This window comes from Syngnathus acus, chromosome 3 (genome assembly GCF_901709675.1).
Source record: "Syngnathus acus chromosome 3, fSynAcu1.2, whole genome shotgun sequence".
Lineage (NCBI taxonomy): Eukaryota > Metazoa > Chordata > Actinopteri > Syngnathiformes > Syngnathidae > Syngnathus > Syngnathus acus.
In genome coordinates, this window is record NC_051089.1 from 2,855,504 (window position 1) to 3,138,337 (window position 282,834).

General features: G+C 43.1%; 18 protein-coding genes, 4 long non-coding RNA genes and 2 other non-coding genes across 37 annotated transcripts in view; 10 read left to right on the top strand and 14 right to left on the bottom strand.

The window, feature by feature from the left end:
* The window catches only part of mapk8ip1b (mitogen-activated protein kinase 8 interacting protein 1b), a 13,238-nt gene extending 13,042 nt beyond the window's left edge, over positions 1-196 (bottom strand). Inside the window, exon 1 of the mRNA XM_037246547.1 lies at positions 1-196. This exon is cut by the window's left edge and continues 67 nt beyond it. Coding sequence (XP_037102442.1) covers positions 1-10 — 10 coding nt within the window. The 5' untranslated portion in view covers positions 11-196.
* A 95-nt stretch (positions 197-291) lies between these two features.
* On the bottom strand, positions 292-1,647 carry LOC119120035 (guanylyl cyclase-activating protein 2-like). Its single transcript, XM_037246627.1, has 4 exons — positions 1,222-1,647; positions 990-1,139; positions 732-843; positions 292-652 (listed from the first exon to the last, which is right to left on the bottom strand). The coding sequence occupies exons 1-4, from the start codon at positions 1,417-1,419 to the stop codon at positions 525-527; spliced, it is 588 nt and encodes a 195-aa protein (XP_037102522.1). The 5' UTR covers positions 1,420-1,647; the 3' UTR covers positions 292-524.
* Positions 1,648-4,371: 2,724 nt separating this feature from the next.
* On the top strand, positions 4,372-16,919 carry LOC119119994 (solute carrier organic anion transporter family member 3A1-like). 2 transcript variants are annotated; one of them, XM_037246559.1, is made up of 10 exons: positions 4,392-4,562; positions 6,879-7,338; positions 12,104-12,202; positions 12,344-12,610; positions 12,784-12,948; positions 13,017-13,215; positions 13,310-13,445; positions 13,536-13,708; positions 13,861-13,925; positions 14,215-14,594. In XM_037246559.1, exons 1-10 carry the CDS (start codon positions 4,392-4,394, stop codon positions 14,592-14,594), a joined length of 2,115 nt encoding a protein of 704 aa, XP_037102454.1. The 2 variants fall into 2 exon arrangements, with proteins under 2 accessions (XP_037102453.1, XP_037102454.1); XM_037246558.1 differs by having other exon boundaries at positions 4,372-4,562; positions 13,310-13,708; positions 14,215-16,919.
* A 3,188-nt stretch (positions 16,920-20,107) lies between these two features.
* LOC119120015 (COUP transcription factor 2-like) lies at positions 20,108-27,358 on the top strand. Its single transcript, XM_037246592.1, has 3 exons — positions 20,108-20,840; positions 22,847-23,374; positions 25,504-27,358. The coding sequence occupies exons 1-3, from the start codon at positions 20,411-20,413 to the stop codon at positions 25,776-25,778; spliced, it is 1,233 nt and encodes a 410-aa protein (XP_037102487.1). The 5' UTR covers positions 20,108-20,410; the 3' UTR covers positions 25,779-27,358.
* Positions 27,359-35,463: 8,105 nt separating this feature from the next.
* Positions 35,464-47,940, bottom strand: mctp2b (multiple C2 domains, transmembrane 2b). 4 transcript variants are annotated; one of them, XM_037246541.1, is made up of 22 exons: positions 47,812-47,940; positions 44,792-45,351; positions 43,495-43,606; positions 42,163-42,305; positions 42,009-42,085; positions 41,732-41,846; positions 41,546-41,578; positions 40,404-40,556; positions 40,075-40,205; positions 39,817-40,003; positions 39,183-39,276; positions 39,013-39,115; positions 38,594-38,696; positions 38,319-38,420; positions 38,168-38,242; positions 37,499-37,618; positions 36,707-36,820; positions 36,524-36,565; positions 36,349-36,458; positions 36,161-36,270; positions 35,991-36,088; positions 35,464-35,771 (listed from the first exon to the last, which is right to left on the bottom strand). In XM_037246541.1, the coding sequence occupies exons 2-22, from the start codon at positions 45,299-45,301 to the stop codon at positions 35,724-35,726; spliced, it is 2,580 nt and encodes an 859-aa protein (XP_037102436.1). In that variant the 5' UTR covers positions 45,302-45,351; positions 47,812-47,940; the 3' UTR covers positions 35,464-35,723. The 4 variants fall into 4 exon arrangements, with proteins under 4 accessions (XP_037102436.1, XP_037102435.1, XP_037102438.1 ...); XM_037246540.1 differs by having other exon boundaries at positions 40,404-40,559; positions 44,792-45,350; positions 47,811-47,904; XM_037246543.1 differs by lacking the exon at positions 41,546-41,578.
* Positions 47,941-51,319: 3,379 nt separating this feature from the next.
* Positions 51,320-61,000, bottom strand: LOC119120012 (myocyte-specific enhancer factor 2A-like). Of its 3 annotated transcripts, none has more exons than XM_037246587.1 (10): positions 60,840-61,000; positions 58,342-58,490; positions 57,057-57,260; positions 56,412-56,552; positions 56,055-56,199; positions 55,797-55,850; positions 55,369-55,484; positions 54,096-54,192; positions 53,904-53,988; positions 51,320-51,789 (listed from the first exon to the last, which is right to left on the bottom strand). In XM_037246587.1, exons 1-10 carry the CDS (start codon positions 60,985-60,987, stop codon positions 51,558-51,560), a joined length of 1,371 nt encoding a protein of 456 aa, XP_037102482.1. In that variant the 5' UTR covers positions 60,988-61,000; the 3' UTR covers positions 51,320-51,557. The 3 variants fall into 3 exon arrangements, with proteins under 3 accessions (XP_037102482.1, XP_037102481.1, XP_037102483.1); XM_037246586.1 differs by having other exon boundaries at positions 55,363-55,484; XM_037246588.1 differs by having other exon boundaries at positions 55,363-55,484; positions 58,342-58,496; positions 60,842-60,972.
* LOC119120046 lies at positions 52,204-53,715 on the top strand. The gene is made up of 5 exons (XR_005097420.1): positions 52,204-52,291; positions 52,775-52,813; positions 52,988-53,015; positions 53,398-53,428; positions 53,606-53,715. It is a non-coding gene; the product is annotated as an uncharacterized LOC119120046 (long non-coding RNA).
* On the top strand, positions 52,577-52,718 carry LOC119121139. Its single transcript, XR_005097627.1, has one exon. It is a non-coding gene; the product is annotated as a small nucleolar RNA SNORA16B/SNORA16A family (small nucleolar RNA).
* Positions 61,001-61,503: 503 nt separating the features above from the next.
* On the bottom strand, positions 61,504-71,716 carry abcc12 (ATP-binding cassette, sub-family C (CFTR/MRP), member 12). Its single transcript, XM_037246525.1, has 30 exons — positions 71,509-71,716; positions 69,500-69,550; positions 69,325-69,428; positions 69,098-69,244; positions 68,643-68,790; positions 68,306-68,542; positions 67,869-68,042; positions 67,638-67,785; positions 67,416-67,564; positions 67,151-67,258; positions 66,545-66,856; positions 66,348-66,472; positions 66,130-66,202; positions 65,576-65,779; positions 65,264-65,398; positions 65,106-65,193; positions 64,927-64,977; positions 64,691-64,801; positions 64,514-64,617; positions 64,196-64,378; positions 63,879-64,105; positions 63,666-63,803; positions 63,409-63,598; positions 62,988-63,077; positions 62,727-62,916; positions 62,463-62,622; positions 62,314-62,392; positions 62,123-62,236; positions 61,898-62,062; positions 61,504-61,824 (listed from the first exon to the last, which is right to left on the bottom strand). The coding sequence occupies exons 2-30, from the start codon at positions 69,542-69,544 to the stop codon at positions 61,726-61,728; spliced, it is 4,098 nt and encodes a 1,365-aa protein (XP_037102420.1). The 5' UTR covers positions 69,545-69,550; positions 71,509-71,716; the 3' UTR covers positions 61,504-61,725.
* Positions 71,717-72,126: 410 nt separating this feature from the next.
* On the bottom strand, positions 72,127-85,148 carry cep89 (centrosomal protein 89). Of its 3 annotated transcripts, XM_037246554.1 has the most exons (18): positions 84,925-85,148; positions 84,578-84,684; positions 84,008-84,154; positions 83,697-83,928; positions 83,200-83,251; positions 82,988-83,083; positions 82,731-82,916; positions 82,441-82,583; positions 82,089-82,139; positions 81,420-81,503; positions 81,235-81,341; positions 81,030-81,145; positions 80,758-80,938; positions 80,471-80,626; positions 80,251-80,392; positions 79,051-79,140; positions 74,302-74,450; positions 72,127-72,960 (listed from the first exon to the last, which is right to left on the bottom strand). In XM_037246554.1, the coding sequence occupies exons 1-18, from the start codon at positions 84,964-84,966 to the stop codon at positions 72,762-72,764; spliced, it is 2,280 nt and encodes a 759-aa protein (XP_037102449.1). In that variant the 5' UTR covers positions 84,967-85,148; the 3' UTR covers positions 72,127-72,761. The 3 variants fall into 3 exon arrangements, with proteins under 3 accessions (XP_037102449.1, XP_037102451.1, XP_037102452.1); XM_037246556.1 differs by lacking the exon at positions 84,578-84,684; XM_037246557.1 differs by lacking the exons at positions 72,127-72,960; positions 74,302-74,450; positions 79,051-79,140 and adding an exon at positions 79,997-80,083.
* zgc:165481 (uncharacterized protein LOC100073327 homolog) lies at positions 74,436-77,934 on the top strand. Of its 2 annotated transcripts, none has more exons than XM_037246618.1 (2): positions 74,436-74,571; positions 77,050-77,934. In XM_037246618.1, the coding sequence occupies exons 1-2, from the start codon at positions 74,526-74,528 to the stop codon at positions 77,787-77,789; spliced, it is 786 nt and encodes a 261-aa protein (XP_037102513.1). In that variant the 5' UTR covers positions 74,436-74,525; the 3' UTR covers positions 77,790-77,934. The 2 variants fall into 2 exon arrangements, with proteins under 2 accessions (XP_037102513.1, XP_037102512.1); XM_037246617.1 differs by having other exon boundaries at positions 74,450-74,571; positions 77,036-77,934.
* A 389-nt stretch (positions 85,149-85,537) lies between the features above and the next one.
* rhpn2 (rhophilin, Rho GTPase binding protein 2) lies at positions 85,538-101,215 on the bottom strand. 2 transcript variants are annotated; one of them, XM_037246562.1, is made up of 14 exons: positions 101,022-101,215; positions 97,576-97,691; positions 95,941-96,069; positions 93,126-93,198; positions 92,795-92,872; positions 91,905-92,029; positions 91,661-91,827; positions 90,975-91,319; positions 89,849-89,968; positions 89,569-89,763; positions 89,396-89,442; positions 88,590-88,736; positions 86,814-86,969; positions 85,538-86,732 (listed from the first exon to the last, which is right to left on the bottom strand). In XM_037246562.1, exons 1-14 carry the CDS (start codon positions 101,085-101,087, stop codon positions 86,487-86,489), a joined length of 2,010 nt encoding a protein of 669 aa, XP_037102457.1. In that variant the 5' UTR covers positions 101,088-101,215; the 3' UTR covers positions 85,538-86,486. The 2 variants fall into 2 exon arrangements, with proteins under 2 accessions (XP_037102457.1, XP_037102456.1); XM_037246561.1 differs by having other exon boundaries at positions 89,366-89,442.
* A 2,925-nt stretch (positions 101,216-104,140) lies between these two features.
* Positions 104,141-106,038, bottom strand: LOC119120054. The gene is made up of 2 exons (XR_005097427.1): positions 105,949-106,038; positions 104,141-104,538 (listed from the first exon to the last, which is right to left on the bottom strand). It is a non-coding gene; the product is annotated as an uncharacterized LOC119120054 (long non-coding RNA).
* Positions 105,999-114,897, top strand: slc7a10a (solute carrier family 7 member 10a). Its single transcript, XM_037246583.1, has 11 exons — positions 105,999-106,235; positions 109,898-110,102; positions 110,238-110,389; positions 110,998-111,123; positions 111,222-111,375; positions 111,452-111,575; positions 111,933-112,036; positions 112,116-112,212; positions 112,290-112,439; positions 112,737-112,914; positions 112,984-114,897. The coding sequence occupies exons 1-11, from the start codon at positions 106,133-106,135 to the stop codon at positions 113,079-113,081; spliced, it is 1,491 nt and encodes a 496-aa protein (XP_037102478.1). The 5' UTR covers positions 105,999-106,132; the 3' UTR covers positions 113,082-114,897.
* A 1,642-nt stretch (positions 114,898-116,539) lies between these two features.
* On the bottom strand, positions 116,540-121,789 carry lrp3 (low density lipoprotein receptor-related protein 3). 2 transcript variants are annotated; one of them, XM_037246551.1, is made up of 8 exons: positions 121,577-121,789; positions 120,549-120,687; positions 120,267-120,490; positions 119,566-120,182; positions 119,221-119,432; positions 118,747-119,146; positions 118,179-118,664; positions 116,540-117,029 (listed from the first exon to the last, which is right to left on the bottom strand). In XM_037246551.1, exons 1-8 carry the CDS (start codon positions 121,635-121,637, stop codon positions 116,970-116,972), a joined length of 2,199 nt encoding a protein of 732 aa, XP_037102446.1. In that variant the 5' UTR covers positions 121,638-121,789; the 3' UTR covers positions 116,540-116,969. The 2 variants fall into 2 exon arrangements, with proteins under 2 accessions (XP_037102446.1, XP_037102445.1); XM_037246550.1 differs by having other exon boundaries at positions 116,542-118,664.
* Positions 121,790-122,332: 543 nt separating this feature from the next.
* Positions 122,333-122,406, bottom strand: trnat-agu. Its single transcript has one exon. It is a non-coding gene; the product is annotated as a tRNA-Thr (tRNA).
* A 695-nt stretch (positions 122,407-123,101) lies between these two features.
* On the bottom strand, positions 123,102-127,653 carry dnaja2a (DnaJ heat shock protein family (Hsp40) member A2a). The gene is made up of 9 exons (XM_037246591.1): positions 127,477-127,653; positions 126,537-126,596; positions 126,214-126,443; positions 125,759-125,839; positions 125,546-125,679; positions 125,028-125,224; positions 124,192-124,336; positions 123,992-124,119; positions 123,102-123,880 (listed from the first exon to the last, which is right to left on the bottom strand). Exons 1-9 carry the CDS (start codon positions 127,552-127,554, stop codon positions 123,692-123,694), a joined length of 1,242 nt encoding a protein of 413 aa, XP_037102486.1. The 5' UTR covers positions 127,555-127,653; the 3' UTR covers positions 123,102-123,691.
* Positions 127,654-128,879: 1,226 nt separating this feature from the next.
* On the bottom strand, positions 128,880-136,777 carry LOC119120004 (neuropilin and tolloid-like protein 2). The gene is made up of 10 exons (XM_037246575.1): positions 136,288-136,777; positions 134,706-134,762; positions 134,486-134,629; positions 133,633-133,881; positions 133,438-133,485; positions 133,238-133,365; positions 132,344-132,572; positions 131,972-132,085; positions 131,689-131,819; positions 128,880-131,539 (listed from the first exon to the last, which is right to left on the bottom strand). Exons 1-10 carry the CDS (start codon positions 136,295-136,297, stop codon positions 130,862-130,864), a joined length of 1,788 nt encoding a protein of 595 aa, XP_037102470.1. The 5' UTR covers positions 136,298-136,777; the 3' UTR covers positions 128,880-130,861.
* A 534-nt stretch (positions 136,778-137,311) lies between these two features.
* itfg1 (integrin alpha FG-GAP repeat containing 1) lies at positions 137,312-186,213 on the bottom strand. Its single transcript, XM_037246576.1, has 18 exons — positions 185,976-186,213; positions 185,790-185,874; positions 185,452-185,582; positions 185,307-185,364; positions 185,153-185,230; positions 184,759-184,853; positions 177,910-177,959; positions 175,391-175,472; positions 172,266-172,360; positions 165,358-165,509; positions 155,332-155,488; positions 154,094-154,202; positions 147,607-147,650; positions 146,143-146,221; positions 141,262-141,386; positions 140,231-140,313; positions 139,463-139,580; positions 137,312-137,946 (listed from the first exon to the last, which is right to left on the bottom strand). Exons 1-18 carry the CDS (start codon positions 186,151-186,153, stop codon positions 137,887-137,889), a joined length of 1,779 nt encoding a protein of 592 aa, XP_037102471.1. The 5' UTR covers positions 186,154-186,213; the 3' UTR covers positions 137,312-137,886.
* LOC119120052 lies at positions 145,148-154,109 on the top strand. Its single transcript, XR_005097425.1, has 3 exons — positions 145,148-145,873; positions 152,907-153,141; positions 154,023-154,109. It is a non-coding gene; the product is annotated as an uncharacterized LOC119120052 (long non-coding RNA).
* A 453-nt stretch (positions 186,214-186,666) lies between the features above and the next one.
* phkb (phosphorylase kinase, beta) lies at positions 186,667-214,989 on the top strand. 3 transcript variants are annotated; one of them, XM_037246531.1, is made up of 32 exons: positions 186,671-186,757; positions 187,759-187,864; positions 189,271-189,357; positions 192,492-192,630; positions 193,743-193,842; positions 194,443-194,550; positions 194,625-194,705; positions 195,413-195,528; positions 195,689-195,752; positions 196,771-196,866; positions 198,179-198,376; positions 199,109-199,166; positions 199,452-199,529; positions 199,597-199,755; positions 199,880-199,974; positions 203,141-203,196; positions 203,280-203,373; positions 206,155-206,238; positions 207,164-207,268; positions 207,925-208,007; positions 208,134-208,224; positions 208,315-208,373; positions 208,450-208,612; positions 208,947-209,028; positions 209,109-209,166; positions 209,261-209,351; positions 212,251-212,456; positions 212,714-212,848; positions 213,073-213,202; positions 213,306-213,413; positions 213,717-213,857; positions 213,926-214,989. In XM_037246531.1, exons 2-32 carry the CDS (start codon positions 187,822-187,824, stop codon positions 214,061-214,063), a joined length of 3,246 nt encoding a protein of 1,081 aa, XP_037102426.1. In that variant the 5' UTR covers positions 186,671-186,757; positions 187,759-187,821; the 3' UTR covers positions 214,064-214,989. The 3 variants fall into 3 exon arrangements, with proteins under 3 accessions (XP_037102424.1, XP_037102425.1, XP_037102426.1); XM_037246529.1 differs by lacking the exon at positions 187,759-187,864 and having other exon boundaries at positions 186,667-186,757; XM_037246530.1 differs by lacking the exons at positions 187,759-187,864; positions 209,261-209,351 and adding an exon at positions 211,059-211,149 and having other exon boundaries at positions 186,667-186,757.
* LOC119120055 lies at positions 196,873-197,996 on the top strand. The gene is made up of 2 exons (XR_005097428.1): positions 196,873-197,696; positions 197,827-197,996. It is a non-coding gene; the product is annotated as an uncharacterized LOC119120055 (long non-coding RNA).
* A 253-nt stretch (positions 214,990-215,242) lies between the features above and the next one.
* On the bottom strand, positions 215,243-217,446 carry LOC119120020 (post-GPI attachment to proteins factor 4-like). The gene is made up of 2 exons (XM_037246600.1): positions 217,045-217,446; positions 215,243-216,877 (listed from the first exon to the last, which is right to left on the bottom strand). Exons 1-2 carry the CDS (start codon positions 217,420-217,422, stop codon positions 216,101-216,103), a joined length of 1,155 nt encoding a protein of 384 aa, XP_037102495.1. The 5' UTR covers positions 217,423-217,446; the 3' UTR covers positions 215,243-216,100.
* A 7,330-nt stretch (positions 217,447-224,776) lies between these two features.
* On the top strand, positions 224,777-253,446 carry adamts18 (ADAM metallopeptidase with thrombospondin type 1 motif, 18). The gene is made up of 24 exons (XM_037246527.1): positions 224,777-225,125; positions 225,358-225,457; positions 226,861-227,180; positions 231,319-231,580; positions 231,672-231,886; positions 232,378-232,461; positions 232,614-232,773; positions 233,442-233,547; positions 234,131-234,268; positions 234,327-234,480; positions 235,838-235,933; positions 236,009-236,157; positions 240,133-240,305; positions 241,392-241,522; positions 242,722-242,845; positions 242,918-243,162; positions 246,761-246,881; positions 247,353-247,479; positions 249,427-249,631; positions 251,554-251,745; positions 252,035-252,105; positions 252,176-252,341; positions 252,413-252,605; positions 253,192-253,446. The coding sequence occupies exons 1-24, from the start codon at positions 225,024-225,026 to the stop codon at positions 253,308-253,310; spliced, it is 3,753 nt and encodes a 1,250-aa protein (XP_037102422.1). The 5' UTR covers positions 224,777-225,023; the 3' UTR covers positions 253,311-253,446.
* Positions 253,447-282,834: the final 29,388 nt, after the last annotated feature.

The window sequence follows — 282,834 nt, forward strand, 5'->3', positions numbered from 1 at the left end:
CCTCCGCCATGCCGCTCGGCTCTCATGCCATCGTTCGCGTGAGGCTGAGCAGTTTGCGGTGCAGCCGCCGGCCTGCCTGCGGTTGCTCGGTTAGACAGCGACACATTTGACACATGAGGATGATATCGTAGTTCTGCGATAGGATGCTGCCTTCAGGGGCTGTGGTAAAAAGCAAAGCTCCCAAGAATGCTCTTCCCTGTTGACTTTAGGGATATGTCAACACTATATTTGTATATCTTATTATATTTACACCAACGGAAATCCTCACTCTCATCCAAAGCCCCCCCCCCCTTCCCCAAAATGGAAACTTTATTACATAAAATTATGCAGACAGTAAGCATAACAAAGTACATGAGTATCAATTTTATACAAGGTGGATGAAGAGTCCAATATTGTTGAGAAATAAATATGAAATGCAAATGGTTGAAAGGCTCAAGAGTTGGACCTGAGTTAAAACTTGTCCCTGCATGGCGACGGCTTTGGTTTGATGTCTCATCAACCTTGAAATGAGCACTTGGCCATTTTCAGAAGTGTGCGCTCTTTCTCCTCTGCTCCAGAACCCATTGTGCAGGATTTATGTCCAACTTCAACATATTGAGCACCCACGGGTCTTGCTGTGCTCCTCTAATGAACTCTTCCATTGTAATACAACCTGTAGAGCAAATTATAAGAACAAATATTTCTTATCTATTTTTAAGGCCTCAGTTTTTTTTCTCATGTTTAATACTTACCATCGCCGTCACTATCAACAGCCCGCAGTATTCGTTCCACAGCATCGTCAACTGTAAAATGGGACTCATTTGTGTCTGTCTTTGTGCCTCCTTTCTTGACACAATAAATGCTCTAGAAAGAAAAAAAATAGAACTTGATGTAAACAGTCCGGATTTCAAAAATCAAAGTAGGGAATGTTTTTCAGAGATGTGATTTGTAAGATTGCACATCTTTGAGAGGTCCATAAAATGGTGCCAACACGACACATTGTGACTTACATGAATTATTGACCGGAGCTCATCCTTGTCAACAAATCCGTTGTTGTCTTTGTCATACACTTTGAACGACCAGCGCAGTTTGTGCTCCATGTCTCCCCGAAAAACAAGATTCAGGGCCGCTACAAATTCCAGGAAATCTATTGTATTGTCCTGAAAGGAAAGCAGTTCCATTAATTGTAGTGTTTTTTACGACTCAGATTAAAAAAAAGCATATGAATGTAAAAAATCTCACCCCATTAGTGTCAAACGCTCGAAACATGCTCTCAGCATAATCCGATGCTTCGCTGCTTGGGTCCACACCAAAGAAACGCTTGAATTCATGCAGAAAAAGTAGTCCACTTGGGCACTCCGTGACAAATTTTTTATACATATCCTGAAGCGCTTTGATGTCGATTTCTTCGGAGCTCCCTGTTTGCTGTGCCTGTCCCATGGTTTGTGTTTCACCAGGACGTTGACCTTTATCAACTCTACCATGGAGTGTGCAGATGAGAAATGGCCATCTTATCGACTCGGGCGTAGCGTAAACCTGCGGAATCTCAACTGTTTACATTTGTGAGAAGTGATTAGTGTAGTCTGGGGATTAAGATTGGATTACCTGGTCTGGGTTTTCTTTCAGTGGGTACGCCCCAGAGTTAAAAATGGACTAACCCAAACCCACAATAAGTATGTTCAAGAAAGCCTTTTACTTCAGGTTGGCCAGAAAATTTGATGAGAGGAGGAAAAGGCACTGGGATCCTTACGGCACATAAATAATCACATTGTTCGACGACTGACGTCAACAGTTTTCAAAACATAGAAATTCTAATGCACTGTATCAAACCCAAGGCCCGGGGACCAGATTTGGCCCGTCACACCATTTTATGTGGCCCGGGATTCGTGTTGTACAATTTACAAATTGAAAGTCTGAAGTGTTGACAGTAAAATAGTCCAAGTCGACTTCACGTCAACACTGATATTAATAGTTTAGGTCACATTCAAAACCTTGGTGCAGTTACCTAGCAAAAGCTTTGTCTTGAAATGACACTTGCACATTATTGTAAAGACCACTCGCCCATGTAAAGAGCGTTGTTGTTAATCAGACTACTGCAGCACCGGAAAAACAAGCTAAGAGCATAAGACGCTCAAGGCCATGCTCATTTGGAATTGGTATATCAATCTCTTTTAATTAGATTGCATTAGGCAGGGGAGACAAATCCTTCAAGAGACATGCATTGAGATGATCTCTACGTAGGTCAAATTTAAATAAGGACACTTGCATTGTGATTTTAAAAGCACACACATGGGTTTGAACTTAATCTCAGAGGCAGGCAGGGGATACCTATAGACACATTTGGTCAGAGTCTACTCTTACCTGTATCATCAAGAGTAAACGTAAAATGATTAACTAACATTATTTTCTTCTCGAATCTAATTATGATTTCACTGTCAAAATTGCTGTGAAATTGCGATTTCCTTGTTCAAATGGATGAGAAGGGAAGAGTGGCTGCCAGCCTAACCTCTGACGTGCACAGAACAACACCGCTACCTACTGGTAAAATGGCTGTATTACAACACGAGATGTTTTAGGTACTACATACTACATTTACATACATCCAGTGTTACCAAAGATGAATACAAGCTAGAGGTCAATGTTAGCACAAAACATTCAGGCTTCTGTTGGGCAATAAAATATGTCAGGAAAGCCTACTAAAATATCCGAACTTTATTTTGTTTTCAAAAACTCCTAAAATCTGGACAGGCTTTTTTCTTGCCCTATTTGTGTGTTATCATTTAGCATTTTGTGGGTTTCTTTAATTGTGACAATATTATGAAATGGTTCAAAGTGGGAACATCCACAATGAAGGCCCAAGTCACCGCCAAAAAGAACTTTGAACCTTGTAACGAAGGGAGGACTTCTGGCCAACCTTGAGTTCCAGCATACTTTTTTGTCTCGGCAAACTACGAAAGACATTTCGGCACTAAAGCTATTGCATAATCTACACCACTGCCCTTGTGATGTACTTGGGTTGTCGTGCACTCGCCGCATAATTCCGTCTTTCTGCGGACCTGCATGGTGATTAACACACGTCCTAAAATAATGTCCTCAGACGGTTTGCGCCGCGTCAGCAGGCTTTATTGTTGATCTTAAATCACCGCCGCACTCGCTGAGGCTGTGAGAGAAACGGATGGCCTCCCTGCTGAGTCCACAGTTTGCCTGATGGATTGTGCTGCTTCAGATGCTATTGAATTGGTCCTGATGGAGCGTCTGAATGGTCCAAATATTGTGAGCCAAAAAACTGGGGGGTTTGGTTGGGAGGGGGAGTTGATTGACCTTGGCACTGGGTGCACCGTATTTCAAGATGATGACGAAGGATTTTTGCATTGCGTTTACTGTTTTCGATGGCGCCACTCTGCTGTCATTTCTATTCCTTCTGCACAACTAACTTCCATGAAAAATTAATTGATGTCTTTTACTCTTGAATATTGATTTTAACAGCAGAATTTGGAATTAAAAATACCTGATCCGTTTCACATTTGTCAGTACAAAGTTTTGCAGCAGAATCATCCTTCTTTTAGTTTTTGTGCCGTCCACAACAAGGCCCTGCATTGACACCTTGCCCCCACTAGCATAGCTTTGCTGTAGGCATGTAGCTTAACTGGGTGCATCGTAGGTACCTATTCATATCTGTGATCACTGGCCTCAAGAATATTAACATCCATATGGTGGCCTTTAAATTCTCTTTCGCTGAACTTGAAATTGTTGTGATTGAGTGAGCTGTTTGGCATAGACCATCAGCATCATCACTTAAAAATGTTATCAGATGATACGAGACGACCCATTTAAGAGGTGTTAATTAATTTAAAACTGCGTTTGAAATGTTCGTTATTGCTCTCAACATTTACAAAACGGGGATGACAGACCCACTGTTCTATATACTGTGTTAGGTTGTGGAAGGTGTACCTAATGAAGTGTCCACTCCAGCTGTTATTATTGCACGTACCTGTAAATACTGATAGGAAGAATCCTGTGATCGACGACGCTAGCGACGACTATGATGATGATCGGGGGGGGGGGAGCACGTGTCGACGGGTGGGCGGAGCATCGTCATCCTTTGGCCGCCTGGAGGACGCAGAGGATGCAGCTCGGACTGACCAGTAGCTGCCGGTCCCTGCGGATGGCGATGTTGTAACATTGCGGATGCGGGAAAACGACCATTAGACGGCGTCGCTGACATCGAACCAATGACGCGCGTGATGCCGAGTGGTCCACATCGGCGCCTCTAGCCCGGGGAGAGGTCCTCGATCCTCTCTCTCGCCGCCTCGCTGTGCTGCGTGTGCGGTCCACGGGGCGCCGGATGATCCCCGCCCGGACCCGCTGACGATCCCTCTGCGGCCGCGCGGAGCCTCAGGCTACATGCAGAGATGCAGGTGAAAAATCAGATGTGCAGCGAGCGCATCTCCGGCAGCGGCGACGATGACCCAGAGCAGGACGACGTCAGCCAAAAGAAGACCTCGTGTTTTTCCAACATCAAGATATTCCTGGTGTCGGAATGCGCGCTTATGCTGGCGCAGGGTACCGTGGGCGCTTATCTGGTGAGTGACTTTCCGTTTGCATCCTCATCATCATCCTCATGCATTGCTTGTGTTGTGTGCGCGTCCTTCAAACGCGCAGACAAGGCCGCGCAATCGAGTCATAAGAACGAGCACCAAACGGAGAGACGAGGCCTGTGCAGCTGCCGCATCGCAGCTTCTCCACGTTGTTGTTTGTGTTTCCAAATGACGCCTTGCGCGAGGTCTACAACCTGCCGGCCTAGTGCAGGATGTCGGCGACATAGCAGCCTGGCCTGTCTAGGGGGTTCTTAAAGTCTAGACGCTGCACCAAAAAGAAAAAAAAAAATCATCATAGGATCAAAGCCAGCCATTAGTTTCCAAAAACAATTGGATTCATTCGAGACTTTTGTTCATTGGTGTGAAATGTAAGTGTGACTGATTGTTTGTAAATGTGCCCTGGTATTGGCTGTCATTCAGTCCAGGCTGTAGCACACCTTTCACCCTAAAAGTCACCTGGGATAGATTCCAGGTCACACATGACATCATTAATATGAATGATAAGTGATGCTCATTGAGGTACAGCAAAGGGTGGGGGTATTGTATGCATTTGTACATATTTTTTAATAATCAGCCGATTAATCGGTAATCTTTATTTTTTCTGCCATAAATTGGCATTAGCTTAACAAAATCCATGTCAGTCAGGCCTTACCAATGATGTCATAGTTGTTGAGTTGAAGCCCTTCCTTTCTGGGTGTCATAAACATTTGACTCCATTGAAGCTACGCTTACACATTTGGCATCGTGGATCAGTGGTCGCCGAAAATAACACTATTTGTTACCTTTGGGTTGGCATGTAAACGTATAGTAACAACATGGGAAACGTTACAATGCGCGTGTAGCCATAGCTTGTAGCACGTCACAGCGGAAACTGTTACGTCATATGACATTTCCATCCGAAATGCTTGTTGGCAGAGGACAATTATGGGGCATTTTTGCTTAGTGGGGTGCCATGAGATTTTTAAATAAATAAATAAATAGATAGATAAATAAATAAAGTTGGGCGTGTGTTTGTTTACATGCTGACCTTGGCGCAGAGAGCACACTTTGGGAAATGGAAACACTTTACATCTTTAAATGTCGTTTCCAAATGCATTATCAATTTGCAGCCGCACTCGTCCTTGAACTCTGCCCAAATCAAAAGTGCACTTCTCGTAACCAAGCTATTTCATCTTTTATTAAATACTTTCTGTTTTGTGTCTGTCTTTCAAGGGCAGATGCATTTTCTCTACATTCGGAATGTTTGAGGGTCATCACAGGACCGTTATTTTTTTCTTCCTTAATTTGCTCAGAAAATAAATAAATGTTAAAGAAGCCATATCATGCTAAAACAACTCTTTACATCGATTTTGGCCATGAAAAATTGCTTATTCTTCACCGAAACACTCCAAAGTGGTGTTTTCAACAAACAGGTCCTCACATTGTGACGTCACAAAGCGAGTAGCAACCTAAACACACGGCCAATTTCTCAGAGCAGCTGTCCTTGCAATTTGAGTTCTCAGGTGGCTGTTCTGATTTTGGTGCGTCAAAAAAGTCCACGTTTCCACGAACTCCCTATAATATGCTCAAGTACTTGTCATTGCTGTTTGGTTCACTGACTGTTTTCCTTCCATGAAGTTTCGAGATGTCGTACTTTGTGAGCGGTATTTGAACGCATCTCGCGAAGGCGGGGTTTATGAACAAGGCGTCTTCCGGATTAGAAAAATCGCCAACAAAATGAGTCGGATTTCAGGGGAAAAAAATAGATCGCCATTGTGCCAAAGGTAATATAGAATCGTCTATAACGTTGGAATGCTCGAAATATCTATTTACAACGGCATTTTTTAAATGTGTAGTCTGCACTGAATTGGCCACGAGCCACAGATTGATGAAGACTTGAAAACGAAATCATAGCCAATCCAGACACAAACATTTACCAATTTATTCTTTTCAATGCTTATATGATGTGCAAAATGGCAGAAGTACAGTGTTAGTGTACAAAAAATAACTAGCAAAAGTCAAAATAGAGATTCAACTAATTTCCTTGGTAAAAGTAAAAATGCACAAACTCTGAAATTAAAAAAGGTCAAAATAAATACAATACAGGTTTCTTAATTTCCAGATCAGAATTTTCCACCTCCATTGGTGGGAGAAAAAGCCAAGGAAAAAAATACTCAATTTCAGTACAGATACCTAAAAATCTGCAGTACAGCAATACTTTTATTTTTTTGCCATCAAGTCTCACAAGTCATTCATCACAACAGCAGCTGACTTTTGCACTTCCTGCTCACTCATAATCTTCTCTCTGCAATTTCCTGCCAGGTGAGTGTCCTGACCACGCTGGAGAGGCGCTTCAACCTGCAAAGCGCTGATGTGGGCGTCATCGCCAGCAGCTTTGAAATCGGGAACCTGGCCCTCATCCTTTTTGTCAGCTACTTTGGCGCCAAAGCTCACCGGCCGCGGCTGATCGGCTGCGGCGGCATCGTCATGGCGCTGGGGGCGCTTCTGTCCGCCCTGCCTGAATTCCTCACCCACCAGTACGAATACGACGCCGGCGACTCATGGCACGCGGAGGACGGCCGTGACGTCTGCTCCAACAGCTCACGCTCGGACAACAACGACTCTGCGTACAAGTGCGGCGACCGGGCCAACACCAACATGATGTACCTGCTGCTGATCGGCGCTCAGGTGCTGCTTGGCATCGGCGCCACCCCCGTCCAGCCTCTCGGGGTGTCCTACATTGACGACCACGTCCACAGGAAGGACTCCTCTCTGTATATAGGTAAGTCGGAATAAGCAAAGTTCATATCATAAAAAAGTAGCCGCTATCCCTTAGCATCACTAAAATTCAAAAACCTTTTTTGTCGATAACTGCACTGATGTTTTGCATCATCAAACACTAAAACCCCAAAGGAAATGGATGTGCTTGTCGTTTTTAGTTTTTTTTTGCTAAGACAAGATAATGATCTGCCGGGTATTTTGTACACTTAATTCCACAAAGGACACACGCTACATCCTGTCTACCAAAGTTGCTAAGGCAACAGTGCAGAGGCAGACAGGGAGTGAGGACGCTCATGTTCCTCTTCATCTCGGAGGGACTGAATCACAATGAGACCAAATAAATGAAATAAAAAGCCATATAGAATGTTGCAAATCGTCCTCTACATTCATGTTTCCCCGATCGTCATTGAGCCATATTGGAAAAATCGTACGGCACATCCCCCAAATGAAATATCACAGTAAGGATGAGATTTGGATTTGGGCAGGTTTGTTTCAAACACAAAGCTGATGTGCTTGCAGGAAGCCATGACGCATTTTGTTGTATAAATTGCAATGCAGGTTTATTATACCTTCTGCTGTTTAATGGACAGAGCAGTTTACAGCTGACTTTGTTTTTTTTTAACCTGGCCCATTTATGTATAATTGTCCCCCCAAAATTGGTAGATTAATATTATGTATCCACATTGTCATTAAGCATTTCATTAATTTACCTATATTAAATAACAAATACAAATATCATTATAAGAATTAAATTATCATTATATTGACTTATTGGTTAATTAATTATGATGACTACATTTTAAATAATTTGTTGATTGTAGTTTATAAAGAATAGTAAAATAAAAAAATGTACTTGTGTTTTTATGGTAAAAAAAATTCAATAAGAAAATGAGACAGAATTATTTATTTGTATTATTTATTATAAAGCCAAAAATTGTATTATGTTGTCTATGATACTCTTTGCTGCAGCCCTTTATTTTCACTCCGCTCCTCCATTTCTTTTTTTTTTTCTTCTTTTTTCCCTAACAATGGCTCTTTGGTCGCTCATTGTTTTGCGGAACTTGGAGCGCCAAGACACGGCTGGTGTGTAAGCCAACCTTCTGAATAATGCAGTGTGACACAGAAGCAGTTAGGAGTTGTTTAGCAAACACGGCAGCCCACCATGAAATATTAAGTGCAAACACTTGGTGCCGAGAAGCCAAGGCCACCCGCAGGCGCCTGGCCAATCGATAACGGCCTCCGAGCGGGATTTAGTCCACCGGGAGCACTCTGGCGACTACTTAGTACTTAGCGATTGAGCAAGGTGAGGTCACCCACATTGCACCTAGTCCACTCCGTGTCTATGCAGCCTCATTATGGTCAAACAACCACATCCATAAATCGTTTCAATATGTTCAAGTTGCAAACTTGGTCACAGTATGTAGGAACTTTACAACTGGAGGCGCAACGATTAATCGACCATTAAATCGATTGTCAAGTTAATCGCTATTGATTTTTTGATAACCGATTAATCGTTTGGATACCGATTTTTAATTTACAATTCAGAATCCTCAGAATTTCAACACTTTCTTTTTACTCTGGAAAACAATGCTTAACATTTTCTGCAGATTTTCCAACATGATATGGATCAGAGCATTAACTGAATCAAAATAATTTTTGGGTTTTTATATCTTTAGACACAATGGGGTCACAGTAGCAAAAAAGACTGAGTCAAACTGTCCTCATGGGAGAACCTCAGGTGTTGCTAAACATCCATCCATCCATGAAATGGAAAAAATGATGAAATCACCCTGTTTTCTTCATTTTAGCGTCTGTTGTCATTCATTTATATTGGTCCAAACATATGTACTACACGTTTCGTTGTACAAGGCATTTCAAATGAAGAAGAACGCAGTGCACGAGAGGATGCTAAGCCACAATAGACTTGTTTATAGTAGCAGAAGAAAGGCACAGCATCTCTCCCTCTCCTCCACGTAATGCGTGTAAGAAGCTCTACCAAGCCACTGCAACAAAATGTTTGCGCCGAGGAAGCGGCGGACGCTGACTCAGCACTCAGCCTGGCTTTTCATTGGTGCACCTTTGCTAGCGTGGCTTGTGAAATGATTACTATGACCTCATCCCTCTTACACAACACGACCACTGGCCAGCACCTTTGACGCCTTCGTCACTTCATACTGCCGTTTTTTTTTAAATAATAGCCACCTCTTTTCGACACCACACCCCAATTTGTAGCAATGTGCGTGATATTATTAGCTATTTTTTCTATTTTTCACCTTCAACTTAAAACACTTCCCAGGTCTTACCTCAAGCACTTCACTGTGCAATCGAGTAAGTGCTGCTTATCGGAAGCTTACGCTGGCAGCTAAAGCTAATCTCTCCATTCAAAAGCTCGGCTTACATTTTTGGCTTTGCTGTAATGTTTCGCCTCAATGTGCCACATACAGAGTAAATAAAGTTGATCTGATTGATTGATTATTCGATCGATTGGTTGATTGATGGATCATTTCATTGATCCAACCATATTGTTGCTATCCCACAAAACGATTGGCATAATTTCAGATTGTTTATATATTTTTTGTATTATTATTTTCTATTCAAGCATTTATGTTGAAATATTACCAAAATAAGTATTATCAAAGGAAGTGACTATCTTCCTCCCTGTTGTGATTTGTCCTTTTCCAATCTCTCTCATCACCAAGCTCCCTGTAGGCTCTTCTTTGTTTGTTGACCTTCCCCTCCTCTCTTATTTATTCAAGTGGGCAATCTGTCAAGCTGCCACCTGCAAATGTCTGACCAACACTGAAACAACAGCAGAAGGCAGAAGTGATGTTTTTTGGGGGGAGAAATAGCGGGCAAACAATGGATCCTATCACTTAGCTTTGCATACATGCCAGGAAAACTAAACTGCTTCATTGAAGTCATAATAGAATAAGAATGATAAATAGTACAGATGGTATTCATTGTTTTTAATCATTATAAATAGCCAAACTAAACCTGGTTGCAGTGATACCACCATGTTGCTAGGCAGAATTCAAGGGGCTAGCTAATAGCTGCCCCATCAGCCAATTTACACATTTACAGTGCCTTGTTGCCTGGCATAGTTCATAAGGTTCAATCCGAACTACCCCATTAGCCAATATAAAATAATCCTGTCCATTAGCTAGCAAGATCAAGGAATCGTATCTGTTGTAAATCCAAACAGAACCCTAACCAAAGCACAACCGTTGTTTAAATATTAAGTGCACCTTGTTGTTTATCTGTTTTCCCTATAAGTCACTTTTACACATAAAGTCACATGAAAACGCACGCACACACAAAATTGGGATTTTCTCACCCAAAAACTGTAAATGTGTATTAAGTATTCAGTAAAATCCATGCCGGATGTGGTGGGGCACTGACCCAAACCTTTTGCATTTTAACATCACTTCATGTTTTGAAATGACTTTGAAGCAGAACTATCGTACATAGTACAGCTAAAATTATGATTTACCGTTGAGGTGATTGTATTTGTTATTTGGCGTAATAGCACAATGTTGATTTGTGGTGCTGCTTCCTTCTAATGTGTTTTCCAATGTCCTCATAAAGGCCAGCGTTGATTCTTCCGGTGTCATATTCCACTGATTGCCTCTCACATCTGCGGATGTTGCTGCAACATCAATAAGAGATTTACGTTGGTCTCGGAGTGCTCATTCCAGGTTTTATAATGCTGTGCGACTGAATTCGAACAGACATTTAATATGTTGAATGGGGGCCTTAATTGGGTACATTTGACGTTGGAGGTTTATGAGAAGGAATAATATAGAGTCTAATACAATTTGTGGTCTAGATTGTTGACCACGCATTGTATTATGTTCTTGTGTCACACACTGAGATCAGTCCAAATATTAATAATCATACCCTTGAAATTAATGTCAATCACCTTATTGCATTTCAATGAGTCTCCAAAAAAATATATTGCAATGCTTTTTCCCAATGTTGCTTGCTGAAATATTGAATCATACAAATAATGTTTTTTTATTCATTCATTTATTAACTTCATGGTTAGTTCATTAATTGTAAATAATACGATAGTGAAATAATTATTTAGTTAATTTTAATGTTTTAAATATAAATATTACACTGAAAATATGATTTTTTTTTTTTTTTTAAATCCTCTTGTACAAATCAGCCATCTTTAAAAATCAAACATGGCACAAAGGCTTGCTGACCCCTGTTTGAGTACTTAATTGTCTACTTGATGTTTGAGCAATCACCTTCGTGGGCCCACCGTGGTCAGACAACTTGAAACTTTAGACAACTTCCTGTTTGATTATTTATAGTGGTGCAGGCTTATGAATAAATAATTGACTTCACCTTACACACAGTTCAAATACATCTATCTCACCAGGAGACATGACAAAGGTCAAAAAGGTTATACAGAATACATCAATCATTCAGTAAAAGCAGACAAATCATGTGACATTAGAGGTGTATGATAATAAAGATAAATATGCTACATCTGTGTATAGAATATAAATGATGGTGACATATTTTAAATGTGATGTAAATGTGTTACATTAACATTTTAATGTAAACAATTGAACATGACTGGTTCAATAGCTAATCCAGAATACTGTCAATTGGTACGTGATCACTGAGTGGATTTGAAGACAGGCTCCATTTTGCGTCACAAATAAAAACCCAGCCTTGGTTGAGTAGCGCCATCTGCTGTACAATGAGGTGAATGCACTCTGGTTTGCATTCATGCTGGTGTTGTTGTCTTGCAGGTATTTTATTTTCCACTTTAGTGTTTGGGCCTGCGTGTGGCTTCATCTTAGGTTCCGTCTGTACCAAAGTCTACGTTGATGCCGCCTTCATTGACACCAGTGAGTTTGTCTTTTTTGTATTTATTGATCGTTACTGAGCACTAATATGGCACGCTGGTTTATACACCTGCTCTAGAGGATGAATGAATGATATTTTCTGCCCACTATAATAAATTGACACGGTCCTCTTGTCCCTTGCAGGTGAACTGGACATCACCCCAGAAGACCCTCGCTGGATCGGGGCCTGGTGGGGGGGCTTCCTCCTGTGCGGTGCCTTACTCTTCCTGTCGGCCCTCTTCATGTTTGGCTTTCCTCAGGCCCTGGATGAGCAGGGCCTGGATGGCGGCGGGGAGAGCGAGCAGGCCATGCTGCCTTCCCCTCTCAGCCTGGACTACCAGGACAAAGTGCGGGGGGGCATCCACGGCTTCGACTTGAACAGCGGACTCTCAGTATGCCAGCATCTTAGAGGTGCAGTACATACTTGAAATATTATGAAAGTATGCTACGTTAGCAATGTATAAGACAAACTTCTGAACCACACTCCAAAATTAGTGGGCTGAATATTTACTGTGACCCTACTGTAACTTTGCAGCTCGCAACTACTAATATCCTCCATTTTGAATTGTTTGTTTTTATTGCAGTGATCCCGCGAGTGACCAGGCACCTTCTGTCCAATCCCGTGTTCAGCTGCATCACACTGGCGGCTTGCATGGAGATTGCCGTGGTCGCCGGTTTTGCCGCTTTCCTGGGAAAATACCTGGAGCAGCAGTTCAACCTCACCACCTCTTCGGCCAATCAGCTACTTGGTAGGCGGGGCTTTGGCCTCTCACCCGTTCTTAGCCATTGTCGCGAGCTGACGTTGGTTTGGGTTCAGGCATGACAGCCATCCCGTGCGCCTGCCTGGGCATCTTCTTGGGCGGGTTGCTGGTGAAGAAGCTGAACCTATCGGCCTTGGGCGCCGTACGTATGGCCATGGGCGTCAACCTGGTGTCCACGGCCTGCTACGTCTCTTTCCTTTTCCTGGGCTGCGACACCGGCCCCGTCGCTGGGGTGACGGTTGCCTACGGTAACGAGTAAGTCAGGTCATAAGCCCGTTTTCGTCACAACGGATGCGTCGTGACGTTCTGCTCTATGACTACAACTCGATCGCCGTGACATGTTTTGCAGGACGCTACGGCACTGGCAGCGACCCGATTCTCCTTGCGTCAGCAGTTGCAACTGTTACACGTCCTCGGTGAGCCCTGTGTGCGGCTCCAACGCCGTCACCTACCTCTCCGCCTGCTTCGCCGGCTGCACCAAACCGGTGAGTGAGCACACGCATCCTTTGGACCTCATGTACAATCCCGACGCTGCACAAAACAGATCCTTGACGGTCCCACCGACTGTTTGTCAGAACCTGACAGGTTGCGCGTGCATATCGAGCAACGTCGAGGAGGCGGTGGCTTTGCCGGGCAAGTGTCCGAGTCCGGGTTGCCAGCAGGCCTTCCTCACCTTCCTGTGCGTCATCTGCCTGTGCAGTATGATCGGAGCCATGGCTCAGACGCCCTCCGTCATCATCCTCATCAGGTCAGGATGGGGAACTCTAATGTCGAAAGTGTGGACTGGTACACAGTAATGCCGATCGAAAGCAGCAGCTTGTGTCCACCAATTTGTATAGAGACTTTTTTTTGGACCTCCACTGTTCTGTACTATTATGTTGATCCTTCTGGCTTCTTTAGGACGGTGAGTCCAGACCTGAAGTCCTACGCCCTGGGGGTCCTCTTCCTACTCCTGAGACTTATCGGTCAGCTGACTCATAGCAACACACTCTCAATTTGTATTTTTTGGGAGCTAAAACAGTAGATGCTGGAACGACCTTAGAAAACTATTTATTGACATTTATAGCAAAGATTTTCATTAGCACAACAAAGCAAGCCAGTTGTTTGCTGAAAAACAATGTTGTCATTTTTATATCTTATAAAGGATATAAAGTTTAAGGGCACTGGTGTTTCTATTTAGCTAGCTTGCTAGCTAGCTTACTAGCTAGGACGGACAGAGTGCTAATAATAATACTGTAACTTCTGCCACTCCAGGTTTCATCCCGCCGCCGCTGATCTTCGGCATGGGCATCGACTCGACCTGCCTGTTCTGGAGCTCGGTGTGCGGCGAGAAGGGCGCCTGCATGCTGTACGATAACGTGGCCTACCGCCACCTCTACGTCAGCATCGCCATCGTGCTCAAGTCGTCAGCCTTCGTCCTCTACGCCACCACCTGGCAGTGCTTGAGGCGCAACTACAGGAAGTACATCAAGAGCAGCGAGGGCTACCTGACGCCCACCGAGCTCTTCTCCTCCAACGTGACTCTGGACCGCCTGGGCAAGGAGTCGGTCCACTCGGACGCCGCCAGCCGGACCAAGTTCGTCTTCAACCTGGAGGACCCGGAGCCGTCCGACAACATGGAATCGGTCTTGTAGTCGCCACGGTTACGCGACCGGCGGGATTCTCCTCATCAAGAGCCTCATCTTCCTCTTCGCCGCACACAAAGGTTGCACTAAACTCATTTTCATTTTTTACTGAAGGATGGACATACTTGAAATTAATTCTGTCTTATTTTGCAAACTTAACAGCATTTATGTCAAGCGTAATATCGCCACTGTCCAACTAAATGCATGTAGCGCTACATTTTTAGCTGCCGAAAAAAAACTTTTTGGGTTTGTCTGGAGAAAAAAAAAAAAAAAACGAACAATTTGCTTTAGCGACAAAAAAAAACTTTTGGTTTGGCTCAAGACAAAATTATTTTAAAAAAAAAATTCATTTTCATACAATTTGGAGATTCCTGTTTTTTAATTGGACATCCTTCATATTCATCTAAACATAAATAGGTTTAGAATTCACCATTAGACATAATTTAAATAAGATGCTATTATAACTTGCGTATTAATGTGAAAATGTTTTAATTAGACAATTTTATATTAGTCATAAAATCTATCAGCTATTGATGACATTGATTAGATTAGTCTAATTTATCATTTGTAGCGACTCAACTAGCAATTAAGTCACAAGTTGTGACACTTGAATAGGGAATTTGCACATTTAGTTTTGACGCAAATGGATTTTATTCGTGGTTTATTCATAAGAAAGAGATTCGTGAAAATTAACACATGAAATTTTGTACCATCACACTCGCAGTGGAACCTCTTAAGTCCATTTTGGATTTCCATAGAATTAGTCAAACTGCTGATTGTTTAAATGAACATTTACATTTTTACATTTTGCAAGTGTAATAAGAAATTGCAGTAACTTTAATGACACTAATGCTAGTGTCATACTGTTTTTAATATAATGTCACTTCCTCAAAGGAAGTTTTAAAGACCACAAAGGAAAACAAAAATTCTTCTAAATTGGTGTCCTGTCAAATTGGACTTTCGAGGCTCTACTGTGTTCCACAACACCTTCGATGTAGCGTGTTGTCATCAGTGTAGCAATCAGCACCGCCTGTGTGCCACAACACAACATCATCCTCGTAAAAAAAAAAAAAAACTATCCAAAACCGGGACGTACCATATCCGCCGTGTGTGTGCGTGTGTGCGTGAGTGTGTGCATACAAAGTGCCAAAGTGACGCATCATCATGGACCAACACCACAAACCTCCTCCAGCTTGTATGTAGCCTTTCTGCGACATATTAAGCAACTTGTTGGGTGTCCGTGCTCTAGAGGAAATAGGATGTCCTCACTGTTGCTAGGTAGAACTTTCATCAAGTGGACGTGCTCTTTTCTGTTTGCATCCACGCCGCCGAAAAACTCGGCGGATACATAAGAGCAAACCGACTTTAGCGTGCCTGGAACGTCCTTGACGACCATGTTGTCGTTGCCGTGACAACACCGGCTAAAAGAAAAAGTAGACGCTGTTTTTCTTTTAGCACTTTAAATGTTTTTTGCCTTGTGATGCGAAAAAGTAACCTTTAGAACAGCAATGCCTTTTTTATCGTGCAAGTACTAATGAAGATTTCTTCATATTCAACATTTTTCAATACATTTAAAACCATTCAGAAAATTCATTACATCTTGGTAGATAAGAAACTTCAATTAAAATTTTAGGTTGGGGAATTCAACCAAAAATATTTTGCTAATGTAAAAATTGGCTTTCAGCAAAGAAATAAGAGTTTACAGAGCTAATAATTTCTTGATAGTTCCCCAAATTAAAATATAAGAACAAAAAAAAAAAACTCAGCTTCTCAACTTCAAACTGTTCAGCTCATTCAAAATATCTTGGGAAGAAATTTTCAAATCCCTCAAATTATGACATTTTTCATGACAACATTCCCAAATCAATAGCTATATTTTATTTTTGAATCCCCTATCATTTCATCAAGCTTTTTTCATTCTTTATTTTTCCCTCATTTTAGTTCATTGCGCAACATTTCAGTTTTGCATCAGCTCGTTCTACAGAAATTGCATCCTCTAGTTGTGATGATAAAATGATGCTTTATTTTTATGAACGTGCATTATGGGGACCTGGTAACAGGTTAACCTTTTTTTCTTTTCTAGCAAATTGCACGCAGAGTTTACTTTGGGGATGATATTGAATGAATTAATAATAATTAAACAGAGGAGGGAAAAGGGGCATTTAAGTAGAAAAATTCACTTTTTTATATAATTTAGATTTTTTTTTCAATTACATAAATTTGTATTTATTAAAAAAAAAAGCTTTATGTCCTGTATATTATTTGGAAAGGATTACGATGATTGTATGTTCATTGTATATAAATTAAATATACTATTTTTGCTTTTAATATTAAGACACCCTTTGCTTGATTATTGTTACAGGAGAAAATACTTTGCGGGTTGCCATTTAACAGCACAAAATAGTTTTTTTCTGAATCAAGTAATACGTTTACGTTCCAGACCAAAATGGAATAAATAATCTAGTGAAATACTGCCATAGCATGTTTTATAGCATTTATGGCAATTAATTTAAACCAATACAAACACATTTAAATGCATATAACTTATTGCAACCAAGCAAGCGCAATGGATAAAAATATTGTCAAGTACAGTGCAAACAATAAAAAATGTTCAAATAATTAATCATGCCCAAAATGTATATTATAAAATCAATCGACTGCAGTTTTTTTTATCTGTAGGCGTAAAAAACTGGATTAGAGGTTAACTTGTAAAACTAGGCCATGCGCATGACTTGAGTGTCATATTTCTCCTTCATCTACTTTGAAATTTACACCACCGCAGAGTAAATTGGGTACCACCATCTAGTGGTCAAGAATGGAATTACATCCAGAATCAACAAGCACTAGAATAACATGAGTTACTAATTGTACAAAAAAATCCACTTAATAGCAAGACCGTCATTCCAGAACCAGCGATTGGGGCGGATTTACTGCAATCCACAAAATAAGAAAGCGTGTGTATGCGATGTCATCATTAAATGAACTTGATTTTGGTCGGAGGCCGTATTGTACTATGTTTATTATCAAAGTAGAAATAAGATTGGTTGTGACAGCCCTTATATCCGCTGGTTCTCCACCACGATCTCATTCCCGCCATGGATGATCAGCAAGCTCAAGCGGTACCTCGCCTCGTGGAAGACGGGTCGGGGCCCGGTCGCCCCAGGTCGTGACGTGGCTCGGGCGGGGGTGTTCGGCGGGGCGGCGGCACAGCCAGGCGGAAAGCACGCCATTCTATGTCACAAGTGACTCTAAGGTCGTGTCGCTGTTTGGGCGATTGACTCGATGACTCGAGACTGGACGGCAAAGACGCAGCTGACAGACAAATGTGTCTTCCACTCGTCTTCACTTTTCAAGCGCTCTGGCCTCCGCAACCCGCGGCCCACCTCGCCGTGACCTTGGCCGTCTGTCACGCACAGCTACACGGCCAGTAACATTTTTAATGTTGTCTGAGGACGACAGCACAGTGAGGTGTGCTTAGCACGTCTCCCTCACATATTGTCAGATTCGCGGTATGGCACCATGCAATCCTCCACACGCCGTTCGTCTCTAATTGGCCATCTGTCAATACACATAATCATAATACATAATCATAATACAGACATCCATCCATTCACATGGGAAGACAGATAATACAACAACACTCACAAACAAGTGTTCTTTATCATCTGCAAAGAATTAGTGCTAAGTTGTGTCTGTTTCCATGTAAAGTATATCCTCATTACACTGCCCCCCAGTGGCCAAGGTTTGCACACAAGAAGGAGCGGCACAAAACTGAAGCAAAAAAAAGCAAAAACTCTCTTTACATTCAGTTTAATTGTCATTACTGTTTGAGTTTATAAACTAGAACACACAGTTGTTAGTTGTACTATGTTCATCTTGTTTTCAATTGTCAATTATTTTACTGGTTCTTTTATCACAAAATATTTGGTTTGTGATAAAAGAACCAGCAAAATAATAGAACACAAAGTGTTATTCGCTTTTAAAAAAAAAAAAGGAACACAATACAAACATTCTAGTTGGGTTTTCATGCAAGCCAAGAACCGATTAAAGGCATTTCCTTTCATTTCAGGCAAAAAATATTTTTGGTCAAAATTTGATTTATGCTATTATAGCAAGTACAATATGCATGCAATACTCACAATTGAAACATCACTTTGTCCATGTGAGAATGTCAGCAAGTCAAGTGGGATTGGTTGCACCTGGCCTGCCCGTCGGTGGTGAACACGCTCGTGTCAGTCTTTGCGAATCACGCTCACCGCTGCTTAGCGACCTTGAAAATCACCCGTGTCACTCGTGCCCAGTGGCCTTAGTGCCACATGTCTGATCACGTCACGGCCGGTAACCCATCCAAAACTTTCAAGGCAGATGTTCAAAAATCCTCAGTGCTTGTTCATTCAATGTGTTTTCATACCAGCACATCGAAATCAACAAGTCATCTGGACACACAAATGAAATGCTTTCCTTCTGAAATACTTTCACATATTTTAGAATGCAAGTTCAGGTCTATGGTGATGTGCATTAAGTATCATAATATATTTCCCTTTTGTCCTTTATGCCCCCGCTTGTGTCCACATGTCCTTCTTGTGTGACCATACTTCCCCCTTTGTGTTCCCCCATAGCATCCCTTGTAAGTTTTTTTATTTGCCTCAAGTCAAGTGTACTCTATATGTTTCCCACTTTTGTCCCAACTGTGGGCCCCACGGGCCTTCGTTTTTCCCTTGTGTCCTTTTTGTGTGACCCCAGCACCTTCCCACCACCCACATGACATCTGTGTTCCCATATTGACCTCCCCCTTCCCTTTTGTATCTTATAGACTGTCCCCTTTGGGTGCCCCTTATGTCCTTTTTCCTATCTGGCCCTGTGTTAGTGTGTGACAACATGTCTGGATGCGGTGCCTGAGGATGTTTGTAGCAATGAGTCAAACAGCATTTACACACGACTTAGCATCAACGCACATCGGCTTCTGAGGACATTTGGATGACTGCATCTTCATATAGGCAAGCGCACACAATGCACAACAAAACAATCAACTGCTGTACACAGCGACAATCCAGTGGTCCAAATAGGCGAGTAAAGTGTTTTCTACAAATTTAGTTTGACACTTTTCTGCCTGTACAAATCGTGATGGCGACATTTTGACCCTGGAACAGATTAAATGCATTATTTCCTTTAACCCAAAAAATCTGCTCTAAGGCCAAACTGTCACCATAATATTTTTCTTTTCTTTTCTAGCATTCGCTGTGGGGACACATTGTGTGATGCACTACTCCTTGGTAACACCAGGGGGCGTCATGTCACTGCTATAGTATAGAGCTGCAGATGCAAGTCATGTGATCAGTGAACCCACGCACCTATTCACACACAAAGGCGCACGAACATGAACTCACACACCCACTAACAGTCTCGCACACGCACTTGCACGCACACACTCGCTTTAACCACGCCTCCCGTAAAACGTCACAGCTGATGATGTCACACCCCCCGCCTTGTCCGATTCAATCCTGGAGCTAAAAGAAAACACCATCAGACCCATCAGACCTCCACGCATGCTTTCTCTCTTCTTTGCGTGCTACTCAGGAACCGATTGGGGGTACAAGGCCTGTCTGGAGAGCCGGGTAATAAGCGGGAGGACCTGGAAGTGGATTGTTTATTCTTATTTTTTTTTATAGATAGGATAAGCTTATTGGGTGATCGGCACGCACGCTCTTCTTTCGCTGCGGATGGCACGCGAATGAGCGGCTTTGATTTTTTTTGTCACTTTCATCCTAAGTGGAGGTGACAAGGAAAAGCGAGAAAGAGTGCAGGAGGGGGGAAGTTTGACGGACATGGCGATGGTGGCGTGGAGGAACCCCGAGGAGGGGACGCTCTCTTCCCCGATATCGCATGTTGCTCCCTTGGCTCTGCCGGTGCACATGAACCCACCGTCGGCTTCCCTGGAGATGCCCCGCGTTGCAGCACCACCCACCGCCGCCACCACCAACACTAACAATAGTTCTTCTTCGTCGTCCTCGTCGTCGTCGGACAAGCAGGCGAGCGCGCACATCGAGTGCATCGTGTGCGGCGACAAGTCCAGCGGGAAGCACTACGGCCAGTTCACTTGCGAGGGCTGCAAAAGCTTCTTCAAGCGCAGCGTGCGCCGCAACCTGAGCTACACCTGCAGGGCCAGCCGAACCTGCCCCGTCGACCAGCACCACCGCAACCAGTGCCAGTACTGCCGTCTCAAGAAGTGCCTCAAAGTGGGCATGCGGAGGGAAGGTACGCGCCGGCAGCATTCTTTATTGGTATTATTACGTGGATTTCTGAGCATTTTTAAGTGCTTCGAAGCATTCCAACTTAAAAATGTTGAGCACATTCATAAGAAGTATTCGTCTAATTTGGGTTTATTCTACATTTCCTGTGACAATTCCGAAATTTGACATCATTCCATTTTTTTATGAAAACATTCCCAAATAATGAAGGCATTTTGCAAATGGCATTTCTTGATTCAAACAATTTCACACTGTTTGTGAAACATGTTAAAATTATAACGGTAATTGGCCGGATGTCAACATAGTGCAGTTAAACATTTTTTCAGAAGGAAAATCTCAGTTTACAGCTTGGTGGCAAAGGAAAAAGTTACTGGTATGTGTGGTATCTATTTTTTTAATGAAATCGTTATGTGATACTTTTATTTTTAATTATTATTACAATCCTTCAAGGAGAAATTCTACTTCCCTTTATCGTTTCATCCTGTAACATTCAACTTCATGCATTAATTGAAATGAAATGTGTTAACTTACTACATTATTTAGGAAAAAATAGCCTGACAAGTCAGTATTTCTTTAAACACGTAAAAAACAAATTAACTCCATTTATTCATGGGTTACATTTAAAAAGTTGATTTAAAAAAAATCTAGAAACTGAATTGCCTTCTTCCAGATTTATATTTAATCCAAACAATAGTATATCTGGTCCTGTATAATCTTTTGGCAAAACGTGGTCATTACAAGGCTAAAATGCGTTGACCTTAATAATGATGTTTATTCCCAATCAAATTGATGAACTGGGATTAAAAGAAAAAAGTGGTTATATTTGTTTGTTTTTAAAAAAAAAACGTATAAACAATGTAAGAGGAGCCATATTTTGATAAGGTTATTCTCACTCAAAATGGACGCCATAAAATGAAAAACCATGTGATTCATCTCAGCCAATCAATGCTGACAGAAGATCCACTACAGTATTATTAAATATTTGTATATTTTACAGACATATGCTTTTAAAACATTTTACAAGTAAATAACATATGTAGCCAATTGAATAATTGATTACCATAATAGGCCATAATTTGGTTAGACATTTTGGGAAGAAAAGAATATTGAGGTTGACAGAAAGTTTTAATTTAAGATATATTATAGACAAAGCTTTAATTTCAAATTCTGTATTTTTAATTACAAAAATAGCGAGGAAAGAAAACACAAATGACGTTAAAAATTAAAGCAAATGCAGTCACATGCGTGGGTGCGCGCACGCGTGTAAATTGTATCTTGCGTTACCACTCAAATATCACCAACGTATTGATCCGAATCATACCAATGTAAGCAAATATTCATCAATCATAGCAGTGAAAATTAGTTGTAGTTGAAAAGATCCCCCCAAATGGCGCGTGTGTGGTAACTACACCGAATGATCATCCAAATATCAACAATGTACATGATCGGAGTTTGACTCATGCATAAATATATATCTGTATCGAATCCAGATGAAACCACATTAGTGAGTTTCGATGCAGCAAAAGTTTCGGTTTGGAATTGAGGAGGCGGGGCATGGGTCTGTCAGTCGGTCCCTGCGCGTGTGCGTGAATGGGGGGGCGGGGGTGAAACCAACCGGGACGCCAAGAAGACAGCCAGTCCTAAATTTAGCACCTCTCCAACCCCCCCTCTGGCGTGATGGCGGAGAGACTCGCACGCGATCCAGAACCCACTTTAATCCTCTCCCGTCTTGTTTCAAGTCTGGTTTGTTGGCATCTTTCAAGTGCAGTCCGTGATATTAAATGCACGGCACATTCATTTTTAGGGCATGATGAACTAGTTCATTAGTAGTGTTATGGAACATTTAGTGTTTTTTTTATGGCAACATTTGTATTGCTTCTGGCATATTTAGTGTAGTATATATTTTTTTGCGTTACACTACAGTTGTTTTATTTCAGTGATGGTAAATTTCAATAGCCATTTATATCTTTTATTTCTATCTGTTTATATTCATTGATTGGATTCATTTTCTAGCGGTGCAGCGAGGCCGGCTCCCCCCGGCGCAGTCGTTCCACGGCCAGTTCTCCCTGAGCACGGGGGAGCCCCTGCAGTGCCACTCGTACCTGTCGGGCTACATCTCGCTGCTGCTACGGGCCGAGCCGTACGCCACGTCGCGCTTCGGCTCGCAGTGCCTGCCGGCCGGTGGCTCGGTGGGCATCGAGAATATCTGCGAGTTGGCGGCGCGCATGCTGTTCAGCGCCGTGGAGTGGGCCCGGAACATCCCCTTCTTCCCCGACCTGCAGGTGTCCGACCAGGTGGCTCTGCTGCGGCTCACCTGGAGCGAACTTTTCGTACTCAACGCGGCGCAGTGCGCCATGCCAGTGCACGTAGCGCCGCTACTGGCCGCCGCCGGCCTGCACGCAGCCCCCATGTCGGCCGAGCGCGTGGTGGCTTTCATGGACCACATCCGGGTTTTCCAGGAGCAAGTGGAGAAGCTCAAGACTCTGCACGTGGACTCGGCCGAGTACGCCTGCCTTAAGGCCGTCGTGCTATTCACTACAGGTACGTGACCATTTAGGATTATTAACGTGGTATTTTATTACCTGGCGTGGCAAATGCACTTCCATAGGTGAAGTAGTTTAAAGCAACCTAACTGCAAATATTTGTTTTTATTTTCATTTCATGATATATTTGAAAGAAAAACAATATACTATGACATGCCAACATAGCAAGATAGCAAGTCACCGGGCCATGCACCATCGCTCCATGTGACGTCACGAAGACAGTGTGACCTAAAGATTATCATTGTGTAAATTGATTATAATTCTGTATATGCAATATAAGAGTGAAAAGTGATAATGATCATCAACATTCACTCTTAAATTGTATATACTTAAATATATATATATATATATAATGTATACATTTATAGCATATATATGTATATAAAAGTAGAACTAATCAATGAATAACAAGTGTCCAGAATCTATCAAATCCATGCGATAAATGATGTATGTGGTTTTAAATACAAAAAGTAGTGGCATCTTATGTAAGAGCTTCCGTCAAGGCAGTCACCCTACTTGACCCAGTTGAACCCGACCGCCCTTAAAGGGACAGGCCGCATTTCATGTGGCATGGAAGACATGGAATTAAATGCATCAGTCATGTCGTGTGGAAGGAGACTCAAACCTATATCTTTTATTTGCTATGAAATGTGGTGTAGTTTTGTTTTGTGGCATACTTGATATAATTTTGTGTTCTTTTATGGAGTCTAAAGATGCTTCGGGGCATTGAGTATGTGGTACTAGGCTCCCTAAAGAGACATGAAATATTTTATTTCTTATATTTAAGGGCAGTGTTGATTTTTGAACTCTGAATAATGTTACAGTGGTGTACAATAATATTAAATGCAGTTTTTAGGAAGAAAACATCTGCTCTTGCTTTTGGAGTGCAAAAATCGATGGAAATATTTTGTATTTACTGTTGTTATGGCGCATTATTTAAATATATTTATTGTTATTTTAAAGTGTAGTTAAAGTAGATTTATTGTATTGCTCATTTCTAGTGCATATATATTTATGTGTAGTTTTATGGGACAGTAAAAGAACTTTTTGTGCTTGTTGTAATTTTGTGGCCTGTTTAATGTTTGGTGCTATTTTAAGCATAGTATATTTACTGTGTTGTTTTATAGCAAATATTAAGTCTTGTTTTATGGTACACTTAAAGTGCATTTATGGTGCTGTTTTGTGGTTTATTGTAAATATTGTTTTATGACATTACACTAAGGTATCAAGTAGATTTTGATGTTTTATGGCATAGTTCTTGTTTTGCTGCAACCGGTTCTTGTGCGCTTGCGTTTGGGTCCACATGAGTCCGTGTGGACACGTGTCATCAAAGTGGGACACATGTCAGCGTACGGGAATGCTCTCCGCTTCTGCTCCTACCATGTCGCAGCGCGGTGTCCTACATTTGACGGCGGCCATCTTGGCGGTGGCGTGCCGAGCGAGCGGGTCAAACGAGGTCGAGCTGGATGTTTATCTCGGTGGCGGCTTGCAGATTTGTTGTTGTCGTCTCGTACGTTCATGCGCCGTTGATCTAGTGGAATCGCCGACCCCATTAAGTGATTTCCTGTTATTTAGTCTGATGCCCTAATATAATTTGGGAAAAGTTCGAGTTTGATGAGTTGTGAACAGATGCCATCTTTGAGTTGACATTTAAATCCACTTACCAAGATGAAATATCATTGCCATATTGTATTCTTTGAATGAAAATCTGTCATGATCAAATGGAAGCAAGTGCAAGAAGCTTGTGTAGTTTACATGCATTTTTTAAATGAATTTACAGATTATAGCTTCAGGACTCACTGGGTAGTTCATCTCAGTGCAGATGGACAATAACCCCTAATAAATCTTGCAGGTTTGAACTCATTTTGTGTGACACTCAAGGCATATTTACACAAAATAGTCATCACCTGAATAAGAATTTAAATGCAATTTCCCTGAAAAGTTGACATGACCCGCGACCCCCGTGGGGACAAGCGGTATATGATGGATGGATGGATGGATGGATGGATGGATGGATGGATGGATGGATGGATGGATGGAAGCTGACATGAGCTTGCTTCCACACAATATTGACACATCTCTTTCTATTCTTTTTCTTGTTCTTTTATTGGTTCAATGCCTGACCAGACGCATGCGGCCTGTCGGACTCGGCGCATGTGGAAGGTCTTCAGGAGAAGTCTCAGTGCGCGCTGGAGGAGTACGTGCGCAGCCAGTACCCGAACCAGCCCAGCCGCTTCGGCCGCCTGCTGCTGCGACTTCCGTCTCTGCGCTCCGTGTCGTCGGCTGTCATCGAGCAGCTTTTCTTCGTGCGGCTGGTGGGCAAGACGCCCATAGAAACGCTCATCCGCGACATGCTGCTGTCGGGCGGCAGCTTCAACTGGCCTTACGTGCCCGTCCAGTAGCGCCCCTCTGTGGGGGGAGGGTGACTCAGCTGAGGTAATATCGTCTCTTCCAGGATGGACTTGCACAGCCTAAGACATGACATTGGAGAGACACAAAATAGATAGAACGTGCGCATCAAAAACTGATTTGCGGCCACTAATCTGTGTTTTGTTTTGGGTTTTTTTGTTTTTACTATTTTTTTTTGTTTTGTTTTCAGCTATTTGCTGAAACACTCACCCGTTCGCAACGTTGTAAGTATTGTGTGCGCATACAATATTATTTGTTTGATATCATTCCCATGAACAACTTTAGTCCTAGGTGTAGAATAATGGAACACAGGGTTTTCTTATCTTATCTTTTTATTAAAGGTGCGCTCCATTTGACTTGACAACTGTCTAGGAATGAGATGAATTTCATTCATGTATTTTGTGAGCACATTATGCCTATTTCATGGCCACAGATTAGCACTTTGTGTGCACATTTTATCTATATTGTGGTAAAAACTACCCCACACACCCCCGTCCTGTCTGTGGCTCCGAACAAACTTTTCCTATTTGAGATTACTGGACATTTTTTGCAGTGTTGTAAAAGATCTATAGCCCCGTGTGTGTATATTTATCATAGTTGTCATTTAAGAAAAATGTTTTAAAAAGGCAGCAGGGCTTTTTCAAGATATTTGTTGTTGTGTGTTTGTCAATATATTTCTTTTTCATTTCCAGAGATGGCACTTTTTTCTGTTAAGGACTAAACAAACAAAAAAAAAAGTAAAATTTTACACGAAAAGCACGCACAACCTAGCAATTAGCTCAATTTATATAGCAAGAATGCAATTGAGTATATCAGTAATGTCATTACTTTTTGTAACAGCCAGTAAAAAGCAAACCTCGACACATTTTGTTACTTTTATATTTTTATTTATTTATAATTGTGTGTGTTTTTTTACACTGTTGTTGTTTGGTTGAAACACAAAACTGATGGGGAAAAATTTAAAACTCAATTTGGAGATATTTTTCATTCGACAGCAATGATGGATTTTCTGAACAACAATAACTATTTTTTATTTTTAAAATTATCAACCAAATATATTCGTTTGATTTTTACTCCACAACATGCAAATATCCAATTTTGTTGTTGTCATTTTGACAATCCTCAAACTGTAAAAACATTCAATAGAAACGTGCAAAAAGATTGGAAAAAATTTATTTCTTTTTTTCCAATTGGTGACTGAATGAAATCATTCATTATTCAAAGAACAATTTCAAGAAATTCGTCAAAACTCACACCAGCCAACAATATTAGGGACTTGAAAAAAAAATCATTATTTTATTTATAATGAAAATATTGTAGTAATATATTGTGTTATTATCACGGCTCGTAAGATGTGTAAATTGTCCTTCTCGAGATTTTTCGTTTCCAAGTAAGTAATGACATTGCTCATTGCTGCGTGTGCGCGCGTGTGCGTGCGCGTGTGTGTTCTTTTTGGACAAACACTCATGTTCTGTGAAAGCGTATTTGTTTAACATAATTGCTACTGTGTTAAATTATAACTCATCATTTGTACAAGAAATAATGATAATAAAGTGTATTTGATTTTAACACATGTAAACATGTCATTTTCACACTACATACACGTAATGGGGTGTGCGCAAGTATGAGTAACTTTTCACGTGTGTGTGTGTCTGTCTGCGTGCATGTGCGCGCGTGTGGATTAAACAGCTTCTTCGCTTTGGGGGCGTAATGAGGGCCCCCCTAGGGGCTTCTGTCACTCCACTTTAGCCTGAGAAGCTTGACGCTGTGGTTCCACTGGGGGGTCCGGGGCCAAAGGGGAAAACATGTACGGCGGGGGAGCACCGCTGCTTTTTTTTTTTTTGTAACACACACATTTACACATTCAAACTCACGGTAGTGATGTGCATTCCAGTTCTTTGAAGTGAACTGAACCTTTAGAATCACTTCACTCAAAAGAGTCGTTCAAACAAATCGTTCAACGAATCTCCCCTCCCCAAACACACACATCCGTTTTTTTGTTTTGTTTGTTTTTTTAACTTCAATAACACACAGAACTAAGCAATACACCAGACAAAAAACCATCAAGTAAACATCCCGTGGGAACAACATATACATCAAACAATACAACTACCCCCCCCCCCCCCCAAATAAATAAATATTATATATAATAATAATAATTGGCTCGGGTAATTCACACATTTCTTTCTATAATACAACACCTACACACTGATCCGTTGGCAACAGTCTCTCACCCGGTCGTGAACGGGAAGTTGCGTCACTGACTCGTCTCGTTCGTGAACGGGAAATTACGTCACGGACTCGTAAAGTCCCCCTTCCTAAAGTGATTCGTTCTTTTTTCAGTTCATATGGCTTTAACCAGTAGGTGTCGGTAATGCGCATTGAAGCTGGTGCCACCTCGCCGTAAAACAAAACGAAGAAGAACGAGTCCGTGAGTGAGTGATTTGTATTTCCAGTTCATCGCGAGAATGGATCAGTGAGGGAATGAATCCTGACTTTCCCGTTCGCGAACGAGCATCAACGGATCAGTCAGTGAACGTGTTGCGTCTCCTGGGGTGAACTATGCAAGCCAGAATGTCGATTTACGATTTGCCAAGGAAAGAAAAAAACACTCACTGAAACACCACTTCTTTTATGCACGTTTTCTCCAAGCTAACGGCTAACTTTATTGCATGAAGGGTTGCGCCGTTATGCAACAACGGGGAGATTATGCTTCTCTTTGGGTAATCTTGATTTTATAACACTTATAGTAGTATTTAAATAACATGTATGCATATATACGCCTAAATATTGTTATCCAATATATCTACTATAATTTCACATTAAATTGCTGATTATTATTATTATTATTGTTTTTTTGGTTTTTGTTTTGTTTTTCTTTTAAATAAACATTTATGTTAAAACTTGTCTGGTGTTTTATTCCTTGTTTTTATATTCGCCAATTAAAACATAAAAATCAGACATTTGGTTAACTGCTTTATATGACAATATGTGTTTTACGTTGTTATAGGAGTTGGTGTCCCCCAAAATAACAAATGTTGGCATAACGGATTTTTTGTTCAACCTTTTATTCAAATACAAACACATTCGGTATAATAACACCATCAACTACAATCCAACAAATACAAAATCAAAACATCAATGTCGGCATAACGTGTGTCGGCTGGCATAGCAGCAACGCTGTCTGTCACTCACTCGTGAATCTTCGTGAACGAACCTGAAAATGGCGGTGTACCTAATAGAGTGTCCGAATGACGTCACTGATCAAACAGCCAATCAGAAAGTGGGGGTGAGGGCGGGTGTGGCACTTTTCACTTTCAGTTAAGCTTTGGCCATGATTTTTCCCTAATGAACTGGCCTGTTATTCGGGCCACCTGAAAATGGCGGTGTACCTAATGAAGTGTCCGAGTGATGTCACAGATCAACCAGCCAATCAGAAAGTGGGGGTGAGGGTGGGTGTGGCACTTGTCACTTAAACCAGGGGTGTCTACCTCTAGTCCTCGGGGCCGCGTTCCAACATGTTTTCCAAGTGACCCTCGTTAAGCGCACCTGCGTGAAAAGTTTTAGCTTCTTTCACGTTCTACAGGAGCTAAAACTTTTCACGCAGGTGCACTTAACGAGGGAATCACACGGACACTCCATTAGGTACACCGCCATTTTCAAGTGTACCTAATAACAGGCCACTCTATTAGGGAAATATCATGGTCAAAGGTCAGAGGTGTCAAGCTCTAGTCCTCAGGGCCGCATTCCAACATGTTTTCCAAGTGACCCTCGTTAAGCGCACCTGCGTGAAAAGTTTTAGCTACTTTCACGTTCTGCAGGAGCTAAAACTTTTCACGCAGGTGCACTTAACGAGGGAATCACACGGACACTCCATTAGGTACACCGCCATTTTCAAGTGTACCTAATAACAGGCCACTTTATTAGGGAAATATCATGGTCAAAGGTCACAGATGTCAAGCTCTAGTCTTCGGGGCCGCGTTCCAACATGTTTTCCAAGTGACCCTCGTTAAGCGCACCTGCGTGAAAAGTTTTAGCTACTTTCACGTTCTGCAGGAGCTAAAACTTTTCACGCAGGTGCACTTAACGAGGGAATCACACGGACACACCATTAGGTACACTGCCATTTTCAAGTGTACCTAATAACAGGCCACTTTATTAGGGAAATATCATGGTCAAAGGTCACAGATGTCAAGCTCTAGTCTTCGGGGCCGCGTTCCAACATGTTTTCCAAGTGACCCTCGTTAAGCGCACCTGCGTGAAAAGTTTTAGCTACTTTCACGTTCTGCAGGAGCTAAAACTTTTCACGCAGGTGCACTTAACGAGGGAATCACACGGACACTCCATTAGGTACACCGCCATTTTCAAGTGTACCTAATAACAGGCCACTTCATTAGGGAAATATCATGGTCAAAGGTCACAGATGTCAAGCTCTAGTCTTCGGGGCCGCGTTCCAACATGTTTTCCAAGTGACCCTCGTTAAGCGCACCTGCGTGAAAAGTTTTAGCTTCTTTCACGTTCTGCAGGAGCTAAAACTTTTCACGCAGGTGCACTTAACGAGGGAATCACACGGACACTCCATTAGGTACACCGCCATTTTCAAGTGTACCTAATAACAGGCCACTTTATTAGGGAAATATTATGGTCAAAGGTCACAGGTGTCAAGCTCTAGGACTTGGGGCCGCATTCCAACATGTTTTCCTGATTGGCTGGTTGATCTGTGACGTCACACGGACCCTCCATTACGTACACCACCATTTTCAGTTGTACCTAATAACTTTATGCATTTTTTGTACGTGTCAAGAATGTGTATTTGACTACTTGCTCTTTATTTTGGGGGACACCAACACTTATTACACAACGTATACATATTGTCATATAAAGCAGTTAACCAGTTTTGTTTTCATGCCGAAAAAAATAAAAACAAGGAATAAAACACCAGACAAGTTTTAACAGGTTTTAATGTTTATTAAAATAATAATAATAATCATCATCATCATTATTATCATGTTAAAAGTACATTTCAAACCAGCAATCTAATATGAAATTGCAGTAGATATATTGGATAACAATATTTAGGCATATATATGCATATACGTTATTTTAAAACTATTTTGTTTTCATGCCCAAAAAAATAAAAACAAGGAATAAAACACTAGACAAGTTTAAATAGGTTTTAATGTTTATTAAAATAATAATAATAATAATAATCATGTTATAAGTACATTTCAAACCAGCAATCTAATGTGAAATTGCAGTAGATATATTGGATAACAATATTTAGGCGTATATATGCATACACGTTGTTTTAAAACTACTATAAGTGTTATAAAATCAAGATTACTCAAAGAGAAGCATAATCTCCCCGTTGTTGCATAACGGCGCATCCCTTCATGCAATAAAGTTAGCCGTTAGCTTGGAGAAAACGCGCATAAAAGAAGTGGTGTTTCAGTGAGTGGTTCTTCCTTTCCTTGGCAAATCGACATTCTGCCTTACATAGTTCACGCCAGGCCACGCAACACGTTCACTGACTGATCCCGTTGATGCACGGGAAGGCAGTTCACCCATGAACTCGTTTGCGAACGGGAAAGTCAGGATTCGTTCCCTCACTGATCCGTTCTCGCAATGAACGGGAAATGCAAATCACTCGTTCACTCACAGGTCTGTTCAGTTGATGAACGGGAAATGCAATTCACGACTCGTTCGGGAACGGGAAGTTACGTCATTTTCTTCTTCGTTTTATTTTACGGCGAGGTGGCACCAGCTTCAATGTGCATTACCGACACCTACTGGTGAAGCCATATAAACTGAAAAAAGAACGAATCACTTTAGGAAGTGATTCGTTCACTCTCGTTCACTGAAAATATTCGTTCCTTTGAACGAATCGTTCACTCACAAGCCAACACTAACTCACGGTAAGTGGACCCCCACATCTTCAGCGACTCCCAAGAGTGTCGCTGCTTTTTCAAAAGGAAGGATTAACCTTATTGAGGATAAGCGCTTTGGCTGAATGAATGAATGAACGAATGAATGGACGAACGAACGAATGAATGAATGAATGAATGAATGCACGAATGAATGAATGAATTGATGAATGAAAAATAAGAAGATTGGGGAGAAGAGCGTCAATCTTATCTGTTTAAAAAAAAATCCACGCATACACAAAATAATGCAAGGACTCGATCTTTTAATCTTTTAATATAATTTTAGGGTTAAGGTTAGAGCTAGGTCTTGAGCTTGGGTTAGGGTTAGAACTCCAAATATTTTCTTTGTGTTTTGAATTTAAGAAAATTTAAAATATATAAAATTGTTATTGAATTTTAAATGGAGACACGAGATGCGTTTTCTTCTTCTTCTTTATCAGCAACATTGTTCAATTTTATTGAAATGGTGCTGTTTATTTTGTTTATTTATTCATTTTGTTGCTAAACCTAACTCCTACGTTTAAGTTTGCATGTTTCTTTTTTGACAACAATGACACTGAGGCCGTTGCCATATTGTTTGTGTGCTGTGAACTTTGATTTGTTGACCTGTTGAGCTTCTCCGTAACCCCATGGCGATCAGACGGGTGGAATTCCTGGTGGTTAACTGCTCGGAATGAAAAATTGTACACACCGGGCAGGCGCCGGGGAGAGAGAGCAGCGCCTTCATTGTTTTTTTGGGGGGGGTAGTATTTTTATCCATTCATGAAATCCCTCTACTTTGAATTGAATGCGGGATTATTCATGCTTTATTTTCTCTTTGCTTCTCTTTGCAAAGTGTCGTTTTAAACTAACTTCATTTGGACTTTTCTGTTTTTTTTACATTGAATGTAGTTTTTAAATGTAATTCAATCTCGATTTAAATTGTCGTGAATAAACAGTTACAATATAACTCATGTTTGATTAATACATTTCATTGATTTTAAAAATCAAACTTAATTTATAGTTACATTTTCAAATGTGTCTATAACTTTTAAAACTTATATTGAATGAATGCAAATTACTTTTGATTTTAACACTTATATTGAATGACTTTTATTGAATTCATTGGACGTTTTAATTCAGTTGAGACGATTGTTAAGAATAAAATTAATTGGTTATGGACCAATAGAACTAACGTAGTAATCTAGACGTGAATTTACGGTTGAAGTCACCTTTCTGTGCGGGGATGACCACTTATCATGACCAAATAAATAAAATAAATAAAAAAATACAAAATACAAAATTAAATAAATAAATAAATAGTGCCTACCAAAGACAAAACTACAGTGGAAGATTGAAACGTGTGTGCACATGCGCACGTGCGTGCATGTGCGTATTTGTGTGTATCCGTGGTTTGCTCGCGTGCCAAGCGAGACGTCTGTCTGTATTTGGGCATATTATGTAAGCGCAAGTGTAATCGCTTATATAAGCAGGAGAGTGAAATGCACTGAAGCTACTACATCTGTGCGTTCAACTTTTTTTTTTTTTTTTGTAGGGTTTTTTTCTCTTCAAATCCCAATAGTTTCTTCATCAAATTCAAGGTTACAAAGGAACGGGAGCACTTTTGCATATGTCAAGGCCGCTTTGAAAGCCGCGGATGGCGTAAATTCTTTGTGCCATTGAAATCACTGAGCGGCTGACAGCTTCATCCGCCATCATGACAGGAGCACTATGAACCGCAGAAACACCCGACACTTCATTAGCATGTGGGAATAAACACTTGTGACGTCACCCGTTAACCTGAATAAATTGACTGTACTTGGAAAAAAAAAACACCTAGTTTCAAACCTTACTTTAAAACACTAATTTTGAAGCCTTCATTTTACACTGTAACATTAATTTGAAAGAGTAATCTTAACCTTACTTTAAATCCCTAACCTGAGTTGGAATCCCTTTTTTTGAAACACCAGCTTTACATTGACATACTGACATAGCTGAGTTGTGCCAACATTGCATCTCCCACCATCAGATCCCGTTACCGCCGACGTGTATTTGTTGAGCGCTGACAATGAGTTGGCTAATGCGGAAGGTAATTGTGCCAGACAAAAGGCCAAACACACACACACTCACACTCACACGCACACACACATACATCAACACATTAAGTAAGTGTCATCACCTCTGAAGCCAAGTTAAACACATAAAACACAAGCAACAACAACATATTAAACATTGAGGGTGGAATAAACATGCATTTTAACTTTTTTTTTTTAAAGTGAGGTTTCCATTCTTTTTCTCCCCTCTCCCCAGAATTTTCTCAAGAGGAACGTCGTCTTCTGTTAGAATTCCGAGTGTTGTTCCAAAGCAACAACATCACGGGGATGGGGGGGATGTAAAAGGAGTATCGGGGGTGTTGTGCTGTCTGCTAGCCGTCAACGGTGACCTCGGGGTCCGGCCTCCCTCAGGATAGGCCGAGCGAGTGACGTCTCATCTCCAGGGATGACAAGAGGGATGTCTTTGTCTGGCGTCTTCTTTTTCTTCTGGGAATTGGACGAGCCTCAGCGTCGGAAAAGAAAAGAAAGGCCCTTTTTGCCGGAGACCCCGTCCCGCCGCTGACCTCCGCCACCCAAGAAAAGCCACGGTGAAAAGAAGGCCGCCATCTCAAGATGGCCGCCGAGATGATGACAGCAGGAAGAAAAAAGCCAATTGGGGAGGAGATCAAAGGCCTTTCACGCTGCTCCAGAAAAGGGGATCAGGAATACGGGAACGGAGCCCCCCCAACTCACGTCTTCTGCGGCAATTAGACAACCGTGAATGGGGGACGGGTCAAGGCATGCCCGCAGGCTGGCCTTCTTCATCTTTTATCCCAAACGGCTTTCACATCACACACAAGACGCACAATTAGGCGAACACTAAAACAGAAAATGCGCACCCAACAAACTAGTATACAGATTTACTAATGAAATATATCATCCACAAGCAAGACTACACAAAACTGATATATTAGGTCACCATTTTTTCTGGGGGGGGTGGAGGCACAAAATGCAGACAGACATCACTGTGACACTAAAAGGCCACCCGGAGTTGACGATGGGTGTCAATCACAGGAGTCGCCTCGGGCTCCCCTGAATCGCAACGTTTGATGTCACCGTCATGGCCGCCCTGACGTCCCTCCAGTGAGACCCCCAACCCCGCTCATTAGAACCAGCACGTGTGATCAATGTGGATGATCAATGATTTCTTATCTTCGTATTCCTACTTTGTAGCATTACAAATTGTCATAACATTACTTTGTGAGCATAGGATTAGTGTAAAATTTCAATTTTTTTCATTGCTGTGTAGTAATTGATGTTGCTAATGAGGTTGAACAAGTCCTCTGAGACGCAACCACGACGGCCATGTTGGTGTCACGTGAAGGTGGGATTTGACTTGCTAATGTGCAGCTGGTACGTATTCACATCTTCATTAAAGTAAAGTTTTGCGCTACGGGTGTCCAAGTGACGCGACCTCGCCGCTTCCTGGAAGGCAGCTCATTAATATTCAGCAGCGACACTGACGCTAACGAGACGCTGAGGTGTGAGGGTCGACGACATCGTCACGCCTTCTGTCGCGTAAACACGTGCGTGACCTTGTGAAGGTCATGTGTGGCAAACACAAAGTGATGAAATAGTGGATGGCACTATGTGTGTATTTTACTCGCAATTATTAAAAAAAAAAAAAAACTTTATATACCAATTTCATTTTCAGGGAGGGGGAGCAGAGAAAAGACACTTCATTTTGTGTAAGTCTAAATTTATTGCCGTTGTAATGCCAGGCAATAATAAATATTTTTTTAGAGGTGTATCTTTATATATAATACATAAAAACATGAATACATCAAATTGTAGAAAATGAAATAAAAAGTAAACAAACCTGTCCTTTGTTGTTGTGTGGTTTCGGTTCTCAAAAGTATTGAAAAGTAAAAAGTTCATTAAAAAAGAGCTAAAGCAAAGTCCTTAAAGGTAAAAGGTGGGCGAGTCCTCAGTCTTGGTCGGTTTACGTTGTCTTCTTTTTCTTAACGCTTTTGTGTTCGCTGTACTGCACCTTGAAACGACATCAACGGCATCAACACAAAGCGCAACGGTGACAAAAAGAATATCTTTGTTTCATTGCCATGTGACCACCCGGCCGTGACTTGATAAGAACTAACAGGAAGCTGATGGTGGTCTCGTTTTAGCAAAATTAAATCCCATGATGAGGAAGTGCGCGGAATGTGATGCCAACAAACTTGGTGTTTGCGTCAATTAAAATGTTCCATCTTACCTTCTGTACATCTGAAGGTACCCTGCTCAGGAAGTCCAGCACCTCGTTGTTGTCGATGGCGAAAGGGTTGCGCAATCGCTTGGTGAATTTATTGATGCCTAGAATTCAGGAAAAAAATGTGAAAACTAACCCTCTTGGAAAAAAAAAAAAGTATTAGGAGTGGCTCGTACCCCATATTAAGACAATGTAGCGCAGTGGGATGTAATAGGTGAGCACAGTGGCCGTACTAAAGAGCAGCAAAGCCAGGCTGGACAGGAAGGGCTCCGACCAGTTGAACGTGCTAAAAAACAACAAAAACACACAAAATTCTCTTACAAAAATCGACCAAATATGAAATGCGAGCTCGTGAAAAGGTTACTTTTTAATCCGCTCCCCGAAGTTGGCCATCTCATCCAGGAAGGTCTGAAGGCTGATGACGATGTCCTGCACCATGTGGATCTTCTCCATCAAACCTCGGCGCTCGGACTCCTGACGTCAGCGGCACAAATTGACACGCTTGCCTCCGTTGTAATTTGGTGGTTATAATTGATTACCTTCTCGTCGTCCTCCTCTTCGTCACCTACGTCCATACTGCTCTGAGAAGAACCAACATTCACGTTAGCGGAGGAATACATTTATCAATTTTGTTCATTTCCAGTGAGGACAAAGTGGAAAAAAAAATGTAAATGCCAAATCAAAGGCCTCCTTTAAAAATGTGAAATAAAGATGACACTCACCAGGTCTTGACTGTCTTGCCCGGAGCAGATCTGTACGTAGTTCCATGAGATGAGCAGGACCAGGATGAGGGGAAGCATATAGAACTCCCAGTGCCACACCATCAACAGGAACACCTGCAGACATGTCATTGATGATTCGTCAGCCAATAAGAGAGCAGCAATTACTGCACTTCCTGTTTGAACCATTACTATTTCCTGCAAATTATGAACCTCACTTGTTGTGTTAAGGCACACATTGATAATAATAATAATAATAATAATAATAGTAATAGAAGAAAAAAAAACAGCTACCAAATGTCACTACCGGCGGGATCTCCCAATTTAATGGTAGAGGAAATCGCGGCATGCCAGGGCGGTAATCCCTGGGAGTTGAGCCAAAGCAGGGATTTAGGAAGAAGGAAGCAAATAAAAGGTGAGGCGTTTAGAGTGAGAAGATGAGAGCAGATGGCCATGCAGTGTCTGTGTGTCAAAATCTCAACCGAGGACCGCCCACGTCCGTTCGTCTTACAAAAACGGAGGAAAAAAGCGGCATTATGGAGTCATTATTCCGCGAAGACAGACGCCGCAGGATCCCGGAACATGCTCGGAAAAGGAAGCTGCAACTTTTCTTCTCCATTTCTGGGAAATTGAGGATAAACAAGTCGGATCAATCAAAGCCAATGTTCCTGCTCTGTTCCTCAATCAACTCACTCGCTGTCAATGTGTCTAGCCCCTCCCTTCTCAGTTCCCATTCACCGTTATTTTGCCTGCAATTGCCAAAAATTAATTCGAGTACTAAAGTCAAAGACTCACCACAAAGGCCAGCAGGCTCCTTTGGACGCTCTCCCACTGGAAGCAGCTCTTGACGTACTGCAGGGTGGACGTGATGGCCCGGTAGAGCGCCCGCACGCGCTGCACGTTCCTGGCTAGAGCCTGACAAACAAATTTGAAATAAGATGATACATCCAAATAGTCCCTTAACCCCTTTATCGAGATTTATTATTATTATTTTTTTAACGTTGACAAAAACTTCAACGTAACTTCAAAGAGTAAATTAGCATGGAGCTGCGCAATGGCATCCGGGCTCCGACGCAGGAATGGGTGGGGGGGGGGGGGGGGGGGGTTTCCACGTTGGAAATCTGACCTGATTTTGTCCAACATGAAAACAAGCAGTAGGAGCGGCAGCGCACGTCACAGCCACTGTAAGCCAATTTGGGCGTTAGCGGGTGATGTATTGTGTGGCAACAATGAGGCTTTTGTGGGGCATACAGACAGTCAGGCACCCGCTCTGGCACCCTGTCTCACTTACTGTATATCAAACTAATGTGGCGGAACACGGCACGGTCGGCGGCCATTAACGCTCAATTCAAAGCAGCGGGGCCGCTTTTGCTTTTACTGCTTTCCACCAGGGGAGGAAACACTTGGACTGGATCTGCTCAACTGGGGGGGGGTTCGGATCTGATCATCACAAGTGTTGCATACCTTTTTGGAAAATTTGGGATTATCTTCCATGAATTGTCTCTCCCGGGGCTGGAATGTTCTTATGCTGGCACGGATCTGGATGACAAATATTCAAATAAATAAGAAGTCAGAGGAAGTTGGAGCTTTGACGAGTCCTGGTATGTAGACTCACGGGGTTGAAAATCAACTCCAGCTCCAGCGTGATGTTTCCTTTGCTCAGGCCGCCCAAGTCCTCCTTCTTCAGGGGCAAGGTGATCTGCTGCCTGCTGCGGATCTGCGTCCAGCACAAATACACACACACAAAAAAGAAAAGGGTCAGAGGGGGCGCGGGACCGACCGAGCCGTGAACCGGACCGCCAGTCGAGTCGGATCATGTCTCGACGTGACACGCGATGCCGACGTGACGCCGTGGGGAAGGTGTGACGAAGGAGGAGGCGGCTTGGGTACCCAGAGCAGAGGAATGGCCACTTTTCCCAGGAAGTCCGGAGCTTTGTCTCCGTCCTCGTCGAAAACTGTCACCAGGAGAACCTCGTGGACGTCCCACACGGGACTGGGAACACACAACAACAATTTCTCCTTAATTCCATGTTATGTGCATTATTTGAAGTTTAAATGTCTTAAATTAGCCAGCATGTAGCTTTCTAATTGTGCACACTCTTTAGTAGCTAAATTCCTTTGTACTGCACATTTTCATGTACAAATATAGCGACAGGTTGCACTTTTTTTTTTTAGGTTCAAAATTCTTGTGTACATTGATTCTCAAATGTGGTTGCTGTGTGCATTATTTGGTATATAAATTCCTTTTTGTGATCAATTGCTGGCATTATTTAATTTATTTATTGAAATAAGTTTGGGACAATACTAACAAGGTGAAGACTTTCTTCCACTCGGGCTGGAGGCTCTTGTAGACGGTATGCGTCTGCAGCCTGTCGTTGCAGAGTTCCAAAACGCAGAAGGGGTCGCTCTTGCCTGCGCCACAAAAACCACAAACGCTCATAGCGAGTTCCCAGCATGCAATGTGTTTGCTTGAGCTTACCGTTGAGATCGGCGGACATCAGGTCGCAGGCCCTGATGACTTTGACTTGGAGAAAGCCCACATCGCTGATGTTCTTCAGGGACCGTTGAAGGCCCTGAAAGGACAAGTATGATGCTAATTCATGTAAATGCAACATTATTGTCTACTATTCATTATATTCGTTTTTTTTATTGGTTATTTTAATTGTTAATTTTCAAATCAATAAATATTTTTTGCAATAAGATTAAGGAGACATTTAGCTATTTCTAACAGCAGTTTACAACATTAAATTTTCAAAGTGTTACCATAATAAAGAAATGAATCGTAATTTTTGTTTAAAAAAATGAATCATGTTTTTTTTTGAAGGGGCGAAAAATTCCCAATATAAAGAATTGTTTTTTGTTAAAGAAATTCTGATCATTTGCATAACATTATCGTGCGTGCAAATAATGGCCAGCATCTGGCCACCTCACTAACGCTTTTTCCTGACAAATGCTGCCACCTAGCGGTCTTTAAAAGAAGGACACGAACAGAAACATTCTTGCTATTACTAAGAAATCATTTGACTACAATTTGGCCAAGACATCTTGGCTTTTTTTTTGATGAAATTATAAATTACAGGTAAGAAACACAAGTGTGTTATACTGGTACTGACAAAGTTGTCCAGCTGGTTCTGGTGCTCGGCCGGATCGTCGAGGGGCGCCACGGAGAGATCCGAGATGGACACCCCGCTACAGGTGCTGATCATGACCAGGAAAACCAGACGTCCTCGGCCCGAGTCCAACGACAGCGTGAAGTGTTGCCTCTCATCTAGGGGGACGCCAGAAAGATCCACCTCACACCTGCGTGAAAAAATCGAATCCAATCAAAGCAGAACCGACGTATACAAAAAAGTCAGCGTACAGAGACTCACACTCCCAAACACTCCTCAGACCGTCGCCCCTCTTTGGACCAAACCTCCGCATCCAGCATGCTGGTGCCGTCCTGGAAGTAGTTCAAGGTGAACTTCTCTCTCCACTGAGGCTTGGACACCATGCCGACATTCTGCATGGGGGGAACGTTAAGGAAAAAGTCTGCTCTTTAACCCGACCAACTGAGCGTCGTGTAATATTTGTTGCATTATTTTAGCCTTTAAAAAAAAGTTACTTAACATTTATTTATTTATTTATTTATTTATTTATGTATTTTTTTTGTTTTTGTTCATTTATTTATTTATCTAGTTATTTATTTATTTATTTGTACCTTGCTCTTGTATCGCTGCTCGCCCAGCCGGAAGCGGACAAAGACCTGTCCGGTCGGCGAGTCCGCGGGAACGTCCTGCCCCTCCACCAGCGTCACCTTGACCACCGAAGTCCACAGCTGGCTCTTAATCAGCGCCTCAGACAGCCTCGTGCTCTGCTGGAAAGAAGCCAACTGTGGGAGACGGAGTGGCAGTTAAATCGAGCCAGCCGGCTCTCCTTGAGGAGCTCCTGGCAGAGGTGGGAGGAAATTACAGATGTGCAAGTCGGAACTCGGTGTCAAGTCTTAACAAGTCTCTCGCGAGTCCCAAGTTACTTTAGTTACTCTAAGTCCCGTCTCTCAATACAAGTTTCATATGTTTGACCCGAGCAAGTCCTGAAAATAAATTTGACTCCGGTCAAGTCATGATATTCTCATCCCCCACGTCTGCCTCATGGTTGGCACCGGACCGTGCAGATGTACCTAATGTGTTATCTATGGCACACGCTCGGTGAAGCAGGCAGTGCCGCATTGTGGTGGCATGCATCATGCAGACATGCACGTGTGCTCAATAGCCTCCTAAAAGCATGCGGCGCAATCAAACAGTAAACACGGCAGGTTATACCTAAAAAAATAAATAAACAACAAGGCTCACTGCGGTTCTGGGTCTCACTTTCACTGTAAAAAATATATAATAATAATAATAAATCACAGATTATATTAAACTAAATTTCTGGATAGCCACAACTACAACATCCTGAGAAAGATTCAGCCCAATTGCTCCTTAAAAACAATTATAAATCAAGTAACAATGTAATGGTCGATAAATCTAACAAAGATGTTTTGATGAACATCAAAGAAAATTTCAAACCAATTTGTTTTCATAAACATCAAACACTATTTAATCTTCATACTCTAAGTCTTCATTAAACCGAATTCATTTGATTAAAATTTCAACTTGATTCGACTAAAACTTGTTCTGTGCAAGAAAAAAAATAAATAAATTGGAACCTTACAATATTACCGATATTTATTAACCTCATAATATAACCTAATATTCATTCACCGAACATCCCTGAAAATGAAAACGGTAACGATCTTCTATTGCGATCCTTTGAGCAGGTTGAATACAAACACAACAAATTGTTAGTGTGGGCGTGGCTTACCCGACTACTGCGTTTTCGGATTTGTGGCCAGCGCTGTGGGTCGGCGCATGCGTGTTAGGTGCAGAAGACAAAGCACAGTCACGTTAGTTAGCGGTGGATAACACAACGCAACACTTATAAGACAATGCACAACAAAAAAGCTGCAGCTAGAAGCCATGCATCAAGGCGCGCAAAAGCGACCCCTACTGGTCCACGGCGGCTGCCTTCATCTCTTCGCTTGAGGCTTATGTCCAGCAGAATCTCGCCCATGTCGTCCTCGAGGCTGTTGGGGTCGTCCAGACGCAGACACAGCTCGTTGACACTGCACAGACGAGAAGAAAAAAAAAAGATGAAATTAAATATCATCAATTTAAATCCAACAAATGAGTCTTCAATAAAACAAAAATATAATCTCCTAATTGTCAAAGACAATTTCAATTTGTTTTTATAAATATGATTTAAAAAAAAAAATGACATGGCTCACTTGTCCAGGTCCAGTTCACTGAGGAGGATGCTGGTCGAGCCCATGAAGTCGTCGGTGGTCAGGTCACGGTCGTACACCTGAGTTGACACGGCCACCGTTACCATGGTGACCTTTTTTTTTTTTTTTTTTTTTTTTTTTTTTTAAGAACACCCACCTTAACGTAGAGCCACTGGCTGAGGTTCCGGACGGGGATGGAAAAGTTCTCACTCCACATGGGGTTGAGATTCTTGACGACCACTTTGCTCTTGTAGATGGTCTTGCCTTCCAATTTGAACTTGACGTAAGGGTCGCTGGTGCCTGAAAATGGAGACATAAAAATAAAATAATGTATGAAATCAATACAAACCAAATTTAATCTTTCAAAAGCCAGTTATTTTGAAATTCACATTTGCAATATGGAAGACTAATTTGTTAGATTCACTGATGACTAAATGATGACTTTTTTGGTACTGTTTTTTTTCCCCCAAACAAAACAAAGCCTGGAGCACAAAAGCCTAAAATAGATATGAAAAAGAAAAGAAATTGGTCAACTTGGATTAAAAAAAAAAAAAAAGTCAGACGTTTCTCAACATTGACTGGAAGTTGCCACATGTGACTTCCAGTCAAGAAAAACAACAGTTGCTTCCAAGATTATGTTTTGGCTTGATGAGCCACAACTTCCTGTTCTGTTTCCACTGTAAATTTACTGCCAGTCCAAACCACATTGTTCTAATTAGCGTAGTGAATACAGCGAATGCATTTTGTTTTTGCTTACATTGCAGATTCATCTTTAACCACATTCAATTGAATACTCCTCTTTATAAACTTGCAATTTCAATCAATAAATCGCTAAGTGCATCCTTCAACTACCTGTTGATGGTTAACCTGAATGTCGTGTTAATAACAAAATGGCTAATGACACAATCGGCTTCTGGGCGTGCCGACAAAGAAAAGTCGGACTTTGAGCCCTGGACTACTGTTGGGCGGACGGTAAACAAACATACAGTAGCAGGGCGAGGCTCAGATGGGTTACAATACGCCACCTGGAATTTTACCTGCAGGAACATTTTCGCTAACACGCGTCAAGCGTTTGACAAGCAAGATGGAGGCAAACTTACAAATTACTTTAGGGAGAAAACGATCGATTTTTTTCCTGTGTTGGTTTTTCGAGCAAGGCTCATCTATTTTGCAGATTTGTGGTTTTTGCGTTTGGGTTTGCAGAGGTTCTATTTACTAAAGCGGAGGAGTTCTTGTTAAGGGGATTTGCATGACGGTACGCGTTATTTAGACAAGACTTTTTTTCCGGGCGGTTACTTCAGCCACATCAAACGAGCACTTTGTGCACAGTGAAACGTGTTTCTTATAAGATTATTAGATGGGCGAGTATCTATTGCTAGTAAAATGAGCTGAAGTGAAACGTGATGACGGAGAAGAGGGCGGAGTCATTGTAGGAAAAAAAGGAAATGCGATAAGAATTTGGCATGAAGCCGTTTTGAAGTCTTTGTACCGCAGCGGTCCCTGATGACAAGATTCCGTCCCTCCTTCAGGTTGATGGTGAGCAGGAAGGAGCTCAGGGAGTCTCTGCTATCCTCAAAGTTGCTGGAGGACTCCATGTTACACTGAAAACACACACACACACACAGTTCAGTGTACAACGGATGTTAGCGTAAAAACATTCCTCACCTATATCACGTCATCAAAGACGTGCTAGCAAGACGTGCTAGCAAAACATGCCGCGCTTCCCATTTGGAACTGGACCTCAACTCCAAGTGAGCCCAAGCTCAGAGGAGCAGCCGCTCTTTAATGTCCTCGCCAGCAGCTGGGCGGCGACGATGACACGAGACACCTTGTCGACAATACCTCGGCTTTTGTGCCTCCGCCGCTAAAGCTATTTGCTCAACGGCGAGCTTTCGTATCGCTCAGGTGATGCACAATGGCGGCAAAGACTAGAGTCTGATTAGCAAACAGCATGAGGTATTACATCACAACTCTTGATCACGGGATGTGGGCGCACCTGAGTTGACATTGTGTACACATTGAGTACACTTGTGCAGTTAATCCACTAAACTAACAACATAGACAGGCAAGGAAGGCTCAGTGGATAAAGCCATGTGGTAAACTTCTCAAGACGACGCAGAGAAAGGTCCAGATCGCAATTGGCAGCGGTGGAAGTTAGCACCCGATTGGCTGCTAATGGCTAGCTGCTCAATCTACGCTATATTAAGTGCCCACGTACAGCTAAAGCACTTTAGGTGATGCAGAGTTCACGAGTAAATCCGCATCCTCGTGACACACACGCAATCATACGCACACCTGCGAAGGAATGTTGACAGTAAAAGTTGACGGATGGGATATTTTACAGGCGCCGTGGGATGACTGTTACGGTGGAACGCAAAAAATACTTTGGAGGCAGCAGAATCAAACCCTCAAGACTCAGTTGTGTTGTTAAAAGAAAAGCTCGTGTTCCGGGACCCGTCGTGAGCAAACACACCTGGGTCATGTGAGATAGATAGAGATATATATATATATATTTTTTTTTTTAAGTCTTTCACAACAATAAAAATTACAGGCAAAACATTGGCCTTGTTTTGACAATACTTTGGCCCTTAATTTTGTGTTATGTGTGTTTAACTTTACAACAGGCTGGAAAAAACGGAGAAACTCCGATGATTTCTTTGTCGGGTTTTTTGTGTGCGCGTGTGTGAGAGAACAGTTAACCACAAACATGAATGCAGACTTTAAGATGCCCAGATCTGCCCAGGTCCACTAACTTCTCCATGCAAATCTTTTCTCCCACAACATACCTGCGAGCCGTCGTCCGCACCGTCCGGACTGTACACGGTCATCATTTCGGGCAGGGCGAGCTCCTCAGCCTCTATTCCGCCGAGGCCGCCGCCGGGCCCGCCGCCACTTCGGGTCGATAGCCGTTGCCACGTTGAGGATCCCTCGTCCATGTGCACGCTGTTGAACGACTCCTGAGAGGACGTCCAGTCCGTGTCATCTGCAGGCACGCTCAGTGTGTGCTGACTCCCTCCTCCTCCTCCTCCTCCTTCCCCTCCCCCCCCTGAGCCACCTCGTCGGGCAGGATGGGCCAGTGGCGAGGTCGGGCTGCTGTAGCAGGGCGCGGGACTCTTGCGGAGGTAGGGCGAGGAGGCAACGGGGCCGTAGACGTCCCGCCTCAAGTCTCGCATGTCGGGCACCGAAGAGCTGAAGCGGTGGTCGATGGGGGACGGTTCCGGGGGGGAGGCGGCGGACCCTTTTTTCCCCCCGCCCGTCTTGTCCCGCCGCAGCTTCCGTCGTAAGTGCTGCAGCATGCTGGAATTGTCGCCGTCCTGCTTTCTTTAGCGGATGCTCACCAACATCTATGGCACAAAACAAAGACAGTAACAATGTTAATGTTCCTAATTTTAGACGAGTGTAAGAAGACAATTAAAAGAATTGTCGGTATTTGAGTTCTGGTCTTTTGTCCATCTTGACAACGCTAAAGGACAAAATAATAGCATGAATGGTGTTCAAGTCGCAATGAGTAAAGTGTTGCTACTTTAGATGTTCAAACTCACCTTTCCGGAATTTGAACAAGGCGCTAAATGGCGATGGATTGAGGCCAAGAAAAGGAAAGAGACACCATAACAATGATGTCACGTTTACAAAACACAACACGCAACCAGGGTAACATGACGCCAGACACGAGAGTCTATGCTGCATAGGTGGGGTAATGTTTTTTATCATTCACGAAGCTGTGAACGGATTCATGTTAAAAAATGCCATGTATGTATAATTATTCAGTTATTTACAATCTATCAATGAAAAAAATCATTTAATCAGACTAATATTTTTAATAATTAACAGATGAATTAAAAAAAGTTTAAAATTTGTAAAGTTTTATTAGATTTTTTTCTTTCTTTATTTTTGTCTTTATTTCAGGCAAATGCTGTTCTGTTACAAAAAACAATGTTAACTTTTTCAATTTCTACTTTTTCTGTAACTTGACTTTGTTTTGTTTACTTTAATGTTAATAAGAATACAATGTTATGAAGAATTATAAAAATTGTATGGGTCTGTTTATAATATACTGTAGAATTGTCATCGTGGCAGGGAATTTAGGGAGAGTGAAACGTTTTCTTTTTCCGTGTGTGGGAGGGGGGGCAGAAAACAATTAAGCACTGTATTTACTCTTGATAATGGAAATGTTGGCCGAGTCGGATTCAAGAATCATTTGGCAATGTGCGCCAGTCCTACTTAGCCTCTAGCTAGTAAAGTGAGTCACAACAAAACCTGTGCACCGCACGGCGTCTGCAGATCAAAACCAGCAAAGTGCTTGCGTCACAGGTCTGCAGCCCGACCCAAATATGGGGATTAGGAGCACAGCTAAACAACACAATTTCAGTAAAAAAAACAAAAAAAAAAAACACTGGGCAGGCAAAACCTGAGTGAGAGCATCAGTCCATAATGGCATCAAGTACACTTTTCATGGACACATCATCAAAAAGAAACAAGTACCAAATGTTCATGGCCAGACAAATGTTGATGCACCTTCCCATCTGCGACCTTGACACTGATGGCTAAGAAAACAAAACACAGCTGGAGGAGAAATGTGGTGTTCTTTTTGCAAGGCTGATTCATGGATAAGATATATTGAAAATCAACCAGGACTGCGTTTGACTTGATGCGATTGCATCACGAGTACACTCACGCTCACACGTGCAATCTCTCCACACCATGTGACTTCCTCTTTCAACCATGAATCAAGTCATTAACCCGCAAAATGAAAGTCTTATCACACATTTCCAGAGAAGTGATTTTCACCGGATCTTAACGCCTCTGCTTCTTTTTTGTCTTGCTGTCAGTCAGTGAGGGTGCGAGCTAAACAACGAGAGCGTCGTGTCGGAACACGACGGGGAGCTCGTTCCTTCTCGCTCGTCAGACCAAAGTATGCATCAGGAAATAGGCCGTCGCCTTGTAGAAGTTAACTGCGACCAGAAAATGATTATCAAAATGCGGTCAGCTTTTATCTAAACAAACATCTGAATTTATTTCTTAGATGATCCCAGTAGGTTTATGTTCGTTTAAGGATTACATTTTGGGGTTTGGGTTCCAGATTAAGAATGAGTTTTAGGGATAGAGGTCAGAGTTTGGTTTAGGGTTATGTTAAGTGGGTTAGGGTTAAGGTTAACAGGAGTTTGGGGTTAGTTATAGGGCATATGACAAAGGTCCGCCACACACCAAGGAAAGTATCTTAACTGTCCCAGAGTCAACCAGTTTTTATGAGTGACCAATCTGTGGATGGTAGTATTATGGCAAATCAATATTTGAATATTCACCCCTGTATGACATCACATAAGTAACAACCAATCAAAACGCACATGAACTTTCACCAAAAAATGTTTCTCATTGTGTTTGAGAAAAATGCTACATTGCTAATTTCAGATATACCAGTAGCTAAAAAAAAAAAAAAAAAAGCAAAGCGTGGAGAGTCTGTAACCGAAATGCAACGGTGGAGTCACACTCTAGAAAGATCAAATTTCTAATTTGTTTCCTCTCTCTGTGACCATCTGCTTTGCCTTGACAATCATTTTTGTGGTTCGGAGTAAAAATCTACAGTTCAGTACATGGAGCCTTAAACATGACACACGGTCGCAATGTGTCGCAGCGCATCGGTAAGGGCTAGAAGAGCCGTAGTATGCAGAAGCAGGAAGCGTTCTCTCACTTTTTGCACAACTTTCCCTAACGAACGTCAGTTTGAGTCAAGTTCTTGTGAATCAACTTACCTGCATGACGGACCGCCCTGTCGGACTCGAAAGTACACAAAACAAATGTTGACGTTTGGAGGCGACGGCGGAGGCGCTTCTCCCCACGACGTAAGTCGACTCCTACTCCCTGCTGGACTGCGACACATCCCGAGTCTCGACGACTGCGAGCCTCTAACCTGCCCCCCCCCCTCTCAGACATTAGACAATTGTTTATAGTAGGCAACAAAGTGCTTCCGGTAAATATAAAAATAAAAGCTTTTCCGGGAGATCGGTATAATAACGATGTCTCGGTCATTTTTTTTAAACATTGAAATTCTGATACTACATGTATCCCAAAATATGTTGTATTTAAACCAAGAGACTCGTTGCGTGAGTTTAAAATTCACATAATATTCTAAGTCCTCTTTTTGGTTTCTTGTGCGGAATTTGGTTTCGTCAAAATGTCGAGAGAAAAAAGATCGTTTGTCTGTATTTCTCACCTTGGCTTTGTCAAGTTGTTTACACTCCTTTGCGAAGATTGTGCAGGAAGTGGTTCATTTCCACGGGAAAACCACAGAGATCGCAAATACGTGTCATCAATGTCACTGAGGGTTTTTGAATAGTAACAAAAACAATTACCCTTTTCTTGTGCTTGTTTTTTGAAGGAGGCGCACTGAAAGCGAAGAAATCTCACTTTTGTGTGTCAATTGAGGGGTAAACTGTAACGGATCAACCCCCCCACTAGGCGACGCTGTAGTACACTAAAACCTAGTGCTCACTTTACTCAAATACGAGCTGCCCTTTGCCACGAGTCAGTGAGAAATGTCTCACAGTATAAAACCTTGAGAAATATAAAATTGAGCCCAATAAAAAGGACACTAGGTAAATACAACCTCGGGGGTAACTCATAAATGACAACAAAAGTAAAAATAATAGATCTATCACAATTTGATGGTGATATTTTATTCATGACAATATATAAACTTTTTACAATCTATTTCAAGCTTAAATTACTGCTGCTCATCCCACCAGCACACGTGTCTCTTGAGCTGATGCTTGGCATGAAATCTTGCCTCACACACAGAACTTCTCCCCAGTGTGCGTTCTCATGTGTCTCACCAAGCCTGCACCATGACTGAACGCAAAGGTGCAGACAGAAGAGGAAAAAGGTCTTTCACCAGTGTGCGTTCTTGAATACGTTCCTAAATATCCCTTCTGAATGAATCTTTTCCCGCAAAATGAGCAGGCAAAAGGTTTCTCTCCAGTGTGCGTTCTTGCATGTCTTGCCAACTGTCGCTTCTCCACAAAGTCTCTCTCGACTGTGACTTTTCGTGTGTGTTATTAAATAGCAGCGCTTAATAAAACTTAAGGAGCAGACTGAGCAGGTGAAAGGTTTCTTCACAGCGTGCGTGTGATTAAATGTCCCTTTAAAGTGAATCTCTCAGAACAAACTGACCATGAGAACTGTTTGTTCCCAGTTTGCGATCTCATACGTAGAACCAACTCTGAACGTTCACTGAAACTCAAGTTACAGTCCGAGCCGGCAAAATGTTTCTCTCCGGCGTGTGCTCTTTTCCTTTTTAAGAAAGACTTCTTGAAAAAACATTGGTCACTCTGACCACATTTCACACGCTTGTCGTACGTGTGACACGTCTCGTGAAATTCACAGTCTTCAGCCTCTGTATCGGAAGAGTGTGGCGTCACGTCGTCACAATTTGACGGTGGAGCGGGGACGCTGTCTGCTTGTGATCCTCCACGATGGTCTCCATCACCTTCTTCTTCGTTATCATCTTCACTCTTCACAATGACAGTCAAAGGAAACGTGGTGATATCAACCTCCTGCTCTTCCTCCTTAATGTTAGGAGCCTTTGGCTCCTCTTCCTCCTGAACGTGATGGGACTCTGGCTCCGGCTCCACAAGATGAAAATGTGTTCTGATGTCTGTAGAATGCAAAAAAAACCAAGAAAGGTCAAGCTTTACTCGGTAATAATTGTGGGTAATTTTAAAGACCAGATGCACAAAATAAATCAAATAATTTTATCTCCAAAAGGGGGCGCCGTTTGGGAACCACTGCACCACATTAAAGATAGCAGAATTTGATAAAACAGCTTTTTCATTAAATTTTTTGGCATGAACTTCAAGTCACATTGAATCTAAAATCATTCCCACTACTCAGTATTTATAAAAATATTTTTAAAGTTTCCCAAAAGAAACAATGCAACTGTTTTTAACCTTGTGCTTTTTTGAAACAGGTATTTGCTTGCAATGCGTGATGTCTACAACACCTGGTCTCTGTTATGACACCATGAATTTAATTTTTAAGCAAAAGAAATATGCGCTGACATATGCTGAAATATACTTCACCTTCGGGATCTTCAGAAGATGAATCTCCACAGCATCTCAGAGTGAAACAATAAGTGTGGTCCTCCAAGATGTTCGAGTGGCTTGCCTTGGTGGCAAGACCTTCATCGGGGTTGGCGTCGGTGATCCTTTTACGTAGGATTTGTCGATTTTTACACTCTGTGATGTATTTGAAGACATTGGGAACAGCATTGGGCTTGAGCAATGCTTTTCCATCAGCACGTTTACACTCTCTTTGACTATCGTCGAAATGTTTCTGTAAAACCAGACACAGAACTTTTATTGGCATTACCGGAAGTAGTTTTCCACAAACGATTTCTCCGATGCCATGTCTATCGTTTTTTATCCATTTCTTCTTCCATCAGCGAGACTAAACTTACGTCACAAAGGTAGGAGTAGTCATTTGGTTTCCAACCATGCTGGCGACGCACTTTCTCAGCCCATATTTTTCTTCTCTTGGCGTCACGGGGAAACCTATGGAGCTTCACACCTTTGACGCTTCGCGTTTGACATCCAACAGCCACGCACTTGGCCATACTTCGCTGTCTCAAGTTCCAGAAATTAAGGAAGATTCACGAAGAAAATAATAATAATTCCACGCCAGGAGGCAGTGAGCTGCAAGATGGCGCTCGGGAAATCACGTGACTAAATACAACCAATCTGCGTGCGGAGCGTCTAAAGCGGAAGTTCTACGGCAAATCCACATGGACAAACGACGACACACAGTACTACAAAATTATCTAAGCAATTTTGCTTTTTATAGGTTTATGTATTGGATGCGAAGTGATTTTTTAAAAATGTATCAAATAATAAACCACGTTTGTTTTCAACATTTGGAAAGCAAAGCACAAGCGTAGTATTGTCGGTAAGCGTTATAGTGTGAAAATGTGTACAGTGGACCCCCACATATTTATATTTGACATTCGTAAACTCACCGATTAACAAAGACGTTTTTTAACCTATCTTCAGGTACTGCTCCAGGAATGTTTTCTGACAGAATAGTACCCATGGGCCCAATGCCCTACTCACTTAATTGTGATTTTCTGTAATGTAGTAACACAAGTAAAAAAACATTTGCTTTTTTTGTGCAAAAATACTGTCTTCAGTATATTTCTTGTGTTTGAAACGACAAATGATGACTGTCGGCCGCAGAGACCCCAAAAATGCACTGAGCTAATAATACAAGGCAAAATGGCAGCCACCTAAGATGGAAAATGTGTGCTTGGAATAATACAAGATTCATACTTGATTACAGCCAAAATGATATATTAAAGATAAAGTACTATATACACAACAATAGTGACATGTTTTTGATAATTCATAGAGAGCAATATCCTCATCAGCATCTTCTGGTATGTTAGAGAAAATGATTTTCCTTTTTTCTGAGAGGGGGGGGGGGCAGGATGTGGTTATTATTGCTTTAAGAAACCCTGAGACCAGGAAGTGCGTCAGTTGAATTTGCATAACGGTGACCATTCATCTAAGTGACCCAGCTGTCCATGCGAAGACGCTTGGTTGCCGCACTCTCGTCAGCTTCCGAGCGAGCCACGGCCAGCGGAAGGAAGTCAGGGCGACGGCGCGGAGGATGCTCATTCCGCTGAGCGGCGCCCTCGGAAGGAGCTGAATAGCCACGGGGGGGAGGCGGAGAGGGGGGCTCGTCCTTGATGCTGATGTTGCTGTGGTTGTTGGTGGTAGGAGGTAGGGATGAGACTCTAAAAAATAAAATAAAACATTTGTAACATCGTGGCAAATATATTATTTTAAAACAGTTTGAATAAATGATCCTGATTGAGTGAATTACTAAAAACAATTAGTTAATAATTACATTATTTATTAAAAGAGTACTAAAACGAATCGTTGCATCTACACAAACAGCTGATATACAATGCAACACAATATTATTTATATTATATTTAGGCAGTTTTCCATTTGTCATAAAAAAAGACAACTATATATATTGCCATGTGCAGTTTGGTTGTTTGAAAAAATATTTTTCCTAAATACATCTTCCGTGTCAAAAAACTTGTTCCTTATGGTCAAGAAGCAAACACAGAAATACAATTCCCATCATGCACCGGGAGCGAAAACAGGCCAATCGCGAGGAGGTCGCGTGTGACGTCACAAGCAACTATAAAAGCAGCACGCAGCCTTTCTCGCTCTCTTTTCTAGAACAAATCTCGGGTAGTGAAGACGAGGCTAGTGGACGAAAGGAATGTAAGTACAGCTCGCGTACAATCATTCGCATCATTGGCGATGTTGTGGTAGTAGAACGTTTTTGTATGTAGCTGACTAAAAATCTCATGAAATCATTTTTGAAACAAGAGCGGAGGCTAAGCTAAAGCTGGGCCACACACCACGTGGTCGGCTACTTGCTAGTGTTAACATCTTGGCCCGTTTTTTTTGTGCGTCTTAAAGCAACATATTGTAAAATCCAATACAATAAATGACTAAACCAAGACAAGCTTAGCTATTAGCAAATGGTGTATCGCAACCATCCAGAAAGGCTCCGATCGAAGCCGTTGATGCTCTTTCAGTAGCATTCTATGGTCAAACGGAAGCCGATAAGAAAACTTTCATTGACGGTCGCTGTTCAGTTCTATCGTATAACTGAAACCGCAACAATTTTTCTGGAAGGACATTTCTAACCTGTACAACAGCCAACAAGTCCAAAAGATCTAAAAGCAGTTTTTTCTGCAGGTGTTAGGCTCGTGACTGTCTGAGGACTACAAATCAAAGGTATGTGTGACTTCTACAGTAAACAGCATAGTGCATCCTTCTCTGGCGATGATGACCAACTTGCCCTCACTGAGATCTGTGACTGACTTATTTTTTTCCCTGAGCCATGTTGTAATCAGTTACCAGAGTTGATCAATGTAATCTCATCTAATAGTCAATTTCTCTGTCTTAAAGGTGGAAAGTCTTCAGTGGAAATCATCAGGTAAATCTAAAATTCGAGCAGTAGGCTTCTAGGTGAAATTTTCAGGATGAACAAACATAAAACTACCTAAATGATTCAATTTTGCCATTCGGTTCCTTGTTGGGAGGACAAGTTGACCTGCCCAAGGTTTTGTAGCGTTATGGTTAATCCTGAAGCATAACCACAATGAATGTATTTTGTGCATGCAATTGCTAGCGGCTACAGGCCTTGTGTGTGGCCTGTGTCCTTCTGATGCATGCAAGAACATCGGGGCGGTCTTTGACTGTGCTGACTCTACCATAGCGGCAACAGCCACTCAATTGTCCTACAGATCAAGAATAGTATTATTTTTGCACAAAGTGTTGTGTTCAAACTATTAATGTTTTTGTTTTTTTCTGTCTAGTTTTGTCAAGTGTTTGAGGCTGACACTTTGGGTAAGTAATTTGTTATGGTTTATGCTGTTTTTTATGATCTATGATGACTTTTACAACAAGAGACTGTTGGATGAGTCTTGCGGATATGGGACTGAGATCTATCCTACATTTATGAATATTGTTTAAATGCCTTTTTAAAATTACACTAAAAGTAACCCCTTTTTTTGTTCCTCTCAGGTCTTTGGATGTCACCTGGAGCTGTTTCATGCTAGCTTGAGTGCTTTTAATGCAACTTGGACTGTCTGTAATGTAATTTGTATTTGTTAATAAAATATTTTTTAACTCAATGCTGTTTCTCGGATACACTACTCAAGATAAATGGGGTTAGTCACATAAATGTTCATAGAAAGTCTTGGTGTTGGCCAAATGACTGCAACCAATTGCCCCCCAAAAATATTCTAGTCAAATATTTGGATTAAAATGGGCTTTAACAAATGTAGCTGGTGTTTTTGAAAAATAAGTATTTGCATCTTACCCCAGTGAGGTGGTCATCTGTTGCCATGTGGTCGTGGAGTTTAAAGGAGAGAAACTTGACAGTTCAGCACTGTTCAGTTCATAATCTGTCAAAAAAAAAACATTGTACATTTAAAAATGAGTACTAGTCATTAAACTATACGGAATGTAGATAATTTTCCTGCTGCTAACAGTGTCAACACGCGTGTTATACCGTTGTATGTAGAATTGATGGTGCTGTAGAGCAGGTTGGGGGTGCTGATCGAGACCACCGGTGTGCTCAAAGCTGAACTCGAATGACACGGTTCACCCTGAAAACACGCAACCATCATAAATACATGTCGGCCATGGAAAATAAAGAGTGAAGGCCCATTAAACATTTGTTCTCTCAAGTCTGAAATTTCCTGTCCACTATTCAATCTAATTGAGGCAAACTCTTCACATGCCTTTTCTGACCACATGGTGGCGGTATTATCTATATTTTCCTTTCTGATCTCATTGATGAGAACGCTCCAAGTTTTCTTTAAAAATAGTTGGGGATAATGATTTTGTGTTTAACCACTAACAGCGCAAACAAAAATGACAAGACTATAAATCATTTTTTGTACACAAAGTATAAAATATATATTTTTTTTAACCACAGGAAGTAGAAGTTTGCGTGGGTTTGGTGTCGCTGCGATGACCGCACCCTGGATGAGGTCATCTGATGTTGTAGCGCACAAACCCATGTGCGGGTGACAAATCGCGCATAATCACTGATAGTGTAGTTTTCACATCGCACGGAAAGAATTCCTGCTCATGGACTCTAGATGCAATAAAGTATTTTGATACATTCATTTTTACAATATTCCTTCATTTTACAAAAATGGGAACTCATGTATTTAGGCTTTTTATATTTGAAAATGCTTTTTCCCCTGATTTAGCGAATGGAATAATAGTGTTTAAAAATAAATAGGTGAGATAAGTTAACAGTTTGTAATATATACAAACAGGACTGCAGAAAAGATCATTGGAATCAACCTCCCTTCTATCCAAGACTTGTACCTGTCCAGGACCAGGAAACGTGCAAGGAACATCTCTACAGACCCTTCTCACCCAGGTTGCAGTCTGTTTGAACTACTCCCCTCCGGACGGCGTTATAGAGCTCGGTACGCCAAAACCAGCAGACACCGAGACAGCTTCTTCCCCCAGGCTGTTGCTCTGATGAACTCACACCACTCATAGAGTCTCAGAGGCATTACTGTGCAATAACATCCTGCTCTTCACACCTTTTGAATTTGTCTACACTGTTTTTGCCATTATTCACATGTCCTGAGTGTTGTTAGTCACCTATATGTTGAACAGAGGGTGTGTTTTACCGAAGTCAAATTCCTTGTTTGGCACGCTCAAACATGGCGAATAAAAACTCTTGAATCTTGAATATATTTTTGTTTCAAAGTTAAAACCTGCTGGACAAGTCACAAAAGAAGCAACACACACACACGTACCAACGTGGCCATCCCAGCTTTGGACGCAGGGACGAGCACTCGCAGGTCAGACTTGCGTGCTGACATCGGCGATTTGGGCGGGAGGATTTTTCTAGATGATTCCACAAAGCCATTCACTAAAAAAAAAAAGAAGGCAGATTTTCATCATGTCATAACTTGAAAAAGCTCAAGAGCAGCAGTGCGCCAGTGCAGTTATTTATTATAGAGGAGCTCACACTAAATTATTGAGCTTGACGTTATATAATGTCAGCCCCCGTACGAGGAGCGGCCTTTGGGGAGGGTGAGAACAAAAGTGAGCAGGATGAAGATAACGAATGAAGAAGACGCATTTAAAATGGTTGAAAATGGCTGCCACACTCAGGTGCTACATAACATTACAACAACTCAAACCTTTATGTGTGTGTGTGAGACTGTCAAGAGGAACACACCTTCTGGTCCAGATCCGTTGTGCAGCATCAGATCAGAACTGCTTTGCATGTCACCTGAACGTAACAAAAGTTGATGGTGTCAATAAATACACACACACACACACACACACACACACACACGGTTCATTGTAGACATAACGACTGAAGCCACAAGTTTTCTGTCGTATTGAATGCAAAATCAATTGTGTCATTGTGGTTCTAACACATAATGAATAACCGATTGACTAACCAAACAATCGAGTTAACTGCTACACACACCTGCGTTGGTGGTGCCGGTGGACCTGTGTGCGGCGTGGATGTTCCTGTGCGGTTGAGCGTGATGCAACGCCATGGCCATCGATCGCCCGTCACTGCTTCCTCCTCCTTCCACGTGCGCCAAGTTTTGCTGCGGTACACTCGACGACTACGGACAGGCGACACCAGGATGTCAACACGTGCTATGACCAGATCAACTGACTGGTCTGAGTGGGTATCAAAAGTCTACACACCCCTGTTCAAACACCAGATTTGGATGATATCACAATAACAGTAGATGGTTTCGGCCGACATTAATATCAATCTTCATGAGAAGATTGTGGATAAGTATTGGGGCGGAGGAGGTGTGGTGTTACCCACCATCTTGTGGCTCCTGATCATGTGGTCAAAGTCGTCGTTGATTTTTTTGTATTTGGCTTCAGTGTTTGGTGTCAGGGCATAGGCGGCGCCGTCGGCCGCGTCGGGGCTCTCGCAGCCTCGCTGCTCTTTCTTGTTCAGCGCCTTGGGGAGGAATATTAAATGCAATTTGTAGATAAGCAAAAAATAAAAAAAGTCCTAATTGTCGTCAGCGGTGGTGAATTCTTTGAAACGTTATGACAAGTGATGACGCGACAGGCGTCACCATCACAGCTGCACTTTGGTCACACAAGTCGTTCTCGTGCCGAATGGTCAGCAAAAGGTTTTCTGGCGGCGATGACGCGAGCTGGAGTCATATGTCAACGCTTTGCAAAATATTTCCGTCCGCCATGTAAACCACGTCCGGGCGTTACGCTAACATGCGATACGCGCAAGCAAATGAAATCGAGAGCAGTTGGCACAGGTGCCTTCTTGTGGTTAGCAGCTGCGTAACGGCTGAATCTCATGCTTGAGCGAGGGTGGGCAAAGTATGGCTCGGGGACCACATACGGACAGCCATGTTTTGGAACCCGGCCCGAGCGTGATCAAGAGCACAAAAATGAGCTCCTTTTAATTCCCATAAAAAAATCTATTCAGGCTAAGTCTCACCTCCACGATGTCTGCGTTGGTCCTGCTCTCGTGGGGCTCGTTATACTCGGTGTACTTGAGCAGCACCTTGTCCATGTCGGTGCTGGCGTACTGGAACAGCTTGTTGGCGCCGTTGAAGACGATCAGGGCGATCTCGCAGTCGCACAGCACGCTCAGCTCGTACGCTTTCTTCATCAGGCCGAACTTTCTCTTCATGAACGTCACCTGCGCACACCATTAAATTATTGTTGGATTGTGTGATTATTTTTGGCCCTAAAATTCGCTAATTTAATCATTTTGATAGTAATTGTCATTTTTAAGATCAATGATCGATTTAATTCCGACTGTTAATGTCATTTTTAAGGGTATTTCAAATGAACACAAGTGTTGTCTACATACAGCACACAGAAGGGTAACCAAGAAAAAAAAAAAAAGAGAAGTTACCAAAAGCGGAAGGCAAAGTGTGTAAATTTAGACAAGGAGAATATAAATACACATCAGCCTACATCCAGCTCGGCCAAGACAAACTTTGATGGGATGTAAACACCGCCGCATCCCTGAACGACGCCACGTACAAGCGCTCCTCTTTTTAAGCCAATTTCTCAGGTACGCTTCCGTCAAATTCCAGCAAAAAAAAAAAAGGAACAAAACATAACGCTGCACTACAGAACAGATAAAGCGACATTCCTGAAATAGGGAAGTAGGAGCTCAGCACACAGCCCCCTCCAGTCATGGAGACGCTCCGGTCCAGACGTGCAAACATTAAACACAAACACATATTTATTTCCTCGCCCGCGTGGCTATTTACAGCGCCGCCACCTCGCTCGCAGACAGGCCGCCGTTTGTTGCCTGATATATTTAGCCGGCGTCGCACCGCGTGGGATTCCAGCGGGCAGCGGCGGGCGACGCCGAGCTCGCCGGCAGACGTCCGGGAGAGAAGAAGGAAGAGTTGTGTGTCCCGCCCTGAAAATGACAGGGTGCCGTCCGGACCCGGCTAACCCCAAATTGCCATCCTTACCGCTGAAAATGTTGCGAGTCCACAGAAGGATCCTTGAGGGATTCCTTTGCAAAGCATGGAGTATTTGCTGTACTATTTTTAACAGCAACATCAACAAGGTAATTAGCACCCAAACCACAAGCAACAATGTTGACAGACATTTGTTTACATTACGGAATCTTGATTTTCTATATCAAGTACTGGAGCATAAAATCGGGCGTATCCTGGTTTTCAAGCATTGATGCGCTTGTTTGGCAGTATTAAATGACATGTCAAACTCCAGTCCAAACCAAAAGCAAAGTCACTGACCTGCCGGTTCCTCTCATCCATGATGCGGGTGATCTGGATCTTCTTACGCCCCATTTCCAGAAAAATAAACGATGTGCGCGAAGCGCCAAGATGGAGAACGATGGAGAAAGAGTGAGCGCCAGTGGAGGTGGTCCTCAAAGCATGGTAACCTGTCGAGACACATAAAATGACACTAAATTGAAAAAAAAAGACATATTTCCTTGAAATATATCCTCAAAATGATCATCAAATTGGACAATCACATTAGTGCTGGATATGTAAGCCATATGCAAATGACAACGAGATTAGCTTTAACCTTTTAAATCTCAATCAAGCACACCACTGTCATCACCTACCTCGCCTCACCCTCCCGTCTTCAAATCCTCCTCAGCAGGAGTGTCTCTCCCTTTTAGAAACAACTTTAGGGCTGATCTTGCCCTTTTTTTTTTTCATCCCGCCTCTCCCAACACTTCCCTCTCTGCTCTTAATCTCTTCCTGTTTTGTAGTCTAGTGAGGTAATTTATTTCTCACATCCCTGGCTGGATTACAGTCACGCTGAAATGAAGATGCCGCAGAGTAGCAGCACCGCCTCACAGCGAACACCAATCATCCATTTTCCATCCAACAGTTGAAGTTTCACAAGAGTGTGCTAACGTTTGTTTGCTTGCAGTGCTAATGCTAGTTTAGTTTCAGAACTGGGCTCATACATGTTAAAATTAAATCTAGCTAGCTGGTTTTTAAACTGCACACTTCCACGTGAAAAGAGATTTTATTTCGAGGTCATATCACCCAGCCCTAAATGATGCTGATGTCGTTTTCTGGCTAAGATTTTCCCACTGATGTCATATGGCGGCGGTGCAGATGTGTGGCGTGTTCACATCACTTTTAAATTACACGCTTGTCTTTTTGAGCCCAATTGTAAGTCCAAACTTGACCACACGAGAGAAAATATGTGTCACGAGAAACATGTCATGTAATTAGCATCATATAATATAATAATGTATTATAAAACAATGATCCTTTGAAAAAAATATAACCAAAGCCACACTGTAATGTATTTGAGGTATGTCCAAATATTTCAATACAAAGTTTGTGATTTTATTATCAATCCAAATTCGATGACAACGATGACAATATCCACCATTATTTAACCGAGAACATCATGAAAGGTGCTAAGAAATGAGAATGATGGCTATTATTATTGTAAGAGTCTTCATTATGATCATAGCAATGAATGCACTGTAATACGAGCATCATTGGGTGTCCTAAATAAAGTGCTATTAGATGTCATGTATTATTAATAGTATTAATAAAATAATAAGACAAGTTGGCATCATTAACAAAGCCAAAAATCTGCTAGACTATAAACTGTCACACTCTACTGCTCCCTAGTTCAAACATTTACATGCGATGGTTTGGGGAAACAACCACAAGAGCTCATTAATCATAAACCACGCAATTAAATAAAAGCAACAAGGACTATTTGCATCTGCACAGATTTAAAACAAACAAAAAAAGCATTTAGTTCATATATATTTATAGACTTTCTTTTCACTGTACAAAAGTCTCCAACATCAATACAGTATTAGACTAATAGGACATTAGTGTGTCAAATTGAGAAGAGAGTACACAAGTATGCGGTAAATACGTTCTTGTGATCGCATTGGTGATTGGCCCCCAAAATCCTGATCGTGTAAACAAAAGCTTTAGTTTCGTAATAGGGGAGAGAATTACTGATGGAGAGGTCAACAGTGCCACAATGAAACAGCACAACATGTAAACGTTTGTGCTATGAAACTGAAACAGTTCAATAAGGACATTTATTTCAAACTAGTTTAAAAGAATGTACACACTGTATACACTTGCATAATTAGGCACAGTACATGAGTATATACAAGTGGAAATTGTTACTATTCCTGTATGTCTGCATTTTATATGTATGACAGCATGCAATTGAGTTTGCACGGAAGCAGGACGTTTAATTAATTTTAATAGTAAAAGGTTGTGTTTTACAGTCACGGGATCAAATTGATAATGCAAGTTTGTATTTATTTGATTTCATACTTATTTGAAATAAATGTTCAGTCAATCGACAAATAAAACACATTATTATAATTATTTTTAATATTATTATTATTATTATTAAGAATTGTAAAACACGGTCTGCGCTCTTGATGTTCCCAACATCCCATTCCAAGTTCGCATGACTTTTTAAGGCAAAAACATCATGAGGAAGCGAGCATCCTTCATTCCTCGAAGCTAACGCGGCTAGCCGGCTAACGTCACCGCTGGTTCACACTCAAAAGTTGCTTCAATGCTGCCCAAAGTGTCCAGAACAACATGTTCTCGCTCCGCGGTGTGATTTAAAGTCCAAAGTGAAATACCAAAACATTTTTTCAACTTTCCAAACAGCGAGTTCGAGACGTCAACAGTCGAGTTGCAAACGCTTGTTTTTATCGCTATATAAGAACGACAGACTCACGAGTCATAAGCATCAAAGCCGACTGGAGTTCACTCACCGTCGCCTACTTTCGATGAAGACGAAGGAGAAGATGAAGGGGAGAAGGAGAAGATGAAAAAGGACGGAATAGAAGAGGGAGTCAGTGGGCGGGAGGAGATGACTCGACCGCTCACACGCTCACATCCTCCCCGCCCGAGGAAGCTCATGCTCGGACTGCAAGCCGCGCCCACCCCGCTGTCGTCTCCTTGACTACGCGACAGTGCGACGTACTTTTTCCACCTTGAGAAGTACTCGTCGTTACTCGCCGAGTACTACAGTACTTCTTTAAAAAGTTTGTTTCTCTTATAAGAGTAAAGACACGCCATGACATAAAGTTACTGAAATATAAAAGTAACTTTCTGTTCTACATCTCCAGTGTGTCAATTGCTGTGGATACTTAATGACAACTAATGTCTTGTGGTACTGGTTTCACTTAAATTTCCCCTTGAGTGATTCTAATACAACAAAAATAAAACTAAATAAAAATATTTATTTTTATTTATAAATATATTTTTTATTTATATTGCGTTATGATTTTTCCCCAAAACATGACGTCATTCTCATTCAAATCAAGTGCAGTGTTTTCAGTGGCTGCTGGGTTGTCAGCCAGGCAAAGACCACTGGCGCCGCCGTGTGGCCAAGAATGAGCAGCAGTATAAAAACAGTACGTAAACAGAAAACAGTGAAGGAATTGAAAAATAAAACAGTGTATATCTAATTTGCAATTCGCTTGAAAAAGTCATTACAATTCAAACGTGAATCAATAAATAATAATATTTAAATACACATGATTTCTCTTTCCCTGTAAAAAAACAGTAAAACATGAATTTCCTCAGTGCTCACTACTGTGGGTACATGTGCAAAATCCAGTACAAGAATAAAAACATAATGGGTGTACATCAATGTCACTTGGACACGCTCACGGTTCTTGTGGCCGACAGGAGCGAGGAGAACAGCGAGTCGGACCTTTTTGACAACACGTCTGGAACGTCCAGTTCTGCTACCTGCGGTTAAGAGTTTGGGTTATGGAGTTTGTCATTTGTAGCACATAACTTGTCTTAAGACATTGTGTGTCACCTTTCCGCTGTCCATGACTAGAATGCGGTCGGCGTGCATTACAGTGTTGAGTCGGTGAGCGATGGTGAGCACGGTGCAGTCTTGGAAGGCATCTCTGATGGTGGTCTGGATCAGGGCGTCGGTCTCGGAATCGATGGAGGCCGTCGCCTCGTCCAAAAGAATGATCTGGATAAAGGAGTCCTGTCAGAGGGTCGCCAACATTTGCAAGCATGGGCGTGTCCCAACCTTGGAGTTGCGTAGCAGCGCTCTCGCCATGCACATCAACTGTCGCTCTCCCACTGAGAAGTTCTCTCCGTTCTCAAACACCGGCGCCTGAAGCTGACCCTCCAGTTTGGAGATCTGCGATGAAAATAAAACATCACTCGGCTCTCTTGCGGATGGGTCTGGAAGGTGTTAGGCTCTTTCGTGTGACTCACCGAGTCCTTCATGTAGGTCCTCTCCAGCGCTGTCCAGATCTCGCTGTCGCTGTAGCTGTTAAAGGGGTCCAGGTTGTGTCTGTTGACATAGGTGGTCATCAGCCATCGGCAGTCCACAACACACACATGCCCGTTTGCTCGTTAGCTACCTGACTGTGCCGATGAACAGGACGGGGTCCTGAGGGATGATGGACAGTTTGCTGCGCAGATCTTGCAGACCGATGGTGGAGATGTCAACGCCGTCTATCAGGATGCTACCCGCCGCCGGCTCAACAAGTCGGAACAGCGCCACCCCTAGGGAGGACTTACCTGCGGACGAGGCAAACTTTGTTATTCCAAAATTGAAGCTACCACACTTGCACTAGCGAAATTGAGTGTTTGAGGAGCAGTACGACTGGTTTCTGAAGCCTCACCAGAACCCGTCCTTCCCACGATGCCCAGTTTCTCTCCTGCTCGGATGAGGAAGTTCAGCCCATCCAGGACAACGGGCATGTTCTCTCTGTACTTCATTTTGTAGTCCCGAAAGGTGATGGACCCATCCGTGGGCCAGTTCTTCAGGTTATGACCGTTCTCCATGCGTCTGGGACCCTCAGACGTACAACCCTGTTGACGAGAACCTTAGATTTGAGATCCAAGCGCAATCGCTTTTGAAGGCTTCTATGACGTTATCTGACCGTGATGTACTCTTGCAGCCTCTCCACCGAGTTGAACCTGGCCTCCACCTCTGTAGATTGCCTCACCACATACTGTAGCATGCCCGTCAACTGCGCACAAATCACATTCGCCAGATCCGGCGGACAAAAATATCGGTACTTTGCTGCCGTAAATAGATTAGAATATGTTGCCTTAATATGGGAACATATGTAGTATGTAACTGAAAAATAAATCAAAATAAATGATAAACCTGCCTTTGAAAAGTGGCCCTTTTAAATAGGCATATCTACTTTACTGCTTAATACTCGTCATCTAAGAAAAGCAAATATTAAACGTTCCCAGTGAGCTTCTACTCCAAGTACAAAGCGCTAACGCTTTTGCTAGCTCTGCTCATCTCACGGACGCTGAGTTAAATTCACTTCTTTGGCTACCTGAACTTACCTGTGTGGTGTAAGACAAAGCAAGGCCCTTCAAAGACGGACTGGTGTAGTCATTACTACTCAGAACCACAAAGAGCGCCACGAACAAAGCCAGCGTTGCTGCCATCAAGTCAAGCTTGAAGGACAACCAGCGGATCCCGGCGTTAAACAGCAAGTAGTGGTTGGAGTTCTCGTCGTTCAGGTACTTAAACCTAAGACGCAAGACAGGACAATGGTTGCTGATGTAACGAGGTCAAAGTCAGCAGTAGACAATCTTACAGTGTGATGTGGCTGTCTCTCATGTTGTAGGCGTGGATGGTGGTGAGGCCTTGAAGAGTGGATGTGGTGAGGGAGATGCAAGGAGAGCGACTAACGTTCTCCAGCTTCTTCATCAGTTGGATGCTTCTCTGGAACATGCTGCAAGAACAAGACAACTCCTCGCAAAAGATACAAAGCCCGGATCCCGGTGGTGTAAATTGAAATGAGACGCACAAGAGCATGAGGGTAAACACAAGTCCCAGGATGAGCACAGCGATGAGCATGGCTGGGAAGACGGCGGAGATGGTGACGACTGTGCAGGTAACCAGCAAAGAAAACTGCAAGAAGGGATCCATGTGAACCGGGAGAATGCTATCCAGCTCCTCTTGGTCTTTGGAGAAGCGGTTGAGAACGCGGCCTGTCGGCGTGGTGTCGAAGAAGCTCATGGGACTGCCTGTTACCTGGCAATGGCAATAAATGTTTTCATCATCTGAGATGACATCATCAGCAGGTCCGAAATATATATCGATGTGGTTCCACAAATGAGCTACCTTCTTGACCATGGTGTCGTGGAAATGGCAGGCAGCATTCAAGGTGACATGGGTGTAGACGAAGCACTTGATCATGGCAAAGGTCATCATGGCCAACACCATCATGCCGTAGACCAGTTGGTAGAAATGCAGGTCTGGGTTCTTGGAAATGTCACCCTTCTCTTGTGTGGTCCCGTTGGCTGACTAGACGTAGCAAGGTGAACATGTTAGAATTAAAAAAAAAAAAAAAACGGTGGTAGTATGATCTGGTTTTGGATTGGAGTTTTAAATTCAAACTTCGGTCCGTATTTGTACTTCAATATGTCCGTGTGCTCTCACCCCGCTGCCCTGGCCGAGCCAATAGCTGAGCCACCAGTTGCAGAAGGCCGTGCAGCCGATCATCAGAACCAGGTTCAGTAAGGTGAGGAAGGTGATGATGTAACCTAAAGTGAGACCATATTAAGTATGTGTGTGTGTATTTGTGTGTGTGTGTGTGTGTGTGTGTGTGTTCTCAACCTCCTGCCGCCTTGCAGTACTGTGCGTAAATCCTCCAAGAAACGGCGCCCTTCGAAGTGGACTCCTTGCAGACCAGCTGGTCGCCAATATCTGATGAAATTCCCTGGCATGCTACAATACAAATATTTCCGACATTGACTCACATCCAATACGAGAGTCGGACAGTGAAATAAAATGTACTATTGTGAATCTCTGAAGTGTGTTTTATTTGATTAAAATAAAGAAGCTTGACTCACATTTTTGCCTGGTCACGTCTGCCACCTCATCGATGTCTGCGATCTCGAAGGCTATGAGGAAGAGTTACAAGCTTCAAACACTGCCTTCATGAGACTGCAAAATTTCCCGTCATAGTCCATCAAATGTCAACTTGGTGTCCTCCCAGTAATGTACTAGTAATAGTAATAATTGTAGTAACCTGGATTGACGATTCCGCTGTTTGCCCGCTCTCTCAGCTCAACCTCTATCGTCTTCACGGGCGGAGCCTCCTCTTCTACCTTCTCAGTCTGAACACAACAATAAGTAACGTTTCGATGTTACGTGAAGAAGGAGAAGCGGAAGAAGAAGAAAACACACTTTGGCCTGTTCTGCCTGGTAGCCACCGATGAGCTGAGCGTAGCGTCCATTGGCTTTGATCAGCGCCTCGTGGTTCCCCGACTCCTGGACCTCGCCGTTTTCCAGCACCAGAATGTCGTCGCAGTACTCTAGATACTGATGGAAGTAGCAAGAATAGTCCTACTGTAATAGTCATACAGTACAATTTCGTTATGTTGAGAGGAAAGTGGGAACAAAGTGTTCTCAGTACAAGACTCCAGCCTTCATAAATGATTTCAATATTCACAATATCTATTTTTTTAATATAGCAGGAACATTTTGTGGCCTTGGTACCTGGAGCTGGTGCGTGACAAGAATGATGGACTTTCCCCGAAGCTGACGCTTGATGCACTCCTCGAAGATGTGCTTGCCCACGTGGGCGTCCACAGCCGAGAGCGGATCGTCTAGCAGGAAGATGTCCTTGTTGGCGTAGACGGCCCGAGCCAGGCTGATTCTCTGCTTTTGGCCGCCCGACAGATTCAGCCCACGCTCGCCGATCTGACCACAACAATAACAAGCGAGCGAAAGAAATCGACAACAGTCTGAGAAATCAATGACAGAAACACAACTCAACAATAATGATGGAAATCAACACCCGAAACAAAAATGAAAATTAAAAACAAAAAGCAACAATCCAAAGAAAAAAGAAATAGAAGAATACTAAAAAAAAACCACGAAAAATAATTAAAACCAGAAAAAAAACAAAAGCAATAAACAATAATAATACACAGAACATAAAAAAAAAATACAGATCAAACAAACAAAAGAAATCAACAATCCAAAGAAAAAAAGAAATAAAAGAACACTACAAAAAATCAACAAGAAAAATAATGTAGAGTAGACTGTACCTCTGTTTGATCGGCATGTGGGAGTATCTTCAGGTCGGGTCTAAGGCTGCACCCGTCCAAAACTCTTTCATATCTGTTCAAAGAAACTAATAAGTAATAGTTGCAATTGTTGTAGCATACTAGTAAAAGAGTTGTAATCATTTTAATATCACCATTTTTTTATTCTTCATTATTCCAGTCAATCATTTGCATTGATCGTTTTTCTTGGTGTGCATTACCTGTTCGTATCCATCGGGCTCCCCATCAGGATGTTTTCTTGAACGGTTCCATGGAAGATCCACGCCTGCTGCGAAACGTATGCAAAGGTGCCGTCGGCCGAGACTGACCCCTGCAGGAGGTGCATCTACGAAAAACACAAACGACCTTCACGTGAAGGTCTTCAACGTCGGGAAAGAGGTAACGAGGGTCAAGTCACCTGCTCCAAAATGCTCGAAATCACTGAGGACTTCCCACTTCCGACATTCCCGCAGATACCTAGCAACTTGCCCTTGGGTAGCGAGAAGGAAATGTTCCTCAATGTGGGTTGAGAGTTGGATTTTTTATCCGCCTTGAGTTCAATTTCTCCGTCGTCCATCACCATCCCTTGGTTGTCCTCGCCGAGTAGGCTGGAGTCACTCTGGATCTCTGGTTTGCTCCAGGACAAGGTAGCGTTTATCATCTCAATGGCCACGTCGCCACCTTTCATTTGTACCAAATAGGGATCTGGATTCTGGATCAGCAATATTTTCTAGAGGGATGAACAGATTGCACTTTCCATCACTGCCAAACTCTAAAAGTTCCCAACTGCAGATTGATCGGAGCTTTCAAAGCTTGGTGCATATCAAATTTGGGGTAGAAAAGTTATTTTTTTCCTATTTGCCTTTTATTTTTCCTCACTCATTTGTTCCTACTGTAGTCAAAAAGGAATTTTGTGTTATTTGCCCTCGGAAATAACAAAAAACAGACCTGGTGACCCTTTGTTTGACTAGTGGCGGTCGAGGGTAATGCAGGCGTTATCTCCCGACACTATCTAATGTCCTACCTTGAGACGGGCCATGGACACGCTGGCTTCGGCCAGAGCCTTCACGGACAGTGGCATGAGAGCCAGGCAGAAGCGCAAGGCGTTGAAGATGGCGATGACTGTGAAGGCCTGGTGAGAACATGGAAAGTATCCATCAATCTCATCGAAGCACCACCTACACTTACAACCCAAGTTGGAATACGTTTTTTCAAACTAGCAGCCTAGCATCTCTTTTCCATGACTGTTTTCAAGTCCTCTATTATGTTAATTCTTGAAGTGCACTCACCTCGGTGATGTCGAGCTGCCAGCCCAACAAGCTGTGTAGCATGAAGGTGGCCACGGTGGCCAGGGTGGGGATGATGCTGGTGATGCTGTTGTTGCTGTTCTGGATATAACTGGCTATGCGCAGATATTTCTTCTCGCTTTGCCTTAACTCTGGAAGGAACCCAGAAATAGGTCACTGTCAGGTGCCGTTCGTCCGAGATGTCCCCGAAAAAATAAGCCCTACCTGTGATTTTCTTCTCAAAAGATTCTTCCCAGGCGTACATCTTGATGAGCTTGATGCTGTTGAGGATCTCGTTCATGGTGCGAACGCGACTGTCCGTCATCAAGATGGCTTTGTGTCGGAACTTGTTGATGAGTTTGGCCATACAAAACTGAAGGCAGGTGGAAAAACCACAACAATTAGTGACCTTAACAGACGGAAATAATGCCGGCGGTGGCGCATTGGGTTCCTGACCTGAACTGGGATGAAGACCAGATAGATCCCGACACCAAACAGCGCTGTCACGCCCAGGATGTAGCTGGCGTAGACGATGCAGATAACGAAGAGTATCGGGGCCGATACCACGAAGCTGCCGAACACCACCGCCTCAAACATCTTGTGGCCGTCGTTCGTCAGGACGTTAATGATCTGTGGGGAGAGCGTTTACTCAACTTACTCCCTCTAATTTACTCCCGAATCAAGATAAGCTCACAGAACAAAATTGCTGCATAGTCATGACTCAGCATTTTTAGGCTGAGGGAAAAAAAAAAAGTATTACTTTGGTGCCGTCGTGTGGCATTTTGGTGAGACGAGGTGCTTTATTTAGACAAAAGTAGTGCTTTGTCACAACTGCATAGCCTCTCTGGACACTAGAGATTTTTTTTTTTTTTTGAAAGTTTGAGGGTCGCTACCTCTCCCATGGAGATGCCACTGTGCACCCGCAGCGAGATGACCTTTATGTAGGCCATGGTGCTAAAGGCCCCCTTCAGCCGGACGGCGGTGCGCAGGTTGATGGCCCACAGCAGCGACATGAAAAAGCCCTTGCAGAACTCGCTTGAGAACAGAGCAAAGCAGAGGCCGATGCCGTGCACCCGGGTTGACTTCGAAGGGTTGGCTACGTAATCCAGCAGCAGGTATATCACAACAGCCTGAGAGAGATTAAAAACGGTGTTACAATGGTGGAAGCTTGGACCAAACAAATCCGAGGTCCAAGCGTTTTGCTATTTCAGGGAGATGGAGTTGACTAACCGGACCCAGAAAGGCTGCCACCATGGCGATGACCCCGGCCACGATGGAGAAAATGAGCCTGTTTTTTTGGAAACGTAGAATGACTCGGACCATAGATGCCTTTTCCAGACCCGACTTTGCTACTTCCTCCTCCCAGAGTCTCTGCAGCCTGAGGAGAGAACATGGTCTGTTATTCCAGAATCACATTTGTCTCTCGGGGTGATTGTGGATTGTCCAGGACATATTTTGCATGTGGTTTGGTTTCTGCCCTACTCGGTGGGTCAGAACCTAAACATCTCCAGGAAGGTGTCTGTGTAGTAATTGGGAAAATTGAACAGCAGCAACTGGGCTCTTCCTGGTTGTTGAAGATGGTTGGTATCTAATCCAAAAAGTATCTTCACTTCTAGGTTTTGTGTGAGATCTCCCTAATGATCAGCTAGCTCATATAACAAAAGTCACAAGGAAGAGCGCTGGACCTGTTGGTGCTTTCACCAGCCTTATCCAAAGGAGACATCATGATGGTATTCGTGTCCAGCCTGTTCCGGAAAACGGCCCACATCATGGAGGTCATCCACGAGAAGGTGGCGAAGGACAGGAACCCCGCATTATCCACGGGATGGGGACTAGACAGCAAACAGACCTTGTGTTAGCAACGAGTTAGCCACTTTTGACAATAAAGCAATGCTAAGCCAAGTGCACGGACTGCTTCGAGGTCCAGCGGAAAGGTTTGAGGGTCTCAAGGCTCTGCTTGTACTTCCCAAACAGCGAACGGCGAGTTTTTCTGCCGACATTGTCGTTTCCTTCGATCTGAAAGTCCAAACAAGTGTTAGGTTGCTCGTGCAAGTATGGGAAGATGCGTTTACATGATGCGTACTCACACCAAAGTCGTGGTTAGTTTTCTCCAAATCGTACTCTGCCTTCATCTTGTCCTGTCGTCAGAGTAGTTATCAGATGGGGTTGATTCACTTTGTCGAAAGTCAAATGTTATGAGTCATAAGATAATTTGACTTATTTCCACCTCTTCCGCAGTTGCTTGGGGATGTTTGCATCATTCAGCTACAAGTAAGTGTGCTTAGTCAATATAACCAACTGATCGCTCACAAATTTAACTAAGAGCAAGTCGCTCCGGTTTCTCGCCCACTTTTGACACACACTTGAGAGAGTTGTACAGATACGGCACTTAAAAATATTGTTTGCCAGCTAAATAAAAAATGAATTATGTTTTGGTACTTTGTGAAACGCTATTCCGGAGTGATGCATGAGCTCATTCATTTCAATATGAAATATGTAACGTCATGAGAATTCCCAGTGGGCTATTTTACTTCATTCAATTCTTATAAATTTCATTCGAAATTAGTAAATAAAGTGCCTTAATATACATAGCAATAATTGCGTATGTTACTAAGGATGTCGGGAAAAATCACAAGAATCTAATACCAAAAGGAGGAGTGAGATTTAGGGTTGCTATCCTAAGATCGTACGGCGCCGAGTGTCATTGGCCGGGAAGTCATCCATCCATCCATTTTCCGAACCGCTTAGTCCCCACGGGGGTCGCGGGCGTGCTGGAGCCTATCCCAGCCGTCATCGGGCAGTAGGCGGGGGACACCCTGAACCGGTTGCCAGCCAATCGCAGGGAATACAGAGACAAACAACCATTTGCACTCGCACTCACACCTAGGGACAATTTGGAGTCTTCAATCGGCCTACCAAGCATGTTTTTGGGATGTGGGAGGAAACCGGAGTGCCCGGAGAAAACCCACGCGGGCCCAGGGAGAACATGCAAACTCCGCACAGTGAGGGCCGGAGGTGGAATTGAACCCGCACCCTCCTAACTGTGAGGCGGACGTGCTACCCAGTGCGCCACCGAGCCGCCTGCCGGGAAGTCATGTCAACCTAATTTATGCGAATGCAAATACACGTTTTAAATTAGCCGTAGGCTGTTTTCTTTGTCAAAGTCAAAGTCAAAGTCAGCTTTATTGTCAATCCCTTCATATGTCAAGACACACAAAGAAACCGAAATTCCGTTTCCTCCATCCCACGGTGACGAGACATACAAGTAGGCGACACAAAACAAAAACAAGAAGGCACAAACCATAAATAATAAATAAAAAATAAAATAAATATGGTGACGTTCTTTATGGGAGGTTGGTTAGCGTCAGTCAGCTAAGGAGGTGGAGGAAGTGGTGTGATGTGGTTTCAAACGAGTGCAAACATGACGTGTTGCGTTAGCCGTAGCCTATATTTGTTGACTTAACGGTGTTTAGTCATTCATCCTTCTCATCTGCTTATCCTCACGGGGGTCACGGAGGTCTTGGAGCCTATCCCAGGAGTCCCTGGGAGGACAACAGCCAATCCGAGGTCACACACGAACAAACACTCAGGGTCACATTAACAGCAATTTGGAGTGGACAATCGACCTCCCGTGGATGTTTTTAGAATATGGGAGGAAACACGAGTACACGGAAGGAAACCCATGCAGGCACGAGGACAACATGCAAACTCCACATGGGCTGGAATCAAACCCTGTACCCCTGAACTGTGAGGCGACGTGCGAACCAGTGTGCCACCGTGTTTGATTAATTTTAATAAAAATAATTGACAACTTGACTAATTCATCTGCCCTGATATATACACACGCACACACATATACATATACACACAGTCAAGTAGGACATGAAGAAATAAAAATAGGTTTTTATGAGTTATTAAATCATACATTATTGTTATTTTGTTTGTGAGTGATAGTTACATCACTATGGAGTTACCTTTACATGTTGTGATAAGCAAAGTTCTCAAGCTATGAAATCATAGATGAACAAAATGGTCTTATTATGGAATGGTATAAATAAATAAATTAATGTCAGAGTAGTACGTAAAAAATAGTTACCTGCAGGTGCGTGAAGGACGAGGAGGAAGACAGCGCGTAGCCCGATCCGACTTATTCCAAAGACTGAAGCAGCATTTTTTCCCCCATCTGCATTGGTTGCACAAGAAGCTTCAAAGGTTACAATGAGTAGACGTGAGCACGTGTAGCACATTTACGAGGAGCCAAGGCCACGCGCCCGCGCACGCGCAGAACCAACACATTCTGTTGGAAAAGCTTCACACAAAACATTTGAATATAAGGAAACTAATTCAAACATGACCAAGGGATATTTTCTGCTTGTGGTGGTTTTTTTCTTGTACATTCAGTTCTTCAAATAAAAAGACAACTTCCTCATATAATCTGATGATTTTGTCATCCCGAAAAAACACAAACGTTATTAGATCTTTGACAAATGTTAACTTTTTTCTTTTAACATGACATTTTTTCTCAAATGTATGATTTTTATCTTTGGGGAAAAAATTGCTTATTTCATCCTTGAAAAAAAAAAAACAATTCTCTTAATATTCAGATGTTACTGCAAAAAAATACACATGATTTCTGTCAATACATTTGTTTAAATTCTAAAGTGCTGATAATATTTTTTTTATTACTTGAATTCAATGTTATAAAGCTGAGGCGACAACAGAGGATGCCATGCTGTCACTCTTATTGGTCAAATTTATTTTGCCAAAAATAGGCAAATATGTATTTGGGGAAAAAATAAGAAAACTATTGTAATGACGTTGCACTTTTTACTGCCAATGCTGTACAAAGTTATTTCATTGTGCTGAGGCATGCACATAGCACAGATAACTTAACTGCTATAACGTTAGGAGAGGAGCGGCTTTTATTGGGAACATAATTGTAAACGATACCGTGGATCATTCACCGGCTACTCAAAGATGTTCTGTTGTGTATCGTTAGATGAGACCTTTTAGCAGTTATCTGACTTGAGCTAGGATGTTTTTAAGTCACCGTGACCTTTTCCCTAGATCTGAATCTCCCTATGAATCTGAACAGACCACAAGACACATTGTCACATGAGCTTGGCAGGAAAAGAGTAGGAACCATGTCGGATGGAGTAGAACTTCTTCATCGGGCCGAAAAAGTCTCAACGTCCATGACTCGATCTTCCTGGCATCCATTAAATAGTCCAAGTGAGAATATGCTTAGCATACAAGCAATAAAGATAAAAAGTCAGGTGAGAGGTTCCCTCAGAATTTGTCAGTATCATGCATAAAAAAATAGAAACGATGCCTGTGTCATGGCCTCTTCTAGCTGTAGAAATCCAGGTCTTGTTTTGGCTTCTCATTGAAATGCTGCAATTTGAGGAAGTCGGAAGGAAGCTCGGTGTCAGCAAAGGCTCGTTGGAGGATGGGGCCGGTGGGGCCGGAGTGGCTGAGAGTCTCCTTGAGTTGCTGGTTTTCCCTGATGGCTGCCTGCCACACCACCTCCAGTTCCTCCTCCACCTCCCTGAACAGCAAATAGTCACATCATTAGGAACATCTCATATCTCCAACATGTGCAATTTAGTTTTGTTTTTTTAAATTTAACAGTAACACATTCTTAGTTTTGCGATGACTAACTACAACTCATCCATGTACGAATCATTCCTGAAAAATCACATTTCTCATATTGTGATTTAATTACATATTTTATTCAGAATGTTAAAATTCTATCCAAACATTATAAAGTTTTTAAAGTCTCCATTTTTCCATTCATATCTCTGCTTTTCTTCAACTCCCTCTTCTCTTCCCTCTTCCATGACATTTCAAAATATATAGTATTTATATTATATCTTTTATTTATTTCTATAGTGTTTTAATGCCATTTAGGACTTTTTTTTTTTTTATTAAACCATGAAAAAAAAATATTAGAACAACTTTTTCCCTGAAGTCCACTAATTTTGAAATGACACCATCTCCTCCCTCTCACCCATCTGCTTCTCTTTTCCTCCTCATGTCAGGGTTTTCCAGATTATCTTGATCGTATGATTATGTTGGAATGTAACCTGTAATAAATAACCTAGCTCATAGGTCGGCAACCCATGGCTCCGGAGCCACATGTGGCTCTTTCATCCTTCTGTTGTGGCTCCCTGTGACTTTGGAAAATAATGAGTATTTTATAAAAATTACATTTTATTTTCGTTTGTTCATTTTAAAATGGGTTGTGGCTCCGGGTGCTTTCTTTTCATTGGGGGGGGCGGTCCCAAATGGCTCTTTGAGTAAAAAAAGTTGCCGACCCCTGACCTAGCTAGATTAGTTTTATGCTTATGTTGGAATGTAACCTGTAATAAATAACCTAGCTTGTCCCATCCTACACAACGTCGTAAAACACCCCCTGCTATGCTTTGACTAGAGGTCAAGGGCTTTCTCTCCATCCAGTCCACTCTCACCCCCACCCTGTTTCTCTTAATAAAAATGCTCTTGCAAGAGGCCAGAGTCAGACCTCATTCGATCATCGCTGTATGCACAGCGACGAATGACTCTCCACCTGCAGGTGTTTAAAAGGGCATACTGTCTCCCGTGTGGTTCTTGCAAAATAAGTTAGAGTGAGCACCACTCTAACGCCTCACATCTCTCTTCCCTTGGCTCCTCTTTTTCCCTTTTCTCCCTTTCTTCATCTTTCCTCCTTTCCCTCCAAGTACCGTTTGAACTCTATCGCTCCTCCCTTTCTCCCATCTAATGCATCACTCTACCTCGCTCTCTCCACCACCCTCTCTTGCATCCTCCTCCCTCAGCAACCATCTCCTCTTTGCTCCACTGCATCAATCGCTCGTGCCGCTCCTCATTTGTTGCCTCCTCCTCCCCCTACCGTTTGGACTGCAGCAGCCTCTCCTCCGCCTGCTGCCTCTCTCCCAGTAGCCGCTGCAGGTGGACCATGTCCCGGCGGTGAGAGGCCGCCGTGCCCGCCGCCGCTTCCTCCAGCGCCGCCAGTCGGCTGGACGCCAGCCTGCGGTACACCTGAAACAAAGAGACAACAAGGAAGAGAGAGAGAGCGAGAGAGAGAGAGAGAGAGGGTTGCCATGAGGGAGGTGGATGCACATGGAGGAGGACAACGCAGCAGCGACAGCGGCAAAGCGAGGTGAGTGGTGTGCTGTTATGTGCTGATGTAGTAGCAACAGATGTGCAACAACACACACGCACGCACGCACGCTCAAACAGGTTATGCTGATCAACTGCCTCAAACAAGTTGACATGATGTTAATGATGAGGATGCGGTTCAGGGGTGATTAGTTCGAACGTGACGTTTGGCATTTTCTATGGCCGTATGTTTGTTAAAGCTGGAATGAGGGACCAAGCAATATCTGTCCATCCATTTTCTCGAGAACTTGTTTTCATTGCGGTAGGTTTGAGGGTGAGCTGGGGCTTATTCCAGCTGACTTTGCAGATTCACAATTTGCTATTTGGGAATTCACCTAGATGTGGATTTTTCAGGGGAGGCGATCATTTATTTAAAAAACTCCCCGACCCGGTTGTTTTTGTGCTCAGGCTAAGGCTTTGCTATTATACAGGCAGAGGATTTCTTCCGAAAATATATCTGGATTTATGATTGCAACATCATGCACAGTTAGGAGCAAAAACACAGTGCTTGAATGTAAAAAAAACAAAATAACTCAAGTAATGATTACATTTAAATGTGTTGACTGCAACCAGTTCAGGGTGCACCCCACCCTCTGCCCAGAGACCACCGAGATAGACTTCAGCACACCCGCGGCCCTCCTGAGGATAAGCGGTTCAGAAAATGGATGGATGGATTAAATGTGTTGAATAATAAACAAAAATCCGTCCGTCCATCCGTCCATCCGTCCATCCGTCCATCCATCCATCCATCCATCCATCTTCTGAACCACAAAACTTCGTAATCATTATAGACACGAGACATTTTTGTTATTTTTCTGAATAGTACATTAAAAATTAAAAAGTTTCGAAAACACGCAACGACTAGGAACAATTAAGTGCCGAATTGCTGCGTAAAACTCTTTTTCACCCTTCCAGTTTTTCACATTTTCTTATGGCGGAAAGCACAGAACTTGTTCAATTTGTACCAGTTAAAATAAACAGGGAGCCAGTTAATGTCATCAAACAGCCCGAAGCCTCTTTTTATTGACGAATTGTTCAATATTTGCCAAACTGCTACCGTTAAGTGACTTCAAAAGGGTTCCCACCGCACTACATAGTGATCATATTCCAATTTCATATGTCAAAGGTCAAATTCCTGACCCAACTTCCTGGGTCGGTCCAATTCTTAATTCAGCACTTTTGAGAGCGTATGAATTATAATACTATATTTTTTGTTTGAACATTTTTAAAGTGACGCAAATCAGCACAAGAGGTAGTCTTGCGCTACTTGTTGCTGTCAGCGTTAGAATTAGTTCAACAAGCTCATTGGATTTATGTCGATAGGATCACTCTGATGTATTTGTCTATTGCGTTAACAGCAGAAGCATCTTTTAATCTCTTCAACATAATTAGCGATCTGGTTCAAAGCAGCCAAGGCTTCAAACAAATCATTTTACAGTGAAACTCGAAGCAGCAACCTCATTTTAACTGCCAGCTCAGTTAAAAAGGATCTTTGACGTCTATAGCCGTCAATGGCAGTGAATGAATTAAGGTATTTACTGCAGAAAAATACTCCATAACCATCTTTTCCAGCTGTTCAAGACTACTCACGTGTAAACAACGTGCTTTATGTCGAGCTACAAAGTGCAGCAGAGCAAACACACTGGCTTTTTTTTCTTGTAGCAGTCTAACTGCTCTTAGGTTAATTAACCCCCTTGTGGCTTTTTTCTATAAATGGAAAATATCCGGGAAAAAACACCTGCAGGTCCCCAGCAGGTTGATATTAGTTTTGAAATCTTCATTATTGTTAGCTTTTCAATGACAAAAACAACATATTTTTGTTAGGAGTGTAAACCTAAAACGCCGTTTCACTTTTTTTTAAAGCATTTTTTATGTACTTATCAAATATTATCAAGGTTTGTCGATTTGACTTTATTTTGTTACTTTTTTGTGAACTATTCTAACCTAACGCATCTTTACAGTATTTAATGACCAATGCTGTGGTTAGTCGCTAAGTGTTCCTTTCACTTTCTTCCACGATGACTCTTCCAGTCAGCGGTAGATACATAATGGTTTTCCGATGACACTCATACGAGCAGAATCACCCAAGTGTCTGCAAAAGACAATCCCTTGGCGACGAGGCGGTGCTAGGAAACCCATTATAGGTCAGGTCAAGTTTGATATCTGTGGTTTTGGTCATTAAGTGAAACGAGGTCTGAAGAGTGCATAGTATGGTTTTGCTCCATGGAAGAAATGGGCACCTATAGATTGTCTTGGGCGTGTTCTGGTTCTTGAAGAGGTCCTTTGGTAAATGACATCCATCCATTCAGCCATTATCTGAACCGCTTATAAAAGGCAATGAGCCGTTCTACTGGGGTGATGGAAAGATAAGTGACATGATGGCTTTCATGTGGACACATTGCAGAATTTAAATACTTGGCAGTAACTCTGACCCTGACCGTATCTAAATGATCATTGATTCTCAGTCTGTCTGCTTCAGAGCGCGAGTGGAAGATGAGCTGCCCTCAGGCTGAGTTGGAGGAAAAGGAGCGGCCTTTATCCGAGGAACTGGAATGTAAAATTTGCTACCAACGCTACAATGCACATAACCGCCGCCCCAAACTCTTGGACTGCCTCCATCGGATGTGCACCCGCTGCCTGGTCAAGATCCTCTACGTCGCTGACGGCACGGGCTTCATCTGCTGCCCGTTTTGCCGCCACCAAACCCAGATCGGCGAGTACGATGTATCGGCCCTGCCCGACGACGCCAACATCATGTCCCGCTTAAGGCTACGTGACAAATCCTGGAGCTTGGACCACAATCAGGAGGTGGTCCTCTCCCCGAAGAGTTTCTTCTCCTCCAGCCCATCTCGCGACACATCCAACTGCCTCTTCATCACCATCATGGACGTGCAAAGGGAGCCGCAGCGCCTCCCGAGTCACAACAGCAGCTCTGACGTGGAGCGCAACGTGGAATCGCTGTCGGCGGCTTCCAACGGGCAGGCGGACCAGGACTCCCTGAGCAAATTCTGTAATCATGTCCCACGCATTCTTGTGTGGCTGCTGGGCTTCTTGTACTTTGGCTCCCTGCCTCTTGGGATCTACTTGTTGGTGATCCAGAGGGTGACTCTTGGCATCGTGTGCGTCAGTTTGGTGCCGTCCAGTTTGACGGTGTGTCTGGTCTACGGCTTCTGCCAGTGCTTATGCCAGGGCATGTGCGACTGTTCCTCTCGGGGATGAAATCCAACCAATCAAAACCGGCGGTGGTAATAGGGACGGAGATGTAAATGCCACCAGTCGGTAGTGTTTGTGCCTTTCGAGGCAGGTCTAAGAGTTCCATCTTGATAGACTACATCTGCATTCCCACACAATATATAAGCATATACAATTCAAATGTACATTCATTTCTAGAGCCCGAGGATCCTGGCCTAATGAATGTGACTTACTGAATGGTTACGATATTTCTTAAGAATTTATAATAATCTCATTTCATGATCATTTTGTCTTTCTGTTACCTGCGAATAACTACGGCTTGATGACTAAATAAACTGTTTTTTCTTTTTTCTATACGATGAATCATTGTGTCATGCTGCAACATTATGGCTGTTAGTCAAATTTATTTTAAAAAATCGAAAAACAAGTGTCATAACATACGACTAAAGTGAACTCAAAGACATACAAATAAACAAACAATCCAGCTTTCTAAACAACCAGATAACAGCTGAATTAACAACTAACAAACAATTTAGCTGACTACAACCCAATTAACTAACTAAGTAAACACCCAACAAACTACCGAACTTACAAATCAATTGACTAACTACTAAAGTAAAACAGTCAAGTGAAAAGAGCTCAGGGGCAGACAAATAACTTTATGTTCAGGTTGCGGCAGTTTTTCCATTTTGCCTAACACACTTGTAGATGCTTTGCAAATGTTCTTGGACATTTTGTCCTTTTAACTAATGTGTGGCACAGCACACAAGCGTCTTCAAGACACCGATCACAGTGTAATAACATCTGGGCGACGAAGTGGGCACTTAGCCTTTCTTGGAAAAGTCTTGCGAGGCCGCATTGATTCTTGGCTTTTGAACCAATGTGGGCTTTCCCAACCACAAAATCCACTAATCTGCTCTCAAGTTGAATGCACAGACGGCTTCATGTAAGTAACACTTGATGAACGCAAAACTAAATTGTGGTCCTCGTCGCAAAGTCGTGGTCTGCAAGAGCGGTAATGACTGGCAAGCGGATGCTAAAGATCCTTAATTGAACACAGTAGCCTGTATGACAAACAGCTCAGGTTTCCTTTCAGAGCTGATTCCGCTCATCTCGCAGTCAACGAGGACCTTGGAGGTGTGTCGACCGCTCGTGCATAAAAAGCCCGGACGGGCAAATTCTTGTGTTGATTTTTAAAATGGATGATAATATGGGCCATATCACTTGACCTAATTAAAATGCATGATGTTTCCAGCATTTTGCACATCCCTGCTGTATAACAACTCACCTTGACACGCTCCTGCAGCTTGCCGAATCGGATGGTGCCGCTCATGATGCTGCCGATGAATCCTTGTTTTTCCTGCTGGAGTATAGAAGCCTGAGGAGAAAGAGGAGGTTTGTAAGAGAAAGGCAAGAGTCGAGCAACAGAAGCTTGAAAGAGACAGCCTGCCGAGTCTGGAATCACATTTTATGAACTCGTCGACTTCCTGGGGAAGCGAAATAACTACTTGCTGAAGACTGCTGTGCCTATTTGTTGCCATTAGCATATTTTTGTCATTTTTCTGCCAGGTCCAAGAGTTATTTGTGATTTGTGTATTATTGAGTTCAAAACATCATAACGGTTAATAGGAAAAAAAATGAAATGTAAAGCACTGTCGGTAAAACGAAAGCTGTCTCCTTGCACCTTTAAGTGACATGTTAGGAAAACGATGCCGCTGATGGCCCAAAGCCGTCACAATTCGGGTAACAATCAACAAAACACTCTTAGCAGCAGAATAAACACAAATTGGCTCCTATTATGCTCCATCTGAGCCGGTGCGTGTCAGGCTGACCTTCTACGCACAACAGGCTGCCGCTTTTTAAAAGTCTGAATGTGTTGACATTTAAAAACGTCGTGGTCATGCATACATTACAATCCTGTGCTCTACAGCAATGCGATTCCACAAAAGTCTACCATATGTTTTTATTGTTGACAAAAATTCCAAAAATTCATATCTATCCATATCGGGCTGCCAGTTAATTGTCTCCGAGCATTCAAGCCAGTCATCTCGCCTCCGAGTTGCTAGACAATATAAACTCGCTGTCGGAATGTGCTTGCAAAGCAATCGCGCCGGAATCTTCATGGAGAACATATTATCTCAACTTTCACTCAGCTGTCGTCATAAAATTCCGACAGCAGCTATATTTAACAGGGTATAAAGTTTATTTGCACGTGTTCTTCGAGTCCATGTACCTCAGCTGCTGACTGACGCTACCTTTGTATCAATTCTGAAGCTACACTGCTTCTATCCACTGTGGCCACACAGTCTTGGTGCTCAGTCCTGGGAAAAAAAAAAGGGCATTTCTTTCCCCTCAAAATTCTACACTCAAGATCAAGTAAATGAATATATGATGCAAAATGTGTTTTTTGCAAATCGATTGAAAAAATTTTTTTTTGTAATTTTCGATTAGTTTTTGATTGCGTAATTCATCACACGTGTCCTGGTACCATATGTACGAGTTGGTCGCGCTCCTGCGAGATGCGATCCGCTACGGAAACAACGGCTTCCAGGTAAGTGCGCGTCTTGCCCTCCTTCAGCACGCACTCGTCCTTTTGCTGCTTCAGTGCACTCAGACGCTTCTCCGTCCTCCTGCGATCGGACATAGGAATGAGTCATTGTGAAAAAGGGTGGATATCCCGCTAAATGCTAACTTGTGCTCACGTTCACCTGTTGACTTGTCTGCTGCTCTCCAGCTCCGCCTGCGTCCTCTCCACAGCCGCCATCAGTTTGGCTTTGTCCGCTCGCAGACTTTGATTTTGATGGCGGAGGGCGTGCACCTGGTCCACCTCGCCTTGGTTCCTGCTGCGCTCCTGCTCGAGCTGCCTGAAAAGTGTGATGAGAAACAACAAAATGTGGAACAAGTGAAGAGTTGTGATTCCTTTCCGGATTAATTGTCTAACAATTAAAGTGATGACATCATAACCCGCTCTGGCAAAGGTAACGCAGCGCCGTACCGCCTGAGTTTCCCCGCGATGCTGCAGTGCTCCTCCCAGGTGACGGCGTCCTCGAGGCGACTTTTCAGCGCGAGCGCCTCCCTTTGGTTTTGGCGGACCTCTTTCCTGCTCTTGTCCACTTCCTCCTGCAAACGCTGGTTTTCTGCCTCGAGCAGCATCAGCTGCTTGGAAACTCGGGAAACTGCGTGGGGGAAGAATGGGGGGATGGAAGGAGAGGTAGATGGATGGATGAAAGATGGATGACTGGATGTACAGCTGGACATACGACTTACCTTCAGACAGACGCTTGCTGTGCTCAACCTCGTTCTTTCCATTCTGAGCCTCCAGCTGCTCGATCAACATCTGATTCTCCTGCAGCACCAGGATGGCCTGCTGCTGCATTTGATGGCTGCACACGCACAAGAATTCTTTGGGTTTAAAATAAAGTTTTTTTCAAAAATAGATATATTTTGGGGAAATTAATCCAGGAATTTTTACCATTCCTCTTGACTGAGGCCTACAGTTTTCTCAGCCATTTGACGTTGAAACATCTCATTTTCTTTCACCACCTCCTCCACGTGCAACCTCAGTTTCTTCACCTCCTCCTATGGTGATCAATCACACTCTGTCACCCTCCACGATAAAACCAATTTGTTTAAGCGTGAGGGTGACGCACAACTTACCTCGGTCGTGCGCAGGAGGGCGTCTTTATCATTCAGCATGTCTTCGTAGGTCAACACAAGAGGAGACAAATGCTTCATGTCCACCTACACCAACCGAGGACAAGAGGAGTGATGTCAACCGGGTACGCCCCGTTGCCAGGGCACATCAAGACAAATAAGCATTCACACACACATAGGTAACACTTAACAAAATAGATTTTAAATATTACATTATTGTTGTTGCTTGACTAAAAAAAAATACACAATATTTTTATATATTTTTTCATTTATTTCTTCTTTTTTTTCTTCATATTGGAAATCTTAAAATGCAATTGTCCTCTTTAATTTTATTCTGGCTTTTTGGGTTTTAAGCAGGAGGTGTCAGAAAAGTTATTTTTTCTGTAATAGAAAAAATTCTATTTTGACTTTTAAGCCACTCTTGGGAGACATTTTGGACAAGGCCTACTCATTGCGGTCAATTATGTGATTATAGCACAAGCGATATGCTACCACTAACACATCTGAAATGTGTTCCGGCTGGCTCATTATTATCTTTAACAGCTGCCGTCTTGGCAACAACAGAGATCCTGCATTGCCATCAATAAAAAAATAATAACCTGAGTTATATACAACAATTACTGTTAAGTATTGCACTGATCTTATGGCAAGCAGTTTTCATTTGTTACTAACCAGCCACGAAGGAGGTGCACCCGTTTTTGGTAGGATGCTTAATCTGGAGCTCTGCAACACACATCATAGCAACACAGTTAATGAGAAGACCTGACGCTGAGCTGAGATCCTGTAGAACTAATTCAAATGTATGTGGGAGTTGGGATTTATTTTTTTTTTTAAATGAGTTAATTATTAAAGTACAATTATAAGAAAAATTGCATGGAAGTGGTTGCGAGGCTAACACATGGCAACCTGAGTAAATAAAGGTTTGAGCTGGTTTCATCAGCTGAGCCAGCTCACCCAAAACCTTAATGTGGACAAGCAATATAAAAAAGGGGCTGATGGATGGCTGTCGTGTTGTTATTTTTACCTCCTGCTTGTTGAGAGGCCTGTATTTGGTCTGGTAGGCGCTCAGCGCTGCACTGAGCCGATGGACACTACGTTTGAGGGCGTCGTTTTCATCCACTAGCTCCTGCGCCTGTTGCCTTGCGTCTCGCAGCTCCGCCTGCGTGCCTGAAAAAGAAACAAATGCTGGCCATTTGGGTCCACCTCACCTCTTTTTGTATTACAGTCGGAGCCATGTTGATGGAATTGAGTTCTAATGATTGGTGATTTGTCAGATTCTGTCATTTCCAATTTCAGGGAGAAAGAAACACATACCTGTAGGTGAGGTCCTGATTGGCTGGGCCCGCCCGCGAATGACTTCCTGTTCCAGGTGTCGCAGCTTCTCCTCCAGCATGGCGTTCTTCTCCTTCAGGGCCTTCACTGCTTTCCCGTCCTCAGTCGGGACACTGGCCTCACGAGATGGCTGTCTCCGTGCTTTTGACTCTTTGAATCGGCTAGTGGCTGCAAAGGAAATGGATGACAATGCTTCAGGATATGAGGAGAAGAACAAAGTGGGGATTGTCGAGTTTTACACGGCATGTCTTCTTTATGCTTGGTGGAGTCTTTCTTCTTCATTTTTTTGCTGCTGATGGCTGGAGGAAGCTCAATGATGTTTTCCCCCAGGAATTCTGTCAAAAATCATTCTACTAAGACTTAAAAAACAATCACCAAAATTAATAAATTGTATGTATTATGGGTGAGAATGGAAGGAATTTGGAGAGCTTGTGAGACAGGTGATGACTACCTGGAGAAGAGTTCTTGCAGGACATCATTGGACTTGACTTGGGGGAACTTGTCTGGAGGACAAGCAGAAACATTTTGTCACCATAATACCAAGACCAATCAGTTCTAAATGAAACAAGTTTTTTTTTATACAGCTCTTGTTCCGGCCCAGAGGTCAGTATGTATCTTACCATGCAAAACAGCGCCACCCAGTGTCTCAGTTTTTAGTCTCAGTGTCTGCCAATGTTAAGGTTCAAGTGGGTGTGGTGACTAAATGCAGGAATAGAAGACACTTTTGTTTTGTGTTTTTGTTTTTTGTATTATATTTATTTTCTGGTACTTTTACGTTTTCTCTTCCTTCTAATAATATAATATAATTATGCACATTAACTAACTTGCTTTATGATTTTTTTTTGGTTCTGTTTGGCATTGTTTTCTGAGTGTGTCTGTCTGACACACATGCAGACAAGGGGTTCAATGAATATTCAGTGAATACACGTCAATTGTATTGATCCTCACCAAGTGCTTTAACGGCAAAGCGTAGACTTCTGCTTCTGCATCTGAACACTTCTTCTGACTATCCAAAGTATGATAGACGCGTTCCTCCTCTTCCTTGCCTCCTCCTTCATCTTCCTCTTCCATCTCCTCATCTTCCTTGTCCTCCTCCTCCACCTGGTGCTGGAGTTCCTCTTCAGAGTGGTCAGGGGAGGACAAACGCGGACGAGCGACAAAGCCTTCTGACCATCGATCACTGAGGAGGATGGACAATGCAAGTCAGAGTGAGGAATACAGTAGCATTGGAAAGGCTGTGGATGGAGGATGTGTTTCACCGAGTGTAGAGCGCAGTGCTGATGTTGCGCTCAGAAAGCAAGGACTCTGATTGGTCACTCTCAGAGAAAGAGCGGGGACGGGCCGGAGGGAGCGCCCACGTCTGTCCGGTCAGCGAAGAAGACAGAATGGCAGCCGCTAAGGCCGATCTGGGGACAAACAAAACAAACTAATTCATGGACAATATCAACATCTGCAGATTCACATCAAATAAAAACAAAACAAAGTGACAGATATTTATTATTCTACAATATTCAATGTATTGCATGACTTTTATTGCATGCATGACTGTTTGTACAAGATGCAATTCTCTGACCCCTTCACCCATATTTCTGTTCTGTATGAGCTGTAATTTTCCACAAGTTGGTATCATTGTTAGGATGCCATCCGTGTTGCACAGTGCTGGGACAGGGCGTTTAGTATCAGACACTCACTTCCTCCGCCCTGACATGCAATACATCACACTGAGGTCATTGCATCCAAGTACTGTACGAACAAGAGGATGGAGTGGGAGCAGACTGATGGGAAACGATCAGAGGAAGCAGAGGAAGAGGAGAAGTGACTAGGGGTACCTGGGTCTCTCGGGTGAGGGTGCGGGGCTGCGCGGGGGTGGGGTACGAGGCACGGCAGCCTTGGGGGCGATGGAGGCGGCGGGGACCAAACCATGGGCAATGTGTTTCTACAGACACACACACACACATGGACATGTATACAACATGCGAGGGCTCATACACAAAAAGACGTTTGTAATGTCCTGGCTTCCCCCATCTCAATCTGACTCATCCTGCCCGCCCTGTTGTATAAAACCCAACTCTTTACTTTGTCCCCTCTCAAACTTTTCGAAGGCATTTCCACCATATATACAAACATGCCCATGCTAAATTTTACCAAATAAAAACATTAGTGGAGGAACACTCACGTATTGTTTGTTTTTCTCCCTCCTGAAGTTCAGCTTAAACATGGCGGACGATGTGTGTCAATAAAGTTCTTGTAAAACTAAGAGCAAAGCTGTAACGGCTGGCGGACATTCCTTTGTTAAAATATAAGAACGCTTTAGTTATAACTTATTTAACCACTGCTTTTTTTGTGGACAAACTAATGCTAATCTTACAGGCTGCTACTTGTGGCTTCCTGGTATCTAGACGCTTCTATGCTAAACCACACCTCGCTTCATCCGCTGTTCCGATTGGCTCGCTTTTTCTTCTCCGTCCAATCGGTGGCATTTTTGATTTTGCTTAGCAACCACTTGCTTCTTCACTTATTTTTTGCCTGTAGAGGGCAATAAGGTTCCATGAACGGCACTCGCAAATACATAAAACATTGTTTTTCATTGAGTTCATGCGGTGTTTGTCTTTGGCACACAGTGAACGAATGAAGAAAAGAATGACTAGGCATACAGTAAAAGGATTTAGCTGTCATGCGAGTTGAAAGTGAACTTGTTGGGTAATCAAAGTCTTTTCAGTCATTCCCAACCTGCTTGGAAATGCAGAAAAATATTCTAAAAATATAACCAGAAATAGAATAATAATACATGATTTTGTACCCTTTGTTTTATTAAGATAAGATTCAACACATGACACTAAGAATTTCCAGCGAAGCATTTACATACGCCACAGGAGAAGGTAATAATACATAAGAGCCCCTGAATTAAATCATTTAGCAACACAATGCTTTTTTAGTTTGGGTGTACAGTATATGCAAAAACATCAGGACAATACACTTAATCATCATGATGAGTACAACAACATGGCACTAAGTATGTGTTTTTGTTTGTGACAATGTACAAGCATACACACAAGAAAAGGCACTAAAATACATTCCTTCAACGTGTAAAAATGTTTTCCATTCACAAATGACAGAACCCAACAGAAAGAAAGTTTTATATAAATAATAAATTTGATTATCAAACATGTATAACAATCTACTTTGTAGACAAAAGCGATCAGTCCAACACTGCAAAAGTGTCAGCAAAAATGGCCGCAGTCTTTCTGTGGAATGTTCGATTAAAGGTGATGTGGTCAGTTTGCTCTTACGTTCGTTCACATTACATGATGTTGTATTATTTATGTGGTCAAGCTATGCAAGCATTTCTCTGATTACTCAAATGAATACAACTTAAATATTTGAAATATTTTTTAAATGTGTCTCGGTCGTTTGTTATTGACTGACGACGAAAAGAAAGGTTATTGCGATCGTCTGGAATATTTTGGGATTTGTTTTGATGGAAAGCAAGATTTTTGATGTCCGAGATATTTCCCAAACACAACAGGACTACTTGTTTATCTTCTGACGCTCACCTTAAATGACTGGCTGGTTCAGGCACTTAATTCAAGATCCCTTTAAAGGCTGTATCACATAAAAATTAAAAAAAACAACAACGGGTTATAGCAGCTTAAAACATTTCATTTTATATGACAATTTCTTCAATCATCGGTTTTAACTTGAGTGTGTGTACACTATAAATATCGATTGCCTGTGTACTCAGTTGAGGGCGGCATCCTTGTAGGAGCTGGGGAAGGCCGGGCAGGGTTTGTTCCACGACTGTTCGGCGGTCGGCAAGCTGAGGGTACTGGTGCTCTTCAGTTTGTTCTTCAGGCCCCAGCTGAGGAAAGACGACTTCTTGCTGATCTTGCGCGACTTGCCGTTCTTGTCGTCGCCGTCGTAGGCCAGACAGATCATGGAGTACGTTTTGGGGAGATTGCCGCAGAAGGTGGCGCTCTTTGCCGGCTGGGCACACGCAGATGACGGAATTTTTCACTTTCGTATTCTTCAATGAATACATAGAGTGTCGTGTGAAATGGACCTCACCATACTAGGGTTGCCGTCCAACACGCTGACCACTGTGACGTCCACGCCCTTTTCGTCCACGTCTTTCAGCAGCCTCATCACTTCACCCACATCCATCCACTTGCATTCCGCCTCGCCCACGGCCACGATGTAGTCGCCCTCTTTCAGCCCCTCGGCCTGCCACAGACGAGAAGGTCAGACCTCCTGACACGGCAGAGTCAATATTTACACACACAGGTCCGCGTCACCGACTTCGATCAGCAAACGCTGACTTGAACTCAGTCAAAACGCTCACGAAAAGTAAAATTCTCATCAGAAAATGGTGCTAATATTATGCCCAAGTTAAAATCTTATTCCTATTAACAAAACAATGAGATGTGTCAAGCCACTTTTTGAAAATGCCCTAAGAACAATGCAAATCCAACCTGATAATGATGTTTACCTCCTTTAAGTCTGAAGCTCAGGTTTTACATGCTGCCCTAAATCATTGCGCGGGTCATCTACAGTATACGTAAACTCCGGAGAAGGCGGAGGAGTCATTTGGGGGGTTGAAGATTTATTTAAGACGTGTTATTTTAAAGCTGTTCTTGTCCGACGTTAACAGAAGCCAGATGCTCGCCATGAACTCCCATACTTTGAATATCAAATAACGGTCTCCACACTCTATGTTAAATAAGACGGACCAGAATAAAGCTCCTGATTTTAATTGAATTACGAGTCAGTTGGGCTCATTAATAGTCGCTGACTCTAATGAAAATCCGCGCGGGCTGCGAAACAGATTAGCCGTGTTGCATAAAGCCACTCAAACGAGGTTATAAACCGCTTTAGAACCTTAATACTGCTTTCAACTTTATGTATGCCGTCTGTCACTTCTGTTGACTTAGGTCAGTGAACCAAGACGACCAGATCATCTGAGTCTGTGGCGTTTACGTAAACTTGAGTCGGTAAAACGACACGACCGAATCGGAGGAGTCACCGGCGCTTCCACTAACTCGACATGGTGTTTCTGGTGAGTCCGCCAACAAGTCAGTGAACCAATACGACGGAACCTGATCCTGTCACGTTCCCGCTAACTTGAGTCAGTGAACCATTATTTGAGCTTGCGCTCTTTCCACTTGCTTGGGCCAGCGAACAGACAGACCCAACTCATCTAAGTCTGCCCTATTTTTCAGTAAGGCAAGAGATACAACCAAATCAGCAAGTTTCCGCTGAGTCCACCAAAGTCGGTAAACCACAGGTGTCAAATTCAAGGCCCGGGGGCCAGATCCGGCCCGCCACATCATTTTATGTGGCCCGCGAAAGCAAACTCATGTGTCAAGTCAATGTTTCTTGTTAAAATACCAAAATTGTTTTGCCTTTTAATAACAGTGAGATATTGCAATTTTTTTTTTATTATAGTCCTAATTTCAAAATAAATTAGAAAATTGCTGAACTCTTTCGTTGTGTGTATGTGATAATATGCAAATGTCATTAATGGCCCCACAAGGGAAACCATAACTCCGATGTAGCCCGCAACAAAAATGAGTTTGACACCCTTGCAGTAAACCAACACCCGTGAGTCTGTGGTACTTCTGCTAACTCGAGTCTGTGAATCGATAAAACAGAACTATTCTCTGCCTTTTCCATCGAGTCCGATGCGTTTCCTCACCTCACTCAGTAAGTTGATACAGGGGATATCAACATTTGGTTCCCCTCTTTGTTTATAATTAGCAAAACTATATTCACAATTGTCACACACAAGACTTGTCGCATTCTACATTGACCACAAAAATAAGTCAATTAGGACTTTGTACTCACAGCAGCAGGGCAAAGGGGGTCCAGCGAGACAACTTGAACGGGTGCGTCCCCCTTAAGGGTGAAGCCTAGATCTTTGTCCTCTGTGCGCAGGCGCACCTTCCGCGGTGCCGTCCAACGCTGCTTGGCAGAGAACACCGACAGAGGACCCTGAGTGGACACACACACACACATTGGATTCAGTACTTTCCTCTTCAAGATACACTTGCATCTGCTGGGAAAATCTCGACTCGGCTAAATCTTATCAGTCCGTCAGCATATAAAAGGATGATACGCTTTCTGGATTCAAATTGGTCAAACAAAGGCTGGAACAGACTAAACTAAAATGTTAAATTCCATAAACAGGAACACACAATGTGAGGTCCCGACAAAAGGCAACTAGTTCAAACGGCTAAAAAAATAAAAACATACGAATAAACTTCCAGCCTTTGTGTATTTTTATACTTGGTGGAAGTTTTCTATTAATGGTTTCGTCTTTGGTACATGCCAACGTCACCACCACCAAGTTTAGCAGAAATCACTCAAGTCATCAAAACAAAACCATTCCGATTAGGTCTGTGGGGGAGGTGAAATGTTATTATGATAAAAAAAAGCCACCACAAGAGTGAACTACTGCTAATAGTGGGACACAAAGTACACATCGTGTTCCAAGCACCATTTTCCGCCATTAGTGTTAGTGTTCAGTAATTTGGATGATAACAAAATGTACATATACCCATAAAATATACACACATTTTAACCCCCCAAAATTGTGAGTAGTAGATTAGTAACCCACATACCAGCCTCTGGAAAAAGTCGCTGACTTTCACCTTTAAGGCGGAGGGAACCTCCATTTCTGCGTGTTGCTCGGTTTTTGCTAGATTTAAAAAAGGAAATAAATAATTACACACTGACATTTTAACTGTTCTAACTACTACTGTGAGCAGTTGTGCACACTTTCATGTCAAATAAAATAATAAAAGTTAGCTTAGAGAGCACTCACAGATAATATCGGGCGCTTCCAGGTAGTCTGTGAACTCCTCGTCCGTCTTGTTGTCACTGGCTTTGTGCAGCGAGCGCTGGTGGCTGGCCTTCAAGATGTCCTGCAGCACCTCCAGCTTGTTGAGGTGATGACACAAGCAGTAGATCCTGAGTGCCTCTTCATGGCCCGCGATGGCACGACGGATGTGGGCTCTTCCTGTTTTGGGCAGGAAATGGCCGCTTAAATTATGAATGCTGCTCATTTATTAGCACATTTATGAGATGCTTGATGGTCAACTTACCAACTCGCTCACGCTCAGTTGTCTTCTTCAGAATGTCCAGAGGAGAACAACCGTCTGGAAGGTGATCATACACTTGGGACAAGTTCTTTTCTTGCTGGTCTTCATCGTCACTCGGACCCACTGGACACACACAGAACACACACACACTTTTTGATTATGCAGTACAGCAGTTGGCCAGTTTTTCGGTCCGAGCAAAAGCTCGTTTACATTTTACATTACAACATGGGTCACTAACGTGGAGCCCTGTAGTCGCGCAGATATGAGATCCATTCACTCTTGTGCGCAGGAATCCCATAATGAGCAGCCCCCCCCCGCCCAACCAGTTCACTACTCAGAAAACACATCCCATTCATAACACAAAGTACTCTTGGTCCCCCACACTTAATCTCACAGCATGCTAAAGTCATTAGCGACGAAAAGATGTCATCGTAATCACAAAAGAAACAGGCTTCCTTCTCTCCTCTTGGGACTTTTCTTTTTCCCTGCCAGCTCTCGGCAATTCTTGGAAAACAAGACTCTTAACTAACCACAGTGTGTGAGCGTGCGTGTGTGCGCCTCTAAATAGCCCTTATGTAACAGCATTGGGGCCTGAAGTGAGTCGAGTTGAATAAAGTGATTTCATCCACTAGCGGCATTTATTCACATCTCAACTCGACACAATTCATTCAGAACTATGGGAACACCACCCGAAATAAATAAAGTGGCCGGGGAGCACATGCAAACTTCAGCTCCATGAGTCATGGGAGAAAAAGAAAAAAAAAGTAGATAGTTGACATATTTTGGATCGAAGAGATAAACAAAACCAGCTCTTTATCTATAACCACACTATCAGATTTGTCTCCTAAAAGTCAAGGCACATATTTCACATGAGAAGATTTTCACGGCACAGCGCCAAACAACAGCGATGCTCATTATTGAATGTATTTATGTATGCGGGTCAATACAAACATGTTTGCTAGTCGGACTTTGCTTGCTCGAACCAAACAAGTCCCCGGACATAAAAATACTGGTGTGGTAAACTTGAAATCTGATTGGTTTAAGGCTGATGAATGATTATTTTAATAAATCAATTAATCTGGCTGTGTCCATTTTTGTGGTAGCTCTTAAGAATAAACTGCAAACTTACTGTGATGGTCCAGCAGGGCAGAGGCCACAAAGTAGTGCGCCATGGAGCGGTAGTGGTTAGTCTTCACTTGAGACATAGTGGACCAGAAAAAGGGCACGTTGTCTTTCACCGGTGTCTGGATCATGGACTGGTGGACTTGGTCGTAGACTTCCGACACTTTGGCCGCCTCCTGCGCCATCCTAAGCAGGGTCGGAACCTCGTTGCGGACGCCCGGCAGGGCGAGTTGCTCGAAGAGACACTCGTGCGCCTGCGCTAGCATCATGCGGATGAGCATGGCTAGCATAGCGGGACTCATGTCGTAGCTAGGTGTGTGTGTAAACGTCTCCTTAAGGTAGTTCAGGACGCCTGAAAGAAGAGCAATGCAAAATGTTGATCTTTCTTCAATAAAGGCCGACAACTGGTCTGAGGTTAGTGGTTGTTAAATCACATTCATTACGAGAGTCCCTAAATTAGTAAGTGGTCGAGCTCACTTGAGTCAATTGAGTCAGTGTTGTTGAGTCCAGACAGTGGACTAACACGCCAGAAATTTAACTGCGCTAACTCAACTCACCTACGAGTCCTCAAGTTTGAGTTAGTTTACCGATGTAACCTACCGGTAACCTTCTGAGTCATTGATTCGAGTCAGTTTGGTACCTCCAGGCAGTGAATCAACACAACCGACACAACTGTTGAAATAATCTTCATACCTGCTGCTTTCTGGAAGGCCGAAATGGCCTCCCTCAGACCGGCCGATGTCTGCCGGTCGCCGCGAGTGCCAATCTGGGAGTAGAGGGCAGCCATGTTGAAAAGGATGCTGGCCTTCTCCAGCGACAAGTTCTGCTGGCACACCGGGACGCCCGTGAAGGAGTCGTACCTGAGACCAAAAGACGAGAAAGATGGTATTGTCCTCTCGCCAAAAAAAACAATGGAGATCAGCTTATTAGATCGTACCAAGTGAAGAATATGCTACTGTGATGCGTAGGTGAGAAGAATCGACTCTCCACCAGCGGAAGATGGTTGAAGTACTTTGCCAGCAGCTCCACGCCAGCCTCGCTGCGACTTGGTGTCCTGCACGACTGGGAGCCGAAACAGAATCAAGAGATGAGTAAGCAATAAATGTTTGATTATTTGGGACATAGCGTAGGTAATAATGCAGTGACTCATCATGCCATTAGTCTTTGGAGATTCCTATGAGCGATTTGTTACCGCAAAGAAGAAGAGTAATTGTGCTTGCAGGGAATGTAGGTGTGTCAGAGTTAATGACGTAAAATGCGGCGCAGTAGATACTATAGATTCAAACGAAGGTGTGGTTCAGTGGAAACGTAAAGTCAAAGTTGCGTTTGGGGAAGGGCTAATTTTGTGGAGACGGGTTATTGGAGATTTGTTTTCACAAAGAGACATTTGCCACCACACACTGACGGAAAACGACAATTTAGGTTTAGCATTAGCCTCCTGTATGGCGTTTAATTGACTCCAACTGACAAAATCTCTAGGAGTGGTTGGTCTTTGATAGACCCCTGGAAATGGAAATGAGCTCAAATGTCAGCTAGAAAACAAAATGGCAGATTTCAGCTTTGTGTTCGTGAGATTTCTTTTGTGTGTCTATACACGGTAGACATGCCGATATTGCTGCTATGACAAACTGGCTACACTGGTCTCACGTTTCAATTCTGGGAAATACTTCCCCAGCTTATTTTCAGAGCAGTGAGCCTTGAGGTACCAATAAACTTAACCACCACGTTACGTTCACACACAATGTGACGAAAAGAAAATTTGTGGCATTATGTAGCCTCGGAAAATTTCAAAATCATGGGGGGGCGGTGCCATTTGTGTTTGTTTACCTGCCGCAGGTCCATCAGGTCCGCGAGTTCGTCTTCGTAATCTGCTCCATCTTCATTGTAATGCGAAGCAATGTAGCCCTGAAAACACCAAACAAATATCACCAAATGCCCGAGTGTCGCTTTGTCTTTAAAAACTTGATCGCTTGTTCTCGTATTTGCACATTCCATAACAAACAATGAATGCGAAATCGGCATTAAAATTAAATGTGTGGTCGAGTCTTGTTTTGTTCTTTTGGGAGTAAAATATTTAACAGAGTAGGAGAAGAACAGATCTAAACTACGCTAAGCTACAATGCTAAATTACTACGTAAGGTCATTGAGTGTATCGTACCTTAAAGGGTGCGAAGTCAACTTCTTTCGTTTCCTTGAGACCCAGTGCAATGAGCGGGATGTTGGCAGTTTCCCTGGAGAGAAAAACAAGAAAGACAAATACAGATAAGGTTTTAGAATAACATCACACAAAAGTCACCTTAGTGAATAATAATCAGCTATTTAAGCTAGTAGCCTATGTTTGAATCTGTCTTATTTAAATCGGAAAAAAAGCAAAAATATTAAAGATGAGCGAGTAACGCTAACAAACAATGAAAGGACATGATGCACACCTAAAATGAATTACAGAACAAGAAACACTATTTAAATGTGTATTTAAGAAGTTGCGAGTGCTCCTTGTTATCATTTTTATTGAAAGAATATGTGAAAGTTTGTATTTTCATCCAATCGTGAGCGCAGACGGACACGTGGATTAGGCAGATGGTGTCGCTACACAAACACAGCAGGTGTTTTGGATTTTAAAAGTCAACGGAGGCCCTTTAGTGTTACACAAAGTCTGTTAATGAAACTTCCTGCGATGTTTTTCCTTCATTTGTACTCTTGTAACACAAAACAGGCGCCCATAAAGCACCGCGTTGATGTGCTGTGCTTAGAGGAAGTTGATGACAGACAGAACACAGGTTGAGCTTGATATGGAGGTGGCCGATATGCAAACTTGACAAAAAGCTGATTCTGCTTCTTCCTGGCAAACAAGCGAGAGAGGATCGTGTTCCAGTTTCTGCTGACTCTTGTGAATTTCAGACACTTTCCTCTATTACGAGGATGAGCTCACCATTTTCTGGTTTGGCCGAAGCTTCTCAACCAAAGGCGCTCTGAAAAACCTTTAAACGTGTACACGCACATGCTCGGATGCATGCACAGCGCCCTCTCACTATTCACTCAAGTGTTCAAGACACGGAAGAGAACCTGAAGGATCTTGTTTACATCTCAAAGTCCACCAGTGCTCAGTCACAAGAGCTTTTGTTTATTTTCCCGTGCTGCGTGTGACACAGTGATTCGAGCACACAGGTGAGTTGACGGTAAAATCCGGTCAGAGTGAGATGCAGGCGCAGGTACAGCGAGAGCTATTCATGCGGACTCTCTGGGAAAAAAAACCCGAAAAGGATTTGTTTTTGTTTCCCCTCAGAGTACTGCGCTTGGATTTCAGCTCCCAGCGTTCCCATGCGCTCTTCGTTTTAAAAAGCCATCTATTGTAGATCGGTACGATGACGCTAACACTGACAGAAGGGGGCGGGTTCACAGAATTGATCAAATGGAGGACAAGTACGGTGTTTTGAAGACACCGAATTTTTAATTGGGGATCTAATTTCCCATAAAGTGAAACATCCTTAAAATTTATTTACAAACGGTGGTTGTATGTATATAAAAAAAGAATCAGAGAGACAGAATTCTCCATTTAGAATTTTGTTTTTTCACTATTTTTTCAGCTCCTCGTTGTGTCTCCACTTATGGCCCACTTGAAACCTCTTGGAACCATCTGTCCACAAACACAGTTGAATGCATGCAGCTTTATTGAAATGCACCCATGAAGCACATCAATTTCTTTGTAACATTATAGAATTGATTTCAAAGTGTTCCTTGAGGAATCACACGCATACACACACACACTTGCACAATCAACACTTCACCCATGACAACCAATCACAACAAACCTAAGATTGTTGTGCTCTATAGTAACCACGGCAACCATGCAGAGGGTCATTAAATCGAAATTGGGCAGCGACTTGATGGGTTCTTCATTTTTCCTCTTTATTGTCACACGGGTCCACTGATGACTTTATAAACCGACTTGGCCTCCTCACAACAAGCCCTCATTAGTCTTTTATTTTTGGGCCAGGCCTCAGTTTTATACGTCTGTCGATGTGTGTCAGATAGACCATCGACCTCACAACTCAAGAATCCGCAAAACCACATTGTCTCCCATTGGTTTATTAAGTTGATACTTTTACCAGCTGGGTGACAGCTAAATGGCTTTCCGGCCATTGGAAATAATGGAAACAGAATCCACAGTGTTTCCGGTGAGTCTGCTAAGTCGAGTCAATGAACCAATGCAGTTGAATCAATCGAGCGGAATTTGGAGTTTCTTTTTACTGTCTGGTGGGTTTGAAGATAGAGACAAGTGTTGAAAGCACTGACTGCTTGGTATCCCTACAGTTTGCAGCTTCTATGCAAATACATCTAGCTGCCTACATCTTAAATTATTGCATGTCTGTGAACGCACACACCAAAGTACGAGTCTGCTAAACTGAAGTCCATGAGCCATTTCCGGCGAATCCGCTTGAATGAGTCAATGAATCGATGTAACCAAATGATTAAGGTCTGTTCCGTTTTTGGTCATTTTGACAACTTGAGTCAATGAACAGATAAAGCTGAATCATCAGAACTTGCCGTGATTCCACTGAAATCAATCAAAGAAGTTCTATAATTGGATCATTGTTTCATTTAGAATGCTAATTTCAGTCAATGACTCGATATGACTCAACGTGTTTGGGGTGAATTTGCTAAATGGGGAACTACGTATTGTTTGTGTGGATGTAAGTTGCTTCACGATACGTGTAGAGCTACAAACAAAAACGATATAGTCGCAGTGACTGACTGACGACCCCGTGCATCAGGCTACGGGCTGCGGCGCACAGGCGCGTTTAAATGACCACAGGGGGCAGCGCTAGCCTGCCATTACCGACCAATAATGACCGGTCCTCACCACAAGCTGCAGCAGATGTTTTTCCCTAATGCGTCTTTGAAAAACAGCCAATCTAACCACCGCCTGCGCATACGTCGTGACGGAAAAGATGGCCGCCACCACCCGTACTCACTGGCTGCTCTGGTAGACCTCCACGGAGCTGTTGAGTCCTTCCAGCTGGCCCATGAGGAGCTGCAGGTTGGAGTTGACGTAGCTCAGCTCCAGCAAGACCATCTCCTTCACCTTGTTGTTGGACGTCGCCCTGCACACACACAAACTTTGTTATTATTATACGTATGATGTTATGCCACCAGACCACACGCCTGCGTCATGCTAGCTAGCTTAAAGTCAGCTGTCAATTTAGCTCGATGTTTGCCGTTATGCTACCAGACCACACGCCTGCGTCATGCTAGCTAGCTTAAAGTCAGCAGTTAATTTAGCCCGATTTTTGCTATTATGCTACCAGACCACACGCCTGTGTCATGCTAGCTAGCTTAAAGTCAGCTATCAATTTAGCCCGACTTTTAATCGTGCTTCAATAAAACATGGAAGGTCCCCAAATCGCTATTTTCTTTGCAGAATAAGTTTTAAATATGAAAGTTTTTAGGAAATCATTGTTTGTAGTAGTTGTATATTGAAAGTTTAAACTACTCGTAAAAGGAAGGCTCGCATTGCCATTATCTGTCGTATTTCGTAAAAGGACGGCATGTCACTTTGCAGTCAATCAAAGCCTGTTGTCACTTGGCTCACCCTCTAATTAGAGATGGCGCCATGTTTAAGAATGAAGCCAGTGAAACCACAGTTTCAACACAACGTTGCAGCGACTATGGCGTCCGGCTGAGAACAAACATTCGTCACTCAACGGTCAGTAAACTGTTTTAACTTGACGGCTCCCTTAAAACTTGCAACAAGTTTGAAAACAGAGTAAAAAATCCCCACGAAACACAAACAAAGCCAGTGTGAGAATTCGCAAATTGTCAAACCTAAATATAACACACGCCATAAAATGACCGATACTTGCTGGCCAACCCAAACCATAATACCGACTGCAGAGACATTACACAAGACCTTTTTTTTTCTTTTCCTTAGACAAGATAACAAAGACAAACTGGTCGGACCAGACGGATTTCACCTGCTGCTGATAGACACGTAGGCACACAAGGAAATTGCAAAGAAAGGTTGCATTAAAAACATCAACATTATGTTGTATGTTTTACCAAAAACTTCACTTAACAGTGCATACAACTATGTGGAACAAAAAAAGATTTGCTCCTCAGCAGGGCACACTATGTGAAGCACTGCAGGAATGCCAGACAGGAAGGTTGAAGTGCACGAGCACACACACACACTACATATACACACTCTTGAAATAGATTGTATAGATTGGTCCATCAGTTATCTCTTTTTAAACTTGCAGCTTCAAAATCTTGAAGGCTGAAGCCTAATAATATCATGACTAATAATTTAATAATTCCTTAATCTGCTCTATTCAGCTCAGGTAATAAAGGCAGAAGATGTCTGCAGGAGTGCTGGGTTTGGTGGGCAAATTGCTTTCCCTTCTACAGTGGCTTCTTTGTTTTGTACTCGGCTCGCTATTGTTCAGGATTGTTACTACCTGGAATCCTACACTGACTCACCTTTGTGTTTTTTTTTTTAATCAGTGCTGACTTATAAAGGCAGAATCGGAGCCATAGATGAGTGACAGCGTGCCAATGTGTTGACGTGAAGCGACTCGAATGCCCGCGAGGTAGCGGTTTCGTTTTCTTACTTGAGAAGATTCTCGGCTCCTGCTCTCATCCTCATCTCCTTGATGATCTGCTGGTTGAGACTGGCTCGCTTGTTCTGCAGCTTGCTTCGTCCGGTCTGGGCAAACGGGTTGCAACCCTGGTGGACGACAAAGAAAAATACAAACTTCAGTTGACTCTTAATATGTTTTTTTCGAACATTTTACTCATCTTATTTGAGCTTCATGATAAAACACAGAAAAAAAACCCACAGCTGCTGCACAAAAAGTGCGTTTCCTGTTGTATTTCAAGGGTTTCCGCTCAACCACCTGCGACATCCTTCCTGCGTTTCAAGGCTGGAAGTCAGATGGTTGCCGCCCATTACACCCAGAGCAACACACTCACATCCTGAGAAGAACCTTCAATGCCGATACAACTCTTACTGGAATGACGTCACGGCCTTATCAAGACTCTGTGTGTGTGTGTGAGAGTAAGGAGTGGTCAGTAAACACCATTATGTTCCATTTCTCCACAGCTAGAAACCACATTCCGAGATGATGATCCCAGCAGGAACTAGCAACGTCATGTAGAATTGGAGAAAATAAATCCTGTGCATTTTTCTCTTGGAACGCCGAGGCGTCACTGAAATAAATGAACCGAGGACGATACCACAGCCTCGCATACCTACTTGGAATTATCATGCCAAGTATGTAAGCTGGTGAGGGACACCCATTGGTCCACACAAAGATGAAGGACCAGCCCTGCATTTCTCCCAAACAATTAGGGCGCAACACAACGAGCCCAGTGAGCGGTGAATCATTCAGGGCTTCATACTGAACTCATTATCAAAGTGTTTCCTGCACTAGTGAGTCGTTCTGTCTTTTCATAATTAAGTTTTTGGACCCAGGGACCGCTTTCCCTTCAGCCCCCACCCCATCAACGCAATCATAATATTGACAGAAACTAAACATAACTACCATGTGTACGCCAGCGATGGAGCTAAAGTCTACACACCCCTGTGAATGCCAAGTTTTTCTGATGTTAAAAAAAAAATGAAAATGAAACGTCACCTCTTATAGTCCAGGAGCCACAGTTTGAAAACCACTGCACTAAGGCCTTAATTCTACAACCGTTTTGACACCTTGTTTACATTTCCCACAAGAATTAGTAGGGGGAAAAAAGATGCATGTGTTGCATTGGGCCGGCCCGGCGGGACACGTGTTGTCAATTTGAGGTTCTGGCTGCCGGGCGGCATCGGGCCAGCTGCTGTGACGTCAGCGGGAGGAGAAAGCTGACGATTTGGCTTTCTCTCCGTGCCATCTTTCCGAGATGAACCGCAGTAGCTCCCTGCAGGCAAAAGCCAAAGCCAGCACAAAGCTTGTAAATCATTCAGAACGCGCGCGAGCAAAGGCCCAATGGGTTGGGTTTAAAATTTGATCAGAAATCTTTCCAAAGCTGTTTTTTTTCAACACACGACTTTGGAGTCTTACAGCAAACATGAAGCACGTTTTACGTAGCCCAAGCTATGTCTGCACGCTGTCCTTGACGTTAAAATAAAATCTCAAAGAAAGAAATGTATCGACAGTCGTCGTGATATCTGTGTTTTTTGTTTTATTTTTCTTCATTTTTTAAATTTTTATTTAATTACCGGTAGTCACATTCCTATCATTATATTTTGTATAAATGTAAAAAAGTTATTTAGATTTAAAAAAAATTATTATAAATAAATATCTTACAGTATATTTTATATAATTATTTGTGTTTAATACTGAATTTATTTATGATAATTCAATATCATCCATCCATGATTAGGAATTCTCCATATTATGCAATTCTAGATAATGAGAAGGGATTATTAGTGTGAATGCTGCTCTCCCAGCATTCACACAGTGTGTGTGTGTGTGTGTGTGTGTGTGTGTGTGTGTGTGTGTGTGTGTGTGTGTGTGTGTGTGTGTGTGTGTGTGTGTGTGTGCATTCTTATAAAGGAGGCGGCAGTGGTGCCAGGCTGCGCTCTCTCGCAGACACAGGAAGTGCCGTGAGAGCCTCAATCCAGACGGCGTTCCGAAGGGGATTGACAGACACAAAAGGGGAATGCTGGGATAGAGTGAGCCTGTCACAACATTCGCATGGCAACTCTGGGAAAACAGCAAAGACTCAGAAAATGTCAAAGCAACCCTGTATCGGCCCCAGATGTTTTAGTTTTGCACACCACTACACTGAGCTGGAATTTTAAAAAAAAATCTGTATCATCATCTCCGATACACACCCTGTATCGACTCTGTATTTGGTATCGAACAGACACTATGACAAAGCGTCCATGACAACACAACACGGGCCATCCTTAAGATAACACAACGTCACGTCTGTTTAGCTCATCCTGTTATCCACAGCAGCACCTTGCTGCCTTTTTGTGTTATCAAAGTTCAACAGTTACAGCTCTCCAAAATATGAACAATAGCCCCAATAAAGGCTTTTATTTGGAAATCCAAAACGTGCTTTGTATTGGATGTCATTAGATTGTGCAGGAAGGCATGCCTAATGCAGTGTCCAATGTGTGTGTATGTGTGAGTCATGAGTTTCTTGCGTAATCATGTGATAATAAGGGTGGACACCAAGGAGGCGATTGAGTCATTCAAGCAAAAGCCAAAAATAGTATTTTACAAAGGGGAGACCGTTCCGAATTAATTGAAACGATTAGCAATGGAGAATATTGTCTTAACCGCCAAATTTATTTATTAGCAAATGAAAAATTAGGTGCTGAGTTTTCCACAAGCATCCTGTATATTATGAAAACACTTGCTTTTAATTTAAAAAAAACTTTAATAGCAGTTTCTTAGATTATTTCTTTTCTTTTTGAATTGCACAGCGGGCCGGAATAAAAACTGTGGCAGGCCCCCACACCATAAATTGCCCATCCTTATTTTCCAGTGTTTACTGTGTATTATACAGGACATCATATAGTCATCAAGAATCATCTCCACCGAGCTTTAAATGGAATTTCCATCCACTTGCAGTTTCCTGCCATCATGTATCTTATCAGCAAGCAGTGCAGCCCACCCATTCCCCACAGCCATTCTATTCTTGAAGCAGTGCAACGCACACACGCACACCTGAAGCTGACACTACATGGAATTCCCATGATGCATTCAAATGATCTTAGTGCTATTTGCTACTAGTTTTTAACATTTTACTTTAAACAAATAGTAGATCTAGCTGGATTTTACATTCTGCTCAAAACAGGTCTAGTTTGGACAATTCTTCTCGGCTTGAACGAGAACCGGACGATGACGGTCCCTGAACGCACCGCGTCTCTCAAGCCCTGCAGCGAACGTTTCAGTAAACATTTAGCTTTTTAAATCGGAAAGTAATCTGTTGCAGGGAAAACCGATTTAAACCGACGAAAGCAGCGTGTGAGGGGACACGTTTCGCATTTTCGTGGATAAAAAGGGGGGGGGGGGGGGGGGGGAACGCCAAGAGTGAGAAAACTCACCTTTCTGAAGTACTTGCCGTCTCCTCGACTTTCCTTGAGGCCGTTGGGTAAAAGCGCGTCCGTCATGTTGGAAAAAGGCCAATCGATTTGGTATAAATGTGAATTAAGAGCAAGCTTATGCTGCTTTGTCGACAGGTGAGTCTCCGCTCACCTCCAAACAAGTGCTGTGAGAAACTCGCCTCTCAAAAATACACGCAGTCTTTTGCTTGTGTAAGCCCCGCCCATTGGTGACGACAGCGCTTATATGACGTCGACCCACACCTTTCTTAAAAGGTTTTGGCATTCTGATAGGCAACTGATGACCCAAAATGGGAACCGGGCGTATGGAGCATACCGGAGCCAATAAATTTCGCGACGGGCAGGAAGGCACAGCATCTCATCGCAAACTAGGTCAAGTCAATTGGCAGCCAGAGTAAAAAAAAATAAAAATAAAAAAACTGTACTGTACTTTAGTTCCCGTTTCTATGACAAGGGTTATTATTTATCCATGAAAATCTACAACACAAATAATTTTGCAAATTTAAATCCCGCTTCAAAGCGTTTGAATTAACACATGGCTTAAAAGTCACTTTTGAGTCATTTCTGTCTAATTCCTGACCTCGTGAAAAGTTCACTTGGGCACTTTCAAGTTGAACAGGTTTCTTGTTTTTTCCACACAAGTTTTGCGCACTAGGATTATACAAAAGACATTTTCCCCACTAAAATTAAGCAAACAAATGATGCACTAACCCAGATTTACCGCTAGAGGACGGTAGAGAGTCACGGTTTACCAACCAGGTGAGCAAAAGCAATGATGCAATTCTGAGCGAGCGTGTACTCATAGAAGCCTCCATGCTGTCAAGAAATATTTGACATTTTTGCGTTTTTTTAAAATTATAATTATTGTGATCTTTACATGTACACATTCAACATAAATAATTAAGTTAAAACACCAGACAGTCTGATGATTCACGATTGTAAGATAATTCCATCTAACTTTTCTTCATTAAAAAAAAATCTCACCATTAATATTTGCTCATTCTAAATTGATTCCGGCTGACAATATATCTCGTGTGACCTAAATGACGCTCATATTTAAAAGAAAAGTTATTTTCAATTTGCATAATTCATTGCATAATGATATACTGTAAATACATATTCATAAAGTAAATTACCGATTTACATAGTTTGCCAAGGCTTTCAGTCGCCGTGTGTGATCTGAATATGTGCAAATATAGTTGCATAGGCATTTACTGTGTCTTAGAAGTCATTTGAGTTCGTGGCATATCTTTTTTTTTTACCCAATTACTGTTGAGTTATAATGCTGACCGATACTGCTAACCTTGGAGTATTGTTTCGTTTCGTTTCGTTTCGTTTCATTTATTGGATTAATTTCAAGAAAAAAAATATTTCTGTCCTTATGTAATTATTTGAGGGTGTAAATGTTTAAACAGCTAGGCTGCGGATATACAAAGCCCTTGCGTCAAGTACTTTAAAATGTCAATTGGGTTTGTCACTATTTAATTTTTGACTTTACTCTGCATGAGCGATGGAAAACGGATGCATGGACTTTGTTAATTGTACTTTTCTCAGGTACTCCCCTATCCTTGAATGTTTTGCCTTATCCTCAGTGCGTTGATGCAGCAACATGTAAAATGACTTGCTGTAACAGTAACTCAGCTGAGATGAGAGTTCCTGCAATTTAACGACAGTTCAGGCTATTCAAATTCTAACTCATTTGCTTTGAGCTTTTCATTTGCAAATGCTGAGTCAAGACTAGAGGTGCTCTAATTCTAACAGTTGCAGTGTTTTCTTGAGTTGCTTAAATTTTGCCCGAATTGGTCGTTTCCTGACCTCCGAGCAATATGAGAAAGTATGAGAAAATGTTTGAGTTGACTCTTTTGACTTCATCAAGCATTTCATCATCCTGAAATTGTCAATTGCGGTTTTGATGTTTTCTGATATTGTTCTGTCCTAAAATGTAGCGGCTGTGGTCTTGCGAGCACCGTGAACTGAGGCCGCTTTTGCCTTTTCCGCTCATTTGTCTTCGCACAATAGCCGCACAGAGACGGCCGTGAGTGCATCGCCTCTCCAAGCACAAGTGGGGGGCACGGGGCAGGCGAACAACCGGCGTTAGACCCTCCGACAGGAAACACGGCGGCGGAGGCGGCGTTGCCATGCCGCCCCTGCTCACGGGCCGCAAGAACTCAGGCTCCTCGTGTGGTAACAAACCACAACAAATCCATGGAGGCAGCACAGCGCCAATGCATCGAGAGGCGGATGAAAGGATGACGGAGAGTCGGGAAGGATGGCCTAATTTCTACCGCCTACTCTGAACAACTTCTCCTGAATGTGTGAACGAGGTGGATGCGAAACCACCAGTAAAAATCCATAATATCAAGTAAAACTACCAGGACTCACCCTTGGAAGTTGCAGTGTTCGATGGTAAGAACAATCCTAATAAAAAAAAAAAAAATATTGTTAAGAACAGCCTTTGGATTTAAAAAAAAAATTGGAACTATGTTTACGTGATCAAGAGGATAAACATGACGACTGCGCATACAAAAATATAGTAAGTCAAATAAAGTATAGAGGTTGATGCACAAAATTAAACTTCTATCAATGTACTGATTTCTTCTTTTTGGGAAAGAAAAATTTAAGAAACAACAATACCTTGACTTCTTTTTAGGAAGAATCCTGTCCTTCATTGAGTCATGTACATCATCAACAGATGTCTTCTTTTTGGAAAGTGGAAAATCAAAAATGGTTTCAAATCACTGCGATCGGCTGGCAACCGGTTCAGGGTGTCCCCCGCCTACTGCCCGATGACGGCTGGGATAGGCTCCAGCACTCCCGCGACCCCCGTGGGGACTAAGCGGTTCAGAAAATGGATGGATGGATGGATGGGTTTCAAATCACCTATGTTGGAGAAAATGTAAACACACAGCTAGAAACACCACAGAAGCAAACATTCACTGATATGGTTACTTTGTAATACATCATTTTGCCCAGTATATATTGTTTATGTAACAAAATGAAGTGTCTGATGAGTTTCGCAATGTCATTTGTGGGAGATTAGGCATGCAAATTCGAGCCAGTCACACCTTTGTTAAACAACACGAGGTAAAAGAAGCATAACATGGATTCATTAGTCTTTATTTGAGAACATGAAAAACAAAATAAAGCAATACAAAAAAAAATACAAAGTCTGCTCATTATGTGTCTCTGTTTTTCCCAGTGTTCCTTGTGCTGGAAAATCAGGAGAGCATTTCTCGGATGGACTGCACTGAGTGAGATCATTATCAGCCACTCAATGCGTGTGTGTAGTAAAGCGTGTGTGTGGTTGTGTCTTTTTTTGGTGTGCTCTGTGATCTATTCACATTGTGTGAAGGTAGAAGCTGTTGCAGAATGTGGTCCCTTCAACCTTTCTTCCTCCTCTTTATCTTTTTCTTCATCGTGCCAGCTCGCAGCCACACTGAAGCCCACTGTTCTTTTTTTTGAGGGGGGGGCAAATGGTGGTGTGTGTGGGCGAGGGACCCTGCAAGTTAATTGTGCGCTAGTTAGCATTCGCCAGATGCAACTTAGCCATTTAACTCCTTGAACTGTAGTAGCGTGTGTGTGGCTGTGTGTCTGTGAGTGTGTGTTACACAAACACAGCTTTTGGAAATGTTCCTCCACCTTAAAGGCCTTGTGTCACTTAAGCTGAAACAACAGGAAATGGTTGTTTTGCCCCCAAAATAATGACACGGCAGGCTGCACAAACTTGTTCTTCCGCTCTCGCCCGTCATGTGACCTCCTTTGACAAAATATTGTCAACTAGAAGCTTTTTTTTTTGGTTCACATATCATATCACATGCAGAATGATAGTGAAAAATGGCGCGCATATCTAGTAGCTCATAGTGCTGATGTTTGGGTTTGAATTTCAGCTCAAGTCAAGTCAAGTTTATTTGTATAGCCCTAAATCACAAGCAGTCTCAAAGGGCTTCACATAGACAAAAATTGACAATTATTCTCAAAGCATCCCCTGGTCACGGGGAAAATGAGAAACCTTGAGAAGGGACCACAGATGGAAGGATCCCCCTTTCAGGATCACCAGGTTGTAATGGATGCAGAGAGGGCACAAATAATACATAATATGAAAATCAAAAAAGTGGATGTCCAAGTCAGAGCGAAGGGCTGCCGGAGGAGCCCTCTACTATCCTGGCAGTGGAGGTTGAGCTGCAGTTCCCCCAACCTGAATTGGCCCACGAGAATCCAGATAGCCGCTGTCAGCTTGGGTGCCACCTAACCACCTCCCCGGCCGGGGAGGGGGGGGGGAGAGAAAACAAAACAAACTCCGGCCGAATCGGCCACTACAAGTTAGTTAAAGGCCATGTCATAGAAATGTGTCTTTAAACGTGTCTTAAATGTTTCTACTGATCATCGCCATCGATCTACTGATCGATGGCAAAGCTCTGGTCTTTCAGGACTTTCAGGCTTCCTTCAAATGTCAACAAGCAACATTTTTCTCTCCCGGGTTTATAGGTTGGCTTCGCTGATAGATACATGGAGGGCAGGGAAATTAAATTATAAATACATTTTAGAACATCAAATAAAATGCTGCAGGGTTTTAAATGGGGCTACACAGATTTGTGACGTAGCTATAGCTCCCCTCTCCCCGGTGTAGGACCGTCCTTGGAAACATGTCAAACAATGTAGGTGATTTTTGAATGAGTTAGAATGGATGACTTTTCTTTTGATTCATTTGAATGCGGGGTATTGATTTGAAACACGAATAAATGGAGTAACTGTTGCTGTAGATTTGGCTTCTATTTCCTAAAATAATTATATGATATATAACACGACACTTTAGTATATTATACGATGCCAACAAATACTGATTATTAATAATTCCAGATGGCCAAGTGGGTTGTTGCACGGCAAAGTCACGTGAAGCACCGCGACTCACCTGGGGAAGAAGAAGGTGAGGGCTGCGCATACGCACGCCTCTCACATCGCTGTGCGTGTGTGTGTGCGTCTCATATTATTAAAGGCTGTCCTCCTCCACGAGAGCGCTCCTCGCTGCAACTCGCTTGCTAGGCGAAACTCTCTTCTCAGGGGCGTCCGCTGGACGTGGAGCGGCATCAGCGACGATGGCAAACGAGACGAAGAGGAAGAAGAAGGGCACAAATAAGGACGATAGGGTGACATTGAAAAAGGAGATTGGACTTTTGAGCGCGTGCGCTATCATCATCGGTGAGTTTCTGACTACAAGTTCAATCATAGTTCATGAGGTAAAAATGGTGACGTTGCAGTTGTTTGGAGAATTAAAGTTAGAAGATAACTCAAATGAGTACTTCGCGCACTTTACGCCAAAAAAGGTTCATCTTTAACGCACAATCTGGTATTCACTCGTGCTGTTTGGCGGGATGCTGTTACTACTCCCACTTCATTTTTTTTTCTTCTCTTTCTGGTTTTTGGGCGGAAACTGTTGCATCATTGCCTGCCTACGTGGCTGACTTGTGTAGAACTGGTAAGGCGCGTGCAGCGCTATTGCAGATTCGTACCGATAGTGGATCAGTTCTGCAGGAGGCTTTGCACATCAGATGCTTTAAGTGCAGGAAGTGGCTGGCTTCCTCGGAGTCGTGTTACACTGCATCCATATTGCATTACTACGTGTATGCGTGTGTGTGCGTGGGGACTTGACACTGGCACGCCGCAGTTATTTTGGTGGTCTCCTTAAATTTGATTGATGCCTAAATAAAGCAGCGTCCAACATAAGCAAAAATCTTTGTTATTCGGCCTACATAAACACAGAAGCTATCATGTGTGTATGAAAGGGGATATGCGCCAATGTGACAATGTTTGTGCACATATTGGATATACCGCTGTTCAGATTTGAACACTAAACGATTTAATGGAATCATTATAGAGTAATGAAATTACGTTAAGGCTCAAACAGTGACCCTCAGGAAAAACAAACTTAATGAATCTTTCAGGCAAAATTCCAAGTGGTATTTATCGCATGCTTAACTCAGTTATAAAAAAAAATATTAGTAAAGCGTAAAGCTCAATAAAACGCTCAGTCTAAACTTGAACTTTCATTCCAACTGCTGCTCAGTGTGCCATTTGAAAAAAACAACTCCGTCTCATGATAACCTGTGCTAACATTACCTGGGATTAAATAATCCGTGAACAAACACAAACAGAAACGCGTGACAACAATGAAATGCTCAGTCGCACAATAAATCTTAACTGTCATACAAGTGTAAAAAAACGCCACACACAAACACCCCATACAAACACATAAAAGCTACACAACAAACACCCCTCCACACACACACTCTGCATGCACACACATAACACATCACACAACACACACAAATACAAATACTACACGTTCATCACCCACAACATAAACACACACACGTGCAGAAGCATCACACAGCAAACATACATTCACATATGCCACACGCACACACACACACACACACACACACACACACACACACACACACACACACACACACACACACACACACACACACGAGGGCACATTAATAGAGATAGTGCAGCTATCTGAGGACAGCTTTGATTTGTTGTGATGTAGCCAAACATTAGCTGCGTGGGTATATTTAGTGGTGGGTACCAGGGAACAGTTCAAAGAAAACAAGCTAAACCTTGGGGGTCTTTGCCCGTGGCGCCTTTACCCCCACTCGGGACAACTGTAAATATGTCGGCGAGCCAGCGTGCTCACATGACTCCATTCCACGCGTTCCTTTTTAGCCGCAACATTAACCGGTGGAGTGGGAGAGGCCTTCAACGGGGGCGGCGGCATCATGTTCTGCGGCTGCGGGGAGCTGGAACAATACACACTTTTCTTGAGAGGAGAAGTTACACTCAAGGACCGGCTCACGTGCTAGCATCAGCCGCGGCGATTCATTATCGGGCTATTTATTATAAACTGCCTGTAGCTTGAAAGTGGCTTTTGAGCTTGACCCTTCAAGTCATGAGCAGAGAAACTCTGGACATTTGAATAAGCCAATGCCGAACTGCAAATGTCACGCGGGGGTTCGGGGGCTCATGCATTTTTGTGAAGCCAAAGCGGACATGCTGAGGCTGGTGTGGGAGTATGTGCAGGTGCCGTTGGGTTGGGTTTATGCCCGGAGCTCATTAGTACTGGTTTGGTCGCTGCACAGTTCAAACCGGTGTGATGAGAAATCCAGACTGGAGCTAAGTTTGCCAACATAACGATACAGTGAGTCCTTTTTTAGAAGGATGACTGGGGGTAAAGGTTTGCGTAGGGGAGGACTAGTTTATGACATAATAAAGAAAACGCGGACGTTACACAATGGCTCCACAAGCGAACGTGACAGCCATGAATGCTTCTTTCTACTCATGCCGCATCATTAGCTGACCCTCGGAGAGGCTGAGAACGCAACGGAAGTGGGGAGGGGGGGCTGACAGGGGCAAGGGTTGGCTCTGATGTATGATGATGAGGCAAAATCAGAATCCAGACCTCTTAATTACAAAAGCCTTGCAAAAGTATTCACACACCTTTTTTTTTTCTTTTTTACTTTTACAACCAATTATTATTGTTCGCAATTGAGGGCGAATGTTGGTGTGGCCCGGTTTGCGTTCCTTTTAGAAATTGAAATGCCTCCATGCTAGACACACCTCAATCCTGACAAGTGACGTTTTAGGAACTAAATTCCATCTTGCAGTTGAAGAATTTGAGATGGTTGATAGTCGACATCTGAAATCTACTTGCATCGTTGAGCACCACTAATGAAACCAGGACCAAAAACAAAACCTCATCTTGTTTACAGAAGCAGGGAAGACAGATTTCAATGCACAAATTGGCAATTAGTAGATAAAAGTGCTTCCTGTTTTCAAGTAGATCATCAAAACTAGTTTTGACCCTTCCTACAAGCTGCACTACAATGGACCCCATAGGGACAACTACTGGTTACTGTTACCATGGTAGCGTTTCCATTGAGAAAGCTATAAATGTCAAGAGAACAAAAGTAGGCTAGTAGGCAAGGTGGCAAGGTGGCGATGAACATAGAACAGGAAATGGAAGTGGCTGCATAGCAAAGTTAACGTACAATAAGAGCAATACACTTAAAGCGGCCATTTTGTGAGAATTGACTTCGTGCACAAATAGTGCCCGTCCAGCCACCAAATGTGGAATTACACAATCAAGTACATCTTTTGTTTTCTGAAAAAGTTATGTAACAGCGGGGCTGATTTACATAATAGCCGCCCCCATGCTGAGTTTTTCCTCCTATGACTTGATCAGCAAGTCTTGGCAAAGATCCAAAACTACCGCCATTTTTGCTCCACCTTCACGGGTTCTGTATGAGTAGCCTCGCCGGTGTCACAATGGCGGCATCCGCTAACCAAGTGCTAATTTGTCCGTCCCGCCCACCTCAACACTCGGCCCGTTTGCCGTGATACATCGGCAACGGTTCTGCGTTGCGGTCAATGAAAGGGGCGTGAGAAAGTGTCACGGGTGGACGACTGGTGGGACGGGAACGAAAGGCTAAAAAATGTCCAGTAGGTAGAGCAAGTGACGGTGGTTTGGATTTCCGAGGCCTCAAAGAAGGATGGGATGGGGCTGAAGAAAAGGAAGGTAATAAATCGACCCCCCCTCACCCATGAGTTGTGAATTAGAGTGAAGTCCATTACTATGCCGAAAGCAAAACGTGGTTTTCCAACTCTCATTAAGACCCAGGAAGTCCCTCGACTGGCAACTAATGCTTAATCAGGCCTCGGTGGGCCTGATTAAGCATTTACTCGAGGAATAAAATAAAAAAATAAAAATTAAAAAAATAAAGAAAAAAAATAATACAAACATAAAAAATAAAATAATAAAATGAAATAATTGTTTTAGCATGTCTTTTTCCTGTCCTCAGGCAACATCATCGGCTCGGGCATCTTCGTGTCCCCCAAAGGCGTCTTGGAGCATGCCGGCTCAGTGGGATTGTCGCTCATCGTGTGGGTGGGTGGAGGTGGGATCTGCGTGCTGGGTTCCATGTGCTACGCCGAGCTGGGTGTCACCATCCCCAAATCGGGAGGAGACTACTCATATGTGACGGAGATCTTTGGCGGGCTTGTCGGGTAAGAACATGATGCCAAAAATAAGCAGAGGTGAGGGGGTCAGGTGGGGGCTTTAAAAATATTGGGTTTTCCTGAGGTCAGTGTTGTTTTACCGGTGAATGCGTTTCTAAAAGCGGTTTGTTGTCCATGCCTTAGCTTCCTGTTGCTATGGAGCGCTGTTCTCATCATGTACCCAACCACGCTGGCTGTCATCGCGCTCACCTTTGCCAACTACGTGCTGCAGCCCGCCTTCCCGAACTGCCTTCCGCCTTACGCCGCCACCCGGCTGCTGGCCACCATCTGCGTCCGTGAGTAGCTCACCTCTCCTCCGTCAATCATACTCATATTTTTGTCCTGAGGTATGCCGTGGTGCTTTTAGCTAGCCGAGGCTAACGCAATCGAGTGCATGTGTTAACGAGCGAACCGGATAGGTCAAGATGTGGGCTGCTCATTTTAACTAAGAATAGGAACCCTTTGGAGAGACCTTTAGTATTCCACTGCTGAGCTTTCAACTCTCACTGGCACACAGATTTACCTGCGCTGTCACTTTGCTGGACGCCTGGCGCCTCCCTCTTCTCAGTGGTAAGATGGACGCTTGGCATGTTGAGTGTTCGAAGGGAAGGAGGCTACTCCAGCATTAGTGCAGAGTAAAAAAGAAGGCGCAGGAAGAGAGGGGGGGGGGGTCACCAGCTCCGTGCCACAGAAAAGCTGCGGAAGCAGTTTGAGTGGTGGGAGGAAAAGTTTTGCCCTGTGATGGATGCTCGAGAACGCCCCCCTCTAAGAAAGTCTTTAAAGGGATAGAAAATCAAAAAGGGTTGAGGGTTAATAATTCCTGGAAGAAAGTCTCCCCAAAGTTAGATCATCAATATCATCAATCATATTCCGATCGATATTAAATGCTCATCTCACGTTGTAGTGTTCCTGACGTGGGTGAACTGCTCCAGTGTGCGCTGGGCCACGAGGATCCAAGATGTGTTCACGGTGGGGAAACTGCTGGCTCTGGTCCTCATCATCATTGTGGGACTGGTTCAAATCGGCCGAGGTAACCACCATTCTGAGATTTCTACCACTGGGCAGAACTCTGGTAGACCCTTCTTAGTTCAACCAGAACCCTGTTGAGGATTCTTCTCGTGTGTCCAGGTTACTACGACGCTCTGGTGCCCAGCGCGGCCTTCGAGTTCCGTCAGGAACCGTCGGTCGGCCAGATCGCGCTAGCCTTTCTGCAGGCGTCCTTCGCTTACAGTGGCTGGAACTTCCTCAACTACGTCACAGAGGAGGTGGTTGATCCACGCAAGTAAGTCTATTATTAATCTTTAATCCCCACTAACAACACTGCTAGCATCATCAGTGTCTTCCTTTCGTTATATCAGGAACCTCCCCCGTGCTATTTACATCTCCATCCCGTTAGTGACGCTGGTGTACACCATGACCAATATCGCCTACTTCTCCTCCATGACCCCTGAGGAGCTGCTGGCATCCAATGCTGTGGCAGTGGTAAGCCTTTGCAGTGATAGTCACATGAATTGGATTTGCGCTAATGGGAAGCACAAGCATGACAGTCAGAGGCGGGCTCAATTCTTAGAAGCGGCTCTCTGTTTTAGCCAACGCAAACGATGATATCTAAGATCACGCAAGACTGAAATCCATGTGACTGTTTTGATGATCCACGCGTTGGTCACAGTTTGCGCTTAATATCTGCCCATAAACTTTGACATGCATTGGTAGACTCAGCTAATTAACTAACAAAGGCAAAAAAAAAAAAAAAATTCAATACATTCTTCACTTCATCTAATTTGTTTTCGTAGGCCACATATTCAAAATGCTGGATGTTGTTCTCGTGTCATATTGCAGACTTTTGGTGAAAAGCTGCTGGGCATGTTCTCTTGGGTGATGCCCATTTCCGTGGCCCTCTCCACCTTTGGGGGCATCAACGGTTACCTCTTTACCTCCTCCAGGTAAAACACAGAACACCAGTAAATAAGCTAGCAGTGTTTAGCCTTGGTGGAGGTCTACAATATCTTTGTGTGTGCCTAGGTTATGTTTCTCAGGGGCAAGGGAAGGTCATCTGCCTTACTTGCTGGCCATGATCCATTTAAAGAACTGCACACCCATTCCTGCCCTGCTGGTCTGCGTGAGTAACTGCACTTCCTGCCACAAGAAAACACGGGACAGACGCAAATAAGCAACTTCTCACCCGGTGTCCCGCAGTGTTTCGCCACCATCGTCATCCTGTGCATCGGTGAGACGCACAACCTGATCAACTATGTGTCCTTCATCAATTACTTGTCGTACGGCGTCACCATCGCTGGCCTGCTCTATCTCCGCAAGAAGAAGCCGGACCTGATGCGACCAATCAAGGTAGGCCCAAAAAATTAACTCTCAAGCTCTCTTCCCCATATAAGGGCTCTTTGTTGTTGATGTTGGGCGCCTTCTAGTGTCTAATAATGGGAATTATATTACTTTAGCCACAACATAATATTAAAACAAATGTTTTTGGTACAGATGGTCTAGCCTGTCCATCATTTATTAAATTGTGACTAAATGAATCCTCATCTGTCAGTTTACCATGTGTTCCAAGAAGCCACAATACAGTGCCAGTATTTTTTGTGTGTGTGTGTTGGAATGTTTCCAATCATATTTGTGTGTGGTTTGCAGGTGAACCTGCTGATCCCCATCACTTACATGCTGTTCTGGGTGGTGCTGCTGTGCTTCAGCCTTTACTCTGAGCCGGTGGTGTGCGGCCTGGGCATGGTCATCGTGCTAACCGGCGTGCCGGTCTACTTTGCCGGCGTCTGGTGGAAGAACAAACCCAAATGGGTTTACAAAGTCACAGGTGACTGCTCGCCTACTGTGCCACGTCCGTAGCTGTGCGCATGTGCTTCATGTGGTTCATGTCTCGCAGAGAAACTCACCTACATGGGCCAGAAGGCGTGCTACGTGATGTTCCCTCAGGAGGACCCAGCTGAGGCCAAACTCACTTCATCCAAAGACACAGACTGAGCCTTTGTCGCCCCCTAACGGACAAATCTACACATACACTCCTTTTGTTGAAATGTGATTTCATCGACACACGGGACACACAAACACACTCAGGAAAGACGCAGAAATAATAGACAGTGCTTCACTTTATCCACATTTTATATAACAACCTTGTTCCGAATGGGATAAATGTATATTTTTCCTGAAAATTCCACATACGCAACACGCTATAATGACATCACCAATTCTCTTTGCGGGTTTAATTGTCGAAATTTATTCATGTCATTATGGGATGTTGTGTGTAGGATGTTGAGATGAGAAAAAATGCATATGTCTTAAAGGTGAAGTGACATTTTGGTGTGTGCACACACACACCACAGACTTATATATGAATGGACTATTAATAGATTCCTCACTGAGGCCAGCCATCTTACATTACTGATAACTTTGGGTACTTTTTCATTGAAAGCATTGTCATGAGTACGGTTTACATTAAGACACCTGCACGGAGTCACAAGAGCCTCTCAAAGAATGAAGTTGACTGTTTGCATCAACAATTCACACTTTATCTCAATATGAATTGTTGTTGAGGTTTCTGACATGTTGCAGACAACCTTCGAGTAGCTCTCTGTGATATATCTTATGAAAGGACATTTAAAACGTCATGGAGGCTGTTTAAGTTAGGCTGGTTCAACGTAAGATGTCCGCCAGTGGCTTCGCTTCTTGGACGAAGACCAAACATCCAAGGAACACAAACGCACATTTTGTGGTGAGGTGCCACCCACAAGTCAAAACATTGACAGTCTTGGGTTCTAAAGTGTTTGCAACAGGACTTGAACACAAGCACCTGTGGACCTCAAGCCTTTGCTACATCCAACGCTTCCTATTTATCTGACGCACAATGGCACCCCCTAGAGGATTGGGGTGCTTACTGTAATTTTAAAAATACTCTTCTACGGCCTTTTTTTGTCCACACTAAAATGGATTCCAACTCATAGGAAACCGATTTAAGAAATAGTGAAGGCTTTTCATTAAACATTATGAATTGCATTTTCAATGCAGAGACCCTTTTGTCTTGTCAATTTTCAATGTTGTTTTATGAAGGACTAACTACATTTCAGTTTTCCACACCCAATGTGCCTTTTCTGTGAACTGACTTTCATGATGCTTTCCATTGGTTGAAAATGAGGCGTCACAGCTGCTAATGTTGGGGAGAATCATTTTCTAAGTATGTTTTAATTTTTTTATTATCTCAAAATAGTGGTGGGGGAAAATATTTTTACCCATTCATATCTGGTTGACTTCCAATATCTTTGATGCTACGAGTATGCCAGTGCTTCTCAATTATTTTCCGTTATGCTCCCCCAACTCTCTTCAGTGACTATAAATATGACTATAAAAATATAATAAGTACACCTCTGTATAACATTGTATGCTAATTAAGTCTCCCCACGATTTGAGAAGTATTGGCGTACGCATGCGAATGTGCCTTCGTGACGAACATTTGTTTAGTGTTTGTGTATTGTCATATTTTTGCGTCATATTTTTATTGATGCCAGGGGAATAAAACTAAATGGATTTTGTTGTTTTAATATGTTGCCGATTGTCCGATCAACAAACAAAATGGTGCACCTCCCTCTGTATTTATATGTTAAATGCATATTAATTGCTATTGTACTGCCACTACTTTGTGCTCAGCTATGTATATGTCATTTCCTGGTTTGTTTTAGAGTAATAAGATTAATAATAATAATTGTAACCCAAAGATACATTTTCTACTCTTTTTTGCAAACTGTGTTATAATATGGACTCTTTCAATACAGTACACATATCACTCTGTGTTCTTATCATTCTTGGATTTTTATCATCTCACCAATGTTTTGTAAATGCTTGATTCCATAGTTTTTTTTTTTTTAAATATCTGACAACATATGAAAAATAGGAAAAATTAAAGTCCAAAATAAAGCAACAGAGGATACAAATAACTAAGAACTGATAGAGGAACAAACAGCACAGCGTTCACAGCTTCCAACATACCAACAACTGGATGTGACACGAACAAGGACCGTGAACCAAAAAGGAAACTGAAGGAATGGGGTCGAAATACAAAAAGTCCTGCCTAGCTACAAAAACAGATATGCTCAAACCTCATTGAATAAAGTACATAAGCAGACAAGTATATTCACATATTAAATCAATAAAAGAAACATTTTAAGCATATAATTATACCTACACACCAAATCGATAAAGACGACATAACTAGACATTCTTGATAGGTGGTAATGACAAAGGTATTTATAACTTTATGATCTGATATATATTTCTGAGCACTTTGAAATAAATGTTTTTTGATATATTGCCTGAATAGCTTAATGACCCTTAAGGAACTGTTTAATGCATGCCTGATGATTTTCTAAACCATGGACACTGCCAAAGTCGTCTAAAAATGTTCAGTACTTGATTGTAGCTTATGTTTTGACTAATGCTAGACGCCAGTTTTCGATTACTACTGAACGTTCTGGACAGAGGGAAATATTTTGCCTAACAAAGAAAAGATATGGTTGGAAGCATGATTAAACTAAGAATATGATGACGTAAGCAAGTACATGGAGCATCAAAAGAACAAACAAACAAAAACATGGTAAGTGGTGAGTACAAACTTTGCAGTCAGGGAACATTAATAAATTGATGATGTCACAGCCAAAAGCTCACATAATTCCGTACAAAATGACAAAATTGAAAGAATGACGAATGGATGAGGTGCGACAGTGTAAGAATGGAGCAGAATGTTTACACGAAGGTAACTTGGAGATAAAACCAGCTGGTGCCAGAGGGAGACAGCCAAGGACTCGGCCAAAGATGATCACCAAGGCCGAAAGACAGGATGGAAGACGGCAGCCCCCACACACACACCGAATCGTCCATAACCAGCACCCACTCCCATTGAATCAAAATCTCCTGCGAACTTGCCCCACCCCAAAGACTCATCACACATCAAACTCGGCCCACACCGGCATGTGCAACTGACCAAAGAACCTTGAACGTTGCCTTTTCGGAATGGAGACTTTCTGCTCTTGAAAGGCCCAGCGCTGTATTGTACTTTCCTGAAAACAGAGCTTTCTTAACAAGAATTGTGATTGAACTCAACCAACCTGTGTAAGTCTAATTTCTGCTTCAGTGTCTTAGCATTTTCCTGAATCTGAAGAAATCAAACGAGCACGCAGTGAGTAAATTGGATAACAGGTGATTGGCAACGGCTTTTGCCGGGAGGCGCCGATAGCGCGCTCCCTAAATTGTGGACGCAATCCAACAAAACCCAAACGAAAGCAGGGAACTTTATACAAACAAATTGACGAGACAACGAAGATCACCTGGACAAGACACAAAGGGCCGGAGCTGATTGGCTAACACAAGGGATCGAGTTAATGAGCACAGGTGGACAAAAATAACGCACACCAGGAAAATGTGAAACTAAATCATCAAAATTTCAAACTTCTCAAACTTTATTGACCGCAGGCTCCAAAACAAATGAACAACTAATATTTTCTTTTTCTAACAACCCAACACATCCATGAGAAAATGTTAGTACTAGCTTAACTCTTTCAGCTCAAATATAGAAATATATACACATTCTTCCTACACCAACCCAGTGTTTATTTTCCCTGCATGCTTACACTGCTAAACAATCCCAAGTCTGTTACTTTGTCCTGCATTCCATAAAACTGGGATATCAGAATAGCCGTAGTGTTTTTGATATTCAAAACATCACCACCGAATGAGCCACGTCCATTTTAGAGCGCACATTTTTCCCCGTCGTTAACGGCTTGACATTTTTGTTTGCAAAACTCGCCTCTGGACTTTGACGGTGATGATTGTGACATTAAAAAAGTTGCATAATTGCCAGTTTTATTAAATGCAACATATTTTGTAGCCTCTTATAGCTGCAGCGAGCAAACATCCGCCAGTACATTTTTACGGGGACAACAGGAAGGAAAAGAAGCATTTAAGGCATTTTCGGGAGCACTAAACTACTCTATGACCAACGCAAGCAGCAAAAGACGAGGCAAGACAGTATGGAAAGCCGTTTGAGTATTCATTCGCTATCCTTGCTAACCAGCTTAAGGTCCATCACATGCTTACATTAGTGCTTTACTAGATGAAGCTTCAAATTGGCTTCACGAACCAGCTGTATTTTTGTTTCCTCTAGATAGCATTAGTACCTGGACCTTAGGCTGGTTGCCAAGTATTTGAATGATCAAACGTCTTGAAACAGCAAAGAGCTCAAGAGAACATGGCACATGGTAGGCATCTGTAATGGCGGCACGGCGCGTAAAATATCCAACAGCGCTAAAGCTAAGCTACTTAACTCATTGTCAAAAATACACAGCTCACTAACATGTAAAAATAATCTGTTTCAAGACTGTACATTGCGTCCAACTAAGAACTAGCCTCTCTTTTGGTCAAACCATATCAGTTCCCCCTGCTCCAGAATGCAAATGGTAGAACCGGGAGGTAGCCTGCTAGCTAGCTTACAAACAAACAAACATTTTTCTCCAACTCGTTTCGCATCATTTGTTTTTAACCGGTCGAACATGGCACAGTCCAGCTTTTTCGTCATCTTTCAGATTCAGTAATAGAAGCGTACGATCAGATTCCTGAAAGGCAAAACAATTGTCCAGGTCCCCAATAATAAAACAATGATTTCTTAGCAAGCCAGCATTAAAATAAACTGTCCATTTATGGCTTGGTAGCAAAGGATATTGGCACTAGATAGTGACTAAAAGGCGGCCATGGCATTTCAACCTGTTAGCTTATAATTGTTTGAATTCCTTTAAATTGAAGTCCCGGGTGTTTGCATTCAGTTTTAATTGACATAAGTGGGCATCAAGGACACTTGTTGCCTGGCGGATTAGCGAGCGTCCATTGTCAGCAAGGCGTCATTTGCCGACTCAAAGGGTCACTGCCCTCCTTCCTCTTCCTCCTCCTTCTCTTCCTCACCTCCTTGCATCTCATCTCCGCCGCCCGACCGCTACTGTCGCCTTCCGACGATGACGACGACGGGGGAACGCCCCCCAGTGGATGGGAGGCAGTTGCCAGGCTATTGGGTGGCGAGATAGGCCCAAGTGGGGAGTAGCGTCTAAGCGAGACTCCCTTCATGTTTAGCGCCAGATCCAGAACCAGTTTTCTAGAGGTACGAGAGTGGGGAATTGGAAGAAGGGGAGGCCCAGAAGGGTCACTTGGACCGGGCGCCTCCAGAGACAGTGCTGCCCCCTCTGGGCTGTCACCTGATTGGAAGGAGAGAGGAGAGGCGGGACTTTCAGACGCGCATTCCGGTAGCTCGCCGCCTTCCAATTGCCCCCGGGCAAGGTGAGCGTCATTATCCCCCGAGGTTCGGTAGCTGTGGAGCCCTAGGTTGACATGGGTGCCGGCTGGCGGGTCCAGCAGAGGGGCGTGGCCTCTAACGCGGCCTCCGCGACGGAACAGGCGACGCCACAGGTGCCCGAAGCGACGTCGCGATGACGACGAAGAAGCAGACGAGCGGCGGCTTGTGTGACGCCTGAGTTGTCGACTCATGGCCAAGCGAAGGTTCTGCAACACGGACGCCTGAAAAAGGGGCCAGGAGAAACAACTGACCCGAATCAGTGAACTGCAATCAGTCCGTCGGTTTCGTGTGTTTGGGACTTACCTGTGTGGGGTTGTAGGCGGGAAAGTCCTCCACAGGCGGAATGAGTCCCTGCGCTATGAGCTGCCCGTAAGACGGCGGCGCCTCCCTCTGGACAAACTCGGCTTCCATGCGCGACATCTGGGTCTCGAAGGCTCTATACTCGCGGCCGCGCAGGGCGTGGAGCTTTAGGGCGCAGCCGAGCGCCACCACCAACAGCAGGCCGCACACCAGGCTGCCGATCAGCGCCGCCGTGATCACTTTACGCGGCACCGCCGTGGGGCAGTCGCGCTCGTCGCTGCCGTCCGGGCAGTCCTCCTGGCCGTCGCAGCGCCACGTCTCGAAAATGCACAGGTTGTCGCCGCAGTGGAAGTTGCCCGGCTGGCAATCGTAGCAGTTGTTCTCATCTGAACCGTCTGGGCACCTTCATGATTGCAGTGATGGGAAAGTAACTTTCGTGATCAAATTGACTGGACAAGCACAGTGTTTCCCCTGTACCTCTTCTGGTTGTTGCAGCGCTCTGCCGATGGGTAGCAGGTGCCCGCTGCGGCTTCGCCACCACACGGGAACTCGCCGTCGGGACACGCCGGGCAGGACGCCTCGTCTCTCCCAGACGGGCAGTGCCAGTAGCCGTCGCAGCGCTGATGTTCCGAGTAGCAACCCTGCTCGCTACCGCAAGGACGCTCGCCCGGGAAGCAGTAGCCTTTTACCTGCAGGACCACAGCACAAATACGGGCATTACAATACCCTTTAATTTCAATAACGGAAAAATTGGTCTTGATGGAAAAATCTTACTTAGCCGAGTCCGCTAACTTCCGTCAATACCCGGCAAACCTATGTTACCTGGTAGGTGGCGTTGAAGCCGTGTCCGGGACTTCTGGGTTTTGCAGTGTAAAGGACGCTCATCTGTCCCCGGCTGGACTCCAGCAAGGTAGGTCGACGATTGTTATGGTAGGAAAGCACCTGCAGGAGGTTCTCGGCCCGATGGACGGCGCCGTCGTACACGTGCAGCGCATCCCCGGGCCCGAGCCGCAGGTCCAAACGCAGCAGGATAGGTTTGGGGTCCCGCGTGTCCACCACCCATGAGCACCTCAGCTCGGCCGCCTCCCCCATGGTGGGGCGGAAGAAATCGGGCGAGGCAAAGGAGCCGTAGAAGTGACCGAGGCGTTTGCCGCAGGCCGTGTCGGGGCAGCCGAGCTCGTCGCTGCCATCCGGGCAGTCCCGGGAGCGGTCGCAGCGCAGGGCGGCGGCCAGGCAGCGGGTGGACCGCCCCGCGGCGCAGGGGAGCGTCCCGCGCGGGCACGGGCCTGGCGGGGAGGTGGTGGGCAAAGGCGAGCAGCCCCGCTCGTCAGTTCCGTCACCGCACTCGTTCTGATCGTTACACTTCCAAGAGTGTGGCACGCATTTGCCGTTACCGCACAGGAACTCATCCTGCTGACAGCTGCTCTGACCCAAGTGACCTGCGCGCCATACGGATTTTTTTTTTTGTACTTGAGGTCACGCTTTCTTCAAGGCACATGATTGGCATTCAAATAATCATTTACCTTTGATGTAGGACAAATGGAAGCCTTGAGCCTGTCCCGAGCTGTTGACTTTGGAGTGGAAGTAGAGCCAAGCACGCCCTTTGCTGGTGATGAAGGGTGGCGGCCGAGCGGAACCGCACAGACGCTGCGAGTCCGGAGCCCCGCCGCCCCACCCCGATGATGTCATCAGCAGCCAGTCACCAGACTCGCAGCTCCCCGGCTCGCCGACGTCAAACACCCGGAAACTGAAACACGGGACGCCGTTGACGTGGGAGTGTGTTAATGTGTGTGTGGGTGCGTTACCTGATGGTGATAATCTCGCCGTGGCCCGCCTGGATGTTCCAGCTGCAGTTGACTCCGGCAGGGTAGTTTAAAGGCCAGGAGGGGCTGAAGATCACACCCCTGCGTTCCATGTGGACCTCCACCCGATCACCGCAACCTGCTGCTTTCATGCACATTGCACACACACACACACATTTACTATTCTGTATTGGAAGTCAAGTCAAAAATGTTCTTTTTAATAATAAATTCTATTGGGCCCTAATAGTCTAAGCATGACGTTCTGAATAATATTTCTCAGGTATCGACAACTCACCTGTACTGTTGCACCCAAACACCACACAGTAGTCATTCAAGTTGACTTTTAATCATTCAATACGCACAGAGTACAAAAAATAAATAATTCGACCATCAGCATGGCGACCAGATGCCTGAGCACATTCCATGACGTCACACGTTTTAAAATATAATCACCCAACTAAAAAAAAACATTTCAGAGGCGTATCATTAATATTTTGTGAAGCATACACGAATCAATGACTTGCCATATTGTCCACCCTACAATTTCCTCTAAATATATATTTTTTTACAAGGCTTTCATTAACAGATATGTACTGCACACGACACATTCTTATCATCAGTACACATTCTGTCAGTGTACATGACAAGTTGCCGGTGATAGCAACACACGATCAGTGCGCGCGTGCGTGTGCGTGCGTGCGTGCGTGTCTATTCTGCAGTGATGTAATGCTGATATACTGAAGCTGCATCCTCGCGGTGAAAGGCCATCCCTTGTTTCCACACTCTGACTGATCATTTAGCCACCTCAGATCGATACAGCAGTGTGCGAGTATGTGTGTCTGCAAGCGTGTCTGATGACGTCACCAAAACAAAAGCCCACATCATTTTATTGTGAGCACCCCCCAGGGCTAAATAAAACGACCACCACAACCGACATTACAGTTAATGATTATAAATATGAATATCAATGGTAGCTTCATTCGTCATCGTTGATTGATCATTACATTGCACGAATGAATTGTTTGTCTCACCTGAACGCAGCACAGCGATGCAGAGAACCAGCAGCATCCCAAGCCGCACCGTCGCCCCCATCGCTCCGCTTTAGCAGAAATTGTGGCTTTTATCTCGGACAAGACCGCCACACTCCCGCCGGCGTGACCTCCATTGTTTTTTAGCCGTGCGAAGCCGTCAAATGAAGAGGTTTTAAAGCGGCATTGTGTGTCCTTTAGCAAGACTGTAGAACGAGGGTGATTCTAAATGCAATATCCGGTTTGATATTCCAAACTAAATATTAAATATTTGTTAAGAAAACAGGGGAGACTGAAGCCACTCGATCCAAATGTGACAATAGATTTAGTAAATAAATTATCAAATGCTGTTTGAGTCCTGCATTGTCTCAATTCAGTTATTTAGTCCAGGGATTATTTTAAAGCTCTTATTTTGACAACAAAACCGTCTCATCCCCGCGACAATTGTGTGGCTTTTTCAGATCAATATTCCGCAACTAAACTGATCAAAAAAGGTCTTTAATTGTCCAAAGTGTGCCGAAATATGATCTGAAATATTATTTCGTTACACGGATTACACAAGGTACAACGATAATGATCGTTACTTTAAAATGGGAACGTTCATTCAGAATTTCCTTCTTTCCGCTTAAGGTTTTATCAACAATCTGTGATTTATTATTGTAGTTACGGAATGTTTCTTGGTGACGAAGGTTTATGACGTTTTATTGCATGAATTATGCAGTGTTTATATAAACAAAGACATACAAAATATAATCCAAAAGGCACCGCTGGGATTCGAACCCAGGATCTCCTGTTTACTAGACAGGCGCTTTAACCAACTAAGCCACGGCGCCAGGTAGCGGTTAAGTGAAAAATTAACAATATATAGAAGATTAGGAGGACTGACTGCAAGGCTATAGTTTCTTTAAAATTTTAAATTAAAGTAAATCTCTAAGTAAAATGTAAAACGCTCTCTTTTTAGAAATATCCCCCTTCAAAAACGTGAATTTTCACAAAGACGCTGCAAAACAGCCTCATTGATGCTGCTGACCTTTAAAAAACTAGAAATTCTAAAACGCTAACACCTTCTAAACCCTTTATTGAGCATAAGAAAATAAACCAAGAATTCTTCAATCCAATGAATTATGAAAATAGTACTATTTTTTGACCAAAAAAAGAACTAAAAATAAAATAATTGTACTAAGTTCATCTTGTTTTTCCTTTTCAATTACTTCACTGGTTCTTCTATCAAACAAATTATTTTAGGTGTATTTACCTGACATGTTTCGGCGGGTTCTTCCGCCTTCATCAGAAGGCTAAAAATAAAATATCTTAAAAATAAAAAACACTGTCAAACTAAAAAGCTCTGGTCTTAAAACACCTTTTCTTTTAACCAAAAATGTAAAAGCAAATTACTTGAGGGGGAAATGAAAAATTGGCTCACAAAAATCCAAATTGCCAATACTACTATTTGCTCTTTTTAATAATACACATTTAAATGCTTTAAGATACAGAAATAAATGCTGCACTATTAATAATGAGGCAATGATGTGATTCTTCAACAATTTATTCAACAATTTAAACATTGTTTTTTTAAATGATTTTTGTGACTGCGGTACAAGTGCCGGAACCAAAAGCTTAACAATTTTTACTAGTTTTTTTTGTACATGCACATGATCTCAACATAGGTGCAGGCTATATCGTCTTTTTTTTTTTTTTTTCCTGTTTGTGTGTGTTATTTCTTGCTATATACGTTGTTTTTAAAATCACACTCCGCTTTGAATACAGGCGGTAACCAGTTGAAAGATATACACAATCTGGGATTAAAAATATAAAGAAAAGGAAGAGGAGGATGAGGACTTGGACCGACATGTAAAAAGCTACCAAGAAAAACAAAGCTGTAACAAAAAAACAAAAAAGTAAAACTGAAACATTCTATGAGAAAACGGCTCGTGTGAATGTGTTCATTTGTTAAATTACTGTAAATTCTTTGAGGGCGGGGGGAAAAAAGCAACATTCAAACAAGAGAATTTCTCTGCCTCGGAAGAGGTAACGGCAGGATGTCTGCAGCTTCTTTTAAATAAACGAAGAACAAAGTCTATTTTTGCCGCCTGTGCCCACTGCCTCACCGCTTCTGGGCTATTGATGGGCGCACTGGACCCCCGGGCCGTGGTGACCGCCCTCTTCGTCTGAGCTGTCGTTGTAGGCCTCCCGGCGGCCCCCTGTCGACGAGCCCTGGCTCACGTCGTAGTCCTGAAGGTCCACCTCCTCCGTCTCGCCTGTGATGAGCGGCGCCTCTGATCGCGATGGAAGCATGTCCTCCAGTTCCTGGAAGGCAATTTTATTATTTTTGGGAATATGCAATAAACAGCCAAGTAATGAAAATGACAATTCAAAATGTAACACAAATATACACATTTATTAACAAAATAGCGTTACCGCCAATTTCTCGGGGCTGATCCAGTTGCTGTCGGGGAACTGCACATCAAACTTGACATACAGGTCTCCCTTCTCAAAGGGGTTGCGGTACTGCGGCATGCCCTCCCCTCGCACCACCCGCACCGAGCCTGACAACAAACAAAGCTCCCGTTACACTCGTTTTGTTGATGGCGCGGAGGAGAGCCGAGGAGGAAAGCTACCTGGCTCGATGACCTTGCCGGCGGGATGCTTGACCACGATCTGTCGACCGTCTAAATGTTTCAGCATGAACTGGAAGCCGCACAGCGCCTCCACCAGGCCGATCTTGTGGTTCATGAACAGGTCGTTGCCATCTCGCCGGAATGTCTGCGGGGGAAAAAACAAACACTTACAAATGAACTATTGATGTAGAAGCTTCCTAAAAAAAAGACGCTATTGTTGTGTTACTCAGCTAACCTATGCTATATGCAAGTTTGCACAGGCTGGGCCAGCTGTTCTAGTCAGACAGCTTTTGTCTAGTGACAAAAGTGACAGGATGGAGGTTGTCACAACGCTGCTGACAGAAGGCACAAGCACAGTACCTATGCTCCATTCGCAAATCTACCATGCTGAGGACAATCTTCTGGTTTATTGAAAGAAGAATCAAAGCCATCGTTCTCTTTTGTCTTTTTTCCCTTCAACACTCAATGCAATCCCACAGGCACTGCACGTTAACAGTTCAAATGGGAATCACGAAACTATGCCAGAGGTCCCATCGTAGCAACTTGGGCTTGGATGAAAGGCAAGTTGTCAGGACAATGTGCTGCTGCTCCTTTGGCAGAGATGTCTCAAAGCAGCCCCTGCTGGTGATGACGGCGCTCTAATGCCCACCAACTGATGAGGTCTACCGGTTTTTACAATGCAAATCAAAATACTCCTAAGGCTGAAAATGCAAATTTTGATCAAATGTTTGAACTAGTCACTAATCCACACGTGAACTGTTCAACTTCAACATTGAGTAAGCAAAAATAGAAAAAAACTAAAAACACAATTAAAAATAGCCAAGCCGAGCGCTCACCTCGTGCTCTTTCTCTTGCAGCACCAGGACGATGTCGCCCGGCTCCACCCCCGGTGCCTGATCCGCCTCTCCGCCGAAGGTGATCTTTTGGCCGTGCTTCATGCCCTTGTCCACGTGCACCTCCAAGATCTTGACCTCCTTCACCACCTTCTTGCCCTCGCACTTCTTACAGCGGTCCTTCTCGCTGATCACCTCACCTGAGGGCGCAGAATGACCGGGAATCAGTTAGAAACACAAATTACCATTATGTTTAATCCAAAGTCATGAGAAAAATGAGAAGCAACCACAAGTAACCAGTGTATTAAATGTACACGCAGTGTCTTATCACACAGCACAACTAATAAGCATGAAGAAAAACAACAACCTACCAGAAAACATTGAAAGAAAATGATAGACAAGCGCATCCAAGGTAAAGACGGTAAGACCATCTGCAAGTAGCTTGATGACAAATTGAAGAGACGGATAACACGAAAAGGAGGAAAAAGGCCCAGAAGAATGTCCAAAGAAATTAAACACACCTTCTCCGTTGCAATCCGTGCACACGGACTGCATCTGTTGCACCATGCCCGGCGCCAGCTGTCTGATCATGATGCGCATCCCGCGCCCTCGGCAAGCGGTGCACTTCTGGACCGCACCCGTCTTGCCTCCTTGCCTGCAATGCATCATCGCAACACATTCAGCGAATCCTTCTCAACTGAACTCGGAAGACGGCGGAAGTGGACGAAACGTACCCGTTACAAGTACTACACAGGACATTTTTGCTGAGTTGTAGTTTGGTCGTCTTGCCGTTGTAAAGGTCATCCAGTGATACTCTGCGAGGGAAACAACGGTTCAGATTGCAATTGGATTCTTTGGAGGGGGCAGAATGAAAAATGTGCCACTTTGACCATGAATGAAAAGCGTTCCGAAGCAAACCGTTTCAGGAGGGTCGTCTTGTCTCATGCAAATGCAGCCCCAATTAACCCCGGTTCTGGATTTCCATTGTGCCGCCCCCTTTTACATGGCCGCGCAAAATGCAAACAAGACGACCAGGCAGCGCAAAAGGTTAACTACCTAAATCCACCAAGAGGCCGACATGAAAGCCGTTTTGCCTTGACAGAATTCAATACGCTTGTGCTCATTAAGATCTGTGTCATGCTAAAAATATCGATCACTAAAGAAAGCCTCCATTTTCCCCAGGGCGTACTTGAGCGGGTGCACCATATCCTCGCCTCTCCGCCGGCCGCCGTTGCGCGAGCGTCCGGCTTGACCGCCCATGAATCCGAAAAGCCCGCCGCCAAAGATGTGCGAGAAGATGTCGTCCATGCCGGGGCCGCCGCCGCCACCCTCCCGCAGGCCCTGCTCGCCATAGCGATCATAGAGCTCCTTCTTCTCGGGGTTGGTCAGAACTTCATAGGCAAAGCTGATTTCCTTGAACTGAAGCAGTGACACGAGATGTTTTCAGTGAAACTCATTCGCAGAATAAAAGGTATATAATTGGCGGCTGTGAATAAATGTCCAACTTTTTACCTTGTCGCCAGCGTTGGGGTTTTTGTCCGGATGGTACTCTTTGGCCAACTTTCTGTATGCCTGTGGAGATAGCACAGTACCAATCACTATCACTCCAACAGCACATGTGCTTCGCCTACATGACGTCACGACGTTATCTGGTGATGACGCATCTTACTTGACGAAAGCCAAAGATTATAGAAGTGCTGGTTTAAATGAAACGAGGTTGAATAAGATGATCAAATCATCGTTCCAATTAGTTTACCAACAAAGACTTTCCGTATAAAATGGCGGCTGGACAAGTGTATGAAAGGTTGTGTAATTGAGAAACTGCTAGCATCGTAGGCTAGCGAGAATGTAAACTTTGCTTTGAACGAAATAATGTTGCCGCTAGTTACAACAGCAACTACAATCCACTTAGTATTATATTTTGGAGTATTTTTTAGACTTGACGGAGCTCATTTACGACCGAATTGACGCACAGTGGTCTAAAAAAACATGACGGCAAAAGTCCGGTTTTATTCATTTTATTCGTCCCATTTCAATCATGTGCCTTTATGGAGAATTATTTTGGATCAATAGAGCCACGTCGTAACTCTTGCCAAGCTTGGCTTCATGACTAACACCTGTACGGTTACTAAGGGGAGGTCAAACCGTAAATGACTCACACACATACTTGAAATGAAGTCAAGTAATCGCTCATCTACAAATGTTTATTAGAGTAAATGTTTGGAAGGCCAAACCACCGCTTCGGACATTTTATCGCGTTTCCATCCGCATCGTCACAAACACAAGCATCCAGGCCGGTTAGCATGATGGCGAGCTAACGTTAGCACGCCATGTTAAAGACGTACTTCCTGCTTACATTTTTTTCCAAGCGCCCCGGCTAATCAAAGGCAGCCGGGGCTTCGTGCCTTTTGCCGGCTTTATAGCAAGGCCGCCTTCCCGCTATGCGCTTTACCTTCTTCAGTTCATTTTCGGAAGCAGACGGCGACACGCCGAGGATGTCATAGAGCTTGGTGTCGGCAACATTGGCCATGGTTGTCGCTGCGGATGTTGCTCTCAGCGAGGAGGTGGATGGACAAAGAGACGGACGGTGCCGGGTGGAAAATGTTTCGCTCGCCTTCCGCGCCTTCACTTCCGGTGGGGTCAACAGTGTTGTGCGCCCCCTTTGGTCGAGTCACTGACATTACACATAAAAGATATCCCTCCAAAAAAGCGTCAGCCATGCACAAAACATGACCCAGTCAAAAATTATTTTCTACTGGTGGTAGACCAAAGTATTCTCATTTGTATTTTCCTCAGAATATCAACTCACTGCCCTCTCCACAAATGTTGGCGCCCTCTAGTGGAGCATCCTCTGTACTAGTCCTAAAATTCCTCTCATTCTAGTCACTGGTTCAAGCAGAGTCAGAGGACATTTTAAAAGCTCGAGAAAATATACACTTGTTTGAGGTTAACCTTGTCCCAGGAAGGTTTCATTGGCCTCAGCATCATAAGCATTAACCAACCGCACAGTTGAGGAGCTGATACAATTATAACCAATTTGGCAACAAGGGAGGTCAGAGGCCACATTTGAGTAAGGGAAAAAAAGCATGTTTATTTCATGCAATAAAATAATATCTTGAGATTAAACCTGATATTTACACACATTCTGCTACCCCACTGTGATGATCTTTCATGTCTGGGCAGCCAGGGCTGGATGTGCATCACAACAAGAGGCTGCACATCTGAGCAAAGACCAACGTGTTCGTGAAGGTGACATTTTTAAGAGAGCTGCCCGGAGCGCCAGAGAAGACAAATGCATGATGGCAGGAAGCAAAGGGAAGGCAAAGTGCAAATTTGTCAGCAAGCAGCAGCTTGACTAATGCAGCTGTGTATGTGTGTTTGTGTGTGCTGCAAACTTCTATCAGATAATTATTATAATCCTCACATCATTTGTTCAAATCAAACACAGGCCTATTTTATGTTTGGATCTGGACCACAGATTGAAATTATAATAATACTACATTTACGTTCTTACCTGATTTCCTTGAGATCTTGTTTTAAAATAATCTATTACAGTGGACGTGTTCATTTACTCAACTGCAAGAAGTACCAAATACGTAGAGGGCTCAGACTAGATCTTATTCATACAAACAAATTTTAATCATAATGTCGAATAATCTATATTATACATAATTTCCTCACAAATAAGAATTCCACTCATATTTTTCACAAATAAAAATTAAATCATATATAAAATATAGATTAAATATATACATTAGGCCACAAAGAAAAAAAATCATCTTTTTTTTCAGTTAGTCAATACACAATGAAACATGAGTGAGCACCACAATTTCCTAAGGAAATAAAATAGGGTCCTATTAGGGGTGAGGCATTTATTTGACACTTTTATAGCACTGTACAATGAAGCTCCCACAGGCTGGTCCGCAGGTTCTCTTCCAATCCAATAGAATGAAATCATACATTGTGATTAAGTCAATCATTTCTTGAGGGGACGTTGTGCTTGTACATTTCTCAAGGGGGGATTCAAAAATAAAAACACTTTCCTCTTACCAAAATAAGAGTCTCTTGGTGTGCTCTTTCCGTGGCGGAGCGCTAGGCGTTATGTCTGCGTGTGGATGTGTGAGGTAAGCAGGGCTGCCATTTCAACAAAGCATGTCAAACTCCATCACAAGTGGATTCAGTGAGTCAGCCACACAGCACTGCTAAAGATACAAAAGGATATTCGGACATGTCTTGTAATACCGAGCGTTTCCGTTAGACGGCGCTGGTGAGTCACATCACAGCCAAAACTTCTTAAGGGCGCTTCCAAACCAGCACGAAACACTGCTAATTCTACTCCAGTTAAGACCGTAGGCTATAATTTGGGTTTACACTCTGTGCGGTTCATTTGATCAAATCCGGAACTCCAGTTCAGACCAAACCAAACATACTACGACTTTGAAAGGTCCTTTCACACTTTGGTCCATTTTATGTTTTGCCTATGGTTGGTCCATTATAACCTAGCTGCAGTTCATTGAGTCAGTTACTAATGCAAATATTTAACCTCATTTAGGGGTGCTTTCACATAGTATTTCACTTTTGAACCTCTGTCATGTTAGTTTGGTCAGTCCGGAACTGGTCTGAGACCCTCAAAACTGAAAGCTTCCAAATGAACTCAGTGAAATCCAGTTTCTGAATTTGGGTGACCCCCTCAACCGAAAAAAAAAAATACACACCACAACTAACCACACTAACACACACACAAACACAATTTGGTCCCTTTTATTCGAACTCTGGTTGGTGTTCCAGATTAATGTGATTTGTTCTGTGATGTGTGAACACACGAATGGAAATCAGGTGTGGGCCCAACCTAGAACAAACGGAACTCTTCCAAAAAAACTCTGGCACGGTCCAATTGTAAACTAAATGACCCGAAGCATAATAATAGTGGCGTTGAACGAGACCTCCCCAAATACTGAACAGTTTGGAAGAAACTCCAGAAGGTTCTGGTTGTGAACCAGTCAGGTTTAGAGACCCTTAATATTATAATGATGATACAGATGACAAGAGTCAGCAATGGTGACTGCTGACTTATTGGTCAAGTCTTTGCTTAAAGTGCATTTGGCAATGTGCTGGTGCGTTCGATTGTCCAGCAGTACCTTAAACTACTTTCTTTTAGCGTTCCTGTGACCGTGATGAGTCTTGCGTCACAGGGGTTTGTCGTAATGCAACCCAACTCGGCGAGGGGAGAAACAGATCAGGTGATTGTGAGCAGACAAGGTGAACTTTGGACTAATCTACTTGGATATAACCAAAAGACCGATCCGTTGAGAGCTTTGGGGATCCCATCAATTCCCTCCATGTTACAAGGTCAATAAATCCTAGTTGTGACAGATAAGGAACACGCACCAAAATAATAATAATAAAAAATAAATCAAATAAATTATTTGAAGTCACTATATTAAATATACATGTATATCTGTTATACCTATGCATGGCCAGGTGAATGGTTGTAACAAGTTCAGAAAATCTCTCATTGGGTTCTTCTGTCGAGCTGATTGCATGGACCAAGCATGCATGTCTGGATTCGGACCATCTTGGTTGTTCTGGTTCAATGGAACAGGTTTTGCCATCCAAGGGTGAGAAAATTCCCCTTCGATAAGTTCATGGAGATGGAGCGCTGTTGGTAGGTGGCCACTGATGTTCTGTTCTGCTTTCTTGATTCCCTTTTTTATTTCAACCACACATTGTTCCTCAAGAATTCCATGGACATGGATTGATGTTGGTAGTGGACCACAGAGGTTCTGTTCTGGTTCCTTCATCCCATTTTTCCAACCTCGCAAGGTAAGATTCTCCTCCTAGAAGTCCATGGACATGGAGCGCTGTTGTGGGTCCACCACTGAGGTGCTGTTCCGGCTGCTGGTGCCACGGATGGTGAGTGTGCCGCAGGCTCCTCCCATCCCACCGCCAATGCCACCGGCGATGCCACTGGGCCCGGCCATGGCCACGCCGCCCGCCATCCCCATACCTCCAGCCATGGCCACTCCCCCCGTGATGCCCACTGCCCCGCCGAGGCCACCTGTAGCTCCGCCACCTCGGTTGTAGATCTCGCAGGGTATCTCCTCCGTGACGCGGTCCTCGATCACCTGCTGGTCACAGTCGTGACTCTGCCCGTGCTGCTTGTAGCCGTAGCAGCTCTTCTTATAGGTGCCGGTGGAGTTGAAGGTCTTCATGGGTGGTGGTTTGGAGAAGTCGTTGTGGTAGGATAGCTCCATGGAGCTCAGCGTGGTGCGGCTGTGCTTCATGCTGCCGCCGCCCGTCCCAACAGAGCCCTGCGAGCCGCAGTGGTGCTCGTGTACGCAGCGTGACATGGTGGACGAGCGCCGCATCTTCTGGAAACTGTCCAGCTCCTCTGACAAGTCGGCCAGGTCGGACGACATCTCCTTGTCACGCAGAGAGAAGAGCTCATAGTGAGGTGGGTCGAAGACCTCCTGGAGACCCGCTTTGTTGAAGACACCTGGCCGGCGGGCGACCACCTGGGCAAAACACACAACTATTGAACATCTTCTGTTCCGGGACACGAGTGAGTTTGACTTTCTGAGGTTTTGTATTGCGAGGCTACAGTGGCCACTAGTGGTCTGGCGTGCACACTACAGCCGTGTTGCTCGACTTTGGGAAAGCTTACCTTTTTCCGTGGTTGCTTCATTTGGACCAGAATAGAAATGATAAGAAGAACAAGAACGATCCCGGATGAGACACCAATAACTGTGCCGTGGGTCTTGGTGATCTGGTGAAAGAGACCCCCGGATCTCTTCTCTAGATATGAGCAGAGATAGGAGAAAGTCCAAAGTCTCAAGTCTTGACCTTCAAAACATTTCTTTGCAGAATTGCAGTGTTTCAAATGTAAAGTCTTGTAGTTCAAGTCAGGTTGACGCTTTCAAGTCCCAAGTGACTAATTGTTGTCTTACCTTTGCAGTGATTTTCATCCCACGGGTAGACACAATTCTGGACACCATTGCACACCAGTGAGTTGTTGATGCACATGTTGCTGTGACAGAAGAAGGTGTTGGCCGAACAAGGGGCTGCAGGCGATAGACAGAAACATCATTTAAAAATAACATCCCCATGGTGTGAAAAGGCCCAGAAGCCATTTTGACGGTACAGTCAGAAAAACACAAAAGCAAACACTGAAGGTCTAATGGAGAGCACACCAGCAGCCAGGCTAACATGACTGAGCTGGTTTATACCATGGGACAGATTTCAGTGAGCATCATGTGGGGAAAACCTTTGGGAGGTTATATCCGAATCAATCTAGCGTGACAAGATGAGGTTTGACTCACGGTCTACAAAGGAGGTGAAGAGCAGGCGGAAGCGGCTGAGTCGGCTCTTCTCGTCGGCCCACATGCGCACCACGCCCACGCCGTTCTCCAGCATGACATCGTTGGCCACCGTGCTGCAGAACTTGGCCTTCAGGTTCTCGATGGCGCTGCTGCCGTCGTAGATGGCCACAAAGTTCTTCTTGCACTCGTTGGAGTGCTCCATCTGGTACTCCATGAAGCGTAGGTAGATCTGCACGCACGCGTGAACAGATGACGGATGAGGGGTCGCTGAATGCAGACGGCCGCCCCGCAATAAGGTCTAGTTGGTTACACTTTTAACGTGGACAATTTTGTTTTCAGTAATATGTAATTTTTCAAAGAAGGTAAAGTCGATCACCGTGTGACCCATGGAAACCTCTTATGTCACCTGTGGAGTCCCGCAGGGGTCAATACTTGGTCCTCAACTGTTTAACAACCCCAACCTGATTTGTGAGACCTTCTCAAGGTTTCAATTCATGGGGTCAACAGTAAATGCAAGACATATTTACAAACAATAGCAGCAGTAGATCAGCTCGGATACTAATATTTACAGTTCCTTGTTGATGACAGTAATTAAATGAACTCGGAATGACGTGCCAGCCGCCTTCTTGAGCCTACGCATAAAACATGGCGTGGCACAACTCATGTAACTTAATCAGATGTGCATGAATTTACGTCGGCGCCTGTGACTCATGTACTCTAGGGGCGGCGACGCTAGCTTCGCATATGAGTCACAGTTGTCTTTTTTTTTTTTTTTTTAACCCTCATCTCATTTAAAAGTGGAATAAATACACAGACAAGAGGACAAGAACGAGAGACGCGAAACTAAGAATAATTCAAGAAAAATTGGCCTGTATCAGAAAGATGCGTGCAGACCTTGGACTGAGGGGGGGCCCTGATGGTCCAGATGCAGTCCAGGGCATCTCCCGGCTTGACCCGTTTGGTTTCGTCCACCTGACTGGAGCGAATGATCCCGTCGAAGCCGCTGAGCTCAAACTGACAGTCTGGAGGATGAAAACCAGCAGAGGATGATGAGATGAGGGCAGACTTTCATTTCAAAATAAAAGCATAGTTACCCGGGATTGGGTTTAACAGTCCCCCCACATGCAGATGGAAGTCAGGGTCTGAAAAAAACCAATGATACAATAAACTTCCGCTCCCCTGTTTTCTGTAGTGTTTGTGGGTGAGCTGGAGTCTAGCCCAGCTGAACAGATTCGAACCCAGAACCTTAGGACGGTCTTTTGTGCTGCCAGACAAAAGTAGTTCCTCACCTGCAACAAACGTGTACTTGATACGGAATCCGAGACCCTCCAGTTCTTCGTCGCTGGTGAACTTGATCCACATGAAGCGCCCGGTAGAGGTGAGCAGTCCCGGGTTCTTCCCTCCGCACACCCGGTCGATAAGAGGCGAGAAGCCGAAGGGCCCATCGCGGATCTCGATGTGGTCGAAGCGGCACTCGAAGGACGGCTCGATGTAGTAGTTCTTGTCAAACGTCAACTGGATCCTCTGCCTGGGTAGTGCTGTTTAGAGACGGGCATGAAAGGTCACGTTAGAGCACACCAGGAGCACATTCGTCACGTTTTGGAAAATGGAAAACAAGATCTTATCTGTATATGCATTTATTTAGGCGTTTTATTGTTAGAATTAGCTCATTAAAAAAAATCGTTGGCTGGTCTTTGCTGTCAATGGATAAAACAGCATTGCTATTATGTCAGTCTATTTGTGAAAATAACAGTCATTAGAGCGTCCATCTCTGTGTGTGGTCAACAAGAAGAAACCAAGTTACCTAGCTGTAATGCCTATTTGACTCTACAGGGGGAGCAATTGAGCCACGTTCGGAGGGGAACCTCCTCCAGGTGTAGCGTGACGTCGTGCAAACAAAGATGAGCATGCATCACTGTGGTCTGGACACTGGCTGACAGAAAAGTCCAGTTTAATTCTCCTTCTGGGTATTTGAATCATGTTGTGAACATTTATTTTAAAAAAAGTTAGATAAGGGGCAGGCACACTGCTTCTGATGAGATGATTATTTAAATGAAGTGTGTGTGGAGAAACATCTAAAACAAGAAGTGTAGTGGCTTTTGAGGACCTCAGTCCAGGCTACCTCCAATGCACCTTGCTCACCTTCCAGGATGTAGACACACTCCTTGTTAGGCGGGTACGTGTCAGGGTACTTTGGCGACGTAAACACGCCGCCGTTGATGTTGCGTACCCACGTGCCGCAATCATTCTGGTTCGGGCTCTGGACGCCATTGTCGCTCAGGGAGTCTTTGAAAAGAATATTGATTTTAGTATACAGATTATAGCGTTATTTCGAGTCATATTTTCTTTTGGTCGGGCTTACCTTTAGTTCTCTGTGCCAGAGCGAGGCCCTCTTCTATGAGAACGAGGAGGATCCACGCTGGGGGGGGGGGGAAAAAGCTAATTATATCATGCGTATGAATAATGATGTTTGACGTTGTTATGTTTGCATTATTCATATAAAGAGAGCCATCTCTGTACACTGTATAGATTTCTTTGCCTCATGGGTTCCTAAGTGTTCTTGGATCCCCTATTGAAATCTAAATTTGCATTATTATTGTTCAAATGATTATTATAAGGTTACTTCATCGCTTTGATGGCAAAGTGTGAATTCTTGTTGCTGATTTGCTGGGAGAGGTCACATGGTTTTACTGTCCTCGTAGGAGAATCACATGATGTCTATTTTGATTCCATTACCAAATCCAATTTCTATGCTTGACATTCAACATTTCTACAGAATTTTACATTTTGTATTGATAGATTGATTGTAGGGGAGGAAAGTGGGGTGGCAAAGCCGGGTGGCAGCTGCCACTTCTTGTCACCCGGTTTAACCGCCACTGGTTGGAGTAAGACGCAGGACATCAACCAATCACTGGATGATTTATCCGCAAATGAACCCCGTTGCCTCAAACAGACCATTTATTTAAACCTTTGGCAACAGACGACGGGTTCTTACATCAGATTTTGACTGGTTAATCACAGAAAATGATTTTCTGCTTTCTTTGTACCCTCAAAGATATTAAAAGCCCCAAATAGTAAAAAAATGGTCCCAAACCAGCCCTTGTAGTTTTCCGCTGTTTGCGCCATTCTTCAATCACACTTTCATGATCTCTCTTGTGTCAGGTATAAAATAGTTGTGGCAGGGATATTGTCGATTGCTTTCAAGACCACAAGGCAGAATGTTTCGGATTTTCAACTTCAGCCAACCCCCCCCCCCCCCCCACACACCTTTAGTGCCATTCAGGAAGAAAAGCTCAGAAAGCGCTGTTTTTGACAGATACAGTGAAATGGGTTCAAATTCTATTTCCAATTGGAAGTAAGAACCAACTCATGCCTGCTCTCAAATAAATGCGTCCCATAAATAAACAATCCATCCATCCATCCATCCATCTGTCAATCTATGCATTCATCCATCCATCCGTCAATCCTTCTGTCTATCCGCCCGACCATCCATCCATTTTTTGGGGGGTTGAAGCACGCCGTTTAAATGACGCGCACGCTTGACCGATTTTGGCGTTGACTTTGCATGGAATAAAGTGGCAGCATTTTAATTCGACCAGTGTGCAAGTAACATACGCTCGCCCTCAGTTTGAAACATTCGGATATATAAATGAGTGTACACATTCGTGGCCACCGATTCGCGATTTTACGCACGAAAGTCCCCCAACAGCTCCGCGGAGCGCATTTAACGACTCTGGTACACAAACCGAGACGATGCTCGCTCACGCATGCAACATGAGTCCGTGGTTCATTCTAGGGAGTGGTTTAGTTATTTGTTTTTTAACCCCAATTTTCCAATGAAGTCTGTTCCCGAGATTACGCCATTAGAAAGGGGCTAATTAATTCGCATAAGATTTCAATGGTAATTATTTCAATAATAAGTAAAAAATTCAAAAGAGTCTCACCTCTGTGCATTATTTCCTCTGCAAAAACGCTCTCCTTTTCTGGCTAGAACCCTCCCGTCGCGTCAATCTTCATCGGAGCGCCCAGTAAACATCTACAAGGGGGTTCATCCATCTCGCGGGTCCCGCACCCAACGGCTCCTCGTCGGCTTGTGCGCGCAATGGAAGTCCGCTGGAGCTTCTCAGTCTCTCCGACCGGCCATGTCACTCACCAGCTTGCGGCTTCCACCTGGGACTTGCAACCCTCCCCCAAGTGAGACGTTCCAGGTAGATATCCAAAGAGACGGAGCAAGAAAGAGGGAGAGTTAAAAAAAAAAAAAGAAATTAATAGAGGAAGAATATGGGTAGGAGGATGGTGATGATGAGGAGAATGAGGTCTGCTCTGCTCCAAATTCCGTGGGCGCGCAGAGGAGGAGCTGCGCCCGCACGAGGAGCATTTAAAGCCGCGGGCGTTGCTGACATCGAGCGTGAGTCCGTCACCAGCGTCGTCAAAACGGACTACATAAGCACAAAGCCTTTTCCGGTTGGCACCTTTAAAAATAAAACACTTAAATAGTAAATACAGTCAGCCAAGAAATGTTACGAATGAAGATCAGGGCTAAAGTGTTAGAAGGTATTTATAAGGTGCGTTTTTAAAATACAGTGTGCAATTATTATGTAAATTAGATTTACTGTTATATCACAATTAATTAATCACAATCCACCCACGGGCACATTTTTTGGATATCTAGTGATTGATTTGGTTGGATTTTACAATTGATTCAATTATGGATGGATGTGGAAAATGAGACGATTTCCGGTTGTGCTTATGATACTTGTGTCTTCATTACGGATGTTTTATGCTGCAGGCTTCTGGGAGGGAATGCGTGTGTCGGGGGGCGGAGTGGTCTTCTCAGCAAAAATAAAAAGCTATTTCATTCCACTGCTGTACCTAAATCAATTGAAGAAAAGAGCTGGGGGAGGTGTGGGGTTGTACAACCAGACCAGACTGCAGTTTTCAGGCTGAAGCAGAAAGCACACAAACTCCTAAAGTCACAGTCAATACCTTTTATTATTCACATCGAGTAGCTGCGGCGTTCGCAAAACCAAATAAATTACACGTATAATTAAAAAAGAAAGTGCAAATCCCAAACCACATAAAAAAAAAACTTTGGGAACCAACGACTGAATTGGGCCCACAGTAGCTTCAAATAGAAAAGAGCTTGCAGACAGATTAGATTCAAATGACTTAAAGACAAAGACTTGGCAAAACAGTTTCAAATAAAACTTGACATTCGAGCAAAAAACGGAATGAAATTGGACAGTAACACTGTGAATGCTCCGACAGCAGCCATTTTGTTAAACTGGCCAACAACGTGGCAAAGTCAAACATGAGCTATTTCGGAACACGGACATTTTCCAGATGATAAAATTAGACGCAATTTTTTTTTTAATGGAAAAATGACTCGCTTTTTTTGGCCCTTTCGGAGTGAATGCGGAGGATAAAGGTGGACAGGTAAAGCCAGGTGGGGCAGAAACAGGTGAAGCTATCAAGTTAGCGGCATAGTAGGTAACGTGCATGTGAAATGGTGCAAGTGACAGCAGGTAAAAGATGATGGCCGTTCACATGGCATCAAAATGGAAGCGGTGGGCTTCCTGCCTCTTCTCCCGGTCGTCTGCTTTCTGAGGCACACAAAAAAAATAAACGATCAGGAGGGCATAACAGGACGCTATTAGGTCACAATCAAAGACCCCCCCCCCGTGCCCCCCGACTCCCTGCCGCAATCCACCCACACCTGCCACTCATCCCTTTCGCATGACAAGCTAAGAATATTCATCTCGGCCAAAAAGGTTTTCGCCGACAGCAGCAATTCCTCACAGCACCGTCGAGTTCCTTTGAAGTGACAGCTGACGTCTTATTGAAATGGTGCACGCAGCTTTTTGTCCTTGTGTTTTTATAAGTTTTAATAAGATGTCGTGATGTTGACTCCTTCCATCCAAAAGATAATAAATAATTTGTCAGTCTGTCAACAGTTTTTTTTTCCTCCCACAAATCAATAGTTGATTCCTCCTGTCAGGTATTGATTGGTGGTCCTGCCTCTTTTTTTTTTTTTCTTTTTTTGCATGCAGAGGTAAAAATGAAAAGCTTGGCTGTTTTTGGCTTTGGCAAGGCACTCCGCCATCGACGCAGACACTCTAATCGGGCATCTGGGGGAGGGCATCCGTCATCCGGGACCCGCGAATCATCATTAAGCAGCGGCGTATTGATTTGTGTCCATCCGACGCTTTTAATGACGCCGTCGTGTCTGATGTGGATTAATTAAGTCGGACGCTGCGCCTCAGGTGGGAAGACGCTTCCTTTGGAGTGATCGATCGGCCTCCTTAAATATTCTCGTGCTTTGCTCCGTATGGATGTTTGCTGCGCAAAGTTAGCTTCTTCACGCCTGTCCTCTACTTGACTTTGTTGTTAGAAGAGTAAATACCAGCAAGTCAAATGCTAAATGCCAGTCAGCCTTCTGGTGATGACCTTAAGTTACGGCTAAAAGGCAACTGTGTTTTGAAAATGCGCCACTGTTGAGCATGAGTAGACCCACAAAAAGTTTCAAGAGGCCATGTCTAATAAAAGAGGCTGCATTTTTGACATTTTAGTTCAAAGCAGCCAATTTCAGGGCTCCATGAAATATGTGTTCTTAAAATTTTATACGCATTGCATACTTGTGTGACATTGGAATTTGCCTCCGCGGATGGTTGAAGTTTGGTAACCACCCATATAATCACAATAATATCAGGGTCACATTTGTACACATACACACATGCACAGTTGCACGCATGTACATAAAACACACACACGGCAGATGGCCGGGCAAGGATGCCAGCGCCGAGCGAGCTCAGCAGTCGGCGTTCACGCTGCGCGTCGCAAAGAAGGAAAAAAAGAAATGCAAGCAAAAAAAGTTGCACGTTCTCTCATATGCGTGATGTGGGAGTGTGACTGTAATCGTGTGAGCAGAAAAGACGGGAAAATAAGTGACGGCCGAGGCTCCCCGGAGGATGTATTTATGTGACTAATGAAAGAGCAGATCCGCTGAGCTGAAAGCGGAGAAGACGCCAATAAATTAGTCCTTCCGGATCTTCCAGAGGGATATTAGCTTTGTGTGTGTGTGTGTGTTTATTTGTGTGTGTGTGTGTGTGTGCGTCCGACCTTCTCCTGCCAGTGGAGGATGCCGATAATGACGAGGATGAAGACGCAGACGCCGATGAGGGCAATGGCGGTCAGTAGCACGCTGTTACTGGGTGTCAGGTACAGTTTGGCGCTCCAGCTGAAGACGAAGAGAGAAAGGAGAGTCGCCAATCATTTTTGATTGGTTAGCCTCATTTGAAAGTTGGCGTCGCAAAATAACTCGTCAGTGGGGGTTGAAAAAAAACAACTTGTCAGTAGGGGTTAAAAAAAAATAAAAGTATACCATGCTGTGTGATAAGATTGAGACATTATCAATGATATTAATGCGGTATCACAGATTTGATTGATATATATTGCAATAATACTATCGCGCCATATCACCAAAAGGATTGAAAACTAGTGACATCATAGATTATCATGAAACCGTTGATGTAATTGGGGAAAACAAATTGCAGTAATATCAATTATCGTGATACGAGTGAAGGCGCTGGAAAAGATTGTGAAAATACTGTCACATTAAGAAAGCATCTGCTGCTGGTACATCATTAAGGTATGCAGTTTGTGGTAGCCATGTTGTGTGCGCTTGGAAGCTGCCATCTGTATCGCCAATTGTGACACACCATGAGATCACATTCTGCGTGTGCGTGTGTATGTACGTGTGTTTACACAACACCAGGAAATCTGTGCCGCGAACTTAAGTGTGTTGTCGCTTAGAGATGAGGAGCTGCCGCTAAGCCAACGGTGTCCATGGCAACGTGCATGGGAGTGTGTGTGTGTGTGTGTGTATACCTGCTGGGTTGATTGTGGGGGTAGGGGATGACAATGAGCTGCGAGTTGGGGATGATAGCAGTCCACTCCTGCTTTCTGAACTCCTGCGAGGACACACAACCGATCATTTCTTGTATCGTGATACTGTCAACGGCGTTGGAAAAGATTGTGAGTTATAAATAGAAATAAAATACGATGATTAGCCTGCAGCTAAATGTTCAACACCGTTTGCAATTTTCTCCCGTTTTTAGAGTCAGTTTCCTGCCTTGGGGCAAGAACATCCTGTTAAGATAGCTGACATTAAGACCCCACACTTTGAAAAAATTGGAAACTAGCGGGATGATATCAATTAACAAACTGTATTGGCAAATATTGTGATAAAAGGATGACAGAAATGTATTGTGAGTCAATCGATATAATGTCGTAAAAGACGCCCCATCATGAATCCAATGTAAGAGAAAGTTGGAAAATACGATGAGGAATACGATTATTCGGCAAAATTGTGGCATCATTACTGGGAAAAAAACATTTGATTTGGGCTTTTAATGTTTCAAATTGCGGCCTAAAATCAAGGCTGGGGTTTATAAGTGTTGTTTCAAAGTCTGTTCTTTGAGCTGACATAATGCAAAATGCAAAGATGGGCTAATAATTAACATTGATTTTGCACAAAACCATACAGTCATAGAAACAGAAAGACAACATAAGAATACTTCCAGCCAGGCATACAATCGTTGTTCTCTGCAAAAAAAAGAGTACGATTACCGCAGCCTTGTGGTGACCTTCATCTTTTTGAGCTTTCATCAAATCTGTGCGGGTTATCTGTATGCTCGGACCGCACTGTCCCCATCGAAGGCCGAGGTGGACAGAAAAGAAGCAGCACATGTGCCTCCCGGGCAAGTGGAATAAAATTAATGCACGTGGAGTATATTAAGTGTTATATTTGAGTGAAACCTATGATTTTGAACATAATATAAAAGATTATGAAAGAAATTAAAATCTTTTTTTATCACGACACACACCTTCACAACCGCAAAGAGCAAAGTTGGACTCACCACTTCTCCAGGCCGGCGCGGGATGCCGACTACTAAGTGGTCCAGGAAGTTGGCGCTGCGTCCAAGGCCTAGCACAGTGTAAGGTAGCTGCAAGGAGAAATGCGCTGACTGGCTCAACTGACCCGCTGCAAGAAGAAGAAGAGAACTCCAAGTTACTAAAAATATCATATAAACATCACATTTTCTTCTCCGAATCAGGCAAAAGTAAGATGAATACAATCGGTAAGAAACCTAAGTACTGTGAAAAGCAGCAATTGGAAATGTGAAAAAGAGCCAAAATCTGAAAGGATTTGGATTGTAAATAAATGCATTGAAAAAGAAAGTAAAAAAAATAAATTAACCAAAAATAATGAAAAAAAAAAAAACTTTATTATTGTAGAGGCATATTTCTTTGGTGCGACTCTTCTAATCAAATCGGAGGCACTGGAAGTGCCAAATGCTTGTCTCACGCACATATCGTAAGATGGATGGAGAAATAAAAAAAAACAGCCTTGTTATGGACTCTTAAAAATTACGGCCTCAATGGCTACTTAAATGAAATTAAACATCAAATGCAAATATTCTTTTATGAGCGGTGGCCAATATAAATCTATGCCCCCCCCCCCCCTACAGCTGCTGAGTCTCGCCCACGCCGCCCAACTCTTCCTAGTGCAGCCGACATAAATCAACCTCCCTACGTGGTAAACAAAGATGGGAGGAGAGAGAGCAAACCCGAGTGAGCGAGGAAGCCTGGAGGCAGCCAGTGATCAGAAGTAATGTGGATAGACTGCACATTGCAAAGCTCTGCCTCCGCCTCGCTTAAACCTCGACATTGGCCGTTTCCTTTCAGATTGAGGAACCTCTGGAGGGTCAGGTCACACAAAAGCACATAAAAAAAAACACTTGAGCTCTCTGAGGCTAAAACCATTAAGCTAAGCTGCTACACGATGCATAAGCAGTTTTTTTTTTTGGCTTTGATTTTTGAGGCTTTGAACCATATGTTGCGGAATGTTTTAATTAGGATGTGCCATCTCATTTAATTTTATTTATTTTTTTATTCGATTTTTTATTTTATTTATTTTTATTAGATTTGTTGTTTTATTTGATTTTTTTATTCGATATTTTATTTTATTATATCATGTTGCTAACAATTTTGAACCATGTGTAGCTGCTAGACAGACGAGTAAAGCTAAATCTCTTCAAGTTTGAGATTTCCTGACTGCATGACCTTTGATGACACATAAAACTTTTGAGAAAACCCTTGTGATGGTGCAAAAAAGGTGCAACTACCTTGTTGGCTCTTGCAGTGTACTGGCTCTGAAGTGTCCAATGCCATTTATTTGGGCTTTTTTTTTTTTTTTTTAGCTGCTTCGTGTGGCGTGTGTGTTGATCAAGCAAGGCTCGAGGCTGGCTTTGGAGTCTGGTGTGTGTGTGTGTTTGTGTGTCTCTATTGGCTGAAAGAACACAGGAAATACGGCGATGGCTGGGGGAAAGCCATCTCACAACATGAGGATGCTGGCATGTGTGTTCTTTATGTGTGTTACATCCCAATGCCAAGTCTGCAAGGACTTAGCAGGGAATTCCAGCCAGCACACAAGTCAACAATGGATCTCTTCGATTTGTGTGTGCCTTTTCAGCGTTTCAGTATTTCCCATATATTAATCCCAAGTTGTCTCGCACATACTTGAGAGGAAATGTTTCCCGAAGCTTACTGGGTCGACCAAAACATAAAATTAATGACGAGGAGCCGCATCCTTAAGGAGTGTGTGGTTTTAAACGAGCTCGTAGCATGACTTGTAGAAGTAGAACATGCGCTTATTTATTTATGCTGACGGGAGAAATGTAAAAGGTGTGATTGAGAAGTTCCAAGAAGGGTGTCACGAAGGAATTTGTGGAGCGTCTTCTGATGATAGACTGAGAATGGGGTGTTTCATGAAGGAAAGCCAATGTGTGACTTCAAAATGTTTGTTTCCTGAGTAATTCCAATGCCCCCGTGCCGGTCGCTATAGAAACCGTTGCGATAAAAGAAGAAAATTGCAGAGGATGAGGAGAAAGGGGGGGCGGAGCCTCCGGGGACTACTCTTGGTGTGGTGTAAACATTCTGAAACTGAAACTATTTGAGCCGACTAAGGACAGCACTGTTGGAAAAAAAAAAAAATAATTAAATTATTTCTGTTGACCCACAATTTAAAAGTAATGCCTGATTTTCATTGGCTAGTTTCCATAAAATTCTCATTTCATATTATATTAGTCAGAATGGAGTTCCGCGGCCAGTGTGGGCTTTACGACCTTCAGCAACCTCAAACAACAAAAGAAAGCAACTCTTCTGGACATCATGAGACAACAAAGGTGGCGAGTGGTGTTGTAATGATTTATGGTGTCCATAAAATGGCGGCGTGGACGCATGAATGGGGGCTACGAGATTACAGGGGCACGCATGAAAGTGACGAGACGAGACAGGCATGAGTTAAGAGGAGGGCGCCTCACCATCATGAAGGACATAAAAACAAGGACAAGAGACCCTGATCAATAACAACTTTACATATTTCTCTCTGTCTGTCTTTCTCTCTTTGGAGGTCATCATGTTTCTTATTTTCATTCCTTTCTATCTTTTTTCATTCAAACACTCCATCGTCAGTTGAACTCAGTCAGTTGATCATTTCCGTGAACTTAACTTTGGCGCAATCCGGGCTTTTTGCTCAAGCTAGCCTTCAAGGTACCTGGAATCGTTCTAAATAGTAAGACGCCATCCATATGCATATGTGACTACCGTCGTTTCATTTCCAAAAGGTCACGCATGCATACGGAATGAGCCGAGAGAGACTGTGTGCTGCGTGATTTTTTTGAGAGTTACTAATCCCATAAGTCATTAGGCTAATTGGAGAGAGTGAAGAAAGCTCAACATTGATTCTCTTTCCCTCGAGAACACTTGTCTCCATCAGAGCTTTTGCTAAAAACCAAACTGGCATTTTCCTGCTGGTTTTTAGGTCTCTCAAGGTAAAATCCAGTCCCATAACAATATGACATCAATCAAAAAATCAAAACTGCAAGCAACCAAATCAGACAACTCCAATGTGTCCAAATCAACCAAAACAAAAAAAAATAGTGGCTCACAAGGTACGACTAACTTGACGAAAAAAATCGACATCTGGGTGTGCAGGCAAGCATTCATCACTGCAAGCTTCACAATCTCAGCGGGAAGCCAGTGATGAGTGTGCTGCTTGCCACGCTCATCCATCCTACCTGCTTTGCATGTTAGCACGCAGATGCTCAAGCCCCAAGTGAAAACACAACCGTAGTGGTTGCGTACGAGGATGACCTGCTCCAGGTGATCATCAGCCTTGCTCTTTGCTTTCCATCATAGAAGCAAAGGCCAATGAAGTTCACAGCATGGCCTCATGCAGCCACTGTTCATCTTTTACAGTCCCTCGAGCGACAAACGACAAAATAAACACACTTGAAATCACCACGCGCGAACCAACGCGCAAACACATTTGTCGTGCGCACACACACACACACACACACACACACACACACACACACACACACACACACACACACACACACACACACACACACACACACACACACACACACACACACACACACACACACACACACACACACACACACACACACACACACACACACACGAGTAGCAGTTCCCTGGCAGCATTTTGCTGCTGTTAAATGAGGAGTCGGGGGAATAGTGCTGGCGAAGCCGTGGGCTAGTCAGCTTCTCCTTCCCCCGTGTGCACTCCAGTGGAAACGCAGCATAAAAAAAAAAAAAAAATAGAGGAGGCTGAATTACAAGAAGCCAGACAGCAATCATCCGGAATGTTCTAATGCTAAATAGTTTGGCGTTCTGCTTCAGATGCGACAGAGACAGATACGATTTTTTAGAAACAAATTGGCCATTGCACTTTACAAGGGAACAAAAAAAGTACATTACTAAAATATTTTTTATTCTACCGTCGCTGTGTTTTCTAGTTAGTACTGTTCGTGCTATCACAACAAATATCAGCACTAATAATATGTAATGGCAGTGTTGGCTTTAAAAGCACACTTCGGCAGTGACTCGACTCTAATAGCTAAAACAACCATCTGTATGTCAAAAAGGAAACACAACAGCAGCAGCAGCGGCGACATCACATGAGCTATATTTATCGTTGACCCCGCTGGCTTGCCGGCGTAGTGCAATGTCAGTTTACTCCAGCTAACGTCCTGTCTCATCATACGTACATCCTGTCATTATGTCTTGGGTGCTTTTAAAAACGTGGCTTCTTGTGACAGCGGGTCACTGCGCAGGTTACATCATAGTTTAAAAGATGATGGCTGACATGGTTGGTGGAAGTTGGCTTTGGTGAGGAAACAAGGCGGGGAAATGGTTTGTTCTCCTAGCCGCCTGTTTTTTCCTACTGATGCAATGTGAAGGTGTTGTCCTGAAAGAGGACGACTTTGAGGAATGAGGAAAATTGAATGATAATAATGATAGAGACTTCGGAGGAGGGCCGAAACAATGTTTCCAACACGGCGCAGTGGGGAGTAAAAAAAAGTATTTTATCACGCCAGAGCTGCCTGCAGGATGCTCATGTGACTGATGGAAGTGAAATCCAATGAAGACAAGAACTGGGTAATTTTTCTTCTGCCTGTTTTGAGTATTGAATAAACTGCAGGGGCTTGAAAAAAAATCGTCCTTGTAAGCGGAGAGTGTCCTCTCAAGACACAAATACAATGGCGATGCAAAAGTTCAATGAGTTTAACTCGAGCCAGTGAGCCGATAAAAGAGAATTCAATCTGCTAACTTGAGTCAAATGATCCGATACAACCAAATCACCTTAGTCCAAGGTGAATCCACTAACTCAAGTTAAAAGTTACTCCCCCCAGCTGAAAATTACTGACCTGAGGCGTTCTTCAGGTAACCGTTGGAGTCCACCGTGGTGTACATGACGTACGGGCCCGGCTGGTTGACGCCGAACGGCTGCGAGCGGAAAACAAAAACAACAGAAGGGTTTTATACGTGATGATTCAGCAAAACCTTGTCAAAAAAGCCACAAACAGGCACCAAAAGAGGTGTGACTAAGAGGAAAAGAAAAAAAAAAGACGTAGGAGGTGATGGATGGTGGCAACGAGGGGCACAAATAGCTGCCGGCAGGCCGCCGGCCACATTGACGATTGGACTGACAGGGAGAGCAAAACAAATGCCGTGAGAAGCGGCGGCATGCTTGGCAAGTGGAAAGCTAGCTGGCGGCTAGCGTGAAAAGCTGAGAAATCATCACAGGAATCATTTGTTATAGCAGTCGGTGGTTAGCTGGTGGGTAGTTAGCAGCTAGCATGGAAAGCGAACATAGGTTATTTACACGGCAGAAAGACGACAGTAATTTGATTCATTTAACAAAATTTGACATTCGTATGAGTGAAATAAGTTAAGAGCTCGAGGAGTGAATTAAAACTATTAAGTCAAGGTAAAGGTGGACTTGTAAGCAGTTATAACAAGGCCAGCACTTAAGATAAAACAAGGCCAGCGCACTTAAGACAAAACAAGCAGTCTTGGGGAAAAAAACCCAAAAGCACTTCTTTGAAAGTTTCGACACAATGGGGATACTTGGTGCTATTTCCGTGCGCGAGTGTGTTTCTCTGGGGGAAAATAACATGTATGTGTTTACCCATAAACAGAATAACTGGCCCACTGTTTCAAGTTAAGGGTGAGAACCGATAGATACACAGGTGGTGAGCTCGTGGGAAGCCAAACACAACTTTTGGCCCGACAATTAAACCTTGCCGTTATTTCACCACAAGTTTGAGTTATTAAGAAGGAGGAGCATTTTGCGCCAGTGGGATCTGCACAGCTCAAAGCCTTGTCCTTGACTCAACTCCATGAAGACTCCAAACTCCTCAAAGACTTGGTATTAATTTGGTCTCGCCTCACCCAAGTCTTGGTCTGCATTTCTCAAAGTCTTAGTCTTTGACTATACACTTTGAGACCAAGTTAAAGACTTTTAGGAATCTAGACCAAGTCAAGACCAAGACTTTGAGATGTCGAGAAAACATCTTTGAGGAATCTAAAGCAAGACTGCATGTGTTTCGTTGAATAAGATTCTGCCATGCCACCATACTCGAGATCCCAGACGCACCAAGCAGATGGTAGATTGTTGTCACATGTACTAAACAAACAGCACTTGCCAGAAATGCCCTCAATACTGCTGTCAGCATCTTGGCAGCCTTCCTGACTAGTTTCCTTTCCATCTTTTTTTTTTTTAATCAATTTTGTAGAGTTCTTGGTAACGTCACTGTTGGGTCATATTTTCTCTACCTGATTGACTCTGTTCCACGGTCTATTTACAAGTATGTCATCATGCCGCTTACCTTAACGTTTCCAGGACAGGCGTTGGAGCAGAGGCCGCTGAGCACTGCGGGAAAAGAGAAAAAGCAATTTAAAAGAAACACGGTCTCGATAAAGTAACACAAAGCGAAGCGTATATATGTTCATGTACATGTGATGGGCGGATGTGATGAACATAACGGAGGTGACAAGCACAAATGAAAAGGATTTACTTACACTCCGAATTTAATTACATGGCGTATGTGCCTGCTGGTGTGTGCGTGTGACATAAAATCAGTTGGAATTGCTAATCAGTCATTAGAGACGAGGTGACTTTATTAGCATGCTAATGAGGTTCTGTGTCGAGGTCGCTTTGATTGGCGCGACGCAGTCAAGTTAAATGAAGCTCTGCGTTCGATTAATCAGGTCTAAAAAAAAAAGGCACTCCAGTTCATAAAAGGTCTTCTGGATCGCAACGGATGGATCGCTTTAGTCGTTAGAAATCCAACATGAACTTTTGTGTGTTGCGTATACAATTTAATACATTCTGAAAAATGCCTGTTATAAAATATCTGAAAAAGTGAAGTACTTTGAATATTTTCTCGATGCACGAGATGAATGTGCGTGAAACAACAGCTAAAATGCCACCATCATCTTTTGTGTGGGATAAATCACGATAATGGAGGTCATTTTGTCCATTTGGAAGGCGCCTTGAGTGCGCCATGGTGTGCTTTGATCTCTTCAGAGCTTAAAAGCTTCAGAATGCTGTTGATAGAAGTCCACTCTCGGTCCATGATGCTGCTGCTTCTTTTATGTAACTCTGGTTTACGGAGTGTTTTGCGGCTCAGCGCTGCCTTTGATCAAAGTTCTACTCTCTTTTCAGTTGCAATGACCATTAACATATTAATTCATTAGCACTGTGTATAAAGCCCGAAGAAATCCACAGGTCATTTTGGTCCACTCAATTCTGCAAAGTCTTGATGTTGACTTGATCTGCACTCCTCAAAGTCTTGGTTCTTAACTTGGTCTGGACCCCCAATGTCTTGGTATTGACTTGGTCTAAACTCAAAACCAAGTAATGTTCTTGACCCAAGTCTCAGACTTGGTCTTAATTGGTTCTTGCCTTCGGAAGGTCTTGGTCTGGCATCTCCCAAGTCTTGGAAGTCTATGGTCTTCAACGTCTTGGTTTGATCTGCACTTCTCAAAGTCTTAGTCTTTGATGACACTCTTTGAGAACAAGTCAAGACAATGACTTTTTGGAGCCAAGACCAAGACTTGAGACCAAGTCAAGACCGAAACGTTAAGGTGTCTAGACCAAGTCTAGAGCTAGACTTTGAAGAGTCGGGACCAAGCGTTTGACATCGAGAAGTCAAGACAAAGCCTTTGAGGAGTCAGGAAAAAATGAAAGTTTCTGATGAGTCTTGACAAAGACCAACACATTGAAGAGTGAAGACCAAGTCATTGAGTTTATAGTGGGTTCAGGCATGACTGACGCCGTGTGCATATCAGCGAGGGAGCTGAAATTCGAGTGCTCCTTTTTTTGTCTGCCAGCCTCCTTTTGTTGCACACGCTTCAGTTCAGTCCCAAGCTGACGCATAACAAGCAAGTGCTCCTGGAAATAACTCAATGTGTTCTTGCGCTGAGCACCTCGTCGCCGTCCCCTGTGATCAAATGCATTCTCCGGTCTCGCTCGTGTAGCGCAGCGTCCGTGGCGGGACTCAGCTGACTGCGGGGGAAGGAACGCTACGAGCGTCGTGGTGGGACTCGGCGGCTCCGTTTCAAGAGCGTTAAAGTCACCGTGTCAGGAACAAAAGGCCAATTTTGGACCAAAAACCCTATGTGGACGATATTCAGACGGATGAAGTGATGATTGAATTAGTGATTCTTAAATGTACCACGGAAATAAAACCAGATGAGAGGCTGGTGTGCTTTATGTAATCGTACTAAAATTAGCTCTTGGTCAAAGCGTGCTGTCTAAAATGCACATCTCTCACTCTCTGTGCGTGTCTTTTTTAACCTCGCCGAGCTTGTCTTTTTTTTTCGGACCTCACCTGCCCGTCGACTGGGCCACGCTGTCAGGTCACATGACATCACAACCACACGCACATAAACACACGGCGAATGTGAGGAGCAGAATTTGACGGGGGGCCATGACGTGCTGTGTCAGCGCTAGTGGCTACAAGCTAAGGCACGCACAGGTGCCCACACACATGTAATACTGAGCAATGTAGCAAATGAGCTAGTCCAGCGATATAGTCGAGTCCAGTCTGGTTTAGTAGTCCAAGCAGGTGCAAACTGTTTCAATATTGTACCCTCCATTTTACATTGGAAAAAAATGTCAAATTTCATTATGTAAGTAGTGATAACAACCATGTCCCAATTTATTTTTTTAATTGAATGTACACTACCGTTCAAAAGTTTGGGGTCACAAAATTGTTTGGGTGACCCCAAACTTTTGAACGGTAGTGTAAATATTATTATAATAAAATATTATGAATTAAATATTATAAATTATATCTTATATTTGTATAAGATTATATATAATCTATGAATATAAGTATACATATATATTATAAGATTTTTTACACAGAAGATTATATATATAATCTATAAATAATTATCTAAATAAATATATACACTACCGTTCAAAAGTTTGGGGTCACCCAAACAATTTTGTGACCCCAAACTTTTGAACGGTAGTGTACTTTCTGGAAACCATGACCTATTTTCTTGACTGTACATCTCTGTCTCTGACCCTGGGACGGATTAGCTTCATCCAAAATGTCTGGCAGAACAAAAAGTGCACGACATGAATGACAACTCCTTGTAAACAGTGTTTTTTGATCTACTGTATTATTAGCGTATCAGCTGTCTGTCTTGTCATCGCGCTCAGCCCCAGATTCAAATCGTCCCCCGTGACGTGCACACTGAAAGGCTTCATGTAAATATACTCAGAGAGAATGACAACTGTGACGGACATACTGAAGTAAGATGAAGACGTTGGCCAGAGAGGTCAAGACAAAGATGGGGCGGGGATAAGTGACAAGAGGCAATCGAGACAGACAGAGCAATAGAGATGCTCACAGATGTTCTTCAATGCGGCTAATCTACACGCTAATAAGTAAGCAGGAAACTAATCAGATGCTACAGTTCTGCCTGTCACTCTCTTTCCACATCTCACGCTCACAAAGAGTATCCGCCTCTATCGTTCTAATTTGGGACTTTTAAGACTTCTCGGCATTAATGAGTCGTCGGCTCCATCTGTCCACATTGCCTCCATTTTGTTTGTGTCTTTAAAGTGGCGCAGCACTCTGCTTTGTAGCTCATTTCACAGTCGTTTGACAGTTTCTTTTGTTGTTGTTGTTGGGCTCGCGGGGTTGGGGGATGCTAGCTGGCGGTCCCCTGACAAAGACGTCTGGCTCATTATAGGAAATATGGTGACCGGGCAGCCATGACGGAGGAGTAATTAATTCCTAATGATTACAGAAGCTGTTTGACTTTGTGCTAACAAACGGAAAAGGTCTTCGAGTAGTGCCTGCAGGTTGTATTACGAGGAATACCTTGACATGCCTTGTTATAAGCAGCGAGGGACATGAATAGTGCTCAAGTAGCTCACCTCCAAGGTTGTCAAGGAAAAATTCATTATTCATCTCATTTATTCTTATGTTATGCTTTAATATTATTTCCACGTTCCAACCTCGAGGCACATATACAGTCTGTGTGACAGTTTTGACAACACGAGTGTTTGTTTGTTATGCCACATGTTGCTTATGTCATTATTTCACTTTGTACTAATTTGTATCTTTATGATAATTTAGTATTAGTTTTATGCTACAACCTTGAGGCTCGCAGACATTTCCCTTGGAGCGATTTAAAATGTTAAAGTTAGTTCTGAGAGTGATCGTTTAAACTACAGGGGAGTGTGTTTGTTCTGTCACATAACTGATTGTGCTAAATTAACACACATGATTGATTGACAGTAATAAAATGGTTTACAGATCTGCTACATACATCAATGATCATGTGACTAACTCCAAGAGTGACTGATTTGACAACAAGTGTGTAATTGTTACACCACATACTGCAAATTATTTTTACTGCACAAAAATGTGATTGTTATGCCACACATAACTTTTGCTTATACTTATGGCCGATTAATTGGTGAGCGTACTCTCCTATTTTAAGGTCTTTTGTTTGTCGTAAACATCATCTGGTCCAATGAGGTGATTGTCTTTGTACGTTGTCGGGTCAATTTTGAATCAACATGTCAGAGACAGGTTAAGTCCTATGTGTGTGTGTAGGTGTGTGTGTGCGTATATACACACACGTATATGTGACAGGCTTGGACACAAAGTCGATCCTTGACCGAAAGTTCAATAGTGCTCTCGGGAAGGCTGAGGGACGGCGTCTTACAAAAACAACTATCTGTCTTTCAGTGTGTGTGTGTGTGTGTGTGTTGGGAAGTGCAGCAGAGGAAAATGTGAGGTGACACAGTGTACAGACTCTGATGCAGAATCAATAATTAGAAATGAGAAGCGAGCATTTGGATGGTTGGTGGGAGCAAAAAAAACCTACACCCACGGGAGCTTCTCACGTAAGATCACGACAAACGAAGGCCAAATCTTTCCAAGTATGTTGAGATGAACAAAAGTGAATCGCTTGGTGGAATCATGTTCTAAAAATACACACGTGCTCAATGTGGCCTGACTGGAGATGTTCTCTTATCACTTTAAGCAGTCCTCCTCTATCTATCCAGAGCCATTATTAAAATGGCGGCAGTGTCATCCATCCACGTTGCCGCTGCTGTCTGAGGACAAGCGACATGTCCTTTAGTGTCTCTCAGAGCGGTGTCGCCTTAACGTGAGTGGCCATCATCAGTCACCGCCTGAAGGATCGACGCTGCCATCATGTCAAAGTCACTGACTGAGTCATTTTAGCCATTCGAAGTGCTCCTTCAAAGTAAAACGTACTACTTGAAGAGTTTCCAAAATTGGGTTTCCGTTCCCTCTAGTGGCTGCAAAAATTATCTGAGTAAGGCCATGTGGAATTTTGAAGAATTCAGCTCTCAAAGCCTTTTTCAATCGACAGATGAAAAAAGTCGAGCCTGTCCTTGCAGGAGAAAATACATCTTGATTTTTTTTTTTTATGGCTACCAAATTGTAACCACTGAGAAATAAATGAGACCAAATTCTGAAATATTCTGTAAATTCTGAAACAATGTAAATACGGCTGCCTATATTTATAGGGTGGGTGTTAAACAACTTCCCGTCTGGAGTCTCCTGAATACGATGTGCGCTAAAATGTTGTTTTATTTACAAGTATGTGTGTGTGTGTTTTCTTGCAGGCAGAAGATGAGCAACTTACAAACACGCAGACACATCAGCCAACCCTCCCAAAAGACGCGGGAACAACTGTTCGCCAACTGCGCCGCGGAGGAAAAAAAAAGGATGAACGATGCTCTTTTCCTACTAATGAGCTGCACGGAGTGACAGATTACATCGAGCATGCCTCCTCCCATAACCACCAACCACCCTTCCGTCTTCTCCGGGACTATTTTTGTTCTCCTCACAGGTTTCCAGGTGCAGACAATTTGACTTGAAAAAGAAGCTGTGAGTGGAATAAAAAGATAGATAACTAGGGCGGTGGGAAAAGCAAGAAACAAAAGGCTTTTTTCATTGGTGGCTGTCGAGTACAAGTTACAAATTAGAAAATTTGATGAGTCACAAATGAAGAATCCTAAAATTCCTGTATATGACACAAACAATACTACAGAACGTCTTATTTTTAGGAGAGTGAGACACCAATAGTTCGTCTTCTTTTTAGAAAACAAAGCACGCAGACAACAGCTATTTTCCTTTTGTGTGATTCTGTTACAATACAAATTGCATGAACCGCTATCAGAGGCTGAGCTGCACTTAGCATAGCCGCTAAAGTGTAAGGCAATTACACTTCCTGGAAACTTGGCGTCATACAAATATTTACAATTATTCTGGCTTTTTAGCCCTCCTCAGTGCTGTTCTTTATTTTTTGGACTTTGTGTGACGATTGCTGGTGTTCTGCTAATGCTAAAGTCAACGAATACTAAAGATGTTGCCATCTGAAGCACCGTTCCAAACATAGAAAATGTAAACGGGATGCAAATTAAATGCATTGTAATGTCCCCCAAAATGCATTTTATCTGAGCGAGAAGAACCGAGCCTTGTGTCTTTCTCGCCTCGCACGAAGACAGCGGCGTTAAGGAGCTCGGGGCTGGGAATCTAAATTACAGACGGCAGATAATAGTCACCACCATCTGTTTGCCACATTGGGGGCAAGAAAAGAAAAAAAAAAACGAGAAAATAGTTGCTTGCGTTGACTTACTCTAATGAGTCCGGGAGGGGAACAAAGGGAAAAAAATTGCAAAATGATAAAATATGTAAATTACACCGAGAATCTCTTCACTCTCGCCTCCTGATGACAGAGGGGAGATTTTTCCTGGGGACAAAGGCGACGAGTGTGTTGTGCGAGGATGGTGCCAAGAAGGTGACTCACCCATGACTTTCACGAAATAGGCATCGGCTTCAAAGTTGTTCTTCAAGGCGTGGATGACCAGCTCTCGCTTGCCCTCCACCTGATTCACCACCAGCATGTCCAATATGCCCTGCACGACACATATGCATTATATATTTTTTAAAATGAATAGGTCATTGGTATTTTTTTCCAGCCAAACATTTGCATCGGCCTAAAAAAAAACCCCAATAAAAATAAATAAATAAATAAAAATCAGTATTGGTTAATCTTTTTGTGCACATTTTCAAAACTATAACAAATTTAAAAAACTTTATCTTAATATTTATAATAAAAATGCCATTTTCATCGTTATTATGTAGCCTTGAGTGCAGAATTTTGAGGAAAACAATGCAATCATCTTATTTTCAAATGGCCTTGCTTCCGAGTAACTGGAAACATTTGCATTTTTTTTTTTTATCATAAATGGTAAACATCAGCAAAGGTGTGCTTGTTACCTGTTAACATATGCATGTTTGTGAATACCAGGCAAGCTCAATGTTTATTTTAAGCAGGGCAGCAGCTGCTTTTCCCATCGGAAGAGCTTGTAGAGTATACGGCAACCCTTTTTCTTGCAGGTGTCAATTCACAAGTGAACAATATGATCTTTTCGAAGGCACTTTATTTTTTTTAAGCTAGCGCACAGCTTTTGCATCGGATCTTATTAGCCTGAAGTGTCTGGCGAGAGCCTTTGTCTGCTCTTCCTCCTAACATTAGCAGAAATAATGAACGCTGTAAAAAGCACATGAACCATATTGAAGGGGAGCTGTAGGAAGAAAAGGTGCAGCCCGCGAGTACAATGACAAGAAATGGATGTCTCGTCTTGCACAAACAACAGCTGGCTCAAAGTCGCTTCGTAGAATTGGATGTGCCTTTAACTGCGCTTCTAATGCCCCTGACACAGAACGCACACAAAGATCCACACACACACGGAGAGAAGCACTGTTATTCATACACACACAAAACAAGACACAAAGAGACACACGCACACACACACGGTTCAAGTACGACTTTTAGTCCGGCAAGAAAGTCATTTTTGTTGATACGAGTGGTGGAAAAGCTTAAGACTTAATCCACTTTTCCGCTTTAGAAGGGAAGCTCATATTCTGTGTGCGAAGTTGGATTTCTTCTTGTTCTTATGCTCCATCTGCTGCCATCAGTAATAACAGAGGTCGCAGAAAAAGCGAGGTCAAGAGGCAGAAGAAGAACAAGGCTCTACTCACGTCCTCGTAGATGTCAAAGAAGGTGGCCATGACGGCGTTGGGGATGGCGCCCAGGTCGGATTGGTCCCAGTGGATGCGGAACATCCGGCCAACGCTCTGGCAGGGCAGAGAGGAGCTGGTGCATGGGACGTTCTCCAAAAGGAAAGCCTGCTGAGCACTGGAACCAGCAAACAAACACAAAAGACATGTTAACGACATTCAAAGGCAAAGTGATGAAAATAGTTTACATGCGAATGGCTACAATGATTTAAAGAGCTTTTTTTGCGGGTCTACTCATAATAGACAGGCCGACCAAATTTGCTAAGTGAAACTGGGTTGAGGGGTTTCATTTGGGATACCAAAGTAAAATGGCTACATAGATAGGTGTCCTTTTTAGAGATAGAAAATGGAATGGAAATGCAGCAACGTTGTTAAATGAGTTGCATATATTTGTTCATTAGTTAGCAACCCCGGCAGAGTTCTAAAATGCACATCTCTAAATTCCACTCCGTCTTCACTTGTTTCTGTCGCCGTTTGGCTTTAATTCTCGGGGGGATTGGAACCGCCTCCCTTCCAATCTCCATCCTCGTGTCTTTTGAGACGAGCTCCCTCTCTGTTTGCATCTCAGTGGGAGCAACACACACACAAAAAAAACACTTTAAAAATAGAACATAACGGTGAAAGGTTTTGAGACGACTTTCTTTTGGCTGGCAACGTGTCTTTGGCGTGCGTTGAAGGTGTGCAAGGCGTCTGCTGAGAGAACATTGAACGCAACTCCGAGTGTTGGAACGTTTGCCAGGGTAAAATGTCGACTGATGTTTAAGTGGTTGACACAAACGCCGTTGAGCCTTGTGGGCGCGCACAAAAACAAAACAAAAAAACGGCGGGTATTGTACTTGTTTGCGACGTCGACACAGATTTATATCTTGAGTTCAATTAAGTTTTTATATCTGTTATATCTATTAATTCAAGTTCATATCCCAATAATGATATAGATCCCAATACCATATTTTTCCTTAAAATTACACGAAATGAATGGCAATAATCTGCCATCTTTTGTCTATTTACAAAATACATATTTAATATAGACCACACAGTAAGGTGAAAAAATATTTCAAAAATAATTCAGTTTCCCAAAAAATATGGAAACCACTTTTGAAGGAATGCAGTAAAGAATTCAAATAGATACAAGACCATTATGAGTGCCATTATAATTGTCTGAAGGCTGACTACGATGGCTTTGTTTGAAAATGACCGGCACCCTGTATTTGTAAAAAGAGAATGTAGATCAAATATAGTTGTGTGGCTGGATACTGTTTACAAGCAGAGAGATTGATGACACCTTGGCTCTGTGTGCGAAGCTGTAAATTGAATGAATGGGAAAAAAAAGATGGATAATGGACTATTTTGAGCAGATGACTGATAAGATAGGCGTAAAAAATATAAACTAAGTGGAAATCAACTTGGATGAAGAACACAATGTGTCCAAGAGGTAATTGATTGATTGCATGCAAGATCAGGTGGCTAAATTAGCCTTCAAGATAAAATAAATTCACAGCAGATCGCTTCCTTCACAGAGACAATGCTGTAGATTTCACCAGGAGGCGGAGCAAAGTGATTCATTCTTAAAGAATCCAAGTCGCTGATTAAAAACAACACTGCGACTTTGGGTCATGTCAAATGTTAAGTTTGTCGACATAAGAGCTCGGCGAATCAGATGGACGGATGGGGGCGGGGGCAACTGGGGGCTAAAGGGGGGGGGGCGGGACTTGAGCTGGATTAAACCGCACCAATTGCACATATAAAGTGTATATGTTGAGATCTGGAGGTTTAGAACATGTCTGCTGCCGTTTAATCTGGAAGCATTTGCTGTGTATTGACAGTTTGGAGAGTGTGTGTAGAAGCCCTTTCCACTATGGTGTATGTTTGCGTCCTTTCTGGTATTGTTAGGCTTCAAATAAACTCCTCTCAGCGCTGCAGAGGGGGAGGTGAACTCAAAGTCATGAGGTGGAGAACATACCCACACGTATGGACACAAACAAATACAAAACGCATTGTCATTTGGATCCTACTATTCTGCTTGCAAAAGAATATTTCTATTTTCTATGGAGGAAACTGATTGTCCAGAAATGTATTCGACAAATCTTAAATCAATCTTCATGAATTGATGCAGGTCAATGAGTCACCTGGAATCTTCTCTGAATTCTTCAGTGATGTTTAATTAATAATCATAGTTGACCCAAAGTGCGGGCAAATGAATCATTTTCAAGCAAAACGACATCTTGCGATTTTCGTGTCAAGGTGTGCTCGAGTTCCTTTGGGGCATCAATTAGGACAAACTGCATGTCTGTAGGGAGTCTGTGATTCCTAGCGCTTCCCTCCACCCATCTAATTGGTCCCCGGAGGGGGCGCTTGGCCAGCGGGAGCTCAGACAGATGATCGTTTTGAGAAAGTGCTACCAGGCTGCGTCGGGCGAATGCTAAGCTGTGATCTGCCGATTCACGCGCTGGTTTCCAAGCTCCATTAACCCGACCATCTGCTGCTTGATCTGCACCGCTTTGACTTTTCTACATCACAGCCATGGACACGAGCAAAAACTCACACCACTGCATAATTTCGTTACTTGGTTTCCATGCTGACCGTGTTGGGTAAAGGGACAAAAGAGTAAATGGAGTATTAGCTGAGTTAGCGGTTAGCATGATGGCCCCCGTTCTTGTCGATGTTACTGTGAGTTGACAGAGTAGACTCCAGCGACTAAGTGTGCATTCTTTGAGTCCTAAAAAGCATGGGGGACGACTCGGGGGAAAACAGGATTATCTGACGTAATCCCGGCGATCCTTTTATATGCCCACGATTAGTTGAGCGCGGCGGAGTGTCGATGCCGTTGCGGCAACGGTGGGATTGTGGGATTAAAGGTTCTGTTGTAGTAAAAACACCTCACGGGAGCTTCTTGTTACTGTCATGATCGGACTACTCGACATACAATATGACAGGATTACCCAAATATTAGAAACGGCTTTGTGTAAAACGCACTACGGCAAATATAAATTGATTATCTCTGTTCTGAGAGGCGCCCGGCGGTTAAAGACAACAGTGCGGTGGACTAACAAGGCAAACATCAGTGTTGTCTATAAAGAAAAGAAAAAACAAAACACAGAAAACAACAAGACGATGACGCCGACAACCAGAGGACTGATCTGATATGGCATCGCCTAGCAACAGCCCGCTAAGCTCTTGGCAGCTGCTCGGTTGGGCCGCATACAGATAAACGGCAAGACACACAAACCGAGATATAAACACACAAGAGTCGACTCATCGTTGATACGGTAAAAGTTAGGATTTAGTCAAACCAGGTATAAACCATGTGTGTGATGAAGGTCCTATCCTGAAGAGATTTACTTTAGGGTTGAGAGGTCGTGAAGATTTCCTGCACATGATACAGATATGAATGTCATTGTGCTATGTTTACAACAACATAACGCTGTGTAAGAACATCTTAAGACCATTGCGGCTTGATGTAGGGACAACTTCCAGCAGAAATATTTTTCTTATTATCCGGCTGGCGTTGAATTCACATTTTTCTCTTCACCTCACCGAGGCTCATCTTGCTGATGGGCGCTCAAAAACCCGTTTGATGAAAAGCGTGACATTAAATGACGATTTAAACGCCTCGTTCGGTGTCAGGTGCTTCGCTGGGAGTTGCTCCGGTTCAGCCGTTTTCCATCTGTGACCTCATTTCGCCTTCTCAAAATAGCTCAACGTGTGCGTCGCGAGGTCGGCGGGTGACATTTACAGCCCCCCCCCCACATTTTTTTTTTTCCTGGCGGTCTCATGAAAGCCGGGCGGACCCATTCTGCATCAAACGTTGAGAGGCGGCATGATGCTCGGCCTCTCTGGAGTTGGAAGTGTGAAGTGGACGAGGGAGTCCACCGGACAGACCGGCACTGTGTCTTTGTGTTCAATGTCCCACTTTCCAAAAAGAGATGGGGGTACTTTACATTTTCTCCCCCTCATTCCCCGGGTGTGCTCTGCTTTGCTAATGATGATTTGTGGTGGTAGCATTAGAACTTAGCACAAAGGCTATAACTCAGCCTAAGTGCTCCCACTCTGACTCCCTGCAATGAGCAATAGGGGCTAAATTCGAATTTAAAATGGAGTCCACTCCAAAGTCAGTTGCTAACTCACGAGCAGGGTGACACGGGGGGAAAAAGATGTACCTGATTTCCGTAGCGGGACGAACCCATGGGAATTTACTGTGAAGACGGATAAACAGACCGAAAAGTCACATCAACTCTTCAAGAGAAGGCTAACGTAGAAACAATTGAACTGATTCCTGCGGCAAGACCCCCACCCCTATGTAATTTGTAGACTGAGATCCGGGTCGATATCCATTTAGTCGTCGTTGTGCCGCCAATTTAAGAAATAAATGCCTCCCTCATAGATCGCTTGGTAACCCCCACAGGAAAAAAACAAACAATCCAAAAAGTGGAAATGGCAGATGTTTTGAACTCAGGTTTTGTCCCCATATCCAAAGCCTTAATTCTAATCTTGGAATCATTTTGAAAGTTCGTTTAACTCTTGGGCCTCTTTCATCCCGCTGCAATTGAGTAAATTAATGGCAGCGATGGTTGTTATTTTCTCAGTGAATCCTTAAACTAGAAGTGTACTGTACATTGGAAGTAGTTGAATTAGGATTATTCAGACCTTGAGCGAGGTCTGCACTCTTCTGCCATTGGTGCTTAAATTGGGACTTAATGATTTTATAACCTAATTCAACAGTGCCATTGAAAAGCAAAAGACGTTGAGAGAACAATAAAGCACATTTTCTGCTGGCCTTGGGTGAACGCTTACTGCCAGCGGGACCTTGACTCCTTTGTCAAGTGTTTTGTCTGTGCTAAATAAAACACACACAAACACACGCGCTCCTTCCGTGTGTGTCGCCATGGTAACATTCCGAGCTGATCTCCATCAGCGTGGATCAAAGTCATTTTTGAAACTCGGCTCAAATTGCTTTCGCTTCTCTCGACGCGGTAATGCTGACATTGCTGTCAAGTAGCCTGCTTTCAATACGCTTTAGTAGGATTTCAGACAAAAATAGAACATTGGAACATTTTCATTGGGGGGAGGAAAAAAAAAAGCCTTTCAGAGAATGTTCTCAAAATATTCCAACCATTGATTTTTAATGCGCAAATGGATTTTGCTTTTTAATTGGCTTTTATTCGCCCATACTTTTTTCAACTTGTTTTTTAAAAAGAAGAAATTAGTCTCAATAAACAGAATGCTTCAGTGTGTGTTTTTGTGTACCAGTGTTAATGGAAAAGAACTATAATTTCCGAGCTTTTTTCATTTTTACACCATTATGTAAGACTATTAGGGAAAATTGAGTGTCCCTTGCAGTAGAAAACATTTTCTTTCCATCCACATGACACTACCATGATATACGATGATGTATAATTTGATGTGCCGAGACATATGTACTCTAAGTACCCGGACCCTTCAAGGCCCCTCTGAGAGCCACAAAAGCGTAATGAGGAAGATGTAATTAATTTTGAATGTTAAATGGGTTAGTCAAAGAGGGAGCCATTATCTTTTCCCGCGGAGTATCTCTGACAGGAAAATTTACAAAAATGAAAGAATATATGAGATAATTGCTCTCCTGTGTGTTTATACGCTTGCTTCAGCGAGGATTGCTCCCCTCCAATGCTATCCGAGACCCCCAGAGTACTGCAAATGCTACACAGAGAGAGACACACAATCCTCACTGGGGATTGAGTTTGTAATTAAAGAAACCATTGTGAACATAAGCGCCGAAAAGACATTCTCAGCACCTCCAGTCCTGTAGGTGGAGGTAATGAGCATCGCAAACTTTTCAAGCGGAGATGCACAATGCTAACTTTGATCAGAAACACTAGCTAACGAGCCGGTCGACCTAATAACCGTTTGACGAATGTACACGCTAACTCACCAACTTACCATTATTTCTATTATTTTAGCATGTTTTTGACTTTTATGTTTTTATAAGCTAAATTTTGCTGCATCTGAAACTATAATAATAATAATACTTGGCTATTTTATTGGCTGCTTGCAAACACCACTTTGTTACGGTTGTGGTTGTTTTTGTGCCCTATAAACATTGATGGGTTGAGTATGTCAAAAAGAAGTAATGCAAATCTTTGTAGACAGTGAATGGCTCATTAAATCTCTTTGCCGGCACTGGGATAGCATCATTCATGGTAGTTTCACGTCTTTACGGAGGAAGCGAATATATTTTGAAGACTTCTGTTAATGTTATTGGTAAGCGTTAGCAGTTAGCAGCAAGTTAGCAGGCTGTTACACCCCAAATAAGGAAACACTAGAGTAGCATGTTTTTTTTTCTTCCCACTTTGCATAACGTCCTTGCTAAATGCCATTCCAAGCCCTCTTTCATCTCCCATTAAATGCAAAGATATCTGATGCCATGAGATGAGGGTGTCAATCACGCTCCTCTTTGGCATGTAATCTTTTCTGACACAGAATCATCCGCTGGGGTCTAAGTCCCATGACCTCTGTGGCTTTTTAATCAAGATGCCATATTGTCATGCGTGAACAAGAAGAATCAACATGATGACTGCTTGGGATAAAACGCTATTTATAAGCAAATGTCACTGCTAAAACAATCAGAAAACTTCTACACAACTTGACATAATTTAGATATTCATGACCATGAGTGTACCATGACGATAGGCATGGAGATCAATTTTTAATTTTATTACCTCACAAACTAAATTACTGGACTGACTCACCAATCAACCAACCATCTACCTAACAGAAACCTGAAAAAAACATAACCCACAACTAACCAACCACTGTACCAATCTAATGGACTACCTAATCCACAAAATTACCCAAATATCTATCTACCTACAAATCTAAATGTCAATCCAAAATTAATGAATGGATTTTTGTCTTTTCTTCAAACACAAAGCATGTGTGTAGCCACTCTCCAAAATTCAATTTTTTCTCTTAATCCCAACACGCTTAGCTTTTGTGCAGCCTGAGAGTTTGTGTTTCAACAATGCTCAACACACACTCAAGGGATGAGCCAAGGTCTGGAGGCGCTGTCTGTCCCGTGACCTGGATTTAATGCTTGTTGCTTTTAGGAGCCGCCGGTGCAAATGACACCCTGGTGCAGAAGAGGACGACGGTAACTCAAACGGACTCGGATGACCGACACTAATGTCAACGTGGTTCTTCTGCAGATGTTGCCTATTATTCACCCAATACAGTTCACCCCTCCTCCAATGCTGTAATAATCCTAATACCAATTAAACATCCCATCTTAAATCTTACATCCAATTATTTGAAAGCGTTGTCTGACCCACGTAAGGTATCGATGCGAGCCGTGGTTGTGTTTGACGTTGCCGGTTAACAGAACGCACCAATCCACAAGAATCGTGCAAATATGTGCCTAATGTACACATAGCATTAACACAAATCAGCAAATCCATAAGGTGAATAAATATCCACGTTGATAATGAGTCAAGGAGCTGAGATAAGATAAATGGGGAAAATCCAATGGCAATTACTTAAAGGTCACATCAAGAACATAAACCGTAATTTGAAATGATTCTGAAAAACGTTAAGAAGAGTCTTATGAACTGCCTGTCAATCAAACTCCAGTGTGTTAAAATGGGGTTACCAGAAATGCACTAGCGTTAGCGTACTCACAGAAAACAGCAGATTCGGATGTTTCGGGAGTACTCGTTCACTTACCGGAATTATCCAACTCAATGGAATTACTGCAGCCTCAAATGATTCAGTCTCCTGACAGAAATGAGCAGGCTCGGTCGATTCACCTTAATCGGCTTATTTCGTGACTTTAGTTGCGGGATTTACAGGAAAGATCTGTTGAATCTTAAATAAATGTATTTTATACCGAGGTATCATTTCACTGACTTTTGAGAAATTACAAAAAACGCCACAGACAATTGTACTGACTGGCGACACAAGAGATTCATGTGAACCGAATCACTTCAGAAAGCATCTCTGAGTCACACAAGTCCATAAAAATCAATCTACTCTGTCACTACTCGAATCCATTTAACTCAGTCATGATGGTCATTTTGTGGAAACGCTGTGGGAAGGCAAGACTGCACTGGCAAACAGTCGAGATTCTATCAGGCACCCGTGGAGACTTTGAGCATATCTTTTTTTTATCTCCCAAATGTGTCATTTAAAAAAAGAGTCTTTACTCATGATGGCGAGCACTTGTGAAAGCTGCTAAAAATAAAACAGCGAGAAGATGAAAAGGCTGAGGGAGCACGAGAGCTTGGATTTAAGTGTGCGCTGTCTAAATATTTGCTCGGGAGGAAATCATAGATGTGCGACAGGACACATTGATACAATCACTAACATAAATTGCGTTAGGGTTAGCCTTGGTGGCTATCAGCTCCACATTTATTGCAATATTCCAAGCGGTGAATGTCAGGCGAGTCCCAAAAGATTCATCGTTTGAGTCTCAAAGGCTCCGCTCGGCCTTGAAATGATTTCCGCCTCATTTCTTCCAAGCGTATACTTCCATATCCGAACTTAAATCTTGCCGTGATTATCGATTCCAACCTCGATTTCAAAGGCCACTTTGAACCTGCGACTAAGCCTGTTTATTACCATTCAATGAACTTTAGGATTTAGTCCAAACATGACAGCAAACCAGGCTGATGTATTTTCAATAGATTGATCCGGTGTTTGCTAACCTTTATTAACCCAAAGCACATATTTGACAGACACTACCAAACACAAATGTCACAAAAAGCAGTTTCAGTAAGAAATGGTATTTCAACAATCCTCCTCACCATGCTGTTCATATTTTAACACCAAGAGATCATATTGAGGCTCATCCTGAATTTTCACCAGGAAGCCCCGGTATCACTCACTTGAGGCGAGTAGGTTATATGTTTGCTGCTGGCAGGATTAAGACGCCAGTGGGTTTACAAATATGGCGGAAATGGAAGAGGGAGCTGGAGCAGCTCGTGTGATTAGTTCTGGTGAGACCTCAGTCATTTCTTCATGGCAGGGGTGGGGTGGGTTGGACGTACAAGGGTTAAGCCGGGCGGGACTTAGCAATGATTATTTACAGCTTTACCCAGAATGTAGGGTTTGAATGTGTGTGTATATCTTTTGAGGCTCTTACTCACTTTTCTACAGTCTCTGACAATGGGCCATAGCACAGTCACATCAATCAGTATGCATCAATGATCGCAGCTCTGACCTCTTCAGTATCTTATCTTCATCTCTTAAGATAATCCATATAAGGTCTTTCAACGCAAACACCCACACACACTGATGCACACGAATGCACCTACTTTGGTGTCGGCGGTGTGCAGGTCTAGGCACATGGCGTAATGACTTTTAAAAGGGTTTTCTTATCAGCGTCTACGTCTGCATGCTGAAGATCACGCTCACCTTAGCTGCCTTCTTTCTCTGGTGCAGGGCCGTGCTCAGACTGACTGAATTAATGTTGATACCTCGCTACTCACGACCATGAAACGCATCAGGAATGGAGTATAAGTGGGGCTGGGATGGTGGGCGGAATGCAGTTATTTATGAGGTGATGTATGTATGAAAGTGCTGCACGACCTACACATTTTTACGACCGAGTAAAACTCATTTAGTTTACAGTACAAAATAACGAAAAAATAATTTGAAAAAACCCCCAAAATAATTATATAATTTTATAAGAGAAATAATTTAATTTATAATATCATTATATATATAAATTCAAATTTTATATGAAAAAGATAGAAATATAAAAATAAAACAAAAATGTATCTCCTGTCTCAGTTGCACTACAAGTCTTTGTAGTAAGAATTATTAGGCAACACAACACTCAATGTTCCGGCACTGAATGTTGTGGCTGAGGTCTTGCTACAGCGACAGAATCACAGATGACAAGATTAGTGCCAAATGTGCCAAATCTCCATGTAATCCATTTACTGGACATATTTTTCAATAGAAATGGTGCATTATGGATTCATGATATGTGGAGGGGCATTTTCAAGGTAGTCCTACCTGCCGCTGGTGTTGCGGAGGACCACCAGGGCGTCAGGGAAGCCGTCCAAGTTGTAGTCCCCTAGGTGCAAGGACATAGGCTGGTTGGGCTTTCCTGGCACAAAACTCCATACCGTCCCCCTCTGTTGGAAATCGGATAGGACGGGGACCCACTGGAAAGGACACGAATAATACATTACGCAATGTGACAATAATATATAAATCAATAAATAAGAATAAGACTTCTTGATGCAGAAAAGTTTGATAATCAGGAGACCTGCTTGAGGCTTATTTGGGTAAATTCCTTAAGAAATATAAACGTGAATTGGCCCCAAAAAGTTTGAAACGGTAAATTTTCTGTGTAATTTCAGTCCAAGGAATTTGGAATTTTTCTTTTTGCTGCTCCAGTTCTGCATTGTGACTGATGGCATTAGTGGGAACAGTAAAAGTAACGGCGTAAACGTCCCTTTATAACAACCTCTGCGGTACCATTACCACCTCTCGCTTCCTATGATTTCCGTTTCGCCGAGCAGAAGGGGAGCTGTCACCTCTCTGCTTTGGGCTGATGGAAATTAAAAATGTACATGAGGCCGTTTCACACAGCGGAAGAAGATTTCACGTTAATGACGTTCAACGAGTGACGAGCTCCCCCTCTGTCGTGGCGAAGGTTACAATTAGTGGCTGATGGATCGAATTGCACGCAAAGGGCCAGGACGCATGCTGGCGAGGGGAAAAGGAGACTCTAATTATCCCTTGTTATCACCATGACACCACTGCAAGAGCACACTTATATCCCCGACATTGTTCCGTGCAGGCTCGATTTCAATCATCGATTAATTTGTCGATTGTTTCTTTGACTAATTGTTGACTCAGAAGAAAACAGTTGATTTCCATCTTTTTATTATAAAACGGGAAATTATTTTTGAATTGACCTTTTATGGGAGTCCAGAACAATGGCACAATTATTGAATGCGCTGATTGGCAATAAATCAAACACTCAACGTTGAGCTTTGTCTCAGTGGTCTAGATTTAGCACGGATTTAATGAGATTCAAAGTGACAGTGAAAGATCAATTTAGAACCTGCCAAATGTGTGTGTGTGTGTGTGTGTGTGTGTGTGTGTGTGTCTGGCCTAGCAGGGAGTAAAGCCAGATGCTAGTGGGTATAAAGTATTCATGAATGTTAAATAGAGAGCAGGTGCGACGGGAACCACCGCAGCGACGCTCACCTAAAGTGCAGCTAATAACGCTAACTAGCAGCAGAATGTCTGCGGAACGCAGATGAGCTTAACTGCTGATAAAATCAGCTATAAAGATGTAAATCCTACCGATGTCATCGGCTATTCCCCCTTAAAAGATGAAAGGGTGGAAAATCAGATTCATTAAACGAGGCGTCGACCTAATGAAGACATTTTGAGTTTACCTTTGAGCGACTTTAAGTGTCTTTGATATCAACTCAATCAAGGCTGCTTCTATTCATGTACGAGGACTCGAAAGCTCTAATCGGGGTAGGATGAGGGATAAAGGTGAGATTTATGTTAGAGTTTACAATTTCAGCTGGGGTCATTTGATAGATTTATGTTGATACGGCTGTGGATACTTACGTAAGTATAGGCTTCTATAGAAAAGCACAATACAAATCCATTACATTATTTTATGATTAGAATTAGTTTGAAAGAAAACCAAGAAGTTACCTGGCTCGTTTTTCTGGGAAGACTTTTGAAAAGTTTGGAAATGAAATTCCCCGGCTCACCCATTAAACAATCTTCCACTGATGGCTTGCAAAGCACTTTAAGACAGCAGCGAAAAGCTTAGCCGTGTTTAGTACTGCTGCTCTGGAGAGCTTGAAATGCTCACGATGACAATGCCTGGCAGAAAGCACACAATGTTAGCCAGTCCACCTGGGCACACTTATAGCCAGATGGGGGAAGAATCAAGTCGACTTTGAGGCTACAAGTTAAAAGTTTGTGTTAGAGGCTTTGTAAAAAGTTTGGAGTGGTATCAACCAGCCTCTTTAAAAGTCGCAGTTTAAGGTTGTTGAATGTGAATGCAAAAAAAGGTTCGGGATTAATTCAAAACACAGAAAAGAGATGAGTGCCTCGAAGAGAGCCTTGTGGGATGCCACATCGGAAGATCAGCAAAATGATTCAACTTTTTCTTCAAAGACTTTGGGATAGCTGGCTAAGTTCAGAATAAACCTGTGAGGTAGTTGGTGATATGAATCACTATGCTACTGCTTGAAGCAATTACATTATTGTCACCGATTCATAGCTCCCTGGATAATAGCGAGATTGCGGGTAAGATCATTCTGTATTGTATTGCTTGAACACAAAAGGCGGACAAAAATGGCATGAACTGAGTTGGAAAAATATTGCACAGTAAAAAAAAAAAAGATCTCTTTGGTCTTTGTGTGCTTCATGGCTTATCTGTATTGTGCGGCTATCCAATTAGCGTGGTGTCACCCGACACGCAGTGGATGGAAAATGAATCAAAACTGACAGCAGACCGTGACGCGGTTATTTCTTGGCGTTCACATAGCAGTTATGTTGAGTTCTTACGGATGAAGTTAGGTCCATGAAAACTGCAAAAAGAAGTGGCTGGAGGCTAGCTCAAATGTCACGATATGAACATGGGAGTGTTCAGATCCAAACGACCTAGTTAAGGCATTTGATGGTATTTGCACCGGTGAAGTAATCCCAGGACGTAAACGCTACGGTTTTTCAAACTAGGGTTCGCATGCCGTAATTTAGGTGGCAGCACAATTATTGGCAATTGTAGATTTCATTTTAAGCTGTAAAGGCAAACTGGGTAAGATATTTGCTAACGACTGACCACGATTGTCACTTGTTTTTCAAATTATTATGAAAATCACCAAAATCTGAAAATGTCAAAGCAAACCCACAAACAGGCAGACAGACTCCCGTCGACTTACTGTCGCTTCATTGGGCCAATAAATTAAAAGGAGCGCCAGAGTTTCAGGGTTAACGCCGGGGAGCCGCCGTACGATCGACAGAAAACAAGGCAATTGAATTACTTTTAAAAGGCGCCGTGTGACCGAGTAATGGCTTTTTATGATGCCGCAGCCATAACGACGAGGAAAATGTTTATCGCATTAGGAGCGCCTCAATGAGAAAAAGGCTTTGTTGATAGCACAGCATTTTGTTCTAAGTGACAATTTAGATCATGTTAAGAGACGGCTTCCTATTCAGGCGTTGCATTTCAAGGCTGATGTTAATATGTTGGGAAATGATGTAGATTGAAGACAAGGGCAAAAACACTTGAGAGAATAAATATTAAAAAAAAAAATTCTTGAATCCATATTTTCACTTTAGATGGGTTGGCCTTGATAAGTCCTTGGAGTTTGATTGCGCAACACAAAACAAGTCTTTTGAATCACTGTCTTGTAAACAATATCTAATCAAAGCCGGCAAGACTGAGCTGAAGCCTAAATTGAATATTTGACAAATTTGAGCATAACAAGTCCTAAATCGTAAAATTGAGTCTCCCAACTCTTAACTCTCCCGCATAATGCCGAGTTGAGTATTTCCGGAGTCATGATAAGGATACTTGGCTGTCCTCAATTCCCTTATTAAAATATAGTGAGATTTATTTGAAATGGGATGAATCGAGAAAAAAAGGGGGGGGAGTGAATCCCCCAAATGCAGGAAGAGAAATGCAAATGAGGTGGTAAGTGGTTGAAATGCAAATCGCGGGTAACGTTCAAGGCAAGCCCAAGAGCCGATGCTTGACTTTGAGTATGTCATTGATCTCTCACCGCTTCAGAAGTGTCTTTTTTTCAGCACATTCATCTAGCTAAAATATATATATGTATTTTTTAACATTTATTCAACTGTTTTAAATTTGTTGTAAACTTTTTACATTTGCTTGTGATGACAGACGTGTCCCAAAGTTGGTACTAGAAGTGCGATACTGTACTGTACAGCTTTTGGGAACTGGGTTACGCAATAAGGGCCTTCCATGTTTCTGTTATTTCTGGTGCATAGAAGAAGTTTTGTGCCATCTGTGAAAGCTTTACTGAAACGTTCATTGCAGATGTTTTTAAATGTATTCCCGTTTAATCAAGGGATAAACATTCAGGTTCCGCTTTTTGCTATGTGTTCACACACCAACGTACTTTGAAGGACACTGCTGATTTACGTAAAGTGAGTTAACAATTAAAAAAAATATATATATCAATGATGTCACTGAGTAATCTACATTGACTTAATTACTTTGCCGTGAATCAACTATAAAAAAGAAATGTGAAATTGTCGCTTACTGAATAATAAGACCTCAGTTTTATTAGTCTGCTACATGATGATTGAGCGATTCTGGTGGCTCAATTAATTACAATTACTACAATTAATTCGGACAGCTGCTAAAGAAAAGGGATGTCTTTTGAAAATATCGAGGAGTTTAAAGGTCACGTCGTACAAGGTTGACGGGTGGCCGTGATTTGATTTGTGGGTGTTAATGAGGTCATAGCAGGAGTCAGAGATGGAGTGAGACCATATGTCAGCATCTCATCTCCAAGACCACCGACCGGCTAAGCGGGGCGGACTGGGCGTGGCCTTTGGTCCGTCCGGCCAGCTGGCTGTGGTTTTGAGCAGAGGCGGGATCCATGGTGCCGGTGATGGATGCGCAACGAGTGGAGCTTTTACGCTAAGGTGATGAGTTTTCAACTTGTCCTGGCCTGGTGGTTCTTTTGTATTCGGAGAGCGGAAGCTAATCGGGTGCTGTTGTGTAAACTGCGGATGTGAGCCCTGCTCAACTTGCTAATTGACAGTCCTCGGGTCACAATTAGACCTCCTTATGACCGTGCAAGGTTGTGTCGGAATAAATATTAAAAGGGCAGAAATAAGTAGAAGCTTCCCTGTTGTTATTTTATTCGAGCCAAGTGAACTTAAGGTCCGCTGGATGTTAAAAAAAAAACAGGGGGTGGATACCGATTGGTCTTTTGGGACTGAACAAGAGGCATGTAAATACAACACGAACCGGTTTGGACTCTGCGGGGCTTCCTTGACAACCCGAAGGGTATCTCAAGTATTGTTTTTCATTTTTTCTTCATTCATGCTCTCATCTTCCTCCCGCTGCTCTCTGATGACATGTTGGATTTCAAGTGGTAATGAAGGAAGCGGAAATAATTCAATCCCCTCTCCGTCTAGTAACGAACAGCCTCGCAAAACGTCTTAATGTGCCTGTCCTATTTCCTCTTCACCCCTTTTGATGAGCTATGTAACACTTTTTAAAGAACATTTTGCAGGCTGCAAAACTCTCAAAATAAGTGCCATGAACTGAAAAGAAATAAAAATTACGGCCAACTATTGGCCTGGAAAGTTCGTAGCCTTTTCGTTTATTCCGACCAACGACTATGAATGAATTTGTTTACCTCTGTGGATGTTTCATTGCATCTTCCCTCAATTTGTCAACGTGTGTACTCTTCTTTTCATCACCGATGATAACACCTGCTCCTCCTCCTCTTCTCGCTCGCTAACCTTTGTGTTATGCTAACCTTGGCCCCCATCATTTCTTTCTTACCAGTTTCTTGTAGCTGACACTGAAGTGTGACAAGACGAGAGAAATGCGTCTACAAGGAATACTTGACTGTGCACGTGTGTGCGTGTGTGGGCGGACATGGCGGATAAGCCGATAACATTTCTATTTTGGATTGGGAAGGGGTGGGGGGAATAAGCAAGTGGAAACTGGTTCTCTGGTGGAAGAAGATGGAATGAAAAGGGAGTCAGGCGTCCTGCCAACTGGTAGGATGCAAACTGAAAAGACCAAATGTGGGCGCTACTGTGTGTGTGTGTGTGTGTATTATTTAAACATCAGTGCTTCAAAACCATTCTTGAGTGTAAATCCAGTGGGACCTCTAAAGTTTGCTCTGTTAGAGTCCCAAACAAAAAAAAAACTTTTTAATTTGAGGTCCTGCACATGATTTTGATCTGTTTTAGTGTAGTTGTGTTCTGCTGCTTTGGTGCAAAGGGGAGTCATGAAAAATAAAAAAACAAAAGTGTGAGGGTGGACGGCAGTGTGAATTTACATGCAAAAGAAGTAACACAGTAAGCAGAGGGCAATGTTTCCACCTGCCGAGATGACAGTTGTGATTCCCGAACATGATCAGCGGTCTCATTCTGCAGCTTTTAAGCATGCACGGGAACGTTTTCAAAGTGCTCACTAGGGATGTTATTTTTTCTTGAGGGAAAGTCTAGATTAAAAAGTCCCCCTGCACCCGCAAAAAAAAGAAAGGTTTTTCATTTCTCCTCGCCTGAATTCTCAGCTACGTTTATTTTTTGTGACAAATGACACCCGCGTCTGCTGTAAATCATTTTCTTACATAACCGACTTGCGGTGTTCGAAAAATATCCAAGAAAAAAACACGTTGCCTGCAGTGAAGGCAAAAATGAATTGGTAGAATTACTGTTGCTGAACTGGCCTAAATTAATAAATAAATTAACCTAAAATAACTTATAATTATACATTTTAATTGTATTGCTGATAATATTTTGCTTTTTTCTCAAGTTGTTTTTTTTCATTTATTGGAATCTGTTGTATGATTTACTTTTTGCAGTTGTGTAGTTGTAGTTACACATTTGCTTTTAAAAAAGAAGACACGTTACTAATCCAGTTTTCTGATGTGGTTTCTCAAAATAATAAAATAAGAATAAAAACAACAACTAAGCATTTAATCCATAAACAATGTGGGACAGGTGCCCCTACAAAAAACTGCAACTAGGTGATTTTGAGAATGCCAAAAAGCGTGTTTGCGAATTTCTGGTGGACAAAAAAAACTGCAGTGGAAGAAACCAAAATAGAAAATTGAGAGAGCAGTGATTTGTCAAATACAGTAAAGTCGTTTCAGTTAATGTGTGTGTGTGTGTGTGTGTGTGTGTGTGTGTGTGTGTGTGTGTGTGTGTGTGTGTGTGCGTACCTCTTTGGAGCCGGACTTTGCCAGGTAGATGCCGCTGGTTTGGCAGGCTCCATCCAAGCACACGGGCAGGAGGTGATCCTGGTAGCCGTCACCATCTGACAGATTCACAAAGACAGCGTTATCAAGTAGAAAAAGGAAGCAAATCACATCGTGCTGGAATTTTTTCAACAGTCAAAATGTTAATTTATACCAGGGGTGTCAAACTCAATTTTGTCGCGGGCCGCATTGTACTCATGGTTTCCGTCGGAGGGCCATTATGACTGTCAACGCATATATTTATATACAGTACAGGCTACGCAACAAACTGATGAATAATGCAATGTCATAAAAACATGCTAGCAATACCTCCATTTTTAAAAGTGAAGACAATTTGCAATTTTAGTATCGACACATAAAGTTAACGCAGTTAGTCTCGGCGGGCCACATAAAATGATGCGGCCCCGGGGCCTTGAGTTTGACACCTATGATTTATACGAACAGTGTCCACATTCCTGTTTTAAAATAAGAACATTTGTTCACGACTACACAATGAGAGAAAATTCCGTCTTTCAGAGGCCATACTGTCTCCACCAGTTTTTACAGCCCCCCCAGGCAAAACTAAGGCAGTCCCACCTGCCCTTTCCTCCTTGAATCCCTTCTTTCATCTCTCTTTTATCCCTATCGCTTTCATTCCCGCGATGGCGCTTCTTCACTCTCGTCTGTCACTTTCACTCCTTTTCCGCCTTCCTCCCTTCGAGGCGCCTCCTCCCGTGTGCGTCTCCGCGTCCGTCTTTGCCGCTCTTTGTTCACCGCCTGCCTCTTCCTCTGGAGCGCTTTTCATCCGGCGGCCGCTCGGCTGACGAAACGATTGGCGGGTATACCCCATGTTTGATGAAAGCGTCGTAAGGGGTACAAGCGAGTACCAACCAACCTGAATCGTTTTAGGGTTGTTAAGTCGGTTGAAATTCGCTTTGATTTCAACTTCTGAAGTTGAAAACCTAATTACGTATGACAATGACCCCCCTAGTCTTCTTCATATTGGGAAGGCTACATTTGGAAAAAAGAACGCATTCATCTTTGAAGCAAAAGTGAGAAAAGGTGGAAAGTCAATGCAAGAGAAAAAAAAGAAAAACACCTTTCAGACTGTTGCTGGGAAGATGAAGGTCAAGATGAATTTCACAAACTGAATAGATGTCAAAGTGAAACCGCGTCGCTGACTCGTTTTGACTAATATTGCGCATTAAACCGGAGGAAAATGAATTTTGATTGCGTGGGACTTTCCAGTACAGACCTGGATCCTATCATAAACCAGATCTGAAGGCGGCTATGCCCAAGACATTTCCTCAAAATTTGATAGATGTGCAGTATTTTTGCAAAGGAGTCGGAAAATATTCCCACATCAAGACGCGCCGCGGTGTAGTCAGGTCTCGTCGGGCGACGAAAGGTTGACGAGAGGCAAAATGAGGGAGGAAGAGATTCGCGGAGGGGGATGAGGGAAACACAGCGGATGAGAGGTGGGGAGGTTGGCATGTAACACAATATAATAAGATGAGTAGGGGGTGGTCTGTTCACAAGCCGGCTTACCTGAACACACACGCACGCACATACGGCGTTTGAATATCACATCACATTTGTGTCTCGCCGTATGAAAACTCTCCGTATCTGAAGTCTGAGGTCACGTAGCGGCCTGCTTCTTCCTTCTAACCTCGCCTTCATTCTACCCCCATGAGAAAAGCCCGCTTTAGGAATTCAGACCACGTACCAGAGTCCTCATACACACGCTGTGACTAGGTCCAATGCCAGTTGAGATAGTCGTGAGAAGAAGGGATGGCATTGAAGAGAATGACAGAGGGTGAGGAGGAGCCGGGTCAAGCGGAATCACTGATAACGGGACGTTTCATCAAGGAAGGCAGCTCTCGCTCTTTCACTCTCCTCACAGATTAGAAGAGGAGTGACCCTCTCAGGCCTCCATTCTCAGCTAACAAGAGCAGCGTCGCTACAGTGCCACTTCCAGAAGTGAAGAAAGCTTTGTGTGTGATGCAACAAATCAATTGTGTGTGATGCAACAAATCGACTGGGAACGCAAGGAGTAATGTGTAGAATAACAATACGAAATATATAAAACCCCAAAAAATTAAATCAATCTTGAATATTAACAGTGGCTTTGTATAAGTCCACCAAGATGCTACAGACACTGACTAAAGTGAGAAATCTTATAAATATAGACAATGAATAAAATCTTGACTGCTTGATGCTATATGCTAGGTTTGCCATGGCAGCTAGCTAACAACGAAATTCGGCAAGCTAGCTAGTGTGGCTAGCGTGGCTAAAGAGGAATGTTTAGCCATGCTTCTTCTCTTCTTTTCTGTTCTTAAGTCACGAAAAAGCAAAATCTTCAAATGGGTTTTTAAAAAGAAAAGTGCGACACAAATGTGAAAGCACCTACACCGCAAAAAGTTAATGTGGTCATCTAGCCAAATTTTCACTTCATGCTAGAGACTAAAGTTCATTTTTGTTTTGTGTGTATTATCCTGGTGATTCCTAAGTGCTGCACTCTCGCAGAGCGGCCGATTGTTTAGAAACAAAGCACGACAGTGACTGTCCGAGGTTAACCCAGTCAAGAGCACCCCGCGGGCCACTTTTGTGGCAGCGCGGGGATTAAAGAGAGCCGGCGGAGATTCGTGGGGAATAAAATGTAAAACCGAGACGAACAATGACTCACACCAGCCAAGATTGTTCAAGACTTTCACAAAAGTGTGTGTGCTTTCGGTGTGTTGTGTAGATTAGTCTCGTCTGGCAATGGCGAAGGCGGTAGAAAGTTACAGGATGAGCCCGCTTCAAATGCGGAGGAGGCTTAAGGGACTTAGCCTGGGAGCCTCTCGCACACCAAGCGGGACTCTCTGGTGTTAAATCCGGTCCTGCACAAGATGCGCCTCTTTTCGGTTTTTAGGCTTGTTACTTTGACAATTTTCTCTCCAATTGGTCAGTCAATAAGAGCTGCCCAATTGAGTTACACAACAATTAAGGCAGTATAATGATACTAATGAGTAACGGAGTTCCTGCCAAGATGGCTGGCTCTCTATTTACCTGGAATAAAAGGTATCAAACAACTTGAATTCTACGGATTCTGTGTGTCTTGCACTCACCGAAATCAGCAAAGGATGACTGTCCCACGGTGGGGAAGGGTGGAGTTTCGGGTAGAACACTTGCCCGGCTGAAGTTGCCATCCTGACGCAACATAAGAAAGAAAAATAAAACATGATATAGAAATGACTTTCTTATGTCATGATGTTCAATGAAATACAAAATTACAGACATAAACCACAACAAATTAAAGACATGATAATAAAAATAATAATAATGGTAATAATAATACAAAAATTGTTTGATTTTTTTAAAACTTTATTATATAATGTATTTTATAATAAAAAATGGAAAATAAAGACCAGCTTGAAAATACAGGAGCCTATGCAAATTCATGGAGCAGACACCGACGGAGCACTGTGATAGGCCTCATCCCCATGCCACCAGGAGCTCACAACAGAAAAATAAACAAGCAGTATAGAAAAAAAAAAAAAAGGCTTAATTTGTCATGGACGCAACCCATATACTCGTCTTTTCGACTCATTTCCCAAATGTATGCAAGTGAAAAAGAATTGAATATTCCATTCTTAATTTTTCACGGTCACAGATTCCGTTCGAAACATTCTTACATGTCACGCAAATGTAAAGAGACAGCACCGCACACAGAAGGGTGCTAACTAATTGAAGCTCAGATCTTGGCCAGTGTGATTGACTGGCGCCGGCTGCTGATTGGTCAATGTCACGATTGAAACCGTGCGTGCGTGTCAGTGGATTTGACGTGCAAAAAGATGAAAGGATAAGACATCTTCCTACTACCTTCTGTTCACATGACTCCAAACTCATGATGGAGAAACACGGAGCAAAGTGTCACGGCTGACAACAAAATGGAGCCGCCAACGTGATTGATTAACATTCAGCGGCTGCGCTACGTAGCCGCTCGTCGTTTTGCGCACTGGAAGCGGCTCAATAAGCGCGCGGCTTTGTCATTCGGCAAAGTCGAGTTCTCTCGCGTTATAGTCGTCGACGTGGAAGTTGACCTTTAACAAACACCGCTCCTCACTACAGCTTGTTGACCTCCGCCTCGTTCTTCTCAGCGCCTGGCTTTTAGATACCCGCATTAAAACACGAGGGAGGGTGGGCAGAATGCAGGAAGAGCAAAATAATACGAGTCTATTTCATTTTGCGACCAAGCTCGTGCTAAAATGCACTTTTTGTTTCTCCCATCGGAATGAACATCATTAAAACATCAAGATAATAAAAGACAATGTCGAGAAAGTGAAATTGCAGTATTTGAATATGAATTTTCTGTCCGAAAAAAAATATGCCAAAATGAATATGGTCGCATTTTTTAACGGTTTGTTTTTGTTTTAATTTGTACCCCTTTCACACTGAGCTGGTTTAGCACTAAAGCTAAATAGGTCCAGTTTATTGTGCAAGTAAGAATTCAACAGAATTATTTAAAAACAAACTCATAAAACACGACTGGACAAAATTGATGACACCGCTAAAAAAGATTGAAACTTAATTTGACCATCGGGACAAGTTCAGGCAAGCTGTGCCGTCTAATTAGCGTCATATTAAAAATTTAAAAAAAGCATTAATAGTCTCCCTCTTTTGTCATTATCTTGTGGGACATCATTTTCCAGCAAACGAGCTCAATGGAGACATCCTCGACATGCCAAATGAGAACATCCATGGTGAGCATAAAAAGGGCGGGGCTGGTTGAAATTCTAAACGCTCCCCTCGTTTATTTGCTCATTCTTCCTTTCTTTTTTAATTCCTGGCTTGTCGCTATTTCGCAGCCCGCCCAACCCTCGTTCTGTTTCTTCAGAGCGGGCCTCTTTCCCTCTCGTTGCGATAAGATACACTGCTGCTCGCCTTGTGCCTCAACCTGCTGAATTTCAAGCAGGGCCCACGTCCGCACACACACACACGCACACACACACAACAGCCACACAGTCTCCGCTGGCTCTGCACCGGCGGAATATTAACTAGTCTTGCTGCAGCAGCAGCCGACAATCCAGCAGCCCACTGAAGCTTCACAGATCACAAATGAACAGAGGTGCGGGTGCTTCATGACTCATCGTCTCAGATCAGCAAGTTAACACCTTCAGGTTGCGGAGGAGAGCGGTGGAAAGAGGGAGGGGGGGCGGTTGGTCGAAGAACAACACAACAGTGTTGTTAGTCCTCCGAATAAATCGTCAATGCTGAATGCGCTAAATGGGACAAAAATAATAGTCACCAGGTCCCATTTCGGCACAGTTGACGGCGAAGAGGAGGAAAATAGGAAGAAGAAATGCATCATCCTAATGTTTGGCAGAACAAAAGCTATCCTTCAACACAGCGAGTAATTCTCACTATACGTTTGGTTCAGTATTCACAAATCCACCTGTTGTTAAAGTGTTCATTATTTATTTATTTTGTTTATTTAATTCTTTACCCATTTATTTAGTTATTTATGTATTTATTTTATTTTATTTATTTATCCATTTATTTATTTACTTGTTTATTTATGTATTCATCTATCTTAACCTTTTTATCTATGGCGATAGAGGTGAGCTTGAAGAAAAAAAAAAAGTACCTTGCTGATCCAGGTCTCAAACTTGGGCCCTTCTGTTGTCAGGAACAAATCTGAAAGGTGAAAAGGCGATTGGTTAGGTCGGGTGAAATCAAAATAAATCGATTCAAAGTGAAGTCACGTATGAAATATGAAAGTTACACATGCCAAGGGCAAGGACGCGCCGTCGAACCATGACCAATGGTGGCTTTTAAAATTTGTGCTGCTAAAAATCTAGTTGCTCGACGGACACGATGGCCATGATTTCCAAAGACAAACTGAAATGTGGACTCGTCAACAATTCATTATATTCTGGAAATAAGTCTTTTAGTGTCAGAAGAAAAAAACGTTAAAGAACGATACAATTTGTACAGGTTTGTTTTTGCCAGCTCGGAGGCACGGATTCAAACATTATTTTATTTGTTTTTTTTCCCCCGATAATTACTTCTCCCTAATTTGCTATTTTTGTTGTTTGATTTACTACCAACATGTGTGCTCCCCCTTGCCTCCAAATTCCATAAGCATACTAATCCAATCACTCCTTCCTTATTTGGCTTTGGCCCAATTAAAAGCTTTGATACGGAGGTGAGGTCTTGAATAAATCTGATATTTCTGCGAACGTGCAGAATTTGCAGCTCTCTCGTGACCTCATGTGAGGCAAATGAAACAACAGAGTGCCTAAACTCTCCAGAAATTTTGCAACGTATATATAACTGGGCATCGTGTTTTTGGCAGTGTTAAACACAAATACTGCTCATCCTGACAAGCTGATGAAAGACAAAAAAAAAAACTCTGAGATAAAAGGAAACAAAGCGATTGAGCCGCCAGCGGGTGGCACGTTGATGAGTTTGGCCTTAATCAGCCAATCAGGCCTCTTAGGCAGAATCCAACCGTGATTGGCTGATTAGCTTCGGTGGAGTGTGCTGATCATTCGGTAAACATCCCACATTCTCGCTGCGGGGTGTCATCTGGCCAAGTTTTATCTCTGGAAAACTCTTGCCTCAACTTCTTTTGCTAAAATATCAATCATTTGGACACTTTTGCACTCACATATGTACCGTAGTTTTAAAATGTATTTGTGTGGGAGGGCTTGCGTAACGCCAGCGAAGGGGGATTCTGAGTGCTAAGTGGTATGTCGTGTCGCAGAGTAATTAAAGGCACGCTTGGTGCGAAAAGCTGGAGCCAAAGGACGTGCAAAAAGGAGTCAGTCACGCGGGAAGAGATAGCAGACGCGACATGGCCGGAAAAAAAAATGGCCTAGCAAAACAAGTCACAACAAAGCCAAGGAAGCGTCTTAATTACAAAACGAGGCCATCGACAATTACTTCATTATTTCGGCTCGCCGATGAATCTCTTGTCTGGGTGAAACTTGTCAGTAAAAGCCTCCGTGTTATTCCTGCCCAAGAAAATACTGCAACCCATTAAAAAAAGAAAAACACGGATGCTCTGCAGAGGAAAACACCAGAAAGGAAACATCGACGCCGGGCATCGATTCTCTCAGCCCGTCCATCGCTTTGCTCCCAGGCGATAGTCTATACCAGACGATCCCGACTCAACTAGCCACAAAAGCATACAACGCATTAAGCAGCAAAGTGGTTTTGTCAACATCGCCTTCCATTCTGCATCCAGGTGATAGCGGCCTGTCATTTATCTGCATCGAGTCCATCGGGGGAAAAAACAAGCACTCCGAATGTTACCAGAGCTGAAAAGATGGGCACGTGGGGAGGTAATTCTGGCTTTGACATCTCGGCGGGGGGAATCGCAGCAGACGAACGCTCCTTGAGTTATTCATAGCCGCTCAGATTTGTTAAGGGGATTGGAAGCAATTTGAGGGGCAACCTTTGACTGTTTGATTCAGGCGGCATTATGTTTCTGTATTCCATTTTTTTGCCCGTGCAGGCGAGCTGACCGGACTTGCTATTTAGATATGCGGAGAACCTCGGTGGAGAAAGTAGACCTCGGTTCTTCGAGCGGGTATCACCTTCGTGGTTGTTAGTTAAATATACACGCACAAATTTCACCACACCCAGATGTGTGTGTGACGAAAATTGGGACTTTAACTTTAACGTTGCTGGAGGTCAGGGCAGTCTATTAGCATTGAGGCAAGGCGTGGAATGAGTTAGCCGGCCGGGGATGAGTCACGCAAACCACTGGGTAAGAATGTTAAGTGAAAAATATCCAAAGTGAACCAAGTCCGGAATACGAGGTGGTGTCGTTCCACACCGCTCAAACAAACATATTGTTCAACAAAAGTTTGACTGATGACATCACAGTTGCTCAGGTAACAAGCGACTTTTTTTTCCCAGATCGAACAAAAAAGATTCTTGCCTGAATTTGGATTATTTGCCCTTGGCCAAAGTTTGCAGTCTACTGAGAGTGAGAAAAATAAAATTGTGTTCAGGTACTTGTATTAAATCTTCTGGGGATTGTGCAGAGGGGAGACCGAAAACATTCTGCAGACTGACGAAAATTTCAATTCATCTCCATCTCTGCCTCCTTTTCGTAAGCTGCCTTGCAAATGACAATGGATTTATTTAATGGCGTAAAATTATCGTCAATATGCTCATTTTTTTCTCCTGTGCGTGTAACATTCTAACATCCGTGACTCTCGCCAACATGTATAATGTCACAAGTGCCAGAAAGACACAACAGCGTGGGAGGTAAAACACACACGCACAATGTCGAGAAATGTGGATAATTATTCTGTTCACACGGCTCGGACGTACCCCCTCACACACACACACACATACACACACGCTACGGCACTAAAATAGGCAGTCACTTTATTCTGCCAAGCTTGTGCTTTCAAAGCTTCCAATTAGCAGCTTATCACAAGTGTTGGCGAGCTGCTGAGGAGGCGGGCGGATTTCATTTAGGGTTCAGCACCGTTTCGCATGTACAAGTCGGCTCGGTTCTCATGTGGAGGTTTGCGCCGGCGTGGGGACGACGCGTTTTAATTGGGCGACGTGTTGAGACGACTTCGATAGGTTGGATTTATGGTCTTGGCGCTGCGGGATTACGGTTTGGATTTAGTGGTCGGACGATCGTTCCGATGGCCTTTTAAAGCGAAACGTTAGAGAAAATAGAAAATACAAGGAGAGATAATATGGGGAGCGTTTGATACTACCTGCAAAAAAAAGGCCTTGTAGCGGTAACGGAGAAAAACAGAAGCAACGGTGCAGACAGGAGCTGACAGTCGGCACTGCGACTGCTGCATTCGTGCCTGATGTTTCCCCCACGCTGTCACCTCGCTCTTCGTCAATACAGCTCCGAGCTATTACCCGTTGTAAGAGTCCAGGTTTATGCGAAAAGAAAAAAGGGGCTTTGAAGTCCAGAGTCGGAGAATGGATGTGTACAGGGAAGGGGGGGGTAATACTTTCTGGAACCGTAATGCCCGTGAGTCGGAGATTTGCTCATGTCGAAATCAGATTTTGCTGTCACGCTGGGACTTCATGTTGCTTTGAGAAGATACGAGAAAAATAAGAGCACAAAAGAAGCAAAACAAAAGGTGCTTTCAATTCAGATTCAAATATCTTGAGAGTGTTTGGTGTATTTGTCCATGACGTCAACACAGTGGGAGATACTGTAGCCCCTCGCGGTTGGCAAGCTCAAGAATGCCACTCGCCTGATTTTCCTTCTCCATTACGAGGGACAAATGTGACCTCGGCACGTTGCCTTTGTGCGTCTGAGAGAGGTTGACAGTAATGAGAGCGCGCGAGCCGACTGAAACCGCCCGGCAAGCGCATATTTGCGCGACGCGAGCCGTCACGTCCCCTCTGCTCATCTGTCTGCATCTTTAAGCTGACCCCCTGCCCGCCGAGCTAAAGCGTGGTGGGGGTCGGCCTCTGGCATTCTAGAGGAAATGTCACAGCCTCCTTTGCGAGTGAGATGAAACTTCGCCAGGAAGAGGCGTCGCAAGGGGTGTCGCGTGGCGGGGAGTGGAATGAGACTTGCAAAAATGATTCACACACTGGACAGTCAATAAGTCGAAGATATTGAATCTGGTTCGGTTATTTTTGCTGAGTTTGCATCTTTTCCACCAAGCTATAGGTCAGTTTGGCACAGTTCGCCTTCTATGATCATATAGAAATATTGTCGTCTCATACGCAACGTCTCAATGTTTGTATTTTTGTATCGCGCGATTATTTTTCAGGCCGTCGTGTCGCGTACTGCAGTCGCACTTTTACGCCGTGCTTCTTTTTCAGAGTCAACCAGAGCAAGTAAACTAGGTGTAAATGCTCATTTTGGGTTAAAAAAAAAAACCCCACAGCCTCTTGGGAGTGATTTAATATATTAATGCCTCTTTACATGAGTGGGAAGACTTGCTGAAAACTTGCAGTGGCATGCACGGCGTCCTCCCCAGGAGGTGTGAACCTGCACAGGCTTGGCCCAATGATATGTGGCCCTGTCCTTCTGCTAAGGGAGGCAGCAGACTGTGAAACAAGATTTTCAAAAACTTGGCCTTGGCCCACAAAGTCGAGTTACTTTGGGGTCAGCGGGGGCAGAGGAGAAACTTTTTTTTAAAAAAATGTATCGGCTTGTCTCACGATTTCGCCCTGGCTGACCATGCAGTCCTTATTAATGCAGTGACAAATACAAAATCCATTTCCGCCCATTCCAAAATGTCTGACACAGCTTGGGAGAGCTTATAAAATTCATTTTACAGATTTGGAAATCGCCCCCCATGCCACCTTTCAACTGCTTTCAAAAGGCTTCACCACATCATCACGTAAATTTGAAATATTCCCGAACTGGCTACAGACAGCAACTGTATTTGCTGCTTTCATGGCACCGGAGACCTACTGGAGACCGTAAAGTTTTATATGTGAATAAAAACATAACCACCCTCATCTTTTGTAGTTGCCGCCACCTGGGCTTGGCAGGTTCGGCGGTTTTTGATTCCTCTCTCATTCAAACTGAGCTGAATACAAAACGCCACATAAACAAACAAGAGCTGCACTCGAGTTTTACTTGTGGCACTTAATAAAACAAACTAATTGATGCAGAAACACAATCTGAGCCAAAGCGCATTAAAAATTAACCACAAAGCTTCGCCGGAAGGCTCGGAGCCAACGCGAAAAAAAAAAAAAAAAAAAAAAGAGCAGACCTTTATCAACTTTGATTAATTCCTAAAACAGATTAGAAATGAATTAAAACGTGCACAGGTTAAACTGCGACTGCTCTGGGACTAAAAAGCGTGGGGTGCAAAACGATACCCGCGGTGCATATGACACCACTAAATCCTCCGTGATTACCTAAAACATGGGGATTAGTTTCCAGAGTGTTTAAAAAAACCTCGCTAAGTATGAGTGACAGCGCCGCGCTCAGCTGGCCGAGAGCAGAAGAACCAAAGAAACGTGATTTCTCCATTCAGTGGTGGAGAAAATGGCTAATTTTGTTCTTTCTTAGTAAACTAGAACATGAGTGTTTGATTCCTACTGTGAGTCTTGAGTCATTTATATTTTCGTACGACACTAAGATGATTATTATTTTTTTATAGATGTATTTTCCATAAAGTTTCTGATAAAAGCTGAGTGAAAAATCCTAAAGTTTTACAAATATTCTGTTGGTTTTTTTGGGACAGCCATATTGTGATGAATCAGTCAAACGAGCGTCCCTTTTTTTTTGCCGCATGGAGAATATTTTGACTCAGCCGCAATCATCTAAATAAACAGACATTCAAATGAGACGGCACCATAGCAATTAGCCCGAGGCTATTGTTTTTTGTTTTGTTTTTTTTTCCCCCCGAACAGCGAGCCCGGATGCTGATTCATGGTTCTGGAGTACGATTGCAGTGAGTCAGCGCTTGTGTCAGATCCAATTTTCATGCTGCGATATGCAAGAAAATAAATGGTTTTCTCGTCTTGGTGTGCTTTTTCCTGTCTTCACAAATAATTTTTCTCGCAAAATATAGCTCAATACATTGTGAGTTTTATAGTCCATCTATTCTATACATTTAAAGTTGAACTAACCAGAAAAGACGTTTAATGGTTATTACCAATTGGTATGTTTGAGTGGAACTCCAACTGTTGAGCCGCTAAAACATTATTTAATTCAAAAATATTTGTAAATGTATCGCAATAAGACAAGAACAAGGCTACAATAAAATTGCAGTCTACCGTTTTTTTCCATGTATAATGCGCAAAATGTAACTAATTTATTGTCCTAAAATCTGGGGTGCGCATTATACATGGGTACATTTTTATTTATTTATTTATTTTTTTATTTTTATTTTTTATCCGGATATCATACGGAGGCCGCCATTACAGATGCGCTTTCTTCTCTGCTGTTCACTTCAAACACGCTCCATACGAACACAATGCTCTCGTATCAGACGCTTGCTCGATCACCTGCTCGTTTGCTGTCACAATGTACCCTACACAAATCCGAAACATTTCTTCGCTATTGAGTTTGCTAGCGCATGCGCAGTGACACTGACCGGCAGAATAACATCCAGTTGTTCGCAAAGATGATCTTTTTTCTGAAATAATTTTACGTTTACGGACTTAAGTAGGAGTCAAAATTTGGGTGCGTATTATACATGGGTATAGGCTTTTTTCCAGCATCAACATGCCATTTTTAGGGTGCGTATTATACATGGGGGCGCATTATACATGGAAAAAAACGGTATTAAAAAAATATTATCATGGGTTGGTTTAAACAGAAAGCAAGACTGACAACTTATTAACACATTCCTGTAGTTCACTGAAAGTTCAGCCTGACACAAACACAAAAACACACGTGTGGTAAATCTGGCAGTGACGCGGCTTAAGCAGCAAAATCTGCTGTTTTTCCTACGAGGGTGAACAGTAATCCCGCCTTTCGAATGACACTTTACACAACCGCCGATGTCGCTAATGTCTGAAATCTTACCGGCGGTTAAGTCCTTGTTGAGGTCGATGAAGGCGTTAGCGTGAGGGATACGCATGTTGACGGGTGAACTCAGAGCGTTTTGACACACTGGATCCCTAAAAAAAGGTGGGAAGACCAAATTAGAAGCTCACCAACAATTCTTTGGAAGAAAATGTGTCACAAAAGTCTTCCGCAAAATGATCATCAGACTTTGATTGGCTCAGGTGGCGGAAGCAAAAGAAAACAATTATTTTGCTGGTCACGATAAGTCGCTAGCATATTTCAATATTTTTATATAAGATTAATAAATAGTAATTTTCTGACAATTTAAGTGAGTCGTTGTTCTGGACGGTAGATAAAAATATCTTTTCCCTCCAAAATTTTATTAGATTAAGACGACGTAAATATAAATCACCTGTTAGTTAGAGAGCAAAATTCCGTGGTCGTCGAGTCCGTGACTCCAAATATATCTGGGATCATGTCACCGTTGAAACTGCAAGAAAACATTTGTCAGCAATATAATCTTTGTGTATGAATGGAAATAATCCCATAATGTCGCTCATACTTACTCCATCACCAGAGGTTGATCCCTGAAGGTCTTATTCAACCTGAGCCAAGCAGTCATATCTGCAGAAAGCCAAACACAATTTTATCGTATTCCTCAACAAAATGTGAGAGCCCCTTCCTCGGCCAACGACTTTTGCATCCACATACCTAATGTCTCGTTGTCTCCCCAAAAGATGAAAACCGAGGATGCCATTGTGTTAATCTGAGCCGTGAGGAGAACGTCCATCTGGGAATCTCCATCATAGTCGCCGGGCACTACACTGGTGAGGACCGTGTCACTGTACACATAAACAGGGAGTTATTATATACAATTGACTTTTCTCCAGCTTGTATTTAAACACTATTTGAAGTCTGCCCATTTCCTAAAATTCCGTTAGTGCGAATTTCCAGGGTTTACTATAATGGAGTCACTCCTGGTGACTTAATCACTAAAAGTGAGATACTACAAGAGCGTTTAAAGTGAAAATCAATAAGAACACGATCACCTTGGCAAGATCCCTTTTGAGATGTACACCTTGGGCTTGAAGTAAGGTGCTTTGGAGTCAGCCAAGAAGATAACCAGCTCTGACTCTAAAATCAAACAAAGAATAAGTACAAGGTGAAGATGCAAAAATATTAAACGTAATAAATAGTGGGAGAGTATGCTGTTATGACACAGCTATTTAACATACGTTCCCTGATGATGAAGATGTCTGTCTGCTTGTCGGCGTTAAAGTCGCCAAACGCCGCAATCGTGCCGTTGTTTTCGGCACCAAACAGGTCGGTGGTGACATTCTGGAGGGCATGCGTGTGATGGTTGGCGATAAATTGGAAAAAAATAACAAAAACAGTCCTATGTGACAGGGACATCTCGCAGATAGCAGTGCTCCTTTGACAACAACACTGATCGTCTTTCGGCAAGCCGCTTTACGGCACGCAGGAAATAGCAGCGTTTTTACGTTGAACGAGGCATGGCCTGGAAAACGGTGTCGTACGTCACTTTCATAGTTTATTTAATTGTATAAAAGATCGGAAATATATGTATTAAGGTCCTGTAATTTGGTAAAATGTTGCTGTATTTTCACTTTCGTCTTTACGTCAGTGTCGTGCTCAGGTAGTTTGACAGTTGACAGCAGCAGCAAACAATCGGTTTTACGATCAGCTTAGCCGGATGTGGTAGGTTTTCTTTCAAAATAATAGTAAAAGGCGTACATTGTAATTAAATTATATTTTAAATCACGGACAAACTTTAAATTGAACAATATAAAAATAATGATATCATCATGATTAAGTATTATTTTGGTTAAAATTGACTTTATCTACACAAACAAATGGTTACTTTTATATATTTTGAAAGTGTAAGACAGAAGTTTCGTGTGCACACAAGAGAACTTGAATGCTTTTGCAACCATGGCAAGCTTGGCTGATGTCGGTTGGAAACTGCTGGAATTTAAAGCCCGATCAAAACGATCAGGTCAGATTTACAGATTTCACCTTGTCCTTGTACTACGAATTACCGCTTTCTTTATCTACGTGCGCGTGACGTTTTGTTTTTTACACGCGGCGCTTGGTTTTGCAGCAGATACACTGACTGGTCTCATGCGCGAAAGGTCAGAGGTTTCAATGTGCAACATTTGGGGACAGCTATTTTGAGACCCTCTCACCTCTTCCATAATTAAATGAACATAGTTTCGAATACGTGTTTGTATGTTGCAGAAGATGAATCTTGAGGAAGCGAGAGATTTTGCAACCAAACCACCAACAGACTGCTGGTTCATGTTACTGTACGCCCAAATAGTCCTGAATGAAATACAATAAACACTCCATGCCATCCCAAAATATGTTTGATATTTAGTAAAGTTGCTCTAAAAAAAAACAACAACTTTAACAGCAATACCACTACAATTGACAGTAATGATATGCATGTTAGTGCATCTTGAGGAACGGGAACATTTTGCAAAAAAAAAAACCTCGTCAAACAGTAGAATACTACAAACTATATCACCTTTGTCCCACCTGTCTTACAAGAGATAAGAACAATACATACATGTGTTATTGCATTATAATTACATCATTGAATTAATCAACAACAACACCCTGTTATGTATCCTAAACATCTTTACTCTGTTTTTCTACTGTTTCTGGGTTTGGAATTGGGGTTGACGGAATGTTAAAAACAATCCAACAGCGTTGCAAGAAACAAATATTTTTTTATGATTGGAATATGCAACTCAAATGAGTCCGATTGTGATGACTTGTTGCAGCGCTGTTGTATTGTTAACTTTTGAATCAAAATCTCTTTTAACACATTCTTCTGAAATTGCAATGTTGTAATGTCTTTTTTTTCTATTGTCTGTCTGTAGAAATAATTGATTGCATGCGTTCTTTATGGTAACATCATAATCATGTCATTCAATGTTAATTCATACACGTGTCCAATGTTTAATGTGTGCTACTAACTGCCTCCTGCTGTAGTTTTGTGATTTAGCTGAGAAAGAGAGAGAGAGAGACGATTGGCCTTAATTTCACCTTTTGAAAATGGCTGCGATAAAGAGGCCTCATCAGAAAGTCCAGAGACTGGGTAAGTAGAAGCAGGTTTAGAGGAATAAATCAAATTAAATAAAAACATTAAAAGAAATACATAAATAAAAATAAAAAAATAAAAAAATGCCGTGGTTCAATGGTGGACCAGCATATGGTGACAAAAGTATTGGATCAAAGTGCAGTTTTTATTATTATTATTCCTATTATATTTTATTATATATTATTTTATTATTCATACTCAAACAAATATGCTCCCAAATGTGTTTATGGGCAAGCTGTCTTGAATGGTTTGTGATGTAATAGTTTGGCTAATTTGCATGAGCCCGCCCCCACATTGAGTTTAACACATGGTTTGCCAGCCTGGCTGGGTGAACATTTACCATTTTGAAGAGACAGCTGAAATCTGACAAACCAAAAGGTAAGCAGAGCTGCGCTGAGTTTTAACTGTAGTGTATGAAGTGTTGCTGAAGTGACTGAAAATGATTTTATTTCCCCCTTCCACACATTGTAATAAAAGTTAGATTTGCCTTCCAATCCCGAAAATAACATATAATGTCTCCTTTAAGAATTTACCACAGATTAATTGATGAATTGAAATTAAATGACCAGGAGGTGTGTCCTAATACTTTTGTTATACAGAATCCAGTTACAGATAATATTTCACCAAATGCAATAGATACTGAGGAGTCAGTGACTCATTGGAATATTGGACTGAATCATTCCATGTTAGAAAGTAAAATTGGAATGTTCAACTTCTCATCTACACTCCTCAAAAGAGCTTTATCTTTCCCCTTTGTCCCCACATCCTGAAACTTTTAAGATAATGAAAATTATGCTAATTTCAGTGGGAATGTGAAATGTTCACTACCTTGTGGTGTTGACCTGGGGTCAGGTCTATTAAAATGCAAATCACCATCTTCAGACGAGTCTGAAGATGAGGGGGGAAAGAAAAGTTAGACTTGAGGGAATTCCCGGTCTACTCCCGCTGTTGGGACACTAAACTATAAAATGTCTGATTCCAAATAATGGAAAAAGAGAAATCAAATTACAATGTCTGTGCCATCCTAATTTCCATTAACTTCATTAGCTTTCAAGAATTTTTTTTATTTTGGGACGTACAGGTCTTTCTTTAAAATGATCTGTGATTGTTTTGGGAGGAAATGTTATGTATCGAAATGTGGTATCGGCGCTTGGTATCGGTATCGGTGATGACTCAAAAAATGGATATCGGTCTGAAAAAATTTGGTATCGACCATTTTCTACGACTTCAGCGACAACATCTTTGCTCAAAATCCAAAAATTGGACACCCTTTTAAGTTCCGCTATGGGGAAAAAAATGATTCTAAATTCCAACCAAAATCAACCATCCTCTCCTGTATTTTTTAGACAAAAGATACGTCCGCCACAATGGAAAATCTGTACCAATTGTGTCCTCTCTCTCAGGATCCATCTATGAGCCCCTCAAGCTGTCCATCCTCCACCGCGAGGATGAGCCCCTGTGGGAGAAGCTGGACCGCTACTACAACGCCGGTAAGTACACTTATCATCCGTCAGCATGCGAAGCGACGCCATGTAAGAGGTGCACAATGATAGCAGAGTGGGGAGGCACACAATAGCGCCACAAACTACAGCCGCGCTATTGAGTTTATGATTTCATCTGACATGTTCCTATTGTTAAGAGGTGTGTGTGTGTTTAGAGGGCCTTTCAACTAAGTGTGTTTCTGTGTGCTACAGCAGAGAAAAAGAGTCCTCCACAGGAACAGCATCGATTAAAGGCAATTTCCAGGCTAAAGTGCTTTTTCCTGTTCTGGTGGTCCATGAAACACAGAATTGGTTTTATGTGGCCAAGAAATGGCGAGGGTGTCAGCAACTTGGGGTATCCGTATGTCTAAAAGTATTTTGGATTATAGAGCCAGGTATGAATAAAATAAGATGTAAACTTCCTCGATCGAGATGATTTTGATTGGTCCGATTTGAGTTTCGTCGCGAGGCCGAATAGCCTGCCTCGATAAAAATGAAAACCCCAAAAGTCCTGCTGAACTTTATGCTGGACTATTTGGAAGTAAGAAATAAGAGATTTCATTTTTTTTTTTTTTTTGTGTGTGTCTGCTTTTTGCCAGATAGCCGTGCATATTGCATGCGTTTACTGAAACAACGGGTGGTAATTATTGTCATTCAGAGTCCAACAGGTGATCCCGTGCACGGAAATAAATTTCGGCGCCAGGCTTATTTACTCGTCGGGTCGCTGTTATAGGAAGTGGCCGTCCAATTGCGGCGCAGGGGGGGGAACAAAGCCGGCGTCGTTATCAGTAGCACCCAGACCCGGCTGCCAATATATGCTACCTGCTCACTGTCGGGCAGCGAGGCAGGAACACAATGACAAATCAAACCCGTTCTTCTTTTTGTGTGTGTGTCTTTGATTTTGTGCTGCAAAACTAGCCACAATGGCACCACTGTGACTGACTTGACACGTCGTCGTTTTAAAACTCATTTAGAAGGACTCCTTGGAGACGATGTAAATTAGTTCTGGAAGGATGTTTGACTTATCACTGAATTAGGTGGGCTTGTTATATTCTCATAAAAATGTCTTAAGAATCTATTCCCGAAATAGGAATGGGCATTTTGCCATTTTGGGGGAATTCCAGGGCAAATCCCAAACCTGAGCTGAAGCGGCTTGATGCTAATTTAAAAGGGTCAAGTCAAGTCAGAAATGTTTTTTTGCGAGGTCGCTCAAAAAACACAGATTTTCAGAAATAGGCGGACAACTATTAATTTAATTTCTATTTTTCATGCTCAATGTGTAATTAAGCTTGCCGACAGCCTGTTATTTGTGTTGTGTTATTTAAAAGTTAATTTTCCATAATATGTCCCTTCTGAAACGTTTGAGCATTGAGTCCAGCTCAGCCGGAGTCCCTTGAGAACAAAACCGCGATAATGTCATCTTGATGTTTTTCCGGAATGACCCGAGAAGAACACATCAACCAAGTCATCATGAGCAGCGTGAGGAAACACGCACACGCATAAAAAGCCGTTTGTTCTCAAAACGTCTCGCAAATGCAAATTAAAGATTTGGGGGGAGGGGATTTTGACATCCGTCAAGATAATGTGTCACTAAATCATCTGTCGGATGGTTCGGGACAGACTATTCCGTTGCACGGGGGAGCGATGAAGCGAGACGATGGGATGGGAGGGAGGGTGACAAACTAAAGACGACACCCGAGGGCAAATAAAAATAGTCCTTTGATGTTGCTGAAATTTCAATTAAAATTGCGTTGATGGATTGTGGATAGCGAGGACTTGGCTACTTGGATTTATTTATTATATTTTTACACGTGTACTCTTTATTTTAAGGAATTTACAGTAGTCTAAAATGTGGTACACTTTTAGTAAATAGTTGTATTTTGACGTGCACAGAATTTGAGTGATTTACCTGCACAATCTTTAGGGGATTTTCTTAAAAAAAATTTTTTATGGTCATGTATTTATGGAAATTTGTGGAAATGTTTTATTTTTTTTATTCTTACACTTTTAATTAATAGTCGTATTTTGACGTGCACAGATTTTTCACACTTTTAGAGGATTATTTTTACCTTTTTTTATTTTTTTCATTTTTTGTGTTCACGTGTTTATTTATTTTTTACGGTAGCACAATTTATTTGCGCTTGTGTTACTTTTGGGGTATTTATGGTTGTATCATTATAATTTGTGACAAATGGTGTATATATATATTTTTAACCTGTGCTTTTTTTAAGTGCTTTTGACCTAACCTAGTTCTTTTTTTACAGTCGATTTTTTTTTTCTCTGTTTAATCACCCTTTGAATTCTTTTTGTTGTTGCTTTTGCTGCTGTGGCATTTTCTTCCACCTCCCACGAATCCGACACAGCACAAAAGGTTCTGATGATGGATGTGCACATGCTTTCCATCAGTTAATCCATGCGTAGAGGGTTGAATTAAACGCCTTCTATACTTTTTGGGTGAGAACATATGTTCATCCGTCAAGTGTCTCAGCTGCTCTAAATCCGTCACCATCTCTGACTGTGTAACAAATGACCGGCAGAATGGATGTGGCCTGCCATTCGTGGCGCCTAATGTGCTGAAGAAAAATGACATGATCTCCCCCGATAGATTAGTCACCTCTGCCGTCGCACTACCGCCATGCGTGTGCGTGTGTAAAATATACGAATGGCTATGTCAGAGGCTTGGGTGGGCACATATTTCTGCATACGTTGGTGTAAGCCAAGTCAAATTTAAAATTGTAAAATGTTCTGTGTTATTTTACATAAATCACTTCTGTCAAAAACAAATGCTCATATAAATAAACAAATAATTTTTTTATGCTATTTTATGTCTGTACAGCGACCTTGAGTGCCTTGAAAGGCGCCTTATAAATAAAATGTACTATTATTATTATTATTAAATAAATAGATAAATAAATAAATAAATAAATAAATAGGGAATATTTATATTATATTTATAATAATATGGCACACTGTATTTGCACTCGAGCCATGCGTTGTCTAACGGTTCCTTGAACTTGAGGAATATTCAGCGAGCCTCGCTCATTAGCTTTTCTACCCACACGTTGCTTGAAGGGCAGGACTCGAGTTGAAGATGTGGGTTGCGTAAAGCACATTCATGCATGTTTCATCTTTTCTCTTGCCAGTCAAGACCACCATACTCAACTACCAAAGTCCCACCACTGGGCTCTTCCCCGTGAAGATCTGCTCCACTTGTAACGAGGCCAAGGTGCGGGACTCCTTGTACTGTGCGGCGGCAGCTTGGGCGCTGTCCTTAGCCTACCGGTCAGTATCAGCATGTGGCTCATAACCGAAATTTATTTCCAACGTGACTGTAAAAGACAGACGAGATTTGATCGGCTATTTAAGTCGAAACAGATGAGGATGAAAACAAACTAAAAGAGCGACGAGGACTGTAGGACAGTGAGTGAAGACGTGATGAAGAAAGGGAAGAGGAGAAGAAAAAAAAAATCAAGGGAGATGGGAGGGGATGGACGTTAAAAATAGAGACTTGCACTGCTGTGTGAACCGGCGGCGGATCGCGGCCATCAGTCACGGTTGCCTCCTATTAGATCTGTCACTGGGATTTCATTAAGATAATTCTCATCTGACAGCCTCGGAGAATAGTGTTACTTTCTCATGCGCGTGTGTGTGTGTGTCACACGATAACTTGATTTCATTCAGTCAGTTCAATTGCATTAAAATGAACAGAGGCCATGTTCTGCTGTCATCCAGAGGCTCTGAAGCGCCAACGATATCTGATAAATGAGCATGTACTCTCTTACTAGCCACAACATTAGGTACACGTACACAATTGAAATTGTCAGTATGACTCGTCTCGCCTTTCCCCACATGGGATATACTGTAGCGTTAATTCTCACAATTTATAATTGCCTATATTCATGGTTTTAAATATATATGCTGATTTAAACTCAGACTTACTCCTGACTCAATGTGGATGTTGAGTTTCAATTCATCCAAGTTGAACAACTTACCGTATTTTCCGCACTAAAAACCTCCAATTTTCTCAAAAGCCGACAGTGCGCCTTATAATCCGGAGCACCTTATATATGGACCAATATGGATTCGTGGATGAGGACTAACTTATTAAAGTAAGCTTTACGTGTTTATTTTGTGTTGTGTGATATTAACGTTTGAGCAACGTTGAGTTATTGATATATTGTTATTGTTTTCACTATTTCGAGTGTTACTATATTGTGATTGCATTCACGTTTGAGCAACGTTGAGTTATTTATTCTATGCGCCTTATAATCCGGTGCGCCTTATATCTGGACAAAGTTTTAAAATGGGCCATTCATTGAAGGTGCGCCTTATAATCCGGTGCGCCTTATAGTGCGGAAAATACGGTACTGTAAATTTGTTATTTTGGACTATAGACGCATCGATGACGACATGGGGCGCACCCACGAATTGGAGCACTCGGCCATCAAGTGCATGAGAGGAATCCTCTACTGCTACATGAGGCAAGCTCATAAGGTCGGTGCCATTACAAATCCTTATATTATTATTGGACATTATTATTTTATTTTAGTTGTATTATTTTTGTATTTTATTTTGATAATATTTTATATTTATTATTTATTTCTTATTTTTATATTGGACATTCCCTGTCAATCATCACAACTGCATTTTAAAATGATGTGACTGTCCAATATCTCAGACTTCTCTTCTGAGCTAGAACTAGTTAAAAATTGGAGTCGGTGGAAAAGGGCAAAATACGCAGTTGGAGCGAAAAAAAAAAAGATGGAGGATTAGAAAGTGGCTGCTCTCATGATGGTGCGAGGCAGCAAGAGGGGAAACAAATGAGGTAAAAGTGGGACAAAGGCCCAATTATTTATAACTCTGTGTGACAGAGGGAACGGCTGGCGGCCCAGCTGTGATTCCATGTCGTCGCTACCCACACACTCGACCCAACACATATTGTACTCATGTATTATACGCTCCCCCAAGTGGCTGCTTTCCACTCGCAAAATTTCAAATCATAACCCGCATAGGAATTTGACACATTTTATTTTTGGTGTAAAACACGACACAGTACAAAATCCATTCCCTTCACCGAAATCCCTTTTTGTTTAGGTGGAGCAGTTCAAGCAGGACCCCAGCCCCTCCAAGTGTCTGCACTCCATGTTTAACTTGCACACGGGCGACGAGATCCACACCTACGACCAGTACCACCACCTGCAGGTCATTTGAGTTCAATATGAAATGGAACGGCGGAGCTTTTGAATGTAGAAATGTGGTTTGTGTGCTTTCCGCAGATTGACGCCGTTTCCCTGTTCCTGCTCTACCTGGTGGAGATGATCTGCTCCGGCCTGCAGATAATCTACAACACGGACGAAGTAGGTGCTAGTCAGGTTGCAGGAAGCCATTTTATTAGTGGAGCCCAAAACAAGACCTTCACTGCTTTCTCCTGCAGCTTTGTCACTTTAGATTACGTCTCCAATCGTTCAAGTACACACACAAACACACACACCTGCACGTGCACTAACACAAACACACACTTTGCAATGATTCTCTTCTTTTGCGTTTATTGTTATTTTTTTGGGCAGTTCACTTATTTGATGAATTTTCTACCTCCTGGTACCGACTCCACTTGGCTCTGGTACTATTCCTTGTACCTTTGCTTTCATTTTGGTAGATGGCATCTGCACCGTAGGCACTGGAAGACTCACTATGTTATTGTGTGTGAGATCAAATTAATCTATTTTAACCTGTTCTGACTTTGTGAATTATTCCTACTGTGCAAAGTAGCTGTTATCACGATTAACCATTCGCCCATGTATGACTGTGAATATTTTTAGAATCTTTGTCTTTCTATTGTGCAAGACGTCATTCATCATTAGCGAGGAGCGATCATTTTAATTAGACGACAATATCGGCAGACGTTGGATTATTTGCAATTGCTTCATTTATTTTTAGTATGAAAGGCGGTGTTGTCAAATTTCAGTTCAGGGGTCACCTTCATTCAAAGTTGATCACAAGTGGGTGGGACCGGTTTTATTTGTGGCTTAACAACAATTCTGTTGTCTCGTCTTATGTTTTGCAGGTGTCCTTCATCCAGAACCTGGTTTTCTGCGTGGAAAGAGCCTACAGGGTGCCCGACTACGGCATGTGGGAACGAGGCAGCAAGTATAACAACGGCAGCACCGAGCTGCATTCAAGGTCGGTCACATTTAACAAAACATTTCAGCTCAACCGAGTTTTTATTTTTTAAGGTTACTGAATTTCAGTCCTCTTTAATCCTGCTTTTTTACGCTTACAGAATCCAGGGACAAAATGAATGTAATCACAATTATTAAGTGTACAATTCAAATGTGTGCAGCTCCGTGGGCCTGGCCAAGGCTGCTCTGGAGGCCATCAATGGATTTAACCTTTTTGGAAACCAGGTAATGCACAAATGTACGATATCAGAATCAGAATATAATTTTCTGCACATGCAGAAAAAGGACTCCATAAATGGCTTTCGTGTTCATCATGTCTATCGATGCTGATTTCCCAATCGACTGACTCACAGCAGCGGACGCTATTATCACGTTTCACTGCGGCGTGTGAATTTGTCATTTTCCCTCTGTCTTTGTGTGACATGAATGTGAGGCGAGGTGTTCATTTTTTTTCCTTTGGTGAACTTTTCCCATCGTGATAAAAATTGATCGGAGGCAAGAGCGTGAGAAACGTCCTCTTATTATGTTTAAAATTGCTGATCTTTGAGCACGCTGGAACGAGATAATATGATATGTGACTACTTACTTTACCTAACTCTGTATTTAAATGTGTGTATAGAATATTGGAGATGACAAACCATTTATTAACCCATTGATGGATATTGCCGTCAACGGGAATTCTATTTTTTGAATGGGAATTTAGAAGAAAGCAATCAAATTGATCAATAGGTACATTTATGAATACATCACATCTAAACTAACCGCGAGGATAAGTGGGTCGCAAAACGTTTGAATGGAATTTTAAGCTGCACTTTGCCCACCCTTGGTCTAAATGGTCGGCTTCAAGCACTTTTTTTTTTTCCGCCCTCAATCAACAGAGCTGACCCACAATCCCTTGCACTTTGCACACCTCGACCATTTGACTAAAAGCCCTCTCCGTCCAACACTCGGTTTTTTTCAGAGGGAAGTAGAAAATAGACCATGTAGGCAATAATCATCCATAATACATTTGTGCTTACATTAGAAAATGCTTAGCAGGTGGATGCTTTTTTTTTTTTTTTTTTTTTTGGTACTTCAAAACGATTGGAGTACCCGCTAAGTAAAAAAACAACACTAGTGAGGCCTTTAAGTGCATGGGATGTTTGGAATGATGGGATGACTCCTGACACGTTGTTGTTGGAGCACTCCCACGCCGCACTTGATGTTGCTTAGTATTTAAACGTAGTTGTGCGCGTGTGTTCAGGGTTGCTCCTGGTCGGTGATCTTCGTGGATCTGGACGCCCACAACCGAAACAGGCAAACGTTGTGCTCCCTGCTTCCTCGAGAGTCACGCTCTCATGTGAGTGTACCCGCACCGACGTCCGTGTGGGAGGAAAAATAGATGTTAGTTGTCATTGTCATATAAGGTGATGGTTATTATGGATAACTGGCAAGAACTGGAGGCATCATATTAATCGTTCTGTGTGCCATTTATTTAGTCTGTGGATTATTTGAGCCATTTTTGTTCTATCATTTGTGTTCCCCGGACTATTTTTTTGACTTTGTGGATTATTTATCGTCATCATATTTATTTCTATTGCGCACGCTAAAAATAAGCCATAATTCTTTCGGAATTATTTCTGTTTTTTTTTCTTTATTTTTATTGTGCTAGTTGGCGTTTTATATTTGTCACAAAAATAAATGATCAGAAATATATTCTTACTTCAATTTCATAAGTGAACCTTTAAATCTGTATTAATTATAAAATACAGGGAAAGAAAATGACTCCTGGGTCTGTTTCAAATGAAAAGGATTTTTAATACGAGATTGGTGTGAGTGTGGAGGAGCACTGATAAGAAACCAAGGATGGAAGTAGCCAATGTGGGAGGGGGAAGGGGGGGCTGTGGATTTAACAACTAAGCGGACTTTGTGGAGATACGGGTGGTCTCCAGGGGGCTATTAATTAGCAGATGTTCAACTTAGCTGATAAACTTTTTTTCCACCCTCCCGAGATGAATCCTGGTGCATTTGAGCACTGAATGGACTCTAAAAAGCTGAAGTGCTTCCTCTCGGAGGCGTCCTCACTTCCCTTTTCGGAGCAGCTGTGATCTTAATCCCCTCTTCATCTTCTTCATCCTCTTCCCTGCCGTCAGACTTGGAATAGATGCCTCCTGACGACAGTGAGAAGAGGTTAATTGCGCACATCAGACAAATGTCAAGCGGCGGGTGTTCGGGACTTGGCATCGTGCCGAAGTGTTCAAAAATGAAAATTGAAGAAGAAACAAGCCACCAAATAACTAAAATATCAATATGACATCAGGACCCTTGGCCTGTGACGGAGGATTGGAATTCAATACTCCATTTGGCGACACACTCGACCACCCGCCTCGGATACGGAAAGCCACGACCTAACTGGGAGAGCTGTGAACTTTTTATTTGGATTTTTTTTTTTTACTCTGGTGATAATTCGTAGTTGCTTAGAAACAGGTTTTCAAAATTATACAGTACAGTCCACAACTTGTCGTGTAATAATTTGGTGACACCTCTACATTTAGGAAAAATATATAAAAAAAGAAGAAAAAAAGTATATATATATAAAATATTTATATATATAATTTTTTCTAGTTAATTAATTAATTTGTTTATTTATTATTATTATTATTTTTTGGTAGAACACAGATGCAGCCTTACTTCCGACCATCAGCTACCCTGCCTTCGCCGTGGACGACGACGCACTCTACAGCCAGACACTGGATAAGATCGTCCGCAAGCTGCGTGGCAAATACGGCTTCAAGCGTTTCCTCCGCGACGGATACCGTACCTCCAACGAAGACAAGGAGCGCCGATACTACAAATCTGCTGAAATGAAGGTAGTGCGCTTGTTTTGTATGTTGTAGTTGAATTAGCATTGCAACACAAATGTGAATGACTCACTTGAAATTGAGACCCGAATTTGAAACCTTACCCCTTGTTTGAAGGCCTCTTTCGAAACCCTACCTTAGGCTTCAAAACCAAATCACGGGTTGAAACAAGGTCGTCCCAAACCAAGACTTGATAAGTTGTCAGACGAGTCGTTCAAGTGCAAAAAAAAAAGAAAATCCAAAGACCTCCACGGACGTCGGTCTCGAGCTTGGCTCTACTATCTCCTCTCGTCACCTTCTCTTTCTTCATCTTTTCACGTCTCCTCTCGCAACCTCCTACGTCCTCCGCGGCGGCTTATCACCACGCAAACACATTTAAACGACACGCGTGGCGGCACCTTCACGCCAGGAAGTCACATTAGACCAAGCGGCGAGTCGGCGCTTTGAAGACATGAATGCAGCTCACCGTGTTATTGGACATTCTGTTTTCACATTGACATTTTCGCCTGTTGTGCGAAGAATTTCGAAGGGAAAAAAAAGTATTACATCTATATAAACTGTTAACCCTATAAAATAAAGTATGTTTTCTACCTTGATCCTTTTACGGTAAATACTCATCTCATCCTACCAAAGTTCAACTGTCAGCCGCTTGAAAGTGGCCCCTCTCACCTCGCTAAAATTGAAAAGCAATAAAACCTTACTCCCATCCTTTCTTTTTTTTTCCTTTCTCTCTCCCGACAGCTCTTTGATGGGATCGAGTGCGAGTTTCCCATATTCTTCATCTTCATGATGATTGACGGTAAGCCTCCTCACATTGGCTCGCAGGGAACCCGGCCGGAGCTTGAGCCCAGCGACGCTCTTTTTGTATGTCGGAATATCGTGAACTTAACAAGGTGTGAAATTTAGTGCAAGTGAAATAAAAAAAGTTTTGAAATGTCATTTAAAGAATCAGTATTTCTCGACTCCACTGGCATTTCGTTTTAATCGAGCTGATAGACAATCTGATATTTAGACGCTGACATATTATCTTGTCAGTGGGAAAAGCGTAAAAACATCCATTTGAATATTTGCGTGTTTGTTGCAGGGGTGTTTCGAGGAAACCAGGCTCAGGTGAAAGAATACCAGGACCTGCTTCAGCCAATCATCTTTGAGTCTTTTGAAGGCAAGACAATGAGCGGCGGGATCTTTTTGGCCGTTGTGATGACTCAGTGATTGGTTTTTCACGCCAGGTCATGCTGTGGTGCCCAAGTACTACTACGTGCCGGCGGACTTTGTGGAAGCGGAGCAAAGCAAGCGCGGCAGCCAGAAGCGCTTCCCGAGCAACTCCGGGCGAGACAGCAAGCTCTTCCTTTGGGGACAAGCGCTCTACAACATAGCCAAGCTGCTTGGTGAGATACAGACAATTCACTTTTTGCTGAAGTCTTAGCAGATATTGTCCAAGGTTTTTAATTTCATTTTTTTTGTCTGTGAAATTGCTGCGTATGCGTGTCCATGACCACATGTGGATCCCAGTTGATGAACTGATCAGCCCCAAGGACATCGACCCCATCCATCGCCATGTTCCTCGCCAAGACCAACGCAATGTCAGCATGCGCTACTCCAACCAGGTCAGCCTCAATGATCTCATTGTCATTGCTTGCAAGAAAAAAAATATATCACCAAAAAAATCAAATGGAAACTTTTTTAAAATAATATTTTATAATAAAAATGTATTTTATAATAAGATAAAAAAAAAACATGGAAAAAAACATCGCATTTTAAAAAAATATATTTTATAATAAAAGAAATAGAAAAAAATAAAAAATATTATAATATATTTACAATATTATAACAGAAGACAGTTTTTTTCCAACGGTAGACTTTTTGCAGTTTTTTTATGTCGCCATTTCAAATATGCTGACACAGCAGATATATCCGTAATGTACTACATAGGTAAGATTAGAAGGGAGATGAAGGGTTGGCGCGTTATTCCAGTGAGCCAAACGGGCGAGTGCTCATGCAGTATTAAATGGATGGCGTTAAATTCCTCCACATGAGCAAGCAGCAACGCCGTCGCCCCCCCCCCCCCCCCCCCCCCCCCCACACACACACACACACATACACACACACACACAGAACGGCCGCTCGATGAATTATCTGAGTGAGATAAATGGATCCGTCCCGGGCCGCTTAGCGCCTCTTGTGAGAGAGGAAAATCGGGTCAAGCAAGATGCTGACGGCGCCTGATTGGACGCCATTGAAGGTGTGTAAATGTTGGGCAGGACAAGGGTGATGAATTCTCATTACATATGTGTACGTACTATTATGCATTTTTTTTACGAATGGCAAACACGGATAGTCTGAGTTTGATGTAAGGGGTCCCAGATGTGAACCTCAACAATTGACTCGCTAGCTAGCACGTTTTTTAGGGCCGCAACAATATTACCCAGTTGGTGTCACGATGTCTCGTTATATAACACGGCGGATGCATCAGCACGAAAGATGACCTGCGTGTGTGTGCGCGTGTGTACCCCAGTGTGCTGTGTTCCAGTCCATTTAGCTTGAGGGGCATCAATGCGAGTGGCGCATAAAAAGGCCGCTGTGAGGAAATGAAGCGATCACACGTGACGGAGTAGTCGTCTTCATTTGTACGCTCGCCGTCACAGCGTGTTGTAAATAACACGTTGACAGCGTTGGCACATCACATAAATGGCATCTAAAATGGCGTTGAAAATAATAGCGCTGCAAAACTAGGGAAAGCTCTTCCTCGCCACTGATGATTACCGATTCAATGTGACGGCCAATTTTATTTCGAGATGCCTGACAACATATAACACCCTATTTTCTCCGATTGTGGACTTCCTTGTAATACATCCCATAGCTCAAATTGATACCTGCTTTTTATTTCTCCCTCAGGAAAGAAACACTGCCTTTTCCACTTTTTATGTTATAGCCTTATTCTGTATTGTACTTGTGATTTCTTGGCTGTTTTTTATTTCTTCAAAATTTATAACAGATGTCGGAAGATATTTAAACGCCAAAAAAAAAGGGGAAAAACTGCAGATCGACAGTCGACGTCGCATCTCGAAAGCTGATATTGTGAAGTTTAATGACAAAAAGAAGAAACAGCTTGTTGATACTCTGAACTTTATTGTGCTACACAACCATAAAAAAAAAGTCATAGTCAATTAATTAATTCTTCTAATTTCATTCTGCCAAATATCAGAATCCCTGCTATCAAATCATTGCCAGATCGGAGCAAAAAGTTGCTTTGACAAAATATACATTATGTAGCGTGTCCCGCTTATTTCCGTATTCCAGTCACACGTTTTCAATAACGCCAGATGCATCTCGACATTTGGCATTCACCTGCTGCATTTGTTTCCTTCCAAATCGTGGATTTTCCGAATCTGATTGATTTTGGCCCACCTTGCTTCTTTTCCATCACGCACCTGAGACTACCCGCAACGTCGTCATGGTTACCGCCCTTCCACTGCAGTGATGCGGGGGCCGAAAACGCCTCGGCAGGTAGAAAACATTTCAACCTGCTGCACTTGCATCACTGCCCTCCGGCGTGGAGGTGCATCACGGCCGACGATTATGGGATGGACAGTATATGCTAGGAGGCAGCCTATGGTAGCCTCAGTTAATCCAGCTATCACACATGTACAGTGCGGGAAAATCGCAGTGCTTCAATTTAAATCACTTTCCCATTGAAAATAATCGGGAAAAAACAAAAAATTCAATTTCAGCATTTGGTTTTACAATTGCAGTATTGAGCCGGGCTTCCAAGGTGAGACAATCATTGTAATTATTCAGAATTGTTTTTTTAAGGACCGATCAGGCCTCATCATTTTGTCTCACCGCAGGATATTCTATGAATACGTCTTGGAAAACATGGATCTTTTCTATGAATACATAGTGTGTGTTCTCTGTTGTTGCCTCGCCATCAAAGCTTCTCAAGGGCGGGATAATATTCCTCCTCTGTCCGTCTTTTACCGACTCTACAACTACACAATCTCATCCTGCGACCCCTTGAACACATCCCCGGCCGCTCCTCCACCTGCCGTCCCGCCATCCATGACTTATCATTTCTTTGACGTTAAACCTGCGACACGTTCAAATGCCCTCATCAAAAATACCAATCTCTCGGCACCGGCTCGCCGCCGGCGGGGGCATGAAAGGCAGGGGGATTATATTTCATTTCACACGGAGATGGAGAGAGGGGGTGGGGAGGAATGAGGCTGCCTTCTCCTGCTTTAACTTTTGTGTGAAAGTCTTTTTTTTTTTTATTCCTTTGTGATTCCACGCTCACACACTGGGAGGCATCGTGACCTTGAAACAGAGACGTGCTCAACGCAAACTTTTCCGTTCCAAATCTTTCAATGATTGAAGATTTATGCCAATAGGTTCGGTTGTGTGACTGGCTTTCGTCTAACACCGCTCGACAGGAATCGTAACAGAAAATAGATTTGAGGTGAAAATAATTGAAACGCTAGCAGTGAGATGTCTGCTAGCACATTTATATGAGCTCTACGCTATGAAGTTGGCATTTCAAGCTAGGCTTAAGGTTAGGCTTTCGAAATAGCTTCAAAACAAGGGTTTAAAGTTCAAAGCAAGATTGAGATGAGATTTTTCGAGGCTGGCCGAACCCATTATTAGGTTTAGCGGGCTAGTACTTTTTCACGCAGGGTCAGAAAGCTTGAATAGTTGGAAAGTGAAATATTTACTTTACCTGACCAATGAAGCACCCCAGCTTTCTATGAACTTAATGAACTTTTTTGTCCCTTACAGGGCCCCATAGAGAATGATGTTGTGGTCCATGTGTCACTGATAGCTGAGAGCCAGAGGTACATTTAAAATCTTAAGTGAGCATGTTGTGCAAAGATGATTTGATACATCCATTTTTTAAATCTTTTGCATTTGTGTGTAGACTGCAGGTGTTCCTGAACACATACGGTATTCAGACGCAGACACCACAGCAGGTGGAGCCCATCCAAATCTGGCCTCAGCAGGAACTGGTCAAGGTAATGTACGCATACACACACTTATTCCTGAACGCAGCAGATTTGAGCGATTATGACCAAAACATTAGATTTCACAGAATCTTCGCATCAAACTTGAGAGGTCAGCCTGAGCGCTCAGAATTTTGCAAGGCTTTTTTTTTTGTCGTGAACCCATAAAAACGTAACGACCTCCACTTGACAAGGTCAGATCTTGATCAAACGTCTTGTGTGTAATGAAGTTTTTTTCCATTCTCATCTCAGCAAGTCAAGGCAAACATGTCTTTGGGACTTGAGTGGTAAACATGTGAGTGATTGCCTTCTGTTGTCAAGTGCTACTAGCAAGTTAGCGTTGCTAAGCTACTTCCCGTTTGCTTTGTGTTTACGGTAATTGGAGGAGTTCTAAAAAAAAATAGCGTCGACACCGCTGCGGCGCTAATCAATGCCGCAATCAGTCAGATTGCATGTCAGCAGCCTTTCCTCATCTTGATTGTCACATCCATCAAAGAAACACCGTCAGCTCCACGCCATTGATCCCCCTCCGCGCTGCCATACTTAACCACTATTGATCAGCATAATGGCCCCGACCCGTCTCCGTCATTTCGATGTCATACTTTGATGCTCTACCTGGAAAAAATATCATGTGTAGAATTGGAGCAAATGTGAGCCTGGCAGCACTCAATTGCAGACATCGCCAAGCTGCCAACGCCATTTTGCCTACTGCCGATCAACCGCTCGTTCAGTCCAATCAAATCCAACGATCACTTCACGATTATTAAAATATCTGATGTCATGAAACCCTGATATAGTAATTATCTGCATGCATGCGTTCATACGGTATATAGTCGGTACGAAGAAGACTGCATTTGGATCCATACATCTTCTGCGGCGTATGATCAATAATCTCACAGAGTCCTTATTAGGAGCAAAAGCGTTCAGAGATGATTCGGCAGAAAGTGAAGTTAACGATCCAATGATGACGATGATGATGATGAAGAAAAGCATCACAGGCAAACTGGGCGTCTTTGCCACTTTGTCACATTTCCTCTGCATCCTTCAACACCTTTTGGTGTGAAGTTTACTCCGCTTGTGCGTTGTTTACCCGCCCGAGGGTGGGGGGTGGCGGAGCGGGAATCACAGAGCAAGCGGCGGGATTTAGTGCAGACTACAAATTAAAAGAGCACTTTGTAGAGTGGATAACTGTAAAGACACTTTTCGATTTTCTGCCTGCCGCTTAATGGACTTTTCCTGAGCTTCAGCCTGCCTCTTGTGTAATCCTTCTGAACGGATGAAAGCTTCAGTGGAGCATAGCGTGAAAAACAGAGGAACACACAGGAGAACATGTGGGGGAACGTACATGAGAACATCCACAGTCAGACTTAATGAGGGTTATAGACATTGTGTATGGCTTTTCCGCTACACTCCTAACCTACCTTAGCTTACCAAGCTACCGACCTACCTCCAGGTTCTTCTCCTCTATGTACACCTAGCCAAGCGCACAGACCTTACCTAATCAATTGTAAGTTTGTGATCACGAGTGGGTGCCAGTATAGAACACAGAGATCCCTTTCCATTGCTCCGTACAACCTTTTTTTGTAGACATCATCATCTAGAAAATACTTCTACTTACGACTCAACTCTTGTGATGTCATGCACTCAGGTGAATCAAAATCAATGTAGACCAGCTGCCTCATTGGCATTCTCCACATGGGAGCCGAGTCGGGTTGTCCTCACCTCCTTGTGTGTGCGTGTGTGTGTGTTCAGATGCATTTGCAATTCTGCTTCATCCTCAATGAGCAGCTGCCTCTTTCTTTTTTCTAATGCACTGCCCTGCTCTTTACTTACTTGTGTGTTTTATTTTAATTGGAACAACCTTTTAGCCCGTGCGTTTTGCACAGGAGTTGCACCAGAGGAGCACAGCACCACCTATTGACTGACTTGGTGAACTGCAGGGGCCAATTCAATGTTAACATGTGCATCGTAAAGGGAGATATTTTGGCGACCTTATTCTGAACCCAGTCACATGATCGTTTCCAAGAGGGTGTGCACACTTGTGCAACCACATTCTCAGTTGTTTATTTCTTCTTGGTGTCCTTCAAGTGTAACATTCCAAATTGATCTCAAGGGCAAGAAAGCTGCTGGGCTGATGTATTCTGCTCACGTAGCAGGTGAGGATTTCACACCTCTGAGCTGAGCTGAAGGTGGTGGCGAGGAAGAGGCGGGAGGGGTCAGAATCAATGTCCAACTCAATTCTCTTTGCATCTTCTAACGTGACAGCCCCATGATACAAAAGAGGCTTTTGGCAGCAGAGCGGAAACACGGGTCGTTGCTCATCTCGGCATCGTCTTTAAACGCTTCGTAGTCACGTTGAAGTAGAAGGCCCACCACCTTGGTCTTCTTCTTTGCCCTTTTGCAAAGGAGCCTTGTAATTGCTGATGCACTTAGTCGAGAGGTTACGGTTGTCGAAAATGTATGTCGACTGCCGGAGCTGGCCCAGAAGCCCAGCTCGGACAGCAAAACGAATTGGCACAACGCCTGCATCACTATCCCACGTATCAACATACTGCTGCTGCTCTTTAAGCTCCGCGGGGGTCCGCTAAGGACGCCGCTAATGGCGTGGCAGGGACCTTTTCATTAGCGCCACATCTCATAAGCATTCATGATAATGACAATAGCGGTGGGTGGCCGTGCTGCTTGCGCGAAGGTAATTTCCGCAGCAACGGGAATTTCTCGGCTGGGGACCGGATGACTTCTCCCGACCACCACTTGTGTTTATTCCAATGGGTTTTACGTGTCTTCCTGCAGGCGTACCGCTTCCTGGCAGTCAACGACAAGCTGGGCCTGAGTGGCCGTCCGGATCGACCCGTGGGCTGCATCGGGACCTCCAAGGTACATTCACATGCTCACTTGTATTCACTCAGCCGCGTCGGCGGGCGCTCGGAGGCTGCAGCTGGGTGAACCCATGCGGCCCGCAACATTATTAATTCATTTCACAATGTTAGTGTAGGTTGAATTAATTCGGTTTCAACAAATATGACAAAGTGTTCTTTCAAATTACAAACTCTCCCTTTAAGGTAGCTTTGAAAAAAAGGTATGGTTTTTAGGTAAATAATTATATGTGAAAATCAAGTATAGAAATGTTGAAATATGACCAGAATAATTGTTATATTTATATTTCATAATAGAAAATAGAATAATTATTAAAAAAGGTATGGTTTTTAGGTAAATAATTATATGTGAAAAATTAAGTATAAAAATGTTGAAATATGATCAGAATAATTATTCAATTTATAAATAGAAAATAGAATAATTATTATATTTATATTTTATAATAATTATTCAGGGATAAAATCATGTTGTTGTTTTTTCCCCAAAATTTTTTTTATACATTTTTGCAAAATTAAGAAAAATAAGTCAAATGGATTTTGTTGTCATATTGTTATGAAAAAAGATTCAATAGGACTTAAGAGTACTCGCAACAGATAATACACAAGATTATCGCACGCCTGCCTCCGAAAATGAACCGCAATTCGTCCGCCGTCCTGCTTATGAATCTCGACTCGCCCCCCACCGACTCAGCGCAAAAAACAATATCATAATGTTACATTTATGGAGGGAGGGCGGACGACTCCCTGCATTAACATCATCATTTTGTGTCAGTGTGCCTGCGTGATGTGTTCGTTGTGTGTGTGGGTGTGAATATGTTATCCCACGGGTTGGCTCCATCGTAAGATTGATGACGGATTTTATACGCCGTCCACACTAATATATATGCGATTCCATGCAAGTATCCGTCTTATTCTGTGCGTTGCAGATTTATCGCATCCTGGGCAAGACGGTGGTGTGCTACCCCATCGTCTTTGATCTGAGCGACTTTTACCTTTCTCAGGATGTCATGCTGCTGATTGATGACATTAAGGTATGGACACTGATGTAATCCGACAAACTTTCATGCTTGGCCTTCTCCCCGGCTCTCATAGAAGGTCAAAATGGTAAAAATGTGAAAGGTTTATCGTGGGCTAACTGCTCCTAAACCTTTATTTAAAGGACAGGCTTGCCGTAAAACGGTTACGATCACATCAAGAATAACGGCGCACATCAAATTGTCAACTAAACTGATGACAGCCATCATTTTCTGATTAACAGCTAGCTAACAGCAGAAATAATATCACAGCTTGGATGTCATTTATTGTATCATTATTCCAAATCTTCTTTCTTAGACCCTTGATATTTAAAAAAAATATTCATTGTTGAGAAAAATAGAATAGTAATTTTCCCAACATTTTTATGTATATTTGAGAAATAAATTGTATTGGTTTTAGAATAAATAGAAAGAGAATAGAATTTTTTTTTTTTTTAAATAATTCATTGTTGAGAAAAAATAGAAGTCATTTTTCCCACATTTTTACATATATTTTTGAGAAATAAATTGTATTGGTTTTAGAAGAAATATATTTTTCCAGGAAAATATTTGCAATATCATGACAATAATTTCTGTCTTTGTCGGACTCAAACGTCTTGTTTACTCCACCATGATGAGAAAATATTCTTCCAAATGTTATTGTCGTGTTGCAGAACGCACTCCAGTTCATCAAGCAGTGTTGGAAGATGCAAGGACGACCTCTTTTCTTGGTGCTCATCCACGAGGACAACATCAAGTAAATATATCATCCACAATCTTTTACCGTATTCCTTGCAAGAAAATAACATCTATTTGTCAACGTCAAGGAATTTGACTTTTTTTCGTGCAACAATCCAAAGACGGTTTATTGTCATCTCTTTAGGGGAAGTCGCTTCAACCCGGTTCTGGACATGCTGGCATCATTCAAGAAGGGCCACGTCGGAGGGGTCAAAGTTCATGTGGACAGACTTCAGGTTTGTGCGTCGTCTCAAGCTCCAGATGAGGATGATAGCAGAGGAAGAGGATAAAGTTGATGATATTGAGATGATGCATGTGTCACCCAGACGCTGATCTCAGGCGCCGTGGTGGAGCAACTGGACTTCCTGCGTGTCAACGAGGCCGAGTAAGAACCAATCTCGCACCGTATGCTAGCTGACCTTAGTTGCACGTAACATTTGTGATTAACCCCTAAAAAAAAGGATCCCAGAGTTCAAGAGCTTCGAGGAGCTTGAACTTCCCAAACACTCCAAAGTCAAGCGACAGACGAGCACGCCCAACGCGTCCGACTTGGAGCAGCAGCCCGAGATCAGCGTGGACGAGTGGCTGAACAAGCCCACCGACGAGATCCTCCAGAAATTCCATGTGAGTCCAGAATCCCCCCGTGGTTTGTTGGAATGGATACAATTGTATTGGATAGCACGTACCTAATGAAGTGTCCTTGAAAGTGGAAGCGAGCAAAAAGTTGAGAGCGACTCGCTCGCCGTCGTGCATGAGAATGCCTTGTTTATCTTCTCCCCATTTCATGCATATTCCTCATTTAATTCCCATGGAAATGAGGCGATACGCACTATTATCCATTATCGTCATGCGAGACGCCTCATTTCAATTTCATGGCAGCTTTTCACGAGTTGGTAAAAATGTGCTTTTGTATCCTTGTACACACAATATGGATTAACTGTATTTTGCCATCGTCCAGGATTGCGATTGTTTGGCCAGCCAGGCTCAACTCGCCGGAATCCTGCTGAGGAGGGAAGGATCGCAGTTTCTCACCAAGGACGGTAAGATAGCTTCAGAGAAATGGAATTTATTTGCGGAGGCATTTATTTTTTCTCTTCACTGGTTTGTGTTTAACTTGCAGAGAACCTGATGGAAGAGCTGGAGAGGATCTACCGACAAGCCGGCACCCGGAAACTTTGGTCTGATGTTGACACGCATGCACGCGCGCACACAAACACACCGGCATACGCACAAACGTACATTTAACGGGTTGTTTTGTTTAACGGCGCGCAGGCAGGCGGTGCGCGATGCCGCCGCCATCACCAAGAAGTTGGCCAGCTCTATCGCGCCTCACATTACCTCCATACTTGTGAAGGGCAAGCAGGTAACGGGTTCCGCCAGAAAATGCGGAGTCTGCATGTTAGCCGTTAGCGGCTTGCTTACCGCCGGGCTAACAAGCTAGGTTCAAAATTGCCCGTGCCCATGAATTGGCCATGTTACGAAAGTAGAGTCATGCCTATGTGAGTTTGGCTGAACGCACTTGCTAGCTAGCTAGCTAGCTTGGTTTCACCTCATTACCCATCACAAAGCCGTGGCACCTTTTGACGCTAAACGATGGGGATTTGGACTTTAGAAGGAGAAGACTTTTGGAACAAGTACCAGGGAACCTCTAAAGTCTTCGTCTTCGTTTTTTTCCCCAAATTATTTCTATCAATGTCATGAACAGAATCAGTGACCAGTTCTACCCTCACTGGAAACAAATCCAACTAACCGGGCCAATCTCAGACTTTGGTCATACAAGGAATTAATGGCCTGTATCAGAGGTTCTAGTATCTTATACCCCCACAAAACTCACAGAGTGACATGGTCACCTCTCCTCAAGGACCCTGCTGACAATCTAGAACTGGTCCACCGTTCCTCCTGAATTTGGGATTTGATCCGAGTTTACTTTCCTGTGCTCAAAACGTCCAAATTCTGTCATATTGTGAATTTCACCTACGTTCTTCCTTAGAGGTTCCACTGTACATCATATTCAATTCCAAACCATACTGACCTTACTCACCCAATAGACGTGTGCAAATGTGTGTCCACGCTCGCTGGTGTATCATTGTGTGCGCGTGCGTATCTGTGTGTTGTCGTCCGACTGACAACGACAACTTTACACCATCGACTGTTTTGTATTAATTGGCTGAGGGCATATTTGCACACACAGCAGCGAGATGTGATTACGCCAAAGAGAAAAGGGCAGGAGAAAGCCCCCAGGCTGTTTTTTTCACCCCTCCTCCCTAGCCCTGCTTGGAAATGGTATCAGCGCTCCGGGTTCAATTTACTTTCTCATTTCCCTAACATTGGCCAGCAAGTGAAGCTTGAAATAGGTTGGCCAACAAAGTGTCGGCGGATTGACACCACATCATGCCTCATAAAACGCCGCGGCTCTGTTGCTTCTTATTCATCTGAGCGCTTTTCGTGTTCCCGTGCTGAATACCGACACACAAACACACACTCGGCATTCATCCTAGCTTATTATTGAAATGATTTAATTTTTTCTGTGACGATGGCTTCTGCTCCGCGGTTGCCAGTGGCAACGTGCGCTGCTTTCCACCCTCGGAGGCAGGCAAGAGGAGGCACTCTGAATTTTACAAATATAATGAGTGAACATTAAAATACGGATTATTAAGAAAAAAATCTGCCTTACATGAATAATTAGAAAATGCCGGTTGACTGTTAGTCATTCATTACGTTTTCAGCGAGGCTGAAAAGGATATTTTCTCCATTTGTCTCTTAGTTGATTTTTTTCAGGAGGTAAATAAGGAGACTGGACAAGATTTTGAAATTAGTTGCCACAGGGGCGAACGTTAAAAAGGTCCTACTGCATCAATGATAGTAATTTTCATTCAAGTTGTATTTTAGTTTAAGCACAGGGGTTTGTCAATCTACTGCCCCCTGCTGTTTTGGAGTGTTATGTTAGCTAACTTCCACGTAGATGTATATTTTCCATGGCAAATTGTTCGCACCTGGCTTGTAAGATCCTCTAATGCAAGATCGGGAGCTGCGTTGTTTGTCTGACGTCCAATGTCTTTTCGCCCACTAGGTCCGTTGTCCGTCTTGCCGCCAGTCTGTTAACTAAGCTGGTGGACAGCCTTGCTCCCAGTATTACTAGTGTTTTAGTGCATGGCAAGCAGGTAAGTGGACACGTGGGCACCAGGGAGATCCTGGGGGGGAAATCTTTCTGGATTTTTCTGACTAAATGTCAAACATTTTCCAAATTTAATTCCCCTAAAAAAACATCTTGAGATATGTGATATATTTAGGGCTGTATTCTGTCTTCCAGTTTTCTACATTTATTTTTTATTATTATTAATTTGATTTGTTTTAATTTTGGTTTATATATATATGCATTAATTTGTCAATTTGTACTATATTGTATTCTGTTTTTTTCAACGTTTTTTTTATTTTTGTTTCTTTTAATTTTATTAAATAATACATTCATATTTTATTTTAATTTTTTTAAATTTTCATCCAATTTTATTCTCACACATTGTTTTCCCCGGCGTGGCCATAATACCACAACAATGACTGATTGGCTCAATGATTATCCTATTGTTCATTTTAATGTTCACTGAGAAAAAAAGAACAAAAAACTGAAGTCACGTTGGAGCTCCTCGTGCCGTTTCCTCCTGCGGGAAGTACTGGTCACCGCATGTGCACTCGCTATTCATCACGTCTCATGGCCGTGTACGTGCCCGCTGATCCTCTCATGACCCCTTCGAGAGTGCTTCCACCGTTCCGTCCCAAGTGTTCCTTACAGATTAGCCTCCTCTTTTGGAGCGCCTCGCTTATCTAGCCTCATTTTTCGTTTTACTTTCTTTTTTTTCATAGCTGCGCGAACACTTTTAGCCTTTCATTATGCTCAAGTAGCTCAAGGTGTGCATCTGCATATAGATTGCCTTGACACAGCCTACTTGCAAATTTGGGGATGCCTTCTCTTAGTTTTGATCAGGACCAGGTTTTCGTTATATTCTGTTTATTCAAAAACTCTCTAAAGTTTTGATATTAAGTCCTCTATTGACAACTCATCGCAAAAGTTCTTCAAGACTGATGATTGCACTAAAAGAACAGTTCTGAGTTGCTGTCGGTAAAGTTGAAGGTTGATGATTCAGCGAGTCGTTACAAATCCATAATGTATGGAGAATGGAGATGGCTGCATGTACGTGGCATGACCAACCCCACCATCCCCGGATATCTGGAGACCTTTCTAATTCCAGGCGGGTTTTTTCCCCCAGGTGACCCTCGGCGTGTTTGGCCATGAGGAGGAAGTGATTTCCAACCCGCTGTCTCCCAGCGTCATCCAGGGTATCATCTACAGCAAGTGTTGTCCACCAGGGGGCGAGCGTGAGGCTGTCCTGCAGCAGGAGTTGGTCATCCACATCGGGTGGATCATCTCCAACAGCCCCGAGCTCTTCCGCGGCATGCTCAAGATCCGAGTGGGGTTGGTTCTATGATCTCTTCTACGGGTTGAAGTCGGTACTCCAAGCATCAACAAGATTTTTATCACCAGATAGTCTTTCAAAATGTGATGAGTGGAGATTAATAATTGAAAAACCTTTTTCTGCAGTTGAGCAGTTTTTGTTGTAATAGCAGCGTTCACCACTAGATGGCAGTCATGGCAATGCAGAAACGCTAGTAAATGCCGGGACTTTCTCTTCTCCCCGTTCACTGCTACTTCCTCATGCGTGATGTCCACAGGTGGATTGTCCAAGCAATGAAACAGGAGCTGAAAATCCGGGCGGGAGACATGCGCCCCCAGGACATCTACCAGCTTTCTCCAAGTGATATCAAGCAGCTCCTATTGGATGTGCTGCAACCTCAGCACACGGGCAGGTACTCAAACGTAGCCGTCATCCGTGCTGTTCCTTATCTGAAACCTCATTGCGTAATCCTCTCCAATTTTAATTATTCGTTATCGATTTTTAACACATTCATCTACCCCTATCTGCCGAAACGCTTTAGGGAATATCAGTGTTTTTTTTCTTAGTGATTTTATCGAATCCTCGTCAACCCGGGTAGACAATTTCCTCAACTCGGCTCGGTTTTGCCTCCCGCAGATCTTGGCTCCACCGCCGGCAGATCGACGGCTCTCTGAACAGAACCCCTCTAGGATTTTACGACCGGGTTTGGCAGATTCTGGAGAGGACTCCCAATGGGATTCTGGTGGGAGGGACCCACCTCCCCCAGGTACCTGCTGGATAGACTTGATAGTGGTGCTGTAAGGCATCTTTGCGGTGGAGTACTTGGACCAAAGGTTGATCAGTTGTTATATTTTCATATATTTTTGTAGCAACCGACGCTGTCTGACATGACCATGTATGAGATGAATTTTTCTCTGCTGGTGGAGGACACGCTGAAGGGCATCGACCTGCCTGAATTCAGACAGATCATCGTGGAGGTAAACGACTTAATGGCTTGACTTAATAATGTTTTTGATGCAATATTAATTCCCTTTTTTATTTTATTAATTTTTTTCAAATTAAAAATATTTTCCGCTGTGAGATAAATGAAAACTGTTTTAATATGTAAATTTATAAGTAAATCACTGCAATAGAGTATAATTAATTTTGTATGATTAGCTTTTGTTTAATTTTCTTTGAAAAATTGAAAAAGATACTGTGGCTAAAAATCTATTAAAAATATGTATGGACAATTTAACTTCATTTCCCAATTAATTATTATGGTGTATTTGTGTGAGCAGCTGCTGATGGTGGTGTCCATTGTGCTGGAGAGAAACCCAGAAGTGGACTTTGCTGACAAAGTGGACCTGGACAGTCTGGTGAAGGAAGCCTTTGCCGACTTCCAACGGGATCGCAGTCGCTCGGAAGACGTCAAGAAGCAGGTAGGAAGCCTTCCACTCCCTCGAATTTTTCCAAAACCTCAGCATGTTCCTCCCCGACATCTTTTTAGGACGACATACAGGCCTTCTACAATACGCCGCCTGTGGGCCGGAGGGGCACCTCCAGCTACCTGACAAAAGCTGTCATGACCCTGCTGCTGCAGGGAGACATGAAACCCTGCAAGGACGACCCGTGTTCTGTCAGCTAGAAGCTCAGACACTGGTTTTCCGTCAGCCGACTCGCTCCTTTGCTTAGATCAGCATGCACTGAGTGCATATTAATAGGGGAGAAACACCTCGTGATTGATGGAAAGCTAAACGGTGGAGACTAAGTAGCAAACGTGATAGTCATATATTGGTTGTTCTGTTAAGCCTTAGCGTAAAAGTGAGGGAGACTGAGAATCTTGCGATTAAGGGCAGCTAGTAGCAATTTTTTAGTCTTTATACTTAACACTCGGCAGATGTTTCAGAAACGACTTGCTCTTTATTTAGATAAAACAAGCTAAGATATGGAACTGGACAAAATGATCTCCACAAACTAAAAGAGCCAGCGACCTGTTTGTTTCAAACTATAAGTGCTGAATCATGAAATGATTCCAGGGGGCGCTGTGTTATTTTTGCCTTTTATGGTTGGTCACCAGATGTTGTTTTGCTGCACCCGCACGCAATGATAGCTGAAATCTTTCACAATTTAATGTCGTCCGTCTGCCGAGTATTTCAGACATTGTTATGGGTCTAATCATCCCTAACAAATTTTATTGGGGTAAATAAAACTGGCTTTGGATATTGATATATCAATCAATCGATATCCAAACAACCGCATGCCCTTTGTGAGTTTACATAGCAATGCTAGCTATTAGCCAGTGTGGAGCTAAGCTGAAGCAAGCTACAAGTCCTCATTACGTCCTGCTCATAATGGTGCCTATGATTATTGTCAGAAGCATGTTTTGCTGCTAATTTAGAAATCAACTTTGAATGTGAATTACGTCATTGTGTTTGCATACATGCTAAATGTTTTGCATGCACAGATATTTTTATTTTGCTAGGTGGCAATAATACAAGGATAAATACTCATTTGAAAGCGTTATTGTGTATTGTTTAAGATTTCATCAAGAATGATATGGTTTTCCTTAAAATACTGCTAAAATGTCTCCCTTTCAACAAAATGGCCGACTTGCGTTTTTTTTATGGCGAAGGCTCTTGAAACTTTATCTGTCGGTCTACTTCTAACAAACGGCCATAAACAGAAGTTAACCACTGTTAATAGTAAAAGTAAATAACGTAACTTTTCTCACACAAGGCGAACGTCAAACGCATGTTGGCAAAAAGAGTTAGAGAAGCTCCGAAAAATAATTTATTTAGTTAGACCAAGTTACAAAACAAAATGTCGCCTGCGCTTGACATCCCGGGGAGAATTTTTAATCAGCGTTTTAATTGACTTTTCTTCTTGTCGCTAATGGGCTGTGCACCTTGAAACAAAGATGTTATTTTTAGGGGCGAAGACGCCTCCTGGCAAACAGCGGGGATCCATAATATTGAAGGGACATAAAATAACCATCATTGGGGGAGTGTGATGGCAACCCCCCCCACCCTTTTTTTCAGTCATATTGTTCAACACTGTTATTCTTGTCAGGGATAAGATCCCTCTTGATTTTGAAGGACATCTGATACAAGACGATGAAGCTAAACTATTTATCATCTATCATATCAGCTCAATGTCTTTCCAAAGACATAGATGGCCCGTTCTTTTCTCTGTGGACAATACAGACTGGTCAACATAGATAGATGCTTTGTGTCTCTTGATACGTTTTGAGCTGTAACTCCATATCGGGTCCAAGGTGACACCGATGGATCATCATGACAAATTAAGCAGGATCATATTTGGGAAGGTTGTGAATCATGGCTGAATAGCACAGCAGCCCGGGACGATAAAAGTGCATCACTTTGCAACACAGCTGTTTGGCGCTTTCGACCTTGTTTAATGATTTTCAATGAAATACAAATATGATTGGAGCTTGGTGAGCAGCCCCTACTGGACTGGAGACAAATCGCAGCGTCATTTCACGCATTTGAAGGGCAAAAATAAGGCAGAGTCGGTCGAGCAAGGCACAGATTGAAAAGGACATTTGCAGCACGCCACCAAATGGAAAGCACTGCGACTGAATCAGAAGCTCCCAGGCCATGCTTGACTGACACCCAGGCCTGACACTGTGACTCCAGTGGAGGTGCCCGGTAACGCACCCCGCTCAAAGCAGTTTGGGTCTGCCCGATTTGGGCCTGATGGAGGAAAAGGCCCCGATGTGAGTGACCAAGTTGGGTTCCACGCTGTGCGCGCGTTCTCCGGGCGTGTTGCGGAGGGTCTGGTAGAGAACCGTGTCCTTGGCATTGCCCCGGAAGCAGAAGGCTCGGTCCAGGTAGTCGGCTACCCTTAGCGAGGTGTTGCCCGGGTACAACATGGCGGGCGTGCAGCAATTTGTAGCGGGCGACACGGCGTACAGCTGCGGGGACAGTCGGCGCAGCTCCAGCAGGTAGTGGCGGCCCAGCAGCTCAGCGCCCGCCATCACGTACACGGCCAGGAGCGCCAGGTGGCGGGCCGACATGCGCAGGGACCAGCGGCACGGGTTCCAGATGGTCAGGAGCTGCAGCAGCAGAGTGGCGCCCAGCAGACCTAGACCAAACCACTCCAGGATACGGTAAGGTTCCGGGTTCCAGTAGTGCTGCAGCCGCTCGGGGTGGAAGAGCTTGATGTAGAGCGAGCGCGAGGCAAAGCGCCGCCTCAGGAGATCCTTCGCTACATGGAAGAAGTCCGGATGAGGCAGGGCGTCATCCTCCAGGACCAACATGTTCCGGGGCAGCGCCAGCTGGAAGGCGCGGCGCAGGCAGAACACGTAGTCGCGTTTCTCGCGCTCAAAGGTATTGTTGGGCTGGCGGCCGGCCGGCGGGCGGATCACGCGGAAGTGGCGCTCCAGTAGTACGGCGTCTTCATTGGCGTCCGGCCCGCTCTCCACGTCGCACAGCACCACCTGCCGCGGGCGGGAAATTTGTTTGACATGGCTTTCATCCTCCGAATTTGTGCTGACAGACAAAAATCAAGTTCCAGGAATGGCTGACTACAACGGAAAGCAGCACACGCGGGCGGGTGGGCGCCACTGGCGACCCGAACGGCGGGCGCATTCGTGCGGCAACGCACCTGGGCGCAGGGCCGCTCCCCGCAGTCACCCTGGAGACTACTCAGCTGCCGCGTCACCTGCAGAAGGTAGTGGTAAGGGAGAGCCTCAGGTCGCCGCGTCGTCACCACGGTAACCAGCAGCTCGGGATGCCTGGGAGGCTCGGTGGTGGCGGTTGAGGGCGCCTTTTGCCAGAACAGTAGAGCGTCCTGACCGCGTTGCAGACTCTGGCGCAAGGCATCCGAGTTCATGTCGTCCAGGTAGGCCGAGCGCACAAAGTAGTACGAGTGCAGCAGGCGGTGGCAGACGGCTGGAAGCGCCACGCAGAACGTCAGCGCAAACACCACCAGTACCTGCGTGGCGGCACCGCCGCAGCGGCGCACGCAACGGGGCGGCGGCATCGGGGCCGGCCGGCGCACTCCTCCAAAAAAACAAAAATCCCAAAGTCAAACTGAAGAAAGAAGCGTCTCTGCGTCGGACGTCTGGAAAACAATGCAACAAAATGGAGGACATCAGTACCGACCAACTGAGCGTCGTCACTAGGCAATCTCACGACGGGCGACGGGAATGGTCGTCAACTACGCAGGATTGCGTCTCTCTCGCTTGCTAGCTATCTGTGCCAGATCGGAGACAAGAATTCTTTCATTCAAAAGTTGACTTTGTTCTTAATTTGTTTTGAGATCACAGCCACACCGTAGAACTGGTGAGACATAAACATATATAAACTTAGATTTACAAAACATACAAAAGTAAAACATACATACCACTTTTACCTGCCAGTGAACAACTGGGTACTTGACTTAAACTGTTCAACGCATTGACTTGGCAATGACGCGTCCGAGGTCGGCAGTTAACTGTTGCTGTTGCATGACGTCACCTTTATTTCCTCTTCTTTCCCATAAAACAGGAAGTGCCCTCGAAGTCTTTTTTTTTTTTTTTTTTTTTTTTCGAAGTTGGATTTAAATCTAGCCAGCTTGCTGATTGTGTGCGTGTATATGAGGAGGTAGTAGGCGAGTGCTTGCCTTGCAAGCGAGTGTAAACAATCAATGCCAAAACGAAAATGCAATTTTATGGAGGAATTTTTACGTCAGGGTCGTGATGTGTGTTTAACGTATAAGGCAGCCATGTTGCAAATAAAGGTGCCAACAACGTGCAGGCACACATCAATTCAGCCAATCACACTAAAGCACCGAGGGGCGAGTGTGCATCATCCAAAGTCACGGATTTCTTTATGACCAAGTCCGAAAGTGTGACGTCACTGCAACAGAAGGTAGCTATGCTTTTCGTACTGTTAAGCGCCTTGAATGTTACAGTTCTTGTAGTACCATCTCCAACCGCCAGATGGTAGTCGACTGCAACAAGTGATGAGGTCCACGCAATCTGGTTAGGGATTCTAAAAACCTGGTAGAGATGATCAAACACCATAAAAAAAAAAAGAGTTAATCTTCAATAAGGTCAATTGCAATTTTTATTGAACATGATTTATTCAATGAACCTAACAATAATAGATTTCAATGGCAATATTGTATTTGTTTGGAGAACAAAGACAATTTAGCTTTTAATTAAGCTAAAGTTTTTCTTTTCATAATCATTTGAAAACAATGTTTCCTTCAATGAACCAAATATCTGACTCTTCATAAACATCAAAGACCGCATAATTTATTGTCTTAATTTTTTATCACGTTCCAACAATGTATTTCTAAATTCTGCCGACTTGGAACGTCTGAATTACCGACGGCATTCCTCCATAAACAAAATGATACTTTCCTCGTCTGTCGAGGAGTGCTAAATGTTTTCTCCGAAATTTGTCCCGCATACCAGACGATGCGGTATCGCAGGGTGGACTCCATGATGAAAATTGCATGGTTTTGATGTTTTGGCGGGGCCCGTGTGGCAGGAGTCAAAAACATGTTGTAAATAATCATCTTCAGCCGTGGTTTTGTATACAAAGTCATCGACAGCCATCTTGACAATATTCTCAGTATGGTCTTTTCAAAAACATCAAATAATTGTATGAAATGAATGTTTTAGTAGAAAGTCAGTCGTATGTTAAACAAAATCAATTTTTGTCACCATGCATCAAAGTATCAAGGTGATGTCACATCTTCTCAAACTGCTTCGCCAACTAGTCGGTGGCACTCAGCTGAGCCACAGAATACTCGCTCATTCACTCCAATCAGGGCGGAAAATTGCGAGACAAGAGCCCCACCGCCCCGCACCGCATACACCCGGGAGTGCCAACCCCCCTCAGCGCCGCCCGCCCCAACTTCGCACTCCCTCGCACTCTGCTACCCGGATGACTGGCTTCCTGTGGGCCCGGCGGCGCTTGAAAGTGGTCGGTGGCATCAGACAGAACAAGTCGGGCCTCCATTGTTGGCTTTGAAGCAGGAGGGGAGGGGGGGGGTCTTTGATGAGCTCATGTGCAATGCTCTGGCTGACATTATTTAGCGCCGCCAGTGTTTGGTCGCGCTGACATGCAGCCCCCTTTTGTGGCCATGAGAACGCGTGCAAAAAAAAAAAAAGCTGTGCCGCCGTCACACGCCATTAACGTCATGTTGACAAGTCAAAGGCCGCCATTGTTATTCATAACGTACAGATCACGATTGTCATTACCAAAGAAGCACAATGCTACCATGACAAGTATCTACTAAAGGCTTTCCGTGGCCAACATTTCAGGGCCTTCAAAAATGAAATTTTGAATGAACATAACATACGTGTTTTTGTCCAGGGACAATGTAATCGTCTTTCACCGTTCATTCGTAAAAAAACGTGAAAAAAAACAGTTTGACTGATTGTGATTTATGGCGCGGCCAGAGACACTTGGGCTTTGTTTTTAAAACAATCAACCTACGCGGTGAAAACCGCATACCGTACATACCATACGTCTTATAAACACACAAAGGTTTTACATTCAAGGACCAAATTACACGTGAAGTACTTTCATGCCCACTGACGTACAGCACACCCGCATTCACGCCTCAATGAAGACTAAGGCCTGGGAAGATGTCCATGCCCATCATCCAGAAAGTACATACGGTATTTTTGATCACTTTTGTTCAAAGAAATTATTTTTACAGTAGTCGGATCGTACTACTGTATTAATGTATGGAAACAGGATTGATCTTATTCCAATATGTTAATCTTCTGCGAACCAGGAAGTAGCAAGAAAATGGAGAGAAAATATTTTCATCATTTCATGTTTAAAGATTCATGTTTGTTTGAACATGTTTATTCATGTTTAAAGTTTTCTCTTTTTTGTCATTAACATCAAAATGCCCCCCCCCCGGTATGGCCCTTCCCTCATAGGCCAATGAACCAGGATGTAGTCACATCCAAAAACCAAACACCATTAACTAGTAGGCACAAAGACGCATATTGACATCCAAAAGGTTCCCAAAGTGTCTAAAACCTTCACTTGTTCTGTTTATTCCTCGCTCATGTTTGACTTTTCTTCAGTACAAACATTGAGAAGCTTCCATTGTTAAGCTTTAAGCTAGTCAGCATGCTTCTGCAATATCCTGCTCTGTCGGGACAAAGAACGTGTGTGTACACCGAACTCCCTCCTTCATTGCTTTTGTTCTTTTGTATGAAGAAAAAAAAGCAAGCTAGTAATCTAAAGCTTAGTCCCATGAGCGAACCTGCTCGATTGACATCGATGTCGATCGTGGTTATACGTCGATCAATGGCGGAATGGTGACAACAAAGAACTCTGTAAATACTGACTGGACTTCTCCCATTGTTCCTAACACAACATTTCAATTGTTCTGTTCTCAAGCCATCTCGAGATCTTGGCGTCATAGAACACAAAAATAAATATCTTTCTCATTCTTTTGGCTTCACGCTGCATTTTCCAAAACAAGTGATGCGTATTTATATTTAAATATATATATACACGCATCAAAGTATGGCCCTTCCCTTCCAGAGGAGCCACAAATGAAGAGGATGAGATTATCCTCCAGAAGATACGATCTAAAAACAGCCTCACCCCCGTCGCGGCCTGATGAACCTGCTGGCTGCCGTGTGTATTTTTACACGACATGTTTATCCTCCATCCTGTAATTTGGTCTCGTCTGTCCTTCTCCGTCTGAAGGAAGGAAAATCGAGTGAGCATGTGGCTGCCGACCACCGCGGCGGGGATTCTGCGAACCATGAGGCTGAAAAATAGAGGCTCTCGAGGATTGAACTTGGATACCCCGAGAGAAACCGTGTCAACCTGGACCACAGTGCTCCCCCGGGAATCAGTCCATCATTCAAATACCACGTTTGGGTCGAGCCAATCGTCTCAATTAGATGGCACCGTGGGACAAAGGAGGCAGGACAAGCGTCAATTAAGCGCTGCCACCACGGGGACCTGCACTCTGTCACGTCCCCTCAAAGATGTGGGGGGAAAAAAAGTTGGGGAATCCCTCCCTCGGATGGGATCCAGCCAGTAGATATGGGTCACGGTGTGGGTTGGCTGTGATGGATTTGGTTTGGTTCCGGGAAACCGATTTTGGGGTACTTTGGCAGGCGCTGAGTGCTCAGTTGTCTTTGTGGCGTGGTGGAGAACACAAAACCGAGGAGCTCCTGGTTGAGTCCTCATTATCTCATGACCTCTGAAGTGAGCCGCCGAGGCCCGGACGGAACGGAGGTAGGCGGCCGACGGGGTCTTTGTAACGTGTCCCGCTCGGACAACTTTCGCGGCCCATCGAGCTCGCTGAATAGGCGACCGGTGGTGTCGTTGAGAAAAATTGAGCCTCTGATCTGATGGGATGAGTCAGAGCACGAGATGTCAAGCGAGCGAGGATAAATGCGGCACGCCATTTTTGACACCAACCGATGAGGCGAATCAACTTTGGTCAATTCACGAAAAATCATGGGTGGAAAAGTATCACGAGTCCAAGGCGCTAAGAATCAAGTGTCATCGGTCAACCCACAAAGGGGCAAAGGTCAAACTCGTCATGGCTCAACGCACGGATTACTACGTGTCGAAAGACCCTTGAGACAATCGACAGGGGTTCAACTCACAAAGTATCAACCCATGAGAGAACCAAATGTCAAATGCCGCGTGGGTCAACCCACAAGCACGTGGGTCAAGCCATAAAACAAAACCGAAGCAACCCAGATCGCTTTGTTTTGAACTCCTGCATGTCGGCACAAAAGTGCCGACTCATGGGACACGGGGCCTCGTTTTTATCACTCGATACCCGACGCCCGTGGCCCCTTTAGAGTGCAGCCGTCAAAGTGACGCAAAACAAACGCCGCCACCCCCCTCACCCAAAGGGGTGATCGGGAGGGTTCAAGCTGCTCCGCTTACATGCCGACAAGTGAGCGTCATCGTAAATCTACTCTGGTGTTCTCCAGCAATATCGCAGCTTTTTAAGATGTTTTCCTCTCGTGGTATACCACGGGTACATTAGTCGTGTATTTTACCCCTGCATTTTTGTGTGCATTCAAATAAATTTCCAAGGTGTTTAATGGGCTTTAAGAATGTGGAAGTGGTAACTATTAAAAAGAAATGTTTGGTGTCTAGATATCGCAGATTTTCAAAAATGGCGGATGTGTCCGTAACATATCCGCTGTGCAACATGCCTCAATCCTAACAAGGGCGGCGGTATCCTGTGTCACGCTTTACCCTGTGGCTGGTAATTATTTGGGGGCAGTGATTGGCAGTGAATAGCACATATAATAATAATAATTATGATAATAATAAAAAAGTAGTTTACTCCACTCACTTTCAAAATGTCAAATTCACCATGAGACACGACACTATTTCTATTCTATTCTATTCTATTCTATTCTATTATATTATATTATATTATATTATATTATATTATATTTAGATTGGTCTTTAGATTTGTATTTTCTGATTGTTTTAATTGTACCATTTTAGGTATTCTGAAATAATTTTATTTAAATAAATTCTTTCAACCTGTCAATTTTTGTGCTTTCAAAACCTTGCAAAAATTGTTTTTGTAAATACAATTGTGCATTATAACTGGCGCGGGTGGCGTGCCACTGCTCTCATTACTTCTTTTTTTACTCTCTGAAGAAGAAACCACCTGTCGATCAAACTTGTTGCTTTTTGGCAGCTCCAACATCTCATTTTGCTCACAATTGTTTTTGTTTACACCAAACAAACCGCTGTGGTGAAATTCATCTTTTTCTCAACTTTGTTCTATTTTTTCCCCCTTCAAATCTCTTCACTTCAAATATTTACAAAAACAACTTTGAGTACAAGTCTTATATGCCAAACTTTTTTGGAGTTGCATATTTCTTTTATTATATATTTTGTTTGTTTTTGATTTATTTTTAAATAGGCGCTGCTGCCTGGTGACAGCAAACATACCAGTTCGCACCTCGAGCGTGACATCATCAGAAGGTGTCGAACCTGTCACCTGACTGGTACCTGATGACATGATCACTCCCGACTTTGACGTCAATGACAAAAAATGGTTTGTGTTTTCAAACAAGTGTTAAGGTTTCAAAGTAGGATTCGAACCCCGTTAGGGTTAGGGATCAAACAAGGGTTTCTGAAAATCCATCATTTGAAAACCTATAAATTCAGATAGACTTGTGTGAGATTGCAAGCGTGTTTGTTATAGTGCATTTCCGTTGCAGATTTGGTTGCGTTAGCATATCGTGTTACCTTAGCCGTCACATCGCCCTCCCAGCAACACCTGCCACAGGAAGCGGGCAAACCACGAAGAATTTGGCCTGCCTGCCAGGACCTCTGAAGTGTGATGTGATATCATAACCTATGATGTCATCTGCTACAATATGATATGGAAAGATTTGTGGCAGTCTTACATGTCTTCCGCTCCAGAGAATAGTTCACCAGAAGGAAATAGAACTCTCTTCACGGATCATTTACATGACATACTTTTCAACACAATGCAGAAAGCTGCCATTTTGTTAGCTCTGGAAAAGTTTGAGTACGCTCGACATTCTTCATATTTAGGGCCCAAGCAGTCAATATTGTAAGGTCCCTATTGTATCTATAAAAATGAATTTAATATTCTTCCTTGGCAAAAGCACATTTTCCTTCCTTCCTTCCTTCCTTCCTTCCTTCCTTCCTTCCTTCCTTCCTTCCTTCCTTCCTTCCTTCCTTCCTTCCTTCCTTCCTTCCTTCCTTCCTTCCTTCCTATCTTCCTTCCTTCCTTCCTTCCTTCCTTCCTTCCTTCCTTCCTTCCTTCCTTCCTTCCTTCCTTCCTTCCTTCCTTCCTTCCTTCCTTCCTTCCTTCCCATGCAAACACATTTTCCCTTCCTTCTTATGGCCCATCATTTCCTTGCTTCCTTCCTATTCTCCTTCCTTCCTTCCTTCCTTCCTTCCCTCCTTCCTTCCTTCCTTCCTTCCTTCCTTCCTTCCTTCCTTCCTTCCTTCCTTCCTTCCTTCCTTCCTCTCACATCAATTCTTCTCCCCCCCGCCCCCTCCTTTTCTTAATGTAGTTAATTAAAGCGTGTTTGTAATTCGATAACGCATTTGCGGCAATGCTTGTCTCAGCATGCGCCTACCTAGAAAAAAAAACATTGTTGAATTATTCCACACACTGACTCGCTCATGTCAGCATTGGCATGTCGTTGCCTTTTGGACTATATTTAGTCTTAATCGAGAGCACTTTGCACCTGAAGTGTTGAACATTCAAGCACGGAGCATAGAAAAAGTGTCGCGTTAACTTCACGCGCATTCGTCAGCTCCAGCGCGTACGAATACGCGCGCGCACGGCCCCGTGTGGGCGTTCCGAGTGCGGCGCTCATCTCCGGCCAGCTTTTCCACGCGTGCTCTCATGATGCTGCGAGTTGATTGGTGCCAAATTCGCACGACTGACTCTCCCACACGGGCTCACTCACTCATTCAGTCAGAGTTGGCCGGACTACCTGCCTCACACGAGTGGACCCCACCTGAGGTGGTCCACGATGCTGCGCGATGATGGCAATATTGGGCGCGCTTTTACGTCCCTTGCGCACATTTAGGAGCCACCGGGAGGTGTGAGTTCGCCCCAAACCCACCACGACCACCACCATGGACTGTCTGCTTCTTATCATTTGGACTCTACCCTTGCCGCTGGTCGGCTGTGCCCCAGTGCGGCTGCTCTCTACCTTGCTGACCTGGAGCCTCATCAAGGTAAGTGAGTCAAAATCCATAGCACATGTGATTTATGTCAATTATGTCAAAGGTCCTCAGACTTTTAGGTTTCAGCAACATCTGTCGGGAAATAATTCTGTCTCAGGACCACGGACCCCAGTTTGAGAACCTCTACTTTATGTCATTTATGCATTACCTATTGCTATACCTGTTTGTTTATTTATTTATTTATTTATTTATTTATTTATTTATTTATTTATTTATTTACCAGACACTGCACATATGCTGCACGCACGCCTCCCTGCACAGTGTGTCAACCAACTACTTTTCTTCTTCTTCCTCCTCCTCCAGCAGCCACGGGTTAAATCATGGTGAGTGCTCCACTTGCTGGTGTTGTCTGGTTGGTTTAGTTGGCTACAACTTCACAATGATAAATGTAAATATGAAGGAAGTGTAACCCCAGTTGCGGCAAAAAATATTTCAATTTGAATCACTGCATACTTTGACCGATTCCATTATTTTTGGTTCCAAAATTCTTCCCAGTGTGAGTTGCGCTTGATTCTTAGAGGTTTGACTGTAAATACCAGACATAACCTCTGGGATGGCTCAAGTATGTTAATGCTTCCCAGTCCTCAAAGGGCAAATTAGCAGTGTGACAATGTCGGGGTCGAGCGGGTCGTGAGGTCCAAAAAAAAAAAAAAATCTGAGATTCCCTCTAGGCCAAGTTGCTTTGTATTTCTACACTTTGATTTATCGGGGGCCGGGCATAAAAAAGATGGGGTGCTTCTCAAAGTGTTGAAGTATGACAGGAAACTAAATGAAGCCCCATCGTTAACTTTTATTTGCTATGACAGGCACGGGAAATGAAATATTTGCTAGCTTCTTTTCTCCTCTTTTGAACTGCATCAAGTGATATGTAGCGTATGTCCGATGGGTCGCCCGAATGATTGGAGGAGACGCTAACTCACTACATCGCCATTCATCTAAACTAAAATAATCTAAGACAGTTTACATGTCTTTTTTTCTCATAAATACATCAGTCTGAAATATTATTATAACATCTGATCGCCCGAGGCTCAGTTTCACTATATTTGTTTACAGTAGTTAAACTTCCTGTCCTTTATCCAATATGTTCAGTGTGGTAACATTCTGGAATGAAAAATGTGAATATGAATTGATATATTGGTACATTCATAGTCTCACTCTAATGTAGTCACTGATAATGATTTCGGAAACCCCTTTATATTTATCTTACTGTAGGAAGTATTGGCGGCTGGTATCGGCAGCCTTTACGAGTAACCAATCCCTTCAAATGAGGCCGGTATTAGCCAGATACCGAGTAATGATAATATCAAAGTGGTTGGGGATCGTAGTTTATGGTATTCTTGTGTTTTAAACTTAATGTGGTGGTGCTCAGTCACTATTTGCTAACTTAAGGGAAATGGCAAACCACGCGGGGAGATTGATCACTGGTCGATCAGAGGACACAAAGAAGTGCCACCAAGTAGGGATAAATAGCACCAAGGTGCAAAACTCCCTCAAAGACAAGGACCACATCAATTCTCAAAGGTTTTGTTGAACTTCTAAGGGGCACAAAGTCCTGTCACTTGGGTTGGATTGTTTTATGGATTCTGTTTTGGGTACCTCTGGAAAAGGTGCAGTTACTTTAGAGTCCAATTGGTCCTCTGGGACTTTCAGATTTAGCAATTTAGCTCTTTTTTTTTGGCCCAAGACATAGACTTGGACCATGACGCATGTCCTCTGCCCCACTCAGACTACGCCTTTGCCACCCCGGTGGAGGTGGACGCTCAGGGCCAATACCTGAGCCACGATGTGAGCCGGCGGGGCCGTCGCAGCAGGAGGTCCGCGTCCCAGTCCTCTTCCGTGCATTACCGCCTCTCTGTCTTCGGCCGGGACCTGCATCTGGACCTGCGGCCGTCGTCAGTGGTCGGCCCGGGTTTCACGGTGCAGACGTTGGGCTCGGACGGCATCGCCACGGTAACCAGAGGTGACGGGTACCACGACTGCTTCTATCAAGGATCTATCCGGGACCTGTCGTCCTCCTCGGCGGCTATATCGACGTGCTCGGGGCTGGTGAGTCTTCTATATTTATGTGTGTGTGTGTACCCGTACTTCTACACATCTCTCCTGCCCCCAAAAAAATCTTTGGATTAAGTACAAAATAAGGAGCGACTGCATTCAAGGGCGCCGGAGGCGGGGTGGGATTAAGGTGGGATTACAAACAATGCGGCAGAAGAAGAAAGACACATGAGAGGGAAGAAAAGAGGGTGACATCATGAATGGCGAGCGAGAGAGAGCGAGTTAGGGAAAGTGTTGAGCAGGGATAATGTGGAGCCATTGTCCGGCCTTGGAAGCTCCCAGGGAGGTCGTATCGTCCCTTTTGAAAGATGGACTGTTCATGTCAAAGGGCTTTGGGCAGAACAAAACGGGGAGAAAGGAAGAATAAGAGCCTCTCCTTCTTCATCTTGTTGTCTCTTGAAGAGGGGAAGTCAGCTGGGGATTCTGGATGAGAACCAACTCTGGAGCGCTTTGGGTCAAACAGATGGAAGTGGAGCAAATGAGGAGACGGTATTAAGAGCGGCGCGAGATGATGAGGGATTTTAGAGTCTGGTTAATTGTGGACACTTTGTAATTACATTCTGCGATCACTACTTGAGTGAAGTAAACAGGGCTCTCATGTTGAGGAGAGGTTTTCTCATGTTTGGGTTCCTGAACCTGTTGACCCCCCCCCCCCCCCATCAACGCCGCGGGGACCGCTTTGTGTAACGCTACATAAAAAGTTTCTGGTTTGCTGTTTATTCATTTGGTTAACCACATTCAAAGTATTGTTTTGACAATTTGGTAAAGAACCACCGTAAAAGCAAACCCCAATAAATCCACACAAAAAATGTCACTTTCCCGTTTAACCAGTTTAAAATTGAAGGCGGTGCCAGTTGAGATGACATGACGGTGCGAATCCGACGTCTACAGCCTTTGTTCCCCCGCGACGCCGTCGTTGACACGGTGACGCAAGTTGCGACTTCCGCCGAGATCACAGACTCCAACCTACAAATTACGTCCGCCCTTGCTACGCACCCGACTCCCTGCGGTGTGCGGGGGCTTTTCCCGCCCCCCCAATGGTGATGTTTGATGTTTTTGAACGGGGACACTAACTTCAACCAAGTGACTATCTCCTGGAAATGATTTTTTACTCAACTTTGATATATTGTAGAATTACAGATGAAAGCAGCTTCTGACAATTAAAGTGAAAGGGGGCGGGGCTATAGTATCTGGAAAGTTTACCTGCAGAATTCTGAAAAAAAACCCGCTGGTATGTCAACTGTTATGGATGATTTTTTTTTTTTGTTGGTCGGGCAAGAACCTCCACCATCTTTCCTCACCGGGTTGGAGTGACACATCAGTGAGTGATCTCCGGCCAGCTTCGGGCCCATTTGTACCTGTCTACTTTGTGTAGAGGCCAACAAATTGGGCCGCCCCTCCTTCTCTCGGGCCCGGAGCCGCTCCCTGGTGGTCTGCATGTGCTGACAGTGATGTAGTGCCCACCGTTGGATGCCAGCTTGAGAGGAGGCAAAAGGATGGGGGCGCTCGGTTGGGTTCTTCGAATGGCCGAGGGATGCCGTGCGTGTCCTTTGTCGTTTTTCTCACACAAGACTAATGGGCTCTGCCGAGGACTTCAAGTGGATGCAAACTGAAGTCATACATCAAAACTTGAGCCTCTTGTGTTGCCCTTTACATCTATTGGAGTAGTGCAATAATGGGATTTGTTGGCCATGCGATTAAATAAAACAGAAGTTTCTTTGTTTATCTCTCAAAGTCATAATTAAATAGGCCACCGTATCCGTTTGTCACAGTAGCCTTCTTTTATAGTTGGTGTACATCTGTTATGCAAAAAACACATTTTTGTTTTGTTATTAGTGTTTCTATTTTTTTAGTCGGGCCATTAATGGGTTCATGTATTCTACATGGCAAATTGGGAATGTATCCTCCACGATGAAGAGATTCCTGATGAGGTTCACAATGAGCTCGAGTTGAGCCACTTGAGCGGTTTGATGTCGGCACGGTTGCGTCAAAGCATCTTCTGTCGCCACCTCCTCGTTATCCCCTTTGGAGCCAGCGGGGCACGCGAGGACATAACCCTCAGGGGCCCATCCAAATGGAAATTGTTATCAAAGCACTCTAAGTGTTTCACTTCTACACGCAGAACTGGAAGTAACGGCGCAGTTGTGATGCTAATGTTGTCACAGCAAATGACAATTAGCATCTTAATGCTGCTTAAATAAATTGAACAGGAGTTGGTGAAACAACACTTTACAGACATTATGTCACTTGAATCAACTTTTAGGAATTGAATGTTTAACTTGTACATCTTGAATTGTTGTTTGGCCGTTTTATAGTGAAAACTGCTAGCACCCAGCAATATTTTTGGAAAAAGGGAAGAAAAATCCTCCCTTGGTTTCATCGGATCAAAACGCCTTTATTTTATTATTTTCCAGTATTTATTCTCTGTCAACATACTCTGGCACCGCTGCCGGTCTCCTTGCTCTTCTAAATATAATATTACCACCTTGTGCTTCTTCCTCTTACAAGACCCATAATTCTTCTGGTCACATGACTCCCCGCAGATGTGCAGTAATCACTGGTTTGGGGCTTCTGGCCACTCGCCCCCTCCCCTCCCCCTTGTCTTATGGCGTGTAAGCACTTAGTCATTTGCGTCATAATGTCATGGTAGGAAACCTTAAAAGTAGTTTATATTGAGGCCAGTTTAGGAGATTCAGTAAGCGGGCTTGTACAAGAAAAAAAAAAAAGGCCACAATTGACCATGCAGATTTATGTGTGTCCAAATACAAGAAGTTGATGAACATTTTCATTTTGTAATTGGCGATTGTACATGTGTAATTCTTTTTATTGAAAATCAAATTCTGTCTTCTTTTTTTGTGTAATGTTTTTAATGACTTGTTCATGTTAAGGCTTGTTTTTTATCGCCGTCACTTTCCCGATAATTTCCTAATGTAATTTTCGTTTGGCTCAGCATACCCATTACTGAATCGACATGGAGTCTAGACTCACTTAAGCCTCTTTGATGAGCACAAGAAAGCAAGAGACGATAACGTTTGACATTTTACGTGACAGTTTCCCCGGTTGAAAGTCACTAATTGCACCTTTGCACGTCGGAAAATGAACCGTAAGGCGGCGCAAAGCATCGGCAGCCGATACGTCGTGTGATATATTAGCCTTCATAAGGCTAATCCTTTTGAAGAAAATATAGCATCGCTTCAGGGCGAGGGAAAGTTTCCGAGGAACGATGACAGCGATATCGCTCAAAGAGCTTGTAAAAACTCCAGACGGTGGATGAAACGATGAGCAAAATGTAGCTGGCTGATAAAAGCCGCCTGACCTCTTCTGATTCCGTTTCTAATTTAAGACATCGCAGCAGTGATTGAATGTAGCTAGTCTGGAACTGGAGCATGATAGTCTTGATTATAAAAAAAACTTTCCCGCCAGATACAATGATTATCAATTTTATCGTTACGGGCCTCTCCTACCAAGCTAAAACTTCACAACGTGTGTGTGCTGTCAAACCGGAGCGTGTCACAGCTCCACGTGAAATGTCGGCTAGAGGAAGTTTACGTTCCACACAAATGAGAAAGACTCGGGGCTCAAAGCGTCCGCTCCACAGCCAGCCCAGTCGTGTTTTGACAACACCGGCTCCTCTCTTGTCGGCCTTCTGTTTATTTTGCAACCCGCTAGTCGGCGGTGTCAGACACACACATACACACACGCGCGCACGTACACACTGATAGCCAAACACACTCACGTTGAGGCCTAAGGTCAGTGGGTCAGTGGGTTGATGTGTGTGTGTGTGTGTTTTTGTCTTATGGTGTGTGCCCGCAATTGTAAATGGGGAATTAGTGGAAACAGACAATGAATTGAGCGTGAGTTTAACTAATTATCACTGCCAAGAAAACAAGCACAAAAGCAGTACGTTGGATTGTATCTTAGAAATACATTTTCATAAAATTTGATTTCTAATATTTGGACATTTTTCACATATTGGAAAAATAAATGACTAAGATTATTCTAAATTTTTTAATATATTTTTTTCTTCCATTTTTTTTGGCAGTACAGTTTGACTAGCATCAATTAGAAAAACATTTTTGGAAAATATCTTATTCAAACGATTTCATTTTTACATGCCGTGTGTGTCTCCCAGTCAGGTTTAATTCGTGTTTCCGAGCACGACTACTTGATCTCGCCTCTACCTCAGCATTTGGCAAAACGTCACAACTACAGCGCACCCGACGGTCACCATCCGCACGTCGTCTACAAACGCTCCGCCGAGCACGTGGTCCGACAACAAGCCGGCGACCCGTCCGGTTTCGAACCGTCCACGTGGCACCGGGACCACCATCAACAGCAGGACGACCAAAACGGGCACTCAGAAAGGCAACACTTCTGTGGGCGCCGCAAGCAATGTATGTAAGGGACCTTCATTTTCCTTCTATTTCTGCACGGAAACAAATCCTCTTCTGTTTGATTGAACCAAAATGCTTCTCATCCTGATAGACACTCCAAAACCACCCGTTGAGGAGCCTTTCCTGATGCCAGATGAGTTTGCCACGACTGACGAAGAGGGCCCGGGAAGGCCAAAGCGATCGCCTATCGACTCCAACCGGGTGGGAGGTCTGAATGTGGAGACCCTGGTGGTGGCCGATAGGAAGATGCTGGAGAAACATGGCCGGGAGAACGTTACCACTTATGTCCTCACTGTCATGAATATGGTCAGTGTCAAAAAGTGAAGACGCTAGAGCATAGACGTCAAACCCAAGGCTCAGGGGCCAGATATGGTCGGCCAAATAATTTTATGTGGCCCACAAAGACAAATTGTGCATCGACTTCATGTTAATGCTAAAATTACAAATTGTCAATCCATCCATCCAACAATACGGAAATATATTGCAAAGCCTCGGACTGTATTTCAGTCCAATTCAAAGCCAGAAACGGCCGGACCGTAACCGTCTTTAAGCACTGCCTTTCGTTTTGAAAGATGTGGTTTCGATGTACTTTGGGTGGCGCCGATGGCTTCTTCCCATTCTCCTAAATGCCCCACTTGCTCAATCCCTGACAAAATCTTTCCACATTTTCGCCTACGGTCGCCCTGTGTGCATTTAGTCGTGACGACGGGCAAAGGCACGGTGGTCACTGATTTTAGAGTTGGCTCATTTGTTGAGTTAACAGCCACTTTTACTGCTCGTTTTTTTTTCTCCTCCAGGTTTCCAGTCTGTTCAAAGACGGCACCATCGGGACAGACATCAACATTGTGGTAGTTAGCTTATTGCTACTGGAACAGGACCCGGTGAGTGCGCTGGCTCGTTGTGACTCTCCAAATATAAATGTATCCGCTGTTAGAAATGTTTGTAAGTTATTATTTTGAACCATAACTATAAAACTTAAAAATGTTCATAGCTACGTTTTCTAAAAATAATTCTGCTCATGTCACGTCAATAGCTGGGCCTGAGCATCAATCATCATGCCGACCAGTCGCTCAACAGTTTCTGCCAGTGGCAATCGGGATTGGTGGGCAAGAGCGGGAAGCGGCACGACCACGCCATTCTCCTCACCGGGCTGGACATCTGCTCCTGGAAGAACGAGCCCTGCGACACCCTGGGTAAGGCAAGCGGCCAAGCGCAACTTCCTGTTCTCCGTTTTTGCTTCTGGTTTGTTTTGACACCTGAACGTCTCGACCAGTTTATGCTGCTCTGCAAACATGAGGTTGTTAAGTTTGGTTGCCACGTGTGAGTTACTGACCCGATCCTGTCGACGCGTGACTGCGGGGTTCATAAAATTCGACTAACACTGCAAAAAAAAAAAAGTGGTCAGACCCGAGATGTGCATGTCTCTTTTTACGATAGGACCTTGGTTGTGTGTTGCTTCACAAATCCGTTGTAAAATCAAATCGCTAGGTATTTGTTTTCCGCTTCTCCCATGGTAGTCTCAAGATGGACGGACGGACGGACGGATGGAGTGAAATCGGATAATTGCTGGAAAGTCTTAACTGTCCTACCCAGGGAGTCTCCCATGTCTGCTTCGAATTCATTTGGGTCCAGACTGTGGTCATAGGCACATTTTAATTCCTGTTATTTTGGTTTGGATCAAATGTCCGGACTGACCAAGCAAAGGTGGATGAAGAAGTACCATTGAGGATATTTAGAAGGCTAAAAAACAGTCAAAACCTTTTTTACTTTCTGGACCTGGACTTGTCATCTCTGACAGATTTGTACAGATTTTTGTGCATGTTAAATTTCGACTCATCTTCATTCTGACTTCGGTTCTTAGGTTTTGCTCCAATCAGCGGCATGTGCAGCAAATACCGGAGCTGCACCATCAATGAGGACACGGGACTGGGATTGGCGTTCACCATTGCTCACGAATCCGGACACAAGTACGTCCGTCGCACCTCGCAGTGACCACGTTTCTCAGCCAATTGGCAGAAATTGCAACCGGGATGTGAACAAAGTTTTCAAATGAAAGCAGCCTCACAGACGCGCTTTGACCTGCCAACATTATGTCTAAATTGGACTATTGGGGAGAATAGCCTAAGGCGGACATCGCTCTATTTATATTTTGCGTTTCCATCGAGATGCAAGTTTGATTGGTTCAATCTAATTTTTTTTATGTTTAAACTCGTCTGCTTGCCTGGCGCTCGCCCAACACAAACATTGGACATGTTTTCTCCTGCTCTTCACCAGACCGCGTAAGTGTCAAAAAGGCATGAAAGCGTGTTGAGTCCTGAGATAAATTGGGCCAGAAAGAAAATCACTTCGGCAAATATAGTTGTCCATCTATATTAAAAGCCAAATTTAAAGCCTGAAACCAATATGGAGACTTGACACCCTACCCCCAGTAAAACCCTCATTTGCAACCATATCTTAAAGCCCTCGTACATTTTAAACCCTGACAGAAACCAGTTTGAATCAGGTTTGATACCTTAACTTCAAACTCTTGTTTGTTTTTTTTTGTATCAGTTTCGGGATGATACATGACGGTGAGGGAAACCCCTGTCGCAAAACCGAGGGCAACATCATGTCCCCCACCCTTGCCGGTAACAACGGAGTCTTCTCTTGGTCCATCTGCAGCCGCCAGTACCTGAACCGCTTCCTTGGGTAGGCATCATTGCATCGTTGATGATTTTATCGATTGTAATCGCCATGTGTCCTCCAGGACGACTCAAGCATCCTGCCTGGTGGACGAGCCCAAGCAGATCGGTCAGTACAAATATCCCGAGAAGCTTCCCGGCCAGCTGTACGACGCCGACACGCAGTGCAAGTGGCAATTCGGCGCCAAGGCAACATTATGCAGTCTTGACTTTGTTAAGGTAACCTCATCAAAATCTCCCAAACTTGAACCTTTTGAACCTTACCTCAAGCTTTTCCCACACTGGCCTCACTCTTTGCATCGCATGGAAAACAACATCTATAGAATAGACCCGGCTCTTGTGGACCGGAACTCTCCCACATCAACAAAGTCTTTGAGACCTCCAGTAATGAGCCGCCCTGTCATACAGGATCCGAGTATTGTACTTACAGCGTCAATGATGTCTGACTAAATGGGGACTTTATTAATGACGATGATTTTTGCCAGACCCCCCTATGTTTTTACCCCTCAATGGGGTAGAGCCCTTCTACGTTAGGTGAATTCTTTATGTACGGCGTCATTCAAATGGAAATGCCGCTTGGCCTCTAACGGCTGGGAAATGGACTCAGCCAAATGGTATAGCCAAGGGATTAGCGCAAAACACTTCATCGGGGCTATTCAGGACGTTTTCAAAGGCTGTTTACATGTTCGTGACCTGTTAAAAGAGGCGTGTTTGTTGGAAATAAGGCTGCGAGGTGCAAAGTAGAAAAATGCGTGGTGACTTTGATGCGAACACGTACTTAAAAGACAAAACTGGATTTAAAATTTAACTTAAGAGCTTCAATCTTTATTTGAAACCCCATTCCTGGACATCAATTTAAAGCCCTAACAGAAAAATATTAAAATCCTTCTTCAAAAGCCAAACTAATTTAGACTTGAAAGCGTTCATTGAAGCCTAACACCAAATTAAAATCCCAAACCCTGCTTAAAACCATAACCCTATCATCAAACGCCCAACCCTGTCTTGAAATTGTAACTCTGGTTTGAAATACCAACATTTACTTTCAACCCAAATATGAAAACATGCCCTGTCTTGAACCCTAAACTGTAAAGAAACCCTTTTACTGAAATCTTTAATTTCAAACCCTAACCAGGCTTCAAACCTTAACACTTGTTCAAAACCCTACCCCAGTATGTAGTCCTAATTACCCCCGGCTCTCTGTCCCGGTCGGTTCCCCCGTGCCCGGTGCAGCTGGGCTGACTGCCAGCGTCGGCAGCCTGTCTCCCGATGCGAGGCTCTCCCTCTGTGCTCACTCACTCGCTTGCTTTCTGTATTGTTGGGTCAGATGACACACATAATTAGAGGCGCTTTCATTAAAGAAGCGCACTGATTAGGTTTGACGTGCCGGCTTTTTTTAGGGGAGGCTCATTGTCGCCCGATGGTCAGCCGGCCAGCTGATGCTCGCTCAGCAGTGATTGCAAGTCTTATATACAAATACGTTTATTTTTCCTCATCACTGAGTATTTTTTTTAATTTAGAGTCTGTACTTGCACGAGTACTTTTGTCACTACATCTTATCATCTCTGTTGTCTGGCAGGACATCTGCAAGTCACTGTGGTGTCACCGCACGGGCCAACGATGCGAGACCAAGTTCATGCCTGCCGCCGAGGGCACCAGCTGCGGGCCCGACATGGTGAGGAGACTCGTCTCATAATTCAAACTGGATTTAACCATCGTCATGAAGTTCACTGAGTGATATGTACGTCAGTGGTGTTGGCGAGGCCAGTGTGTCAAATACGGGGAGCACGGCCCCAAGGCGGTTCATGGCCAGTGGTCGCCCTGGTCCCAGTGGTCGGAATGTTCCAGAACGTGCGGAGGCGGGGTCATGTACAGGGAGCGCTCCTGCACCAGTCCACGGTAAACACACACACATTCACTATACATTCATCATGTCATCACTCCTGGAAACTGCTCCTACATCCAAACAACTTCTGCTCTTTCATCCTTTTTTGGAACACCTGAATGCAACGTCTGCCAGATAGCTGTCAGCACACACACATACGCGCACGTACACACACACACACGCGTAGAGTCAGCTGACAGTCCAGACAGCAAGACAATCTCTCCCCATGCACCAGACAAGGGTGGGACAAAACGTTGCTTTTTTTTGCGCCGAGAGCTGCCAAGGTCTCGCATGGCTGCTCGCTCGGACAAACGTAATGTCGCGCATCCCACAGTGCCCGACAGCTCTTTTAGTAAGTCTCAACATGTGCAAAAGAAGCGGACATTTTCCGACCCACTGTTTGTTTAATTTTGTGTTTTATGGCGAGTCATCAAGTTTGCCCGAGAAGCTCCGCCCACAAAAGGGTTCGTCATATTGTGTCATCCATATTGTATGGTTCCATTTTGGTAGCAAACACAGTTTTTAAAATGGCAGGCTTTTTTTTTTAAGCAGGGGCTCCCTACGAACTTTTTAGGGTCAACTCATAATACTGGACGTGCCTACCAAATTTCATGGTCCGCTTAACTGACTTTCCAAAAATTTCATGGCGTGCTACCAGGTCAATTTTTGGGAGTCATGCCTGCTCGCTTATATGAGTGATTTGCTTCGTGTTCTTCCGTACAACCATGGGGGATGGATAGATAGAAAGATGGTGGAACTAATTGCTTGCATTTGGCTCGTTGGGCTCTTGGCCGATGAACACGAAGCAACAGTCAAGACAAATTTTATGGCCGGCAGCACCTTTCTGGTTTTTAATCTTGCATTTGTGTTTCGTCAAGCAAACACACATTTCTTTTGGTTTAATTGAATCAGTTGGCAGGTGGGATGAAGGTTATGTATGACCGGTGATGTTAGCTTGAGGGGTACAATTTTTCTAGTGGCTTTGTGTTTAGATTTAGGAAAGCAACATTGCTCGTGATTCAAAGATTAATTTCTCTGTTCGGAATATGATACAATGTTTTTCTCTCACATTTATGTTTTATCAAGCATAGATGGCTTTGTCAATAGATTAGCAAGTGGTACAGCTAAGCAGACAAACAAGCTAGCTAGCTATCGAGCTAGCTAGATATCGATAGATAGATTTTCAAACCTTCCCATGTGACCAATGTTTATTATAACAAGTGAAAAAATAATTTAAGAACAACATTCAAAGGCATTGACAAAAAAAAGAACAAAAGTCTTCTTAACAATAGGATATTAGCACAACATCATCCGAGACTGCCAGTGCTAATGAACAGTTTTTTCCTTCATCACAAAGTTTTCACCAGTCGCCCTCCTCCTTTGCAAACACGCAACGAGGTCAGTTTAAATATTTGGACTTCACTGGGCTCATCAGCGCTTGCTTAACAGCCAGGCAGACACGGGCGCACCCGGCCCTTCTCCTAATCCCTCCCGCCGGGGGATCAAAGATGTTTTCTGCTCATATGATACACGTTACGCATACGCCACGTTCAGCACAGCGAGGAGGGCCCGCAGAGGAGGCCCTCCGCAAGTAGGTTAGCTGTCCACTTCGTTTATCGCTCCTGCGGCGGCGTGAGAGGCTTGCAGCGGCTTCTGCGACTACGAGCTATGGGGTCAGTGGGACACAGTGAGGGAAAGGTGTTTGGGTCTTATAGGAGACATTTTATGGATTTTGTTGACAATACAAAACTATCCGTTACCCATTCTCACAATGGGCTGCAACTTTTTTTTGCTGACTAGGCGATTCATTCAACAGTAGTGGCATTTGAAAGAATTTTTTAAAAAAAACTTTATCTCAGTTGCATATCTGAGTGAGTCATCGTGCCGCGACGAACCCATTCAAGTGTGTTTGCATTTTTGTGACTGTACCGCTGTTAATCTCAGAGATTAATTTGGTAGGGCCCCTCTCCTCCTAATGAGACCACAATCAGATGGATTAGCCTGAATCTATTTGCCCGTCGCTAATGTCATTCACACCCCACAAGCTGCTTCAAATTGACAGCTTGGCATGCCCTACCAAAATGACATTAAAACCAGAACATAGTCTGGAAAAGTGTTGCTATCTAGGTGGCTAACACTTAGCGCAATGCTAACAACAAAACAAACTTGACTTCTTGTTGCAACACGTTTGCACAAAGCATGGCAAACGTCTTTGCCAAGTTTGCTTAATTATCGTATTCTCTTCATCCTTTGAAGAGATTTCAACCCCATCAAGTCACCCGTGAGGTACTTTTGAACTTGACCTCCTTGACTTTTGCCTCGGTGCCGCGTCAAAATTATCTTCATCAAGCATCTTCTTCTGGGTGCTCGGCAGATTAAAGCCCTTGTAGTAGCTGCTCCAAAGGCGGAAAATGAAATTTCTTGCTTCACCCCCATGTCCTCCACCTGCCTCCCGTCCCCCCCACAACCTCGTGGACCACCTGCCAGATCAAACGCGGTCTACCCTAATCCTGGCCAACAAGCCTGGGCGATTAGGGTCACAATCTTGACCTGGTTTTGACGATGCACATTTTGTCACACACTCGATGTAAAGAGGAATGCAAAGGCTGAGTGGTGCTCGCTTTGGAGCTCTGTGTGTAAGCCCTCGACTCTCCTTTAATGAAGGTCCTCCAGGTGAAGACCAGACATCAGCCCCTTCTGTTGCTAGGCAGATTTGAGGGGGGCTTTCGTATTAAGGGTTAAGGTTGCGTTACTAGGTTTGCCTCTTGCTCCTGAAATACATATTTATCTTCCCATTTACTGGAGCGAGAGTAAAATTGTTTACAGACTCTGAAGCCCTGAAACAGCTGGGCGACTTTCTTGAACACCAGTTGCTGTTTGTTTAAGATTGTTGATTAAATCATTTATATGACTTGCAAAATGTGTAGAAGAGAGTACGCCACCTTGTTTACGTTGGGAATGTGTTTTCTGATCATTTCCCTGCACTCAAGGTAGCGTTTCATTTTCCATCAATTCCTATATTTAATAATCTGAAATTGAGAACTTTATGAACAAATACTGTATGTGTGATCCATCCATCCAGCAAGACCTCGGGGGCTGTCAGCGTAGGGACGTCGACGCGGAAGGGAGGCTGCAACTCCAACTAAACAATCTGGCTCATGTCTTGTTTTGGGAACACATTGGTTGTCGAGATGATCACGAAAGACGGCTGCAAAAAAAAAAAAAAGAGAGAAAATGTTACTGTGGAATTCTGCCGTGCAAATTACTCTGAAGAAGGCCCCAGGTGGAGCATGCTTGGCAGACCCCCCGCCGCCCGTAAACACGCGGCCATATGTGATTTTCTACAGTAATGAGATGAAACTTGTGAAGAACCCCGCAACCTCCCAACAGAAAACACTCCTCCGTTAAATGGAATCCAGAATATTGCTTTTTCTTTATTTTATTTACACTTGTTTCTCACCGATATTCCTGTCCTCCCATCGGGTTTCTGTTTCCAGTCAGCATTCTTCAGTATCCTCGCCAAGTTGAGCAGAATTACCGTTTTTATGAGATCAGCAGGATTCTTCCGGGTCTTTGCCAGTCATACCCTTTTTGGTGTAAATAGCTAAAGTCAATTTGCTCTGCTGGTGGTCCGAGTTCAAAAACATGTGGGATACCCAAAGTTTCCTAAATGTCATCAAGCTTTGTCCAACATCTGTTATTGCTCTCAAAAATATTTCTTCAAATTGTTGTATTCGACAGAAAGCATCCTCGGTTTGCGACAACAGAATTCAATTCCTATGACGACGTTGTAAAACTATTTTCTAGTCCGGAGGGTCTTACCGTCGTCTATTACGAAATTACTGTACACTAATGATGTCATAAAATCATAATGAGAGTCAATAGTTGAATGAAACTCTTCAAGACCATAAATATAAACAATGCAATGAAACACAAAGTACTCATTGACTATTTTTGATTATTTTTAATCCCTTCTGATCATTTTCCAGGCCCCAGCATAATGGCAAGTTCTGCTACGGCCCCGGCCGCCACAACCAGCTGTGCAACACTCGAGCGTGTTCGCACAACAGCGTGGACTTCCGCACGCAGCAGTGCGCCGAACACAACAGCAAACCCTTCAGGGGCTGGTACTACAAGTGGAAGCCGTACACCAAAGTAGACGGTAATGTTAGAACTTGGATTCAATTTGTAATAGTGTCATGATTTATTTATTTATTTATTTATTTAATTTATTATTATTTATTATTATTTTTTATTTTATTTTATTTATTATTATTTTATTTATTACCGAAAGGAGGTCATCTTCTATAAACACCATATCGCCCAGCTCCAGCAGAGCGTATTCGGTGCCGTCATGGTCGGTCTGTCCAATGTTAAACACTTTCTTAATTAGTTCCCGGTAATTGAATCCTTGGGAATATTTTCGACATAAAACACGAAAGCTGCAATCCGATTGGCCGGGGCGACTCCTCTTAAACACACAAAGGAGCGCGTATTGCTGCCGATGAGCTTTGTCTGGTCTTAATTCTCTTGATCTTCTGTATTCCAGCCCAAATCCCTTTAATATTTTTTTTCTGCCCTGCCTAAAGCTCCATTTACTCCTGCTGCCGTGGCCAAAAAACTCAAGGAAAGCGTCACTGTCTGTGTAATATGCATCAGAGGCAGTGGTGGGAAGTAACAAAATACAATTAGTTGCTGTCCTACTGAGCCTTGTGCATGAAGCCATTTGAGGGTTGAAAGACTTTGAAAACAACCACAACGTGGTTCTTCTACTTTTACCAGTCTGCTTTGACACAAGTCTTTGAGTGTGAGAACTTTTGCCACCTCTGATGGGAGGCATGCAGCCACTTGCAAACACACATTCGAAAGCGGAGAAGGAAGGAAGGGGAGGGGGAGGGGGGGAGCAGTACTGTAGTGCGGTGAAGGACAGCGATCTGTTTGGCTGACGTCCCAAGCCTGTTTAAGCTCTTGATGAATGGGAGGTTATGTTAGGAGGAAGATTGTAAACTGCCTCGGGAACCCGGGGCCACCTTCGCCGTCATCTGCTGAGACTTGTCTGTGCTTCATATGAAGGAAGAAATCCCCCGAGAGACTTTATCGTCAATTTTTTCCCGGGGTGATTTTAAAATGTAACGATTCATCTCGTCAAATCAAAAACGATTTTCTCTTTCATTCTTTAGCTAACAAAAAATGAAAATATTTGGCCTTGGCAAGATTCTTTGCTTGATTCTTTACTTTTTCGTTACAGATGAAGACGTCTGTAAATTGTACTGCACTGCCGAGAGCTTTGATTTCTTCTTCGCCATGTCCAGCAAAGTCAAAGACGGCACCTCCTGCTCCGACCACAGAGGCGATGTTTGTATTGATGGAGTGTGTGAGGTACTTAAGTCTCAACCAATGATTCGTAATGATATGATTCCTTTTGAAAATAGAAAAAAAAAAAGTTTTACCTCAAGTGACCCAACAGTGCAGCAACAGATGTAAACACACCAAAGCAATACACACAAGCATATATTCTTTTTACGCTGTGAAAATAGCTAATATTGGAGCATCTTACACAGTCATGTAGGTGTGAAACTCTTCTTTTTGTCCTATGCATGTCTGTACTATACTGCCCCTTGTGGCCAAAGCACACAGACCTGAAAAAGCCACACAATTAATTCATTAGGATAAATCAATTCTTTCCATTTTATTCTACCAGAGACATGATATTGAGATGGTTTGGGGCTGTCGTGGAATTATATTATAATTTTTATTTTATTTTATTATTTTTCAAATTTATTGTTAATTTTTTACTGCCAGTTCAGCACTATTGTCTAACTAACATCAGTCATCTTAATTGATTTGCAAGTTGTACAGCCATAAGGGTGACGGCGGTGTGTGCGAGGCACAAAAGTCTCTATCAGTGAGTCATAAAGTCATAAATCCCTTTAAAAAAAACTGCAATAGGCCAGTCCAGTGTGACCGCCGTTCAATCCCTTTCGTCCCGCTTTGACTTAAACATCGTTTTTTCACCGACTTTGGTAGACCTCAAGTGTCACCTTTCAGCAGCCGTCAAGAGCCTATTTCCAAACAATCATTTCAAAACTCTAACCAAGATCTTAACCCAATTGTCTTGTGGTCCAACCCAAACCGACGCGTTGACACTTATTTTGTCCTATTTCCACACACGTTGTTGCTTTTGGTGGGCCACCAAGCGTCGGCTTTAATCGGCACCGACTAGAATTGCATGTGAAGTGCGGCGTATTTATAGTCATTGTGGCGGGGCGAAGTTCGTGCGGGAACATGATCTCCTAATTTGGATGAGGCTCATGTGAATTAGCGTCATTGCAATAAATAATTACAGCTGTGCATCAATTTCCATGGCGAGCTTTTAGGAGAGTGATCAAATCGAGCTGAGTAACGGCTCGAAAGTCGGTGTCAGTTTACCGCCCACTGCCGCACGATGTCATCTAATTGTTTTTTGAAGACATTTAAAGGGGCATTAGAAACAGCTGGCTCTGAATACACCGTAATCCGCAATCCTGAAATCACCCATGGCCACTCAACCCCCTCCCCCCTTCTTTTTTTGTGTGCAGACGGTTGGTTGCGATCAGATTTTAGGATCCAAGGCCTCTCTGGATGCTTGCGGCGTATGTAAGGGAAGCAACTCCACATGTAAATTCTACAAAGGCACGTACACGCTGCAGCATAGAGCTAACGGTAAGTTCTACCGGAAATGTCAAGATAAATCGCATCACACATCTAATCCCGCATTTTATTCTCTTGACACAGAGTACTATTCAATGGTAACCATCCCGGCGGGTGCTCGTAGCATTCGCGTGGAGGAGATGGCGGGGTCTACCAGCTATCTGGCAGTGCGTTCCATCAAGAGGAAATACTACCTGACCGGCGATTGGACGGTGGACTGGCCGGGCAAGTTCCACTTTGGAGGGGCAACGTTCAGCTATCAGCGCTCTTTTAGCAAACCCGAGAGCCTGTACGCCGCCGGACCCACCAATGAAACGCTGGTGTTTGAAGTAAGCATGAAGCTCATCAAATCGGATTTTGTCCTTCTATTTTGTAATGACTACCTAGGACAGAATTTCATTTTTAATATTTGCCATTTTTGTTCATTTTGGATGCATTTTGTATTTTACGGTAAAATGAGGCTTCAAGGTGTTTCATGAAGCAGTTGTATTTCTTGAGTCCTCTAGATGGCGCTCTCACTTCAACATAGGGTGGAAAACACACCCTTTGACCAACAGTGCCATCTGGAGGAATGAAAGAAAATACAACTGGTTCATGAAGCAAAGTTGAAGCTTCATTTTCCCTTCACAATTTTTTTGTTTTTTAATTTTTACCACTTTAGGGGTCTTCTCTGTAGAAAAAGCACGTTGCGTCACCATCACACTATTAAGTACTGCTGTCTCTTGGCTCTGGCTGACTGAATGTAAAGAGGCAGTCACGTGTTTTCATAAGCATCCAAAAGCCACGGCCATGTGGCCCCCGTGGCCGCTGACCTCAATAGTGCTTTTGTTGTAAATGTGATTGGAGGTTAGCGGAGCGAGAAAACGGAAGGAAAACTTTGTTGGGCGCGAGAGAGACTACAAAGCGTGAGTGGGGAGTCTTTTACCTGCCCTGAAGCGGCAAGCATCACAGGAGACTGCTCACGGACACATTACTGTGTCAACACCAGCTTTTATCTCCCCTTGAACTTTGAACTCTGGGTTTAGGAACCAGAAGTTGAAACCAGGTGAGCAGTTGCTTTCACCTGAAGGCCAAAAAATGCTCAGTCAGGAATGAGCAGGCTGTAAATTTTTTGGGGATAGAAACCAGCAGCTTAGCGCCGGTCACTTGGCCATCCGGAAATGTTTGTATGTTTTTGTAGCTATTTTGGACAAGAGGGCTTGACTTGTGGCCGGGTTCCTTCGAGTGCTTGTTGTTGTTTACGTTTGTGTGATTGAGTGCTTCCATAGGAGTGAATTGTATCTTCTTGCATTGAGCCAAAGGGTGGGGGTGGGGGGATGCTGTCCTGGTGCCGCATTCCAGAGAAATGGGAACTTGGTAATTTTAGAGCTCCAACAAGGAAAAGCGCATGGGAATGGTACAGTGTTTATAATCGTCTATATTATAACTTTATTTACTTAGACTATGATCCCCAAATAAAAATAAAAAATACAATTTAAATTGTCTTAAATTTTAATTTTTTTTTAAATTTTAAATGTTTTTTAAATTATTTTAATTTTTCTAAAATTTTAGAACTCATCCTTCAACATTACGTTTAAAAATATCCATTTAATTTGGAAAAAAATGCCTTTAACACAAGTCAATCACTCATTTTCCAGCAACATTAGCATCATGTCTGCTTTTATCCCCTTTGGGCTCCACGTACAACATCGCAAATGATTGAGACATCGCCGAAATATGAAAGGAGGATTAAAGTTTGAATAACCGAAAGCAGTCCATCTGAAGCGACCAATACGCAATCGCTCTTGTCTGCGTGCGTTGGCAGTTCACACTGATCTGCAGATGTCACCGCCGTAATCTCTCTAAGTATGTCCTGTAATTACAAAAAAAAAAGATCTTGAGAGTGTGGCGGCAGTAGCGGTTGGCGGCGAGATTAAAAGATTAAGAATACTGCAACTGATCTCTTTGAATGTGATGATTTAAGGTCAGGCCGAGAGGAAGCACCAAATCTCTTCCTTCTGCTCATTTCTATGGGCACGTTCTTTCGGCTTAAATTTTCAAACCATATGCCCTCGTATTTTCTCGCGGTAAGATCCAACCGGTACTGCATACTTACTCGAGACTTTACTGTCCATAAAAATATGCAAATTGTATTTGTGGAGTCCAGTGACAACGTGGCACGACTCTTCAGACACGTTGCTGTCATTGACTTTTACCTCTGTCAGCCCGGTTTACAAAAGCTGAGCGCCTCCCTGGTCAGATCCATGCTCGAGTCCCGCCCTGAGGCGGAAAACCACCGAATGAAGCGATCATTTAACGACTCCGGTGCACGCTGGGTCCTGTGACCAAAAGGTGGAGCGTTTATTTCGGCTGCCTGCACGTGCAGGAACAGGCGAAAGGGGAGGAATCGTTGTATCATCTTTCTTTAACAGCGCTTATGTTAACTGCTGTCATTGATACATAAAGGGCGGATCAGAGACAGTTTTCCCAGGAAACCTCTTTACACTGAATCTTCTTTGCTTGGTGTCGGTCCACTCTGCAGTTTATGGCACAATTATATGACAATAGTCGACCAATGACATTTTAGTTTTGTCGCGGTAGTGAGTTATGTTTCAATCACTCCGGAAACTGTTCTTTGTTGGTCTCTCCAAGATAAAAACAAAACATTTTCAGATGTTAAAGTTATAAAATTAGCAAGTAATAATCCAGCAGTGTTCCCCAGGGCTCTGTCCTAAATCCTCTATTGTTTCTTACCGTTAAATGACACTTTAAAAATAAATAAATACGATGAAAACTTACCCAACATACTCGGTACACAATCTGTGCAATTGAATTGGAATTGAGCCGCGTCCAAAATTCTTCGCAAACAGCTGCAGAAACAATAAAATGCAGGCATAATTGTGTATTGCATCTTTCCATCTGTGAAACAACTCCCTCTGTGTCAGAGACACACAATGTGCGCAAACATAATCTGCCAAGATAAACACCACACAACTTTTCAAACAATTGTTTTAAACAAAGCCAAATATTGGTCTCCAAGCCAAACACCAGCGAAGATAAACACTCGACCACAACCATCAACATACTAATCTGTATAGTCGGTCAAATTAGCAACGGGGAATGAAAATAACCCACTGACCATCTGTCAAGTGTTGGAAACAGACACATTTAGGTGCAGATCTTTGTCATGTTTGACAAGTACAAAACATTGTTGCACTAGAGACAACAGACCACAAATTTTCCACGTTTTCACCGCGCCACTCATCGTATCCAAAGAATTGGAGCAAAATTACATTGTGGGGCCAAGCTGGCACACCGCAAGAATGTCCGTGTCAGAAGAATCATACATGGTTAAGATTTTCGGACGTGGTTGAAAGAAACCGTTATCAACTCTCTTCCTGATCCAGACCTCCAGTACGGTTTTGCGATTTTTAGTTAGCGTAGCAACTACTATCCTAATTTCCCAAATAAGATTTAGAAGCACCTGTGGCCAAAGTCAAACTCTGGTCCGGTTTTTACTTTCTGGACCTGGATTTGCCACTTTTGCTGGCTGGGCTTCATATAATTTGTCATATTTACGTTTGTTTTTATTTTACTGATGTTCACTAATTGCCCCTATTCAAATAAAAAAATAAAAGAAATTATAAAAACAAATAAACAAACGAAATGACAATGAAATCCAATAAATAAAAAAATAAATCCATTCAATGAATGAATGAATGAATAAATAAATAAATAAAAAATAAAGATTAAAATTAAAAATAAATAAATACATAAATAAATACATAAATAAATAAATCTCAGTTGTGAGCTGAATCTATAATGCAAATGGTAGGCAGGATGGAGTCTGACACCCTCTAGAGAATAAAATTAGGGTCAAATGTGTCCAGTCCAGTGCCTGACTTGATGTCTCTCTTCCCAATATTCTTCTTTCTCGTTCTCTTCTAGATCCTCCTGCAAGGAAAAAATCCAGGTGTGGTTTGGGAGTACACGCTGCCTCGTACTGAAAGGAAGCCCGACTACAGCTGGGGTGTGGTGCGTTCCGACTGTTCTGCTCCCTGCGCCGGAGGTGAATTGGATGACTTTGGATGTCGGTTTAATGCGTTTGAAGATTTGCTTCCATGCATGTTTACAGGCACTGTTGTTTTTTTTTAAGCTAAGAATGAGAACATTTGGTTTCCAGCCTTGCAACGTTATCCATCGCCGTTTAAAATGTGATCTTGAAGGGGGATTTTCATTCCTATATAATTGCATGTGACAGCTACAATAACAAACAAAAAGTGCACTCGGAGAACAGACGTCTATCGAGAAGCCCCCCCCGTTGAATGCAAATGTGTGTGAATATAAATTTATCTTCCCAAAAAGAAAAGTCACCAGGAATTTCATGGCTCGTTTCTTTTTGACTGAGCGTGAAATCTGGGCCTACTTTGTAAGCCAAGATAAAATATTAGTCAAATAAATGAAACAATGAGGTCAAATTGGGATTTTAGGACACTTCCAGCATAAAAATCCTCAATTGTTGATGTTTTCTTCCCCTCAGGTCGCATTTCCACCAAGGCTATTTGCCTGCAGGACCAGAAAGTTCACGTCAACGCCACCATGTGCAATCCGCTCACGAGACCCACGTTGGGCTCGCACCTCTGCAATACGCAGCCCTGCCCTGCTTAGTAAGTGTGTGTTCACGTGTGTGTGTGGTTTGCGGCCTATTGCATCCATGTTGCCAAATGTTGCGCTGCTTTTATTACAGACTTGCGCACTCTCGCACGTTGCGGTTGAGGGGAGTCTGCACTTTGTTCGTGGTCAGGTTGCCTTCCTCCTCCTCTTCCTCCTCTGTCCACTCTTTAATCACTCCTCTGTTCCTTTTTTGAGAAACTCACCGAGCGGGTTTTGAGGCTCAGCTCTCTACTTAACAGATCAACGGACGCCTCCCATCGTGCATCACGCTAATCAGGCCGTCTTTTATTATATTATATAATATAAATATATATAAAAAGAGACCGTCTAATGGCACCGACTTACAAAAAGGAGCACGTGCATGCATGCAGGTTGAAGCACTGCGGTGGCGTTCAAGTTGAAGCAGAACCTCTTTCCTCCCGCGGCAAGCGACGAAGTGATTTACATCCCCGCTGCACCCAAGAGGCACGGCACGGCATTTTGGGGTCAGGGAGAGCACGAGCACTTCCACTAATGCCGCAATTACGCCTCCCGCTTCCAAGCCGCGAGCCGAAAAATAGCCGCTCACAGCATGCGTCGGATGCTCGCCGAAGTTGACGCTTGGCTCGGGCCGCCCGCGACATGTCCGGGCCGAACGCCGCCAACGAGCGGCTTCTGTTCCCAACACTCGAGACGGCGTTTCCTGCCGCTAATCTCAGGCATTGCATTTCTCTTATCTCAGCGAACGCTATTAAAGAGCCTCGATGCACGTCCGGACACAGCCGCTTTTGTTTGGAAAGAGGGCCAAAGGGGTCTACGGTGAACCCCTTAGGATCCAAATAGGGGCGACTGCGGTTCTGCACAAAATTTGTCCGATTAAAAGTGGAAATGGGGATTGTATTTGGTTAAGTGGCACTTTTACAAGCCAGCTGTAAAGTTGAGCGCCACATGAAGACATTTAAGAGTTTTGGCTGAGGTCTTAGTGTGGAGTTTTGTGCTTGTGGTGAACTTTTAAAGATTAAAGATTAAAAGATTAAAGTCCCAATGATCGTCACACACACACCTGGGTGTGGTGAAATTTGTCCTCTGCATTTAACCCATCCCCGTGTGATTTTAATCCATCCCCTGGGGGAGAGGGGAGCAGTGAGCAGCAGCCATGCCGCGCTCGGGAATCAGTTGGTGATCTAACCCCCCAATTCCAACCCTTAATGCTGAGTGCCAAGCAGGGAGGCAATGGGTCCCATTTTTATAGTCTTTGGTATGACCCGGCCGGGGTTTGAACCCACAACCTTCCAGTCTCAGGGCGGACACTCTACCACTAGGCCACTGAGCTGGTTTGACCACACACATAGATGAAAACGATTAATCGGGCCGATTTGTCGATTAAATCGACTCCACTCATCTGTGGAGTCGATCGGATTTCATCAGGCAAAATCTCAGGGGCTGAATTATCAAATTCTGCCTTTTATGACAGAAAAAACAAAATTATTAGTTTAGCCACTGGTTTACCATCAAATTGAGTATTGACTTAAGGAACATCACCAAAATAGTCGACCGGTTGTCTATCTCGATATGGAGCATTCACGAGATGCAAATTAGGGTGAGCTCAACCGCAGTGATGTGCTATTTCTAATCTCGGACAAAACACAGGGGAGAAAAGAACCATGCAGGCCTAAAGCAACTCTTTCGCCCCCGAATTTCGTCTGCGGAATTCTAAAAAGAAGGAAAAGCGCCTGGGTGCCCCGAGGTCATTTTTATTTTTTGCGGCATCCTGAGCCATCTGCCCGACTCGCCATCCCTCTTCCGCCTAAAATCCCGTGGTGGTCAGACCACTCGTTTACAGTAATCTCCCCCTTGAGTTGCGGTGCCAAGACGGTGGCTATTTTGGAGCAAAGATGTGGAAGACTCAAAAGATTAGATTGGGAAAAAAAAATCAATCGGGTTCTCCATCTCTCTTCCAGCTGGTGGACTGGAGAGTGGGCGGCGTGCAGTCGCTCGTGCGGCGGAGGCCAGCAGAGCAGGACGCTACGCTGCATGAGGAAAGTGACCTACCAAAGGGAGGAGGCGGCGGCGCATTCCCTCTGCCCCGTCGTCTCACCGGCGCAACTCCGGCCCTGCAACACGCAGGCCTGCCCGCCCGGGTGGAACGCCGGAGCCTGGTCGCAGGTAATGTCAGTCAAAGCAAGCAGCGACACATCACTACTTTTACACTTTTCTGCAAGGGGTGTGTTGTCACAACAACACATTAGCACATATGCTAATCACAAACTCTTAAATAGGTTTGGAAAATAAGTGCGAGCATTTTCGTGTAGGGGTAATTGGGCTAGGCGAAGTTGTTGAGGATTTAAAAACAATCTTCCTTCTCTTTAATTAGTGTTCATTTTGCCTCACCACCATCTTTTTGAGTCTTCACTCTTTAGTTGAATGGTTTGTCAGCAGAAACCGTCTTTTTACTTTAGTGGAGTCGTAAATTTAGCCTTTGTGGCCTTAAATTAAAACATGGTGACATGTTTGGGAGATGTTTGCGAAATGAAAAGCTTTACAAGAGGGAAGACGTAAACTCATGTCAAGGCGCACGCACGCGTGCACGCATACACAATTGTTAAACAGTACAATTTACATTTCCTTCATCCTCAGCGCTCTGCTGACCTCTGCTGGACATGCTGCCATCTGAAAAATTGCATAAAAAGATGATTTTTGTTGACACTATATACAGTATATGATGTTTTCCAAATTAAAGAGTAAATATTAGAAATACTACAAATTCTAAACATTATCTACCAATAATTTAAAACTATTATTTATTTTCTCAAGGTGCTTTTACACGCTATTGTTATTTTCTTTTCATCAGTGCCAATGTCAAATTACGCCCTCCCCCAAAAACGTGTCATGTTTGTGAGAAAATATTTTCATTTAAATGCACATATGATATAATATTGCAGAAGCATACAGCCAATGTGAAATTTCAAACTCAGTTTTCTGTTTCTCTAGCAGTGGAATCTGACATGTTGGGAAACTTTATACAAGCCCTGTCAGATTATAATTTTGTTTAAAAAAAAAAAAAAGTGAGAAAATGCTGTCACTCAGCCATCATTCAATCATCAATCTTTGTGACGGTACAGCGACTGGTGAGTTCAGGTGTCGGTTAAAAGCATTGTCCTTGAAAAGACCAATGGATACTGTCAGTGTCAAATCACTGCTGGGATGAGTGTGTGTGCATATAAATGCTATGTGTGTGTTGGAAAGCAATGCAGTCACATAAAACATTCTGGCGTCCCTGATGAGCAGTTGCACTTTTTTTTTTTTTTTTTCCCCCATCTGAAGTTTACTGCATTGTTGTGTTGCCGGGTGCTCTGATGGTTACAGGTCACATTCATTTGTGAGCGATGGCGTTATTGTGTTTAATGTTTTGGAATCGCAGCCAAGCGGCGACCTTGGCTTTGCTCGTCAAGCGTGTGTCGAATTATCAATGTGGTTACTTTGTGTTTACCCTTTAGAGTTCCATCTGGTTTAGGAAAAGCTATCTGACAACAGACGTGACATCTGACGTGTAAAATTTGCATTAGACTTTTATAATATCATGAATTTATTAGGAAAGAAGTAGAGAAAATATTGAAAGCCATATATATTCATATTTTGTTTATTAAAAAAAATAGACTTTGCCTTGCAAAAATAAAGTATTATTTTAAAAATAGGTTTACAGACTTTAAGGGGGAAAAAGTCAAAATCATAGAAAAATTATTTTTAGGAAAAATGTTTTTTTAGAAAAATATTTCGATTTTTGTGAAAGAAATTTGCAAACTTTCAAGAATAAATTCATATATTTTTTTTCAATTAATAGAATTTTGAGGAAATATCCACCAACTAAGAATTGGAGTGTTGCATATTTGAGAGAATTCTTAAGAGAATAAAGGTATGTGAATTCTTAGGTCGCTTGGAATAGACCAAAAAAGTAGAGCATATGTATTAAATCCAACCTTGAAGGACCCCGAGCAAGGTTATAAAAACAGTGTCAGGTCCACAAGCACTCTCCACTAAACCTCCAGAGTACGCCACCTGTGTCTCACCACGTCCGCCTTCACCCACAGTGTTCCAAGAGTTGCGGCCGCGGACTGAGGAAACGAAGCGTGTTCTGCCAAAGCGGCGACGCCGGGTTGGCGGCCGTGGTGCCCGACAGCATGTGCAGACACAACGAGCGACCCAAAGCCCAGGAGAGCTGCGTCCTGCGCCGCTGCCCAAAGAACGACAGGCTCCAGTGGACACCCACGTCGTGGGGAGAGGTGAGAACATAGATTTCATGGTGACCTACTTCAAATATGGAGGCCACAGCCACAAAGGAACTTTTTCTTTATCACCAAATATACCACACACATACATGACATGGACATTTTCAGTTTATAGTTTATTAACTCATTCATTGCCAGTTTGACGTCTAAAGTCATCAATGGCTGTGAGTGAGTCAATATAGACAATTGTAAAAACTAAACCAAAAAAACATAATAATAAATAAATAAATGAAAATAATAAATAAATAAATAAATTCCACATTTTTTAATTGTTTTGTTTTAGTGCTCCAGGTCATGCGGTCCTGGCCTGCAAAAGCGAGAACTCCGGTGTGGGGAGAAAGATATCCAGGGAGGGTAAGAACTCTGCAACAATATCACTTTCAACCATAAAAGCCCGATTCATTTGGGTTCCTTCCGTTTGCAGGTTTGTGGAGTTTCCCGCAAGGAGGTGCAGGAACCTCGCCAAACCCTTGGCGGATCTCCAGCAGGTTTGCGATCGAGGTCCCTGCCCCGAATTAGCCCGGGTCCAGCAGGGCAGGACCGTCCCCGGTGCTGCGGTGTCAAGCTGGTACTCATCTCCATGGCAGCAGGTAGCCATCGTCAATGTGACGGAGGCATGATTAGAAGCTAAACAAAAGTCTGCTTCTTCTTGTTCCTCCAGTGCTCCGTGTCCTGCGGTGGGGGTGTCCAGACCCGCGGCGTCCAGTGTCTGCTTCAGGGACGGGCGGCCAGCGGCTGCGTGGCCCACCAGCGACCAGTTGCTACCCGGGCCTGCAACACTCAGTTCTGCCCTCGAGCCGCCCCGCTGCCACAACACCACAATCGTGTCACAGCCGTCGGGACCACAATAAGAGGTCAATTGCTTCCAAGTAAAAGTATTGTTGGGTCGACTTCACAGGTTCTCAAATTTTATGGGTTCACAGACCTTTTACTGTGGAGAATTTTGTGTCTTCCTCCTAATCCTCAAGACAAACACCTCTAAACCATTGGCGGAGCTAGGCTTTTTTCCATGGGGGGGCAAGGGTATCTCGGATGTTTCGTGAAACAGAACAAAAAATGACAACCCCCCCAACATACTTCAGAAAACAATAATAAAAAAAATTCAAAAACATTAAGCAATAGTGGACAAAAACAAAGGCTGTTAATTAATTCCATCTATCCATTTTCCGTACCGCTTGTCCGTAAAACAAAACAAAAATGAAAACCTCCAAAATACTTCAGGAAAGGAATATATAAAAAAAATTCTGAAAATTAGGTAATAGTGGACAAAAACAAAGGCTGTTAATTGATCTCAACCATCCATTTTCTTGTCCCCACGGCTGTTAATTAATTGATTGTAAAAAATGTAATGGTCAGCGACAAAAATTACTTTGACCCGTCTACCCCGAAGTGTTTTTGTCTAATCTTTCAAACACTGAGGTGCCATTGTGTCCTCTGCAGGCGAGCCACCGTGCGTGGACCGCTTCAGCTGGTGCCACCTGGTCCCCCAGCACGGCGTCTGCGGCCACAAATTCTATGGAGACCAGTGCTGTCGCTCTTGCACGGGCAGGAGGCTCTAGAGCTCCCCCTACTGAAGAAGGAAAAGAACCCGAAACCCTCCCCTCCCTTGAGACTTTTAGAACTCTCCGAACACATAAAACTGCACCGGACAGACTGTGTTTGTTCTTCCTGGAGTACTTGACCAATGAACTGAGTGAAGAAGTAAGACGAGAAAATCAAGCAACTGGAAAAGTAACATTTACTGTCTGTGGGACATTTGAGTGCTCCTCCTTTTGTTGTTTATTAGCTCGCCTGTTTCGTGTGTATTTCAAGGATCCGATGCCTTTATTTATTGCTCATGATGTTGCATTATGTTGTGCAGTGGATCTGTGATGTGTAACTCACCCACTATGGACGTTCTCCACGTGATGACATTTTGTATTTTTTTAATTTTCATGATTTCTTTTTTTTTTTTTTAATGAAGCATTAATAGCATTTAATGCACTTGTCCTGGTCCTCTTTTTCTGTTTCCCGCTGCTGATGCTCCTCCACCAGGACCTTCCATGCGTGTTGACACGGTGGCAGACTTGCTTTTGTGTATCGCTCTGCTAATAATACAGCTTGATCAAGAAAACACCTCTGTTGATTTTGATTGTTATTCTTTCAAACTTGACTTGATTGTTAAATTTAGTGACTGATCATCGTTGATTTTTAACTTGGGGGCCAAAGTAAGGCTTGACTGATACATAAAGGTTGCTGAATTATTTAAAAAAAAATATTATATATATATAGTATATATATTTTTTACTAAACTACAAATTATATAAATATATAAATGTAAATATTATATACTTTTTTATAAATGATAAATATTTTATAAGTGGTACACATATTCCTGACAAGATTCGAGTCCACCTTAGCCCTGCCCCAGCGCCAACTTTAATTTCCACCATCAAGCAGACGTTAGCCTTCCCATTGATCATCAGCGAGCATGTGCTGAATGCTAACACGTAAGACTAATAGCTGCTGTCTGTTTGCATGGACAGAAATCAAGTGTGGAACAGGGAGCACGATGTCCACACCACCTCTGTCCAATTTATCCAATCCAAAATGGAACCTGTCACCCTTAATCCCCTCCACCTCGCCTGATCGATGCAGCTATTTCTGCTCTGTATTTTCACATTTTCTCTCGCTTCATCTGAGGGCCTGGTTGTTATTTTCCCACCAGCCTGTCAACCCTGCTCGCCCCCCCCTCCCTCGTAGCCTAAGGCGCTCGTTTGTGTGCGCAGTGAACCCTGATAGGACCCCCTCAACCACTGTCAGTGGACCTGATCACATCTTAAGAGAGTCCCATCATCCTGCCTTTCAAATATCCATCTCTCTATTCCTCCAAAGGCTTTACTGCACAAGCTGTCATATTTCAGCGGCGGTGTTTGCTGAGAACCTGCGCGAAGGCGAAACACATCTTTGGCCTTTTCTAACCCCGTCGTATAATCCGACCTTAACCCAACTCTGAACCTAAAATAATCCCAATGGGGCCTTAACTGACATTAGACATTGTGCATATTTTCCCTCTCAAATGAGAAAGTACAATTTCAGAGGACACTTGTTCCTTCAAAGCGTTTTCTCGTGCCTGCGGAGCTTTTAGATGTGAAAAAGATGAGCACCACCCCTTCGCATCAGATCCGGCCTGATTAACGGCTCAAACGACAAGCGACGGCTCTCGGCATGGCGGTGGGTCTTTGTGCCTGCGTCGCCGCCGGAATGATTTAAAAAGGCTGCAGTAAAAAGAAGACCTGTGGAGATCAGCCGAGCCGACGAAGCCTATAGCCCATTAGCCTCTTCACTCCTATCGATCTGCGTGTTTGTTACAGCGTCTTGTCCTTCTCCACCTTCCCGTCACCTTGTCTGTCTCATTACCTCCCACGGCCTTTTGTAAACTCTGAAAAGTTTTCACTTGATGGCTTGGAAAAGTCTTTCACTCATTTACATGTTTATTATGATTTAGCGGTTTCTTGCTTGGCTCATGCTGCAGACAGATATGGGTTTCTTGGTGGAGGTAAAAAGGAATATACAATTATATACACTAAGGGTATCAAAATAATTTTTGTCACGGGCCGCATTGTAGTCATTTGGGGTGTCAATCAAATCGACTGGGCAAACTTGTCACGTGACCAGAACGAGCGTCTTGACCTGAATTAATTAATTACTAACTAACCCCAACCCTAGGCCCAACCCTAACCCTAAACCTAGCTCTAACCCTGACCCCAACCCTAACCCCAGCCCTAACCCCAGCCCTAACCCCAACCCTAATCCTAGCCCTAACCCTAACTTCTGATCGGGTCACTTGTGAGTTGTCCATAAAACCATATATGTATTTTCCATGGCATGCAAGTGAGGTTTCCATAGGGTAGTGGTTAGTTCTCTGGGCCCTCACCACAGCTACCTGAGTTCAAATCCCAGTGGTACCTAAAATATTTTATCAAGGAGAGATTTGCAAGTTGCTTGTGTGTTGCCCCATAAAACCATATACGTATTTTCCATGCCATACAAGCGAGGTTTCCATAGTGTAGTGGTCAGTGCTCTGCGCTCTCACCGCAGCGACCCGAGTTCAAATCCCAGTGGTACCTAAAATATTTTATCATGGAAAAATTTGCATGTTGCTCGTGTGTTGCCCCATAAAACCATATATGTATTTTCCATGCCATAGAAGTGAGGTTTCCATAGGGTAGTGGTCAGTGCTCTGCGCTCTCACCACAGCGACGTGAGTTCAAATCCCAGTGGCACCTAAAATATTTTATCATGGAAAAATTTGCCAGTTGCTCGTGGGTTCCCCCATAAAACCATATACTTAAGCTTTGGCCATGATTTTTCCCTAATGAACTGGCCTGTTATTAGTTACACCTAAAAATGGCGGTGTACCTAATGGAGTGTCCGAGTGATGTCACAGATCAACCAGCCAATCAGAAAGTGGGGGCGAGGGCGGGTGTGGCACTTTTCACTTAAACCAGGGGTGTCGACCGCCAGTCCTCGAGGGGCCGCGTTCCAATATGTTTTCCAAGTTACCCTCGTTAAACACACCTGCGTGAAAAGTTTTTGGTCATTTTCACGTTCTGCAGGAGCTAAAACTTTTCACGCAGGTGCACTTAACGAGGGAATCACACAGACACTCCATTAGGTACATCGCCATTTTCAAGTGTACCTCATAATAGGCCACTTTATTAGGGAAATATCATGGTCAAAGGTCACAGGTGTCAAGCTCTAGTCCTCAGGGCCGCATTCCAACATGTTTTCCAAGTGACCCTCGTTAAACGCACCTGCGTGAAAAGTTTTAGCTTCTTTCACGTTCTGCAGGAGCTAAAACTTTTCACGCAGGTGCACTTAACGAGGGAATCACACAGACACTCCATTAGGTACATCGCCATTTTCAAGTGTACCTCATAATAGGCCACTTTATTAGGGAAATATCATGGTCAAAGGTCACAGGTGTCAAGCTCTAGTCCTCAGGGCCGCATTCCAACATGTTTTCCAAGTGACCCTCGTTAAACGCACCTGCGTGAAAAGTTTTAGCTTCTTTCACGTTCTGCAGGAGCTAAAACTTTTCACGCAGGTGCACTTAACGAGGGAATTACACAGACACTCCATTAGGTACATCGCCATTTTCAAGTGTACCTCATAATAGGCCACTTTATTAGGGAAATATCATGGTCAAAGGTCACAGGTGTCAAGCTCTAGTCCTCAGGGCCGCATTCCAACATGTTTTCCAAGTGACCCTCGTTAAACGCACCTGCGTGAAAAGTTTTAGCTTCTTTCACGTTCTGCAGGAGCTAAAACTTTTCACGCAGGTGCACTTAACGAGGGAATCACACGGACACTCCATTAGGTACACCGCCATTTTCAAGTGTACCTCATAATAGGCCACTTTATTAGGGAAATATCATGGTCAAAGGTCACAGGTGTCAAGCTCTAGTCCTCAGGGCCGCATTCCAACATGTTTTCCAAGATTCCCTCGTTAAGTGCACCTGCGTGAAAAGTTTTAGCTCCTGCAGAACGTGAAAATGACCAAAAACTTTTCACGTAGGTGTGTTTAACGAGGGTAACTTGGAAAACATATTGGAACGCGGCCCCTCGAGGACTGGAGGTCGACACCCCTGGTTTAAGTGAAAAGTGCCACACCCGCCCTCACCCCCACTTTCTGATTGGCTGGTTGATCTGTGACATCACTCGGACACTCCATTAGGTACACCGCCGTTTTCAGGTGTAACTAATAACAGGCCAGTTCATTAGGGAAAAGTCATGGCCAAAGCTTACGTCTATGGTTTTATGGCACGAGCAACTGGCAAATTCTTCCATGATAAAAGATTTCAGGTGCCACTGGGATTTGAACTCGGGTCACTGTGGTGAGAGCGCAGAGTACTGACCACTACACTATGGAAACCTCGCTTGTATGGCATGGAAAATACGTATATGGTTTTATGGGGCAACACACGAGCAACTTGCAAATCTTTCCATGATAAAATATTTGAGGTACCACTGGGCTTTGAACTCGGGTTGCTGTGGTGAGAGCGCAGAGCACTGACCACTAAACTATGGAAACCTCACTTGTATGGCATGGAAAATACGTATATGGTTTAATGGGGCAACACACGAGCAACTTGCAAATCTTTCGTTGATAAAATATTTGAGGTACCACTGGGATTTGAACTCGGGTTGCTGTGGTGAGAGCGCAGAGCACTGACCACTACACTATGGAAACCTCACTTGTATGGCATGGAAAATACGTATATGGTTTTATGGGGCAACACACGAGCAACTTGCAAATCTTTCGTTGATAAAATATTTGAGGTACCACTGGGATTTGAACTCGGGTTGCTGTGGTGAGAGCGCAGAGCACTGACCACTACACTATGGAAACCTCACTTGTGTGACATGGAAAATACGTATATGGTTTAATGGGGCAACACTCGAGCAACTTGCAAATCTCTCCATGATAAAATATTTTAGGTACCACTGGGATTTGAACTCGGGTCACTGTGGTGAGAGCCCAGAGCACTAACCACTACCCTATGGAAACCTCACTTCTATGGCATGGAAAATACGTATATGGTTTTATGGACAACTCACAAGTGAGTAGATCAGTGGTCCCCAACCCTAACCCTAACCCTAGCTCTAATCGTAACCCTAACCCTAACCCCAGCCCTAACACTTGCCCTAACCCTAACCCTAACTCCAGCCCTAGCCCTAACCCTAGCTCTAACCCTAACACTAGCCCTAACCCTAGCCCCAACTCTAGCCCTAACTCCAACCCTAACCCTAGCCCCAAACCTAAACCTAACCCTAGCCCTCACCCTAACACCAGCCCTAACCCTAACACCAGCCCTAAACCTAATCCTAACCCTAACTCCAGCCCTAGCCCTAAACTAACCCTAATCCTAACCCCTAACCCTAACCCTAGCTCTAATCGTAACCCTAACCCTAACCCCAGCCCTAACACTTGCCCTAACCCTAACCCTAACTCCAGCCCTAGCCCTAACCCTAGCTCTAACCCTAACACTAGCCCTAACCCTAGCCCCAACTCTAGCCCTAACTCCAACCCTAACCCTAGCCCCAAACCTAAACCTAACCCTAGCCCTCACCCTAACACCAGCCCTAACCCTAACACCAGCCCTAAACCTAATCCTAACCCTAACCCTAACTCCAGCCCTAGCCCTAAACTAACCCTAACCCTAACCCTAATCCTAACCCCTAACCCTAACCCTAGCTCTAATCGTAACCCTAACCCTAACCCCAGCCCTAACACTTGCTCTAACCCTAACCCTAACTCCAGCCCTAGCCCTAACCCTAGCTCTAACCCTAACACTAGCCCTAACCCTAGCCCCAACTCTAGCCCTAACGCCAACCCTAACCCTAGCCCCAAACCTAAACCTAACCCTAACCCTAGCCCTCACTCTAACACCAGCCCTAACCCTAACACCAGCCCTAAACCTAACCCTAACCCTAACTCCAGCCCTAGCCCTAAACTAATCCTAACCCTAATCCTAACCCCTAGCCCCAACCCTAGCTCTAACCCTAAACCCAACCCCAACCCTAACCCTAGCCCCAACCCTAGCCCCAACTCTAGCCCTAACCCTAAACTAACCCTAACCCTAATCCTAACCCCTAGCCCCAACCCTAGCTCTAACCCTAAACCCAACCCTAACCCTAGCCCCAACTCTAGCCCTAACCCTAACCCTAGCCCCAAACCTAACCCTAACCCGAGCCCTCACCCTAACCCTAACACCAGCCCTAACCCTAACACCAGCCCTAAACCTAACCCTAACCCTAACTCCAGCCCTAGCCCTAAACTAACCCTAACCCTAATCCTAACCCCAACCCTAGCTCTAACCCTAAACCCAACCCTAACTCCAGCCCTAGCTCTAACCCTAGCCCTAACTCTAGGTCTAACCCTAATACAGCCTTAGCCCTAACCATAGCCCAAACTCCTAACCCTACCTCAAGCCCTCAGCTTTTGGGAGTTGTATGGTTTTATGGGGCAGCACACAAGCAACTGTGTTGCAAATTTTCCCATGATAAAAATATTTTAGGTACCACTGGGATTTGAACTTGGGTCACTGTGGTGAGAGTCCTGAGCACTAACCACTACACTCTGGAAACCTCGCTTATGCAGCATGGAAAATACGTATATGGTTTTATGGGGCAACACACAAGCAACTTGCAAATTTTTCCATGATAAAATATTTCAGGTACCACTGGGATTTGAACTCGTATCACTGCGGTGAGAGACCGGAGCACTAACCACTACACTATGAAAACCTCTCTTGTTTAGCATGGAAAATACATATATGGTTTAATGGACAACTCACAAGCGAAGTGATCAGTGGGCCCCAACCTTTTTTGCGCCACGGACCGGTTACGTGTCAGAAATATTTTCGCGGACCGGCCTTTATATAACTAAATAATACATTTATATAAATAAATAATACATTCATAATAAATATATAAATACAATGAAATAAAATGATACGACTGGCATAAAAACAAGTATAAACGACATAAGAATAAAACTCACCATTACGTTGAATTAGTGGGAGCACACGCTCAGTGAAACAAGCTCAGTGCTCCCACTAATTCAACGTAATGGTGAGATTTATTAATAAAACGTAATAAATAATAAACAAATAATTACTAATAAATAAATAAATAAATAAATAAATAAATAAATAAATAAATAAATAAATAAATAAATAAATAAATAGTCATTTTACTTGGTTTTATGCCAGTCGTATCATTTTATTTCATCTTATTTATATATGTATTATAAATGTATTATTTATTTATATAAAGGCCGGTCTGCGAAAATATTTCCGACACGTAACCGGTCTGTGGCGCAAAAAAGGTTGGGGACCACTGCCCTAAATTATAATATCAAACATGAACTAATTCTGTCACCAATGTTTGGTCACTAAATCAACACTGACTTGTATTTCAGTAGCACAATAGAAGAATTGGCCATCGAAAGTTGTTTCTTCTCCCTGGAGTGTAACGGTGAACGTAGCACCATTTCTGATCTTCCCATCTATTGTGAACAAACATAAAAAAGCCTAAACAAAATTAAAAATCTTCTACTTAGCGTATTCCCTCCTGGAGGCCTTGAATATTATCGATCCGTGTTGTTTTGCGGCGACTTTCTCCCTCATCTATCTTGCTTTGAGAGGCCGGCTTCTCATCATTTTCACCCTGAAATGTGAGCATTGATTGGGGGCTCCTCCGAGCCCCGGCTGGCAGACACCAGCTGCAACGCCGCCCGGCTGCCTGTTAACCCGGCGACCTTGAGGAAACTGCAGCCAAGCAGTTTGCAACAAGGAGGGACCACGCTGTCCCTGTCGTCTAACTCGTCCTCGCCCTTGTTGTTTGTGAATTAATCAGAGCAACGCAGAGACTCTCGTCTGTTCTCGTGTTGATGTTTTGTCCCGCCCTCCTTCTCTTCTTCCTAGGAGACACTGCGCTTTGCTCGACATCAATTTATTCATGTCGGGACACGCAGACGAGTCTGTCTTTGAAATGACATGACATGCTTTAAGCCGCTAAAAAGTGTGCAAGATCGCTGTGGTTAAATTCATGACGTGGCCGCTAGGGGCCACTGCTCACCCACCGGTTTTTTTCCTCTTGTGCTTTTTTCTCTGGTCTTTAATGCAAATGCCTGAACAACGCAATCCCAACACAATAGATGTTGGATCACACGCTCATAACAAAGACAGTCGATGTATGCACATAAATATTCATCTCAAACAACGTCAAAGCTTCTGCGGCCTCGCGGCAAGCCCAGATGTAAATTTCCACGCGAGCGGTCAGTTTGCGTTTGTTCTCGCCACTTGTGGATTAAAATGAAAAGAAATCAAAAGATGAAAAGATGAAAATAAAATAGATGTCATATTACCTTTAGCCTTTGTCAGTCGGGAATGTTGCTCGGGCTCTCAAAAAAACAGCCCCTATGGGAAGCCCACATTTCGACTGCTGATATGCTGTTATTCATTTTAACTTCTAAACCTTAACCCCACTTTAATTCTCGCATAACTTAACTACAGTTTGCAAAATTGAGATCAGGTGACATCAAGTCACCCAACACAATCATTTCCAGACGCAGTTAGTTCACAGTGAATGAGAAAAGTGATTATAATACCATTGTGATGATGATGGAAAAAAAAAGGCCTCTTTTAACAAACTTGATTAGACTCTCGCACATGCTAGGCAGCAGCCTGGAAAATTCTAAATATAATTCTCGCTCTGCATCTTTTATTCTCCCTGCGGTCGTGTGAACCTGTCGACGCCGATCACAAGCGAGATCCGAATTCAAATGAAGCAAATCAATCAAACGACTCTCTCATTCACCTCCCCGCCGGCGGCTGCCATTAACGACGAGCTAAAACCGGAATGTTTGTCCGCCTTCCTTCCGTGAGCTGTGGGACGGCGGGCGATACAGACGGGCTCAGGTGTGCTTCTGCTTTACCGCTTACCTTTGCTAAAGCTTTACAAATCACCACACCCAGCGGTCGCCCAACTGGCGGGACACGCGACCCCTCCCAGCGTCAACCCTGTCGTAGCCTCAATTAGCCGGGAATTAAAATCCTGCTCCACCGGATGGGATCCATGTGGGGCATCGCTCCTTAATTACCGCCATGCTCTATGTGCTGATTGTGCACAGGAAACAAATTCTGCAGCCTCTGCCCCGCCGCGGTTCCGTTGGAGCTTTTATGGAATCCTTCAAATCAGCGGGTTGACTAACATTTGCTGTTCAACTAATTTGAATACACACAGTGTCTCTCTGTTCTTCCACATCTTCTCCGTCCTCGGATAAAAGTATCCTCTCATTGAAGTAACAGTTTTTTTTGTGCTAGTTTTATACTCATTGGCTGCCATATTATGTTATGGGTAAAGTAATGGGCAAATGAAGCTTCATTTTTGTTTCATGAACCAGTTGTATTTTTCGACTGCTCTCGGTGGTACTGTTGGTTTAAGAACCTGCACGCTAGTGTGATTCAACCTGGATGATGAACAGAGAATGCCATCTAGAGGGCTAAATAAACACGACTGGGTCATGAATCATTTTGAAGCTTCATTTTCCCATCACTACAAATGTAATCTGGAGTGACAGTGGATGGACTGGCATGGGTCAGGACAAGCACTGGAAAGCAACTTACATATAAAATCATTGAATAACAATAGTCGACCTTCATGTCATCACAATACATTCCACACACCAAAGCCCTTTGACGTTTCTGCAGCGACCATTTGGCACAAGTAATATGGCCTTGCCAAAACCCAAAAGTAAAACAATCTAACATCGCTCAGTTGAGTTCTTAAGTGCCTGCGGATAAAGTCATGTCACGCTTGTCGCTCAGTGAAGAGGCGGGGTCTAATGAGATGCTATGCATGTCATGTCATGTTGCAGTCTGAAGAGCACATCCCGTCGCCTGCGTCCCATCTGGTTGGCGACTTCAGTGTGATTCAGCAAAAATTAGACCACTGGTCCCTTGATGCTCACTAAACTGAGGTCTTTTGAGGTATTGGATTTTGGAATTATGGTTGATTTGGAATATTGACTGGTTTCTGTCTATAAACTTGATTCAATAGTCCCAATTTACAACACACGCAAAGCATCCTTAGACAATCCTTTATTAGAAAAAGCGAAAAAAAAAATTCTGACCACTTATTGATCAAATTGTGATGATAAACACAGACATGACAGTTGCTGATAAAGGTCAAGGTTAAACTATCTAAATGTTAAACTATCTTTTAATATGCTCCATTATGTTTTCAGTGCTGTTTGGCCATATAACAAAGGAAAAAAAAAAAACAGGGCCAGAGTTAAATCCAATGTGTGATTTTCTACAGCCAACAAAAGAATGTTGAGGACCACTCCATGCATAAAATAGGCAAGGCTTCCCCTAAGAAATCACACAACACCTTTTCCGTTTGGTCTTTTCTCTCTGCACCTGTGTGGAGCATTCAAAACCTGAAGAGCCTCTTTGAAAGTCCACCGATGGGCCCAGAAGAGGCTCTTGCACCAAGGCCTTGAATCGGCTCTGATATTCTGCAATTATTGCTGCGGGATGTGGGCGCATACGCGTCCTTGTGTTATTTTAGTCCTGCTTTTTGAGTCACATCGACAAGTGAGGGAAGAGCATTTGGGCTGAAAACAAAATTAAGCGTGCTGGAAAACTTCCATCGGCTCGTCAAGTCCAAGGACAAGGAGGGTCATGGGCGTTGCTGGGTGTTTGACTGACAGGTGACAGCCCGGGTGAGCCAAGGCGCAGTGGCGTTGACATGGCGGCAAGGGACTGCTGCCACCAAAATGCTGAGAAGCAGGAGAGACAACATGGAAGGTTACCTTCAGGATGACTGAACAAGTTTGGAGACTGAAATGTAGAAGAGGCAGATTTTGTTGACTTTCCAAGCGACACATTTTTTACGATAAATTTGAGCATCCTGAAAATGGGCAAGCGAAGCACTGATTTTCAGGTTTCAAACTTGGGTAGGGTTTTAAAATCAGGGTTTCAAGACAATTGTGTTTTTTAAAAGCAGGTTTTCGAGGCGGTATTAGAGTTTCAGAAAGCATCTTAAATAGGCTTTAGGCAAACGAGATCTTGGAGCCGATCACCAGCGGGTTTAAAAAAATATTAGTCTTTCGAGTTAGGGTCACGAAAGTCAAGGGTTCAAAGTAGGGCTTCAAGGCAGGATTGGAGTTTCAACCCCTTGAACTCAGTTGAGCCATTTAGAGAAGTCCAAAATACAAAAACTGGTTCACGAAGCCTCTTGAAGCTTCATTTTCCCAACACTGCTAGCTATTTAGGCCCCCTACTGGCAGAGAAATGTACCACATGTTCCTTCTTGCCGCTGACACGCTTCAAAGACACATTTTGTAAGCTCCAGACAGCAACGTTTTCCAGCTCTTTCCAGCCTGGAAACAAAGTGGCAGTCGAGGCCTGATACTTGAATCGTCCAACTCCCTCTTCCATGTGTTCCCTCGGCTGGTGCTGTCGTAAAAAAAAAAAAAGCTAAGCAGCCTGTTGAGCTGCTGGTATTTGATCAATGGCGAGCCTCCTTTTGTGCTGCAAAGCGACACATAAAAGAGGCTGTTATCGGCTCGCCAACATCAGCCTCAGAGAGCGACGAAAACCGGGCCTGTCGAAAAGGCCGGCAAGTAGACGGCGGGTTGCGAGGGCCAGGTGGCGAGGGGTTGGCGCGGGGCGGGTCAAAGCCTTGCCACGAGCCTTTACAGCTGTCACCCACCATCTGGAGAGAAGCACTCAGAGACGGGAGGGAGAAAGATTTGCGGCAGAAACGACGTAAAAAAAAAGAAAATCGGTTCTGATGGTGCCAGTGATGGAATTGGACACAGGCAATGGCGAAGGGCAACAAGCGAGCTGCCGCCCTGCAGCCAAATGAGGCGGCGGGGAGACATAAAGCGAAGCATTCAAGAAGAACTCGTGGATGCGTTTGAACAGGGCTGGAGCCAAGCCACCAGCAGCAGCACCTGAGCTCCCACAAAGACGGCGGATTCATGGATCTGTGGGGGGCTTTTAGACATGCTCAACATTCAAAATGGTGCATTTGCCATGTGAAAACTAGCACTCGTGCTAATCATGTACCTCCTTTTTTGTATCAAACACTGAGCATGATAAAGTGATATTTTCAGAATGTTTTTCTCTGCAAATTAAAACAGACAATTATAAGGTCAGGGTTACAAATCTGATTCAGGATTCGAATCAAGGCTTAGAATTTCACACTATATTCTTTATTCAGCTTTTTTAGATTAATAACTCCGATGCTCTATAGACTTGATTTTAAGTGGAGAGATGCCCGGAAGTCTTATTTACCCATTAATAAAATAAAAATAAGTTGACGAGAATAGCCGTCGACGAGATCCTGCGTCATCAATGACAATTACGAGTATTGTCGTCGCTGGCATACAAAGAGTTAATATTTCGAGAAAGTTCTAAGTTAGGGTTTCAGAAGTGATTTGTTTTCAAAGTAGGTTTGAATTTAGGGTTCAAAGCTAAGGTTTCGGGTTTTGTGCTAATGCTAACGTCACGTGTTTGTTGTTTGCGTCATAATTGACACAGTTTGACATTTTCGGCGTCATTGGCTTGGAATAAAAGAAAATTGGTGTAAAGGAAGTGATGATTTGTGATAGGAGCCACGATTTGAGGAAATAACACATTTCGTATGGGATCAATGAGAACTAAAAAAATCATGCGTGCTTACAAAGATGAATCGGCTTGTGAAGTGTGACACAATGCTTGAGGGTTGGGTCTTCATCTATTCATTTATTTTTTTTACACACAACTCGGGGCGATGACGGTATGGCAAAAAAAAAGGTTGCCGAGACGCAATTGCACATATCGGCTGCAATTAAAGTGCCGCTAGCGTCGACAAAAATAGTGGCACTTCTTTACTAGATGGGGGGAATTTGGAAAATCATTTGACGACTTGTCTGCTCCTTTAGCATCACGCCTGCAGGGGATACCCTCGAGCTGGGGCTGTAAACAAAAATATACATCTTCTAATTTTTATTTTATGAAGATTAGGCCACGTGTTTTAAAAAGACTTTATTTGTCCCAATTACAATGACAGCCCTAAAAGCGGGCGGCCAACATTCACGGTTCAGCCGAACGACTAATGAATGAAGATGAAGTGCCCTGCGTGAAATTTCGGAAGCCATTTTGTGCCTGATGGCGGCGGGATGGTCGACCGCTAATTTTTTACAAGTCTGCTTAATAAGGCTCTCGACAAAACGGCGGGTGACGAGAGCGTTAGAGATTAAATTTACGGCGTCGTTAACTTTGCTATTGTTAAACGTTAATGGCTGACGATTTTAAAGTTTTATTCAACGATAGCCCCTCCCCCTCCTGCCACTGCCCCTCAACACCAAAAGTGTCTTTGTCAATGAGGTGGAGTGGTTTTCCTGATTAAAAACAACTATTATTGTTAAAATAATGACATATTTGATCCCCCCTCCATAATTCTGAAACATGAAAATCTGAATGGGATCACTTTATGAGTATCCGATTATATCACGGCCATATTTTCAAGGTGAAGTCTTAACATTTTAAATGATTAGAGCTAAACCTTCCACCCGAAATCCTCAATGCATCACACTGTAATCTGCTAATTTACGGTAAATGTGTAAATTTACACTGTAAATTAAAATAAATTGGCAAATTAGCCATTGAAGGAAATAACTGTAATTTAACGTCATGAATCAGCATAAATTTAAGGGTGGATTCCGCCAATATTTTTCTCTATTTCATAATAAAAGCAAATCAGTCATACCTCACAGATAAAGCTCACTCAATACAAACGGTAAATAACTGTAATTTGATATTTCACATTGGTAATGCCGCACGGAAGGTAGCGAGAATATTTTGGCATCATGCCGTGAACGTACTAATGAGGCTGCGACATCATTTGGAGCCCAGTTTGCCATCTTTGACTCTCCAGCCGCATTAAGAAATCAAGCACCTTTATCTATGACCCAGTTTGTTGCGCTTGATTTGCACAGTATATTACCATCAGCTCCAGCTGCTTCGGAAAGGAATGTTGTTTTTATTCCCAGTCGTGCTATCATTGAAAACGATCAAGTTCAAATATTTGCAAAGAAAACGATTCCACCATCTAAAATGGTGACTTCATCTTTGGTGCCCTTTAGCTATTGCACATTTATTTTATGAGCAGGAACTTTTGATGTTCTCTCCACTTAATCTTCCATTAAGAAAAAACAAAAACAAAACAAATAATTATATAATTAATGCTGCAGTTTACAAGTACAACAAAGTTTCTTTTGTTTTTGCTTTCATATGCCGCTACGTGACAATTAATCCTTCAGAGAACGTGGGGGAAAAAAATGAAACGAGAAATAGAGTGGACATTTTTATCATAACAGAACTTTGAACTCAAAGTCAAAAATGTTAGTTTGCAGCAGCTGCGACCAAAGTTAGCGATCAAGTTGAGAAAGAAAGAGTGTCCGAGGTTCCGTTCAGTTCCGCTTGCAGCTTTAATTAAACTTGAGAAGCAAGATTTATATATTGTATCAGTCGGTAGAAAGGCCCTTTGAACAAATGTCAAATTTAGCCTGGGATCTTTGTACAATTGGGGGACGGTGGATACACGTTTTCCTCCCGAATGCCCCTCATGACTCATCTGCCTCGGCGTTTGATTTTTGAAATAGAAAATAAAGACAGTATAGCCCCAGTGACAGAGGAGACGAGCATCAGATCTCCCAAAGCCTCTGAAGTAAAAGCGAGGGGGAAAAGGACTTCCTGTGTGCAAGAGATTAAATCAAATCTCATTTGTGATATCAAAGATTAATAACGCTACACACATTGGACAGCACTAATCCAGCAAGTATAGTGACACTGATTTATTTCTACACTGGTGTGCACACCCTATACTAAATTTTAAAATTAATTTTTCTATCCGTCAAATTAATTCATCTTTATAATGGGGTATAGTGTATGTTAAAATTTTAAAATTTTCACTTAAATACATTGATTTTATTGACATTTTGTAGTGATGACATAACGAAGCTTCAAAATTGTCAAGTCAAGTCAAGTCAAGTTTATTTGTATAGCCCTAAATCACAAGCAGTCTCAAAGGGCTTCACATAGACAAAAATTGACAATTATTCTCAAAGCATCCCCTGATCTTAAGCTCCCAAAAGGGCAAGGAAAAACTCAAAACCCCTGCCCGGGGAAAATGAGAAACCTTGACAAGGGACCACAGATGGAAGGATCCCCCTTTCAGGATCACCAGGTTGTAATGGATGCAGAGAGGGCACAAATAATACATAATATGAAAATCAAAAGTAGATGTCCAAGTCAGAGCGAAGGGCTGCCAGAGGAGCCCTCTGCTATCCTGGCTGTGGAGGTTGAGCTGCAGTTCCCCCAACCTGAATTAGCCCACAAGAATCCAGATAGCCGCTGTCAGCTTGGGTGCCACCTAACCACCTCCCCGGCCGGGGAGGGGGGGGGGGAGAGAGAAAACAAAACAAACTCCGGCCGAAATTGCTTCATGAACCAGTTGTATTGTTCTATGTATTTCTTTATGTATCTTTATAATATCGTATAGTGTAAGTTAAAAATTTTAAATAAACGTGCTTAAATTAAATTGAAAATTTTTTAACACATTTATTTGGGCCTTTTGTAGTGATGTGCTGATCAAGCTTCAAAATTGCTTCATGAATCAGTTGTATTGCTTGACTCAAAACTGCGACTCGAGTTGACTCGAGTCTAAAAGGCGTGTGAAAAGGCATCTGTAGTCTGCAATTTTGGCTTGAAGTGCTCATTTAGCGACATATACGTATGCCATAACTAGGTGACCTTCAGCGAGAAAATTATCCTAGATTTTTATCCAATCGCAACTAAATTAGAACCATGTGTAAAAGACAGCTGGACGACGCTAAATGGTGAATCATTTGAATTTTCATCGATGCATCAGCAGAGGACATGACTGCGCCTCACTATAAAACAATAAAACTCTAATAACTGAAATAGACAAGGCCGTCCCCAAAAGCCACATGGCATCAAATTTTTGGCAGCTACCAAATTTTCACCACAGCATCTGCAAAATGAGCATGTTGGATATATAGGACTGCATTGTACAAGGTCAGCTGGTCATTAATGTCCAAGTTATGACTCCTTCTTTTATGGCTGCTTATAGTTAATATTCAGGTGGAATCGTGATGAGCATCGATGTGTAATAATGATATCAGCCGGCATGCCGCTGGTGGTGGAACATGTCTTCCAGCTGCAGTAAATCATTAAATCAATATTCTTTTCATTATCTCGCCAGTGTTCTCGGCGCCCTAATAGCGTTGCCCACGGTAACCACTTTATGTACATCTGACCCTTTCGTCTTATTTGTGCGATTGTTGGAATTCATCAGGAAGGCTTCAATCCGTCATGTTGTTGGACAGTCTTAAAAGTATCATCCGAAAAAATCTTTTTTTATTGCAGTAACAAATTATTTGTACTATGCATGCTTATGTGGCCGCAGACTATAACGACCAAGCTGCTGTAATAATCACCGATAACAAGATGACGTGAAGAGCCATCAAAGCCGAGCGAGCGAGCCGACAGGCGTATCGGCGGCCTCTATCTTTCTTCCGTGACCTTGTCTCCATATCGTGTCGGCGTCGTTGGCTTGACACCAGCACGCCAGCGCGACAATGCTCTCTTGTGTTCTTCATTTTCCCAGCATCCCGCCCCGACCCCCCCTATGCCATCTGCTTGGGTTGAAAGGGTTTTAATTTGTGATCCAATCGCTTTCCTTTGGCTCGTAATGTGGCCGCATTCTGCAGCAATAAAGAGTAGATGGAAGGGGTGGGGGGGGGGCGATGCTCCTGGGGCTGTATGGTGTTAAATGGTACCTTTCCCCCTGCTAAGCCTGCAGATAGCCCCTCGCCTCTCGCATAAGTCAGCTGTCGTTGTCATCCGCTGTGGTGGCGGAGGCTGATAAGGTGTTGATGGCCAGTATTAGCGTGAGATTCAAGTCACATAACTTGACATAGATCACCAATTTTCAGACTTGGGACTTGCTTGGCTGAACAGGCTTGAGCTGTAATATTTAAAAATAATAAAATAAATATATATATATGTGTATATAATATATATTAAATATATGATATGATATATTATATTACATTATATTATAGAATTTAATTTAGATACGTATATACTTTTGACTTGCTAAAGCCAAGGACTAATTTCACTCAACTTCGTTTTTCCCCAATAACTGAGACTGGATTGAAAGTTGAAGGTCAAGACTTGATCCGTCCTTATTTATGACTTATCACCACCTCAAATGTTTATTAGCCCAATATTCCATTACACCGTAGGCAAGGGCAGACTCAAGAGAACAAGCAAAGGACGTCAACTGGGGCATCAATCATCCCCGTTAATTGGATTGTGTGAAATTAACGTGTTGGCTTGATTTACCACACCGAGTGTTTGTTGCACTCCAGTCAGCTCAGCTTTGTACGCTGCCATTCAAGTTGACATGTGTGCAAAATTCTAATAATTTTATTTGTTGGCCACTCGTGAAAGAGGAGTGGACTCGTTCTAGCCGGACGACTTCGAAGACAACTAAGGATATCCAAAAAAGGTCAGTTACAGACACGCTAAAGTTCCATTTTGAAAAAGTTTGCAAGAACTCCCGGGTTCATGACTATAAAAGACGTTCAGTCTCTATCGAGATCACCGATTCATCGGCAAAAGGCTTTCATTGCCGGCGGCCGTGACAAACGTGTATCGCCTGCGTGACACAATGCTGACATAAAGTTCATGCTGAGATGTCAGTGTGGCCTTAAGAATGGCAAGCACTCAGGGATGAATCATCCAAGGCTGCTTTTTCAGAGGGTTTGAACTCAAGAAAATGTTACAGCTCTTCATGGAACTAGATATTGAATAAGATTCCCCAGTTATGGTGTCAGAACCAAATGTGTGCAACCCTTTGCTCACTTTGCACTCAGCAGATGGCAGTGTACCGCTTCTCATGTTTCACAGCCCCCCCATTATGAGTCGGGAAGCAAAAATATCATCAGTGAATCGCTTTGGTGTGCTTTAATTGTGTGTTGTGGCATTGTTTGTCTTTCTTGTTTTTTTTGTGACACTCGTTTTGGAGGGGAAAAAAAACGCTGGAAATCCCAAGTAGAAAGCTGGCGGGGAGAAGATGGTGTTTTAAAGGAGGAAAACAAACAATATCTTAAGAAGGAGGTTAATCCCGAGGAAAGCGTGAATGGAAATTACAAGTCCATTCAGGGTTTTTATCTGAGGTACGGTTTCAAACAAGGGATAGGGTTTTAAGGTAGGGTTAGGGTTTCAAACAAGGGATTGAGTTTCAAATTGGGATTTCAAGATGGGTTTAACATTTTGGGATATGCTGTCAAGTGAAGGTTTGTGTTTGTAAGGAGAATTTGAAGCATGTGTGAAGGGGGTGTTGTTTTTCTTAATCAAAATCATCTCATTGAAATAACAATAATTTATTAGAAGTAATAAAATAAAAAGAAATAAATTAAAAACCTAATGCAACCAATTATAAAATCATTAAAATAAAATAAGAATTTATTACTATTATTATTATTATTTTAAACTGATCTGTGAATTACGCAGCCCATCTGTCGCTTTAAAAATCAAATCTGACCCTGGAGCACAAGTTTGACCGGCTCAGCCTTCGATGAATTAACACAAATAGCCACAAGAATCTTTCAGCGATGCGCCAATGGCTGAATTTTGCCTCCTTTAAAGCGAGCCAAGCCAGAGTCTGCTGTGCAAGAAAGACGAGTGAGATAGTTGCATTGAAGCTACAGGCGCGCGCGCGCGCGCGCGCACGCGCACACACACACACACACACACACACACACACACACACACACACACACACACACACACACACACACACACACACACACACACACACACACACACACACACACACACACACACACACACACACACACACACACACACACACACACACACACACACACACACACACACACACACACACACACACACACACACTCACACTCACACTCCTCCCCACACACACACACAAAGTCTGCACCTCTTATTGTAAGATGAGCTGATCATGTCGTCTTTATGTGGTTTTATTTCCTTCGGGCTCCCCCTCTCCTTTTCCACTCCCTTCTTCTGTCAGCCTCGTCACACACATACACACACACACACACACACAGCTTACATTATTTTTTGCTCATATCCACACACACATTCGCACACAGTCAGGGGCTTCGGGCTGCATCGATAAACCATTAAAAAAGAAAAGCCGGACCGCCTCGGAGGCTCCCAATGAGTGACAAAGGCCAGAAATCACAAAGAGGCGCATTCACCTTTCAGCCAACATACGTTTATTTGGCTGAGCCTGCGGGGGGCGCCGTCTGCAGTTTGTGAACGTCAATCACACGGGCAGTCACACTCCCATCACAGTAACCCTATGTGTGTATTTCCTTTTCGCATTCCTGCTTTATGAAGCCTCGAAGACAAAATGCTGTGTCACGTTATGGTACAACGTGCAAGTTGGGCACGTTCCGAAAATTGTTCAATTTGGGTGTTGCATCACAGGGGGCGCATCCAATCTGAGCATTGCTAACTTCAGAGTGCTAGCAGCAATACACCAACAGCCCCCCTGTTACTTCCAAATTTGGCCTAGCTTGCGCGGGTTGATGCCCCACGTTGGACACCACAAAAATAAGTGCATTGTGACAATGTTTTGTTCATTCGCAAATTGACCCCTGAGATAAATAGTACGTCGTATGTACATCCTCATCAGACCATGAACTGCTACCAAAGTCTTTTTGCAGTCGGGTTGCCAAGACACATAATGTATGTGCATTACTATCATTAGCTCAACTCCCAAGCATGTAAATGTAGATTCCCTCAAGCCCCGGCAAAGTGCTGCCAACTGCCTTAATTGAAATATGATGGTATCGACTCGCGGGGTCAATAGCTGGATTACTGCACCTCATGTAAAACCTGGGCGCCACCAAACGACTTTGAAAAGCAATAAAGGCACAAAGTCGTTTATGTTTATGCTCGGCCATACTTTCCTGAGAAAGCTTACAAAAGCGATAAAGCAAACGGGCGCTTGCCAACTTTACATCGGCCGCATAAAAAAGTGCATCTCGCCCACCTGAGTCGTCACGTAGACGACGTTAAATGCGTGTTGCCGTGTGTCGTTTTAATGCTCGTCTGATGAGATCGTAAATATTAACATCAAGGTGGCGCTTGGGACGACGCAAGAAGTCATTACATTGAGATGGAATCTGGATTAAAAAAAGGAAAATAAAATCAATATACAAATATAAATAAATATATAAATATATATAAATATAAATAAATTAATTAATAAAAAAAAAAGAATAAATAAATAAATAAATATTATATAGGAGGAACTCCTGAGCTATTTGCTTTGTTCAGTGCGCGGGAAGAAGCAAGCATTTTGATGCCGGTCATAAAACTTTTCTAACGCTTTTCGTAAGTCATCTTTCGAACCGCTTCTCCCCTACACAGGAAATGCGAGACAAAACTGGCACCAGACGCAGGCCAGACGGCAATCGTTTCTCCGCCGCACCTTCAACCAAACGGGAATTATAGAAGCCATCACATCCCATCTTTTCCATATTACTTTATTTTCGGTCGCTCTCCTGCTTGCCACTTGGCAGACATGCAAATGATCCTGTCAATATCCCACTCCCCCCTTCACCTCGCGCCAGCCCTGCAAATAAGTCATGCCTATTGGCCAGAATTGGGCGGGCGGTGGCGGGGGTTGGAGGGTGGTCGCGACCCTCGCTGGCTGTCACAATCTATTCTGCTTCTCCTCAGTCACATTGGAAAGAGAAGTGAAAGAAAAGAGGGCAGGAGAAATTGCTGTTTGGCCGTGTAAATCCGCTGATAATGACAAGCGCTTTGGCATCGTTTATGGAAAGACATTGCTAATGGCACATCATATTTCCATGTTTCCATATTTTAAGGATGTCTGCAGAATAATGATCAGGGTTGTAATCAATATAACTGTCAGGAAACTATAATAATATATATAGGCAATAAGAAGTTATTCAAATGAAGTGACAAATAAGTGCAAAATGAGTAAGACTAAAATACACGCTAACATTGAATGAATTACAACAAAATCAATTTAAAAATAAAAAAGCATAGAGTCTGAATGGAAATCAGTAAAGTAAAAATAAAGGAATAAATAAAAATTAAAATAAAAAAGCTAACATTGAATGAATTACAACAAAATTAATTTAAAAATAAAATAAAATACAAAATATGAATGAAAATCAGTCAAATAAAAAAACGGAATAAATAAAAAATAAAATAAAAAAAGCTTGTGTGTTCAATATGAATATCATCAGCGGCTGTCTTAACTTTTGTCTTTTTGCATTTTTTTTTGGTCTGTTTAAGGATGCAGAATGCATTCACGCTTGTTGAGCTCCGGCGTGTGTGACGAGCCTCCTTGCTAAATTATTCCTCGGGATTTTTCAAAAGCGATCCGACTCCGCCGGTTGACTTTTTCACATCGTCTTGTCAGAAGCGGTTTTGGCTGTCATGCTGGGCCGCTCACACTTTTTAACAAGACGTTTTAACACATTTCTACTCTATTTTTTTTTCTTCGTTCAGCACCGTTCCTCCGATGCTGGGTCTTAGCATGCAAACCTTCCTTTGTTCTTTTTTATAGGGGGTGGTGAGAGGAAAGTGTTGATTTTTCACCAGGAATTATGCAGAAACTTGGTAGAAATTGTAGAAAGCTAATGCGATGGGAAAAGAACTTTCTGAAAAAAATTGACTACATTTGCTGCAACCAGCACAATAAAATCTGAAGAGTCTTGGACATGGCATCCTTCACACAACTGAAGCAGTTTCTTAAAGAATGATGGGCCAAAAAATGTTGCATGAAATCTGGCTCTCAAGACAAAATGCTAGGAGAAGATCAAATATTTGGTCAGTAGCGGGCCGGCTACTTTTCAAACCTGATAGTACTTCAGCACTTTGCTCACATGTAGTGGGCCAAAATATGCCGCAGGCCATGTTGTATCCTGCGGGTGCTGATTGTGTGCATGGGGAAAATGAAAATTTCAAGAGGAACAAGGCATTCCGCAACCAAATATGCTGCCAAGATTCAGAGAGACGGTCAATAAGAAAAACAAGTCGGGGTCTGCAAAAAAAAAAAAACACACACCAGCCGTGGACACAGTCTTCAAAGGAAAACAAGGTAACGAGTGATGTTTTCCTTCAGTTTTCAAAAATCATTATTTTATCATCTCTGAGGCTTGAAGATAAACTCGAGAGTTTTACAAGCAATCGGCAAGTGAAATACTTTCAAAGAATCTCATTGATTGTCCTTTTCAGATGAATCAAAATGAAATATTAAAGCTGTGTGGAGCAATTTTATAAAATTGAATTCATAAAGTGTTTAGCTTGAAAGTCTTTTTCCCCTTCATTTTTTTTTTTTTTTGAAGTTCAACTTGGCCACTGTACCTGGCATAGCTTGCCAGTACATCAAAGTTGGCGTCACCGAGCTCGATAAAACAATGGCCCAGAATGACGACAATCGAAAAGGTGAAGCTGGCGCGTGCCGAGGTCACGCCGCGGCCGGCCTCCACGCATGGGGCGGCCGGCCTAATGAAGAGGAGGAACGCCGACGTTCCGTTTGCTGCCAACTTGGACCACTGAGCTTTGTGGCTGCTTTTGTTTGTTGCCAGTTAAACTTTCATATCGACATTTTAAGAAGGGACAAACTTTTGGGGATTCAACCCTGGACAGAAGAGTGACGCTAACGCTAATTAGCTAAACATTTGTAGCGACAAACAACTTTGTGGTTCATTACGTGAGAATGAAACTTATCAAGCCAACCTTGAAACTGTCACAACTCCACTTCAAGTTTTTCTGATTCAAATATCTTCCTGTTTTGTAGACAATACAAGGAAGACGAACAATACGCTAAGCGCATCTATGGAATCGCGCGGCCTTGCGTGCGGATAATGGATCCATTGAACGCAGAAGCTGAAGGAGCCCCGGCGCGTCGTTCCGCCGGCCGATAATGTGAGATAATGTGATCACGCCGGACCGCCGGCAAACACAACATGGCTGCGCGTCTGACCTCAACCTCTCCTAGCGCAGACGGATAAAAGGATGTTGTTCTCAATGCTATCGCGTCCCCCCGTCAGCATGAATAATGAAGGACGTGCACCTTGTTTATCTTTCAATTCAATATTTACTCCTTGTCAGACGCATTTGGGGGCTTTTCATCAGCGGCACTTTTTTTTTTTCTCTACTCTCTACGGCATTTGTCCTCATTGTTAATGTTTGATGAACACGACAATAAAGTGCTACGCTGCCTCTACCTGCGCCCCACTTGTGTTTTTATTGCTTGTGTCTCTGTGGAGCGAGAGCAGCATCCCGCTAACCCCCCCAGCCGAAATTCCATTTCCTCCCGTGAGACCTCACGCCGCCTTTCCCCTTTATTTCCCATCACTTCCTTTTGTTACCCTCAAGGTAAATTTGGGATGAATTGAATTAGGCAAAGAAAAGTAGGTCATGGCTCCATTGTGTTGTTAGAGGGAAGGTTAAATCTGACACTGGTGAATTCCCAGCAGTCAGTCAGTGGTTTTTTTTTTTTTTTTCAAAACTGGTTTCAAGCTAAGTTGAAAGCTTGAAGCCAGTTTCAAATGGAGTATCAAGACAGGGTTGAGGTTTTGAGATGGAGTTTTGGTTTCATACCAGGTTTTCAAAGAATGGACTGATGTTTTTTTTTTTTTTAACTTGCACTTGATAAACAATCCATCCAAAAAAAAACACTACAACTTTTAAATTGCAAATTATAACAAAGCATTAAAAATGATTAATAAAAAGTAACAAACTTGTTCTTCAAACAAATCTACCTGAAATAAAAAACAAAACAAAAGTCAAAACAAAAAACTAATGAAAAATCCAGAACTTATTTAACTCTTAACTTGACACCATAAATCTGTCTTGAAATTATAATTTGAAACTATACTTTGAAAACCTAAAGGCTGTCTAGGAACCATTTTTTAGATCTTGGTTTAAACACGAGCCTGAACTTGAAACCTTGAAACTGTCTTTTGAAACACGAACCCTTTGCCGAAAGCAAAATTTAATTCCAGACCCTTTCTTGAAACTTGAAAGTATACTTTCAAACCACAACCTTGTCTTTACATCCTTCTTTGAAACTACTCCCTCCCGCCCTTGCATAAAAAAAACAAAAAAAAGGCACGAGACTAACTGCTGGGAATTCACCAGTGTCGGTTTAACTTTATTTCAAACTCTTTTGGATACTGTGAAGCATTTTCCTGACATTCCCGTACACTTTAAAGGACTTTCCTCTCTCGGTTCATTAAAAAAAGAAAAGAAAAACATCTTCATACGTCTTCCTTCTTTTACATCATTTCTCGAGCATGCTGATCAAAACTCGGGCCTCTCCCTCGACCATTCATGTGTTTGTTGCTCGTGTGTTGCAACACTACAAAAGTGCATACTAAAAAAGTTTTACCTCCGGGCTGTGCAATGTCCAATGGCCGCCATCTAATTACTGACTTTGATTATTTCCATTTTGTGTTTTAGCGAGCGGGTACTTGGTGGTGGGAAGGGGGTAACGTCATTGATTGTCTCACTTTCGAGCCTCTAATTGAGCCAAATGGGAACGGCACTTGCCAGAGTTCACTCCCCTCCAGTGTTTCCACACTTGCACGCCAGAGACTCATTCATACCAAACTCCCGTGGACACACACACACACACACACACACACACACACACACACACACACACACACACACACACACACACACACACACACACATACACGCACACACTAACATGTTATGTACACACATATTTTGTGTGTGTATATATATATATATATGTGATATATTAAAAATAGATATAAAATAATATATTAAATAAAAAAATAAAAAATAAATATATATACATATATAAAATATAATATAAAATATATTTAAAAAATTGAAAAATAGATATAAAATAATATATTAAATATATATACATTTAATATATTATTTTATATCTATTAAGTATACAAGTATAAATATACACTTATACATACATATACATATGCGTATATATAGGTACGTAGTATATGTATATCTGAGTGTGTGTGTGTACGTACCAGGGCTGTGGACTCGGTCGGATTTTTGCACCGAGTCCGAGTCCGGCCTCTTGACCACGAGTCCGAGTCCGGCTATCCATTTTTTCTGTTAATTCATGTGACTGCTTAGTCTTTATTCAAGGCTAATTTAGATCAAAATCTAAATAATTACAACAGTTTTGTGATGGCTTTGTCTTTATTAAACATATAAACGAATACAATAAACAGATACTTTCAAGTTTTAATAATTAATGACACAATTATAGCTCAGACATTTATCTAAACACATATATTCATGCTCATTTCTAATGAAGGGTGGACATTGGTGAGTTCATTACAGATGGGCCCACAGATGCTACTGGGAATGAATGCTGATGTCTAATGATGCACATCAGAGCTGTTATTTCTTCATAACACAATGTGTGTATGTGTGTGTGAGTCGGGAACTGTAATTGCCAGAGTGTGCCGTCGGCAGGCCCTTGTCATTAAAATTCACACGTGACCTCCTCTCCGCCGGTGTTGGGTAATTGTGGTCAAGCGGATCTGACGTGAAGCGAAAGAAGAGGGGCATCCTCGGTCCGGTTTACTTGGTCTTCAAAAGACTAATGTTGAATTTTTAATTACAGCGAAACACTTTCATAGAAGCTGTTCAGGCTTGAAAGAAGGGAGAAGTCGGTGAAGGAGAGGTCTGTGTTTGGGTTTGATGTTGGGCTTTAAAAATCACGATTTGGGGTTCATTCATGGGTAAGGTGTTCAAGACAAAATATGGATTTTTAATATCTTTTTAGGTCAGGGATAGGCTATCAAGTTTGGGTTTGAGAACAACAAGACGGGTTCAGTTCAGGTTTTGATATTGCATCTTGCATCTCCCAACAACAAGCGATTGAATTTAATCCTTATGAAAACTGCCTAGCAACAGATGACAAGCCAAATGACTATTTCAATAGTTTTTCTGAGAAGTCAAAAGACCATTTTTTTCTTTTTGACTTTTTAAACTTTGGCAATCATTTACTGTAACTGCATCCAATTGAACGCCATCCACTCAAGAGGGCTTCGTTCGGACCGTATTGATTACGGCCCTGCATTAAACATTGAAGTCATCACCGTGCCTGGTTAAATGATTGTATAATGAATAATAGATGAGATTGAAAGGCCAGGAAGGGTAATAAATGGGTCTGGGTGATATTCATTCAAGGGCCGCATTTGACTTTTTCAAACTGATCTCTGCGATCATAAATCAGATGAAAGCCCAGTTTGAAAGTTTATGACAGACAGCCGTGTCACAAATCGTTATGAAACGTGCTCGTTTTGGGATAAGAGACTCAAGGGTGGGAGGGGTCGCAAAATGTCCGCAAACTTGCACCAAACAATTTTTTACTGGTTCTGTTTTAAATATGAGGACATCCGAACTTGTACATGTTCACGTCTCAAAAAAGGCCTTCAATCACTTGATGTATGTAAATGTACCGAGGCCCGCGTAATTTACAACCTCTGTTGCATCTGATACATTCCGCCGCATCGTAGCGTTTATCATGTCAAGACGACTTCACTCATGTCCCTCTTTAGCCTCGCCTGTCCTCCCCCTTCTACTACCCCATACACCCTACGGAGGCTGGAGTGCGGTGGGGTGAGCAAGACAGCTCCGTAATTAGTTCTTGAGCCCACTCTTGCTAAGTATTCCCGCCTTGTGGCTTCCATCTGAATCAGAGAGCTCTGATCGCTATCCAGACTCCAAACTCACAAGCAGCAGCAGGATGGCAAGCTTAATAAATAAATGAGAGTGACTTAATAAAACAACAAGGCGTTCACTTTAGGGTTTTAAAGTAGGGATTGAAATTTGGGGGTTTTGAAGGATTTAGATGTCATCTTTCAGGACAGGGTTGGGGTTTCAGATTTGGATTTTAGCTTTGAAAGTCAGGTTTCAAGACAGGTTTGGATTCTGAGGACTTGAATTCTACTCTCTACTTTTCTACTCTACCCCGATTGGATTGGGCTTTATCAATTCATTCAGGTAAGAGAGGCGGGCAGGTGTAACGACTAGATAAATAAATAAATTCATCAAAGTGACTCAATAAAAGAGGAAGAGTTGGAAGAAGACTTTGAAATCGGCCATTTGTCAGCCGTCAATTGTCTCCTGCTCTCGCTCTCATTTAGCCAGATGATTGCCTCCAGCGGCCCTGGGGAGCCATCGGCAGCACACTCTATTACTTCCTGCAGCACTTTACTCTCCCGCCAATATCAAACGCTCAATAACAACAGGACGGAGCTGCGTGTAAACTCCTCAAGTCTATTAGCTCGATGCCGATTCATCCCAACAGCCGACGTCGATACCGTGGGGAACCCCAGAGGAACATTATCCATATTGAAACAACTCGGGAGGCTCGTGCCAGTCTGCCGCAATCGGAGGCGGTGTAATGAAAAATGTCGGCGGCGCATAAAAGGAGAGCTAATAAAGACCGAGAAGTAACGAGCAAACAAACTAACTTTCGGGAGGCTGACTGGGTCGCTAGGGGGAACGCGAAGGTGCAGAACGCTAACTAATGGCAAAGTGGGGCTTCAACAAATTTGACACAAAGGGAAAGGTTTCAAACAAGGCTTAGGATTTTGAATTTTGGCACACATACTAGTTGAATCTAGTGATGGTTTGGGGTTTGACTTTCAAGTCAGGGTTATGGTTTTCAAAACAGGGGTAGGCTTTTAAATCAGGGTTGGGATTTAAAGACAGATTGATGATTTTAAACAGGACTTTGAAGACTGCTGGGGCTTTTAAACATGAGTTTCACATTTTCGGTCCAAGCTAGGGTTAACAGTCGCAACAGTCACACTCAAGTTATTGCACTTTTGTCTCTTTGCTTTCCTAGACGGGAGGTGCAGAGTTCAGTGAGTTGGAGGCTAAAGCGCACTGGTGGTGTTTCTGCTCCACAGCCTCTCAAAGCTGCTCGAACATCCTGTTGCCTTAAGAGCCGCAACTGGCCGCCCATTCATTATTAACGGCTCACATTCCTCGGTTTGTCTCCACATCACCTGAGAAGAGGCCGCGCTCGCTGTAAACAAAAGATGAAGAAGAAAAAAAAGCCGCCGAGCCTGTCGCTTTTCTTATCGTCCCCCCTGTCAACGCCGCCAGCCGCTGGGTACTTTGTAGATGCCCTCAAGTAGTAGACAGCAGGTGGACCACGGTGCCTGTCCCCTGCATTAAAAAGCAATAGAGGGACCACAACAAAGGCACAGTGCCTGACAGACGGGACGACAAATAGCGAGCCGATCCCCAAAGCATTCAAGTGCATTGAAGGAGAAAGAAGAAAAAAAGATGAGCTGGTGTCTTTATAATTCATGTCAAGAAAAAGAGTGATGCGGCTGGAGTATGATTGGTTACCTCGCTTGTGCAACCAAGACTCAAAGTATTTTTGTGCTCTTACATATTTTTGCACAAATTTCTTAACCTGATCCTCACTCACCACTTTTGGACTTGCTATCCAAATTAGCATGGCAGCCTCTATGTAGCTGAGGGTTATTTAGAAGGGAAGAGAAATCAATTGGAGACAACTCTCTCAGAGGGTTTGAGTGAGAGGAAATCAAGAGCGAAAACCTGGGGAAACTTGAAACCCAAAAGCTTTTAATTTTGAAAAATGTGCACAGGTAAAGTGAGTCCGTTTACAGCAGACATGTAAAAAGCTGGAATCGATAAAGACAATTATAGAGCCTACGGTGAGCGATAGCAAGGCGCTGGATTAAAGCCTCCACGTGCCGGAAAACTATCCGATACTGATTGTATCTTTCTGGAAATATACGGAATTAGCCCCACCCTCCCAGAAAAAAAGCTCGCCCAGTAGCACAAACCCCTAGACGTTAGTCTTCAGAGACAGAAAGTAGTTTTAAAAATCAGTCAGCTGATATCAACACTGCACATGTTGATATCAGCTGACTGATATTTGATAGTGATATCTATATTTTATTCTCCTCACTTTTATAATTATTATTATTATTTATTATTATTGTGGTTGGGCGGCATGGAATCTGGGTCTTGTAAATATATTTTATAATTATTTATTGGGTATTTGTGTATTCATTTATTTATTTATTTTTATATATTAATATTATTTATTTATTTATTTATTTATTTAGTGATAGGCAAGTATAAATAGTCTCAGTAAGTTCTCAGCAGTAGTTGGGACTATACTTCAGCAATTTAACCCATCGCCGAATTGTCATTGTCTGCATCAGGAAGAATTTTTTGTGACTTTGGCCAGGGTTTAGCTGTCACACCCGCAAGAAGCGAGGGTTCACTGTTTTTATATGCTTGTCTCAATAATAACTTAAATCTGGACTAAGTCCAAAGGGGACAGCAACCTTGAATGCTCACACTAACAATAAAAAAAAAAAAACTTTGACTAATCAAACAAGCG

Excerpts from the sequence above, each read along its gene's own strand:
- mctp2b (XM_037246540.1), bottom strand. The coding sequence starts at position 45,301 with ATGCTGCAGCACTTACGACGGAAGCTGCGGCGGGACAAGACGGGCGGG. Across the intron at positions 38,697-39,012 it reads TGGAAGAAAGTCTTCACCTT|TCCCGTGTGGGACGTCCACG; the intron begins GTTAGTATTGTC and ends GTGTGTTCCCAG. Across the intron at positions 36,271-36,348 it reads TTCGGGGAGCGGATTAAAAA|CACGTTCAACTGGTCGGAGC; the intron begins GTAACCTTTTCA and ends GTTGTTTTTTAG.
- LOC119120020 (XM_037246600.1), bottom strand. The coding sequence starts at position 217,422 with ATGCCGCCGCCCCGTTGCGTGCGCCGCTGCGGCGGTGCCGCCACGCAG. Across the intron at positions 216,878-217,044 it reads GGGAGCGGCCCTGCGCCCAG|GTGGTGCTGTGCGACGTGGA; the intron begins GTGCGTTGCCGC and ends CGCCCGCGGCAG.
- lrp3 (XM_037246550.1), bottom strand. The coding sequence starts at position 121,637 with ATGGGGGCGACGGTGCGGCTTGGGATGCTGCTGGTTCTCTGCATCGCT. Across the intron at positions 120,491-120,548 it reads GGCGAGATTATCACCATCAG|TTTCCGGGTGTTTGACGTCG; the intron begins GTAACGCACCCA and ends CCCGTGTTTCAG. Across the intron at positions 119,147-119,220 it reads CGCTGCAACAACCAGAAGAG|GTGCCCAGACGGTTCAGATG; the intron begins GTACAGGGGAAA and ends GCAATCATGAAG.
- slc7a10a (XM_037246583.1), top strand. The coding sequence starts at position 106,133 with ATGGCAAACGAGACGAAGAGGAAGAAGAAGGGCACAAATAAGGACGAT. Across the intron at positions 106,236-109,897 it reads CGCGTGCGCTATCATCATCG|GCAACATCATCGGCTCGGGC; the intron begins GTGAGTTTCTGA and ends TCCTGTCCTCAG. Across the intron at positions 110,103-110,237 it reads ATCTTTGGCGGGCTTGTCGG|CTTCCTGTTGCTATGGAGCG; the intron begins GTAAGAACATGA and ends TCCATGCCTTAG.
- zgc:165481 (XM_037246617.1), top strand. The coding sequence starts at position 74,513 with ATGAGGGAGGTGGATGCACATGGAGGAGGACAACGCAGCAGCGACAGC. Across the intron at positions 74,572-77,035 it reads AGCGACAGCGGCAAAGCGAG|TCTGTCTGCTTCAGAGCGCG; the intron begins GTGAGTGGTGTG and ends ATTGATTCTCAG.
- dnaja2a (XM_037246591.1), bottom strand. The coding sequence starts at position 127,554 with ATGGCCAATGTTGCCGACACCAAGCTCTATGACATCCTCGGCGTGTCG. Across the intron at positions 126,597-127,476 it reads CCGAAAATGAACTGAAGAAG|GCATACAGAAAGTTGGCCAA; the intron begins GTAAAGCGCATA and ends CTATCTCCACAG. Across the intron at positions 124,337-125,027 it reads TGCAAGAGAAAGAGCACGAG|ACATTCCGGCGAGATGGCAA; the intron begins GTGAGCGCTCGG and ends TTTCCCCCGCAG.
- itfg1 (XM_037246576.1), bottom strand. The coding sequence starts at position 186,153 with ATGTCCCTGTCACATAGGACTGTTTTTGTTATTTTTTTCCAATTTATC. Across the intron at positions 184,854-185,152 it reads TTTTGCTCTCTAACTAACAG|GGATCCAGTGTGTCAAAACG; the intron begins GTGATTTATATT and ends ACCTTTTTTTAG. Across the intron at positions 165,510-172,265 it reads CAAAGTCCGGCTCCAAAGAG|TGGGTCCCCGTCCTATCCGA; the intron begins GTACGCACACAC and ends TGTCCTTTCCAG.
- LOC119120004 (XM_037246575.1), bottom strand. Across the intron at positions 133,366-133,437 it reads ACTGTTAAACCCAATCCCGG|ACTGTCAGTTTGAGCTCAGC; the intron begins GTAACTATGCTT and ends TTCATCCTCCAG. Across the intron at positions 131,540-131,688 it reads TGAAGCAACCACGGAAAAAG|GTGGTCGCCCGCCGGCCAGG; the intron begins GTAAGCTTTCCC and ends TGTTTTGCCCAG.
- LOC119120012 (XM_037246586.1), bottom strand. The coding sequence starts at position 60,987 with ATGAGCTTCCTCGGGCGGGGAGGATGTGAGCGTGTGAGCGGTCGAGTC. Across the intron at positions 58,491-60,839 it reads TTCATCGAAAGTAGGCGACG|GTTACCATGCTTTGAGGACC; the intron begins GTGAGTGAACTC and ends GTGTCTCGACAG. Across the intron at positions 55,485-55,796 it reads CAACGGATCTGGACCAGAAG|TGAATGGCTTTGTGGAATCA; the intron begins GTGTGTTCCTCT and ends TTTTTTTTTTAG.
- abcc12 (XM_037246525.1), bottom strand. The coding sequence starts at position 69,544 with ATGAAGGCAGAGTACGATTTGGAGAAAACTAACCACGACTTTGGT. Across the intron at positions 64,379-64,513 it reads GGCTCGGCCAGGGCAGCGGG|TCAGCCAACGGGACCACACA; the intron begins GTGAGAGCACAC and ends TGCTACGTCTAG. Across the intron at positions 64,106-64,195 it reads ACGACACCATGGTCAAGAAG|GTAACAGGCAGTCCCATGAG; the intron begins GTAGCTCATTTG and ends TGCCATTGCCAG.
- phkb (XM_037246529.1), top strand. The coding sequence starts at position 186,694 with ATGGCAAGCTTGGCTGATGTCGGTTGGAAACTGCTGGAATTTAAAGCC. Across the intron at positions 199,756-199,879 it reads CAACATAGCCAAGCTGCTTG|TTGATGAACTGATCAGCCCC; the intron begins GTGAGATACAGA and ends TGTGGATCCCAG. Across the intron at positions 209,167-209,260 it reads GCCGGCACCCGGAAACTTTG|GCAGGCGGTGCGCGATGCCG; the intron begins GTCTGATGTTGA and ends AACGGCGCGCAG.
- rhpn2 (XM_037246561.1), bottom strand. The coding sequence starts at position 101,087 with ATGACGGACGCGCTTTTACCCAACGGCCTCAAGGAAAGTCGAGGAGAC. Across the intron at positions 92,030-92,794 it reads ACCTGATGGACCTGCGGCAG|TCGTGCAGGACACCAAGTCG; the intron begins GTAAACAAACAC and ends TTCGGCTCCCAG. Across the intron at positions 86,733-86,813 it reads TGGACGGCAACCCTAGTATG|CCGGCAAAGAGCGCCACCTT; the intron begins GTGAGGTCCATT and ends GCGTGTGCCCAG.
- LOC119120035 (XM_037246627.1), bottom strand. The coding sequence starts at position 1,419 with ATGGGACAGGCACAGCAAACAGGGAGCTCCGAAGAAATCGACATCAAA. Across the intron at positions 1,140-1,221 it reads GAGCGTTTGACACTAATGGG|GACAATACAATAGATTTCCT; the intron begins GTGAGATTTTTT and ends CTTTCCTTTCAG. Across the intron at positions 844-989 it reads AGCTCCGGTCAATAATTCAT|AGCATTTATTGTGTCAAGAA; the intron begins GTAAGTCACAAT and ends TTTTCTTTCTAG.
- LOC119119994 (XM_037246558.1), top strand. The coding sequence starts at position 4,392 with ATGCAGGTGAAAAATCAGATGTGCAGCGAGCGCATCTCCGGCAGCGGC. Across the intron at positions 4,563-6,878 it reads GTACCGTGGGCGCTTATCTG|GTGAGTGTCCTGACCACGCT; the intron begins GTGAGTGACTTT and ends ATTTCCTGCCAG. Across the intron at positions 13,926-14,214 it reads CCTACTCCTGAGACTTATCG|GTTTCATCCCGCCGCCGCTG; the intron begins GTCAGCTGACTC and ends CTGCCACTCCAG.
- LOC119120015 (XM_037246592.1), top strand. The coding sequence starts at position 20,411 with ATGGCGATGGTGGCGTGGAGGAACCCCGAGGAGGGGACGCTCTCTTCC. Across the intron at positions 20,841-22,846 it reads AGTGGGCATGCGGAGGGAAG|CGGTGCAGCGAGGCCGGCTC; the intron begins GTACGCGCCGGC and ends TTCATTTTCTAG. Across the intron at positions 23,375-25,503 it reads CGTCGTGCTATTCACTACAG|ACGCATGCGGCCTGTCGGAC; the intron begins GTACGTGACCAT and ends ATGCCTGACCAG.
- adamts18 (XM_037246527.1), top strand. The coding sequence starts at position 225,024 with ATGGACTGTCTGCTTCTTATCATTTGGACTCTACCCTTGCCGCTGGTC. Across the intron at positions 225,458-226,860 it reads CAGCCACGGGTTAAATCATG|ACTACGCCTTTGCCACCCCG; the intron begins GTGAGTGCTCCA and ends TGCCCCACTCAG. Across the intron at positions 251,746-252,034 it reads CACCCACGTCGTGGGGAGAG|TGCTCCAGGTCATGCGGTCC; the intron begins GTGAGAACATAG and ends GTTTTGTTTTAG.
- cep89 (XM_037246554.1), bottom strand. The coding sequence starts at position 84,966 with ATGTTTAAGCTGAACTTCAGGAGGGAGAAAAACAAACAATAC. Across the intron at positions 80,393-80,470 it reads AGCAGCAGACAAGTCAACAG|GAGGACGGAGAAGCGTCTGA; the intron begins GTGAACGTGAGC and ends GTCCGATCGCAG. Across the intron at positions 74,451-79,050 it reads AGCTGCAGGAGCGTGTCAAG|GTGTACCGCAGGCTGGCGTC; the intron begins GTGAGTTGTTAT and ends TCTTTGTTTCAG.